Source organism: Calonectris borealis, chromosome 21 (genome assembly GCF_964195595.1).
Source record: "Calonectris borealis chromosome 21, bCalBor7.hap1.2, whole genome shotgun sequence".
NCBI lineage: Eukaryota > Metazoa > Chordata > Aves > Procellariiformes > Procellariidae > Calonectris > Calonectris borealis.
Window position 1 is genome coordinate 2,995,367 of NC_134332.1, and position 288,358 is coordinate 3,283,724.

General features: G+C 45.4%; 2 protein-coding genes across 10 annotated transcripts; both read left to right on the forward strand.

Annotated features, from left to right (window-relative positions):
• The first annotated feature begins 83,401 nt into the window (after positions 1 to 83,401).
• On the forward strand, positions 83,402 to 108,318 carry MEGF9 (multiple EGF like domains 9). The gene is made up of 5 exons (XM_075170409.1): positions 83,402 to 83,844; positions 96,932 to 97,071; positions 100,600 to 100,743; positions 101,913 to 102,185; positions 106,871 to 108,318. Exons 1-5 carry the CDS (start codon positions 83,525 to 83,527, stop codon positions 107,323 to 107,325), a joined length of 1,332 nt encoding a protein of 443 aa, XP_075026510.1. The 5' UTR covers positions 83,402 to 83,524; the 3' UTR covers positions 107,326 to 108,318.
• Positions 108,319 to 115,290: 6,972 nt separating this feature from the next.
• On the forward strand, positions 115,291 to 204,060 carry CDK5RAP2 (CDK5 regulatory subunit associated protein 2). 9 transcript variants are annotated; one of them, XM_075170414.1, is made up of 39 exons: positions 115,291 to 115,672; positions 115,848 to 115,915; positions 117,695 to 117,762; positions 122,392 to 122,502; positions 123,944 to 124,020; positions 125,365 to 125,488; positions 127,879 to 128,030; positions 130,063 to 130,225; positions 131,655 to 131,708; positions 132,134 to 132,253; positions 132,860 to 132,952; positions 134,691 to 134,909; positions 140,516 to 140,686; positions 141,458 to 141,631; positions 148,127 to 148,224; positions 151,291 to 151,421; positions 153,028 to 153,143; positions 154,740 to 154,868; positions 159,577 to 159,672; positions 160,384 to 160,431; positions 161,062 to 161,249; positions 163,443 to 163,908; positions 167,737 to 168,004; positions 169,421 to 169,537; positions 172,750 to 173,350; positions 175,351 to 175,583; positions 178,342 to 178,390; positions 179,181 to 179,365; positions 180,510 to 180,635; positions 185,022 to 185,138; positions 187,230 to 187,419; positions 187,623 to 187,741; positions 189,129 to 189,377; positions 191,044 to 191,127; positions 191,253 to 191,512; positions 193,854 to 194,000; positions 196,003 to 196,141; positions 199,452 to 199,498; positions 200,254 to 204,060. In XM_075170414.1, exons 1-39 carry the CDS (start codon positions 115,620 to 115,622, stop codon positions 200,284 to 200,286), a joined length of 5,883 nt encoding a protein of 1,960 aa, XP_075026515.1. In that variant the 5' UTR covers positions 115,291 to 115,619; the 3' UTR covers positions 200,287 to 204,060. The 9 variants fall into 9 exon arrangements, 8 of the variants coding, with proteins under 8 accessions (XP_075026515.1, XP_075026511.1, XP_075026512.1 ...); XM_075170410.1 differs by having other exon boundaries at positions 115,424 to 115,672; positions 200,401 to 204,060; XM_075170411.1 differs by lacking the exon at positions 185,022 to 185,138 and having other exon boundaries at positions 115,424 to 115,672.
• Positions 204,061 to 288,358: the final 84,298 nt, after the last annotated feature.

Consider the following 288,358-nt stretch of genomic DNA (forward strand, 5'->3'; position numbering starts at 1 on the left):
GCTCCTGCTCCGTGACCCCTGGGGTACGCCGCAGAGCCTATCTGTTTGCTCAGGCTTTTCCTGATCAAAGTGGGAAAAGCTCTTTCCATTCTTGGTGCAGGGGAGGAAAGAACTACGAGTGCCGTCGGCGTTGCTTGCCAATACAATTCATCTTTTGTGTACGGAGTTTCTAAAGCTGCAGTTGTAAGGACATATAGGGGTGCGTAACATCTCTGGAAGGACACGCTAATGCGGGTGTGGAAGCAGCGCAGTCCAGAGAGGAGAAAGGGGAGAAGGTGGGGAAAGACAGCCAGGGTCTCCATTCAACTTTCCATTTTAGAAATGCAGAACACCATATTTCTTATAGAAGGACACACAGGGATAAAGGTGTTTGGCAATTTTGAGAGTTAATCAGCAATTTTGAAAATAAACAGAAAAGTGAAGACAATAACTCTATCCACAGGGAAGTGGATAGAGTTAAGCTCTATCTATAAGCTTACTTATGGGTATTTTGAAGTCCTTATGCAACTGTAAAAACTCTATAAAATTCTACGTTGCTACATAAACATGATATGAAGAAAATCACTGGAAAGCTTCACTCTTATCCCAGAAACCTAATTCCATCCTTAAATTACAAAAACATAAACCTGTCCTTAATTATGAAGGGTTGTCTCTTGTTAGTGTAACAGTTGGTGCTGAACTTGTCACGAACTAAAAAGGATTCAAACGTTGTCTGGAGAAAAAAATAAAGCAAAATGTCTAAAAGGATTGTTTTAATGGTCCCTATCTTAATATTTCATGACTTCAGCAGAATTTAGTTAAGCCTCCAGACAAAGGGAAGTGTCTCAGGATTCCTCCTCTATTCCCTACAAAAAGGAACTGGAAATTTTCTCACCTTGCTATGACCCGATTTCTGATTCCCCTGCCTTTCCTCCCAATTGCAGCCACCACCCCTGAACGAGGCAGACACAGCCCTGCCAGGGGGCGAGAGGAAGCTCTGTGGGACGTAAAGGCTCTCAGGTCTTAATGGATAATTAAAGCTTTAGCCATGGGTGCCCCCTTGTGATTTGGTCAGTAATTAAGCACAACCGATGGAGTCTAACATGGCACATCACAAACCGACGGGGGCTTATTTGAGACCCCCAGCCGACGCACTTGTGCCTTCCGGCGAGCAAAACCGGAGTACCCATTGCTTTGCTGCCAGATTTAGAGGAAAATCTGTCTGTGACATCCCTCGGCACGTGTCGGGGCCAGAGAGCAAAGGAGGCAGCCGCGTGATGGACAACAGCAAATCCCACCGTCCCACAGCATTAAGTATTTTTTAAAAAGTTCTTCCCCTTAAAGCATGGCACTCATTCTCAAGCTGAAGCCAAAGAGGTTTTGGAAAGCACCCATATGCTCAGCTTGCCCTGAGTTCGGGTGGAGCTGAGCACTTCCTGAGACCTCACCCCGAAGGCCTCGGGAAGTCTCCGAGCTCCCCTCACCCACCAGCTTCTGGATGGGGACATGATGCCCTCCCGGTGCCGGCGCTGCCCCATTCACACAGCTCCACACGTTTCCATCTGCAGACATGTCCTCCTCGTCCTTCCCTTCTTTCCACACCCACCTCAATGCCACCGGCCCTCGGGCAGGGGACTGCAGCAAGGGGAGCAGGGGGGCAGTCCACGGCCCCCTCCTCAGCCCCGTGGGCTAACGCTGCCTGTCTCAGCTGCCAGTAACCCACTGGGAAAAGCAAATGTCCACCTCACCTGGCCGTGGCCTGGTACCACGGTCCTGGCACCCCACCAGGCTTTGACCGAGCACCTCAGCTGAGCTCTGCCATTAGAGAGACCAAAACCTTCCCCTTCTCCCTTTTCTCTGTGAAACGGGAATTTGAACATCCTCAGATGTTGGTTTTGCTTCTAGCAGAGGAATCAAACCTTTGGTTGAGGCCCCCTCAGGCAGCCCGAGAGCCGGAGCACAAGCGGCAGCGCCGAGGCGCGGGGCTGGTGAGCCCCCAGCCGCCCCAGCCCGTCCCGGCATGGGCTCAGGTCTTCAGACCGGGCTTCGTCGCATGTGTCCGGCCTAACGCAACGCCCGCCCGAATCCAGCGAGGCCCAACGGCGTTCACAGCCAGAGCGGGACGTTGTTTTTCTGAAGACCGGTCATGTTCTCAGCAGCGCTAGCAGATACCGGGCTGAGGGCTTGCCTCGCGGGACGAGGGCTGTGGAAACAGCACCTCAGCTCCCACAGCTACACCGCCGCATTTCCCTGCATCCGCTCGCTTCCTTCGCTCTTGGCCTGTATCAGGAATGGCGTGGCCAGCAGGAGCAGGGAGGTGATCGTGCCCCTGTACTGGGCACTGGTGAGGCCGCACCTCGAATCCTGTGTTCAGTTCTGGGCCCCTCACTACAAGAAGGACATGGAGGTGCTGGAGCGTGTCCAGAGGAGGGCAATGAAGCTGGTGAAGGGCCTGGAGCACAAGTCTGATGGGGAGCGGCTGAGGGAACTGGGGGTGTTCAGCCTGGAGAAGAGGAGGCTGAGGGGAGACCTCATCGCGCTCTACAACTCCCTGAAAGGAGGTTGTAGCGAGGTGGGGGTTGGTCTCTTCTCCCAGGTAACAGCGATAGGACAAGAGGAAATGGCCTCAAGTTGTGCCAAGGGAGGTTTAGATTGGACATTAGGAGAAATTTCTTTACTGAAAGAGTGGTCAGGCCTTGGAACAGGCTGCCCAGGGAAGGGGTGGAGTCACCACCCCTGGAGGTATTTAAAAGACGTGTAGATGAGGCCCTTAGGGACATGGTGTAGTGGGCATGGTGGTGTTGGGTTGACGGTTGGACTCGATGATCTTAGAGGTCTTTTCCAACCTGTATGATTCTATGATTCTATGATTCTCTGCCAAGGCCGCGGCCGTAGCCGTGCCTGCCAGCGGGTTAGCCGATCCTCCCACTTAATCCCCCCCCAGACAATTATGTCTTCGAGAAGCAACCCACGTGTTTCTAGGCACCGACCTCCACGCCTGAGGTAATGCAGAAGGTTCCTGACGCCGTGAGGCATCTCTCCAACCGAGACAACAGCCGGCCAAACGCCCCTCCGTGGGTATGTTTCCCAAATTTCAACTTCCCTTCCTAAACTCCTCTGTTGACTCTGTTTTCACCTATTATCTCTCTCTTCAGAGGGAAAGTCGAGCATCCAGCTGTAACACGATTGACGCGACGCGTCAGGGTGAAGATGAGCCGCGTCCACCCTCAGCCTGTCGCGGGACTACACAAAGGCTGTGCTGAACGCCTGCCTTGCTCGCAGCAGCATCCTTCAAGGTCTCCGGCATTTTGGCACAACTAAAGATGGATTTTTCTGTTTCCACTACTTGGCAGCTCATTGCCTGGGGCTATTTGTCTCTATTCTGATATTTCTGCTGCAGAAGGGCCAGTACTAGCACTCCTAATTTGCTCCGCTTTGAATATCACGGCAGAAAGGGGCAGAGTCACACTGTGCCTCTAAATCCAACAACAGTCACTTCATTACTGAGCCTCAACCAATACTTCAATGGGCCTAATTTTCTAGCTTTTGATCAAAATGTCTTTAGAGCAGTACATCTTCAGATATTGCCGCTGGCCTTTGAAAATAAGCAGAAAGAACAAGATAACCTTTGTGAGACTTTGCTCCCTCCAATCTATAGCCGAATCCACACAACCTCATTTTAGTATCTCCTTAACCCAGCCGGGTACATGAGAGCTGAGCAAAACTGAATGTAAAATGGCTCCCTAACAATGTAAACCCAACCTCTCCATATTCTTATTACCATTTTGGAAAGGCATGGCAGTTCCTTCATCTTAGAAAATATGAATAGATATTTTGTCTCTGAAAACCCCGCACAGCGTGCAAATTCAACATTCGAGATTTGAAGTCCAGGCTGAATTTAGCTGTGACCAATTACACAAGTCGAGTGGTCTAGCTTTGGTACTTCAATGAAGGTAACTCTTCAGGATCGCACCATAAATATAAAACCACTCTAAAACCCCCAAACTATTCCCCTGCTATTTGAATCCCTCAGTACGGACAAACCAGAGAAACAGTATTAGGGAATTTTAGATTGCTTTTATAATTCATTCAGTATTAACCAAACAGGCTCCCTTTAAGTCATTGCTAGAAAAATTAGGGTTGCTTTAAGACTAACTTACAAAGATTAATTCTATTGAATGCTGAGTTTAAAATGTAGTTAGTTCTGTCTCTCATTGCCAAAGTTACTGCATGTGTACATGGTTTTAGCTGCTATAGGACTTGGCAGAACCTCACCAAGCTTCATTGTTTTGGTGCCAAAGGTGCAACGAGACGTTTTGGGAAACTAGTTTCAAGATCGTATCAGTCAGCACTGCCATCCTATAGGATGTCTGCTTTCCATAAGCATTTGTTCAAGTAAAACCGTCTTAGTCACATCAAATTAATGCAAAGCTGAAAAACTGCTTCCCCTTCAGAAATGTGGAAACGCCAATGGAAAAGATTTCCAGTGGTTTGCAGCAGGTCTATAGCACAGCCGGGCTGTCCTCCATCCAACACTGGTGCTGAGAACAGACAATACTCTGGGTACCATAAAGCCCCAAGTATTTAACAGGGAGCCAAAACTTTCTGATCACTTTTCAAAGTTTGTTTCAGAAAAATTCTGAAATGAAAAAAGGTAACATTTCATGTGCAAATGCTGGAGAAAACTTCCTGGATTTGCTTCAACTTTTCCTTCTCCAGTAGAAAAGTACTTAGAGTTGGACAAGATTCACAAATACCTTTGGTTGACCTAAAGTGAACAACTTTTAGCATGTAAACAATTCACCTAGAACTCTTTGCCCAGTTCCAAAGTTACACATCAAGTTATTTTTCACAGTGCAGGTGGCCCTCCAGCTAGGAAGAAATATCTGTGGTGGGGATATTTACTGCTTACACACAAGACTCTAGATCTGCATTAGCAAGATCATTTCCCTGTTGCTTTGGCTTCAGCTTAGAGTCAATTCCTGAGGCAAAGCCGATGCCTGAAGCCCAAGAAATGCCGTTGCGCTGAAGGACCCAGAAGTCACGTTTGTTTGCATCTCCCTCCTGTTTGGTGGGGACATCGAAGCCACTCAATAAGTCCACATCACAGGTTCGTCTTCCACAAAGGAAACAAACCTTGTTTTGACATTTGCTATTACTCTCCAGAAAAGCAGCATCAGCTCAGGAGACTGTGGTATCAAAGGGGTGACAGGATTGTTCACACATTAACAGTTAAGTATTTTGAAGCAATTTTGGAGATGTACACACAGATTTCTGGTCCTCATTAAAATTAATGAAAGGTTTGTATTCGAATGCCTATGCTGCCTCAGAAACCTCAGTCATTATGGTTCAGAAGTTGTCTCTGTCATACAAAACCTCCCAGGATGATTTACGAAGTTGTACATGAGTTAGTTATTATATTTAAAGTCACAATTATTATTTAAGGTTAAATTGCATATTGGGGGGAAAAAAAAAAGAGAAAGAAAAGGCTTCAGGACAGACTGATGGAACAGAGTCAATGAAAGGGAGCACAGTATTTTAGAGGCTGAAGCATCAATAGCACATGGGCATAAAAAGCAAAGAGCGCAAAAGCAGCTGGACCGAGCACGAAAGCAGACAGAGACAGCAGGGACTCTTCAGATCTGAGTGTTCAGATTTTGTTTTAACATTCACAAAGCCAAGAAAGAAATGAAAGAATAGCAGCAGGAATAGCGCAGCAAGTCCCTCTACGCTCCGGGACAGAAAGCGCATCTCCAAAGATTTATATTAACCTTGAAATTTAACACATACCATTCCCATTCCTCTCCCTCAAATGATCGTATTTTCATAGTAATCATTTCACTGGCTCAGTTGCCAAAAGCTTCTGCTTCGCACCAAGCTTCTGCTTTGAGAGGCACTGCAGAGTGGAATATGAGTGAAATGAATATTAAGCGGAGTCAGGCTCCAAAGATTGCCATTACCTAATCCTGTACCATTACACAAATTTATTTGTTAGGAATATTCCAAGGTTTTGGGAAAAGGCTTACAACAGCTCACAGTGTTCCTGCTGCCCACCACGAACACTGCCTTTATCCATCGTGGAACCACACTTGCACTCCTACATGGAAAAGACAGGGAATTACAGCGAACCTCAGAAATGTTGAGGAAAGATTCCTTCAACCTCTGAAAAGACTGGCTTATTATGTTACTACAATTCCCTGGAAATTGCTACGTAGTCATCACTGGAGCATAAAATTTCATCAGAAGCCTCTGAAATATTCCTGCGTATACATTCCAGGAGAAGTTTAAAAAAGCCTCATACGCACAGAAGATCACAGAAAACCTATTACCCATCTAAAGCACCAGAGTATTGATCTGTCAACAGAGACCTTTTTGGAGAGTATTGCAGGCACCCACTAAATGGGTTTTTGATTAGCCACGTTGTTTAAAACGGCCACAAACTTTTATAGCAAACATCGGGCTGCCAGGCAAAGGGTCAGTCCCAAGGCTCAGCCCAGCTTCACAAAATTCTTCCACTGGTTCTGGGCTGAAGTTCAAGTGAACCTCTAGATGGGGAGATGGGTTTAAGTTTAAAATTGGCAACCCTGCCTGATTTTATCAAAAGTCTCATGATGCTTGGCATATTGCTTAAAACCCCAGCTCTTGGAATCTTGTGCAAGAAATTCAGCTTCTGCTTAAAAACCCCAAACCCTCTATTCCATGTAACCATGCTGCAAACCTGAGACATGAGTTCTACATGTCTTCCTTCAGAAGTCAGAAGGAAAGAACTATACATGACGTATCATTTCAGTCTCCTTATTTTTGGGAAACATATTTATGACTTCTTAAACATCTGGTATTAATAGTGTGTTTCTGGAATCGCAACATGAAAATTTTCTTTCAAAACTGTGACTTTAACTTGTTTGCTTTGAAATTTTGGATATATTAATTCAAAGAAAAATGCAAAAGGAGAGAAAGGGAAATGAAACAGCGGCGAACATTCAAACGTCTTTTAAAACAGAATAAACGATTTCCTCTCTAAAGCAAACTACTGCACTTATTCTGCTGTGTTTTTTGCCCTGCAAAAGACTATGGGTTAGTCAAGATATTCCTGACTGACCTACAGCCTCTAGAACATGGGAAGTTGTGCAGGGCATAGAGCAGGACCTTACAATAAATCCATCTCAAAGTCCTAGTCAATGATCTGCTTTAAAACTGCAGATTGACTCCAAATAATCCCACAAAATCTGCACCAGCAACCATACCTGAAGCCAATTTACGAACAGTAACTACAATTTAGGTTCCAACAGAGCCGTACCTGTGATCTCTTTCTGGCGTCTCTAACACCATTTACTTTCCAGCGCTGGTATTATCTTTCTCTTTTCATCCTTCACATCTCCCCCTCCCTCCTCCCTCTCACACAGTAGCTCTTTCATCTGCTCTCAATAGGTGCTGCTCTACCTAATTAATTGAGGTCTTAACAAGTGCACTTTCTAATTAAAGTAAATAAGCCCATGCTTGGAACAGTGGCTCACAGTGTTACCCAGCACTCCCTCCTCAGGAGCAGGATATTATGGGCTCCACCTCCTCTGTGCCAAATTAATGCATTAAACTAATAGAGCAGAAGCAAAATGTCTCTTAAAGCATCATTTAAAAAAACGATTCTAAAACATAAAGCAATTCCCAGCTTGAATCTCTGAAGCCAATGAGAGCTTCTATAATATCTGGCAGAAGATCAGAATTTAGGAAGAGGGGAAAAAGCCAATAGATCTAGATTTCAAACCCAAACTCCCATTTGGTGCTTCCAGTGCTCTTGCTGGAGATGACTTAGTACATGGGTTGGGAGGAGGCTGGAGGAAGAGGCAAGGGAACAGAATCACAGGGGATATTTCTGTTACCTCCTACGGTGCCTTAACGTCTCTGTAAGTCTGTCCCATAACAACACCCAATATTAAGACTGCCCTCCTTCTTCAGAGTCACTTCTCCGCCATGAACCCGAGATGAAGATTTAGAGGGGCTGTTTGGAAAATTCCCATTTGTCCTCACCCTTCTTCCATATCTGAAATTATATGTGGGTCTCCACCTCTGTTATTAAACTGATGATGTTGTCCTTAATGTACACAAATTACTTGTAACAGATGCATTTAAAAGTTAACTGATTATTGAATTACACCACTTCCTCTCACTAGGCTAAGCAGGGGCATTCGCCGTCTCTCTTATGGAAGAGGTCAGACTGTGGAAGCATTTGCAAAAGCTGTCCTCAGCTGACGGAGAAAGCCTGCAGTTGTGACTGTCCTATGTGGTGAGAGACAGGAGGACTGGCTTGATACGCTGGAGCAAGACAGGACATAGAGGCCAAATACATCAGACAATGTTTTGACAGGGAGAAAAAACCACTTTTTTTTTTTATTCCCCCCAGCGCAACTAGTTGAATGAAGCAGCAGGGGTTCTGGGGAGGTGGTTGGCATCCAACTCGAAGGCCTCTTGCACAGCAGGAGCAGGGCATCGGCTGCACCATCTGCAAGTCCAGCCTGTGAAAATCCAGGCAAAAAGTAGATTCCCAAAACAAATCAAATCAGCCACCGTCTTCCTCTGTTACTGAAGACTTTTCTGTGGCGGTGAGGATGAAAACAAAATTCTGAGGATCTCAGAGTATTCTATAAACAGTCAAAAGTGCTTCCAAACCAGCATTTGAATTTGTGTCTGAATTTGTTTCCACAGATGGATTGGGAGCAAGACTGTGTTAGTTTAGGCCTTATGTACCTAAAATTCATTAAGTCAAAAGAAAGCTTTGTGTCTTTCAGTAGCTTTTGGATGTGCTTACAGGTTTCAATAGCCTGGACAGGGCTACGGGAAGAACTAACAGGAAAGAGGGAACAGAGGTGTATGGAGCAATGAGGAGTGTGAAAACAGGGTGACAACTGTATTTTGCATCAAATTATTCTCAGCTTGTTGTAAGATCCTGGCTTTGAGCAATTAGTCCAGAAATAAAGATTTGTTTGTATTTTCACAGTCTCTCACTGTTGTGGAGACCAGACAGAAAGCCAAAAAAAATTGTGCTCTTCCCACTGCATTTCCTTCAGCAATAAACACCTTCTTCATTTATATATATTTAAGAAAAAAAAACACACAAAAAAAGCCAGGAAACTGGACTTTAAGTCTTACTTAGATATATGCAAAATCAGCCTGTATGTAGACAGAACAGTTGGGCAGACCTGGGTTCAATCTCTAGTCTTTAATATTCATTTTACCTCAAAATTCTTCTGTACTTTTGTCTCGCAAAACAGTATGAAAAAGAGATCCCTCAAAAATTGGTTGACGTTTGGATCAGCATAGCTGTCAGAGCTCACCTGTACGCCAGCCACACAGCCCTTGATACAACTGCTTCTCCCTTACGCCATATATCCTGGATGTTGTTTAACAACAGCTAGACGCACACGTATTACTGAAGTAAATATGAATTTTTAAATATTATTTTTAAGAAAACACAAATTATTTTCTATGCATAAGGCTCTCACAGTCATGCTCAGTTTTCCAGAGGAAAGCTGCTCTTTTTCAGCAGGTCCAAAGCCTCGAGTTACCCCTTCAAATATGCATCCACTTGCCTTTCTGTTGGCTAGAATTAATGCCAGTGGAGGAAGGATAACTGTGCTCCAGCCCGACATCCTGAGCCGCGGGAGGAAGAGAGGGGTGAAGCAGCTGAGCAGGGAGCACAGTTGCACTCAGACCAATGACCAGCAGCTCCATAAAGTCACTGTGCTTTGTTATTGCGTTAGCACTGGAAGCATTACATGAAAAGCAACATTTCAGTTGCATTATGTTATTAATTTGGCTAAAAGCCATTGCCTTTTCTAGATTGTCTTAAAATAACCGTTTCCTACTGAAATAGCTTCCTTTCTCCCCAGCCAAATAATAAAAGTAGTTGGGTTTGGGGATGCGGGGGAGAAAAGGGCCCCAGGTTGTTTCCAGTTTTTAGGCCTATGGAAACTTAACAGAACATACACAAAAGCGATGAAAGTCCAAAGGGCCGGAGCGTTTAGTGCTTGTTTTTGTTCCCTCCCTGCCAAAGCAGCAGCAGTTGCCCGTTCTTTCCTTTGTGCCTGGCAACCCCACCACTGGTAGGACAAGCCTCGAGTCTTGGTACCTACCACGGGGCGTTGGCATCCGGTCACCGCTCCGCTGTCCTGAGCTGATCCTTTTATTCCATGGCATTCACCTCAGATGTATTTCAGCTGGCTTGGTGGCCTTGCTATTAAAATAAAAACCTGGATGAATCACCTTCAGTTTAAACACGGAGGGAGTCACAAGTTTGCTGCTCCTGTTAGCCTCTGTTTGTCCCGCATGCCAAAATATCCACCCACTTTTGGGTGTTTCAGCCACTAGAGTCACCAAAAAAACCTTCTTCAACAGGCTGGGCATTTTCAAAGTTTACTTTAGCCTTTTTTTTTTTTTTTAAAAAAAAAAAAAAAAAAGCTGACTTCTCCCTGTAGACTTGCTCCTGAGAGCAGCCTCCTCACTAGTTTTATTATCTATTTCCAAGTTATATTTTTTTGGAAATCCTTTCTGTTCATTTGATGCTGAAGCAAACATACTTGGGTTATTTTTGTTCTGTAAACACTGATACTTGGTCTTGCATTGACCTGAAGTGTAAGGATCTGCTCTTCAGTGAAAAGAGGGTCAGGAAGGGCTGGGAACTCAAGATACGCTTTGGATTATGCTGTTGGAGGCCTCCTCACCAAACCCAGAAGAACAAGAGCTCCATTTTGTTGTTACTATTTCAAGCCTGACAAATTCTTTGAGTAAGTCTGATCCTGTTCTCCAAGTACTTATTCCTGCTGCTACTTAAAGAGAGTCTTGTGATCATATGGAAATATGGCATGGAGGTCACTCTGAAACCCCCGAGAGTTTTGTCATCAACTTAAATAGAGCCAGAATTTTCCTGCAAATCTCTCTGTAGTGGAAATAGAGATTTGTTCTGCTAATAGTGAGACTGGTAGAAGAAAAGAGGATTATCAGTAACATATCAACAAAGCCACTGCATTAAACAGTGACACCTGGCCAGGACCCAGCAAAGGTGAAAACGTGGCAGAATAGGTAGAATAGAGATACTACGTGAAAGAAACACTGGGAGCTCAATGCAGCCAGCATTCACAGGATCCTTCCCGCCACATTAAACTGCTATTGATGTACATAAAGTGTCACATCCAGCGTACAGAGTAACCAGCTTGAGGGCCTCAATACAGGTCTGCAAATCAGGCATAGCACTGGCAAAATGAATGCAGTCAGAGTATGAAGCAGCCCCACAGTGAAGCACAGCACGTAATTAAACTGTGAAACCTGTTGTTGCAGGACATTGCAGAAAGCAATTGGAAAAATCTGTCAATGAATGTTAAATCCAAATGGCAATATCACAGCTGAGACAACCCCGAGACTGAAGTCCCTGGAAAACACATACATGGGGGAAAAATTATCACTATAGGTCGTTACCCTCTTCCCTAGCTGCTCCTGCTATTCCTAGGGAGAGGAGCGTGAGGCTGGACAGATCTACACTACGAGTCCTCCTACATTCTCGGGGTCTTTGACCCAGGGACAGAAACTGCCTTCACTCCAAATTAGCATTGCTGATTTTTCTAAACAAGATTAAAGGTCAATGCAAAGCTTTGTGCTCTTGCCGTTTGACTTTGAAACTACGCTACTTTGCCTGCACTAGGAGTCCAAAGCACAGGAGCAATACACAAAGGAGATCATTGCCAGGTAAGAGTAGAATCATCATAAACAGTCCATTTGCACATCATCTGTTAAAGCTTTCTGGGCAGGGACCATCCTGCTGGCACAAGCACATCTGACATCTCGCCTGCATTGCCCGGACGTCCGGAATACATGTGTATTCCTTTTATTGTAAACAGCCAAGTTTAAAAGTGATCTTTCACAGGCCTGCACTTGTTTGCTTCTCGTCCAAACTAACAAGATCTGTCCCAAAATAGTGAACAAATACATCGCCTTTCACATAATGCAAACACACAGACAAACCCCAAGCCCCAGAACAGGAATTCCAGAGAGACTCCGAGAACGCCACAGGTACACATTCCAAAGGAGACACGAACATTACGTCTGTATGGCATCCGAGCAAAGCGAACCATGGCTCCGGCTGAGCACAAGGGATAGGCGAGCAGGCCTCGGTCTCTGATCACCATCCGGTGCGGATTAGGAAACAGATTGCTGTCCCCAGGAAAAAAAACAAAGCTGGGAGGGAACAAACTTTCTTGAGCTGCGATCCTCCCAGATCATTAAAACATGCCACTTAATCCTGGGCGGGGTGATCAGACACCTCTCTGCTCCTGTCAGGGGACCAGTTTTCTCCAAATAATAAGCAAAAGACTTCTCAGATTGATTCGCCTCTCCCCAGAGTAAGGATTTAGACACATCAGGGACTTCAGGGATGGAAAAGGCCTGTTACAAATGCCAAGCTGCTGCCTCCTGCCTGGACATCCCTTCCTCCCTCAGTGTACTCTTTCTGACCAGTTTACCTGACTGATGCATGCCCTTTTCTCCCACTCCCACAACAGGCAACCTTGGGACCCTCACGGAAATGAACAAAAACTATTTAACAGCTCAGCTGCTGCATGTTTAAGGCAGCAGATGAGCCAACACAGCCATCTCCCACGAGGGAGAAAGAAGGAAGGGGTCTGAACTCAAGGTCTTGCAAAAGCACGTGTCCATCAACTGAAGGAGGACTTTTGTGTGTACTTCACCACTTTAACATGGCGATTGGATTTGTAGTGGTCACCTCCTCTTCCTATTACTCTCCAGCCAAGAGGAGGATTGATTCTCTGGTGGCTCGTGCACCCTACTGCAGAGCTCAGCCCCCCAAGGACCTGTCTCCTCTTCCAGCAGTAATTTCCCATGTGCCCTTCCCAGGCTGCTCTGTCTTCTAATCTCCTACTTCTCGGAGACCTTTAAATATATATTTTAAATTCCAACCAGATTCTTGGACTTGGCAGATAAACTGTGGGTCCCGTAAGAGTTATATTTTCTTTGAAAGCCTTGAATGAAGTCTTTATAAAAAACTTCATTAATATTGCTACCTATATGCCTGCTCCCCACTTCCTGTGCAAATCCAAACAGATTCTCCACACAGAAAGACTTTTGAAATTCGCATATTTACTTCCCCCAAACAGTGAGAGTGTTACTGAGGAGTTTGTGGTAGAGTCAGTCCACATGTGTGTTGTCCTGCCGGAGTTTAAAAAGATGAAGTCCTCTATTCATCGGAGATGAAAAAAGTAGATGCAAGAGGGGAGGATATAAAGCTGGGGAGATTAGGGCTCTGGAGTTCTGTGCTCTGGCTTCATGCCGTTGGCAGAATTTGGTCCATTTTTGCAATTAGATTATATGACAGTAAAGAGTCATTACAGCTAACGCAGTACAGCGTGTACAAGGGTGTTAAAGCTGTTTCTGCCAGAATAGTCAAAATTAGTAAAGGAGTTGTTTCAAAAGTATCATAGGCTTTTGTTTTGTTTGTTTTTTTTTTAAAAAAAAAAACAACAAACAAAACTATTCTGCTGAATTCTGCAAGCTGCAGATGTGCAGCTCTGAGCACAAGTCATCCTGTGAGATCCAACCAGTACCTCAAGAAACTAAGCCCACAAAACAAGTCCTGCTCCCACTGCAGTCAGAGGGTGAGCTCCCCTTGCTGAGAAAGGGGTTGGAACACAACTGGGGTGCAGAAGTAGGAGTAAAAGAGTCTACTGGAGGACAACAGCAATCCAACGTCTCATAATATTTCTACTTTTAAAACTCAGCTTCTTCCAGGTTCACTACTCTGTCAAAGTTTGAGTAGCAGCAGCCATTAGCTACTGACAGAAAAGAGCAACGTGCAGGCACCAGGCTGGATAACAGACAGACGGACAGACAGACAGCAAGTGAAACAGGGTCACCTGGGACATAGTTCTAGGTCTGCCATTTATTACGCTTTCAATTTCCCTTTCCCAACGCAAGGCCAAAAGATACATAACTCTTCATGAAGAGCGCTGCAAACTACAGCCTACATGCCATGACATGCAAGTAATCCCTCTGAAGACTATTAAATGTTTAAAGTTATTCATGCTTTTAAATATATCTCAGGGAAAATGATTGGTACAAGAAGCAGCTAGTTAAATCTTTCAGACCTTTACACACACACTCAATATAAAGTAGTCTATAGGGCTAACCGGCCAGGTCTGCGCACTCGTAGGACGTACAGCAGTTTAAGACCTCCTTTTGTACATTGCTAGAGCCAGCACAATTCAAGGAGAAGATTCCCAAGTAGGCACCAAGGCTCCTACACCTCTAAACGACTTAGTGTTCTCATATCCTTTGACCAGGAACACTTTACTGATGGCTTTAGAAATTCTCCTTTGACCAAAACTGTCCCAGTGATTGAACCCTTGAGTATACTGCAAGGCTCATATATTTGGGCAGGTGTCTGGAAAGGGCCACAGACTTAATCTTTATTTAAAAAGGATTAAAGATGGTGGATGTTTTGGGTATGTCAACAGGACTTCTTTAAAGAGTAGTCTGTTTTAAACTGGGCTGTTTTAATTAAAAGGTGGCAAGCAAAGGAAAACAAAATAGAAAAGAAAATCCATTTGAACTTCTTCAGTGGAAAATTAGATTTCTGATTAAGAGTTGTGTGACCTTTCCTTCCAAAGGAACATCAAAAATTTCTGAACAAAACCCAAAACATGACATATCTCATGGGAAGTTGTAATCAGTTATTCAAAATCCCTCTGCTCCTCAACAGGCAGCATTCCCAGGCACAAAGCATCCTGCACAACACCACTGCTTAGGGCTCCCATGACACGCGAACCGAGATAGGAGTGCATCGGGGAACACCCAGTGCGAGCAAGGAGATCTGTTGAAGGACAACAAGAGCACAACACAAAGTAACACAGAATTGGAATATTCTGGGTTTGAGTTTTTCCCTAAAAAAAAATTCCTATTGGAAGAACATTTTCCAAGCAGCTCATTTTTAGTTCATTTGTCAAGGATAGTTACAGCCCACTCCCGTTTGTTTGGTGTAAATAATCAAAACTAGAATTGCATCAGATTTTGGCTGCAGGAGGGAGATACGGAGTAGCTGTTTCAACACCATGCTGGGAGAGCTGTCTCTCACCCTCTTATTCCAGTGCTTCCACCAACTTGCCATTCAGCTTGAACACACTTTGCTTTTGCACAATGCGACTGCAGAAGAGTTATGGGGAGGGCTGCAGGACAGCTCTGCTCTGCCTCAGGTTATGGTGCAGATGTTGCACCCTCTGAGCACGGTTGTCATCTCACCAGGAGTCCATAGGAAAGCCACATCCATCCCTGAGACTCCCTGGTCCTTAGTGACACTTTTATATGACCCACTTCCCCGGGTGGGCACGGAAGTTTTGCCCTTGGCACCTGGAGAGCAGTCCAACCTTTTTTGGTAGAAAGCCCCAGGCTTACAGAAGGCTGGAAATTGCCCTGAAAAACCTCTTTCTTCCCTAAAGTCCTCTGTGTTAGGGACTACCTTGGAAGGTGCTGAGCACTTAAATCAGAAAGCCTTTCTGGGGCAGAGGTTCCCTCATGAGGAACCCCTGTATCACAGCACCACAACACCTACCTGCGGCATGTCCTGTGCCCCAGCACTTGATTGGAAACCACACACTAAATTTGAACTATTGCAACTGCGGATAAGTGCTCCATTTTTAATGGGAACCCACTGCGATGGGAGAGAAAACTCCGGCACTGGCTAATTCTTTGAAGGGAACAAAGGCCAGTAATATCCCAGCAGAGAGTACGGGAAGGGTAAATATCCATGTGCAGCGTAGCCAAGGATCATTGTTTAAAAATCCTTTACAGAACAAATGGAAGTCTGAAATCTTAAGAAGTTTTTTTTTTTTTTTTCCTTTTTAAGGAAGGAAGAAACATCTGTGGGAAGTATTTATGAGACGTATAATGCACCTCACATAGTACCCTAAGGGCCATCTTTAGAGTGGAAATAAAGCTTCTATACTAGGAGTTTGTTAACATTGTGACAGAAATCAGATGCAAACACAAAAGCTCACTTGTTCTGTAATGACTTGCTGAGATAAGTGTCCCTTATCAGCAATACTGTTTTCTTTTGGAAAGGAAGGGACTCTGTGTGTACAAGCAGGGGATGGAAGTCAATGAAAACAGAAGGCTGGAGAGGTCTGAATGGGTATTTTGTACTGTAATTCTAGCTTGGGGCTGCTTTTTTGGGTGTGGAAATATCAAACACTGACCTCCCACTGACGGTCCTTGGCAGTGGGATAAGTCGTTCATTTATTTTTGCTCAGCCACAAAGCTGCTGTGTAACATGGCAAGGTCCTTGCAAAGTTACACAGACCCGATACATCTCCCAGGCAAACAGCCTGCACCCACCGCCGCACCCAGCCTCACATGCCCCTGCTCAAAATACCACCGAGCTCATGCCCACAACCAGGTAGTCCCCACAGCCCTCCTCAGGCAGCTCTTTCAGTCGGGAAGAAAAGAGGATTTGTGCAGAAGAAGGTTGGGGTGGAAGGGGTAGAGGACACCTAAGGCATCCTTCTATTACAGTCGACAAAGCCCTTGCTAACAGCGGCTTTCGGTGGCGATGCTCGTGACCTGGAAACCCAAAATAGGCCAGGCTGGAGTGAACTGCACAAAAACATCACATAGGAGAAGTGAGGTGAGCAGGAACTTTCCTCTGTCCAAAGTAGTCACAACATTCTTTCAAACGGGGGGGGGGGGGGGGAAGGTTTTGCAGGGAGGTGGCCATCTCTGATCTGAGACTTGCTCAACAAGAAGGCGGTTATGGACTCTTCTGGGTCTTGGCTGAGGCCTGCTAGCGTCAAGGAGTTTTGTCTTGGTCTTGGAGCCGCTTTAATACCCGAGAATGCTCTGTTACAGGCTGATAATACATTATTGAAGTGAGAACCTTCAGGGGAATGCTGGGCTCTTCTCTTGAGCAACGCAAACTCAGAAAGTAACGTATGGCATTAAATTCAGCATAATTAAAGGAGAACCACAATGGCAGGGAGTTCTAGTTAAATCTGATCAGAACATGAACAGACTCGGCATCTCTGCTCGCAGGAGAGCATTTCAGACCTCTCTGCTGCATGAGGGGTTCAGCCAAATCAAGTAAACAGCTCTCCCAGGCCATCCCCGTGCCTGCAGCAGGCCATACTCTCTGACATTCCAGAGACGACCACCAGTTCATCGCACACCCAAGCAGCAGCGCAAACTTCGGATGTTGTCACCAGATCAGAAGAGGTTTCCCCTCCTCCCGCATTAGCTTGCCTCCCAGTAATTTTATTGGCAAATCTGGACATAATGTGGAGCTGTACCACAGTCTGGATAGAAAAGCATGGGATCCATCAGCAGGATACATTAGCAATATGGTGTTAACAACCCATGGAAGGCGATGCAGAAACTCCCTTGTTCCCAAGCACGTCATCTCTCTTACAAGGCACTAGCTACGCGTGGTCCCATGCTGTTCCATTAGACAGAGGGAGGCTGAAAAGTCTGGATTAAATAAAAGGAAAACAGCGCTGATAACCATCAACGTACCAGTTAACACTGCATTTCCCCACTGGCTTCACATACACAGAGGGGAAAGGGTGCAAGACTAGAGGAAACCTCCAGCATTATCTTGTCAGACGACAGAAGCCAACTTGCTGAACAAATGGCTGTGCTGTCAGGCCCCACAGCCAAGTCAACAGGGATAATTGGCCAAGACACCATAGCTAAAATTTTACTTTTCATATTTAAGCCTACCCAGCTCAACCCCACTCTGCTCAGAGGGTGTTCCAGCCTGGATCGCTCTGGAGGCCGTCTTGAGGACATGATTTTTTTGACCTACGCCAAGTACTGCTGAAAATCCACTCTGACGCTGTGATACATTTCTGCTCCTCCATTGCTAATTCAGCCACTAATACCTACAGAGACTCTGTTCCATAAACAAGTCTGAAACTAGACAGCGGGGATCAAGGGATTTTGAGGGATTCGCATGCTACAGCCAAGGAATGCTCCAACACCACCCACCAGAGACAAAAAATTAAAAAAAGACAGGTTCAAGAAAAGACATCCACCAGGAAAGCACTCGTGCAAAGGAGTAGTTTGAACTTGAAGCAATTGTCACTTTAAAACACGTTCTTTTCTCCTGACATGGATTCAGCACTTCTGCTCGCCATTAGCCAGCCATGGAAAGGCAATAGGTCATCATGGAAGAACTGGGCTTTACTAAGCCAGCTCCCTGAGACAGATCCTGCTACTCAAGCCTAGAAGGTTTCTGTCAAAAGACTGGCAAGCAGGGAAAGAATCAGCACAAACTAGAGCCCCGGTGATCCCGTTAAGAGAGCCAGCTGGCCTCTCGCAGGGAGCAGTCATCTGCTAAGGCAGAGGCAGGAGATGGGGAGAAGCTTTCAGACAAAACCGGTGAGGTCTGCTGGGCAGCCAATATCGACTGGTGCAAAACAATAGAAATCCATACATTTCTGGGCACCTTGTTTAATTGGTTTTCACAGGCAACTTTCTAGAATTTGCTGGATAAAGCCTACCCGTGGAGACAAGTGGGACGACAGGAGGTTTTCTGGCAGCTGCCTGGCATGCAGCATGATGGCTTTTTGAGGCCTTTCGGCTACAAACCAGGAGTGACAAGAAAATCAGGCATTTTGGTGCAAACTCCGTCCTTTCAGGGTGAATCTGATGATGAAAGATAAGGCTCCAGACTGCAGAGGTGACAGGGTCTATGTTCGTGCACTTCGGGATGGGCAGTGGAGGAGCTGGGGGAAGATGTGGAGGTAATGTTAAATACATAGGAAAATATATTGCTATCTTTGCTAGAAACCAGCCAGGGCATCTCTGGCTGTGCCATCAGTGCACTGGAATTTGAGGCACAAGACAAGAGAGGAAGGCAGGAATAAGCAAGCTCCTCTGTTTCCAAGTAGCTGGCATCTGCTTGGAGAACTACCAAAGGCTGAAATAGTTCATCTGTGTTAAAATATAAACTCCCTACACTTACTTGGTTTGCCCTGGTTCTGTAAAGCAAGGCTTTATGGGGGTTTTGAGAGGTTTGCTTAGTGTTCGATAATGTGCAAAAAGACATTTCAGCAGATACACATGGCACTAGCTTCTGCACACAGTATTTTACTACATAAAGCACAGTATTTGTGTTTTGCAGCCAGCTACTGAGTCGCAGCCAGCCTGCGCCCCAGATAAGCTAACATCGCTATCTCAGGTAAAGGCACAAGACTTCAGGCGCTCCAGCATCACTAAAGACTTGCAGGAACATCCTGAGAACCTGGCTGCAAGCAGACCTTTGATGACACTCTGCAGTGCCAGGATGGCCCCTCTACTCCCATTGTTAAACAGACATGAAAATAAACAGTAATATCCTCTCCTGTGAGAAGATAGGCACAACACCAGCGTGCCCCTATCCTGGGCTCTACCAGAACAGTCAGTTCTAGAGGAGACCATAATTTGATTCTTCTTTTAGTGGAGGACTGCTTTTTCTTCCTGGCAGAACTGAAAAGTAGCATTTCCCTGGAAAACCCACGGAGCTGTCTCAGAAGCAGAGCTTTCTGAGGTCGAATTTTTATCTCTCTCTGCCCCAAAAATGCTTAGAACAGATCTCACTAACCGGCAACAACAGACACACCATACTAACCCGTGGGTGAGGGAAGTGGTCTTATCTGACTGTTATTATACTTAAGAATACAGCATGGGCTGCTTTGAATAAGGCCTTGTTTATGCAAGTCCTCAAAAAAAAAAAAAAAAACCACGACAAAGAAGGAAGAGATGCAATCTAATCCATTTCAGGTTTCACAAGACAATAAACTGCTAGTGCACAAAGAAAACACTCATCGAGGGAAAGAATTATTACTGTTCTGCAAATCCATCGCTTAAACATTTACCCCTGCTTATCTCTGACTAGAAGGGTAGATTTGAAAAGCCTCACAGGTACAACTGAAACGCGGGTTTTCACTTGTAACGCTTCCCTGAAAACCACCTCATCTTTTTCCCAGGTCAGAACAAATATTTCAACCCATAGCTGTTTATTGGATTTGAGCAAAGGTGAGCTCGAATTGATACATTTTGCACTGAAATTCAGCTTCACAAAAAATCCAAGTGGTGTCTAGGTTTACATTTAAGAGAAGCTAGCACTATGGGATTGGCTGGTTTGCTTCCCTGAATTGCATTGGAATGTGTTTTCGTACTGTTAACACTGCACGACAACCACTGACGTTACACAGATTAACTTGTCTCTCAGTGGATGTATATCTATCACAAGTTACTGTCTCTTGGAAAAAGAGCAGGACAGAGCCACTTCATCACAACTTGGAAGGATCTGGAGAAGTTCCCAAGCAACAGGTGCAGGGAATTACGTCCTAGGCATTGCCAGCAGTCCACTGGAGGAAAAGCAGGTGAAGACACCACTGTCACCTCCCTGGCCCAGCACCACGGTGAGCAGAAGCAGAGCAAGCCCTGGCTACCAGATTACGGCTTCCTTCTGTCCCGGCATTCCCACCAAGCAACAGCATGAGAGCCAAAAAAGCCTATTCATCTAGAGACCTCCCATAAACTCTTCCCAATTTTGAATGTGGTACCTCCCTTTTATCCCCCCTCCCATCTCTTGGCAGTTTCTGGGGACCTTCTGGCGAAACACCTCTGGTCATTCTCCTTGTTTGCCTCAGGACTGACTTAGTTTGCACTGTTTTCCTTCAGCACAAGTTCAAAGTTGGGTCAGTCTTCTATGGAGGCCTTGCCCAAGCACGTAGAGTGGGAGGGGGCTTCACAGAAACAGTGCTCTGGCGTATGCCTCCCAGTATGGCGCTTAACATACTCCCTCCCCTTTTTACAATAATATGGTATTTTTGACTTGTGCTCAGTTTGTGATTCACAGAAACACTGGATTATTTTCTGCAGGATTGCAGTGGCAGGATTGATCCTGCAATCATGCAGTGGACTGTTCCCACAAATATTCACTCTTGTTTAGAGAAACACGAAGGGTTTCTTTCTCCTCTAGGAGGGATTCTCTTAAGATCAAGCTGAATCCCATCTTCCAACATGGTTGAAGCCTTTCCACTTTGTTGTTAGCTGCAACTTTTATAAGACTACGTCGTACCCTATCATGCAGTTCATTATATATGAAGTGGTCCTAAAACCTGGGCAAAGCACCACTGCACTGTTCTTGACCTCTTTGGAACCTGGGAGGTTCTTCACACCTCCAGCTTGGTGATATTCCCTGACAGTAATTAGTAACTTGGAAAAATGAATTACTGATAGATAGCTTGCCACATTACAATCTACGCCACGTTTAGCTTGTATATAAGAACATCAAGAGCTAAAACATCAAAAACCTTACCTACATCGTCATCATCTACTGTTCCTCCCCATCCATAAGCCCTCTTGCTATATCACTGAAGCAAACTCGCTTGATTTAATGGCTTGTACTTCTGACAAAGCCTTGTTATTCCCCAGGCAGTCACAAGCCACTGCCTTACTCCAGAAACCAGAGGTAAGCTACTCTGCTCTGTAGTTCCTGGTTTCTTCCCCCCCTCCACTTTTTAAAGCCAAGTACTAGCTTTGCCCTTTCAGTTCTGTATAACCTCACTCATCCCCAGGAGTCCTTGAAGGAAGCCAAGAACAAACTGGTGCTTAAAAACCTCTTTGGCACTATTCTGGGTACTTCAGGGTGAATTTTATCACAGAGGTACTTTATTTAAGTACCTCTAGTGTGAGCCCATACCATCATCAATGCCTGTAGAGCATTAACTGAAATAGCAAACTGCAATCGTAAGGTAAGAGGGACACGCTGAAGTCATGAAATGTTCTGGCATCTTTTAATATCAGCTTCCCTCTGCAGTAGGCAGAGGATAGCTGCCTGTTTGGTCTCATTCACAATGATTTTTCTTTCTATTATTTTTTGGAGGCATGCCTATGCGTTCGATCTAGTTTCTACTCTTTTTTGCGTCTTTCCTTTTTGAGTCCCAGGGCACTAAGCAGCTCCCAACTCAGCTGAGCTGATTTCTTATTATACTCCCTCTGTTTCCTTTGATCAGGATAATTTGTGTTTGTGTCCTTCATAAGTTGGTCTTCAACACATTACAGCAATTGACTCATCTGAGACAAACAAGACAAAAATTACTGTGTTCTGGGAGGTATGTGAAGATACTGGAGGCCATATGTTCCCATCCCCAAATGGTATGTAACTTATGCTTTCCATCATAAGTTGCTGCTATAGAAGCCTCTTTTATCCAGCTTAAACCTAAGCAGTTTAAGTCTTTCTGCTCCCAACCAGAAGAATGAGGCCAGCATCCCTTAGCAGGAAAAAGGGTGTGATCTGCGGCCAGGGAGGAGCAGCCAGGACATGCCATACATACAGCCCACGTTCAAACCGCAACCATTCATGCAGAAGCAGCCTTGCAGAGTACAGCCTCCCCCTGGGCCACAAAGGTACTTTGGAGTGCTGGAGAAATGCCACGGAGCCATGCTGTCCACATGACACCGTGCGTGCATCTGCATCGCATAGCCTCCCATCCCTGCATTTATGCTTTCTTTTCCAGCTGTATTTTGAAAAGCCTGCTGCCCACTGACAGCCGGCTTCTGTAGCATTGCTTTTTCCACCGTGCACCAAATCCCCCGTTGACGGGCGCGGAGAGCATGCTATGAGGTCGGGCATTTGCAGCCCGGTCTATGTGTGTGTCTGAGCGAAGGCCAGCACTACACCCACACTTTCCCTAGTTCATCATCTCACTCCTGTATTAAGGCTCAGTCCAAACCCACTTAGGAGCGGAAGAGAAGTTCATAATCACCTACATCAACATTGAATCCTTAGTATCTTCTTGCCTTGTGGAACACATCAAGCAATTTTAGGCTACTTCACCTGCCACTGATTTCCCACCTATGTCCTCTGGTATATACATAGTCTTCAACCCCGCCTTATTCCAGTTAAAATTCTTCATCTCTCTCCCCCCTCCCCACCATGCCTTTGATTGCTGTGAACCACCACCTACCCAGCCTTCCTGCCAATAACCCGGCCACTGCTTCGACTCACTCAGCTTGCCCCCTGCTCCCGCACTAGACCCAAGCACAATAACTGCGGGGGGTTTACCACTCCAAGAACACGGCCTCTCCTATTCCCCCACCCTGCCGACATCCCCATTCAGGTCCCCGCGTTAGCTCAGGGTCAGATTACCGCAATTGCCTTTCCTCTGGCCTTGGCAGACAATCTCGCCTCGGTGCCTATCTGCCTGGAACAGCACCGTAACGATTTCTCTTAATTTGTTTGCCTTTCCCCTGTGTAATTCCTCCTTTCGCATTTATCTTTTGATATTCTCTACTGCACCAAAGCAAAGCCACTTCCCTGCACTCTTAAGGACCCTTCAGAGTCCCACCATAAACAGCAGCAATGCGTACCCCTCTCCTCCCTAAAGCTTTTGCAGCTCTTTCCTGTGATATCTCAGAAAAGACCCTGAAAACAGGCAGGCTGCTGGTGTGCCAAGGCCATTGCTGCTTCTGAAAACCGCAGTTTGCTCTGTTGTTCTTGGTGCTCCCATGCTCACTTCGCCCGTGCCCTTATCGTTGCATGCTTTGACGGTAGGCACCATCGCTTTGTTCAGCAGTCCCTGGCTGTAAGTGAAAGTCCTCCTCGCTGCAGTGACATAGCTGATAAAGTACGGTTTAGGAAGACTCATGCATCCAAACAAACTCAAATTTCTTCCATCTTCCTTGTAAAGGAAAAATTCATCCGATGCAATTTCTTTTTATGAGGCCAGCTTTTACAGACCCTCCAGCGCTCGTTACGGAAAATAAGTGGAAACTCCTGGCAGGGGATTATATTTTTTGTTGTTTTTTTAATATATATGAGCAAAAGCGTATATTATGCTCTGCCTACATAGGCTTTGCCAACAAAATTTGCTGATGCTTGCAAAACTATGGGACAGTTGTCCAAATGCCTGCCACTTGCTACTCGTAGACAGTCATGAATTGTCCTTCTTGCTGACAAGTTAATGTTGCATCATAAACTGCCCACATGAAGTTTTGTTGCTATAACACATGACTGAATTCAATATGTCAGAAAAATGATTAATTGCCCTAGAGATTTGGATCTTTAAAAATAGCAGAAATTCAAAACCCCGATGTTCTTTATTCTGATGCTGGTAGAATTTACATCACGGTTAATAAATAACAGGCCTCCTTCAGAAATTAGGTCATTAGATTATTCCATTTGCAAACACAAAAATGCAATCAGATGGAACTAGTAATGTCTAGGATACATAGACTAGACAACAGTGACATCTCAAATGCTTATGGGGATTATTTCAAGGAAATCTTGGTCTGATTTTCAAGTGTTTGCCACTTTACGTGCTCCAGTATTAGGGGTAAGAAAAAAAAAAAGGTTCTTTACAGCAGCTCAAAACTTGTAGAAGATTTGTATCTTAGGATGTCCCAAAACTTAGCCCACCTCCTCAAAACAGAAAACGTGTAGCTGGCCCAGGCGACGTAAGTCTCACTGTGGCACCCACCTGGCCAAGCCACCTCTGAGGGGCAAATTTACCCCCCGCGCTGCTCACTGGCCCGAGCCAAAGGGATCTATGCTTTTAGCATTAGAGATTGCAACTGCAAGAGGTTCTTCCAACCCTGGTTTGCGTTGTACGGTTTCATTACTATAAATATGCTCTGAACTCACCTATTCTTCATGCATTTTGCTGCTTTTTATGTAGCTGTGATGCATAAGAACACCATAATCAAAAAAAGCTAATTCCAGGCCTAAATGCCTTATGTTGAGCACTCTCCTCCGGTGCTCCTCTGGTGAGCACGACCACGCAGCACCGCAACAAAACCCAGCCTTCCTCCACCTTCCCCAAAATAACCAAGTGATTGCACAATAACTTGGTTATTGCACCATAACCAAGTGATTGCAAACTTGCCCACCCCAAACGTGATGCACTTTCCCCAGTGCATCAAAAGCCACCCAGCCATAACATTGGCCTTTACCAATGCTCGACAGGGAGTCTGCGGAGGGAAATGCTTCTGGTGGGATGCTCAGGCAAACCTAGAGACAGGCAGAAAGGGGCCACATTACCCTTCCTGAGCCAACTCTGACCATTTCCACATACCTCTCGTGCACAGAGCAGCCTTCCCAGACCCAGCACCCTGCTAGCAGCCTGGGAAGAGCTGCTGTTGCCAGGAGGCACGCGGAAAAATAAAAGCCAATTATAAGTGATGGCTAGGCTGACAGCGAGTACTTTTAATACAACCACCACATACGAATGCCAATACACTGGATTGAATCCCTTTCTCATCAACCCTTTGTATGCTGCAGACTGTCAAGGGGAGCCCGGCCCCCAGCACGACGGAGCCTGACCTCAGGACTGCCTTGCTCGGGGTGTGGGGTGGGGGAATCGGTGCTCTGAGGCTGCAAGAAGCAGCTGCCAATAAAGTCAACTGGGATATTACCAGTTTGCTAAGCCGGTACCTTCTGTCTCGCTTTCATTTCTCAAAAATCCTGGCAGCGGAGGAAGAATCAATAGTTCCCCCGTATTAGAAGATGCTTTGGCCACTCAGAAAAAAACAGGCTGCTTTTGACAACAGCACACCTATTCCCCAGAGCTACGGGGAAATTTGGCACGTAAATACAATTGATCGAACGGCTTTGTCGTAACATAGACCCAGGCCCACACTGGGGGGAAGAGAGGGAAACACCCCGGGGTCTGGGTGAAGGCTTGCCTCTTGCAGAGGGGCAGGGAGCATCCCATGGGGACGGAGGGGAGTTGCGCAGGGCTCTGCACCACTGCTGCTCCTGCCGACGGCAGCCGTCACACGAGGCTTCACGCTAAATACGTCTGTCAGTCTGCAGCGCCGTGCCTGTGCTTTAACAGGCCTTTATAGCCCAAGACACCAGAAAACAGGACACACCAGCTCTTGGGCATAGGACTCTCTCCTATTTTCTCTTTAAAACACCTCTCTGCTTCTCTACGGGCAGAGGAAGGTTGGTAAATAGACCCCGCGCTAGTACAGAAACACAAGCCTGGCCTGTACCTGGCTTGTTTTTTTTAGAAAATGCTCTCCACTGAGGCTTTTCTGTTCCCTCCAGTCTCCACACCGGGACCCCAAGCTTTGGCCAAGCCTCTGCTCCTAACACTTTTTTGTTTTCTTAAATGGACTGAGAAGTCCTTTCATAAAGTTCACATGGGGAAAACATGTTCGTCCCGGGGTCCAGGCGGGTTTTCAGCTCAGCCCCTCGCTCACATCAGCAGCAAGCCCATCTCATGACAATGCCTAGGCCTCGAAGAACTACATACGTGCACAAAACCCCCTTTCTATGAGGTTTTTTTGCACGCGTAGGGCTGCTAGGAAGGAAAGCCATTCTCCGACCACAGCTCCCCAGGCGACGGGACGCAAACGTGAGGCACTCCCTCTGCTGACTGTGGAGAGCCTCCGCCAGCCCACTGCTGATGCGGTCTCGGGAAAACGTAGCATTTAAGACATTTTCCCCCACTATTTTCAAGTCTGGGCACTTAAGTGTGAATGTAAGTATGTGTTTTTGCAAGTTTTTCCAGCCTTCTGTGTTGAAGGCAATGTTTAAAAAAATGGATAGAAGCACTTCTGTATCAGATTAATGTTTCAGACCTGGGTTATTCCATTATAACAAATATCCTGCCATAAGATTATTTCTTTTCAACATTTCTGCAAGTCCTTCTGCCCAAGGACCTCACACCACTGCGTAGTCTTAGGCACATGGCACATCCTAGCACCATCAGATGAGCATCATTTACCCGTGTCCATGTTTGAGAGGGGAAAAAGCAGGCAGAAGTGACAGCGAGAACTGGAACAAGAACCCAAACCCGCCAGCATCTCCTCTGAAGGTCTCCTCAAGGGCTAGGTGCATCTCCTTTTTACAGAGTTTGGTCTTTTGTACAGACAAGGAGAATCGTGGCAGAAAAGCGAACCAACCCTACCCTGCCCGAACCTCACGCCAACACTTCTCTGGCACCCAGACTGTCTTCTGGGCCTCTAGCACCTTTAAGACGGCTTCCTCTTCTTAGGCCCAGTTGAATACAGACGCAGAACTGCCATTAAAAACAAAACACCCCATGCCCTGTGGTTTTTCCAGCTCAACGTACCAGTAGCAGGTAGCTTGGGGAACACAGGCACTGCCAGACACAGCAAGCACTGGTGCACTGCTGGAGCTCCACTCCTTGCCTCCAGCAGCCTCAGCTTTCAGCGGTGGGGCAACAAGGCCTGCCATGGAGGACGGGTGCACAACTAACAGTTTTTAGACCATTTATGTGCTTTAAGCTGTTTATCTCCATCTCTGACACATGCACACTGATCTCCTTCCTTTTCATCACGTTTATTCTAGGCACTATAACTGGAAGGGTTATTACTCGTAATGCAGAGGCCTCTTCTGAGCCCTCCTCAGCACCCGAACTCAGATCTCACCCATGTCTCCTACCCAGTAACGCTGCTCCCTCCCACACCTTCCCATTTTCTTGAGTATTTTTTGAAGAGTAAGTTCTCACTGCTGACGAAGGAAGGCACAATAAAGTCCAACGATGCTTGCTTTACAGGGCAAAACATCCCAAGTCAACAAACAGGTCCTAGGACTAACCCTGTGCATGGACCTGGGTAGGCAACTTCTCCATCTGATATGTTAGATTTCCATCGGGAATTCGATGCTCAGGGATAGGAACAGAAATGAGGAAGGAGGCAGCAAGGAAATACAGAAACACCTGGAGAACAAACCATTGGCTGCAAAATAATTCAGTAAAGTCACAAATAACCCCAGTAGAATGAGTTTCCTGGCTGTCCGTCACAGCCACCTCCCAGGATGCATGAAGCATCAGCATGGGATGGAGATGGGTTTCCCAGAAGTCAGGAGGGACTGGACGTGGAGGCGGTGGAGGACATTTGGTGTCCCAGGGGAGCTGCCACACATACTGCTCCAAAAGCTGACCCTACAGTCCTGCCCACCGCGGGGGAGGCTTCAACGGTGTGCATGGCAGTTGCTGAGAAAAGTGGGGAGATGGAGAGGGGTAGATTTAATAATTAGAGGGGGTTCCCCTCCTGTAAAGACGAGTGGGGGACCACAGGAATGAGAAGTGAAGCTCAACACAGAGGTGGAGTCTGCCTGAAAACTGGCACGACACGTCGCTGGACTGAAAGATTTCAGTTTTCACATGCTCCGTTTTTCCAACCCAAAAAGATGAAATTTTCCACAGAAGCAGATGCTTTTCTTGAAAGATTTCTTTGAGTAGAAATGCCAAATTCTCCATCAGGAAACTGTTCTGATGGAAGCATTTTCAACAAGCCCTGTTCGAGGTCTATTTCAGGACTGGCCTTTGCTGGCCTGAGTCAGTTCTTTAACTCATCACGGGTTGTTTTTCCTGCCATTACGTACTTTTAAATTGAGAGTGTCTCCGTTTTAATTGAGCTCCTGCTACTGTTTAAATGAGCCCTTGTTTCGAGTCAGGTCGTGAGCGCAGCAGCCCTGGCACGGCCCCCCAGCACAGCTCAGCCCAGCAGCAACCACCTCCCGGTAGGGAATCCCCTTCCCAGCAGGCGTGTGGCCGTCAGGCAGGATCGCTCATCCCTCTGCAAGTGGACACGCTTTATTCCAAACCCCCTTTTGAAAATCCAGCCATTTTAAACCCGTTTTAAGGCATTTTCAGCTTACTCCACCCATTTCCAGAGTGATGTTTCCAGTGTCAGAAGAGTTTAAAACCATCGTCTGGTTTCACAGGGTCATTTCCACTCACATTGCCAGTGGTGAGCTGGGAATTATTTCTTTACTCTCAATTTCAGCTCAATATTCTGCTGCATTCATGTTGCACCCCCCGCCCTCCCAGCGCAGGAGGAGGAGGGGGCCATGAAGCGGCAGATGCCACCAGGACAGCAGAGTACAGCATCTGGCTCCGCACAGCATCAAACAGCCCGGGACGCCCCACCACGTCCCCCGGCCTCGCTTCAGTGGTCGGCCACCCTTCGCAGGGAGGGCTTTTACCAAATACCTAATTGCATTTTCCGTTGCTGCAATGCGATTTGGGCAAGGTGGGCTGCAGGCTGGCCAGGGGCCCCGTATCGCCGCCTTCTGCATACGGCCTGGAGCCTTCGTGGCTATTCTGCAGGGGACGGGGTAAAACGTCTTGGCTGCACAGAAACCTCAAGCCTCCTCTATGACCTGCAGCAACAGCACCTGAGTAAGTTCTGCTAGGAAATGCACTTCACGCCTTTAATTTCAGCCACTTTGCTGCTTTGGGTGTTGGCAGACATGAATTGACAGGGCAGAGTCCCATAGCACTAACCCGGACCGATAGCAGCAACCTCTGCCTTGATCCGCAAGAAGCATCCAGCAGGAATTTAACAAACGCCAACAAATTACTCCCCATTGAGTAAACCACCTGCAATTAGCACTGCTGCACGCGGACACCCACAAAACAGGCTGCCACAGCCACCCCCCCCACAGGTCCTGCTCTGCACCAGGGAGGTGACGGCCACGTTTCCCAGCCTGTCACCCTGTCCCGGTGCTCCCACCAGCTTCTCCCAGGCGTGAGCAGAGGATCTGTGGCCTCGGGTTGCCCTCTTGTGGTGCAGCTCAAGGGAGACATGGCAGCAGATTTCAACATTTTTCCCCACAGATCTCCACATCATGCATTCAGACCTCCTGCCATCAATTCATTTTCCTTAGTTACCTTCTCGGACGGCTTCGAAGGGGCGGACGGATCGACGGCGGAAGGCGGCTGTGCTGAGCCGTTCTGCAGCTTAGAACAACATTCTTCCACTCAATGCTGTTTTTCGTAGAAACAATTAAAAAAATCTGTGTGTAAGGGGATTAGATTTCCAATAAAAACTCAAGCCAAAAGCTATTTAAAAGTTTGTTTTAAAAAAAAACCTGAATCAAAACAAACTCTGCTTTAGCCAAGAACTGAACCAGAAAGTTATTCTTGTCCCTCTACAAATAAGCCCTATGAAACACTAGATCCTTTCAAACCAAAAACGAAAGTTGTACCACAAAGAAAGATTACTTGTTTTCACTCGTATCATTTCAACTTACAAAGGCACTTCATCTTTTATTGGACTGGCTCTTGGTTTAAATTAAAATTTGTTTTTAAATAGAAATATTGTTCTCTTCACTCAGCAGCGTAAGTGTACTAGGGTGGGAGATCGATAATGTCGGCAGCTGTTAGACTCCCCCAGACCTGTCATTTAGGCAGGTAGTTTAATTCACAGCACTACACAGAAGCGAGTTAAATACGTCTTTACAGGAGATGACAGACACTGGGTCCTGGGCCTCCCGAGCTAAGTTCCTCACCTCCCAGGTGATACACCACTGCAATCAGCGCGTTGTATCCAATATGTCATCTCAAATCTATAGGTGCTGCCAGGGGATGTTTTCCTCGGCGTTGGGCCAGACAGGCTGCGAGCCTGCAGTTGCAATCGTTCACTGCAGCGCAATCTCAAGAGTTGGACCAAAGAGGTCTCTAATTCAGTGTCCTGTCTCCAGCAGTGGCCACCAGCAGATGTTTAGAGAGACCATGTGAGAACAGGCACATTTGCAGCCTACCCTGCCTTGGCACAACCTCATGATGTCATGATGTTTTGCTACTTAAATATTTATATGTATTTATACCTCAGAACACCCGCTGAGGTAGGGAAAATCACATGGAGACCACGTCTTTAGAGCTTCACATCCTGCAACGCTCTTGTTTGCAAGGTCTTGAAGCAAGTCTACGCATCTATCTGCGGTTCACTGCATCTCTTCAACTTTCTCTAGAAACCTATAATCGCTCTGGGAATCTAATGACACGAGCAGATGAAGCCGGATGTGTTTGGACTTGCACAGTCACACCACCAAGCTGGACAACCTTCAGGGAGGTCCCGCACATCCCGAGGACGTCCCACACCTGAGCCCTTCGTTCCTGCCCTTCACTGGTACCATTAGGGGCCAGAAGATTTTCGCTCAAGCATCTGCTGTGAGCTCCCACCAACCCAACCAAGAAACACGGTCTTAAAAACAACAAAGGCTGCACGTTTCAGTTACAGCCACAGTTTAGTGTTGTACGGTAGGTAAGACCAGATGATTTAATAGCTGCCTCTGCTATCAGACTTGGAATTTCAGAAAAACAACAATTCCAGGAAAATCAATGGAAACACAATTTGATGAATGGTTAAGACAGAAGAGCCAATCCATATTTTGACCAGCACGTCACAAGCACACCCAGCACTTTAAAAAGCCATCAATACTCCAACTCCCCAGCAGTCTCAGAGGCAAAGGGAGAGAAGGCACATTCAAACACCCGAGATGCATGGCAGCCAGGAGGGCTCTGCTGCCATCTCCAGTGCACAGGGTAAAAGCACACAGAGAAAACCTGCGTGTGCCTCATCTGCTGGTGGATGCCACACGCGTTTTGCAAGTTAGAGACACCCACTGGCAGTTTGCTAAGGGAGAAGACCAGTTCATATGTGATTTCCTTAAAATGATCTCCCTAAACAGCATCTCCTGCTGTTACTCCTGGGGGCTCCGGTCCGACCCCCCTGGGGCATTTCTTGCTCCCCAGATTTGGGCACCGTCCTCTCTGATCATGCAGGAGGGGAGGTGGCAGGTCTGAAGAGATGCACGCGATGTGCCGTAACAAACTAAATGGAGGCAGGCAGCTACCTATGGAGAGATACAGATCCACCCAGCAGCTCCCCTCGTGCATACGCAGCACTGAGATCCCAGCAGGAGGACACAGGTGGCTCTTTTCTGAGCTTCACCCGTGGACCAACCAAACAAGACACCACGATCAATCATGCACATGTTTAGACTGGAGCTTCAGTCTCTAAACCTCACTGAGCACATTAATGGGGCTTCAACGTGCCCCAGACATCACCAGGCTTGGTGCTCTCTTTTACCTGTACAGGCAGGAGGCAATGGGCAGGACCTCTTCACACCCTTAGTTATCATCCACTGCGATGTCAGCCAGAGCCAGGAACAAATAAAAAACCAACCCACATTAACTGGTTCCTTGCATCCCCTGCCAGGGACGTGGCCACCCCCAGGCTGAGCTGATGCTGCACCACGGGAAGGCAGTTCCTGCGGGGACACATTTTGCCCAGGTCTGCAGGGACCTTCCTGAGATTTACACCCACCGCAGCTAAAGAGCCTCACTAGAAAAATAGCAAACTAAAATTCTACAAAGCAAAGCAAACCAAAAAAAGCAGGTATACCTGCTGGGGACCAGCCAGCCCCGGGGAGCAGTGGCATGAGCTACTCACCGGCTGCACGTGGCATTGCTCCCGGCTCCCCCCACGTGCCACCTTCCAACGGGAGGGCTTGGTCCCCACTGGTTCAGCCCACCCATCGGGACCCCCTGTTGCACTCCGAAATCCCCGCTCCCTCCTCGTCCGCGTTCACGCTGGAGCGGGGAGGAGGCTCGGCGCCGCCGGCACGCACTCCCCGCCGGGGCAGGACCACCCAGCCGCAAGAGCTGCCCGGGGCCCGGAGGCTTTAATTCCTGCCTTCGCTCTCAGCCCGCAGAGCAGATTGAGGCCAAGTTCTCATTACCGCAGATCGTTCGCTGGACGGGGAGAGGGCCTCCCCTTATCGCTTTCCCACGTTGACGCTGAAGAAGCTCTGCTCCCAGCAGGAAGATCTCCTGGTTTGGATTGAGGTGAGCAGCCTCAGCCTCACTCAACCTCAACCCAAGAGCATTAACCCTTTCTGCATTCGTGCAATACCTTTTATTGCTGTTTCAGACACTGAGGACACCCCTCAAGACCCAAGCAACTGCTATCCTCAGAGGGCAAGCAAACAGCTTGAAAAAGCAAGAGCTGGGCATGTTTCACGGGTATATGTTTTCAGGACTGACGTAGTTAAACCGGAGCCAAAAGCCCATCTGGAAGGTGATGTCTGTTAAACAGGAGCCATGTCAGCTGCTGCCTGGGACCCTGGCCATCCCCTCCATCCTCCTCCACCAACAACCAGGCCCGGAGCCATGGGGATTTAAAATAACCAGTGAAAAAGCCTTGCTCAGCCCCCATCACGGGGCAGCCCCGTAGCCGCCAGTGCCAGCACAGCGGGTAGAGGGAAAAAGGAAGTTTGGGAATGCCTCAGGTTTGCATCTTCACCACCGATTTGCTATCAATTTAACTTAACGCCTAACAGTTCGTTCAACAGTAAGGAGTTTTATAAATAAAGCAAATTAGGGAAACTTTGCATGTTAATGAGTGCAGCGACACAGGTAACAGAGACTGGTGAAGGTGACAGAGAAACCCTCACTACCCCGAGTGGCACCAGCAACCACCGACCCAGTCTCGGAGGTGTAAAACAGGGGTGGGCATTCCCACAGGGGAAGCAAACTCCCTACAACCCCGTGGCAAATCCCTCAGCCGGGGCAGGAGGGTGCTCTAGCCCGGCTGCACCTCTGCCCCCCTCCCCACACACGGCCCGTTAGCCTGAGCCCCTGGTTACCCCCCTGCTTTCAGGGGAGTGCCCATACTGGCACCAGTGCACATACTGGCACCAGTGCACATCTCCCCAGTCTCACCCCAGCCAGGGCACCCCCATCCTGGTTTACACATCAAAACCCACCTGCACACTGTGGGTTTTCTGCAGATAGCCAGGCAATCCTGCAGATAGCCCCGCTACGGGGAGGCGAAGGCTGGCGCAGGGCTGCCGGAGGAGCCGACCTCCCCAGGACACATCTCACTCTGTGACTGCTCAGAAACGGGTGTTAAAACCCACCTCCAGCTCAACTCAGCTGGTGCCAATTCACCTCTAATCATCGCACCCAGCTTTGGTTCTCCCCTGAAGAGCCCCCACTCCTCCCCATTGCAGCAGGCATGGGGGCTCTGTTCAACGTCCCCCTTGGGGAATTTGATCCTCACCGGGGGATTGAGGATGCCCATGACAGAGGCTTTGATCCCATTTCTGGCTGCTTTCATCCACCCAAAGGGCACTGTGGCATCCCCTTGTTCTCAGCACCATCTGTTCTCCCTTCGGCTCCCAAAACACCTTTTTTCCTCCCAGGTATTTCCATTGCTGCACCTTCTGCTGCTTCGGGCACGGTGACTTTGCAGCACCCACCACGCAGACCCTGCACAGATTACAGCACTCTCCAGGGGCTCTGCAGGAACTGCTTAGCCTCCGGCTGTAGCCTGTGAATAATCTACCAACTAATTAGTATTAGTAATTAATTATTTGCACATCTCTAATGCTTCCTTTCCAGGCTAGCAGAGCATTTTACAACCGTAAAGGAACCAAAACTCCTCGTTCCCAAGGGTCACCGAGGAGTACGACACACGCGTGGACGCCCAACACGGCTCTGCCGCTCAAATCCGCTGCTGGGAAGCTGCAGTTTCAGGGCCTGAGCCCCAATCCTCATGTGCACCATTCGCATCCCGGAGCTACAGACAAATTTCCTCCGGCTCCTCGCAGCCGGTCTGTTATGTGCCAGCTCCATCCGACAAAGATGCAGCCACATCTACTAGAAAACAGCAGTAACACCCCTCGCTCCCCTCCCTTTTTCTTTTCCCCCTAAACATCGTTACACTCTTTTTGAGCCGCAACTTCAGTATTGAACAGCACGATTTAGTTGTCTAGACACCATTGAGAAGCCAATGCAATTTTCACGTATGGCAATGAAGACCAGCAGCGTCTCGTGAGTCTGAACTCCCTGCCTCTCTCCTCTCCCAGCTGCCAGGGCTGCAGAGGGGAGAAGAAAGACCCCCCCCCGCCATCAGCAGCGATTGCCAGCAACAACGATGGCATCCTGGCTGCAAATAACCCTTCCTCTGCAGCATTGCACTCCCTCAGCCCTCATAAATAAGAGGAAAAAAATAAAAATTGCTTTGCCAGATGACTGTACATCGTAAGCGAGCTGTCAGAAAAATAAACCTCTCGCTGCTTTTCCCCATAGGATTGAAACATATCTGCGTTTCCACTTCGATAACACCAGAGAGCTCACCCGGGAGCGGAGGACCAACGCTGACTTTGCAGGAGCTCGAGCTTCAGGCCCAACGCAGTCACTCCCTCTGTGCTTCGTGCCCCCTCCTTTTATTTCTTTTGAAGGCAACAAAGCTTTTCCCAGCAAATCTGAGCCCAGCGCAGAGCAGACAGTTACGTGATGCTCTGTGGGGTGCCCGCCATGGATATTTGCTCCCGGGCCAGCTGGCCCCCAGGACCACCGCCACCTTCTTCTGGGCACTTAGGGTGGGCAAAACTCAGGGACCACTCCCCAGAAGTCCATAAGCTGTGAACCTGCTCCAGAAAGGCTGTTTCTGACTTTACACCGAGATTAAACCCCCCAGGTACTCTCCTGGGTTTCAGGCAGCAAAATACAGCTAACCCGGGCAGGTACTGCAGCACCAGGGCTATCTCTGCCTCAGCACACCAGGCACTGGGATAAGACACTCAGGACCAGCTTGTTCTTATTTGTTGGTGGTCACCACCTAAGTAGCCCATGCTCAGTGATGCCACCAAAGGAGAGGTGTTACCACGTGCCCCTGGTTGGAGACGGCAGGCTTTCCTCACCCCAGCAGCCCCTCCATCGTGCTCCCCCCAAACACAACCGTTTCCTACCACACGCAGAGCTCATTTCACCCCTGCACGGCCCTACCTGGCAGCTGGGGACAGCAGGGACATCCTTTACCTGGCACTTACAGAGAAGAGCAGCCTGTGCTTGTGGCTGAGATATCTCCTTGCCTCCTGGAGCCCCTCGCACCCCAGCCAGCACAGCCCCTTCCCATCATGCAAACGATGTCCCAGCTGGGGCCGGCCCCACTCATCAGCACCTCTGCCAGGTGCAGGACATGGGGCACAGGTCTCTGGTACCATCCTCAACCACTGAGTCTTGCTGGAGCTGAGGCAAGAGCTTGCAGACCTTCCCCTGAGTCATTTCATCACGTTTACACCAGTAAAGAAGCTTCCACAAATGTCCAGAGCTTGTGCCAGCCTTAGCAGAGAGCCACAGGGTTTCATCCAATGCTGTCGTTCCTCTATTGCTATTTTTGAAGGGAACCAAAGAGGAATTAGTCAGTGATAGGGGATCCTGAAGCAGGACCTCTTCATACACATCCACAAAAGAAGAGTGGGACAGGAGACACCACCGCTGCTCCCTGCCCCATTAGAAACCATTACCTCCAGCAGAGACCCAACGTACCTGCCAGTCCCTCTTCTTCCAAGCTTTTTTGAGTCTTTACGTGCCAGGCTGACGCAAGAGGCATCATGCGAAGCTCCCTGTCCTGAGATTCCCCTTTTTCTCTGGTTTCTGGCCTCAGCCCACCTTGCCCACATCAAGCAGATGGTGCCCCGAGCCTCGTGCTGGAAGTGCTGTTGGCCCAAATGAAGCGTAACGTGCCGGGTTGTCCCTAACAAAGGGGTCCTCTGTTTGGCTTTCCCATGAGGGTTATTATAGCCGGCGTTTATTTTGGACTGGGACCAAAACATGCATTAGTGTTCCTCATCCTGTGGATTTCTGCGCACAGCTCGAATGAGTGTAGGGGGCTTACAGACACCATGCCAAGCGGGAAGAAAGTTTTTCAGGAGTTTGAAGTCTTCTTCCTATACACACAGTGCTCAGAGAAATGGGCCCTGGGCTTCCCCGCATGCTGGGGGAGGTGTGGACCGGCCCCACACGTGCCCGTCCTTGCCCGGCGAGCGCGAGGGGCAGGCTCCAGGATCTGCCCCGCAGTCCCAGCTGTGCTGCTGGGTTCTGCAATAAGTCATTTTGGTTTCTCGTATCGGGATAATAATACTGAATTCCCATCATAAATGTTTCAGGACATAATGAGGAAAGCAACAGGTTCCCGCTGTGCTGGGAGGATGGATCTGCCATGGTTGAAGAGGTGTTCCCACTCCCAATGCACGGAGCTGCTGGAGAAACGTGTCTCTCCGCACCAGGCGCTGCGTGTGCCATCCCTCACCCTATAGATGCGTTGCTCCGAGGTAGGTGTTACCTCTTCCCTGCAAACCTCACCAGCGCACCTCCTGACCGGGGTTAGGAGAAGCTCTTAAATTGCTTTTTGTAGCAGAGTACTGGGCAGCAGCAATTCGGGGTGACATGAACCCCCAGCCGGGTGCTCGGACGCCCGCTCCCCCCACGCTGCACCACCGCTGCCGCCGCGGGCGCTGCTGCCCTCTCCCTCCTGTTAGCAGTTTGCTCGCCGTGTTTTTGGCACGTCCTTTGCTGAATTGTAAACGTCAAAGCAGACTGCATCTGCTCTCTGTGCCGTGCTGTAATTAGCAAACAATATTATTAAAACCAATTCCCATCTCTGCTTTCTTTTCATCTCCCCTCCTTCTTCTTGTTCCTCTATTCTCTTCCCTTTGCAGCCTTTGGACTGAATGCTGATGAGCCGTTGTTTGGTCTAATCTGCAGCGCTTGTTAACGGGGTTGTTAACGTAGTTTCTAACCACCTGCTCTGCGTTGGCTTCCCCCGAGTCCCTGCCTCAAAGCCGGTTCAGTTCCTCTGCATCAGAGCTATTGCTGCAAGGGCACCGGGGTTATTGCTCTTTTCTAGTCCAGATGCTCACGGGCACAAGCCCCGCTGCCCGCGCTGAAACCGTGCTCTGCCCAAAGGCACGTGCTTTGCTGCGAGGTGCAGAGAGGGGCCAGCGCAGCTCCGGGGGGTGTCTGCGCTGCCGTGATTTTTTGGGTAAATCACTGAGTGTAGGCATTGGATATAGTTTTGTACCCATCCATATATCCTTCCCCACAATTATTTGTTTCCAACAGGAGCGTGGCCAGAGTTGGCAGCAAACCCTGTGATTTCTCCTGGGCCGTCCGCTCCCACCCAAGACGTCAGCTGCCACACTGGGTGCTGGGCGCTCACCGTCACGCTTCCACAGCAAGGATTTTAGCTTCAATTCATGCATCTTACAGTCAAATTTCAAATCTAAAGTGTAGGCACAACGCCCACAAATACAACTCCCTCCGTCGAACGAGTCAAGTGGGAAGAAGCAGACGGGAGCTGAGGAGGAGGGGGGCTGCGGGAAGAGAGAGGGAGGGTCGGGTGGCCCAAGAGCAGAGGTGCCCGTGGAGCTGAGATCTTGCGGAGTTACTGGACCAGGAAAATGGAGTCTCCTCTCTGCAAGACAAAGCATGACTCACACTTCTTTCATAAATGCTTTGAGCTTAATGGGTGACAGCAAGGCTGTAGGAGTTGAGCACTATTTATACATGGCACTCCAGAGCGGGCCAAGATGCCATTTCAACCCAAGTTCACAGCCCCTTCGCACGCACTCTGCCGTATAACGCTCTGCGTCACCCCACCCCGAGCTCCTGCGTGGGGCTGGGAATGGAAAGCAGCTACAAGTCGCTGCTGGAGAAGCAGCTGGAAACGATCTCCCAGCTGTCAGAAGGAGCACATCTGGGGTGTGAGAGCACCATTCCCCTCAAGTCGACGGCCAGATGCTCGGATGGTTCAAACTGGCTCCTTCCCGGGGACCGAGCCGAGCTCTCTCTTTGCAGCAGACGATTCAGGTTATGTGTTGAAGGTCTCTCATTTTCATATCATTTTAGTATAGAAGGAAGATCTAAAAGCCAAGGTTACTTTCAAAAGGAAAGTTAGTAGTAACTTAAAAGAATAACAAAAAGGTATTGAAGACATTTCTACAGTTTTCCTACTTAGTTTTCTCCTTTTGTTGGGCACTGTGGTTTCGGCTGGATGGGAACCTGCGTCTCCACACGCTGTGCCATCAGCTCCCGGAGCAGGGTACAGGAGACGTGTTTGCTGGGAGCTGCAGACAGCAATTTGCCAAGCACAATGCCGCCTTTGAACCTAGTAACTTGCAGACAATAATACTCTTTTACATGCTAATAGGTAGTATTGTTCTTCAAATGTCTGACATTTATAGCAATATAATATCTCTGGCGAAAAGCATGGCAGTAATAGGCACGGCTTCCCAAGGCAAGTGCTGGGGAAGTAGAGGGATGGGACAGGAATTAATATACAAGATTTGTGACTGAATTTCACTTTAAGTTTCCTCCAATTGCTGCTGTTTCCTTCCTATATTTCAAAACTGATGACTGCCCTGAAAGGTAATTCACAAAAAAAAAAAAACCCAACCCAGTGTAAATATAGCAGCAACCGTAGAGGGGCTGTAAATCAACATTATCCACCTGGAAGCTTTGCTGGCTGGCATCCAATCGAAAAATCAAGGACAGGCCTAAGTAGCCCTGCTTAATATCAAAGAGAGGCCGTAGGCAGGAATGACTGCCGTGTTTGCTTGAAATGGGTGAATTATTAATAAACTTATTGTTATTTATTATTGTTCTTAAAGAGCTTGTCTCACTGCACATGTTAAAATGGATTTCAGTCTTTCCTTATTATGCCTTACAAATATTTGTTAGAGACGTTTCTCTCGCAGACGGTACCTAAATCCCCAATGAGAGATGCAGGAGGGGAATCCGTGCGTATGGGGCCGTAGGTAAGGATCAGAAATCTGCATTTCAGTTTGCATCCCTTCTCGCCAGAGGATACTGCTATTTTGCTTGAGTCAAGCATCTTTCCGATGGCCAGCCAACCCATAAAGTTGCTGGAAAACCTTCTAGGAGAAGACGTGCAGCAGCTCTGAAGGGGAAGCCACAAGGTGAGATGCATGTGGAGGGAGGAAGCAGGCGGCAGAGCTGGCATTTGATCCCAAAATCCAGGTGATTCCTTCCAGAGGTCAGGTCCCGCCATGAATCCAAACAACCTCTCTGCTACATTCCCAACGGAGAGGAGGGCTTGAAGAATAGCAAGCCTTACATTTTTGGTGCTAGTTCTTGGCTGAGACAGGAGCAGAAACGTTGCCATGATGTCTACTGAATAAATATGTGCTACTGCTGCTCTCGTTTGTCTTTACAGCTTTGGAGGAGATGCAGATGGCCCTTTAAATACTTGCAAGGCCCGCAACCTTTCCAGAGTGTTTTTTTCCCCCCCTTTTTCCAAGCTATTTGGCTCCCTGCAGTAATTAATATTATCTAATGGGGTGAAAAGCAAAGCAAAGCCTTCATATTTGAGATTATTCACACAAACAAAAATGTAAACAGCTGTCTGAGAGAGAAGGAAGAAATGGGCTCTGAGGCAGGACCCTGCAGGAACGAGCTGCCTGGAGCCGTAACAAAAGCCTGTGCCGGGATATTTGGTGCCCGCTGGGTACAGCCAAGTGGGAGAGACCTTGTGCAGCCACGTCCTCGTCAAAGAGGGAGGCCACCGGCAGCCCCAGGGGACCCTCTCCAGGGGGTTTTACTCCCCCAGAGCATCTCGGTTCCCATAAAACCTGCTCCTCTCCAATGCTGCCATGCTCATCCGAACGGCTCAGTCTAGTTGAAAGTCCTCAAGGACTCGGGGAAGCACAAGGAGAAAAATAACCCCCATAAACCACAGCCACTTCGTTTCAGATCTATTCCTGGATAACGGAGAACAGGATCATAAAGCTGGGTGATTTCAGAAAACATGCAAAGAATAACAGAGGGGCAGATCATTAGCCTGGCTCCGCGGTGCAGGTGGCTCTGGTCAAAGACAGCCCTAAGAGAGGCCCCAGTAGCAATGTCCCTGGTTGCACGGAACAGCTCTGTAATGAACTGGGCTGCAAGCTGATGCATTGTGGCGTTTGGGAGGAGGCATTAGCTTTTAAACCGAGCAGATAACCCCAGGAGGAGTTAATGAAGCATTTCCCTTCGCGTTCCCCTGCCTTTCCCCCTTCGCTTGCCCTTTGGGGACAGTAACCCTCTCCTGCTGGTCTGTATTATTCATCCTGACTTTGCTGAGATCTTGAAAAGAGGCTTTTCCTCCTGTGGTGTTCATAAAGATTCAGTCGCTTTTTCAAGAGGTTTAACAACAAAAGTTTCTGCTTTTGGGGCTGAGGAAAAAATTGTGGAGCTGTTTGGCTGGTGCCTGTGCCCTGCAGGGCTCTTTGCAGGGGACGGGAGCGGGGTGGGAGCAGCGGGAAGGCAGAGGAGGAGAAGGTGACCACGGGGAGACCTCTTCAAAAGAGCTGGGGAACAACATGCGATCCTGTCCGTAGCCCAGGAAAATATATAAGGGAGTGCTGCAAACGCTGACTGCTAACGGGGGAGGTTGGACTTGCTCAGAAACATGTTGCTAGACTGCGGCTCTGGGTGAATTAATGAATAGATGTACTGCAAGGGCTTGAAGGAGCCTGCTATTGCAGAAAGGGGGGATTTCTTGGCTCTGTGTGTTTGAGAAGGGTGCTGCTGTGCTTTGGGCAATGAACACCTGAGCTTGTGACCCACCGGGGAGCCTCAGATCCGGGGGAATGGCAGAGCCCTGCGTTTGCAGAAGGAGAAAGCCCCACTTTCCTTCTTTCCTTTGGGATGCCTCAACCATCCCCGACTCGATGGCTCGAGTCCCTCAACCACTTCAACGTAATAACCAAATAACTCCTAACAAGTCTTATACTCAGGGTGTTCCATAACAAGTCTCCTGCAGAAGCCAGGGCTGTTCTTGCCTTAGACACGGCCGAAAGACCTGGGGAAGGGCCGAGGCAGGAGAAGGTACTGTGCGCTCCTCAGCAGGGTAGAAAAACAGAGCGGGAGCAAATTATCAGATACTGTCTTGCTTTCCTGGCTCTCGTGGCCAAAGCGGGTCACCAGACACACGAGCTGCCTTTCTGCTCCCCTTCCTTGGTGGTTCGGCCATGCGCACGCTCCGCCGGGCTGGCAGCTAAACTAGCTTTAAAACCATATGCCTGTGTATATTCCCGGTGCGCTTCCTATGCCTGTGCTGGGATGAGATCCTTTTCCACATTTTTCCTTGTCAGCCCTAATTACATGGATGCACAAAGTAAATAATAATAACAGCAGAAAAACGTTGGGATTACCAGCCAAGCACTCTTCATTGCGTAACCGTGTGCAGTTTTGCTACCTGTCCATGAAGCCGCGGTTCCCGGCATTGTGAGACTGCTCTTCTCGTAGTGACCTTGATGAGCGTTTTGGTTGGAAAAGGGGGCTAAGCCTACCCCCCGGCAGATTCACAGCACCCACTCGATCTTTGGAAATAGCATCCCCTTCTCTCCCCTCCAGCCCGAATCACCGTGTGGTTGGGCATCCAGATTCAATGACTTTCTGAAGTCACAGAGGAAATTCGGGACAGCGTCAGGAAGAATTCACATTTTAGGAGGTTTTGCTTCAAGCACAAGGCACCGGAGATATTTTATGGCAATAAAAGTAACTTCTGAGCCAGGATCTCCTCTCCAGTGAACAGCTGATGATGACCCTTGTGCTGCCACCCGTCCAAGACCTTGGTGCCTCATAAGCTCTGAAGAATAAAATAACTCACGTGGCCTGTGCTGATTCTCATAACAAGGGTGAATTTCATCATATCTCGGTCTCCTCGGGATGGAGTCTTGGTAGCAGAGCCAGAGGATTGCAGTGCAACGCTCTGTTGGCTGTCTTCACACACCTCTGTGCCGGCTGTGGACAGACCGGTTGGGTATCTGAGATCTGGCGAGGACTTTTCTTCCAGCCGGGAGAGACATTGGAAAGTTTCAAAATTCTCGGCGAGAGTTAGGCTGGAAAAAATATTTTGTGCTTGGTCAAACAGATTTTAATAATTGAAAACATTTTTGTTTTCATGGTGATTTATTTTATATTCTAAAATTAGATATTAAAAATTGTTTCAAAATGGAAAAACTCAAGATAACTCATTCCAAAAGTTTGGGAAGAGGATGTTGTGACTTGGTAGGAGAAATGTGTTTCTCTTTCTGTCCCTAACATGATGTTTCCATGAAATAGCAGTGATCTTTTGATGTTTTCATTTTGACACGCTTGCGTTGTCCAACAGAATAATGACTCTGTTTAAGCGGTCTTTCCAAGCACCTGCACCTATTTAAATCAGAGCTGCATTTCTGCTGTTTGCAGGCGATACAGGCGAGATGCCGTGGGCACCGTCACCATGGATATTCCCTGCATAGGCACGACGGTGCCAACAGAGAAATCGTGCATCGTAGGGAATGCACTTTATATAACTTCCTGGCTGAGGGAATATTTCCCAAGTTTATGTTAAGAGTCCCCGAGCAAATCTCTTGGCTGCACAGAAACATCCGTGTCGTACAAAGCTGGGGAGGGGAAGCTCAGATCCAGCTTAGAGAGCGCAGCGAGCCAAGCTGCAGCCAAAACACAGGTCTGATCCCCAAAACCCCTCCAATACTCCAGCAGCTCTCAGGTTGGGGCCTCCCGTTCGCTCCCTAGCACCCGTAAGGCAGTCTGCAAGTTAATTCCTAGCTGCAGAGCTGATGTTTGCAGGATCCATGCAGGTCAAGCTCATCGAGGGTCCGGGCGAGGAAGCCTTGCAGGACTACACACCCGGGGCTTAATTTTCTGCAATCTTGCCCATCACGCAGTTGCTCACGAGGCTTTGGGGTGCTGCCAGCGCTGGGCGATGCACGGGGTGCTGCCCGTGCTGAGGGGCTCTCCCAGCATCTCCGCGGGCTCTCCACGTCTCTGCCTTCGACCTCGAGCTCCCCGGGGCAGCCCTGCATGGCCGTCCTTCCCTGCTCGCTCATACTTGTGGTGTGAGTAATCTGCCCAGGCACCTCCCTCGTGGGTCACGGAGCCTCTTGGGCCGACCAGAACAGGGTCACGATCTCTGCTGCCTTCACAGCTCCAGCTCGATTGCTCCCTGTTGGGTTCAGACCCAAAGTGAGCCAGGATTTGGCCTGTCATCTCCCTGGAGCACAGCGGCGTTTTGTGGATACTGCACTAGTAAATGAGTTTGGAAGAAAAAAAAGAGCTGATTAACCCTCTTCTAGCACAGCCTTTGTGGCTGAGAACACGATGGGGCATCACGACACTTTCTCTCTCGGGCAACGTCTCTGCCAACTGCTGCAACAAATGATGCCATATAACAAGCTCTAATGCTAAAATTAAATTTACACATGAAAAAGCCCAAAGCTATTTAGCTGGTAGCTCCTGGTCCTTCCCCTGAATCCACGTCCTTGTCCCTTTGCCAATGTCCCTGGCGTGGCGGCTGCTCTCTCGCACCGTCCAGGCTGCTCCCGGGAGCTCGCCCTGGGGATGCGGTGGGGCGGATCTCACCCGCCGGCGCCGCAGGCACCGGGGATCTGCTGTGGGCAGATGTTAGGGAAACGCTGCCCCTGAGAGAGCTGACAATAGGACGAGGGGAAATGGCCTCAAGTTGCACCAAGGGAGGTTTAGACTGGACATTAGGAGAAATTTCTTTACTGAAAGAGTGGTCAGGCCTTGGAACAGGCTGCCCAGGGAAGTGGTGGAGTCACCATCCCTGGAGGGATTTAAAAGACGTGTAGATGAGGCGCTTAGGGACATGGTGTAGTGGGCATGGGGGGGTTGGGTTGACGGTTGGACTTGATGATCTTAGAGGTCTTTTCCAACCTTAATGATTCTATGATTCTATGATTCTATGACAAATAAATCTCAGGACCTCCCCCTAAGGCTGGAAAGTCTCCCACCCCCTCCTTTATTGGAGATGAGGAAATGAAGTGTGAAGAAGCGTTGCGGATCTAAAGGATGGCTTCACCGTCAGAGCCCAATGTTGGATTGGGAGGACATCTCCTGAGCTGAACTGACCCACTTCATGCCTGGTGAAACTCCTGGATGTTTGTAGGACTTGGGCAATGCAGCCAACAAATCTGCAGCCTTTGAATTCAACACCCCCCTCTGCCCCCAAAGTCAACAAGAGCTTTGTTCACTTCTGGACAGCTGAGTTTCCACTACATAAATCCAGGTCCCCTTCTCCCTTTGCGTGAGGCACCGTCAGTACTGTTATTCCACTAAATCAGAGCAAAATGGTTATCTTTTGTTTCCCTTTTCATGAAACCACAGGTCCGCCCTGGCCCCCTGCGTGGTTAATCATAGACGTGAGTCTGCAGGTGGGAAGCACGTTGGGTTCCCAGGACAACGTGTTTCCTCCGGCGTCCACGCCACCTTTCACCTTTCTCCTCACGCCTTTAATATATATTTCTTTGAGATGACGGACACATATGTTACCAAGGCAATGGAAGGAAAATCCAGGCTCCAAATTATAGATTTCTTCTCCAGCAGGACCTGGAGGGGCTGGGGGGGAGTCAAAAACATGAGTTACTATTGAATTCAGCAAGAGCTGCATGAGGCTGGTGTGGAGGTTTGAGTACCCCACACCACTAACAACTCTGGCAGTAATTATTCATCATGTAGGGATTTTGTCTCTCTTCGGCGTTACTGGAGGGCTTTCGTGGGCAGCCATGCACGGTCCCAGTGGGGTGCTCTGCACGGCATCCCTTCTGCCCCGGGCATCGGCTGAGCCGTGCAGGGAGGCTGCTACACTGGGGAACCCAGCAGCGGACCCGCAGGTCCTGGCACTGCTGCTTGGTGGGGTTACACCAGCACAGCACTGGGAACGAGGGCGATGTCCGGAGCCCGCCTGCCCAGGGCTACGCTGGCTTTCACTTCTCAACCTGGCCCCTGGAGCGGGAACGTTAGGTGATCCTTGATCCTTGCAACCGTGCTGAGTAGACCCCATGGTGGGATTTCGGGGGGTGCTGTGCTTTGCATGGGGCTCACTCCCCTGGCTTGCTGGCCAGACACCTTCTCCGGACCAGGGAATTCCCACCCCTTGGGCCCTCAGAAGGAGCCAGGCACCATTGGCCAGTCGTGCCACACACAGAGGACTGTCCCTCTGCCCGGGAACTGCTGTCACATCGTCCTCAGAGCCCCAATCCCCCCAGCAAAGCAGTGCTTTAGGTTCGCTCCAGCGCGGGAGACAGATGTTGCACAGCTGTGCGCGCTGCGTGGAGCAACACTGACATGCAGCGGTCGGCTGCTGCCATCTCCGCCCGCCTCCCCCTGCCCACCCACGTCAGGCGGATGGATGCAGGCCAAGCCTCGCATCGCTTGCTGAGAATTTAGCTATTTCCCAGTGGAAAAAACATCCTGGCTGGTAACCTTCCTCCCCCCAAAGCGGTGTTTGCCACAGAGAAATCACCTGCATGGTTAAAGAGGAGGGAATTGTTAGCAGCTCTCCAGTAAGAAGCATTTTTTTCCAGCATGTTATTTCGATTTCTTTAAAACTGACCCATAACACTGCCTATAAGTGACTGCGCTGCTTGCAGCCCAGAGGATGGAGAAGTGTGCGTATACACTATAGCTGCAATGCTGAACTGGGAAAGGAAAAGAAAGGGAGCAGAAGAGTTTCAGATATTTCAGCTCCCAGAAGCTCCGCTGGCAGCTGCTTTGCTCAGAAGAGCTTGGCCACACCGGGTGCCCATGCCAAAAATCTCTCCCTTTGATCAGTGCTGATCTGTTTGGAAACCTGGCCAGGGAGATGGCATGAGCCTGGGGCTACGCTGGCTGCCGGCCGTGCTCCCCAGCGTTGGCACCGTGCCGCCCAGCACACGTTCAAGGTCGTGTCAGCTCCTATGGTACCTGGATATGGCCCAGCTGTGGCCAGCTGGCTCAATGCTCTGCTCTGCAAGGGTCTTCAGACTTGAGCCCAGCGGGGATGGATGTCTGCCACCCTTGAGCACCAAACCCCAGGAGTGGTGATGACGGGGAACAGGAGAAGAGGGACAACAAGGGAATTGTAACTTCTGATGCAAAAAATTCTCCCTTTTCCCAGGTTCTAGGTCAGTGTCCAGCATTTAGCAGACTATGCATTTCCAGTAAAAGACCAAAAGACATTATTATAGCCTGAAGAAGCGTGAAATCGGAGCAGTTCAGTGAGAAACACCTAGGAAGGACGAAGGAGCTCCAGTCTTAGCAAAGGGGGTAGTTTGGGCTGGTTTGGTGCTGTATGAGGACTCGAGGGGGGTTGTAGTGGAGCACCAGCTCGACAGAAGCTTCCTGGCAGTGTGTGATGTTTTAGCCAAAAGACTGAATGAGATTCTTGGATGTGTGAGAGTGGAAATGGTGAATAGGAGCTGGGAGAGGATTTTACCTTTTTATGGGACTGGGGAGACTAATTTGGGAATTTTGCATCCAGTTCAGGTGTCTGCATTTAAGAGGGGGTGTTGGAGAGTGTTGAAAAGAGCTACAAAAATGATTGAAGGCCTGGAGAAATGGCCTTACAGGGGGAAGAACTTAAAGACCTCCATCTGTTTTCGTTATTAAAAAAAGAGGTTGCGAGGTGACTTGATGACAGTGTAGAAATACCTTCACGGGGAGAAAAGAGCGGGCATTGCAGGTTCTGCAGTCTAGCAAGGGGGAATAAACAGAAACGGACGGCTGGAAGAAAGAGCCAGATGAAGTCAAACTGGAAATTAATCACCTTCATTGTTAAAAAAAAAAAACAACAGGTCCAACATTTTGGAACAAATCCAAAGCAAAATGATGGATTTTTTCATTCTTGGTGTCTTCAGATGAAGACTGGGGTGTTTTCTGGAAGACGTGTGTTAGCTAAGGCACAAGCTAGCACTTAATGGCTAGGGCTTAATGTGGAGATCATCGGGTTAAAATGTTTGTGCGGATACACTCAGGGTTGCAATGGCATCCAAAAGGATGCGTTAGCACATCCGTCTGGGCTCATCCACCAGGCTTCTGAGCAGGGCTAATGAAGGACCTTAACTCGGGAGCGAGGATGTAGTCAAGAAACGAGGGGAAAAAAGTCCATCATGGGGCTATATTTTGCTTATTGGCTTTTAAGAAAAAAAAAAAATCAGAGACAAGCAAAAGCGACCCCCTTGACACAAACGTCTGCAGGTGCGGGGGGCTGGCCGGGGTACGGCCGGTCCGAACAACCCGCCGTGCGTGGGTGGACGAGTGGCTGTCCCGAATTAATGAAATCAGTTTAAGAAGGGGTTTAGCTGCGCTGGTGCAGAACGTACTCGTAATGACAGCCTTGAGGCCCTTCCGAGTGGAAACGCCAGATCTGGCTTTTGGAGGGTGGGATTTTCCCTACCCTGGGCGCACATCTGGTCTTTTGTCCTGGACAATGGGAAGGCCCCTTCCTCCGCGCTCCCGCTCGCGCCGCCGCGCCTGGCCCCCTGCCCACCCGCCCAGCCGGTCGCGCTGCCCGCGCCCAGGCTCCTCGCGCCCACCCCATCGCCTGCGTCCCCCGCTCCCCACGCTCCTGGGGGGGCGTGGGTGGATTTTGGGATGTGGCAATGCCCGGTTGTGGCTTCTCCTCCAGTCCCGAGCCCTTGGTGGAGAAGCAGAAATAAGAGGTCTTGCTTTGTCAGCTGATGGGTTGTCTGGGGAGAGCCGAAACGGCCACTAAATGTCCCACCCGCACCTCTGCAAATATCAGGGACCTTTCATCCTGCATTCACACCAAAACTTTCCTAAATCGTGCAGGGGGTGCAGGGTTTGGCAGCTGAAATGGTCAAATGCCGACGGCGTCTCGTCCCAAAGGCTGTGCCTAACTGGGCTTCGGTCCAGCCTGATCCCAGCTCCAGCCGCATCCCCCCGCCCCGCTCCTCGCGCCACGCTGCAGCGACGTGCGCCCTGCCGCCAGCCGGGGCCGGCCCCAGCCCTGCCGGAGCCTCGTGGGGATTCATTAAAACAAACACGTGGAAACAGTCAAATACCAAAATTGACATTTTGGGAGGGAGCTTGGGCTCTGGGGAGAGCACCTGGCTCGGTGTGGCCAGTCCCCTGCGTTAGGTAATGTGGGAATAGCTGTTTAATTTGGACAGCCCCCCCCAATCCCCTATCCCCTCCCACCCCACGTCCCAGGCAATAATGCGCTTTCAATATTCAATGAAAAAAAACCCTGGAGTGAAAGGCAAAATGTATGTCCGTGGCAGAAAGCAGGAGAGATTGAAAGTTGTTACCAGTGCTTTGGGGTGGGTAATAGCAGATTTGCTAAAGGGATCTGGAAGAAAAGCCCTTTTTCAAAGGAATTGTATAATCCCCGGTAGCTCAGTGTCTTACGCTCTCCACGATCTGCTGTCAAACGACGAGAGGATTTGCGGCTCTCTTCTGTGGATGTGCAGTACTTTTCTAGATCTTATTTGAAGGGATGCTCCTCTGCTCCTACCCAGTGGCAGGGTTGTCCCCGTTTTGTGTCCCACATTCCCAGAAATAGAAATAAAAAGGGGAGCAGAAAGCACCTGCTATGGAGTGATGCCCCCCAAAGTCAGGAGCGCAGCATCCCTGGAGCCAGGGGCTGGGGAGAGGGGTCCAGGGCGATGCTGGGGGCTGGGGGGGCTGTGCTGGAGAGGAGAAGTACGGAGGCTCGTTTCAGGCAAGCGAAAACGCCTGGGTGTGAAGCACGGTGCGCGTGGTGGAGAGAGAATCAGTTGGGGTGTGCCAGAAGGACAGTTTGTGCGTGCGTCTGTGCACACGTGAGGCGTGCGTGCAAAAGGGGAGTGGGAAGGAAAATCAGCGGGTGGGAGCCTGAAGCAGCTGCCCGTGGGTGCCCATGGGTGATTGCAGCCATACCCCGCTCCCCCGAGAGGCACCGTCCCCGAGAGACGCAGCGGGGCCAGCACCCCCAGGCACCGACCAGCCCCGGGGGTCTTGCCCCCGTTTGCAGCTCTGCGGGGAGCTCGGCTGCAGGCAAAGCTCTTTTGGCAGCGGGAAGGCTGGAAAGGGTTTCAGCGGAAGCGATTTTTATTGGAGAGCGCAATTTTGCTGAAATCAAACCATTTTGTGGGAACAGGTAGGAAATTATTGAGAGGGAAAAAAACCTGAACCATTCATTTTGACCTTCAGAGGATAATCGTTTTCCAAAGCGTTTCATTTCAACAAATCGCTCGCTTTAGTTTGGACATTACCACTCATTAATCTCATTTCAATCTTCCACGCGTGCGAGCTGCTGGCTCCCGGCTCGCACCCCGGCAGGCTGCACGCAGCGCTGCGCCCCGGCGGCACCCGCGGCACCCCCTCTGCCGCCGCGCTTCCGTTAACACGGCAAGTGCAGTCGCGCTCGATCAATGCTCCTGAAAACTTTCTCTGGGAAATCTGGGATAAATTTGGAGATAAAACCACATTTGAACGTGCCACAATTGCCCGTGGAAGAGAAATTGTAGTTTCTGAGTCAGCAGCGCAGAGCTTGTCCCTCCCTGTTCAGCCCTTTTGATCCAACCTCTCGGAGAACAGCGACAAACATATGCACTAGCCAATTTAGTTGGTTTTTTGCATTTGTAGGATGTTTTTGATGTAAAAAGGAGCTTAGCTTTACATTTGTATGACCTCGATGTGTTTAAAGTTAAGCCGCTCTTTAAGTGCGTGCAGAATTGGGACCTATTAGTGGTGCACGTACCAACGTACCACCACAGCATCCCGCTCCCTGCCGCCGACATTCATCCCCGGCAAGGGAGGGAGGTCTGGCTGCTAATTGCGTTTATTTGAAATGACAACAGACCTGTGCTACCGCCGGGTTTGTTTATGCTCACGGTAGGAGCGGCGGCTGCTGCGGCACGCGGCGTTTTGCAGCTCCGTTGGCTGGGGACGTGACTTTTGCTGCTGTCTGGGAAGTAGCAAGAAAGACGCCGGACGTTTGCTGTTTCATTGCCGCAGTTTCTTCATGCAAAAAAAGAAAAAAAAACAAAACCAAAAGGTGCGTGGGGCCTGCGGAGGCTGCGGGGTGGCTCGTGGCCGGGGCAAAGGGATGCCCCTTCCCCGCTGCGGCCGGGAGCTGGGACGAGGCTCCTCCTGGGGGGATTGCACAGAGCCGGAGGAGGGATGCTCAGCACCGCTCCGCAGTGACGGGGTTCGTGCCGAGAGCACTCAGCCAAAGGCACTTTTAAAAGAACATTATTATTTCGGAGACACACACAAGGGTAAATTCCCCGTGAGCACAATTGGACCCCAAAGGAGGAGGAATCTGTCGGCTCACGGAGGCTCGGTGATGCTGCGGATACTCTTCCCGCGCACCGAGGTGACTTTCCCGGCCTCTGCCCGCCAAGCCCCGCCACCAGCAGCCATACGCCTGCAGAGACGACTCTCCAGGCTCCGTTTTTAATTCACTCGCTTTCATTTATATTCAAATCAGAGGATAAATGTAGGCAATGTGTGCACGTCAGCTAAGGCAAGGCTGCCGTTTCAGAACAACCACGTAGAAGGTGTTTTATTTTTAAAATACAAGGAGAAAGAGATGAAGACACAGAGCTCCGCACTCTAACTGTCGTCTTCGTGTTGCTATCGTTGGCCTGGTCATGAAAACAGAAAGATTTTTAAAAATGATTTGCTTCCCAACACACATGCTGTTTACTTGGCTCCAGCAGTGAAAATAAAGCCACGACTTCTGCTTGTGTTTCACGTCAGGTCCTGCGCCTCGTGCACGGGCGTGCGGAGATGCTCCTGGGGATTTCAACTCTCAACCATTCTTTATTTGATGATTTAAACAAATGATAAATGTGCATGTGGAATAATGAAAATATTCACTGAGGAAGCGCAGCCTAAAGAATATATTGATCTCCCTTAATTAGGGCAATGCTTGACAGGGCTCTGCACAGGGAGGGGAGGGCTCCCTCCTCAGGGGCAAGTCCTGCACAGACCCCCTGGGTCAGGCTCTTAAGTGAAGGTGGGAAAGTGTCCAGCATCGCGTGCGGCTCAGACGCACGGGCTGCGTGCCCTGATAAAGCACGTGGGGTCTCGCTAATAATCCTTTGCATTTAGAGCATAATTTTGCCCTAAAAGATGATCCTGACGTGCTTAAAACTGACAGCGCCCTTTTGCAGCGTGTTTTTTAAGCAGCCGCATGCTAACACCTCCGCGCGCTGGCCAGGCTGAGATTTAGCTTTGCTCCTTGGTCCCCACGGCAGATTCGTGCAGCCCCATCATTTCTGGGCTCTGCCTACCCCAGAGCACCCGGGACTCTCAGAAACCACCTAAAAATGTTGACTCAATAGGAGTTGTGCAGCAAAACGCTGCCGGGTGCTTTGAAAACGAAGTCTGCAGAGGGGATTCATTACTCCTGCATTGCAATTAATGGTAATTTAAAAAAAAAAAAAAGTTTTTGTATCATGAGTTATGCTGGGTGTCAGAATTAACATCTCATTGAATTATCAAAGCTTTCAAGCAGTGGGTGGTGGGGAGAGTGGCTTGGGGCTTGCAAATAGGTCAGAAAAAGAGCTGGTTGCTAAATATCTGATGGAAACTTTCCGCTGGGGAAGAAAATCTTGCTGATTTGATGGAATAGGAACAATTCCGGGGAGGATGTCGATACCCTCAAAACCTATGAAAAAAGCAGGCACGGGGGCTGGGCTGCCTGCTCACAACCTGGGCTCTGTGTGGATCCCCGGGGATCCATCCTGCTCCGATGTGCATTTTGCACCTTCTCTTTGCAAACCAAAGACATAAAAAGAAGGGAAGCGCAAAGATTTCGGTGGCGCGGTGCCCGCGCAGGTCTGCTCTGCGCCCTTCGCATCCCCGGTTGAACGCCCTCGAAAGCGGCCAGTGGCTTTTTTGGGTGCTTGTTTCCTCGGGGTCCGGCCGGGGATGGTTTGGGTCCCTGCTCAGGGGTGTGGAGCACTTGCAACTATATTTGACATCAACAGGGGGAGCGGCGGGTCCTGCTGAAGCTGTCCCCGTGCAGGGCCTGGGACATGCCACCCACACCCTCCATCCCCTTCGCCCAGCATCTCCCAGAGCCTTTCTCCAGCGTTTTTCACAGCCGTCGCCCAGCCCTTGCTGCGAGGACTCACAGCTTTGGGGGTCGGTGGTGATTTCCATGAAGGTGGGAATTCAGCCCCGGGGGTTTCTGGCCCTGCTGCCACTGGGTCGTGGCGTTACCAGGAAGGCTCTGGGTTGTCTGTGCCACCAACGCGGCACAGAGAGTCAATTGTATTTCTGCAGCTCTTTGTAACGATCCTCGTGATAAGTCAGCAATGAAATAAGCCAGCTGGGCCAGATGTGCAGAAGAACTCTCTGGTTTTGTGCCTAATCCCTCCTCCAAGGGGTGCCAAGTCCTCCTTCATGGGCCCTGTCGCGACAAGGATGCCCCGAGGACGCCGGACCCAGGCAGGATCTCCCCGTCTGCCCCCTGTTCGGGGTGACAGCACTGAGGATAAAGAGATGAAAGGTTGTGACACGATACCTGCTCCTCCCAAGGAGAATACGAAATTTTGGAAACCAGATGAGCAGATCCGGCAGCCTGTGCTCCGCAGGCTCTCATGCCTCCGCAGGGAGCATCCCTGAGCTGGGAGATGGGCGCAGGGTCCATCCTTTGGCTGCTGAGGCTGCACAGTTTTTATTTAAAACTAAGGAATTTCTTTGTTCCAGACAACTCTTTCCTTAACAATCGTTTCTCCGCTCGGCTTCTTCCTTCCCGTTCCCATAGACAATAACCTTGTGTGAATTGCTGGAGGAGAGACTTGATCAGCAAACCATCCTCCCTCTCTGCCAGCTGTATTCCCCCTGATCGGAGGGACTCTTCAGTCCCCGTGGGGAATGACAGGCTGACAACGATTATAAAAAACGGTTCTCAGAAGGGTTTGTCTCCGTGGGGGAAATGGCGCAGCATAGCTGCTGGGGAATAATAATTATATTATTATGCAGGAATAAAGTCCCATTTATTTCTGAGAAGGGAATGGATATGGGGGAAGAATAGTGAGTTATTGCAGAATAATTAGCCCACAGCAGCTACACCAGGCAGCGTTTCCCTTGTAGACAACCCCTAAATATCACGCTAGAGAAGGACTCGCAGCCTAGACCGTGCGGTGGGTGACGGTGGGGCTGTCTAATCCCAAAGAGACACTTGTCAGCATCCACTGGCTCCCGCAGGAACAAAAGACGATGCAAACACTCGCACCTACGGGCAGGGCCGGGCGGCCGAGAGCCACCGTGCCCCCGGTGCTCTGCACCTTCCTGCAGTGGGATGCATAGGGATGGCCGCTGCCCGTACAGCTCCATATGGCCCACCCAGCTGCTCCGGCACACCCCGGCGTGCAGCCACGTGCCTTTGTGTTGATCAGAGCAGCGTTTTCCCCACCGCACCGGGCTGGCGGCGCACGCCCGCGTCCTGCTTCAACGCCTGTGAACCAGTGATCGCCCAGTTGGGTACCGTAAATAATTAATATATGTGTCACTGTGCTTCCCCCCTCCGCTGCGCTGCCAATCGCTCCTCCAGGACGGGGGGATTTGGCCAAGGTGGCTCCCGGTGTTCGGCCCCAGCGGGGCCATGGGTGGGGGGCAGCCTGGGTGCTCCCCCAGGTTTCATTGTCCCTACGGCTGGTCCCCGGGTTGCACCCGCGCCGGGCGGGAAACAGCTCCAGCCCCGAAGATGAGCAGCACAAAGGGGAACGGCACCACTGCGGGCGGGGACCGGGAGGCAGGAGGTGGGCAGGGGGAGGTGGGCAGAGGTGGCTGCGGGGGGGGCGCCGTGCCGAGGGGACGATGAGACCCCCCGCTCTGCGGGACCCCTCCAGAGACCCGCACCGCTGCGCGGGGGGGGGAGCGGCGCTCCCGCTGACAGCCCGCTTTGTGTCCCGCTGCGCAGCCCGGCGCCCCCCTCGTTGGTTTGCAAAATTGGGGAGGGGGGCGGATTTAATTTTAAAAATAAAAATATTAAAAATACTAAAAATATAAAATTTTTAAAAATGTATATTAAAATACGTGATATAGACATATAGACAAAAAAGGGAGGCGTGAGCCGGCCCGGCCCCGCTCCCCCCGGGCTGGTGAGGGGGGGTTCGGGGGGGGCTGGAGGCGGTGCCCCCCCGCCGCTGGCCCCGCCCTCACAATGCCGCACCGCCAAGCCCCCGGCGGCGCGGGGCCGCCCCCCGCCCCGCTCCGCCCCGCCCCTCCGCCCGCCCCGCCGGCCGCTGATTGGCGGCGCCGCGCACAAAGAGTTACAAAGTTACCGTCAGGTGGGGCGGGCGCGGCGCTGATTGGCGGCGGCGGGCGCGGGGCGGGGCGGGCGCGGCGCTGTCAGCCGGGCCGGGGCGCGGCGGGAGCCGCCTGCGGGGCGCTCGGAGCGGCAGCGGCGCGGCATGGCCGGCTGAGGCGGGCGGGAGCCGCCGCCGCCCGGCCCCGCTCCCCGGCGCCGCTCCCCGGCCCCGCTCGGTGGGTGAAGGAGCGCCTGGATGAATGAATGAATGAATGAATGGCGGAGCGCCGCGCCGCAGCATGAGGCGCCGGCCGAGGACCGCGCCCGGGCTCGCCCTGCTCTGCCTCGCCGCCCTCCTGGCCGCCGCCGCCGGGCTGCCCTCCAGCGCCGCGCCGCCCCCCGAGCCCGGCAGCGGCAGCGGCGGCCCCTCTGAGGGCAGCCCCGGCACCGCGCCGCCGGCTCGGCCCCGCGGCACCGTCGCGCCCGCCCGGAGCAGCGCTCCGCCGCCGCCGCCGCCCCCGGAGGAGGAGGAGGAGGCGGCGGCGGTGGCGGAGGAAGAGGAGGAGGCGGCCGCGGGCAGCGGCCCCGCAGGTGAGCGGCCCACGCGTGTCCGTGACGGGGGCGGGGGGCCGTCGGTAGCGGGGCCACCGGCTGTGGCGGGGAGCGGGACGGGGCTGCCCCCTCCCTCCCTCCGCCGGGCGGACAAAGGCGCGGGCGGTGGGGGCCGGGGCGGCGGCTCCCCGGGCTCCCTCCGGCTGCAGCGACCCCCGTGCGGGGCAGGAGCGGGAGCCCCGCGGTGGGGGACCCCCAGGAGCATCTCACGCCCCGGCGCCTTGTGCCCGGTGCGGGGCTGGGGCTTGGGGGGGGGGGGGGGGGGGCAGCGACCCCCACGCAGGGCTGGGGTGCGGGGCTTGGGGGGGGTGGGGGGGGGGCAGCGACCCCCACGCAGGGCTGGGGTGCTGGGCTGGGTGGGCAGTGGGGGGGTGCCGACCCCGGGCCGGGGCCTGGCGGGGCAGGAGCACCAAACCCGTGCCCTGCCGTGGTGTTACAGGCGTTACTGGCGGTTTTGGGGAGCGGTGGGGTGGGTGCTGGCCCTGGCTCCCCAAAACATCCTTCACGGCAGCCAGCTGCCGCGTGCACCGTGCTCCCCCTCCCACGGGGGAGGTTAGGTCACGTCCTTCCCATCACCGTTGCATCGGGCCGGCAGCGGCCACCCCGTTGGACGCTGGCCTGGAGCATCGCCGGGCGGTCCCATCAAGGGACCCATCACCTCCACGTGCCGGCAGCGGAACGGGGCTAACGATAACTTGGTGTCGCTGGAGCCCATCTTCTTACCGGGGTCTGAAGGCGCGTTTGCAGCTCGGCGGGTGCTGGGAAGAGCCCACGCGAGCGCGGTACCCGATGGGCGTGCGAGGGGAGAAGAGAGCCGCGGGCTTTTTCTATTCTGGGAAACACGCGTCCCGGTTGCAGCCTGCTCGAGGCCGGATCCTGCCCCCGTGGTGGCCGAGGGGCTTGTACAGAGCTGAGGAAAGTGTTATGGCGATGGGAATAAATGGAATTGTCAATGAGGAGGGGAGAGGTAAAGGGCGGGCTGGAGGGCCGTGCTTTCAGCTGAAGCTCTCGCTGGGTGTAGCGCTGAGTGACGGTGCTGGGAGATGGAAACGCTGATGGTCTTCGAAGCTGAGACTCCAGTTTACTTACAGATTAAGTAGGCAAAACTCTGCTGGAGTCCACGGCTGGAGCTTTGTCTGTTATTTCACCGGAGAACTTGGCTTCGCTCTACATTTCCAAAACTTTATGTTCAGACACGTGCAAATGCTACAGCATTGATTCTTTCCTTTCTTGTATTTATTTTTTCTGCTTGCCTGGAAGATGTTTGGTTTAAGTGTGTTGAGCTTCCTCTACTGTGAAAGGGATATATTCTGCTGTTCTGGTAGCTTTAGCAGTCTGGACAAGTGGATTAATCAACCTGTTTTATTTGGCTAGAAATATAATCAGTTGAAGATCTGGAGTCTCTTGTTTTCGGACTTTAATTCCTTTTTTTCCATTGAGGTTTCTGTCTTTACTTTCTCCAGAAGAGACAGAATGGCTTAAGATAAGGAATTGCTGATAAAGATAGGAGGGGTTGAGTTTTCTTAAAGCAAAAGCAATTTTCTATCGTGCCACGATCAGACCCCATCGGCTCAGCCGCTCACCTGGCTCGTGCAGCGCGCAGCGACCCTCTGGGTGCCGAGCGGGGACGCATGGACCTGCCCTGCGTCGCGTCGAGCTCGTATTTCCCTGCCTGACCTTGCGTGTCGTGTTTGTTCCCATCACCAGAGGCATCCCCTCTCCCATCCCCGGCTCCAGTCTCTTTGAGAGCATCCCTGTCGTATGGGCCAAGTGACAAGTGTCACGCGAGGGGACTGCAAGGCTGGTTTAGCCATGCCTTTGGGATGCTCGTGGATGTCCGTATAAGATGCTCGCATAACATCCCTTTATGTTTGCTGCTATAGGAGGTGCAGGGATGCAAGTCGGGAGGTTTTGTGTCTAATCCCAGCGCCGCCCCAGCTCCCCCCAGGGCGGGCTGCCCTCGCCTCTGCGTTTCGCATCTCACTTGTGAAACAGGAGCGCCGGCGATGATAACGCTTCCCCACCATCCCTGGGTGTGCTGAGTTTTTATTGTGGAGGCCAGCATCACCCTTTGAAGTTTTAAAGTGCTAATTATTAATGGCTACAGCCGCTTGATCGCAAAATTGCTCTCTGGTGCCTTTACACCGCGGTGATGGCCAGGGTAGGAAGGCACGGGCAGGTTACGTCTTCTCAAACAGGCTAATTTGTTATCCGTTAGCGTGGCAGGTTGAGATTAACGCTGGCTGCTGGGGGATCGCTGGGGCGCTCGCGGGTCGGGTGGGTTTTAGGGCACCCGGGGGGACGGGGTGGCGGCGGGAGGAGGTGCTGGGCTCGGCAGCATCCCCCTGCGTGAGGAGGGAGGTGGTACGGGTGGGTGGTACGGCCGTGGGCTGGGTGGGAGCTGGTCTCTGTGGGTTTTATGTGGGGCTTTTCCGTGCTGATTCCATCTGCTGGGTGCTGCTGGAGTCCTGCGCAGCGGTTCACTCCCAAAGGGTGCTGAGCACCGAAGGCACAGTAAAGCCAGTGGGCACCACGGGTTTAGCTGAAACCTTCCTTTTTCTTTAATTCAACATTACTTTTTCAATTCAATGAGGAATGAATGCATTATATGCTTTATTGCATGAAGCAAACAGGCCTCTTCTCATGCACGTTCTTAGAAAGGCTTCCTTTAACGCTGATGGCGTTATTACTGGTAAGAAATTGGTGTGAGAGCCCTCACATCCAGTGTTTGTTCAGCACTACCAAGATTTAAATTCCGACTTCACTGCAGTTTTTTCATTCTGGTTTAAGTACTTCAGCTACTGCCGAGCTGCTTGCTTGCTCCGCTCTCATTCTGTTCCCTTTCCCAGTTCCACGATGTTTATTTTTCTTTCCAAGCCTGTGATCGTGTTAAAATCCCGGATTTTGTTTTTAAGAGAAGTAAATTGCTAATCCTCGTGTTTGTGGAGACAAGCTTAGAAGTATCCCCTGCCTTATCGCCAAAGCCTCTAACACCCGCCTCGGAGACTCTGCCTCTTCCTTTTATACAAAATAGTCTCGTTTTAAAGCCAAAGCTGGAGCTTTGCTGGGGAAGCTGACTTGGGGACGGCTGCTCTTGGGATGCCTGGTGTTGGAGCAGAGATGTGGCTGCTGTGGCCAGCGTAGTCCTGGTTGGATTTTCCTGGCCTGAAGAACAAAACCTCTCTATTCTACCCATTTCTGTAGGGTGGTGTTGAACAATATGGGTCTACTTGGAAGGACGTTTTGTTCTGACTCTTTTCCAGCCCCACGCACAGCAGATGGGTGGGCTGGAAAGCCCAAACCTCCTTGCACAGCCTCGCTGTCCCCATGCCGTGGCTGGGTCAGCAGAAGAGCTGCACCCAAACCCTGGCTTTAGGCATCTTTAGACTGTACTAAGTGTTTCAGACCTTGAGAACCATTGCCTTCTCTCCTCCCCGCCGTTTCTGTAGTGTTCCACCTGCCTTCCTGGGTCCCCAGGTCCCAGACGGGACCCTGAGTCTGGCTCCTCACCTCTGCGCCTCGTGGGAGGGGGCGACGAGCAATTTCTGCTGCAGCCGCGGGGCAGGAGGTGCAGGCGGCCCGGCTGCTCGGAGCCGTTCACCGCGGGAAGGCGTCCGGCACGGCTGGGTGGGTGAAAGCTGAGTCAGGGTGTGCCGTCATGCTTGGTGGGTCTCCAGCGTGGGGCCGCCTCTTGCTGGGGTGCTCGCGGGTGGTGGCTGTGGCTTTGGGTGGCGTTAGCTGATGGGTTTAGCTTGTAAAGAGGAGCCTGGCAAATCCCCGGGGGCGATGGGGTGGCCTGGCTAATTGGCTGGGTGCAGGGGAGGCAGCGGGGCGAGGAGTGGACCTAGGTGCAAGTTCTGGCTTAATTTCTTCATCGTCCAGCCGGAGAGGTGGAGGGTTTCGCTTTTGTGCAGGGTTGTGGAGGACGGTCCGTGCACCCCGCGCGGGGCAGGGACAGGTCTTGTGAGGGGGCCCTACAGCACCAGTGGTGCTGCCGTAGGGGAAAGAGTTTGGTCCAAGCCACGGAGCCATCAACAGCCACACCGGGGCTGTGCTCCTCGAGGGCTCAAATCCCACGGGGGGGACAGAAACAGCCAAGTCGCTGAAGGCAGTTTTGGGACATCTTGCCAGCGCTGGTCCCTTTTGCAGCTCTGGGTGACTCCTTCCCTCTTCCCGTCCAGCCGTTAGCCCTTGGGTAGAAGTCCTCCCACCCGGGTTTGCCCCGTGATCAGCTTTTCCCCCGTGCTGAGTGTGACACAGGACTCCCTCGGGGATGCACGTAAATGCTGAATGCCCGTGCAGCGCGTTGGGTTCCAAGGCTGGGGCTGAGCAGTAGGTGAGGCTGAATGTTTGCAATGGAACTTTTGCAGCCTTAAAAAAAAAAAAAAAATCTCCGTCTCGTTAGGTGCGAGGGCAGATCCTGCCCAGGCGCTGGGCTGACACGAATGCCCCCGCTCTGCCTCTGACCTGGGGGGGGGCTGGGGAGGGCGAGCTGGGGCTGTCCTGCTCATCGCTTGGGAAGGCAGCTTAAGCTTTCCTCGTTTGAGGGCTTGGGATTGTGTTCCATGTGGTTACCGAGATAGCTCGCTTTCAAGATGTCAGTGGGATTTACATTTCTTTTTTTTTTTTTTTTTAAGAAATGGAAATTAAGTTACAGACAGGAAGGCTGAGAATAAAGAATATGGTTGTGTTACTTGGGATCAGCACGGGAGCAGCCAGGGTAGAGACAGCCTTTTTTCAATCAAGTAATAAATTGTGGGGTTTGTATCTTTGAGCTTAAAATAAAGGGATGTTGCCCACAGCAGAAAATGTCACTCCCTTGCCTTCCTCCCTGCCTCCACACTCCTGTCTGAGTCATTCTTGAATCAGATGCATCCAACTGTCCTGACTCAAGGTTTTGAGATTCTTGGACTTAGCGATGCTCATAAAAATCCGGATATTTCTGGGAGGACCTACAGAGCATCCAAGGTCTTGTTTGTTAGCTTCCCTCTGCAGGGAGTGGTGCTGGGATTTTGCTTTCTTTCTTTTAAGTGATAGCTGAGATTTGGACATCATCACATCACTGAGCTGCCACGTGTAAAACGGGACTGCTCCCGCGTGGTGTGGGGAGGTTCTTTATCTGTACCCAAACACCAGCCTGTGGGGAGGCCACTGCCAGCCTCTGCAGCTGAAAGTTGCTGAAACAGCAAATAAAGTGGTTTGTCTGAAGCTGTGTGGTGGGCAGGAGGTGTCCCGGCCCCGTTCCCCGATGCCAGTGGTCCTCCGGGCTCTGCAAGGGTGGTTGTGGTCCCCAAGGGCTGGGACAGTTGGGGCAGCACCCAGTGGTCAGGGTGCCGGAGCGTGACCGGGGCGGGGTGACTCTTGCAACACAGGTTGGGGTTTGCATGGGGTGCAAAGGTTGTGTCTGTCCAAACAGCTGGGAAATGCGTGGGCGAGCGTGGGATGGTTTTGCCCCTGGAGCATCCTGCCAGGGTGCAGGTGGACCCTGCCTCCTTCTGTATCAGCAATGGTGTGGCCAGCAGGAGCAGGGAGGTGGTCGTGCCCCTGTACTGGGCACTGGTGAGGCCGTACCTCGAATCCTGTGTTCAGTTTTGGGCCCCTCACCACAAGAAGGACATGGAGGGGCTGGAGCGTGTCCAGAGGAGGGCAACGAAGCTGGTGAAGGGCCTGGAGCACAAGTCTGATGGGGAGCGGCTGAGGGAACTGGGGGTGTTCAGCCTGGAGAAGAGGAGGCTGAGGGGAGACCTCATCGCGCTCTACAACTACCTGAAAGGAGGGTGTAGCGAGGTGGGGGTTGGTCTCTTCTCCCAAGTAACAGCGATAGGACGAGAGGAAATGGCCTCAAGTTGCACCAAGGGAGGTTTAGATTGGACATTAGGAGAAATTTCTTTACTGAAAGAGTGGTCAGGCCTTGGAACAGGCTGCCCAGGGAAGTGGTGGAGTCACCATCCCTGGGGGTATTTAAAAGACGTGTAGATGAGGCGCTTAGGGACATGGTGTAGTGGGCATGGTGGTGTTGGGGTGACGGTTGGACTCGATGATCTTAGAGGTCTTTTCCAACCTGGATGATTCTATGATTCCCCGGGAGGCACCCGGGGCTCGATCCTGCCTGGTGTGGGCCGGGCTGTGCCAGGGGGGAAAGCACCACCTCAATCGAGGAGCAATGGTGCTGGGCTGGCAGCAGAGCTCATCTCATGGTGTAACCTCAGGGGGCGAATAACTGCACCCCAAAGGGGACCGTGGTCCTTGGAGGTGCCTGCAGCATCTTAGGGTCTACCCAAGTGGGTGGTGGTGATGGTGGACATCAAGCCTGTCCCCAAGTCTGTCCCCACCAGCTGTGCGCAGGCGAGCAGCACGAGGACAGGGACATCCAGGACTTCCCACACCCCGTGGCTGTGGGCAGAGAAGCACAGAACAAGCCGTCCCCGAGGAAGAGAGGCCCCGGACGCGAGTCTGCTGAAGTCAGGGGAAAGATTTGAGAGGTTTTTTTGACAAGAGCCCGTGGCCTATAAATACGCGGGGCTAAGTCATTGTGCCGCTGCTAATATTTGCAGAGCCAAGGCCAGCTGACTGTCAGGAAGCGCTGCTGCAGATCCGAGGTGCTCGCCGGTGCTTCCAAGAAGCAGCTGAGATCTTAGCAGCGGCGCGCTGCATCTGCTATCATTAGAAATAAACTCATGCTGATGCCGGGTGCCGAAGGCAGGGATTTCTCCTGCAGCCATCTGGCTGGAAGGGAGGGCTCCTTCTGCTTTACCTCTGACAAGCACTTCAGATAAAAAACAAAAAAGAAGTGAAGGAGCTGGGTTGCTGTGCAGCACCTAGACGGCACCTGAGACTTCACGGAGCTCTTAAATGAGGTTGCAGCGAGGGCTTGGGTTTGCTTCAGAGGTCCTGGCAGCCCACGGGCTTTGTGCCCTGGCTTGTGCTGCCTGTCTGAGCTCCCCAGGGCTGCCTCGTGCAGCGGGGCATCGCTCGCTGGGGATGGGGGCCGGGGGGGCAGAGTCTGGCACTTCATAATTGGTTGGGGATATTAATATGTTTTACGAGCTAAAGGCTAGATTGCAATCTAGCCATCTGCCCTGCCTTAGGGGGTCGTGTGTCTCCACCACCCCAGGAGAACAGAACCGGTTGCAATTCAGTCTCATTAAACTGGCTGAAAACCAGGGTTTGTGGTTCACAGGAAATTATTTGCTTTTTTTTAATTGGACTTTTGGGTTGGGTCAGACTGAAATGAAATGGTTGTTCCTGCATTGCTTCTGCTTAAGCTTCCAGTAAGCTCGAGGGTCCTGCGCCCTGAGGCTGCCCCGTAAGATCAATGTCCTTGCGCTGGGGGCTAAATCCATCCCCAGGGTGGAGTTGGGGGCTGCTGGGTCCCTGCTGGGGGGAACGCTCCCAAAATCCCGGCAGGGCTTGTCTGGAGGGGGCTTTTATTGGATTAAAGCTTGTCAATCTGGAAGCATTTTGAACAAGACATTCTGGGCTTGGAATAATTGAATCTCATTTGTTTGGACAGAATGTTTTTTTTTTTTTTCCCCCTCTAATTCAATGGGAAACCTCCCGACAGCGCTGGTCCTGGCTCCTCCGCAGCCGCCAATCCCGGAGAAGTGGTGACTTTACCTCTTCTGATGGGGTCACTCGCTCCCCCCTCCCCCAGCTCCTCTCCCCATCCCCTCTCCCTGCTTCTTCACAGCCAGGGATGCTGGAAAAGTGGTCCAGCTTCTCCTCCTCCGGCAGATCCCCTCCCAGCTGAGCGGGTCCGGGGCAGCCTGGCTGTCACCCCGTGTTTTCACCAGCTATTTAAAAAGACACCGAATACAGAGAGGGGGTGATGCTCGGTTCACGTGGTTTTTCTGGATTGTGCCTAGCTGCCTGCAAAGAATAGACCGTCTAAACACGCTGCCGGAGCGCTAATCGGCCGGGGATGGTTTGAGCTGCCCAAAGCGGCTCTTTTGTTGGAGGCTGAATTCCTCCTCTGGCTGATGCTCGTCCGGACCTTCCCGTGCAAAATTCCTATTGCCCTTCGTCACACGAAATGCAGTGGGGTCGTGATGCTGGGCAGGCATCGTACTCAGCAATAGCTCTGCTCAACCCCCCTTCAGGACTTTTTCCCCCCCTCTGGAAAAGATATCTGGGGTCTCTGCTTCTGCTTCATACGCACACGGGTCCTATTTCAGTAAATGAGGAGCCTCCCCGGAGCTGCACGAGCTAAAGCGAAGCCTTAGTTTGGTCTTGTGCTGCTTAAAGTAGTGTTTTTTTTTTTTTTTCCCCTGAACACCTGCTGTATGAATTAAAATTTGCCTTGTAAATGTAACCGATTCGGAGTCTAAGCACGAAAGACAGGCGTTTGCCTTTCGCCTGGAAAAAAGAAAAAAGCAAAACCTCGAAGGTTTTGCTCTTGAGGCAGCTCAGCCGCGAAACCAGAGAGAAGCCCAAGTGGCTCTTTTTACCATTTTTAATTCAGTTGCCCCCTGTCCTTATAAATAAGCCACCAGAAACATGACGAGGCAAGCATCTCTGCTATTTATAGCTCGCGCCGCTCCACATGCCTGTTTTAAAAATCAGCAGCTAAACGGCTCTGCAGCCTTTCAGCAAAAGGCTTAGTGGCCCAGGCTGGGTACGCGCGGTAGATGTGCCTGTATCGGCGGGGTGAGCCTTCACCCCGAGCAGGCGGGATGGTTTCTGCAGCTGGGATGTTTCTCCTTGGCGAAGGGGAGCCCCTCCAGCATAGCTCTGCCTCCGGGGAAGGGGCTCCGGCTTAGTCCGCACCCCCAAGTGCAGCCCTGCTCCAGCTACCTCCAGCCAGCCCCGGCACGGGACTGGTGCCGCTGGGGATGCTCCCGGTGGGGTCGGTCCTCCCACCTCTCCCCTGCGCCTTGGCTCTTCAGGGGGGGTCATCACTAAACCAGATATACGTTGATATTCCCCAAGCTTTTAAAAAAAAAAAAATTTTTTTTTTTGAAGCTGCATTAACCCTTTATTTCTTTTTTCTTTTTTTTCTCTTTTTCTTTGTGGCATCACCTCTATAATTAAGAGGCTGCCGGTAACCTTCACCCGTTTAACTGGTCATGCCACTTCTCAGATGAATCTGCTTTATTCCTGGCAAATTATACTGCCGCAGTTTTCAGGCAGCTTTACTCTATTTTGACTGACTGGCTGACTATATTAACTGATAGTGCTGCTTGGGCTGCTTTGATCCTGTATTATTTATGGAAATGATGGCATATAACTCTGCGTAGCTGATTAATGCTGCATGTATTTTTAATGTGCTAGTTCTACTGTTTGATCTGTGCTAAATGATTATTCTCTGATGTGTTCCTGGGTTCATTTCAGTTGCTTATGAAAAGGATATTGAAATGGACTGTTTGTTTTGTTGCTTTTTTTTTTTTCCCCCCCCAGTGGTCTCATCTTGTGCTGGTTTTTAAGTTTTCACAGATCGTCTTCCCAAGCACGGCTCTGCCGTTATCACGGGGAGCATTTACGCTTTATTGCTATTAATTTGAGCGTTTCATTGGTGGCATTACTCTAAATTCATCGCTGCGTGTGCAATGGTTTTGAAGTTTCGGGGAGATACAAGGTGGAAAAACAAGTGTTTAGGTGATGCTCAATTCTTCCTCATGTGCAATTGCTGAATCCCAGCGTGGCTGTGACCCAGGTCCAGCGACATCTGATGATGAAGAAACCTGTCTAAATTGGAGGGCGTATAATTAATATTTTCTGTGGCCCGTCACAGGATGGCCGGTGCTGGTCGATATTAAGAAAATGACTTTAATTGCCGGGGAAATGTGTGCTCGACCCGCAGCTTCCTCCTCCGCGGCCTGAGATGTGGTCGTGGCTGGGGAGGGACCGGCGGGCGAAGGCGGTGTTTCATCCCGGGAAATACCCATCGCATCCCGTGGCACATCCCATGGCGTGGACGGCACGTGCAGTGCTCCTGGCACTGCCCTTGGGGAGGGAGTTTGATGTCCTTCATCCTTCCTCCAAAATCCTTCCCCACCACCAGACGTGGCCAAGGGGGTGGAAACCGGGAGGTCGTTCCAGGAGGACCATCTGTGAGCTGGGGGATCAGCATTTCCCTTCCCTGGGGGCAAAATAGAGGAGGGGAAGTTGATTTTTTTTTTAATTTTTTTTTCCCCCCTGCCTTTTATAACACCTGCGTATTTTCGTGGTGCGGGCGAGGGTTGTCTCCTAACCCCTGCCCGCACCCAGACACACCTCCTCCCCGGGCGCATCGTGCTCCAGCAACAGCAGGTTGGCGAGGGTGCTTTCATGAACAGCGCTGTAAAGGTGCAAAGCAATGCTGGTTGAAAACCTTTAAATGAATTCTTTTTTCCCCCTCCTCTGAACAGGGCTTTTTGTCAAAATCAGCAAAATATATATCTGTCTGCAAAAAATCCCTTTTCCTTTAATGGCCTTTTCCATTGAAAACAGCTTAAACTTGACATTTTGTTCCCTCCCTCCAAATTTTTCAAAGCTCCTTGTTCCATGAAAAACTTCAATAATTCCGTTTTCCTCCTGCCCTCTATTTCAAAGATATATATAAATGTACATATGTATTATAATATATATAATTTTTTTATATATTTTTTTTTTCTCTCTGCTATAACTCTTGCCTTCTGTCACCAGGAGCGAAGCTAACATTACAGACTTTTTGCTGATGTTCTTCCTCTGCCCCAAAACAGAGACGTGCTAACCTGAGCACCGCAACAGTTATTTGGGGGGGGGGGGGGGGGGCGGAATTGGGAGGGATGCACCGCATCGGGCGCTGAGGGAACAGGCAGGATTTTTTGGATACGGCTCCTACAAACCGAGTTGCTTCCCTGAAACACGTCTCGATTGCAGGCGCGTGAGTAATGGGGCAGAGGCACCCACACCTTGGCGGTGCTGTGGGACGGGGAAGGAGGGCACGGTGCCTTGCACAACGCCTGCGGAGGGGGGGGTTGTTCCTGTGCACCCCCTTCTACCCCAAACTGCAGCCCGAGGGGTGTGGGGAGCTGGGCTGGGATGCAATTAGGACCCCAGGATATCTCGAGAAGGTGGAGAATCCAGGTTGTTTTTCAAAACAAAAGGGTTATTCGAATTAAAGCGGAGCACGCCGACCTGTCGGCTCTTGCCTGGGCTGGGTGTTTGCTCACTTTGTGCCAATATTGGAGACGTCTTCCCCGGAGCCTCCCCAGCTGATAAGAGCAGCCCCATCGTGCCCTGCCCTTCCCTGCTGTGGTCCGTCGGGTTTTTTCCTGGTGTGCTTGAGGAAGGATTTGGGGGGATTTGCCTTGTTTTAAGCTTGGACACGAGCGCAGCCATCCCACCGCCCGGCACTCCCCCCCCTGCGAACGGCCACGTCCTGTTAAGGTCTGCCTTGCGGGGTTTTCCAGCAATGCCCCCCAAATCCCGGGCAGGGCTGGGGGTCCCCCCGTTTGGGTCGGGGGGAGGCGGCGGGCTGCGTGGCACGGGCACGTGGTGCACGGCATCCCCTCCAGCACCCCCTCCGCCCGGGGCCGGCCGGCGCGGGGAGCAGATGGGGAGGTGGAGCCGGGCTCTCGGCCGGGTTTCAGGCTACGATAAAGCGAAGTGACGTAGAAAACTAAATACCTGTTATCGGAGAAAAGCAAACAGAGCCTCCACCTGCCTCCAGCCTTTCTCCCTTCAAGGGCAGGCTGCACGCCCGGCGTGTAGCTCCCTGTAAAAGATGTTTTATTATTAACGTGCTTGCTTTGGCTTGGCTGTGTGGTTGAGAAATCCAAGCTTGATTCCAGATAATGAATGACAAACATTTGTCTGGACTTAACTATTTTATTCTATTTTTTTTTTTTTTTCTTCCTGGAAGTTTACAGTAAGTTGTCGACGACGTGCCCTTTGACATGGATTAGTGCTGACGCCTCCCAGTTGGATCTTCCCATCCTTTTCACATCTTGGTTGTTTCTTTTCAAGGGAGGTTTTTGTGCATGTCTGATCTATTTAAAATGAAAAATAAACAAGAAATGGACTGATCTCTGAAGGGGCAGTCGGGTACGAGGGCGGTGCTGGCTTCCTCGCAGAAGAAGGCGAGCTTTGGGGTGGAATGGGGGGGAGAGATGGTCCTGCCGTGCCCAGGAGAAGGCCTTTCTCCCCAGCACCCCGGTTTGGTGTCAGGGGGTGCCGGGACCAACGGCTGTCACTAACTTCTGGTTTACAAACCCCTTAAAAGCTTTCCAGCAGGTGTGGGGATGGTGAGTTCAAGCTTGTGGGCTGGGGAATCGATGCTGTCCCCTCTCTGCTCCACCACCCATCGCTTTGTGGCCCTTCTTAGGGCCCTCCCTTGTGTCCACTGTCACGTGTGTACGTGGGCTAGATGGCCCTTGCCTTAGAGCTGACACCTCTCCCACCTATATATATGCAATACCAGGTAATATATTTAATAGTGTGTGCAATATTGGCCATATTGCACTGGAACCCTCTGTGCATTGCCAGGGTTGTTGGGTGCCTGCAGCTCCCTGGATTTGGCAGGATTTTGCATGCCCCTTTGCAGGGGGGACTCAGGTGCTCTTTTTGCAGGGTTTCTCTTCAGCAGCAGAGCTGGTGGAAGAGGAGGCACCGCTCCTCCTCCTGCAATGCCAAAACAGTCATTATAAAGCCCTCAAAAATTGGGAAATGGTTGGGATAGAAATGTCAACAAACCTCTTCTAGCTGAGCCGGTGGCTACAGAGGAAGCTCTGTGGTTTTGAGCGTCTCGGACTTGGGATCAGGCTTGGTTTTGCCAGTCCCAAACTGAGTGTGCTGCCTTTGCCGAGGATAATTCTCCCTCGGCGATGCCGTCCCGGTTGCAAGGCGTGGGTGGTGCGGTGCTGCCGGGGGGCTCGGCTCTGACCCTGCAAATCAGGAGTTTGGGTTTAGCATCTTGGCTCAGGCTTGGTCTTAGCTTAGTGCCTAAGCTGTGGGTGAGAGGGGGTGCGCTGCACTGGATGCCCGAAAACCTTGTGCCTGGCTGCCTCCGTCCTCCCTGTCAGGCTTTTAAAGATTTTGCCTATTTAAAGAGGATTTGGCTGTTCTGTGGGACAGGGCTGCTACCTGAGGTACTCCACTGGACGGCCCGGTATTTATTGTGAAGGTTTCAGAGAATTGGCTTAGACTTTAAGTCACTGTTTATTTGTGGTTGCTGAACTTGTGCTGTTTAATGGAAACATTTTCCTTTTGAAGGTGAACTATGGCTAGAAATAAATACAGGCAGCTGAGGCAGGCGCCAGGACTGGACGGAGCTACCGCGTCCGTCAGTGTCGGCAGCAGCGTGATGACTAAGGAGAGAGAAATTAAAAGCCGATGTGCAGCCTTGATTGAAGTCATTAATCTTCTGCAGGGTTTGGGGATTTAAAGCAAAGGCGAGCGGGAGGCAGGGGCTGGCGGCTGCCCTCGGAACCCCCTGCGACGGACTCTGTCCCTGCTCCTGTGCTGGGGGTGCATTTGTCCTCTCTAAATTTATGCCATCCCTGCAGTTGATGGAGAAGGGTTTGGGGTGTAGCTTAGATGCACCGAGATGTCCCCCGCCGCTGTCTGCTCCCCTCGGCGGGTCCCCAGCAGATGATACCGGATCTGCAGCGGTTCCCCATGACGGCTTTCTCCGTCCAGGTGCCTTTTTTCCATGACGTGCCCTGGCCTGTATCAGTTCCCTCGTTGGAAGCTCAACTTCTCCTCCATGGATTTGCCAGCAAATTCCGTCTCGTTGCAGTACCTGCAACCCAGTTTGGCTGCTGCTTGGTGAAAGCAAAGGTGAAACACGTTCTCAAAGGGGGAATTCAAGTCATCTGATGCGAGCTGGGAGTAAACGCGTCACCGTGTCCCGTGCAAAGTGTAGCAGAGCAAGCACAAGGTTACATTATAAAATAAGAGAATAAAACTTACGGAGCAGGAAACCTCTCTTCCCAGCTCGGAAGGTGTTTGCTTTGCCCCATCCCAGCAGCTCTCCCTGCTTACAGCACATTATAACTTACAACTCCTTCTCTGGCAAGAGTCACGGTAACTCCAAATTAGCCCGTAGCACGATGTCGTCATCACCTTGAAACAGGACCCAAATGGCAAAACCTGCCCGAAACCAGTTGTGATTACTCATGCTTCGTGCTATCCCTCTCCCCCACTGGAGTTTCTGCTACGGTAATTCCACTTATTAAGCAAGGAGACAAAACACCTTTATTAAACTTGGAGCTGAGCTCGGGAGCCGTGAGAGAACCGGGACTCGCTGGCCTCAGAGCGTCAAAAGGTTTTCATCTCTCCAGTCCCCTCTCCCGTCCTCTGCACAGCCGGTAAAGTGAACGCGAGAGGAAGAAAGAGACTTCGCTGTTTGTGGTGAATAAAAGTCTGCATTTAAATGTGTTTATTTAGAGTAGGAAAAAGCTTAGGAAACTGTATCGGGAATGAATCCTGTGATGTTGGGGCTTCACTTGATCTCCAAGCTTGAAAATGCAGTGAGCTGAGATGGACGGGTTCTTAGCTCAGGCTTTGTAAAGCTTCTTTTTATTAACACTTTCAGTGAGTGTTTATTAACACCGTGGATAAAGAAGCCTTTGTTAACGGGTCTGTCCCTTTGCTCCTCCGGTGGAGGAGCTGAATCTTGAAAGGAATTGCCCTGGGCACCTGCTGGACTTACTGATGAAAGTTTTCATTCCAGATTTTCTCCACAAGCTTAAACATAAAGTAGCCTAACCCCCCCCCCCCAGAGCAAGTCTGCCCTCTCTTCCTCCTTAGAAAAGCAAAAAAAGTTGTAAAAATGCCTCTTGCCGCCTGTGTGCAGAGCTGTGCGCGGTGGCCCCTTGCCCTGCGTCGGCAGAGAGCGTCGCCTCGTGCTAAAGCAGCTGCGAAGACGTGCGCGAGCCCCTTCAGCGGTTTTGTCTTAAAGGATTTGAAGAGAACCGCTGACGTTGTCGCCGGCTTTTGTTCGTCTCGCCTCCCGTGGCTGTCCGGCCGCAGGGACGAGGGAGGTCTGCTCTGGAGGAGCTGGGCGGAGCGGGGATGGTGTGGTCCGTCGTGGAAGACGGTGACATGGGGACACATCTGCCCGGTCCCGGGGTCCACAGGGCACGTCGGAGGAGCGGGTCCTGCCCCGAGGTGGGGCTCAGGGTCTGACCTTGCTTCTTGTCTTGCAGCAGCAGGAACCCCCTCGGTCCATCTTCAGCTTCTTAGGGATGCCCAAAGCATCTCCCATCTTGGGGAATGATTAGAGCAGTTTAAAAAGCGCTCCCCCTCGCTCGGAGGGAAACCTGGCCGCGATACTTGGGCCGTCCCCATGGGTGAAGGTCGTGCGTGCCCAGAGCTGGCCCTGGCAGCCCTCCGAGGGAGCTGCTGCTGCTTCCAGGAGATGCAGAGCGCTCCTCTGCCTCTCGCCGGGCGAGGACGCGGTTCCCAGCGTTTTCGTATTGAATTATGGATTGATTGCACGCCTGCGCCGTTGCTGTTAGCATCTCCACGCTTTTGTTCTGTCTTTCCTCCCAGTGAAAGACATCTTTAGATGAGAGAAAGAAAAAGGATGACTTACCACATCCACCCTATGTTGGACCAAGTTTTGGTAACTCTGCCCAGTGTCAGTGCCGAGGGAAAGCTGCGGCTCCCTCTGTACGTCAGCGGAGCACCTGGTTACACCGTGGCTACACCTGGTGTAAAGAAATTGGGTTATGTCTTCGCTACCAAAAAAAGACGCATTCTGCAGTCGGATCAGCCATGTGTATTTGCCACCTCACCGGGAAACCTCCCCAGAGGTCCCAGCTCTGCGGGATGTACCTACGTGGAGGGATGCAGGCTGTCACGGTCCCCGGCAGCTCACCTCCCTTGGGCGCAGGTTTCAGCCGCAGCAGCTGAGGGTGCTGGAGCCTCCTCACCCGCTCTACGATTTCCGTACCGCGCAAAAAATGGTTTTACAGCAGTCTGAAGTTGGCCGTTGCCTTTTCTTCTCGAAGGCGGTGCGAGCACGCCCGCGGACCTGGGGCAGCGATGGCCTGGGACTGCAAAACCCACTTGCCCGCAGCCAGGCAGCTCTCGGGGTGGGTGGTTCAGCGGGTGCTCAGCAAGCTGGGTCCGGGGTGGTCTGGAAGGGGGAGGTTGGAGGTCGCATCCGTTCCCGCTGAATTTGACACCGAGAGCAGGAGGAGTTCATTGCGGTGACTCAGGAAAGGAGAAGCTATTGCATCTGCAGGCCTGTCAGCAGGCAAGGTCCAGAGGGGAAGAGGCTCTGGAAGGTCGCACGCTTTGCAGCAACCTATTTTTGTTTTAAGTAACTTAATTGCGTCAGACAAACGTGCAGGCAGCAGGCAGCTCCTGCGGCTGGGCGGATCGGTTCCTCGCCAGCTGGACAAAGCCCGTGGGTCGCAGCCTGTGCAGCTTCCCCGGGAGCCGAGCCCCGGCAGCCCGGGGAGGGGGGAACAAGCGACAGCTACTGAGTTTGTGCAAAAAAGTTCTTGGATAAAGAGGGGGAGGCAAGGCCCGGCTTCGTTAGTGGAGCAAAGGAGTCCTCCTGTGCAAGCTTCACTGGGGGTTTGGGGTTGAAGGAGATTTGCCCTTCTTGACTTGCAGTTTGTAACCGCCTTAGTGAGGGAGAGCGCAGGTCTCTGGTGATGCCTTCCTTAATTGCTATATATTTAAGGTATCTAGTGGCTGTAATCTGCATCTTATTGGAATTCCTTGCAAGGAAGTGTTTATTTGTTAATTCAAGCAAGGAGAAATCACTGGTATTGTTTAACTTCCCAGCATGCAGCTCTCCTGCCAACGGGATCCTGCCTTAATGCGTCTTGATATTCACCCGGTGATGGTCAGAGCTGGTAACGTGAAGGGAAATGAGGGGATAAAGCCAAGCCAGGATTTGCGTGCTGGCCCGTGGACTGGGCTCTTCACCCCTGCACTGGCATCGTCGCTGCACCATGGCTCCTGGGTGAGCCTTGATGTTGACATAAAGGAGGAAAGATGGAGAACGCAGCCTTCACATTTTCTATATTGCTGTTCAAATGGTCAAAACTCAGGTATTCTGGGTCCTGTGTGAACTTGCCTGAAGGTTTACTGATGGCTCTCGGCAGTAGCAAAGTCCTGTCCTCTCCAGGAGTCATCTGGAGTGAGACCAGCTGTGGTGGCTTGAGGAGTTACCACTGCCCGTACTCCATCCCCTGCCGGAGGTCCTTGCTTCTCGGCAGAAGACCCGCGAGGTGCTGTGGGATGAGGCACCATCCTGGGTGGGCAGCTGATGGATGGGAACTTGAGATGCTTTTAATAAGGCAGAGCCCCTGGGAGCCTCGGCTGAGGACTCCGAGTGTTTCGCACCAGTTCATACCAGCATCGACACTGTCTGAATCAGTCACAACAAATTAATGCCAGAAGAAGGCGGCTCGAGGACGAAGCTCTCCCGTACAGACCCGGCAGCATCGTGGGGCTTCCGGCAGCCGCAAACGGTTTGTGCTGTTTCAGCTGGGCGCGAGGGCTAACGTGGCGTGCCAGACGCTGAGCTGGGCTTTCTGGCTTATTTGGCCGGGCAGCGATCAGATGGTTTTGTGCAGAGTTGTCTTTGTACTGGTGGAAGATGGGTGTTGCAGAACTGGTTTCCCTTTCCCCCCTCCCTCCAGCCTGCTGGCTTTTGCTTTTGCATTTTATATCCCGCTCTTGGCTTTTATATTTCTTTCGAGTTAGCTTTGCCTTGTTCAGCTGCTTTATCCCACACCGCTCGCCTTCCAGCAGCACCAGTTTGCAATGCTGGAGCAGCCACCCAGTTGCCCCAGTGTAGCACCTTGTTGTTGTTATCCCTTTTTAGCGGTGCCTGAGCTCGTTCCTGCAGGTCCCCGACCAGGCCCCCCCGGTTGGCACAAGTAACCCCTGAGAAAGGGGACGGGGGGGTCCTTAATCTCCGCCAGTTCCTGCTGCCTGGCCCTGGGAGCCTGCAAAAGGTGTCGGGGGGGGTGCTGATGCTGTCGGGGTGTGAATTGCTCAGGAGAGACATCTCACACAGCTTTTCTGGGGAGGAGGAGGAGGAGGAGGGTGGCCGAGCGGCAGGGCTGTGCTGCTGGAGCATCAGCTCCCGGCCCGGGGGCTCACCGAGGGGGATCTGCGGCTGTTCGGCAGGAGCTGGGCGAGGGGACGCTGTCAAGAGCGTCAGGAACAAAAAGTTGTGCTGATCTCCACTGCAACAATTTTCAGCAGCGAACCCGACCGTTATTTAAACAAAAGGCTTTCCCGTGCCCTGGCCGAGCTGTCACCCCGAGGAGTCTGCAGGCCGTTGCTGAGCGAGGAGATGCACAAATCCTTTTCTTTCCTCAACTTACGGCCACGCGGCGTTTCCCGCCGGGACGTCAGGGCACATCCGCGCATCTCGGGGCTGTTCGGAGGCAGCTCTTGAGAGGTTTGGACATTCCCTGCAGAGAAGCATGTAAAAATTCCTGGCTTTTGAAAACCGAGGAAGGAATCGGGTACGTCCCCGGGACCGGGGCAAACCCCCTTCCCCGTGGCTCTGAGCCTGGGCTGGTGTCACCTGCCCGTTTTATCTCAGCGTGAGCACTGTGTGGGGCCTGAACCGATTTATACCAGTGCTGAGGGGAAGAAAAGAGATTAATTCTTTTAATATGGAAAGTTATAGGCTTAAAAAGGCCTTATTAGCCTTCTGTTTAAAGATCTAATGTTACGGTAGTGACTTGGCTTGCGCATTGCTGCTCTGCTTGAAATGCAAACATACCTGGGGGGTTCCCCGGGTTCCCCCTTCTTTTGCTCCAGCCACGTCTGGGCCAAAAATTACGGCGCGAGGGACTTCTCCTTGACAGGGCGATCTGTCCCTGGGCTCCCCTGCACAGCAGGGTCGGTGACCAGCCCGGCTGGGCTCCCCCATTTCTCTCGGCTGTGGAAGTGGGAGCAAATCCCCCGAAACGAGGGATGGTCGTTGCTGTCATCTCCAGACGGGTGGGTTTGGTGGCTTGGGAGATGCTCACCTGGATGACCTGGGAGACCTGTGGCAAGGGCAGAGCTTCCCATCGTATCCTGTTAACACACCTGAATCCTGCCCTGCAGGGTCCGTCCTGGGGGCTGGGTTGTTTCAATAGGGGAGCAGCAACCCAAGGCACAGTAACTTGGGGTGTCACGTACGTGCAAGCCCGTGCAGGAGCCTGGAGCTGGCGTGGAGGAGCCAGCTCCAGCTAAACCCCGACCCCTTCCCTCGCCCGGGCGAGTGCCAGCCCTGGCCGCACGCTGGGAGCCTCGCTGGCGGGGGGGGGAAGCGATAAAAGGGGGTTCATGCGAGCTCATCCTCCAACTCATCTCCTAACCCCTCTTTTCTTGCTGGTTATTCATGCAACACAACTTGATAGCCCAAATACAAACGGTTGAAAGGACGATTCTTGCTCGGGGTTTTTCTTCGTAGCGCCTTTAAAGCTCCTGTATAAATTAATGCGTTCGTTCATTAGCTGCAATTCCCCAAAGCATCGAGTAAAGTTTGTGATTTTAATTACTTTTTGCAGGGATCAGAGCACACGGAGACTTCAACAGATGATTATAGTTTGTATTATTCATGCAGCTTTTTTTAATCCCTTTCTCTGCTAGGACATGGTCGATAGATACTAAAACTGAAGTCTGCTAATAAATTCCCAGCCCCGTCCCGTGTGAGGTGTCTTGATCTTCGAACTAAAGCATTTTGCTGACAAAATGATTAAATTTCCTGAGCGGTGCTGTAGAAAGTAGGTCTGTAAGGAGGGTATGAGCTGCCGGGGTTGCTGTGTGCTGTTGTGGAGGTATTTGCCAAAGTTACATTTCATCCTGTTTATCTCTAAACCCCGAGCTGGGCTGGCTGTGTCACACGCTGGGTGGTAAAAAATACAGAGATTTTCAAACAGAAACACGGAATATTTATATGGTTGCAGACGTTTGTGGAAATATTAGTGGGAAAATCTAACCAACTAAAGTAAAACGCCAACAAAACTATTTTCAAATTAATTAAAAGGCTTGGATCCATTTTTTAACTGTTGAGGTTTTAATCCTCATTTCATCTATTTGAAGTTACTGTAGCTTCTTGTATCATAAACATTTTAGGGCCACATTCTTCTTTGTACGCAGTCTGCTTGGTAAGAGACCCGGAGGGTTTGTCTGAGTATGGAAATTTATTGTTATGTAGGAATAATTCTTTAGCTGCGGCTGTGTAATCCCTCCTGCACAGCCTCCTGCATTATAACCTGCTTCTTAATAGCTTCTGGACCACTGCTGCTTCTCCTGACATCTTCTTGTCTCCTCGATGGGGCTCCTCGGATATTTTGCCCTGCTGGCAGCCCCGGCGGTGCCGTCAGCTGGGATCTCCCAGCGCGGGAGGAATACGAGGTTAATGAGAATCCATATTTTACTTTTTTTTTTTTTTTTGCCTGTGTTTGCAGGGTTTGATCCTTTAGTCTCCCCAGACAGCTTTACACCTGTGAGTCTGACTTTGATGCACGTTTACTGGGGGAATGAGCAGGTTCAAAGCTCGCCGCGCAGGTTGCTAACTTGTTTAGCATCAAAAAGGAAGGGAAACAACAAAATTGCTCGGTGCTTGCATCGCACCGAGGAGCTTTCAGGAACTCCTCAGAAACCAAATGCCCGTAGGTTCAATTGCAGGTGCAGGAGAGGAATAAGACCAACTCATCCCAGGAGTAAGCAGCCTTTGCATTTGTTTAAGGCCCGGGAGTCCCGGCTTGGTCAGCCGAAGGAGGGGAGCGGTCGCTTTGCTCACGGCTGGTGGGCAGGAGGGCTGTGAGCCGAAGCGGGGAGCGACGCCGCCTCCCTCTGAAACTGCGAAGGGAAGGCAGGGGGGTGACACGGTCTGGACCGAGCTGGAGTTTGGCTGAAGCCCCACGTCTGCCTGCTTCACGCTGATGAACAGTGCTTGTGTGGCTGCCGGGAGTGACCCGGGAGTTGGGACCTTGGCTTTGTACTTCTTTCCAAGTGATAAGAGAGAGATTTTACCTGATTTAATTTTCCTCAACAAATATGTTTAATCTTTTAACGATATTACAAGTGATGTATAAGCATTGAGAAATCCTTGTCTTTTCCCCCCGCTCGACCCACACAATCCTTTTATGGAACAAGACGAGTGACTCGTGTAGAGCTCTTGGCAGCATTAACGTGAGCGATGCTGTCCTCCTCACCAGCAGCACGCCTGACTTGATGGAGTCCGTAAGTGCCCTGAATCTGATGCACTCAGTAATAAAATGAATGCACAATAACAGAAGACACATATATATATATGTATATTTTTTGGGGGTAGGCAGAGATGCTCTTCCTACCGCTTTGGCTTTGCATTGTATCCTCAAGTGAGAGTGAAGTACAGGTCTGGGCACTTTAATGCACCTTCGTAATGCAAGAGTCAACTATTATTTTGCGTGGACTGCCGTCTAGATGTGAATGAATCCTACGGCTTGGCAGCACACCTCTCTTTAAGAAGTTACCGAGCATCCGCTTATCTCTGATCCCGTTCTTGCGGGAGCTCTTAGCCCATGGGAGATGTTCCTCAGCTCTGCGGGAGGGCTCAACCAGCCCGTACCCTTTCAGACCTGCTGCAAGCCAGGGCTTGAAGGGTCGAAGCACTCAGCTCCCCGAGTGAGGAGCGACAGAGTTGAATGCAAAAGCCAGTCCAGGGCAAGAGTTGACCACACTGAGATGGTGGCATCGGAGACGCGGAAGGGACGGGCTGGAGCTCAGTAAGTTGTTTTACAGGGGCTGGGATAAATAGGACCTTCTCTTTTAAGGGCAGCTTGTGGCGAGGCTCGCAGATGCTCTCGTTATCGTATATCTTGTATATCGTATATCGGTGCTGGGACGGCACCGTCCTGACCTTCCTCCAGTTTGCTGGGGGAGGTTTAACCCCGTATTGGATCGTGTTGAGGGGATGAAATATCTTGCCGGGGCTAAGGGAAACAGCGTGTTGAGAGGTGAGGGGGAGAGAGCAGCGGTGCAGCACAGCTGCGTCTTTGGCTGTAATAAGAAAAAATTCCCAGTGGAAATAGCCACGTCTGACTGTTTAAGGGGGATTTGTGTGTTTGGGGGGAGGACTGGAGCTGCCCCCCTCCCTGAGCAGTGGATGGGGAGAAAATCGAAGCTGCCGGGCTGGGTCAGACCAAAGCTTCACCCATCCGAGACTGGCCAGAAGAAGATGCCAAGAGGACGGGGCATAATCCTGACTTTTTGCAGCCGGTGTTTCAGGGTCTTTCCCATCAGGATGCTCCTCCAGATCCCTGTGTTTAACAGCTACCAGCGGACCTGTCCTCCGTGAGCTTATCCAGTCCTCCTTTGAAGCCGTAGGTATTTCTGGCTCGCAGAACATCCCCTGACAACGAGTTCCACAATTTAATTACAAGGGGAAAGGAAATGGCAGTGGATGGATTTTTAAACCTGCTGCCTGACCCCTTTATTTCTGTGTTGTCAGTAACGGTGCCTGGAGAGGGATTGAGAAGGGGAAATGAGGGAGAAGGGAGAGAAGGTAGGGCTTGAATTTGGGAATAAAGTATGGGGAGAGGGGGGAAAACTGCTAAATTAATACCGAAACGGAGCCTTTCCAGGGATGGGATGCCGTGGCGAGCAGCGAATGCACTAGCTTCATCCTTTGCGCAAATGAAGGGGATACTGAGTGGGTGCTGGTTTAATATTTGGGAGGTCAGACTGGTGTGAGGTGAGATGACGTTGGTATAAACCCAGTGTAGCTACAAGCGTTTGGTCATGAAGAAGCGAGTGCCTCCTTGGGCTTCGGGCTTTCGGGCTGCTCACCTTGAGCCACGCGTGCAGGGGGAGGAATTAGGGTGCAAACGATGGAGGGAGGAGACGTTTGGCTTTTGCCTCTTCCAACAAATGGCAGGAGATGCCCCAAGCCTGGCATCGTTACTGCTATTTTAAATCCAGTGGGATACCCGCCGGTACCTGCTCCAGCCAGCCCTGCAGCACCGCGCTGCAGAAACCACGCGGGTGCCGCACCTCTGGCTGCCGGGGCAGCACTAGCACCCAGAAAACTAACAGTACCTCAGGTTATATATTTTTTTTTTCATTATTTCCCCCACTCCCCCCATCTCCTAGTCCAGAGAATAGAAAATGGCTGTCTCCCAGGGGATGATTTTGAAGCAGGACAATAAATAGCATCCCTGGGACTTGCTCTTCCAGCTGCACGTTCTTCTAACAAAAAAATGTGCATCTTGGATTTTCCGTGTTGGCTCCCAGTGAGTAGGTGACTTTGTTGCAGGATTTGCAGTGTTTCAGGACATCCCCAGCTAATATGGTTTCATACAGACATCTTTGTGTGGTAGTGATTTCTTCTTTTTCCGTTTGTAAATATTTCACCTGTTTTTAAATTATTCATTCATTAAGTGGCTTGGATGGGAGAAGGAATCGCGCTTAAAATACATGCGAAGACTTAAAACATTGGAAGTCTGAAAGCATGTGAAAAAATAACTTGAGAAATTATTTTTACACCAGAACGAGCCCTACTTAAGTACTAGGAGGGGATGGGCGATGAAGGGACGCGGTGTCACGCCAGACCCGGCGCAGGCTGGGACGTCGCTGGGGTTTGCAGGGTAGGGCTGTGCATCGGGGGGGATCTGGAGGGTGGGGGGGCTCGCGCTGAGCACCGCTGGGCTGGGGGAGCCGGCGGCCGCGCCGAGGGGTCGCAGGGCGCTCCGGGGTCCTGCAAGCCGGGCACGTTCTGGGTTGCCTTGGTGCTGCTCACAGCCATGGCCTGTAGCCAACACAATAAAAAATAGCAATAACTATTCTCCAGTTTATTGGTAACCTACGACTTTTGCATAATAGTTATTCAGTTCAGGGTTGCAGCTAACTGAAACTGCATATTAAATCTCTGTCTCCCATACGGCAGCGTGTCCCTTGCTGTAGCAAACTGTAAACCTTTTCTTTTACTCCACCTGCCTCTAAGGAATGAAAAGTAAAGGTTAAAACGCTGCTCATGAAGGGAGTGGTGTTTGGTTTTTTTTTTGGCTTGAAGGAGTAACATGTGGCAGTGATACGCGCTTTTATAGTGCCTCTATTCCGGGATCTCAAAATGTCATCGGGCTGTTAATTAATTAAAGCCTGTCAACGCCTTCACGAGCAAAGGTGGTTTTTATCACTGATAGCCAAGTGCTTTGAGCTGCTGTATGGTGCTTTATGGGGAAGGAAGAGAAACCCTGATGTTTCGGAAATGGGAAACAGGCAGGGATGAGCAGAGCTCCGGGGGGGTGAACACTCTGCAGATGGGGAAACTGAGGCAGAGCGAGGGTGAGTGACTATAGCAAGTTGGGGAGAGCCGGGAGTCGGAGCTTGGACCTGTGCCCCATCCCTGAGAGGTCTTTGCCCTTGGCTCCCGTTGCTGCTGGTGTTATCCCAACCTCCCCGCAAGATTCCAACCGTGGCTGAGCATCCCAGTGCGGGGCAGCTCCGGGGTTCATCCACCCTTGTTCGTTCCTTTGCATTTGCAAAAGCTCTCGGTAAGGTGTTGTTGAAGGTTACCTTCAAAAGCAAAACACTTGCTTGAGAAAACTGAATAAAGCTTCCAAAAACCCAGGCTCTGGCCAGGAGCCAGGATAATGTTCCCTAATCTTCTTCTGTAGTGCTCATCATCTTTGGTGTGTTCCCAGACGTCTAAGGCAGATCTTCGTTATCGCTTTCCTATTCTGGCTGTGGACCATTCTCGCCTTCTCGAACCCGGCTGCGTCAGGACAACAAAGTGTCTTTTAAATTAAGCCTCAGGTTTTCATAGTCTGGTACATCATCATGTCAAACCTCGACGCTGCGCCAGGCAATGGATTTTAATGCTGCTGTCTGGTTCTCTGCTGCCCAACCAAAGGGGCTTGAGGGCATTTTTGGGTTGCATCAGCCAGGCAGATGCACGAGCCGAGCTGGGTGCAATGTGGGTGTCTTGGGGGTGGTGGGGGGGGACCACGCGCGATGCTGCTCCGCTGAAGCAGGCCACCATCCCCTCCCAAAAATCTCTGGGGTGGTTTGGAGGAGGCAGGGCCCGCAAGGAAATGACCCTTTTGGGGGGATATCTTCTGTATCTGCCCCGTCGTGACTTATCACGCTCCCGGGGGCGATTTCGCAGCCTCCCGCTGGCTTCCGCGGCAGACGGGCTCAGCTCCGCGCCCCCACCCGCAGCAGAACCAGCCTCCCCCGTTGATGCCGAGGCAGCTGGAGCCGCCGCTCCACCAGCCTGCGAACAAAAAGCTGCTTTTTGCCTGTGTTATTTTGGATTATCGCAGCATTTCTCACTCTCCTGGGGAACCGGCGCGTGCAGAGCTGGTGGCATCTCCGCTGCCGTGGAGTTTGGCTGCTGAGGCTGAGCTGCCTCCAGGTTTTGACCCGACTTTGTGCAATTTTGATGGGCAAAGACCTGCAGGAAAAAAGAAAAAGGCGCTGGGAAGTTGCCGTGTGTGTGTTTTTGGAAAGCGTACGGCTTTCCAAAAGCGTCTCAGCGCACAAACGGCCCTGCCGTCGGAAGGGAAACCCAGTTTAGTAGTTGGTGCCATTGCCAAGATCAACCCAAAGTCAGCTGCTTTTTCCAGCGAGGCTGTTCATGTTTGCGTCTCTCAGATAAGGCAGCGGGGCCCGGTTGGATCCTGCCGTCGCCTCCCGCTGCCGCCCGGGGCTCCTTAAGCAGCGGTGATGTTCCCTACGAGTTGCACCAGGGTTTGGCGATGGCCGGACCCTTCTGATGGATGACTGAGATCCTTCGATAAAGGGCAAAAGAAACGTCAGGCTCTTGCCAGTATGTGCAGCCCCTTTTCTCTGACTTCTGTTTTTAGCTTTTTTGCCGGGGCTGATTGTCTCGGAAGGTAATTACACTGTCAAAATCAGCTCTCCCCTCTCCCGTGCCCTCCTTTTTCCCCTAGCGCAAGCATGGCCACAAAACCAAGCCCGTAAAGCTGCTACAGCACAGCCCTATCTCAGCTCAGGATCTCGCAGTGGATGAGGCTATTTGGTTTTTACAGCAACGTGCCCAGGTACCGGCCGTGCCCGAGCGTCCTTCTGGGCTCCCACAGCTCCTGGCGAGCCGCGTCCGTCGGCGCTGGTTTGCTGGATGGAGCGGGCAGGAGCGCAGCAGGGCACTGCTTGTGGATGGCCCTCATCGGCATGGAATAATTTTTTTTTTCCCCTATTAACAGCAGCGTTTTGAACGGGAATTTGACTTGTAGCACCCATCGCTTTCCAGCTGAAGAAGTTCAGCTCTTGGCCGATGCTGCTGTAGCGTTGGGAGGGACTCGGGGTGCAGCCAAGGGTGGTCTCTGCACGGAGCAGCTCATCGCCGCCGCGCGGGACCTGCCCTCACATCGCCGTCAGGACTGACACGATGCTTTTTTTTCTTTTCTTCGTCAAGTCTAGCAGGTCTAACGGCACAGCAACGCAATGAGCTTTGAAAGGTAAATTTGTTTCGATGCCTGTTTGACAAACTCCAAAGCGCTTTTGCTCAACAAGTTTTGGCGGCTCCCGTTGGCTGGTAGCAGCCCAAGTGCCCAAATCGATAAGGTTCAGCTTGGATAATTGAGATGGGAATTGAGTTCATTATGTGAAGTGGATGCTGAAGTGGATAATTGCAGACCTTGAGGTGTTTGTCCTATTTGCTAGTTTAGATTGAAGAAAATTTAGGTGCGATTTCACAGGTGTGTAGGTACAAAATGACTTCTGTAGGGATACTGTGGATGTGTTGATAGGGTAATAAAGGTAGATAACTCATTTCTTTGTGCCTGGGAAGAAAACAGGTAAGAAGTAAAAGCGCCGGGGTGCCGCAGCCTGGCTGGCTGTTGGTTAGAGAGGTCCTGCGGGTCCCTCTTTGGGGGGAGAGGGATCCTTCCTCCCACTTGCCTGGTAGCGTTCCTCGAAAAGTCAACCTAAAATGGTGTTTTTATGTTCATTTAGCGTGTTTGCCAAACTGCTCTGTAATCTGCCTTCCCGTTCTGCTGTTTGCACCCAGGGCAAGGACATTGGGGAGCCTTCGCAACGCTGCTGTGATGGGGCAGACCTTATGGCTTGTATTTTCAAAGGCACTCTGAGGTCTCCAGTGTGGTCCGATTTCAGCAGATTACTTACATATTCATAAATTAATCTTCATTAAGTCTGGGTTTTAAGTGTGGTTCGATCCAGGCACTTGCTGAGGTCCCTTCCATTGAATTGGGGCACAAGTGTGCAATATAAATGTTAAATAATCTAAAATACCAGTGCTGACGGGGAGCATTAGTGTTGGGTCTTCTTGACATGATTTGAGCTTTGTTCAAGCCAAGTTTTCTCGGGATGGGGACCTGGCCTCTCCCCTCTCCGTGAAGTTCCCTGAATACTGGCTTTTCTCAGGGAATAACAAATACCAACGGTTGCGTAAAGCCCCTGATGCTTTATGCACTATTTCTGCAAATAATCCTTGTTTATAATTCACCCTTGGCAGAAAAAGACTTTAAATTATTAAGGCACTAAATATTTTGCAACGAAGGAACGGAGATAAAGCTCTTGGCAGAAAGAAATTTCTGGGGAGAAGTTGTTCTCTTTGGTGCGTTTGGTGCTTCAAGGTATTATGAGAAATAACGCGCGGGCGGGCTGGGAATTCATCGCTTGGTCAAAAGATTTGCTCCTCTCTTAAAAAAGCGGCTGCTGGGTGCGCGCTTTCCATCACCCCAGTAAATAAGGGTCCCCAAGGCACACGTGCGGGTCCCCAGAGCTGTCCCCACTCGCCCCGGGGCTGGCGGTGGCCCGTGGTGGTTTAGGTGGTGAAGGGTGGTAGCCAGGGGGTCTCATCCTGCCCCAGCTCCACCGCCCCAGGGTTTAAAGCCGTTTCCACGTGCTCGGGAACAGATCTTCGGGGGGGCTCGGGCTGCTGCGGCCGGACCCCTGCCATCGGCCCAAACGCCTGCAGCTCCTCCGCTGCCTCCGCTCCCGGTCGGGGGATTCCGTATCCCTTCTGCAGGAGCGGGAGATGCCGGTGCCAGTTCATCGGGTAGGTGTGTTCTGCGCGTCCTGTGTCGTAACGCCCGGCCCGCTGGTACATGGGAGTGTTCCAGCCTGTGAAATGGAGGATCTTATAATTAGTGATTTTGCCACCTGTGGCTGATTTACCCTGATATTACATCAGCCAGCACTCGTCGGCTCCGGGAGTCACGTAACCAGACAACCGTGAGCGTGTATATGTGTCTGTGTGTGTATGTAGACATGGTATACAGCTACCTATAGATGTATTTAAGTAGTTATACCCGTAAACTTCTAGCTCTCTTTTGGAGGGAGATTTGAAACATGAACCACGGGACTTCAAACCCCAGGGTGTTCCCAACGTGGTTTTTTATCATCTCAACATTTTAAAGCAAATATCATCCTTACGGCGACGATGTTTCCAACCTGGGGTAAGCAGAGGGAGGGCAGCCCCGCTGACGGTGACGCCGACCCCCCTCGGGCCCTTGCCGTGCCCCCAGCACCCGGGTTTCAGCCTCTCTTTCCCTTTGCAGGAGACCTCTGCAACTGCAGCGCCGCGGGCAGCGCCAGCGCGGCCGAATGCAACGGGACGACGGGGCAGTGCCCCTGCCTCCACGGCTACGCGGGGCTGCGGTGCGAGAGCTGCGCCGAGGGCTTCTACCCGGAGCGGGGGAGCCAGCGGTGCCGTCCCTGCGGCTGCAGCCCCGCCGGCTCCAGCAGCGCCCAGTGTGATGAGTAAGTAAGGCGGCGTTTCGCTGAGCCTGCCGGGGGGGGGGCTGTGTGCGTGGCACTGGGATTTGGGGATATTATGGGATTGGGGATGCAGATCGGGCAAGAATGGATCTTGTCATCTGGTGCTAGTATTTTAAAAAAAAAAAAAAAAAAAGAGAAAAAAAATAAAAAAAAGAAAAGAAGAAGCAGGAAGGAAGCTGGCCGTATAAAAATTCATGAAGCGTATTCTTCCTCTCTTTCAAGATCTGGATTATCAAAATGTCCATAGCTGTGGCAAAAGCCCCGGCAGCCCACAAGGGAGTTAACTTGCATTTCTGAGTTGTACGGAAGCAGAACCTCTCCTCTAATGCCTCGTCCGTCCCATTAGTCCCTTCACGCTTGAGCTCGGGAGGGGAGCGGAGGAGCTTTGGAGAGGTTTGTTTTCCAAAGGGATACGCGTTACACCGGAGGCAAGCGAAGCTTTGTGCTCTGCCCTTGCTGAGCACCATGAAAGCAGCAGCCGCCCAACAGCAGCGTCGGCTCCTGCCTCGCCTGGCGTTTAACCCTGCCGCCTCCTCTCCTTCGCGGTGTCGAGAAAGTCGCCGTAGCCGATGCTTTGAGCTCTTTATAACGAACGTGTTCCTCTTAATATTTCACTTTACCCACCCTCACATTTTGCCTTTTAAAAGCCAGCCTGCAATTATTTTTTTTTCCAACTTCAGTGATCTGTCAGTCGTTAGAGATTCGTTGCCGAGTTGAGGGTTTCTCCTTATTCCTGCAAATAATGGTCTGAGCAGCAGCCAGACCCTTGGGCGTCGTGCTGGCAGGGCAGTGAGATGCAGGGTCTCTCCTTGGAGGAGACCCCCCCGCCATCAAACCACCATGCAGCAACTTCCAGCCTTCCTGGGCACCAGAAAGTCGGCAGCAAAGGCGTTCCCGGAGACCCCGACCCTTCTCCAGGGCCCCGCAAAGGAGGCGATGCCTGCGTGCGGATGCGATGGGCTTCTGCGCCGGCTGCCTGGCGCTGGCCTCAGCCTTGTTGTCTTCTAGGGTTTGGTCCAGGCTCAGCGCGCGTTGAACACCTGCGCTTTCCTGCCAAGGCCGGGGCTGAGTCAGAATCAAAATGTTCTGCAGGGACATGCTGTTTGTAATTATTTTATACGTTGTTTTGTTTTTTTTTTTCCCCCAAACACCCAAAGCCTGTGTTGATGTCCTTCCTTTTTGTTTCAATGCTGCATTTTTCTGCTTGCATAAGCTCTGAAAAATCAGAACTTAAAAGCGATGCTCCAGTTGACTAGAGTGACCTTCTTACTAAAAAAGGTGATTCTTGGGGGTGGAAAGTGTAGAGTTTTTCACTTGTTTTTTTCAGTGGTTGTTTTAGGTATGGGAAGATGTGCCTGGAAGCATCAGCGTTTGCCACAGACTAGAAAACCTGAGTTTGGTCAGATCTACTGGGAAGGCAAATTGGGCAGAAAGGCAGATGGGGCAGCTCTTATCTTTGAGAGCTGGGAGAGGAGGGAGGTGCTACTGGAGCAACTGGGTTAACTGGGAGAGAGCATTCTCGCCCTGACTCTGAGTCACCAGGCAGCAGGCAAAGCATGGACGTGGGTGACGTCTCCCCACGTCTCGCTGCGTGGAGCAAGCCAAGAAGCGCCCTTGGGAACTTCAGGTGAGATGCTCCAAGTTGTGAAGGAGAACGAGGTGGAGCTCATGCACGTAGTGAGCCAACACACCCAACCCCAGCGTGTATGGACCCAGAAATGGCAGAGGACCTCCCTAGCTTCTCCTCTTCAGCACCTCAAATCCTGTGTTCAGTTTTGGGCCCCTCACCACAAGAAGGACATGGAGGTGCTGGAGCGTGTCCAGAGAAGGGCAACGAAGCTGGTGAAGGGCCTGGAGCACAAGTCTGATGAGGAGCAGCTGAGGGAACTTGGGGGTGTTCAGCCTGGAGAAGAGGAGGCTGAGGGGAGACCTCATCGCGCTCTACAACTACCTGAAAGGAGGTTGTAGCGAGGTGGGGGTTGGTCTCTTCTCTCAAGTAACAGCGATAGGACGAGAGGAAATGGCCTTAAGTTGTGCCAAGGGAGGTTTAGATTGGACATTAGGAGAAATTTCTTTACTGAAAGAGTGGTCAGGCCTTGGAACAGGCTGCCCAGGGAAGTGGTGGAGTCACCATCCCTGGAGGTATTTAAAAGACGTGAGGATGAGGTGCTTAGGGACATGGTGTAGTGGGCATGGTGGTGTTGGATTGACGGTTGGACTGGATGATCTTAGAGGTCTTTTCCAGCCTTGATGATTCTATGATTCTATGATTTTACAGCCTTGAGGGACGTGGGGGATGCGGATCCTCAGGCATTTAGAAGAGGCAGCATAGGGCAAAATTTGGAGGAAGGCTTGGGGAGGAGGCCTGATGTTAATGGAGATCGCTCTGTGTTTCTCTTCGGTGCTCAGTGGGGTTTGCTGCAGACGGAGGTGACCTCTGGGTGTTTAAAAAGAGAAAAATTAGGTCATTTGTCTGTGTTGTAGGGCTGGGGGCGTCAGTATGGCTGCGAGATGGGCAGCCTCCGGCTTAGCGATCTCTGTGGGAAAACGAAGGGGGATGCAAAATCCGGCGGGACAAATGCACCCATGGTTTTCTATTGCGTTAAAGCGGGGCGGCTGCAGATGGCAGAAGCAGGGGCTAGACACAGCCTCTGCTTGTCGGTGGCTGGGGTGGACGGGGGAGGTATCTGGGACGTGGGTACCGGGGCGCATCCCTGCGGCGGGGTCTGTCCCGGCGGGTGGGAGAGCCTCTTCTGCATTGCAAGGTCTGTGTGCGAATCCAGGAGGGAGATTTTTGGCTGGGTCTGGAGCTCTGGGTTTGACGTCTACCTGCCGCCGGGTGCCTGGAGGAGCGGTGCCTGTCCCTCCATCCCTCCAGGCAATCCCCGCCCGGGATGAGGCACACAAGTGTTGCCCAACACCAGCAACCAGCTTCTGTTCCGTTGACATTAAAAATACTGTAAGTTGTATTTTTTATTGATTTATTTTGTGAAGCGCCAGCCCAACTCGAACTTGCACAAGTTAATTCCTGCGTGCTGGCTTAAGCAAAAAGCGGCCGCTGTTCAGATGAGTCTCTGAGTAAAACAGCAGCGTAATTGTGGGCTCTGACCCTTTTTGGCAGCGGCTGATTTGAGAGGCAGGCTGCCTGAAGGCTGAGCTCTCGGGGCACACAAAACATGCCTGATAGGTTTCAATCAGCTTGCCCAGGCTTTTGTAAAACTGCCTTTTAAAGCACCACCATATGATGATTTATTAGTATTATTGCTAGGCAGGCTCTATGGCTGGCCAGATGGCACACCCAAGTACACTGTTTATTAACTAGACCTCGAATGCAGACCATCAAATAAAAATAAAAAAAAATCCCTTTCCCGAGGCAGAGAGTTGATTTTGGGAGTGAACATTGACCTGACATGCTGTCGCTGTGAATGGACTCCACGGCTGCTAATCAAAGGTCTATTTTGGTGGTGTTTTAAATTTGATTATCTGGGGAGATCCACACAGATCCCCCTCTGGGATGGCAGAGGATTTCCGTGCTCTGGTGTGGGTGATTTTTTTTGTAGTTGAAGCTGGAGCTTGCTGTGGGGCTGGATGCAACCCTGGGCTGCTCGGAGAGGGCTGACGCATCTCGGAGAGGGGGAATGTGTTGTCCCTGTTGCGGTAACGCCTAGAAACCTCAGATAAAACCACATTTCACTGGGTTGGATGCTGCGTAGATGCTTGCTAAAGATAGCTGTGGCCTGCTCATAGTCCATAGAGGAAGGGTGGAGAAAGAAGCTGAAGTTTCGAGGGCCATGGTCAAGGTCACGGAGCAGCGGAGAACGAGGACGGTGACTCACGTGGGTGCACGGGCTGAGCTTTGTGCTCCCGCTGCAAAGCCTCAGGGACGGTGCCTGGGTGGGGAGGGTGCCTGGTGGTGGCCCCAGCCCATGGCGAGGTGGCCCCAGCCGGGAGCTGCCCCCCACCAGCTGCATCTCTCACCATCTTTTGGGCACCTCGAGTTGGAAGATGTGTTGTCCGTCTGTCTGTCTGTCCGCCTGTCTGTTGGAGCAGGGATGTCCCTACCTGGTGGAGGAGGCAAAGGTGAAGGTGATGCTCCCGGAGAAGGTCACCATGCCCAGGCTGGCCAGCCCACATCTCCCAGGCTTGCACCCCTATTTTTCTTTTTTCTTTATGTGAGCAGAGTCCTCTGCCTGAACTCCCATCTCCCGCTCCCGACGGCCGGGCAAGGAGCCAAGCCAGAGGCAGCAAAGGCGGTCGGGAGGGCACGGTGGTCTCCAGTCCCACCGGCCGGGGCAGCGGTGGGAGCGCTGGGGCTCCTCGCAGCGTTTCTGCAGTGCCCGGCACACCCCTGCCCTTTGCACCCCGCAGTGCGGCTTCGCCCAAAATGCCACTCGTGTCCCCAGCTGACTCGTGGCACGGCGAGCCGGCACTGCTCCCCACGGCAGCCCCGGGAGGTGGTGGGGTGCTCCCCGGGCGAGAGGAAAGGGGTTTGGTTCGGGGGAAACCTTTCCCTGCTGCAAAGCAGCAATCGTGTGCCGACATGAGGAGCTGTACAGGCGCAGCTATTTAAATGCATGAGGAAATAATTTTCCTGCGTGAACCTGTCCTCTGGCTGCTTTATCTAAAGGAGCAGGACTGCAGGCAGGAAGAGCCCCGCCTGCAAGAGGCAGTGCTGGGACCCTCCTGGTGAGCAGGAGATGTCAAATGACTCTGCATTTATTTATTTATTTATTTATTTATTTTTACCTTGCTAACAGCACTGGCCAACCCCACGCTGGTCTGCAAACATGGGTAAAAACTGGCCAAGGGTGGCTAAGGGTAGCCCAGTGCATCCCAGCGGTCCGGGGCCCCGCCGCTCACCTGCTGGGTGCTGGTGCGGGGCTTTCCTGCGCCCCGGAGAGGGAGGGAGAGGTGGCATTACCCCGATTTACCTCGTGCAAGGCATTCAGTCGAGGTTTTCCTAGCCTGGCACGCAGGCCTTTGTGGCTTTTCTCCACGGCGTGGCCCCGCAGCCGCAGGGCAGCGCGCTGAGCCCACGAGCAAGTGTCCCCACGCAGCTGCTCCCGCACCCCGCGATTGGGGGTGTGAGCGGAGAAGGGCTGCGAGGCAGAGAAGATGCTGTGAGATGCTGCTGCGCGGCAGAAGGGGTCAGCCCTCAATTCCCTAATTCCCTGGGAGGTTGTTTGTGTGTTAAACTAACTTATTCCGGTCCCAGGGAAGACAAGGTGATGCAACTCCTGTTGCGGCGTTACCTGCGAACGAGAGGAGAGCTGCGGCCGCTGTGGGTGTTTGAGGATTGCCGTGTGGTTTAGCTAAACCTGGGTTAACCATCTAATCTGGGTTAGGTTTTTTCAGTTCCCTTAAAAAAAATAGCTGTAAACTACACACACATATATTGCTATCATTGTCCCTAATGAAGAGAGATGCATGTTTAAATTGGGGTCTGCGAATCAGTTTAAGTTGCTCCCTCTGCCCGTGCCTCAGTTTCCCCACAAGGCGATGGGGAGCAGAGGCTCTGATGTGCTGCTTGGAGGTGACGTTAGCTTTGGTTCATGTCCTGCGATGGAACTCACTGCCCAAGCGTGCAGCGCTCGGCTCCTTTGCTGACGGAGCAGCCTTTCCTTACTGGTGGCCGGGGAGACAGCTCTGCAGCCTGTGATCCCGGTTCATGCACGGTTCGTGCTGCAGGCTCGGCATAAGTCATGTTAGAGAGAGCTCCTGTCACTCATTTCTGTTAAAAAAAGAAAAAAAAAAAAAGGAAAAAAAAAAAAAGATAAAGCATGCCTATAAATGCTAAAGTGTTAATTCAGAGATGTTTTGCCCCCTCGAGGGGATCTCATGCTTCCTATTAAAAAGAATTAAGGGAGAGCGTCCCCGAGAGCGTTTATACAAGGCTGTCCCTGGAGCAGGGGTGCTGCGAGGCTGGAGGGGGGATGCTGGTAGCTGGGCAGCCTCCATCCCTGTATGCCTTCTTTGTAGGGGGCTCCTCTTTGGAGCTGATCTTGTGACCCTTACTCATACGGATTTGCAAAGCCTTGCTGGTGAGAGTAAGGTCAGCAGCACTGGACAATGTTCTTTGTTAAGGTCTTTGAATAAGGGCTGGGGGTTCTGAAGGAGCTCGGGGGTGCTGGGCAGGGAGGGGCGCAGGCTGGGCTTGCAGGGGTGGTGGTATGTGAAAAGATGCAAAGAGACCTTGGGGGGGAAAGGCGATAAGGAACGTGGGTCCTGATGGCGGTGGGAAGCAGCCGGGTGGGTCACAGGCTAGACGCACCTTGAGCATCGTGCGGTATGAAGCTACGTGGGGCAGAATTTGTTAGTCAGAAAATACGGATCCGTTGAAATTCAAGGCTTTTGTGGAGCTGCACCAGCCTGGGCAGGAAGGGAGCTCGTGGCAATGGTTTGAGATGAGAGAGACCTCGTGTTCCCAGGGCTTCTCCCCATCCCAACCACAGAGGTTATTTGGGGGAAGGCAGTGGAGTTCTCATTTTGCATAGAGAAAAATCTTCATTTTCTGTCTTTAGAGTGTCATCACACTTCTGAAATGTCTCTTCTTTGCGTGGGAACTGTATTTCCATTCTACTGTATTTTAGCAGTCCAGTAAACCACATTGGGCACTGCTCCCTTTTGGAGATAAGACCTCGGGAGCCCAACGCCTCAAGGACTTATTTAAAAAAAAAAAAAGAAAAACGTAACAGGAAAAAACCCTTTTCTCCTATTTTAAAAAAACTGCTCTCCCTTTCACAGATTGGCTGAGCACAAGCGGTGGCTCATTATCTCCCAGTAATGCCTTGTCAGCATCGCTCTGCACAGAACAGATTTTTTTTTTTGTAGCGGAAATTGTTACATGTGGACGTCATAAAAGCAGAAGAATACCCCGTTAGAGCGTATTTTTCTGTGTGCTTTAATTGTCTAAATCTCTCTCCTATTACAGACTCTTATCTCCTTTCCATCCGATTAGCTCTCCTCCTCTCTTCCCCCACAAGCAGGTAAATAGCGAACCTGGGATGGGAAATGAATGGGTGACCGGACACGGCGGCAGGGAAAGGTAGATTGTTATCATCCCCCCTACAGTAATTGTGGCTTCTCGGAAATCCTGTTATTTTGTTGATTTTCCAGCCGCTTTGCCGTTCCTGTGTTGTCTGTTGCAGACTTGCGCTCTGGAAAACATTGACTGCCCTCAAAAAAAAATTATCTCCCAGTAATGCTCAACTTTTGAAGCTCTAATGGCTGAACTGTGGTTTGGGGGAGGTGGTGCCCAGCCTGATTTCAGGCAGTGCTTGTTGCCTGTGCCTGTGAGGAGGCATCAGTAGAGATCTGGGGGATGGAGGGACTATGTTGGGCAAAACTGGTTTCTCCAGTGGGGACCAGCCCCATCTCCCTGCCTTCCCCGTTGATGCGTCCTCCTCTGCGTTGAGGTTGCCTGTCTCATCCCCATCTTGCCATGATCTCCAGGGGATGCTCTGGGAAGCTGGGACCCACCGTTTGGGGTTGAGATTTTGCGGTTAGTTAAGCTTTTGCTGCTCCTCCTCGTGCCAAACTGTAGACGACCCCATCCAACCTTGCTCTCCGGGGCCATTGTGCTCTTCCCATCACCTCCTCCCTCCGAGGTCCCGGCGGGTGGTGCCGGGAGGGCACCCGGAGGAGACGGCACAGCCCCGGGCTGGAGATCCCCGGCTTTCCCAGCAGCACGGGGCATCCTCGGCGGGGGAGACGGGGCCGCGGAGGCGGCGGTGGCCAGACAAGGTGGCCCTTTGACATTTACAGAATGGCCTTTCAGAGCTGTGAAGTGTCCCCGCTCCGTCGAGGGCTGCCATATAAACAGATGCCGTCCCCCGGCACAAAGCGAGGAATGCGGCGCACAATGGCCCAATGTTCGCCGCAATAAAGCCCCGCTTCTTCTGCCCTCCACAAAGGCAGCTCTGAGCGGGGCGGCAGGCGCGGGGCTCGGCCGTGGTCGCACCAACCCTGCCACGACGGGGTTTCGGCTGCCAGTGGCTTTGGTTTGAGCCGAGGGAGCGGGGAGGTGAAGCCCAACGTGGGGCTTTTTCCTGCTCTCCGCTTTCCCACGTGCTGATATTCAAATGAATTGACCGAAAGGAAAATCAACACATGGGTTACGAGGGTTCTGGGTTTGCTCGGGGTGAGTGTTAACAGCGTTGGTTTTCCATGGAAGTGGCTTGGAGCATTTAGCTTTCAAATGTTAACTTTTCTACGTTGCCCAGAAAAATGTGAGAGAGATTTATCCCCTGGCTGCTGTCAGACATCACAGAAAATCAGCACAAAAGGAGCCGGGCTCGCTGGAGAAACGCACCATTTTTAGCAACATTTCTTCTGAATCCTAATCTCGTGCAGCATCCTTTTGTCTTATTCCACCGAAGAGTGACAAAGCCTCTTCATGAGGGTTGTTTTACAGATGCTCATAGTTCAGCAACGCGTTTTTCCTCATTCATTCGGAGCAGCGTCGTTGCTGTTCGTTGTACGTGGTACCGGAACACCTCCGGGTCCTGCTGGGATGAGCGATGGGCAGATTTGTCATCGTAGGGGATGGGGCGGCGGGCGAGGCTGGAGATGCCGCCGGGTCGGGGAAGGGCTGGCAGGAGCTTTCCCCTTCCCCGGGGCAGCGTGGCCCCTCACCGGCTCTTCTGGGCACGGTCCTGGGGGATGCGGTGGTGGGAGGGGTGCGTGCGTCTTCTCCCTGCTGCAGGGTGAGGACGGGAAATGTGTTTGGCAAAGCTCTCCTTCAAAGCCGTGGGGGGGTTTTGCGTGGCTCATCCGCATGGTACACCCTGGTTTGAGACCCATGGGAGCTCCCTCCTCCTCTGACTCTGCCCCAACATCTCGCCATCTCCTCTGTGTAAAACAAAGGCACAAAAGCTGGTGCCGTACCGTTGGGTCAGGCGGCCCCTGGGCTCTCGCTGGCAGCTGGGCATGCGGGTTTGTCGGGCAGCTGGGAAAACACTCAAAATGAATTTCTCCCTTCCCTCCTCCTTGGGGGAAGGAAAAAAAAAAAAAAAAAGAAGAAAATAAACGATTAGAGCTTGCTGAGGGTTTTCTGTTACACCATTAAACCGTGCCAGCGTGCCTCCGAACGGCCCTTAAGGCTATGGTCCTCCCTCTTCCCATCCGTCTTGTGTCTGTCACGTCCCCGCGAACCTACGGATGTTGCTGTGGAGGAGGACTGGAGACCCACTGCAGATGCAACCGCACATTGCGATCTGTCTCAGATGACAGATATTTTAATGCTGGTTTTTTTTTTTTTCTTAATCTTGTGATGAGGCCTCGAGTTCCCGCGCTGCCCTGTGCCGAGCGGTGCAGGGTCAGGGCATTGCCCCCGCTCCCGGGCAGAGCCTGCCCAGCGGTGTGTCCTTCAGACCCGGCAGAAAGTTATCTGCGTGGTGCTCTGCTTCAGGCCAGGCACGAGACGGGATTTTGGAGGTGTTCCTTGTCCTTTGTGCTCTGCTCCTAGGACATTTCCAAGCGGGGTCAAAACTATCTGCAATCCTCCTGTTTGACAGCACCCAGCGTAATGCATGGAGGGGGTTTCTCTGTTGATTCCCCGTAACTTCTGGAGCTGTAAAGCTGCAGCCCCGTGTAAAATCCCACCTCGGGGAAGGTTTTGTTTGCGCTAGTGGCACGGATGACTTGGTGGGCGATGGGATTTCCTGCATCCTGTGGCTGTTTCCCCTTGGGTGAAGTAGAAGGGGGCTCTGGGGGGTGGAACTGAAATCAGACTGGCTTTTGCAGACATATTTTGGGGTGTAGGCTGTTCCCCCTTCCCCAGTATTTTGCTTTTATTTGCAGCCCCCTCCTCAGTGTCTGCTGGCGTGCTGCTGCCCCGGGTTGGCCACCTCCTGCCTGCGGCGGGTGCCGTCCAGCCCCAGGCTGTCGCCCTGCAGGCATCAAGACAGCAGCTCCTAAGGCACAAGATGAAGCCCAAGGGCTGGGAGCTGCCAGGCGATGAGATGCACGAGCTCCTGCCCTGGGGGGTCCCCAACCTGGCGCGTAGCCCTCACCCCCCTGGGTCGGATCTCTCGGTGTCGGATGCGAGCCTTGCACGTGGTCTTGCCCCTCTCCCCGCCGGCCAGCTCATCACTGCCTGCTCCTTCTGCCAGGATCTCTCGTGGTCTTGGTGTTTTTAATCATTAGGAAACGTATATAAAGTTGATGGATGATGTGACGGTGATATGCACTACCTACACCGTCTTGAAAGTAAGTATATTTGTAAAATCTAGTAGAAACTAAGGCTGGCAGGAGACTTTTGTTATTGGAAGTCTGTTTTTGTCCCAACACATCCTTCCATCAATTCTTCTGTAAGAGGTAAAAATTGGCTGGCTTTAGTGGAGTTAATAATCATCCGAAATGGAGTTGAGCAAGTGATGTTGCTGCATCAAAATGTTTCCCTCCTCCCGTCCCCCTCCTTCCCCCCCACTTCCCCCAAAAAAGAAATTCCTGGCTGATACTCAAAATCCAGTTCAGTTCTCACTGTGCAAGTATTAAACTGTGGGTCTTTTCTTTCAAGTTCCTGGATTTTTATGGGCACAATCGGTCTGTTAACAGGACTTTTTTTTTTTGGTCGTTTCAATGCATTTATATCATTGACCTTTGCTTTAAAAAGTGTCTGACAGTCTTTACTGGACTGGAGCTATGAAAAGGAGTGTTGTAAGGGGGCTTTATTCTATGGAAGCAATGACCACAGGCAAAGCTTTATATTTGCTGAGTGATTTAATTCTTGCACATGCAGAACTTGGCTCTGTGCCATGTGTAACATGTTGAGAAAAGGTCTGCTTGAGAGGCATTAAAACCAAACTTTCCAAAACCGTCTTTTTTTTTTTTTTTTTTTAAAAAAAAATAGCTTGCTTTCCTGTTATTTTTAAGCTAACGAGTAAAATCAAGGGACACTGCCCCAAAATGCTGCACTGAGCTCTAGCAGAGTTTGGGGAAATAAACCTCCTTTAAAGAAATTAAGTGGGAGTCTGGCTGGAAGGGTGCCAGCCGGGAGGAAGAGGAGGGTATCATTAAGATAAAGGCTTGATCGAGGGACAGGAGAGAGTAAAATGGAGCACCCTGGATTCCAGGAGGAAGCCTGGGAGGGTGAAGATTACACAGCTCTAGTGCTTGGTCTTGTAAAGGCTAAATATCAGATTCCCCCCCAAATTAGCTGCTTTTCCCTGCTTGGCTCTGCCTGTCCCCTGCCCGCTTCCAGGAATATCTGTCCGGTAGCAGTCAGAAGCAAATAAAAACAAACTGCTTTTTGTTTGCTCTTATTTTAAACACTGTGACAACATTTGGATTAATGTTAGGTCTTGTGAAAAGCTCTTTAAAAGTCAAATGGACTGAGCTGCTTACCAGCATCCCTTTGAATTCTGCGTCTGCCTGCTGCAATTCCAGATAATGGTCTGGAGAGCGAGTAATCTTGTAATCAGTCCACTAAATATGCCTGAAGTTTCGTATTCTGGAACTATTTAATTGTGTAGCCACTTGGGCTGAGTTCCGTATTTCGGTGTGCCTTGGAGTATTTCCTCTTCCTTTGGCAAGCAAACGAACAACAGAAATACTAAATTATGTTAATTTCTAACAGAAGCAACGTCTTCCCAAAAACATTGCAATCTACTGCATTTTAATTAAAAACAACACATCAACAGTGCATCAAGCCATTTGGAGCTTCAGCCTCTATTAGTTTTAATCAGCAGATTTTTCTAGGGGCTTTTAGAAGCAAATTGTGCATTGCTCACTCTTCCCCAGGAGGAGCGAGGGAGAACAATAGATTATCCTTGTGCAGGCACACCGAACCCTGAAATACTGAATTTAAAAAGTGTATGAATAGGGTGGAGGTTATATAGGGGGAGAGCTAAGAGGAGGCTGGATCCAGCGGTGTGCAGGGGATGCTCCGTGGGTGGTACCCGCCTCGTCCGCTGCGGATAAATCCATCTCCCGGAGGGGACGGGATCCCGTTTATTTGGGTTGCTGTCCCGGCTTCCCTGGGCAGCACGCAGGGGTGAGGTTTCCTGCAGGTCGCCCCAGGGCTATCGGGGGTGCGGAGAGGCACTGCTGCGCTCTCTCGTCCTCGGCTGGGGCGTTCGCGGTTCCCACGTGTGCAGGTGGGGTGAGCCATCGCCATATGAGGCCACTATAAGAAGTCATGTTGTGCTGCTCGTATATAAAGTCGCTTATGAAAGCGATAGGTTTGAAGCCTCTATGTGGAGAGACTGGCATGGAAAGCCAAAGGAATGAGGGTAACCCCTGCTTTTTATAGCCTCCCGGTATTTGCTCGTGCCAACTGACAGCAATACCCTCTATTTTAACCGCGCAGAGCTCCACCCTCCGCGCAGGCAGCCGCGGTGCCCCAGTAAACAGGCTCCTGCCTGGGGTTAGCGACAGTGGAAGCCTCAGGGGCAGGGAAAACCCCCTCTGTCTTTCCCTGGCTCCTCCTGGGTGGGAGAAGTCGACTGGGGAGAGGAGCTTTGCCGGGGTGGCCGTGGGGGTGTTGCATGGAAGGGATAAATCGGATCACGGAGGAGAAGCGGAGGGAGTGCAGGTGGCTGACGCCTGCGGGGCTGAGACCCCAGCGAGACACCCGAGCTGGGAAGGCAGGCGGTGAGCAGGGAATTGTCCGCTTGCCCGAAAATCCAGGACGTGCCGCTCGGCACTGATGCGGAGGGGAGGTGATTATCCACGTGGGTGCTCTTTTGTCGTTCGGGTGTAGTGAGGACGGGTGTCCCAGTGTCCTGCAGGACCCGGGGCCGGCGCAGGTGGGACCAGAGAGGGGCTGTGGGAGCATCTGCGGGGGGCTGATGCACGGGGACGGCTTTGGGCCAAGGCTTTCCGGAGTGCGTGATGATTTCTGGTGCCCAGCTGGAAATGCTGTCAGGGCAACTGGTCTTGTAGAGACTCAGGCTTTCTTGAACTCCCCATCACTTTTTGGAAATTGTTGCCCGTGGGTTTTATGTCCCACTTCCAGCAGGCATTTCTGCGCAGAGTTCCCCGCTCTGGAAAGGGAGTCCAAAACACTGACCACAGGTTTGTACTTTGGATACCCCCCAGATTTCACTGTTGGTTTTTCTCTGTGCAGCTCTGGGAAATGCCAGTGTAAAGTTGGTGTCACAGACCTGAAGTGTGACCGGTGCAGTGATGGATACTACAGGTTTAACGAAACCACCTGCGAGCCGTGCCAGTGCAACAACCACTCCAAAACCTGCGACAGCTTAACAGGTAACTTGCCTCTCGTGACCGTGGTGGGTGCAGACTTTACCTGTCTTCTCTGTCTCTGCTTTTTTGCCGTTTTCATTCAGCAGACCTCGGCTCTCATCTTCTTCATCTGCATCTTTATGCCTTGCGTACCCAGAGTCTTTACCTTAAAACCGAAATTAAAATGCATGGCAAGGTTGGAGCTAGTCCTCTTCTCAGGGAAGTCAATAAAGGCTGTGTTAGTTACCCCAGGCTGCAGTGCAGAGCCTTTACTCTGCAGTCTCCATCGGAAATCAGTGCTCTATTGTTCTCTGCACTTACACAAATACACAACACGGGCTTTTAAGGAGCTTTTGTTTAACTGCTGTTTACCTGGAAACATATACTGTACTGGCACTGACGTAAGGTGACTGTTATTGCCACAGATAACATGATTAGTGCTGGAAAAACTGGCAGCACCTGATGAATATTGCCCACTTGTTATAAATTTGCCTTCTTCATTTGCCTTGATCATTTCTTCGACTGTTTCTCCCTCATCCAGATGTTGATGGAGAGCAAATGTTGAAGCACCTGCGCTTGAACAGCTTATGGGAGGGCAGGGGGGAACCTAATTGCTTTCCCATCTCCACCGAAAGGAGAGATCCCGGAGGAGCGATGTTATGTGACTGCCTGCGCAATCCCCACTGTAGCAACAAAACTCACGCTTCAAAATCCATATTCTCATCAAAACTTCCAGGCTGAAATGCAGTTCCGTAATATTTATCCAGGAGCTTAGAAAGGAGCGATACTTTAAAAAATGTTGCAGGGTTTTTTGCAGAGCTGGCAGAGAGGGAGAGCTCATCAAATACGGTATTTCTGGGCAATTTCTGCACCGGTGTCTGTTCCCTCGTGGCCTGTGTGTTTGCAGCGGGGGAACGGGCGGCCGCAGGGCTGACTGCGCCCAGCCAATGCCCTGATCCTGCTCGGCAGAGAGGGTGTTTCTGTGGGTGTCAGGGGTAGCGGCAGGCACCAGATCTGCACTCCTTGAGGATGAATTACTGCATTCATTCCTACACTGAACTTCATGTGCTTATGTCCTACTAATACTGAAGGATATAAGATTGTACCTAAAGCTGTGCACATATCAGCTGTGTTACTGATTTGGAGCTGGGTGTGTGGGTTTTGTGAAGGAGTAAGATAATCTGCTCTTCCTTTTTCTCCCTCAATGTTCCCCCTGCTCTTGATTTAAAAAAAAAAAACAAACCAAAATGAAACCCAGTGCAGACCTCGCCTCCGGGATGGGGCTGTTCAGGCAGCGCTTCTGCTGGGGCTGTCCAGTGCTGAGCGCAGCATTGCAAAGAAAAACCCTCTTTTTAGTTAATGACCTATTGTTGATTTGACAAAAATCCCTTTTTTAAAATTTTCCTCTCTCTGCTTTCTTTGCTGCCGGGGGTTGGGGGAACCCAACAAAACCAGACCAGAGAATAGTCGATTAAAAATTAGATCTGACGTCTCATAAGTAACGCGGTGCACCCAGCCTGCTCTAGAGACTGCACTTTGTGTGACCTCCCCAGCTTTACATCAACTGTGTGTAGTCTTTGTCAAATTTTCAAGGTTTCTTTCTCATTAACGCTGTACTTCGGGCTCCCTCTGCCGGCTCTGCAGCCGTCTCCGCACGGCCTCGCTCGGCGTTGCTCTGGCCAGGAGGAATATTTAAGATTAGTGTGCTGGAAATTGGGCAGGCAGAGCTCCCCAGGCGCCGGCGCTTCCTTCGGCACGACCCTTGTGCCCCGTGTTCTGTCTGTGCAATGAGCTTGGTTGCTTCTTCCCAGCTGGGGTGCTGTGAGGTACCTGATCCTTCCTGAGGGCATTATCAGGATGGGAAGTGCTATTAATTATTAAGGCTTTCCACAGCAATACCTGATTGCAAGCCCATGCGTGCTTTGCACGGCCAAGCAACTTGCTGACTCATTGGAAACGCAGCCATTTTGCAGGATTGGTGTAGATAAATGCGAGTAATTTCCGCCGATGGGAAAGACATTGGGCCTGAAATGACCAAGACTGTACAGAAAACGCAGGTGCGATTCCAGATTTATACCACCACTAACGCCTGCGGAGCACGGTTCAAGGCACCCTTAGTGCTGGTGGGGCAAAGTGACCTTCCAGAGCCGGTCTGTCCCAGGCATCCCGCTGAAGCAGCTGATGGAGGTTTGCAACTGGAAAAACCGTGACCAGCAGATCATTTTCCCCTCTAACCCTGACATCTCTCCCACAAAAACCACCGGCTCGTGTCTGACAAGCTGTTGGGTGAAGAGCAAACAGCGTGTGGGAGCTGGGGCCGTGCAAGTGTCCTTAGTCAGCAGGGTGCTGCCAGCCCCACCGCGCGGGTGACTCAGCCGCTTCCCAAAGAGAAGAGCAGGAGCCGTGCAGCGTGTTGGGCTTGCAAGGGAGCCAAACTGTTCCAATATTAATAAGAAAATCTGCTGTGGTTTTTTTAACAGTCAGCATTAACCTAATTCAGGATTTTTTGTGTGGTTAACGTCGATATGAGACTTTTCCATACCCCCGCAGCACTGCTAGATTAGCTCAGTGAATCTCCTCTCTGTGCTTATATATGCAGTGAATCTCCTCTCTGTGCTTATATATGCAGTGAATAAACTGCTCTGTGCCGCCCCGGTTTGTTAGAAGGTGGCTGCTGCCTTTTCAGAGTCTTGTACATGGGATTTAATCACATAAGCGTCCCCCAGGTCACTGGACCTCGACAAGGAGCCTGCTGAATTACAGGATGTTCCTGTTGATGGATGGGCTTTTGATAGAGGCTGCGTTTTTATAACTAGGGAGATTTTTCTTTCTCTGGTCACAATAGTATCAAAATGCAATTTAGAGGGCCATTAGGACTCAGCCTCTGCTAAGACACAGCACGTCGATTTTCTGATTCAGGGGCTACCCCGGGAAGGGGAGGTGGCTCACGTGAACCCCCAGTTCTCCTCTGTTTCTCCAGGAAGGTCAGTAATGGCTGCTGCCTTGTGCCTGTAGCAAACGTGCCTCCTGTGACGGGGATGGAGGAGCTAGAGCCACTGGTGGGATGGAGCCATCTGCCTCCAAAGCAGGACGGTGGCACTTCCTTACCCCTGGCCACCAGCTCCGCGGTGTAGGAACAGGTTGCACTCAAAAAAGGCAAAGGTGTAAACTGGAGGGACCCCTCGTGAGAGTGAGGGATTTGAAGCATCAAGATGCCGGCTCGCTGGCACAGATGCAAACTGAAGCCCCTTTCCTTGAGGACCATTTAATATTGATAGCATGTGGTGACCTGCACTGACCTTTTAAAGTGATGAACTGTGGGCCTCTCTGCTGGGGCTACCTACTTTTTCACATTATGAATGTGTGTGTGTGGAGAGGGGGACGACCATCAGAAGGTCATAAGAGGCCAGGATCGTGTGTTTTGGCCAGAGGGCATCCAAAATCACCTGTGAGCTCTGATAATTGAGAGCGCTCCATGCAGATTCTTGCTCCAAATGTTCTGCTCCAGTTCCTGCTGCCAAACGGTTGCTTGTGCTCCTGTCCCTTCCCCAGGCACCTGCCTGCACTGCCAGGAAAACACCGAGGGAAACCACTGCGAGCTCTGCAAGGAGGGCTTCTACAGAAGCACCCATCCTGCCCACGCCTGCCATCGCTGCCCGTGCTCCACCGTGGCATCGACCGGCACCTGCCGAATACGTAAGGCTTTTGTTTTGGTCTAATTACTCAGATAATGAATGAAGCTCTTCTCAATGTGTTTCGATTAAATTGCCACTCCGTGCGCATCAGCCTAGCGAGGCGGTTTATAGCCCGTGTGTCTCCCGTTCGTGGGAACCGGGGCACCTTGCTGGAAGCAGCGCCTGGCACGCTGCGTCCCTGGTGCTTGCGTTGCCTCTTGTGAGAGCAGCTGCGCAGCGGAGGGCATCAGAAATGCTGCCACGGGCTGCAGCTTGCTCTGAAGAACCTGCAAGGTTTTGCAGAGAGAAAATGCTGGGCTTGTGGCAGCCAGGAGAGGTACAGGAGATGGCCAGCGGTGCCACGTTGCCGTCCATGCCTCTGTGAGCCCTCTTCTGAACATCTCCATGGGACTCCACACAGAGATTCCCCAATCTTCCTGCTCTATTTTGATGTAACCAAGAGGAGAGGTCATAGCTGCAATAAACATATGTATGACTTTTTTTTGCTATTTCCTTAATCAGTTTTGCAATCAAGCCTCCTCTGGCTTCATAAAGGGCAAAAAGTTCCTGCAGGTTGCTAACATCCCCGATATAGTTCCAGCTGTTTTCTGAAATTGTCTGTTTGAGATGGAAATGTTCAGGAGTAATAATCTGTTTGCTTAGCAACGTGCCGAGCGTGCTCTGTGAGGCTGGTACAAGGCATCAGAAACCCCAAAGCTTTTTTCCCCTAGGAACAGAGAAAGCGCTGCAGTTCAAAAGTTATATTTTCAGCTACAAATTTGAGATTGGTTAATACTCAGTGGCTGCTGATTTTTGTCACAGTGACTTACAGAATCATAGAATCATTAAGGTTGGAAAAGACCTGTAAGATCATCGAGTCCAACCGTCAACCCAACACCCCCATGCCCACTACACCATGTCCCTAAGCGCCACATCTACACGTCTTTTAAATACTTCCAGGGATGGTGACTCAACCACTTCCCTGGGCAGCCTGTTCCAAGGCCTGACCACTCTTTCAGTAAAGAAATTTCTCCTAATGTCCCGTCTAAACCTCCCTTGGCGCAACTTGAGGCCATTTCCTCTCGTCCTAGAGACCTGACTTGTGGTCAGGTCCCACAGAACAAATCCCACAGTGGGTGTTTCTCTGCAAGGGCTGTGGCACATACCTGGTTTCCTTTCTGTATTCTTTAGAGCCTGGTGAAACTGCCCCAAGGTGTGACAAATGCAAAACTGGGTACACTGGCCCGAACTGCAACCAGTGCGACAACGGCTACTACAACTCCGACAGCATCTGCGTAAGATGTAAATGCAATGGGAACGTGGACCCGGCACGGTCACCCAGCGTGTGCAAGCCGGACAGCGGGGAGTGCATCGGCTGCCTGTACCACACCGCTGGGTTTCATTGCGAGGAGTGTGAGGACGGCTACGTCCGAGACCCCGAGGGGACCAACTGCACCCAGAAAGGTAAAACATGCTCCTCAAATCGGTGTCGAAGCTTGCTGTGCGGCTCAGGTGGGCACAAGCTGCCTGAAGGCTGCGGAGGGAATACTGTTAATTGTTCAGATTGGTTTAGATTCATCTGGCCGGTGGTACAGGGAAGAAAACCAGACCTTTATAACACGTGGGTGCCTGGGCCTTGAAATCTGTGGTTGAGAGTTAGCTCTGTGACCACCCCGATGCCCAGACTGTGGCAGGCACCTCTAGTGAACAAGCTGGAAAACAAAAACTGTTTGCAGTGTGTTTAAATGTAAGTTTTCAGATTTCTATTGCTTGATATACTTGATCTCTTGGTGCCCAGTGAATTGTCCTTATTGACTAGTCCATTCAACTGCCGAGTTCCCTAGAAAGGGTGTTTATAATAAATTTTGTCACTCCTCATACTCTGCAAACAATAACTACTTGGACCAAGTTTAGATACTCTTTTTTTTTTGCTTTCTAAATGGGGAAGCCAAAGCTCAGAGAGGTGAGATCCAGACTTGCACAGCGAGCTAATGCCAGAATGTCCTGGTACCTGCTCAGGAGTCTCTCAGCAGTCTCCAGTCCACATCCGAGGCACTGTATGTAGCATCTCAGACGCAGACTTGGTCTGGTACTTAGAGAGGCTACTGCACAGCAGGAGGACTCATAGTAAAATGAGAGAAAATGGTTCTTCAGTTGCTCCTTCAGTGATTATCAGCAGGTTGGTCCACAAGGTGGATCTCCAGCTCCATGCATGGAAACATTACAGGTGGTATGCGTTAGGTAAGAGAACCCAGAATTCAGGAAAGTATTTGGGCCCAAATTTGTCCTTGTCACCGACAGAGATTTAATTCAGATCTTCCATTAGGAGCTAATGTGGTTTTCACTGCCATGCTGCTCTCTGGAGGTGTAACCACAGAGTCCTTCTCTGCACGGGGAGATGATCAATACAAAAAAGTTGAATGCTCGTTAGCTGTGACTGTACTGCTACAGGGCTGGAAATGGCAGTTTTGCATCGGGTTATCCGTTATCTCCCCCTGCACAGCTCTGTCTGTGTGCAAAGAGCTACACGACCTTGCTCCATTAAATCCATGTGTATGGCTTTGCTTGAATACTTGCAGTTTTCACCATTTGTTTTATTTTAATGGCATTGTTGTAGGCTATTCCTGATGTGGGGAAAGACTCTCCCCTTTCAGAGGGACTGGGACATGCTCTTCTAGCTTTCCCATTTCCTTGACACCTGTTTTTTCACTTTCTTATAAAGCAATTAAAAAGGCATACAGTTTCTTTCCAGTTTCTTACACACAATTTGCCTAAAAATTGACATGCTGAGGTACTGTGCATTAACTAGTTTTAACTAGGTTAAGATTTTCATAAACCACTAGTGCATTTGAGTGGCCTGGTTTTGAATGGCTTCTAGAGTGAAATCATCACCCAGATCTGCAGCTTAAATTGTTGGAATCTGAGACTCCAAGTGGTCGCGGCTGAAAAAAGACAGCGTGTTTTGTACCAGCCTCTAGCATCCACAGGGGCTGTTCAGAGTCTTAAGCCTGACCAGGATTTTGATGCTTTCAAGGCTGATGGAGTGAATATTCAAAGGACGTGTGGGATGACCAAAGTCAATGTTTCCGACCCCTGGGTGGATGCTATTCCTGCTGTGATGGTGAGGCATGGCACAAGGACTTAGTGGTGCAGCGTGGCACTGTGCCACCCAGCCGAGCATCGCAGCCTTCCCCGAGAGCTGGCGCGTGGGCTGCTGGCGCGGCCCCGGCTCCTGCCGGTGCTCATTCATTGCAGGAGGCAGCAGAAGCTTTGCAGAGACTACATTTCAATCAAGCAGCTGGATACGATGCTCACGTCAAAGCTGCCAAAGCAGCCCATTGACTGAACAGCTGCCGCTCTCAAGGAGCTTCTTTAGGACATCTGGAGGGCTGGCACGGCCCCGTTGAGCGGAAACAGGCATCGCTGTATCACGGCCCCAAAGCGACAGCCCGCGGTCAGAGCACGGCACTGTTTCACCATGACGTTACCGTCAGTTCCAGGAAATGTTTTCACCCATGTGCCCCTTGCCAGCATTTAGCTGATGCTGACTCACAAATAAAGCCCAGAAAAGTCCTGTTTCCTTGCTGGTGAATCAGCCATTGTCCCTGTTCTGTTTTTTTTCTAATTATAGCTACTGGCAGGGTTTGCCAAGAATTGAGTGTTGATGAAGGAATTTGGAAAGGATGACTGAATTCCTCATGCCCTTCTCCCAAAGCTGTATCCAGGAACCTCTTGCTCCTGTCACGTTGCTTCCTACTGCGAAATTCTGCCTGTTATCCCACAGAGAAATGCCTTCTGGCGTTCAGCATCCCGAGTATCCTTATCATCCTGAGGCAGGACCTGCAGAGAAGAGAGGAGCTGCTGCAGGGAGGGACTCTGAGCAGGATCTAAATTAGGTGTGTGATGCCCCCCCAGAGGAGTGTCTTCCTCCATTGCCTGAACTGGGAACGTGACAGCCCGAGGTTAACTCTTTGGGGAAGAGCGGCTGGAAAGCTGCCCGGAGGAAAAGGACCTGGGGGTACTGGTTGACAGCCGACTGAACATGAGCCGGCAGTGTGCCCAGGTGGCCAAGAAGGCCAACGCCATCCTGGCCTGTATCAGGAATGGTGTGGCCAGCAGGAGCAGGGAGGTGATCGTGCCCCTGTACTGGGCACTGGTGAGGCCGCACCTCGAATCCTGTGTTCAGTTCTGGGCCCCTCACGACAAGAAGGACATGGAGGTGCTGGAGCGTGTCCAGAGAAGGGCAACGAAGCTGGTGAAGGGCCTGGAGCACAAGTCTGATGGGGAGCGGCTGAGGGAACTGGGGTTGTTTAGCCTGGAGAAGAGGAGGCTGAGGGGAGACCTCATCGCGCTCTACAACTCCCTGACAGGAGGTTGTAGCGAGGTGGGGGTTGGTCTCTTCTCCCAAGTAACAGCGATAGGACCTGGAAATGGCCTCAAGTTGCCCCAAGGGAGGTTTAGGTTGGACATTAGGAGAAATTTCTTTACTGCAAGAGTGGTCAGGCCTTGGAACAGGCTGCCCAGGGAAGTGGTGGAGTCACCATCCCTGGAGGGATTTAAAAGACGTGTAGATGAGGCGCTTAGGGACATGGTGTAGTGGGCCTGGTGGTGTTGGGTTGACGGTTGGACTCGATGATCTTAGAGGTCTTTTCCAACCTTGATGATTCTATGATTCTATGATTCTATAACTCGTGGGAGTTCCCCCGAGGGCCCGTGGCAGGAGACGTGGTGAATATTTACAGCTCCTGTTGCCGTTGGAGATGCATATAGTGCAAAAATTAGTCCTTCGGAAGTGACTCTCCTCCTCAGTCATAATTAGTAGATGTTCTCTTCAGGAGAGCTGGATCAATACAGCACGGCACCATCAGCTGTAATTGCTGCAGCTGTAAGTGGGTTTAAAATGAAGTTCCATTTCTGAAAGCAGAAAGAGAAACGGAAGAGTGGGAAAGAGAGTGCAGAGAGTCTTGTGGAGCAATAGGTGTAGAGAACATTTTGGTTGATTGAGGCTTCAGCTTCTGGAGGGTTCCTGCTGCCTGGACTTGAGAACCTAAAATAGATCAGGTTATTCCTGTGAAGAAAATGCTTAATTAGTTACATTTTGGAGCCTACTCAGGCTCTTATGGTGCTTCCTGAGGCCTATAGCTCAGTTTGAAGAAGGCGTAATGAATTTGCATCCCACTTATGAGATCTCCAGAGTTAACTTGTCACTGACTCCTAGATCTGGGAAGGGAGTTATCCCATGTCTGCTGGAAGCAAGGCAGGTTCTTGGCTATTTTGTGCCTGGGAACAGGCTGCAGAGGAAGACGGAGCTTGTGGCACAGTCTGGTAGTTCCCATGTTCTCATCCTTCATGTGCGGACATATGCCAGCGGCTGAAACCAAAACAGGATCCAGACTGGCTTCTGCTGTGTTCGAAAGCTTCGCAAGAACATCCACAGTCTTTTTTTTGTTGTGATTTGGCTACCTTCTGCTTCTGGTTATGCAGGCTGGGGGTTTCCGTGAGATTTGTGTATGACTTCTTCATTCAAAAGCAGAACTGGGATTATTTTGTCCTTTTACATAAAGCAGTGTAAATATTGAAACCCGTTGCTAAACACTGTGACAGCAGAATACTCATGGTTCATTTTTTCATTTTTGATCTTCTTGTACAGGTAGGGCAGAAATGATAATATTGTGAACATAATCCTACATCTAGTGTACTAACTGTGAAAGGTTTAAGTTCCTGGAGTCGCTGTGCAGCCCATGTAGACAACAAGTGAAACTCTGCCTTCGTTAGGTTCAAAGTCCAAACTCTTGCTGAGCTTGGCAGAGCCCCGTTTTCATGGGCTGAATATGAGCCGGAGCGGGTGGCTTGCTTTCGTCATGAGCTCATGTATCTAACACTGAATCTTGGCTACTGCGCCTATCCATCCATCACCAGATTTTTCATAGGAATGCTGCAGTCAATGGGCACTTAGCACACTGAATTATCTAAAAAAACCAAACCCAACCCTGGCTAACCATTTTTGTAAACTATTTTGAAAAAATACCAGCTTTAAGAGTGTAGACTTAATTGCCATAATAACTGTGATATAAATGTCAAATCGCTTATGTTTGTGTTTGATTCCTGCTTAGCGTATTTTTATTGATCATTATTTATTTGTTTTGTAGAAGCCACTCTTGGCCCAGAAACAAGGGAGTTTACAACTTCTGCTCCAAATGCCAGCAAGGCAACATCATTTTCAACGGCAGTGATAAACAGTACGTTGTCACCAACAACTATCCAGACTATATTTCCTATAAGTTCCTCTGACAATAGTACCTCTGCTTTTGCAGATGTTTCATGGACTCAGTTTAACATAATTATTTTGACAGTTATCATCATTGTTGTGGTCCTACTAATGGGCTTTGTGGGTGCTGTCTACATGTACCGTGAGTATCAAAACAGAAAACTTAACGCTCCTTTTTGGACCATTGAACTCAAAGAGGACAACATCAGTTTTAGCAGCTACCATGACAGCATACCCAACGCTGATGTTTCGGGGCTGTTGGAAGACGATGGGAATGAAGTCACACCCAATGGACAGCTAACGCTGACGACTCCCATGCATAATTATAAAGCTTAGAAGTGATCCAGCTATTCCAAAGTTGGCTTAAAAAAGTTAGAGGGCTTGTTGAAGGGGTATCAGGATCCGTGCCAAGGCTCCACGCAGAGGAATTTGCTCTTCAGCTAGTCTTGTGCTGGGCTTGCTGTAGCTTGCAGGTGAACAGAAAAAAATGTAGTACATCTGAATTTCAGGTAATATGGTGAAATGCATTCAGTGTCCTGTTCTCCATAAAGATCCATAGGATTCACTGTTGTTAAGGTCTTGATTATGCTGATCTGAAAATATTTTTTTTTATGAAGAGGTGGTGGGGTGGAGAAAGCAGTACCCCACGATTAATCAGAAGCTACTTGATTTCCAGCCAACCTAACACTTATGTCTGCATCCTTTAGTTTGAAAAGTAGCTCATGAATTAACAGTGGATTTTTAGGAGATAGACCTTTGTAAAGGCTTCATATTAGATCCTAATATAAATTTGTTTGAAAAGGAGGACAAAAAAAGGGAAATAATTGTTCACTGTACGACCAAAAGGCAAGTAGAGGAGTGAGTTGCACACTTGAAAAAAGTCACCGTTACCAGTTTCCACTAAGCAGGGAAACAGGAAAAAAGATCATGAAAATATTGGAGTTAGGGAAGAGACTAAGCTTTTCCCTTTCTGAGTATTTAGACAGGGTGATGATGCTATTAAAACATAGCAATCCTTTTTTTTTTCTAGGAGTTAATGAACTTGTATAGTTTCTGTGCGAGGGAAGACGACAAGACATCTCAGGGTTGCCATGTAAAAATAAAAGCTAGACTTAATACCCTACCCTGACAGAAATGGTGTGTTCTGTATATAAAATGTAATATATCTTCTTGGAATTGTATTTGTAATTATTTGTAAAAAAGACAGCCAACCAACCAACCAAAAAAACCCCAACAATAAAACCATGAACCCCTCCCCAACCTCCCCTATTCCCCAAGTCATATTTTATCATCTAGATTTTAATTGTACAGCGGTTAGTGGCGTTGTTTAAAAAGAAAAAAAATGAGGATTGTTTAAAATACTGTAAATTAGATGGCAATATTGTTGGAGCTGGGACTCTGGCAAACACCGACTGCTAAAAGCTTTTCTTCTAGTGTCATTGAATAACTTTCTTTTTTAGAGAAAATGTGAGTGCTCCCTCCTTGCATCTGTCAAATTTACCCATTCCTTTAAATATAGAGTGAATACCAGTGTCGCCATGACTAGGGCCGAGTAGGTGTCCAAAAGTCGGACGTACCATTCTGTTACTTGCTTTTAAGTCTTTATACAAAATGCAAATACACTGTCATGGATGCATTGAGAGCCTGATCTCGATGGCCGAGCTTTTCCGAAGCGGCTGCTCATCACATGAGTGGATCTCATTGCCATCCCTCCCGTGCCGACACAGTGACGGGACTTGCCGGAGGGCTGCGCGCAGCCTCCCGGCCTCTTGAAGGGCAAAAGCAAAAATGTCCTGGATTTGGGTGGAAACGGCTTTCAGCCGACGAGCTTCCAGGAGCCGATCTGCGCTTCTAGGCTTAAAAGCTAAAAGTGCACGGATGCTTTCAGCAAATTTATGTAGCACAAGGTGGTGATGGGGAATCAGCTGTCCAAAAAACCTACAGGGAACGTTAGGTTTTACAGATTCCCCTGATTTTTGTGGGAGGCTGGCGGACTGTTAGCGGAGGGAGAACAACTAACGGGCAGCACAGCACAGGGAGGTGGCACCAGGAGCTCCTCGCTTGGTACCTGCAGCGTGCGTGCATGCCTCGAGGCAGGCACCGCGCCCTCCCTGTGCTGGGGAGCCGCCAGGTCCGACCCGTGAAAATCAATACCATTACATTTAAGCAGGGCGTGAAACAAATATTTCACCTCACTCATGACCAACCTCAGAACTAGAGCTGCGTTGCTGTGCGTGTTGGTGCTTTGCAAGCGATTGATGCTGAGGATAAATGAAGTACCTGCTAAAGGTCAGCAGGAGCTGACTGATGTATCCTCAGAGCCAGGCAAAAGTAAATATTTCTCAAGATGAGAAATGGTAGGAAGAATGTGGTGATTATTTATTTGCTTTCTGGTGCTGCATGGAGGCTTTTCTTATCATTGGAGATTTTTTTTTTGCGGGGGGGGGGGGAATAGGTGCTCTAAACACATGCACAAAGATGCCATTTCTGCCTCAAAAACTCGCTGCCTGATTGAAAGATGAGGCACGGCAAGTAAGAAGGAAAATAGTCGAGGGTGACCAAGGGGAACGGTGAGGGCAGAATGTGATATTGCACATAGGCCTGAGCCGATGGAAAAGCTCCCATGGCCTGCTATGGGCCTGGGTGAGGTCCCGTAGTTTAGGTAATAAGTTTGGCTGATTCAGAGCAATGTTACTTTTAGTTGTAAAACGGGGGAGGACTGGAGGAGAAAATCTGGATATTGCTAATCCTCGAGTTACTCATCAAACTTTTAAAGAGCAGAGTGGTGACAAAATAGAAAGTTTCCTAAAAATTGTAACTATTTAGTAGTGCTGATTTAGTGATACGCTTGCACTTGGTCACTTCATAGGGTGGGGAAAGGTAATTTAGGAAGTGTTAGCTTCTGGAACTAATGCTAGCAGACAAAGTGAAGGACAGATTGTTCACTTTAATGTTTCCAAAATATTTTAGTAGCTCTTTTAATCTTTGCCACGAAACACCTCTTCCTCAAATTTTGGTATGACCGTAGGCTACTTTGTAACAGGAATAGGCTTTGATTTTCCTCTCACTGTAGAAATAATGACCATCTGCAAAACCAGCGTGTGAGCTCAGATGCTGAGCCTACCACAGCACAGGAGGCGTTCGCATCTGGGCTGCTTCTGACCTCCAAATCACTCTGAACGCTTTGCGTTTGAGCCTCGGGTTTGAAAAGAGGAGGAGGTCAGGATGCCTTACAGTCAGCCTGCAAGGGAGGGTGGTACAGCCATGCTGCTGTCTGTGGGTCCCACCCCTGGATGAAGGGATCTAGACGGCCCCCGTAGATGTGATGGGAAGCTTGGCTGGGCAGGGGGGACCTGGCTGCCCAGGTTTGGACAGCAGAGGAAAGCACAGGATGTTCTTTAGCAGGGACTGGAGCACAGCAAGGATGTGGCACTGGGACACTGCTTGTCGGATGGCAGAATGACTCGGCAGGAAAATACCATCCACCTCCAGCCACAGAGATGGTTCCACTTTGGCATAGAGGAACAACATTTATAAAAGGAGATCGATGCCTCGGCAAAGAAAGAATAAACAGCTTTGTGTTCGACTTTGGTGATGTGAGATTAGATCTTCCCTGCTCTCTCCATCAGTCATGCAGCTGTCCCCTGGGCACCACAGGAGGTGAGGAAGAAGCTGAGTTACTTATATCTCCAGTCAGCTTAGGCTGTCATTGTATTTCGAGGGGGTGCAGAGCTAAAACACCTCTGCCAGGGTACCAAAGGCCACCAGGATCTGCCTGATGAAGCTTCCCAGATGTTGAGGTTTGCCCTACGCCACGTTGGGGTATGGGCAGGTAAACCAGAAATGGACTTTCAGGGCTGCACTGAGGCCCAACTCAGAAGCTAGCAAGACAAGGGGAAGGCGTCTGGGTGACTTCTAGGGCTGACGTGGCAATACAGGTAGACGTAGCTTTCCTGAAGGGCCACCATGCATCACCTTCTAACCGGGCATGCTGCTGTCTGGCTGCAGTGGTGTGGCTGTTGTGGAGAAAGGCAGTCGGTTGCATGGTACGGTAGCTGTAGAGCATAGAGAAGGTACGACAAGGCAGGTGAGGGCTGGGTGAAGGTGGGAGAGCTCTCAAGGCACGATCCTCGGGGTCGTGAGGGCCCTGTGGATCCAGCTGGTCTGGATGGTGTGAGTTCAGTTCCACACTCAAGTAACTGCAGGCAAGAGGATATAATGGAGCGGTTAAAGGGCAAAAAGCAATGATGTGTCAAAGGCAGCCTGGATGGCTCACAACTTAGGAGAGCATTTGGTAAGCACAGAGTGCAACAGACATGCAAAAATGTGATTGGGTTAGTGTGGATTAGATGATCTCCAACCTTATGAACCACTGTAGCTAGAAATAACTGCGTGGAGCGCTAGCCCTGGGGAGCTGTCAGGAGATGTCATCCATTGGAATGGTAATTCCCTTGGACAGACTGAGCAAACTTAGCATGCTGGAAGCCATTTATGAAAGAGGAAGGGATGTATTCAGCATCCTTCGGGTATCCTGGGCCAGTGAACCACTGCTATACAGCATCTTTATCTCAAATGTTACATGCACTGTAAACGTGGCAGAAAGTTTGCACAGTCTCCTTTAAATAAAGGGTATAAGATTGAATCCTAAAAATATGTTTCTCTTTAAAGTGAAGTTTTAAAATGAGCTCCCACAGGACTCTGCTCTTCATGTGTCAGAGGGATGGATTAAAATAAGAAAAATGTGGGCCTTAAAAGTTGTACTTGCTCCCAACTGAAACCCATCAGTCTTACTACACATCCAAATAAGGCGTCTCCTAAGCATATGCTATGCTTACAAATGCATTTCTAAAAAAAAAAAAGTGTATGATTTGAATATATGTCAGAATTTATACAGAAGAATGTTATTTAAAATGAATAAAAATAAATGTATATAATTTGTATCTATGCCACTTGGATATTTGCATTTGTTTTTTGTTCATTAAAGTTCAGCAGGAGTCTTTCCACTGATAGCAACCAGAGCTGGATCGAAACCTAAAGGATTGAATCTGATCTCATCCCAGTAATGACATTTGTTCCAAGAGAATTATTCCTTCATTATACGCCTGTATGTGAGATGAGAACCATGGCACAAAAATGTTTTTTACCATCAGATATTCATAAGTCCAGTTGACATTCTGTGTCAGATAATCCATCTAAAAAATGAGCCCTATGATCTCTTGTATCTGCTTATTAACCACTCCAGCTTTCAGCTATTTTCATTAACATGTTTGGTAGCTAGACAGTCAATGCGTATTTTCCCATTATTGTCTGCAATATTCACATAGACATATTTTGTCAGAGATGTATGCAGTCGTTAAAAATGAAACCTACAGAGCAAAGCTAGAAATTGGAAGAGGCTATTGTATCAGATTTTTCTTCATGACCACAATGGGTCTTTCAAAGGCAATTTATGTTATCAGATACTCTGAAATCCACATCCGTGGCGTAAACCATTTTGAAGAGTTCTGGTAGTGTCTGAAAAAGGACCTACGGAAAACTCGCATTTCTTTCTCACTTGTCAGTGTTAGGAAATTGACTTTTTTGGTGCAGAAGCAAATACAAATGCTATAGGCTAGTCTTCCCCGCTGAATGTTATGTCTAACTCTTTCGCCCTTACTAAGCAAAGAACTTGAAGAGAGGTAAGTCAGCATCAATTAAGCGAGCACTTAAAACTAAGTGTTCATTCAAATGTTTAACTGAGCCAGAGCTATATAAGCAAGGGCCACACTGGTGAAATTCCAGGGAGTTTATTGAGACCTGATTTGCATTAGCAGAACAGTTTGATTGTGTATGAATTAGCTTAGGAGGAGTTTTGCTCTGAACTGTAATAGGAGGAGGCATAACTGAATGCCGAACCAGGTCCCCAGAGTAGGGACTTGAGAACAGGACGGCAAGGAGGACCCGTGCTCATCTGACGGTGACATCCGTCCTTGTGCCGCCACCGCACTTCAGGCGCAGTGCACTGAGCAGCTGGCTTTCATCCTGCTCCTTGGGAGTTTGTGGTCAACTCATCCATACCATTACACTCACCGTAAGTATTTCTCTCCTAGACTCCCTTTAGTACTTTGTTTCCGAGGTGGTAAGGATCTCAGACTGCCTTGTAAAGTAGGAAAGCGCCATTCCAATCTGGCTTCCTGGTACGAGGATTTAGTATAATCTCCCCAAATGTACTACTAATTAAGATAAGGTTAAACAACATTAAGCAGATTATCAGAAGGCAAGTTGTTAACTGCTTCTAAACGATACATTTCCCAGCCCTTTCTGCCCCTTGCAGCTTCTTGGTGCTGCTGGAGATTTTAAAATATTGGGCAGTGCAGTAACCCAGGGAAATTTTCCATCATGTCTGTGTGTATATACATGTATGTATCTATATGGCTTTGTCCATCAGACAACCATTTCATGAAGCGATGAACTTAGCAGGGAGAGCCCTGCTGACTTCCTTTCTAAAGATAGTATGTCGGGACATGAACCGTGGCTCTGCAGACACAGAGGTGCTTTACCAGCCCATAGCACACAAGCAGTGAATGATTTGCGCTGTACTTGTGGCTGATGGATGCTGATTTAATGGCATGCATCAAATACGTAACACCTTACTGTAACCTTAAACAAGAGCAAATAGGTATCCTTTCAGTAAGTGGGCTCCTTCATTTTATGAAGGTCTGCTCTGTAAACATGTGAAGCCACATTTCAGACTGGCTGATCAGATCCTGGTGCCATATGGCAGACCTGATTTTGCAAACTTAATTTCAGCTTGGCAGAAGGTGAGGTGCTGCAAAAGGGGACCCGGCCACGTAAGGTGACAAACGTCTCCCAAGGGCAGTGGGGGAGTCGAAGGGACCAGACATCTCTAAGGGTCGTCAGATCCCAAGTGCAAAGCGTCAGGTGTGTCCAATTGGATAGCAGATGAGATTAAGAGCTTAGTTGTGCCAAGTACTTCCTGGCATTTCCTGGCAGTTTGGGGCACAAACAGCTGCTCCGCCATGCACTTGTACACCCAAAATTGAAAGACAGAAGTAGGGATGGGAAGCCCACCGTGACCATACACATCCAGTGGTTGCAATGGCTGCTACCACCAGTCTAGGGCATTTTACAGGCTTACAACTTTCACCTGTTTTTAACAGAGAGTAGAGCTGGAGCAGGTACCTGGAGAAAATGGAGCTAACGGGGCACCGTGACAATTTGGAATAATAAACCCACAAAATTACCATGGCCCATGGTCAGCCCTTTTCCACGTCCTATTTTCTAGCCAGATCATAGCGAGTAAGTGAAACGTGACACATGGTACCGAAGAGGAAACCAAATCTAACACTTAAGCACATGGTTACTCCTGCGGGCAAGAGCCAGGCGAGTGTCTCGCTGGAACGGAGCTTTCTTGCGTTACAGGTAGTGCTGAGAGTAAGTCCTAGCACCATGCCCCAGCTGAGATTGTAAATATTGCAGGAAAGTATTTCAATCCTACACACAGGTTTCCAATAATGAATTAAAGAGGGTGAAGAGCATGAGAGGAAGGTGAGGTTTGGAGCTCCACCTGCTCCCGGCACGGTCACCGCAGGGGGGCCCTGCTCTGCGCACACCCCCAGGGACAGTGGCGTCCAGAAGGGGAAACAATGGCAGTATTTAATTCAGTTTAGCATTTCCAACTGTCGATGTTCTGAAATGTTCAACACAATTGCATTTTCTCCCTGAAAAAGAGGGAAAACTGCAATGCTTACATCTTCGCTTTACAAAAAAACCCCGATCGTTTCAAAATCGGCCTGTTTCAATGCAGGGCGGATGATGATAGCAGCTGGCTTCCCAGATTTCCACCCCTGCCAGTTACAAAGAATAGTGACTAGAATTTGAAACGAAAGCGTAATTATTTTTCTCTCCAAGTCTGATGGTTTGGCGCCTGGAGGACATGGAAACAATCAGCTCCAGCGGCTCTGCCAGGCCTGGCAGGAGCCCGGGGTCCCGGCGCACCCCAGCAAAAGCCTCTTCCAAACGCGTGTTTCTTGGAGCAGGGCCCGAAGCCACCCGGGGAGAGGCGGGGGCCGCTCCTCACCGCCACCCTCCTCGCCCCGCTGTCCTCCCGCCCCAGCTCCCGCCTCGTCCGGGCCCTTCAGGCGCCTCGCCTCAGACTCGGAGGAGGGCGCCCCGGTTGCCCTCAGCAAAGATGGCAGCTGTGCCCGGGAACGCCCCGCTGTGTCCTCAGTCAAGATGACAGCTTCACATCGTCGCCTGTCCTGCTTTGAAAAAGATGGCGGCTGGCGGGCGTCTCCGTCGCTTCCCTCATTCGAGATGGCGCCCGACGGCTTTCTCTCCCATTGCCCAGCTGGCAGTCGCCATCATCCCCCGCCCCACTCTGCCCTCAGCCAGCCAGCGCCTGCCAGCCCAACTTCAGCCACCGCCCGCAGCAAACATGGCGGCTTCCCTTCAGTTTCCATTGTGCCCGCCTCGTACGCTCTTCCGCGGTGGCTTCAGCGGCTTCACCTCCGTCGACGCAAAGATGGCGGAAGCGATTGCGGCCGTTTGAATTCCAGCGAAACCGCCAAAACCGCGCACAAAGGAGCCGGAGCTCTGGCCGCCGGCGGCTCCCGCCGGCCGGCGGCGCCATGGACTCGCTGCCGGGGGAAGACCTGACGCTGCCGGTGGTGTTTGAGGGCAGGTAGGCGGGCGGGGCCGTTGGGCGGGGGCTGGCCCCGGGCTGAGGCGCCGGGCCCGCCGCCCCCCTCCCCGCCGGTGCGTGTGGCGGGGCTGGGCCTGCCGGCCCCGAGCGGGTCTCGGGGGTCGACACCGCCCTGGGCTTTCGGCTCCTCAGTGGTGTCCTGCTCCTTCCTCAGCGTCAGTGTCTCCCGGCTGCCAGACGTCTCCCGCGGGGACCCCCAGCCCGGCCCGGCCAGCGAGGAAGGTAAGGCCGGGTCGCGAGCGGGAGCCCCCCGGTTAGCCCCCCGCGGCCCCGGCAGCCCGGCACGGCGCCTCCCCGCCTGGCCCGGGGGGCCGAGCCCCTCACCGCGCCGGCCCTGCTGGCGGAGGAGCCCCGCCCGCCTCTGCGGGGGGCTCGGTGCTTCGCGAGGGGCTCGGAAGCTGAGGAAAAACCCTCATGCCAGAGGAAAAAAGGCAGAAAATGTCTTTAAGTGATGCAGCTTTTTGTAAGTCACGGCTTTTTCAGACTACAAACCGGCAGCAATTCCTGCAATTGCTGCTGTCCGCTCTGTTCCCTGTGGTCATTATGGCTCTGAGTCTTACATAAGACGATCAGCGGTTTTGCGGAGCCTGTACTTAAAATACTTAGAACATCCAGCAAGGCGATACTACTGTTTCATCTTCTGCTTAGTTTTAGGGAAGTTGCGTGCTGTGTATCATGAGGTGTTCCAGTTCAGCTATTGAGAGTTACTTCCTGCCCGAAGACCTGATCTAGGCGCAGTATCTTTGCTTTTATCTATTTGTGCATTAAGAAGCCTTCCTATCTAGTTCCTGTTGAACAGAAGCTGTAATTCAGTATGTTCTTCTGTATGATGACCATGTAACTATGTTCGTCTTCAGGTGTGGGAGACTTGCTTGAAACACTTATTTTAAAGTGAAATGGCTGAATAGTATTATTTTGAAACCTTCTATCTGTGTTGTTAATTGTTCCATGTTCTGTTATGTAAATTTGAGGTGTATGTTTTTGATTTCTCTTTATGCATGCTTGTATCCAGCAACGTAACTTGGCTGACTTCATTGTATAGATGAAGTAGGTAACTGAAACTAAGACAAATTAGATGGTTTACCAGGAAGATCTGTTTGCTCACGAAAGGAAGCAAATACAAGAAACAGACCAGTGCTGCAAAATAACGTTATTGTATTCTGCACGTTCTCTAGGAAAGCTGTCTTGTGAAATCACTTAGAACGTCAAGATTTAAGAACCACTGACTGGTATTCTTTGGGTTATTTTAAAGACTGCTCTGCATAGTTGCATAACAATTTTGGAACTACTTTAAATGAAATATTTTCATTTAGTTAGCATGAGAGTCAGTCTGAGTCCTTAGTACCTCTTCTTTACATTTAGGATGATGTATGTGCTACATGTTTTATACAATCTCATTATTCTGATTAAAAGTTTACTCTCGCAGATTTGAATGGAAATAAGTTATGCAGTCCTGTTAAATGTGGCTGTTACAGAATGTGTGTGCAAACAGAACTTTAAGTACATGTACATTCAGGAGGGATTATATTTTAGATACATAGATACTGGCCATTTCCTCTGTCCGTGGTTTCCCTGAGTCTAAGGTGGAAGCCTGTCCAATGACCAGTAAGATACTGAAAGATTTGAACTGCTTTCTAATAGTTTCTAATAGGACTTAATTCTAATATGGGAGTCCTTTGTAGTTGCTCTGAGGACTTGTTCTTGCAAGTGCACCTGGCATAGCCTAATTTCAGTGTACATCTTGGTTTAAATGGGTGATGTTGGAATTTGGGAGCTGAAGTGATAGACGACTTACTGTGATCAGAAAGAAATCTAGATACTAACTACTTAGTAGCACTAACACGTGATGTAAGCAAGGGGCAAAAAAATGCCTCCCTCACTTCCCCAAAGGTGTTGTACTTTTATTATGTTTAGATTAACGTAGGCCTTTGCTGTTTCCAAATTGAAGCCTAGCTTAGAGATTCCGCTGTCTGAACTTGCTCTGTCTTCTTAAATGTCTAGTGTTACCAGATGTGGCAGAAGATACAGTCTCACCAACTAGAGCTCGGACCATGAAGGACTATGAAAACGTAAGCAGACTTTTAATATAAGACTCGGTGACAGATGTATGGCCAAGATATTTCTAACGTGCTGGCTAAAGTATTGACTCTCTGGGTTAGGTTCTTAGTCAATCAACACAGATCTGTTGGAGGTGTGACCAGCTGGCTGTCTGTGCTTTAAGCCTCCATTTCTTAAGTATCGCTTTCAAAAAGAGAGGCAAAAATTTGTTGTTGAGACTAGCCAACTTCTGCTCTTAAATTGCAAAACAAAAATTGGCACTCTCTGCTCAAAAGTTCATGCAATCACCAGAAACATAAGGACTTGGTTTGCAAGTCTGCAATTGATTTATTTCAGGGAAGCATCAAGTTTATTTTCGTTTAGACTAGTACAGGATTTGGCTTTTTAATTCATCGACTGCTGTATAATACCTTTTACCTTTATATTTATGTACGACTGTGCTTAGAATACTCTTGTTGTAAAGATCTAGTATCATTGTGACAGTTCTGTAGATAAAACTGCTTTTGGCACTTACTAGAATATAAAGGAAAACATTAGATTTTTTTTCTTAATTAATAATTGTATAGTTGTGTAATAATTAATAATTAATAATTGTATTGGTTATTTAAATTGAATAAGCCAATTGTTTATAACTGCTGAATGATGATTTGGTTGGGATATGCCTGTGTTGCAGGACAACTCCCCTGTAAAAAGCTTTAAATTGTTTAATTCAAGTTCTTATGATTGCGTGAAGAAACCGTAGAGGGGAAAGCAGTCAAAAATCTCTGAGATGACTGCTGCAAATAAAGGCTGTGGCTTGCTATCTTTAGGGTGTGTTCAAGTGTCTGCAGTTTTTAATGTGCTTCTGTAACTGCTGTTACCTTTTGTCGCATTGTTATGTTTGAAATGAGAGTTTCTTCTAAACTCTTTCAGTTTCTTGTGACCTTATATCCCTCTGAGGAGAAAGCTCAGAATTTAAAGCTTGCTTTGGAAAGCGCTGGTGAAGGATGTTTTTACAGTCTGTATCTATTTCACTTTCTCTTTTGTTTTTGTGTATTGGCTGGGGTAGAAAGGCACTGCCTTGGCATTAGTATGTGCTTAAAATCTTTTACTGTGATATGTGCCAAAGACCTCAGTCTAGAATATACATTCTGCAAGTAGTTTATTATCTGCAGTGTTCGTTTGCACAGGGGAAGAAGTTGTAGAAGGGAGGAAAAATCTATTGTTGTTTGTTCTGTGTGATGTAGAGGAGAAAGGGTCTCTGGCTTCCTGCTACATGCGGACCCCTTATGTTAAACTGAGCTGTAAAACTTCTCACGGGCTTTTACGGATGCCAGCAGTATAATGAAGCTCAAAAGTCCATTCAAGTGAAGGAAGGAGAATCCATTAAACACAATTAAACATAGAGATATTTCTATAACTTCTGTTTTTGAGTCTTGAAGATTGCTAGTAGCTGGAAGGCTAACCTTGAGAAAGGGAGCATTTACTTTCTTTGTCCTTTTACGATTTACCAAGCATCCAGTAGTAGCTGCGTTTAGATGTGCTTTTGGACTGACATCGTAAGGCTGTTCGTATCCCACTTTAAAACAAATATAAATTAACGGGTAAAGTTCCTGATATTTCCTGCTTGGAGATGGTTTGTGTGTATGTATATATTACTGCATGGATTTGCTGATTTTTGAGGCTATGTTATTTATACAGGATATGAGAAGGAAGTAATGAAAAGAGTGGGCTCCTTGCCTTGCAGCTCAGAGAGAACAGGATGGATGTAATGATCCTTGACTGGGCTAAAGGGTGGATCCGTGTAGAAAAGGTCCTTTTATGTTTAGACCTGGAGAAGATGCTGAGCTAGAGATGTAGATTTTCTTTTTTTTTTTTTTTTTTTCAGTATTTATGGTGTGTCCCACTTTCTTGCAATATGGGGGAGGGGAAACCACCTTGTAATAGAAAATGTAATTACATGGGCAAAGTGAAAGCCATTTTTAATTGAGGACCGCATTATGTTTTATTAGATATTCATCAATAGAAAAGATGATTGGTATCAAGTTAGGGAACTAAGTAATAATATTTGTGGGTTTTTTCTTGTCTCCCCAAACCCACTTAGTTAGAGTTTTGCTGTCTTGTAGAATGGCCTCTGCTGGCAAAAACTGTGTTGTGCTGTGAAAGCACAGCCTCTGCTGACAGATCCCATTTTGCATAGAAGTGGCTCTATGCAGGCTTGAAAAGGAGCTAAACCAAGCTAGGCAAGTATTATTTGCTACCATGCTGTCCGTTCTGGGGAATATTCTGTGTAGAGTGTATTGCATTGTCCTGTTTTTTCAAGAAGTGTCTGCTATTTCTCTTCTTTCATTCCTTTTTTAAATACAGAAATCAAAATGCATAAAGGAATTAAGGCCGAGTCTTTAAATGCATAAGTTTAGAGGATTGCCATTAAAATTCCTTTGTAGTGTGAACCTCTTCACATTTTACAGGTTGTCTTTCATTAAGCTTTAACTTCTTAATTGTCGTCTGCCTGAATTAACTTTCCTCTGAGAAACTGAATGTTAGAGGCGACATTTCACTTCTTGGTTTATGATTGTGTAGTCTGTAGTTTTGTTTGCCTTTTGAAAATCATACCCTTAAGTTCTTTGGTTTAATTCTATTGCCACTGAAATACATATGAGTAGAATTGAGGAATGCTGAGTTCTTTTGAAATCATTTTTTCCTTTTGACTCAGAAATGTATTGAATGTGTGAAGACTGACTAGAAGTTTAACTGATACAATTTCAGAGTGTCTTTGGCACTTGGACTTTCTCTGAATGAACAAACAAAGACTAGCTATTAGGAATGATCTACTGACAGCTTAAAAAAAAACCCCAACCCAAAACCAAACGCACAAACCAAACCAAACTCTGTAAGGTCTGCTCTCACTAGTTGAACATAATGCTGAACTTGCCAGCAAGACATGCAGGATCTATCCCAGTTCTGCAGCTTTGCTTCACTTAAGAAATCTTTAATTTCTTTGCTTATTCTCAATAAGGATTTCAGTTTTGAGTAATATTCTGCATTGGGCTCTGTGACTTGAATTGAAGTATGAAGTTGCATTGTTTTCATACTTACATCTATTTGAATGTTCCGAAATAGTCATTCCAGTTACTCAAGGTACTCTGTGATATTCATGAGGTATCATGCTTTAAACAGTTACAACTTGCATAGTTCAAGTTTATATCCACTACTGTTTGTGGTCATTCAATTGGAATTGTAGGGAAACAAAGATGACGTTAAATGTATGTATTGCCACTGCTTCTAAAGACAGGCTTCTTTAGGATGTGTGAATGGGCCACAAAGTTTGTGTAGTCAAGCGTATTTTCAGTTGCTTGGATGATATTTACTTGTGTGAATAATGACGAGGCATCTAGCTGGGCAAAGATTATTAAACTGAAGAATTGGTTGCAGATGCAGGTTCTGAAAATAGTCTTAGGTTTCACAAGCCAAATATTTTAAGAATTGTATTGCTAATAATTTTTACAAGTGGCACTATACTGTTCTGGAAAAGCCTACATAAATATTTTATTAGTAGCTCTGTAACATATTAGATTTTCTTTTGCTGAAAGCATCTGGCAGGGGACACGAGTCTTATTTGAATGAATGTTTTATGCTTAGTCTCTTAAAAAAAAATTAGAAGGAGACTCCTTTCTTTAATGAAACCATCAATTATGTTACTGCTTCTACTAAGAAGGTTAAAAATCATAAGCAATTTTTTCACAAAGAATTGCACTGTGAAATATGGGATGGGATAAAGGTTTTATTGTTGTTCGATTGGGCTCACATGCCTTTTGTGCTTGTGGCTGTTCTTCCCATGAATAAGGCTACCAGCCCAAGCTTTTGCCAAGAAAATACTTCTGTTTCAATGTGATGCCTTATATTTTGTTCAAGTTCTGTTTTACAGAAGAAAGAGGACTTAATATTTTTAGATTTTAAAAACTCTCTTGGATTCTTTTTGTGTAAAGTCAGAAAATGTTTTATTACTTAAAGAAGGATTATTCTAAAGAGCGCTGTCTGCACAACAGTATGTATTATACATTTTTAAACAATACTATTTTATAATTGTTATTTGCTTAAGTGCTAGTGTCTTAGAGTTTTGCAGGGCTAAAAATAAACACAAGCTGAATGATAACATCTTACACAAACACACAAAGGTTATGTGTGTGCCAATGTGCCTATATATCTTAAATAAAACAAAACCAAAAACAAACCCCAAAACATTCAGAAGGGGTAGGCTGGAGTGGGATTTCTTCTTGTTCAGGTGAGGAATGGAGATGGGGGGAAAAAAATGTTATGGCTGGGATGGGATGGTGGTAGAAAAATATGTTCTGTGATACGTGCTGAAGCTGGAGAAGGTGGAAACCTGTTGAAGGGCTTGGACTATTTGCAGCTCCCTGGGTGACACTATCTTGGAGGGAAGGATGTTTCATTTTGACTTGGGTATCATATGCTTCACAATTTGAATATATGTGTGTGTATATCACCCACACATATGTACCTGTTTAACCAAGTCCAGTGGGTTGAATTCTAATCTTGCACTGTGGAGAGCAAAACCAAATGATAGCAGTTTTCACTCTTTATTTTACTTGGTCTGAAACACATGACATAATTTGCTCATTTTCCTTCTTATTTCACAGCAAATCACAGATCTGAAAAAAGAGAACTTCAACCTGAAGCTTCGTATATATTTTCTGGAGGAGCGAATGCAGCAGAAGTTTGATGGTCCCACTGAAGAAATATACAAAATTGTATGCATTTAGAATAATTTAATAGAATTATATATCTTTTTGAAGAGTTTGTTTTGTGGGGAGGTTAACGATTTTACTCAACTTTTGAGTCTTTTTTATTGTTGGAAATTTTGGTATGATAACTTTTTTATTCTGGCCTAATCCTTTTCAGTAATAACTAAATTAAAATGACCTTTATAAGGTATGGAAAAATTAGTTTCAAATGCGTGAGTGTCCGTAGTTATGGGACAGACTAAGAGATGTTATGTTTCCAGTAAGTGGTTATGAATCTTCAGTAGTTGTGCTACTGAAATCATATACTGAATGGGGAATAGAAGCAGCAGCACGCTTCCCCTGAGTTTGGTATGTAGTTATTCTGCTTTCTACTGTTGGGCAGTTCAGTTCACTCCTCTATTCTTTCCTGGGTTTATCAGATGTCAGGATAGCTACTTGGAGGTTTTTTGGGCACTCCAGCTCAAAGTTGCTTCCTTTGAAGCATGTAGATAAAGTTGTATTAGGGTTGTGTATAGCTTCTAGTTTTATTGCTCTAAATTGAAAGAATGTGTATTTGTACAGGATTCAGGAAATCTATTTGATTCCTATGTCAGTTTGTAGAAAAAACTGGTATCTTTTTAAGTTGGAAGAAGGATTTGAGTCAAGTGGTATGTCTTGTATCCTCGTTGTTTCAGGTTTACAGATGATTGGAAGCATTTCGTAGGCCCTTTGGTGGTGCCTGCATTCTAGAAGGGAAAAGAAGTCATTTTGATAGTGCAGTAGCATGTTATTTATAACAGATGCTTGCATCGGGTCTCTTTTCTGTAATAGGATGGAAACTTAAGTCTCTCTTGATGCTTGTCGCAGTAGTTAAGTACATTGATGTTTAGCTAGGTTGTGGTTTCAACTGAATGTTGCTGATTGGTCTTCTGTCCTGGTCTTCTACGCTGGTGTCTGTCTTGTAATTGCTAATGTATTGAAATGGCATCTGTCAACTTGCAGGCCAGGTAGTTGTTTGTACAGTGTGTGCTTATGTCATGAGTAGTTTTCTCAGGCTATAACAAATAATTTTAAGATTGTTAAAAACCTCGGTAGTTGATACAATCAATTTTTTAAAAGAAATTGAAAAGCAAGTATCTCATAGCTCAAAGGAAAACTGTGCATGGAAGCCCTAGAAACTCCCAAGTTGATCTGCACTACTCCCCATTATAGTAGTTAAGTGTGTATGCGTGCGTGTAGGGGATTTGTCTTGCTTGGATACAGTGGTCCTAAATGCTTTTTGAGATTTCTGAAACTCTTGAACTTTGCAAAATATGTCTTTTAAAAGCTAAAATGTCTCTAGTCTATTCTTAGCCCAATGACACTTTATATTTGCTGTCCAAGCAAAAAGTAATCTGTACATTGCCAATAACTTTTGGGTAGGGTGACCTCTGAATTCTCTCCAGACACATTCATTCTTTTGTCCTAGAACATCGAGCTGAAAGTTGAGATAGAAAGTCTGAAGCATGATCTGCAGGAGAGAGAGAAACTACTCATCAAAGCCTCGTAAGTACTAGTATATTTCTCAACGTCTGTTACTTAGGATTTCCAAGATCTTGCTTCTGTTTGCTTTTTCCTGATGTTTTAGGAATATAAGGATCTCAAAGTAGCATTTTAAGGGTGCTTATCTAGAAATTGCTTCATTTGTTACATGTGTGAACTGTTGAACGCACAGTGATGTTAATGTAGTTATACTGGATGGTGAGACTTTGATATTATCCTTCCTTCTACTGTACTTTTCAGTTAAATAAATGATCCCCTAGTTGGGAATGGTTTAGCATTCCTGTTGTAGAAGTTAAGCTAAGAGCTTAATTGTCTGAACAGGTGAAATTTTTTTTTTTACAGCACTGGATTGGGAAGACAGTACACAAAACACTTCTCAGTAAGGCTGAGAGCGCAGTTCAGAAATAATCTAGAATGAATTTTGTGGTTTTTAATGTTATAAAAATGAATGCACTTAAATTTCCCACTTTTCTGTTAAAACCTTTTTTCTAAATAAATACTACTTATTTAAGAATTAGGTAGTGCTACGTTGCCTTATGCGTGGGCAAGGTGGAATATGCTCTGGGGAGGGAATGGATGACTGTAAGGCTGACAATAGCCTGTTTGTTTCCTTCTAGATGTCTGGTCCAAAACTAACCCAAGCTGGCAGTGGCTGACAGCTACTGACTGCTATATGGGCCTCAGTTTCAATGGAATTTTCTTTGTGTGGCCTACATCACATGGCATTGAATTGTTACCAATTAGCCTTTTTTCAGTAGTTCAGAGAGGCCTAGTTTCAAGTAAATCCTGAGGACCAGATTAATTTTTGTTCAGTCTCTCCAGGTAGCTGTCAAAAGGTATTGCTGGGCTTTGAATGGAACCTTGCACGAGTTCATAATAGGAAGCAAAATTTAGGGGGAAATCATAAACAAGTGGTCATCCTTTGCTTAGTAAGGAAACACTAGCTGTTCTTTTCTTACAAAGTATTATGGAAAGACAATTGGAGAAGTCTCAGCAGCTGCGTGTCTTTAGGTTACTCCAATGCTGCTTTCTGTAGAAAATACAACTCTACCAAAGGCTTGATACTGTATTTGGAAGCTTTAAAAATATGAAGGAAATATTACACTTTTTCATCATACAGATAAAGTGCTTCCTTATCCACTGTGACAAGGCTTGTGTGTGGAACTCTGACTATACCACCAAAATTGCTGTATGGTGTGCAGATGTTTGTATTTAACCTTAAAGTGACAAGCAGATACAGATAAAGTGGAAGACACTTGCTTGTGCGTAATCTATCAGCCACTTGCACTTTAAATGTTTTCCACTGGGATATGCAACGGGATTTCTATCTATATTATGGTCTTTCAGTAAGGCAGTTGAAAGCTTGGCCCAGGGTGGTGATGCCGAAATACAGCGCGTGAAAGAAGGGGCGCAAAAGAAGATGCAAGAAATGGAAGAAATCCTGACTAGCAGAATAAACTTTCTGGAAGAGGTGAGTGGCCGAAACGGAAGGAATAGTTAGAAATCAGTACTGTCTTTGTACTATTGTCTGAGATTTGATACTGTGATCTACCTATATTTTCAAAATTGTTTCAGTTTTCCTGGAAAAGCAGCCAGTGCAAAACCAGACAAAAAAAAAAAAGAAGAGAAAAAAACAATGAAAGGGCAGGTGTTTTTAGCTGCTTTTGAACTGTCAAATATGAGGATAGGAGTTCTTCAGGAAATTCATGCCTGTTGGTGGTATTGAGGTACATTCAGCACAAACCTTTGATTCCTGAATTCTGGTGTGAGGAGCTATGTTTTCAGAACGGCAATCTCTGTTTAGAGGAAGAGGGGCTGGATTTTGAGCACTTCTACTGATACAGTCTCAGCTTCATAAATAGCTGAAACCACTCTGTAAGCACTCCTGTAATTTCCCATCTTTATAGGGGACCTCAGTATTGCAATAGAGAAAGCCACAGAATCTCAGATTTAAATCTCCACTCTTGTGTGTTCATTATAGGCTGAGAGAGGCCACCTACTTATGGCAGCTTCTGGGTAGGTGAACCAGTGGGTGCTTCCCTGTGTTGTGCCTGCATGCCTTACACTGTTGTTAGATTGACCTTTATCTGCCAAATGTTATTGGCTTCTGCTGTCACTGTATCACCTTTTTGCATAATATTCTCCTGTTCCACAGGGTTATTCTTAACAATGTCTTTTCTAATTCCTTCCTGTCTGTGATTGAGAGAGTTTATTCCTGTATTTATTGTTGAGCCATTGCTAATATCTTTACAGGCAAATTGCTTCACGTTTTCATCATTTTATAGTGTAAAGGCAAAAAAAAATTCTCTGTATGAATAACACGCTTCCTCAGAAGCAAGGAGAAATTCCGTTTCTTGTAAAGAACAAATTTGATATTGAATGGTCTGTGCTGGAAATGTTTGTGTCAGGTTCTAGAAGTACGTAGGCTCATGATTGTTTTGCATCATTGACTGTATGCACTTATCTGTAGGTGTGGGATTTTATAGCTGTGTTTGTGAGGGGAATAGGTGTCTGGTACTCTTTCTGGAATTAAATACAATTAGTGCAAGTGGGTATATTCCAATATTAGCTTTCCCATCCGTGAAGAATGAATTGGTCATAGAAGATATTGGTAGCAATCTCCTGATGGTATTTTCTATCAGGATGATTTAGCAGTATTCATAAAGCAGTGAGCTCCTTCAGGGAGGCGGAGGGGGGAATCTCCATGACCTTTTTTCAGTTTAGTGGAATTGGGATTTCTCAAAGCATTCTTCGTGCTATTGGATAGGTAGAGAAGTTCCTAAATTACTTATTCTGTACCAAAACAGCCAGTCAGACTGGTGTTTCTCAGATCTAATAGGCAGAAGAGCAAATGTTCTAATCTCATGGTGATAGGGTGTTTTCTGTAGCCTGAAGATAGTGTTGGCCTCTGACATTAATTTTATTGTGCTTAGGAATGTAAACACTGCAGAGTAGTATTAGTCACTTGTTTATGTAGCACCATATAATTACATAGACCCAGGTAACGCTAACAAAGATTAATTTTCTTCAGAGATTTTGATTGAAATATGAATACTGGCAGAACGGCTTTTCAGGAGAGGGGGTGAAGTCTAGTGGTGAAGGACTTTTTTTTCACCCTCCCCCAAAGAGATATGCTTTTTAGTATAAACTTGAAGGAGAGAGGGGAATTACTTTTTAGGCTACAAGGAGGCTTTTATTTTGTAGAAAGCAAAATTCAGTGAGCGCAGCAGGGAAGCTTACAATACAAAAATGAAGATCTAAAACAAATTTTATGTAGTGTATGACAAATGTGTTTTTTCTGTGGTATGACCTCTCCATGAGTTGGGTCACTAGAGGAAGTTGACTGGAATCTCTGGGTGTTATCTCTGTTTCCATTGCAGTTCAAGAGAAGAATGTCTGGTTCATACTTTATCAATTCTTGCAAAATATTATAAATGATGTTGGGAAGAGTTCCAATTAGCTACAGCGAGCCTGTGAATCTTAATTTCATCTCTGATTGAATAAAAAAGCCCTTCTTTAACCTCTTTAATTTAAGTGTAGCTATTTATTATAGCAGGAGCTCAGTGGAACAAAGCCAAATTATAATAGCTAAATCTAAAGCCTTAGCATAGGGACACTTTTGTTTCCAGTTCTGCTATCAGTTAGGGTATTTGTTTTATTTCTTTGAAACAAACTTCCCTTCTTTATGTACCACAGAAAATGGATTAATCTTGAAAACGCAGACACAAAGAGTTCAGGAGCGTTTGCAAAGCGCTTGAACTACTTGGTGAAAGTTGCTCAGTTAGAAGAAACTTCAGTGTGTGAAGAATTTTGGGAGCATTTTGTTCTTGTAGGCATCAGGATTGTGTGTTTTAATTACAGAATCTTAAAGCTGCCCAAGAAGATGTGGAAAAAGCCATTGCAATGACAGAGAAAGAGAAAGCTCTGAGAATAGCTGCTGAGCAGAAACTTTCTTCAATTATGAATGCCCCTGCAAAGGATCTGGATATGATTACAGGAGCTGAGAAAGACAGGTCAGAACTCTTGCCGGTAATGTTTCTAACCACTGGAATTCTTTACTGTTTAAAGTGTGAGGAGTTGATATAGCTTTTAATAGTTTGATCCTACCCTCAGATACATGAGCGAGTGTTACTGGCCATCTTTCCTATTCCGCTATTAAATGAACACAGCAAAGGATCAGTATGCATGTGACATGAGCACGTCCTACTTTAAAGCATCTTTGTAACTTTGCTGACTTAACCTCCTGCTTGCTGCTTTCTTGAAACCATTGCTGAATAGAACTTGACTCTGTCATTTGTGTTCACTTACTGCTTTCATGGTGTTTATGTACTCTTCGGTCCCAGTGATGTATCTGTTAACGTTGGTAAATCTAATGGGAAGAGAAACATAGTGTGTTTGAGCTTTGTGGTTTTGATTGTGCTTTGCAAAGCACTGGCTTTGCTTTGTTTGGCAGGTAATTGGAAAGGTGTGTGAGTTGTTCAATAACTTTAGGTGGGGAAAATGTGTAAACTCAAATCTCAATACTTTGGAGGATTTTTTTTTTTTAAGAGATGTAGGGTAAAATACATGCCTGGCAAGCCTCCCAGGAAAGCTTAGTTAGTTTGGGGATGTGAGCCCAGAGTGGAGATCAAAAGATCGTTATGATTGCTTATACTTTGGAGTATCCTTTCCTGTCTGTTTGTGACTGAACCTTGCAGGTAACTGTGAGTAACTGCATAATTGGTCTGCCCTAGTAACAGAAAGTTATGTTGGCCTGAGGCTTTAATTTCATAGGTTTTATATTATGGTAGGACCAAAGCAAGGTTTGCAGTGTTTTCCAGACGGTCTTTGTAAAAGCACACAGATTGAAAACTGCAATGCTGAAATCAGTGGCATAAAATTATGAAAGTGTTTCACCTTGTGTGCCACCACAGTAATTATAACCTGGCTCTCAAGTTATCTCCCTCCTTTCCCCTTTCCCTTTGCTGTTTTCCTCTTTCTATCTGTTAGTCATCTGCATGAACACAGTTGCTCTCCTGAGTGACTTGAGCTCAGAAGGAGTTATAAAACTAGTCCCTTTCAGAGGTACTTGAGTTGCCAGTTCTATAGGTTGTGTGAAAACAGTGCTTGAAGTGTGGAAACAAATTGTCAGAATTAGATCACTAAAGTAAAAGCTGTGTGGAGTGTGACAAAGAATGACTTTTCCCCCCCCCCCCCCCCCCCTCCCTCCTCCCCTCCCCCCATGATCCAGTGTTAGCAGGATCTTCTATAATTACATGCTGGTAGATCAGGGTATTCACAGGACCAGAAAAACATAGTGCCAATGGAAGAAGAGAATATTTGACTTCTTGAAGTGAATCAAATATTAATGCGCAATGCTTTAAACTTGTCTAGGAGGACTTTGGAATTCATCTGGAATTCATATTGTGTTAAAAAGATATTTTCACCATCTAGACTACAAAATACTAAGAGAATCACAGCTGGCATCTAATGCCAGAAAGTTTTCACATATAACCCTTACGTCTGTCAGAAAACTCAAGCTGTTGTTTTTATCAGTTGGAATACTGGAAGCGTCAAGATGTGTATTGACCAAAGAAGGTAGCACTGACCTAACTTTTTTTTTTTTGCTTATGTGAAACGAGCACCAGCTTAGGTACAAATATAAATGAAACGAGATACTTGAGGGACACTTAGTGATAGCACGTAAGGATACGGTGTTATATGTGCTAAGAAGTGGAACGGATTGATAAGCTTTGTGTGTGTTCTATAAAGGACAATGTAACTAAAATATTGAAGCTTAAGTGTTGACACTTGAAATGGTACTGGAAGAAAATAAGAATGAGCACTTTGCAGATAGCTCAACCCTGTTTGTTGCTTGCTTTAAAGTTACGGCACCTTTTCTGGCTTCTCTGGAGGGAGAAGGGGTTGTTGAAAGTACTCCCCTAAGTTTCACAAGTATTGTCTGGCCTCTTCACCTAGGAAAGTTGTCTGCAAGATTTACTGCAATGACTAGAGAATTGGTGGTAGATGATGCAAGATTAATATTAAAAATCTTATAATTTTTAGACTTATAGAGCAACTGAATCTCTCATTGAAAAGTAAAGAAGCTATAATTCAACATCTTGAAGAGGAAAAGTCTCAGAATGGATCTTATGATGGGAACTTATCAGCAGAAAAAATCAGAGAACTTACCATTGCTTTGAGGCATGAAAAAGATAGTGAGATAGAGGTGAGGAAACTGACTGAACAGTTATATCTTATAAATCTCATGTGGTGTAGGATTTTAAAGGCTTTGTGCATAATGGTATGTGAGTGACAAGCCAATTTTTAAAAATATTTTTCTCCACAGTTATTCCCTTCTTCCCTTCTCCATTTCCTTAACATTCATTGGTCATATTGTGGTTTGGTGGTCAATATTCATCCTTATTATCCATGCTTACCATGCATTCAATGGCAGGTCATGTTTCCCATTGACTTTATGCCTGTATTATACTGTTCAATTGCTTTACAGAGGTATATATAAAAAAATGCTAGATGCTAGTAGATCCCTCAATAGATGACATAACTTCTATAGAAGTTAAGAATGTGACTTGAGAGTTTATTTTTGGGAAGTATCTCTACTGTTATGGTCTGGAGAAAAAACTGTGGTAAGGGAGGTAGGCATAAAAAAGTCTCGTGAAATAAAGTGAAAGTCTAGCCTTTAACTTACAAAAGGTGCTAAGAGTCAGTCTTTCATTTCACTTGGATCTTAAACAGGAAGACAGATATCCTGAAAGCTGAAGTGTGGAAACAGGTCTTAAGGCTTGTTGTCTCCCTACCCCCCCACCCTCCCATTGGTTATTCAAACAATAAATTAAAGCTGGCAAAATTAAGAAAGTAATCATGGAGGCTGTCATGCTTCTGAGAAACTTTCTTCCCTTTTGTTTTGGAACTTAATATTGATCAGTACCTACACACTTCTTTTGTTTATGTCAAGAATAGACAAGAGAACCTTCCACGATTGGACTGATGAGTGGAATTAAAAGTTTTCAGTTCTGGGTCGTTTTGCAATTAAATCAATATGTGTCAGGAAAAACTACCCTGGTTTCACAAGAGTATTTGTGTGTCAAGATGAAAACAGGGTGATCTTCAATTGTTTCATAGGAGGTGGGGAGACTGTATCATCATTTTGGGATGCAGTATTGGAGGAAAAAAAATCTGATGAATACCTTTGCACAACTCCGTTTTTATATATGATTATGTTTTTTTAAAAAGTATTCTGTAACCTCCTCATGAAAAGTGCTAATTAAAATCTCCTTTCGTAAAAGCATCTTGCTGACATAGATAAATGTCACATAAAAATGCATTTTTATTAACTCGGTGAGTACAGTTGTCCTGTCGCATGGAAGAACGTGTTCTGTGGGTTTTTGTGGTGTTTAGGTTTGGTTTTTTTTTTCTTCCCTTCTTAATTTGGGCAGGCTCATACTGTGCCTGGGTAGATTTGTAAACTTCCAAGAAACAACTGACTCAATATATTCCTGCCAAAAGGCGTAGACTTTTTGTCCCTGCCCCCCCCCCAAGGGTTTTTAGCTCATTTTGCTTCATTTTAATGCTTAATGAGTTACGTTTGTCTTTAGAATGAATTTACTTGACCGTAACAACTGTTTTTTTTCTTATAGGCTATTAGAATGGAGCTTAAAAAAGAGAAAAATTCCTTTGAAAAAAAAATTCAGGTAAGTTGTAGTTTTGTTTCTGTTTCCTCGACTGCTTACAATGAATGTTGGGATCTCTTCTGTTATGCATTCATAGATACAGAGAGGCTTTGACTTGAAAGAAAGCAAAGCAAGTCCTCTGGTAAATTCTCTTTTATGTTAGATGACAGGAAGGATCACCATGTTTTTGAAACAATTTTCAGTAAAGCTGATAGGCACGCTCATCAAATATTGAAGCTGATACTCACGGCCAGCCCATGAGATTAGGTTTCTTATACTATATTCCAGGCACATCTTTAAGATGATGACTTGCATTTTGGGACTATATTTTATGTTAGTAATCTGAGTAATAAGATATAAGAACTCTGGGAGAATGTACTTATTAATGTGCAGTTACAGTATCTCTTAGTGGGAAGTTAATGCAACTTTCACATAATCTAATTTAGTCACTTCAAGAAGAGCTCCAAGAGAGAGAAAATGAGCTTGCTGTTGAAAAGAAGAATGGTTTGAAAAGGGATAGAACCATTCAAGGGCTAACTGTTGCATTAAAAGCAAAGGAAAAAGAGGTATGATGATTATGATCTTGCTGGTTTGTAGGACTATCATTGGGAGAGGAGTGTGTGCATTGTGTATGTGGCAGCGGTTGATGATCTCACTGTAACTGTTAGAAGACTTCTAGTGGGTCCTTAATCGCTGCTGTCATATCTGTAAGCAGTTCTGTTTATCTAGAGCTTTGGGTCTTGGACTGGAGGAGAGAGGAAAAAGACACTTAACTTTGTCCTTTAAGAACTTCGAGGAAAAATGTTTTCAGTTGCACACTGATTTTTTTCACTCTAAGCACCACTTAAAAGGTATGAGAAGTATGTTATGTTGTTGAGTAAGTGGAGCTGTCATAAAGACAGCTAAAATAGGAGAGGTCAACATCAGCTGAAATTCAGATTTTGTGGAAGAATGGGAAATATTTAACTTGAGTGATAGGCTGTCTAATGAGTGTTGTATAAGAAGAATTTCTTTATACAAGGTTTATTATGATGTATTTGGTGGTTTTATTCTTTAAAGTATTTTTTTTGTGTACTTGGATGAATGGATAATGAGATGGGAAAGCTATTACTGAATCACCATCCCTTGGAAATAACTCTTTCTACATAGTGTTCATTTTACTTTACTTAAAGAATGAGGAGCTTGGTTCTGAAATTGAAGACCTAAATACTTCATTGGCTAACGCAAGAGAGGCAACTCACAAAGCACACATCCAAAAATTCAAGGTAAGAAGCAAGCATTTAATGTTGCTTCCCTCATCCCTGCTCCTCCCTTTTCCATAATTCCACACAGCAGGTAGTGCTTTGTATCTTTGAAAGTAGAGGAATGGAAATTAGTTTAAAATGTTGTTTAAAAAGTTTAATTTTTCTTACTTTGAAAAAAATTTCCCAAATAAAATTATTTAAATGATAGAGCATTAAAATGTCAGATTACTTATCTTGTTTCTTGAGGTTTTTCTTCTATAACAACTCAGAATTAAGGGAGAAATGTGCAAAAGCCAAATGAGTTAAAAACAAAGACACACATAGTTGTGGAGTTGAGATGATATTGAGCTTTCTTTGTTGACCTAAGAATGTTTTGGTTGTTCTTCCAAAAGTATGATAACAGCACACTTCATGCTAGCAGAGTTGAACTGGGTATGAGATACTTGTCTGGATTTATTTATATAATAAATGTGAAACCACTGTTATAAAATAGTGGAGTGTTGTTTGTGAAAATGTGTAATAGTAATGTAGTAATGCTTTCATGTGTGTGGAGGAGAAAGGACTTTATGATGATAATTTATATATTATAAAGGTCTTAAAATGTAAAATGGGAGAAAGTAAGAATTTGATATTAAAATAGACAACATAATGTCTCTTGTAATGTTTTCCAACTCATCTAAAACTAAGTCTGATGAAAGTAGCTAATACTCATTAGAGGCAGTGGTGAATCTTCCATTATAACGTTTGTTCCTCCACTTGGTCTCTTAGCTCAGCAGGAATGGAAGAGGTTGGTACACTTGCCTCCGAAGCACACGCACCTAAAGCTTTTGTGACTGACAGTACTGTTTTTTGATTTCAGAATCTAATGGAGTAGTAATATTTAGTTCTCACAGAGCACCTTCATTTCTTCAAAAGCCATTTATTTCAATTAAGCTCAAATTTTAAGTGTGCACTGTTGAGAAAAGTATATCCTATTTCTTCTTCAGGTCGTTTTGGTCTGTGTGTGAATCCATAGCTTACGTTTGCTTTTTCATACCATGGAAGTCCTGCTTTGAAATATTACTCTAATTTTAACCCTTACATTTTTATGAGAGCTTCCTTATTTTTGAAAAGTTCTAGGTTTAAAAAGTGTGCAACTAAGCCCTCCTGTTCACAGAATCCGTATTGCATGGTGGGTGACAGAGCAAGCCTTTCTCCTCATTACTCTGCTACTTAGCTACAAACTTGAGTTGAAGGCAGTTCTCTGTGAGTAGGTCACGCTGCACAGCCCACTAATCCTGTCATCTGTGTTGTGAACTTCAGGGCGGCCAGTTGTAACAGTATGTGATGGGGAAGAACACAAATCAGACTTGCTATTTCATATAAAAAATATGCTTATGACTTGACCTTGTCTGGATTCAAACTGACCTGAAAGGAGGAAGCTTTATTGGTTCCCAAAGCTCTTATTACATAATAATAATATGATCTCATTTGCCCTATGGACTCCTTTGCAGGTCAACCTTTATCTAATTCTTAGTTATCTAAGATTTTGTTATCCTGCGCTGGATGTCATTGAAAGCTGTGTTACATTAGTTGAGAAAATTGTCAGTGTAACGTTTTCCCTGTTGTGTGGGTAACTGTCATTTCACTGTATTTTTGCACCATAATTTTGAAGTACTGGAAAGAGGTGTGGGGGAGTGGGTTTGGACGCAACAGGAGTAAAGACTTCCAGTCTCTACAAAATACCCTTATGGAACTTGAATGCTGCATTATGTTTCAGGGTGCTGAGGATTATCAAGCTCTCTTGATGGAAAAAGAGACCCTCTTAGCAGAGCTGCGTTCAGAAAACCTTACAAAGGCTGCTGAGAATCATAAACTACAAAGGAGGATTAAAAGGACCGATCAAGAGCTAAATGATTTGAATTTAGAAAGAGAGAAAATGGAGAAGGAGCTGGATGAAGCACAGCTACAGAAGAGCAGAAGTGACAAAACCATTAATGTTATTATCACTTTTTTCTTTATTTCATAAAGTTTAAAAATAATGTAGCATTTCTAGCATGTCCTTTTCTAGCAAATTTAGTTTTTTAATCTGAATACTTCCTGGAAAGGTAAATGTATTTGCCTAAAGCCAGTGTTCAAAAGAACATGGCCCAGAAGATTGAGGAAAGTTCTGGCACATAATCTGCACAGAAAAATATTTTAAAATAAGTATTGTTTTGATAGTCTTAGTTAGGTCCTAGAAAAAATCATTAGCCTTTATAAGTGGTAAGTGGTTACTATTGGTTTCAGTTTTTATAATAGGAGAGTCTGAACATGTATGACAATGTACATTTTCTATTTCTGCTGTATTTGTCTTGTTACGTGTCTATACATTATCTTAAATTACACTACTTTAATTAAACTTTCTTCTAAGTTCTAATTCCTCTAACAGGAGGAAGTAGCCAGTTGTTGCAACCTTAAGCTAAACTTCAGCTTGCGTTTTGCTGTCATAGCAGGGTCATTGTAAAGACTGTATATTTAATAATTTCTGCTTGTAAAATTCCCAAAGCACAGGATTAGTTGATCACAATTTAACATAAAAATGATGTGTTGTATCTGTTCATTAATTTTACTTGCTTCATATTCTGTTTAGGGGTTTTTATCTTGCTGTAGGCGTTTCGATAAGCGCTTCTGCTTCCAACATGCACAGCTCATGCAACAAAGTGAATGATCAGGTTTCTTCTTTTCAGAAGGATGCACCTTCTGCTGAGTGTTTGACATGAAACATACTTCTCACCTGTATGTCTTGTCACGTGGATTTTTCTAAAGTCTTCTCACCTAGAGTTCCTGCCTGTGTGCAAAGTCCGGTCCTCTTCAGTTAGGGATTAGGCTGCTGCTATGTTAGATTACATAAAAGATTAAATGAGCTTGTATTTATTCGGTGGATGTTTTGGTTCAATTATTAAATAAGGACCTTAATAAAGTAGGTATACGTGGAAATTGCTGTCCCTGCAATATCACTTAAAACCGGTAGAGGGATCTCTTTACCTACAAACAAATAAGTTGTTCTCCCCCTCTCCTGCCCTCAGTTTAATTTGCATTTTTGGTTGATTGTCAGCTGTGGTTAGGCTGCTGTCACAAAGTCTCTATCTTTGGTGTGCTTTGAAATTTCTTCAGGGTGTTGAGGTTAAGGAGAGAAAGAACAGATTGCTCCTGTCAGTGAAACAGCCACAAAGAACATATTTTATTGATTTAAAGTATTTTATATTTAACTGTCTTCTCTATTCAGAACTCTTTTCATCTTTTAGGGGAGCTAGAATATAACTCCGTATAGGAAAGACAGGAAAAATAGGACTGAGTAGGGAGTTGCCAGGGGATTCAAAGTTACTTGTATTACAGAAGCCTCTTTGGCTCCATTATGTCCAAGTTTTTCATGTAAATGACTAGCTCCTTGGGGAAAAGCGTTCCTGCCAAAAGATGAGCAGTCTTATAAAAATTATATCCCTAACCTATTTCCTACTCCTTGCAGAACAGCTGCTTCAATTTCAGAGTTGCTAGTACATTTGGATATAGCAACATTGCCTGTGAAATGTTGCCCATTAAGTAGTAGATACGTGGGAGTAAAAAAATATGCTGTGATATTTTGCTCTTTGACAAATAGAAAACCACTTGATCTGATCTGATGCAAACTTTTTATGAGACAGCCTTAAAAATTCTGTTCTATTTATGCTCTGAGATACCTATTTATCAGTGTTTCTGTTTTGTTAGAATAAAAGTAGCAAGAATGTGCCTAAACTGTAGAAAATGCCCTCAACATCTGTAATGAACTGCTGTCTCAGCTCTTCACTCACTCACAGGGAAGTTTTCAATGACTTTTCATATGCTGTAATTGGGATAATCCCAAGTTTTGCATATATCTATTTAAAAAAACCCCAAACCTAACCAAAAACCCTAGAGAGCCAGAAAAAGTACTTCTGCCCTATTACAAATCCAATTTGTCTGGAAATGATTTGGGCATTACTGTCTTGGAATGGAAGAAGGTTAAACTAAATTAATTAAGACTGCTACATGTGAGCTGATCCTCCAAATCTCAGACTGTGCCCTGTATTAGAAGTCTTCTGGAGCTGCGGGCATAGATGTCCTTGAACAATGTCCCTGCCTCAGGATGGGTGTGTGCCCTGGCTTTTTACTAGTTTTTTTGAAAGCAAAACCTCTTTCAGTTGTGTACTTTCCAGAAACTGCTGTTAAGCAGTAGTTCATCATCACTTTAAGCTCTTTGCAACAAGAAACTTTGGGCATATATTCTTACATACAATTGATGAGGAATAAACATCAACTCATCCTTAATGTTGCTTGTGTCCACCCTGTTACTGTGTCTATAACAGAGATTCAGTGCTTCTTGATTGAAGAGTTTGTTCAAATTTACATGATTAAACACTTCAAGTATCCATTCTCTCTGCAGGCCTAAATGTGGACAATTAGAGTGTATTTACTAGATATTCATATTTGATCAGTTGGTTGGGGAAATGCAGAATAACTCATTAGGCAGAATTTATTATTTAGTCTTCCTACCTGTAGTTTAGCCCGAGAGGGAGGTTTTGGAGCTTCACGACTTAATTATTTACCAACCTGTTTTCCATCTGACAAGGAGGGGGAGGCATCTGCTCTGGTCTTCTATATTATAGTATTTCACATTCATTTTTCTTAGTTCAACTATCATTAATCATAGGAAAGTCTTCTGGGGAAAAAGGTTGGCAGAGGGAATTGCAAAGTTTATGCTCCGAGAGCTGTAGGTACTATATTATCCTTGCAGCTCAATGTATAGAAACCAATAGATTTTCTCCCAGACAATTTGAGTGGTCAATGAGTTCAAGCAACCTGCTATAGTGATGGATAGTTTTGTGTGTTACAGAATTCTAGCTCATGCAAAGAAGATAATTTTCAGTCTCAACTCTAGCTTGTTTTGGGAAGGATTTAGGGAATCCTGGGGGCAGAAATAGTAGAGGCAAAGTATCTGCAAATTGCAAGTCTCTCGCAGGCTTTTTCACTTTTTCCACAATTGTATGCCTTGTCAGTCCACCTCCTTCCATAAACCTAGCCATGATATTTTTGCTGCTTTAAAGGCAGAGGCATAGTTTCTGTACCTGACAAGTGTTGTACACCAAGACGACTGTAATTAGAAAATAGCGGGTGTAGTACTGTTGTTGCAGCAGCATCTTTTCTATCTATGCATGTCTATCATCTTTTCTTCTTAAAGCTGTTTATGGTTTCCATAAAGAGAAGTCACGGAGTATTGGTCATACGAAGTTATAGGACAGGTCAGAAGTGTTCCTTTGAAGTTTAGTTACCTAACAGGTAATGTATTCACTTAAAGCCTCTCAGTGATGTAATAGTATAAAAACAATGTAAAAATAGAAAGCTGAGGAGTGAACCTTGCAATGCAGTGAAAATCGTAACACTGCGGTTGATCCTTTGCTTCCAGTTCCCGTGTTGTATATGAATAGGCTTAATGCGTGGCCCACTTGAAGAGCTCCATAACTTGAAGTCAAAAGACTTTGCAGTTATCAGACCTTACACTGCTTTCAAAAGAGCTGTGCTACACTGCAGTTTATATTTATAGTTAGTAGTTGGGAAGAAATAGAAACATATTAGAGAGTTTGTGTATATAGACAAAACTTGGACCTGATTCTGCAGTTCTTCAGTTTTCTTCGTTAAACAAGGAGTTCTTTTGGTCCTGAAAAAATTAACTTTATTAGTTTGGAGAACTAAAGCTCTAGCTTAATTGTTCATTGAAACTGAATAACATTTGAGTTTTTTTGGGAGCTATTAGGCATTTCTTAGCTGAACCCTGGTATGAAGCTAAAATTAAGCAAGTAAAACAAAAGGCATTGTAAATGACAATTTGTATTTAATGTGCAAAATAAACAGAAGTAAAACACTGAAGTAGTAAAATGATGTTAAGGATTTGATGTGAACCTGCATGAAGCAAGGTAATTAAGTCAAGAAAAGGACATAAAACAGTTTTTAAAGAGATTGCAATTAAAGCGTCACTAGTACTATGTCTTTGTACTTAGAATAAGAAACAGCTATTGAATTTTAAATCCCAGTGGAGGTAAATGTAAAGTTTATAGGTGACTACCATATGTGCAAACTAGAGGGCGTATGATACTTCACAAATGGGCCCTTTTTGGGAATAAATGGAAAACATTTATTTTAAGATGTAGGCTGTGTAACCTGGCTCTTTGGGTCTGTAGAGAAGTTTAGATAGTATAAAGTGTTCTGTAAGTTTTAATTGTTTAATTTTAGACAACAGCTCCTTTGTTACAAATTTCTACTTCTTTTTTTCCACACAATCCATGCAGTAAATGCTGTAGATCATCTTGCAGAGTAAAAGCTTATAAAATGAGTCTAGTGTATATGCAAGCTATGCCTCCTTCAATTGACAGTGTTGAAACTTCCAACAGATCAGCAAAAAAGTTTGAAGCGACACAGTGGTGGTGGGAGAGAAGGTGGAAGGACAGAAGAGCCATGTTACGGATTTTTCCATGCAAGAGCCCTGTGCTCTTGCATATTTTCCACTCTGTAACTGGGAACTGACTATTAATTACATGCTAATAATTTCATATATATTTCTATCAATTTAGCAATTGTCCCCGTTCATAGCAAAATGTAAGGAATAGGAATTGTTTGATGTTGTTGCTTGAAACCCAAGGCTTTAGCAGGTGGTCAGACTTTGAAATCCCATAGATAGCTACATTTTCAGGTGGTGGATTTTCAAGTGAAGTGGAACAGGATCAGTAGGAATGCAGAGGAGAAAGCTATAATTGTGGTGTGTGTCAAGTGTGCAACCTGCAATACACTGCAGTAGTCCATGTTGATCCTAGCAGATCTGAGAGTCCTTTGGACTTGGTACTACATAAGGCTATTGGAAGAGATTTTTTCTGTATTTTAGAAGCAAAATGGATAAGAAGTATATGTTTCTCTGATGGGGAACTAAGTTGTGGAGAAGATGCAACTAATCTTGGAGGTGCAGGAAGGAATTAACAGAGCCAGAACCAAGATCAAGTTCTGTTCACAACTTCTAATCACGAGACTGACCTGATTGGTCATTTGAAATTTGTGCTCAAGTCAAAAGAAAATGTTTTAACATTCCTGACCTTTTGTTTGATGCAAAAGTAACTAGTAATACAGTGTTAGCGCAAGAATTTTCATGGTGTGATGAGAAAAAGAACAAATGACAAACTGAATTACCTGTAACCAATTTTCTCCTGTTTCTAGCAAGGGAGTAAATTGACTCAGAAGTGAATGTTCATTCTGACAGCGACAACATCTACGTGCATGATATTCCCAGCAGCCTTGGAGTCCAGTCATTCTGTATGAAAAGCATTTAAACAAGAACAACCTAGATTTTTAGAAGACAATACTGACACCTCATCTAAAAGTTTTCTTTCTTAAATTGTGTTCATTGATGCCAAGAGAAAGATACTGGCTTAAATACATTCTCCAGACTATTCAGTGATATAAGTAATTTAAAGCAATGGAAAGTTAAGATAATAATGTGGGTTGTTAGTCTTAAACTTTTTTGAAGTTGATTTGCTAAATACTCATTTTCATTGTTTTTTGTAGGACCTTAGAAATCAACTAGAGAAATTGCATGGTGAAATAACTGAGAAAGAAAAAGCAGTTGAACATCATTACAATATTCTTTTGAGTGAAAGCAATCAGAAGTTGCAGAGCCAAGAACTAGTTATCAAGCAGCTAACAGACAATGTCAATCAAAAGGATCTACTGCTTCAGGTAGGTAGACTTAAGTTGAAATGAAAAATGGAAAGTTATAATTTGATTTTGTATGAAGAGCTATTACAAAATCACATTTGTATTTGGAATTGCTGTTGATTTTGATGATAATCCTTCACTTTTTATAATACAGTATTTGCAGAACAGACATATAATTATAGTGTGTGTGGCATTCAACAAGATTTCTTGTTAGGGTTTTATGAAGTGTGTGGACAGAGGAGGAAGAAAGCTTTACTAATGTAGAATTTTCACTGTTGTGGTAAGATACTTTAAAAGCTCTGAAGTGCCTGTGTTTTTCAGTTTATTGTGCAGAAACTAGAAGTTGAGGAATAGGTATAGATATAGAATAGGTATATTTCTAAAATATAGAAATTATATTTTTTTTTGGAGTCCATATGTGAGAAGAGAGCTGCCTGAATGTTAATGGACCCCTGTTCATTTTTTTTTATAGCTGGAGGTATAACCCTGAAAAGTACTGATGTTATTCAACCAGTAATGCAAAGAGTAATAGTTGAGGTTGCTTTATACCTGGAGACCAAGGTGCATGCCTTGACTTATCTTTTAATACTTAAAAGATTGGATAGCTGGGGAAAGCTTCTGTTTGATCTTTTTTTGCTTCTATTATGTTAAATTGAGCTCTTCTTTTGTGAGGTATGTAAAAAACGTGCCGAATCATGCTTGGATATTCTCCTGGATTTTGTTTGTTTGTCTATTTTGCAGTATAAAACTAGAGAAACTTTGTAAAACTGTCTCATTGTTTCCTTTTGTCAGAAACTTGATGGAACAGTTAAAGAAAAGGATGCAGAATTGCAGGAGCTCCTGAATAAGTACAAGAACCTTCTAAGAGCCAATGAAGAACTTGAACTGAAAAATGAGGGCTTAGTAAAGGAAAAATGTGCTGCACAGTCTCAACAGTCAATCATCAAGATAGTCAGAGAGTTAGAGGTGAGTTTTTCATAACTCTGATCATTTGCAGATAAATACCTTGACTTCAAATTGAAGAGAATTTTGACTTTGGCTTCAAAGGTGTGGACTCATATACGTTGTAATTCACCCATGTAGTAAGGGGCTGTTTTTCCTTTATATCAATACCATATAAAGATGTTCTGTATTATTAAAAAGGTAACAGTGTCTTTATTAATAATTGTGTCATATGACTTGTATGATTGTGGTGGTATTGATCTGGCATTGTAAGAGTACATAGTATTGTACTCTCATGAGTTTATATGGCATCACTAAACTCATTACTCTCAGAAAGCACGGTAAATGTTTTGCCTGCCATAAAGAGGTAGGATTTTGTGGTCATTAGGGTTAACATATTTCCCTGAGTGGGAGTGTACCTGCGTTTCTGAAGAGAGGTGCAGAGGAGAGTTTGTGTACTTCTGGTAGATAAGGGGAAAGATTGCACAGAGCTAGTGACCACAGGAGATAAATGGAGTGTGAGGATAAAAAATGTAGGTAGGAGTGAAGATATGTCTAGGGCAAGAATAAGACTACTTTAAAGCACAGAAGAAAGGAAATGGTACAGAAATATATATATATTTAAAAAAAGTGGACGATATATGTCTATTGTTTTATTTGATGCCATAAATTGAAAAGACTTGTTAGTACCTGAAATCAGAGGTCAAAATTGAAAGTCTTAAAATGTAGAGTTAGTTCCTTCCTCCTTCACCCCCCCACTTCTGTACTAGCAAAAAAAAAAATATCAGGTATTGTTAAGATGTTTTTGAATCACTTGCTGACTCCAGCAGTGCATATTTTTATTATTGTGTACAGATTATTGAATAAGTAAGCTGCTTTTGAAGGTACATTTCTTGTCTTTTTTTGTGTGTTGTTTGCAGCCTAAGGTCACCAAAAGCATCAGGCAAAGTAAAAAGAATTAGACTAGTATGTACTAATGATGGAGAGAGCTATTTCGTTTCTTTAATAGTATATCGGTCATTAATTGTCTCAAGGAAGTTTAAAATAAAGTGATCCAATGGCAAAGGAAACATGAGTGCTACGTCTTGTGTCACATTCTGAACACACTAGTGATGAGACGCATAATATGTAATGGGCACTATTATTAAACAAGGTAGATGCAAGCACACGTTGAGTCATAGGTTATATGACAAGCTCAGAGTAAAGGAGCTGCATCACTGTTTGCCAGGATACCAGTGCAGAGTATATCAAAGTATATATGAATATACATGCAGAGAAAATAAAGTCTGTGAAAGGTTGAGTAGAAATTCTACCTCTGTAAAACAAACTGCAGTGCATGCACGTAACTTCTGTCACAAAGGGACCTAAGAGAGATGGAAGATCAGAATTAATGAAAATCAAACGCTAACTTTCCTCTGTACACCCCACTTCCGATACAGGTGTATAACCAGGAGAGAGAACAGTGGCAAGCGAAGCCATGCATGGTAATGACCCAGTACCCACCTTCTAATCACAATCTATTCTCTATTGCTTGTTCACTTAGTGATTGTGAACAATACCTAATCACAACCCATTGTCCTCTCAGCTCAACCTCTGTGTAAGATATCTTCTGTAAGAACCCACTTTGGCATATTAATCATAAGTTTTTGGACACGGATTATCCGGAGCTCTGTTCTCATTGGCTGCCTTGGACTCTTTGATGACTTTACAGTGCTGCACCAACTCTCAACAGATGCACAGCTGGATCCTCCCCACCAGAGAGAACAGAAACCAAGCTCTTCTAGCCTCACTGATCTTTAAAGTGGAAGAAACTGGATTGAGAGATGCAGAACTTTCTCTCTTTCATCATACCTTTTAACTTTATTTTAATGTAACGATAAATTTTAAAGCAATCAACATCCAAAGCTCTGCTGGGTGCCTTGGCCAGGCCAGGGAAGATAAATGACAGTTTCTAATTAGACTTTGGATTCTTGAGCCACTGTCATGGGCTAGAGAGAGTGTGCGAGGGCACTGATAATAAAATGCATTTTACAGCCAAGGAATTTAGAAGTGCAATGGACTTCATATAATTTTGGAAACTTTAGTTGGTTTTGTGTTTAATGCTCTTCTCTGACCACCAGTACTCCTATATTTACAAAGCTCTTGTTGTTGCAGCATTTGTTAGGTAAATATATTTCTAGCACAGATTTTTAGAGCTTTGTCATTCATTTTATTACCGAGAAAAGCAGCAAAATTGAGAAAAGTGGCTTTTGTTCAGTCCTTGAGCTGTGCTTCTGGGTTCTGTTGTGTTGCACATGTAATCTTGCACACAGCATATACTGCAGTAAGGGGCCACAGTGATACGAGTTTTAATTCTAAATTGATTTCTCTAAGTGTAAAAAAAAATTCTTGGATTTGCTGTAGTGTAGCCTTTCCATGATGTCTGTTTTTGGGAGGGGAGCTTATACACCACTTGAGGGTGGAGTACAAAATGTAGTTAGCTGATAACACTGCAAGGCAAATCCGATGTTTCTGCAGACACAAGGCACTTTCTAATTCCTGTAAGATCAGCACATTATTTGACTTTGGTTATAATTACTGCTGTATGTAGGGAGTTAATACTTGCAGTCAGGGAACTGAAGAATACTGTGTGCATACAGTTGTGACGTCTAATTTGCTGCAGCTGGAGGAATTATAGTTAATGCATGAAAGTTATTGATGTAACTAGAGCATTGCTGTTGATGGGTGTCGTGAGAATTGGAATTGGTGCGATTGTTGCAGTACTGCAGACACGTCTTAGCTGTTGAAATTGATGCAGTGTGCGCATTATTGCTGAGTCGTCGTGATTATGGAAAGTGATGTAGTTGACTTTTTTTTTAATACAAGTGTCCTGTCTATTAAATAGTGATCAGTGCATTGTAGTTGTTGCTTTCAGTCTCTTGAAATTGATGTTGTGAACACATAAACAAGGTGGTAGTTCAATTTCTGATTTGATGAGGTTAGCTTATAGCTGAAAACAGCAATGTTTTTTGTCAATATCCATGTCTTCACAGACTTCGAACATGATGCTTTTTACCTGTGACACTGAGTATGGCCTGGTGATGGGAGTGGATGTGGTTGGTGTATCTCACCATTTCCGTATTAGCAGAAATTTCATCTTAAAGGAGTTAGCCTGATGAAGTGATATTTGGAGTATATAGTCCAGTAGTCTTGCCTCGCATATCACCAAGAAGGGCATAAGTTCCTCAGAGCCATCAGCTTTGTGACATTTTCTGTGGTTGAGATGACATCTTCTAAAAGTCACCAAGAAAGTCTTTTGCTATAGTAATTTTCATCTTTAGATATATGACTCAGTGGCCCATAACAATTTTAATCTTATTAGTGATTGCTTCATTTATGGTAGGCCATACATAAACTTTACTGCAATGTTAGAAGAAATTACCAAATTCTGGTACTCGTGGATGGATGGATAGATGAATCAGTGATGAGGTGTAGGTTATGGTCTTCTCTCAATCATTCATCTTCTAACCTTCAGAGAGTTTGAAATGACCCCGATGGTTGTTGTAAGCAAGAGAGTATTCAGTGAGGCAACTGGAGATTCTTGTGACTTTGCCAATAAGTTATTTATTGTGGAGGTATAAACCTTTTACTTTCATTGCTTACAATTTGAGAAACCTTTAATGAAAATAAGTTATGTTTTCCACCACTGCTGCTTAGCAATAGTATTTCAGACTTAAATATAGACTTTAATGTATTGGATTGCCTCCTTTCATGGGAATATAAATCTTTCACTGCAATATGGTCCTGGATGTCTTGCAGCTATCTCCTCTAGCACATTTTCCCTCACACCATGTGTCAAGAGGTTTAATGTTTCATTAACTCCCACAGCATTATGGTCTATTTAAGTTACAGAGATGCCTTATGTTTTGTGTACCGTTGGGGAGTTGATTGGAATAATTCACTCCTACGCTTTATTTAGAAATGACAGTAATAATGTACAAAAAAAAAAAAAGACATTTTCATGCTCTATCTTCTCATCCTTATTATTCATGAAAGATTCTGAAAAATCAAGACCATTTCTTCATGGTTTTGCTAACTTCTACCTAGCTAGCTGAATTTAGAGTTCATAGTAATTTGTGTATAGTCTGTGATGTTTGGAATTAAGAAACAGCTCATGTATCCTGTTATGCAGAAAAAAAAAAGAGTTGGGAGGATTGCATGAGCTTACTGAGATTTTGGTGCAAATGTAGAACTAAATTAATATGTGAATTCTAAAAGAAACATAGGAAACCGGAGCATGGTTCTGTGTATAACACTGCTTTGTTAATACAGCAGCGATAGACCCTGAACAATTGGTGACAACCGTTATCTAATTTCTGTACCGTAAACTCTTCAGAGCAACATTACTTTGCCAGTGTTTCAGACAGAGCTTTTAATTAGGATAGAGTTCTGTAGCGTCTTCAGTAATAATTGCAAGGCTTGTATCAGACATATGGAAGAGTTCACTAGAACTTTTAACAGACTGTTAACCAACTAAATTAAGTCAAAAGATTTATTTCTTCTTGTTGCTTTCTATGTCATTGATCAGTGTCATTGTGATCAAACGTTTTCCAAGTTAGATTGCAATCTGTGTATTTTATGTTTAGTGACTGTTCTTGAAAGGCTGAGATTCCAACACATTGGTAAGACTCCTTAATTCAGGTTGTAAGATGTACTTTTTTACATGCTTTTTTTTGTGAGATTTTTTTATTAATGGACTCTGGATCACCCCCCTCCATCTGTTTGCCTTTGTGTTTCTCAGTACTCAGTCAGCAGAAGCCGTTGCTGTGTGCTCCTCCTCTGCTCATCTAGATAATAAACTTGATACGAAGCTCAGTATTTTGCACTTCATATACAGAATAGTATTTAATGTATAAATTGCACTAGAACCTGGAAACATTTGTTAGAATACAGCTACCATTAGGAATGATGGTAGATGAACATGATGCACGTGTACAAAGGCAAGGTCACTTCTTCAAAGAATCTGTAGTGTTAGGTGGTAGGAGCTACTCTTTCTGCAGTGTAAGATCTGACATGCAGATTACATTAACGGGAATAATTTGATCAAAACTTGATTACACTTGCAAAATACTATTTAACATATTTGCTAGCATACTGTGAAGTATGAGTGTAAATAATTAAAAGTAAACAACAGTTGTCCTTGCTTTTGTACTGTTTACTTTGCAGAATACTGAATTTTTCAAATTAACAGTGTCTTTGCATTGTTAGTGTGAATTAATCAGATTCTACTGTAGCTGAATTTTTGTTGCAATTCCTTCCGTAGGAATTGCAATTGGAGTAATAACAGCTGCTTAAAACTCCTGGGTGTAGACTTCTTCCTTGTTAATGATCTGTTCACTAATGATTTAGTATCTCTTGAGAGTTTAGTTTCCAATCTTGAGGTTGTAATATGGAGAAAATAGAATTACCTTTCATTTTTGCTCTCCAGAGTTATCTTGTCATACCAGACCATAAACATTCCCCCTTAGCTGTGGCATTTTTTTTGTTCTTCCTTTCAGTTTTCACTTGAAAAAGAAAACTGAGAGAAGCAACAAGGCCTACTATTCTTCTCAAACAGAGGCAGAATGTGTGTGTCTGACATCAATACATCTAAATCTGCTATAGATATCTCAGTTATTTTCTCTTCTGAGACAGCTGATATCTTGGATATTTTTATGTAGTAAGTGTGAGCAAGTACTCCTTTAAATAGCTGCATTTTTTGCCTCCTGCTGAAAAAGTGGCTGTGTGGTTGTTTTGGGGTGAAAAAAGTCTTGGGAACTTAGTGGATCCTTACTGAGAATGTAGCATAAGAGTCTGGATTTATTCTAATAATAATAATATACCTTCTGTGAGCAAGGTAAACAATTTTCTTTGCACAAGCTTGCAGTGACCCAGCTGAGTGTGCAGAAAGCTGACTCAGGGAGTCTGTATCTGACAAGTTCATCCTTTATTTGTCAGCTCGATACAGTCCTTTTTGTTCAGCAATGGAACAGAATTTGCAGAAACTTCTCGCTCAAAGAAAGCCGATTCCGTCCAGAATACAGAGAGGACTATTAGGACGACGTTTTAAAATGTGTGCTGGGAGCTTGGGCTTCTCTACTTCCCTTTCCCTTCTCCCCCTTCCCCTCCTCTGAAATAGGTACCTGCCAGGTTGTTCCTGGGTCGTAAAGTTGTAAACTTTGGAAGTAAGGATGCTGGAGGTGGGGGGAAAAGCTTTTTAGACTGTCATAAAAATGATAAAAATGATGAACCACTGTTTAGATATGTGACTCACGGTAGGAAAATAGTGAAACACTATTTGCCTCCTTTAATAACAGCTGTTTTTAAGTATCATGAATAGTTTCCAGATTCATATTAGGCATTGAGGTGGGCAGCCCTGTTCAGCAAATTTGGATTTCTACTTCTTTGATATTTTCTTCAGGACACAAGTATACACATAGTTGTAGACATGAAAACATAAAAATTACATTGTAAGTTTAGTATGTTCTTGTTTTAATCTAGGAAAGTAAAGAAGCTGAATATGAAAAGCTGATCCTTGCTTTAAGAAAGGAACAAAATATTTATTCTGCACTAGTGAAGACCTTCAAAGAATCGGATAGGTAAGTACCTTTTCTATTTTGGTGGACAATCTAAACTCAAAGGGCAAAAGTCAGAAGTTGTGAAAAAAGGTGCAGCTTAACTGGAGTGGTATTATTTTATACCAGCCAATTGTTCATAAAGCATAAACTAGCTGCAGCAGTCTTCTTAAAAGAGAACTATTTTTGTAAGTGGGGTTATAGTATCTAAATTCGCTAAATGTTTCTGAAAATATTTCTGTTTGGATTGGAATCTCCTATAAGCCTGATTTCCAAAGTAAGCAGCTAGATTTTCAGAGGGGGTACATGTCCTGTGTCCTATTGTCCTTCTCAATATAGGAGAAGAATCAAATCGCAGTGAACTTTTGGGTGCTGGATGATTTGCCATGGTTTTACTCCTAAAATGCAGATAATACTTATCTTAAAAGTGGCACTGTGAGAATTTTGATGAGAATATAAGCCGGTAAGATTTTGGAGAAGGTTAAACAAAACAGAATAATTGAAGTTTGCATAGTATGCTTTCAGTGTAAAGCATTCAGAAGTATGGCAGGAGCAAGTGTTTTTTAACCTTTTAAAATCAAAGAACACAATATTTTAGAAAGAAATCTGGCTTACTTTGTATCATATTATTGCTTGGCAGTTGAAGAGACGTTATGATAAAATAAAGAAAATTCTTAGCCTTTAGGTAAAATAAATGTAAACTTTTTATAAAAAATTTATTTTTACTGTTATAATTACAAATATCTTAATTAGGTATTGGCAGCATTTGAGAGCTAGCTCCTAACTCTTCCTGCCTGAAGGCAATGGCTCATATCTGCCAACTTTGTGGGAATGTGTGTTTGTATTTTGCAGTTGTTTTATAGACCACTATAGTTTGGAAACCATAAAGTGAGTAACGCTAAAGTAGATGAGATCTGGTATTTGAATGAAGTGCATTAATAGTAATGCCATCTTGTGCTTGGCCACGGCTCAGAAGCTCTTTTGGGTACTAGAATCTTCTTCATTAGAAATAGTGATAGAAGTCAGATTATGGAGATTACTTCTTATCTCTGGGAAAAGAGCAACGGCTTTTGTGACTTTTCTGTTGAACAATCACCCAATGAAGGAAGAAGCCAGTTTGTTTTACTATTTCATATGGAGGGTGTGACCTGCCATTGAAACATGTTCTGTGGGTAAGGCGATTGTCAACACTCTGTAGTAATGACAACAAAGTAATATAGCTCTGATACTAGTTTTTCTTAGAATATCTTTCAAATGAGGAAAATTATAACTATAGTTATAATCATTAGGGTAACAGGAGTTTTCCAATTACCTTCTGTAGGATCAGGATCATTAGTTCTGTTTTCTTGATATGGAGTTATAGGATGCACAGAGCAGTGCATGTTATGCAGGGGTTTGCAGAGGATGTGCAGTGATTCAGCAACAGAGCTGGAAGTTGGAGCCAGGTCTTCTCATTTCTGCTCCTCGTAGTTTTGTGGGCTGAGATGTGCTGTAAATCTCATCAAGGAAGACTTGAACCCCCAAAGTTCTGGGGAGCTGATAAACAAGCCCTGCAGATAAATTCAGCTTCCTCATTTGTGTAAATGCCATCAGTAGTGACATGGATTTTAGGCAAACATCTGTTTTCTTGCTGACATATCTTTTTTTAGGCATTATTTATTTTAAGCAAGCTGGATGGTTATTTTTCAAAACAAGCTACCGCATGTCAGGACCAAGACATTTCTTGTCTTTCCAAGCAGGGAATCAATGCTTTTTCTTGTAAAACCTTTAACTCAGAAAAGGAGAAAATGTGCTTACTTAGCTTCTAATAATGTGTGTGTTTGTTTTTATTCTTAATTTTTTGCTGAGCAGTTAAGAGCTCTCTCTTCAAAGATACTCTTGAGCGAGGGAGAATTTGTTAAAGCAATAGTTTCTTGTGCAGGAAGCACTGATAACAGCACACTTGTCAGAAGACAGACTGAGAGTCTTTTCATACATGCTGTCTTTTAATTAATGCATTTCTACAATATGCTGTTATTCTCATGCAAGTATGATGTGGTGTATGTTCCTGTATAGGCTCCTCTAAGATGGATTTAAATTTTTTTTAAAGGTTCCTGAATTCTCTGGCATTTAGTGCAATGGATTGGAAATTCTACAGCAGCTTAATTTTTCTTAAAACACTGAGGTTCTGAGTGAAGTAAATGTGAAAATAAATAATGCAATGAGTTCAGTAACACCTTGTTATTTATTTGTTATTAAATCCAATTTATTTCATTTTGCTACAATTTCAGTTTTTAGTGTATTTTAGTCCTTTTACGGACTGATCAGAACTGTCTTGTTGATGTTGTTGAAGGGTATGGGGAAGATGTAGCAAGGGACAGCTAGAGGTGCTGACACCATCAGGCCTCAGGGGCAGTGACTGATGCTAAAGTAAGAGCTTCAGTGGCCACCTTGGAAGAAAGCTGTTTGAAGAATTAATTCACGTTGACAAATTATCATTTGTAAGTTTTGGCATTTACACCCCATTGAGATAATTGAGACAATTTAGACCTTAAAAGGTGTTTTTACAGACTGTCGGATAAATGAAGAAATAAAACAGTTAGTTGTGTCTGGGTCATATTTTGAGTGAAACACGGTTTTTTTTTTTTTTTTTTTCCCTTAAGTGGAGCATTAGATTATATAGTATAGTTCTGTAGCAAGGGAACAAAGTTTCCATGGTCACCATGTAATAGAATACACAGAGCCATCAGTATTATGTGATAATGATGTTTTTCTGGCATACTTTTCAGAAGTTAGTAATTTTGATTTTCCTTAAAAAGAATTACATGGAAGTTGGCTGGTAGAATATATCTGTCATGTTTAAGCTAATTTACAAGCAGCACAGCTCAAAACAGCAAGAAAAGGACATATATGTAAAGATTTAGTCTCATCTTTCTATGTAGGGATTTGTTTATTCTTATGCATCAAAATAATGTAACTGTGTGATGAAAATCAGTGATGGCCAATGTGAAATGGGCTCTTGGTGGAAGCCTGGATGCATAAAAGATGCTGAGGTGCACAACCAAACGTTTTGAATTGAATCTTGAAGATTTTTTTTCTCCTTTATTGTAGTATAAATAGCTTGCAAACGGAACTAAACAACATTTTCATGTTGCGAAAACAACTAGAAGAAGACGTTTTAGCTAATCGCAATCTACAGAAGGTCTTAGAAGATCAGATTAAGGACATTAAAAACCGACAAGGTCTGTATGTGCAGCCCATCCCTTTTCTTGATTTTCTTGCACAAAAGAAAACTGGTTTTATTACAGTCAGTTTGCTGTGATGGAGAAGAAACATTTGAGAGCAGAAAAAGGTGTGAAAAGACTTCTTTTCGGCTTTCTGTACTGAAAATTATTTGGGGACTTTGTAACAGAACGTCTTTGAGCAATCAGGGCATATACAGAGGGACAGCTTTTCTCTTTCCATTCAGCAAATGTTAGTAATTCTATGGCAATTCTACTGCAGTGATCATTTCAAGCTGCCTGCAATTTTGTACCCATAGAATTTACTGTTTTCTGCAGAAGTCAAAGATTCCTGGCTTTGAATAAATCTGTGGCCATGGGATCACTTGCTGACCGTGGAATGTAATTATTTCACAATACTTTGGTAAAGAGCTTGTATCTCAGGAAATGGTTAGACTCCTCCTAACAGAAGAAGTATTTCCAGAGAAAGAAAAAATAGCCAGAGGTTTTGTTATTTTGTAATTCAGAAATAGTAGAGCTTTTAAATATAACCTATCTTTTAGCTTTTTTATTGTACTTCTTTGGAGGTGTTCTTAGTATATACTTAGATATAGAAAAGAATACTGTAAGTGGACATTGTTATTTATATATCCCCTATGGAATAGAACATCTGTACATATGCAGTAAACTATATTTAACAATCAAGCCTGTTCACTTACCCCTTTAAACTTAGATTTTCAGTTTTAGCATCACTCCCTTGACAGCTATGATAAGTGACAAAAGGTAAGCTTCTGCCGTTTCAGAGTTTGCAACCTCCAAAGCACAGAGATGATGAACAACCAGGGTAGGCCAGAGGGTCTTGTGGATGCTCCTGGGTTCTGAAGAGCAGTTGTGTTGCGGGTGAGGCTGCTAGGAATGAAGGCTCTGAAAATTAGTAATCATTTGTGAAGCTTTGGGTCCTTGCAGCAGCCATGGGATCAGCGTCAGAGCTGGAAGTAGGATTTGGATGTCTCTTCTTTGTCCTAATTTGGATATGCTTTCTCCCTATCTAATGAGATATATTTATAGAGTTAACTGTCACCTATATTGTACATGAACAGGTGTTTATTGAAACATAGCAAATCATTCCTGCAGTTATAGACGAAATGAATAAGTAGCTATTTTCAATTCAATTAATGCAATCTTCTGACCCAAAAGCAAAATAAATTCAGTAACTTTGTTTAACCCGGCTTTTCGCCTTGCGACATTGAGTTCATGTTCATAAAAATATGGTTAAAACAGAATAACTATTCATGCCTTACTTATCCTTCGTAAAAATTATTTCTAATTGTAATGCTAAATATGCAAATTATAATTCAGAATTACATTCGCAACTCATGCTGATAACCACAGCAAATACAGCCACCGAAAATACAGCATGTCTAGGTGTCAGAAGCACAAAGAAATATGAGGACAAAATTTGTTCAGTTAAACTGAAAGCTTATTTTGGGGGATGAAACATTTTAACTGGCCTCCCACAGACTTACTAGCAGGTTCTTATTCAAAAAGTCCCATCTTTGCACTTTATGCTGTGTTTTCCTGCAAATAGAGTTTCTGAAATAATTTCTGTCCTTGGTTATTTTGACAGATGAAACACACTCTTTCTGTGGAGATCAAACATCTTATATGAGTATCTGTTTAGGAGAGCAAGATCATTTAAGCCTACAGATAGACCATCTGTCTCTTGAGGAACTTAAGAAAAAGGTATTGATCTGTTTTACTATTTACTGTTTCTAATGGCTTAATTCTGCTTTGTTTATAGTTTGTGCATCTCTCACAGAAAGCAGCATTTTCATTATTTAGGTACAGTTGGGTAATTCTGAAAGGATTTGAAGTTCTCATCTCTGTGGTTTGTGATCCACCTTTTATGAACTATTTAGTCTTTGTTACACCACATGAGCTTCAGAGTCAGCTGAAAGATAGGTGGCTTGCTGCAAAGGTTTTATGATAGTTAGAACACCTGGATTCAACTATGGTAATTATCTATATTTATATCGATTAGATATAGTTAGAATATCTAACTATGATAGTTAGAACACCTGGATTCGAGTTTCAGACTCAATACCATATTTTAGTCATCGTGAAGTATACCAACTCCAAAGAAAAGTTTTTGCATTAAGTGTCCTGCAACATGTATTTCATGCACCTTTGTTAATCATGAAGATGGTAGTTATGTCTATAATGTATACTTCTGTATAGCACACTCCATCCTAGGATTCGCAAATCTTTTGATAAATATGGCATGTTCTAAAATAACCCTGAGGTAAGTTAATGTTGTCTCCATTCTACATAAGGAGAATAGAAATTCTCAGAGATTAAATGTGCAGACCATTGTCATACAATAAATCAGTACTGGAGTTCAGAAACTTGTTCTTCTGACTCTCATGCTGTGCAGTGACCTCTGACCCACGCACCAATTTATGATAAGGAATTATTTTGAATACGGTTGTTTGGGAGTGAGTGTAAGTTCGCAAAGTTTTATATCTCTTATGGCCAGCTGAATTGTAGGCAGGTGTTCAAAATCTGGAGGTGGGTAATCTGAAGGAAAGAAGTTTGCCTTATGTTGAATGGATGTCAATAAAAAAAGCCCCAGATTGTGTCCCAGTCACATTCTGGGGTTATACCACTTCTATCTCTGAACATATTCCCTTCAGTAGGTTCAGGGACGCTCATTAGCAAAAGACATTTATAAACCATTTCTTACTTGTTAAAGGGTTTGTATGCCTGAAAGCTGATCTGTTTTTTCCAAATATATTAATTGGTCTAATAAAAAAATTTGGCGTTCTTCTGCAAACATTGCCTTCTTGATATACTGCATGAGTCTGTGACAGTAATGTCTGTTCACGAGTTTTGAACATGATTGTCCATTCAGATTTTCTATCTGTGAAACTACTCAGAATGATAGTGGCTTATAAAGGGTGTTTGAGATAGAAGAACAGTTTGTTTCTACTATTTCTCTGTAATGCTGGTTTCCCTTGCACTAAAATGTTTCTTCTCAAATCAGCATGTTGGTTTGAGGTGCCCTCAGGTTTCTTCTTGCTACTGAGTTGTGAAACTTGATACCTCAGCGTAATAATGTGGCTGGAAATTGCAGTCTTACGAGTTAAGATTTCTTGAACACTAACTCAAAAACGTATAATCACGTTTTCGTACATAGGGAGATTGCTTCATGAACAGATATAGAAGCCCAGACTTTCCAACTCTGCAGTTTAGATTTAGCTGGAAATTTATATATCGACATTTGTTTTCATATTAGTATGGATATTACCAGTTTTGCTTGTTCTTCCTTTGTTTATTTAGGTTACTGATCTTCTCTTGATGGTTAAGGATCTGCAGTCAATTAATCAGGAACTTAAGAAAAAACAGCTTGGACTTTGTACAACAGATTCTCAAGGGAAGGAAGCACTAAAAATATTAAACCACAGTGAGGTAGGTTTTCTATGTTAAAATAGTGAATCTGACTCTCACATCTAATATACTTTGTGGAATCACTTACATCAGTGAGAATGAGTGTAAAACCCTCGGGGCTTAGGTTGCTAATTCCTTATAATAACTTTTTAAATTAATGATGTAAACGCCTTTAAGATGTTAGCACAACAGAGAATCAGCTCAATGCAAGTGTTCAGTGATGTGTCAAGTTGATCTTAAGGAAACAACTTACACATCAAAATATTAATTGGGTCTGTGATATATTTGTTTTGCCAATTGAAAGGGGAGGAAATAGTTAATTTTACAAAGCAATATCTTATATAACATTTTAGCTATTACTGCATGTCTGCTTGTCTGCTGTTCAAGAGTCATTCTCACGCTGTGTCTAGTTTTGTAAGAGCTTAGTTCATATCTCCTCTGCATCTACAAAACAACTAGCGTCCACCATAGCCAAAAAAAGAAAGAATAGCACTTTGGGTCACTTAAATGCGTGGTTATTCCTTCATGTAGAATATAGAAGTATATGAAGAAGTGGCCAGCATTGTGGTAGATTGCTGAGAGCTGCAAGGAAGTAATCATTGCTGGATGTTTCATTCTTTTGCCCAAAGCTAAGACTGCTTTTAGCTGTGGGGGAGAAGAGGTCTTGGCAAAATACTTCCAGTGAGAAGCATCTTGGGTGCCGCCAGGTCACCATGTGTCTTACTATGTGTGAATGATGAAGGATGTTCAGGAGGCTCCGGTAGATTCTAGTGAACCTTCTAGCTTGTTATAAAGTATTACTTGAAATGTGTCTGGTAGTACTTTTCTTTATATTCTGTTGTGGTTTTTGCTTTCAGTTACATTGTTCTTGTGTACCACATATTGAATAGGAAGGTAAAAATATAAAAGGAATAATGATGGTGCTAGTATTTTGTGTCTTGAATTTCTGAATTAAACTCAAAAGAACAAAAAATTAGGAATAGTTTGAATCAGTTATGTGTAGGGATTGCCTAATTCTGGAACTGTGGTATTGATGATTTTTCTGCAGGACAATTTATTCTGCAGGACTCTGGAAAAGGGTCATGTCTTTTACTGTATGTGTTGCAGATACACTGGGAGCAATCATCAAAAGTCACGAAATATTCTTGCTTTTTCAGTTTTAAGACATATTCATGTTACCTTTAATTGAAATACATTTTAAATTATAGATCGACCTTTAGGGGTGCCATGGCTTTTATTAAAATAATGAATTTACATGTTACTGTAATAGGTTTGCATGAAAAGCTTGTGGACAATCTGTTTCAGAGTACACGCACTTTCTATAATTAATATTTTTAGCAATTTGCCTCGTCATCCTGCAGAGGGAGCTGCACCCCCACTGATGCCGTAGTTAATACCAAAGGAATTCGTGTCCTGTGCCAAGATTATCATGACAAGATACTGTGCGCTTCTGCATTTGTCTCGGCATGAAAAGTACATATAGGGCTTCTTACTTAAGAAGCTGTCTACATGAAATTAGACGTAGAATGACGAAGAGTGAAGCTTGTGAAGTATAAATAAACCTCAAAATTCTGGTAAAGGAAATAGGAAAGTAAAATATGGTATTTTAACCTGTGCCAGAATGATAATAGTGCTGTGGAGCTCAAAAGTGAAAGGATCTGTAATTAAAAGTTTTTAGTTTAAAAGGTACCATTTTATCAGTTTTGACAATAAATGGCAACCTGGATTTCGGGTTATGGATTGTGACAACCATCTGTGTTGCATATTAATAACCATTGTCAAAAAACCAAAGTTCTGGGGTTTTTTGTGTGTATTTCGGGCTAGAATTTGTTGGCAAGTAGTGCTGAGATGACACTAACATATGTGCTATAAGAGGAATTTGGACAGACACAGGAAGATGTATCCTTCTCAGGTTCTTAAAATGAACCTATATTTCTTTCCCTTCGCAAAGCCGGAGCACAAATGAGATGAATCTGCATGTTGGTGCCTCTGCAGGGCATCTCCCAAAGGCCTGACAGCCCCTAGTACTCTATTTCTTGGCTTCGTGTTCGGAAGGGAGGGAGAAGGAGGAGAGAAAAAGGTTGTTTTTGTACTGTCCTCTGAACATCTGCCTTCTCTGAGAGAAGCAGCCTCAGTGATTTCAGCCTTCAGGGCTCCAGGGATCTTTGCAAACCAAGCGTATTACTGATTCATTTAGGAAAAACATTCTCAAGGTTTTCAGTCTCCAAGGAAATACTTTAAACAGGCAGCTTATTCTTGGTAGACTTTTCTTCTGGCCTTAAGTCACTTATTTTCTTTTAATATTTTGTTGAACATTAGGTTGTATTCCCTGGAGCACAGAAAGTTTCTTTTCAGCCTCTCGGACACAGGACCATAGGACCAGCCTCAAACTGCGGTCATTTGTTGTAATAGTGTGCATAACCTGTTGGTCTTCTGTAACAGTTTCGTTCTAAGAAGCATCACTTACTAAGCCAAATACTGGCCTGGGAAAAGCAAATACTAAAAAATGTTGAGTCGTAAAAGGTAGTTGCATCGGGTGGATAAGTTATATGTGCAAATAAGTTTACTTTTAATACACAAATGCAGGGTTTGACCTGAATCTACACATGGAAGATTAAACCTTAACAGGTGTTTTTTATAATAGCTAACATTATCGGACTTTTGGCATCCCATGATTACAACAAAAAGATACCTTTTTATAATGCATGCCCTTGGTATATACCACAATCCCATCTGTGTCTTCCTCCAGTTTTCAGATTGTCTTTGCTTTGTATTGTCCTAGAAAACCAAGTCTGAGTGAAAATACCAAAATAATTCAAACATGACTTGGAAGTTAGTTTTCAATATAGATTTCTAATAGTAAAAGGCAAATATATTAATATGCTGCACCATCCGGTTTCTGCCTTTTAAAATCCATACTTAAAACCATTAGAGTTGCTTATACTGCTAGGGATTGGAAGATAAAAAGGCTGTTCTCATTTATTTCGCGCGTGCGTGTGTGTGTGTGTGTGTGTGTGTGTGTGTGTATATATATATGCATACATTCTATGCATACTCAATTAAAAAAATCAAAACCCACACAGGCATTCAATTCTCAGTGTTCTTAGGAAGCTGAAATAACGCTCCCTGCAGAATCCTGTTTGTCTGCGATTGGTCTGACAAGGTGTGAGCCAAGACTTTCCAGCTTGTGGTACTGGGGAAGCAGGTTTCTCTTTTCATGTCATAAGTTTCAGCACTGCGCTGAATATCCATCGGAGCTATAAATATCACATCCATGACCCCTAGACACCAGTTTCTTTCCTTCCAGTCCATCGTCTGAGCCTCTATACCTATAATCTCAATTTTCTGTAATTATAGTCAAGATTCTGCTTTTCTTGTCTTAAGGTAATTTTTTTTAGCCCAAGTCGCACCAAAACATAACTGTTATACACAGCAGTGGTATATTATTGCCACAAGTGCTTTAAAACTAAAATTTTTATCTAATGCAAGTTTGAATCCATTGTGCCGTATCCCACCTATGGTTTAGCCATATTAGGCATAGCGTTGTTGATATTTACCATCACTCTCGCACGTTTCTACTATTTAATGAGATTCTAGCAGCAAAGACCTTAAATAACTATCTTTTTCTATTAGATTGGGAACTGTTGCTAAAAACCAAGTTGATATAAATGTCCAATCTGGTCTTATCACAGGGGAGTGGTGGAGCGTGGTAACTGCAGGTTTGATGGATTCCAAAGTGGGATGAAAGACTATCCTTTTACTCAGGTTGTTGTCTGGCAGGCTGTGCCAGAGCATGGCTTCTGAACAGAATAACTCATTGTAAATATGAGTGTTTCTTATGAACAGTATTAAACCGACATAGGCAAGGCTAAATTCTGTCCTCTGTTGCCAGAGGAAACGGAGTAGAGGAGGTGAGATGAAAATACTCTCCGTGAGCTGTGTGTAAATGAAGCTGACTCGGTAGCGGCCGTTGCTGCTGTGGAGAGAGGAGCAACGTGTGCGTCTCATCCCTCGCTTGCAGATGTGTTGCCGAGATGTAACATCCAGCAAACCAAAGGGGTTCTGGTCTTGCTGTCAGTTATGCTGATGTCAGGAACTTGGGTTCTGCTGCTAGAAAAGCTGAGCCTTCCTCCTCCTCTTTGCTCGGGAAATATTAGTGATGGGAGATGTTGGGTTCTGTGGCAAATAGGGAGAAAAAGATGATTTGGCAGCATTTGCTACGAATCGGGAAATTTAGGCAAGACAAAGCAGACTGTAACCTTCAGTGTTACAGTAAATCTTTTTCGTGTATAGCAAGCTACATGTGCTTTGTTTTAAAAGCATCTGTTTCTTGGATGCTGGAGAAGAGCCTAAATTGTGTAGGACGTGAAAATAAGTTCTGGAAATTGGAAAATAAAATAGGCACAGTAAGAACATGACTGAAGATACAGAGGTCCTTTGCTAGAAGAGGTTAAGTGATTTTTATATTTTTTGTAAATTTTGCGGAGAAAGAGTTAAATAAAAATAAAGGAATGTATAAGATAAAGTTTCACTGTATTTAATATGAGTCATTCCTGGTTTTTATATTAATTTCCTTTGATCTTGAAGAAATCTAATTCAGTGTTTGTTACTTTGTATTACAGGCTTTTTTTATTTTTCTTTTAAGACACGTCACTGACTTATTTATGCATGTTTCATATCACAGTATTTTTTTGTGCGACATTTTCACATCATTCCATACTTTGTGTAGTGTCTTGAAATAACAGAGGAGCCTGTGATGCAGACTGAAGATGGTGACAATGACAGGAAGATGCAGAACAGTCAATTTTCTGAGAGGGTCAGTCAGGTAGGACTCCACTCCGGGTGCTTTATGTTACAGTACTCTTTTCTCTGCATGCCTTTAGAAATTCTTATTTTCTTAGAACACAAAGTCTTTTGCAGACAAAGCATACCTTTCTTGGTATGTGATTTTGCTTTCAGCTAATTGTTATCCTAAAGAGTTTCTGAAAGCTTTTTCCTGTATTTTTCTGCTGCTACGGTTTTGCAGTCAGCATAGCTTTCATTCCTTGTTTTTTCTTGTTTGAGTACTCATAATTTTCCTTAATGGGGATGACAAAGTCCCTTGAAAGTGTGTTTCTATACATACACACACACTGATCTTCAGCATCCACTGCAGTCAGGCCTATAGTCCAAATTGTGTAAGATTCACTTGCTGCTATGTTTGAGGAAAAAATACTGTAGATCCTCCTTCAGGGTTGAAATACTTGATGTCTTGGTAACTTGTTGACTGCATTTTCATACATACAGGAATCTGCCGTCCTCTTATTCTATCATTCAAAAGCGATGTAATATAAAGCATCATAGAATCACAGAATAATTCAGGTTGCAAGGGACCTTAGAGGATCATAGAGTGCAATTAAAGTTGAACCTTTCTGGTTTAAAAATTATAATGTGCTAAAATATGACACAAAACGGGGCATTTCGATTAGTAATCTTGAAAGATAATGATGTTCTGTTCTTTGAAATTTGTAATTTCTGTGTTTTCTCTGTTTACTAGGTATGCTTTCAAGTATCTTTGGATTTTCCCTCTGAGCTGGATAAACAGGTACGTGATGTATTGTAAAGGTTCTCTTGACTCTTAAACATCTTAATCTCTCACTGCTGATGTCTACTGATGGAAACTGTATCCAAATGAGCCCAGTGTAAATTCTCATGTGATTGATACAGAAGACTTTCATTGATTTAAATGAGGGTTGAATTACCGGAGAGAACCCATGTAGAAACTTCCTAGGACAAGTCTACGGCGTTGCATACAAAAAGTTGGCAGTTTGTAAATATTTCAAGTTGCATCCTGTCCTGGCTATCAGGGCTTACATCTGGAGACCCCAGGACAGAATTTGGTACTGTAAAGACAGATGATTCAAAGGTGAACTAATAAAAAGTTAGCTGCAATCTGCAGGCAACATTCCAGAAGTTTCATACCTCTTCTTAGATAAAGACCTTTAGGGAAATCTACTTACTCCTAAACAACTGATCACTATGAATTAATCATATGAAATAGATGTTAATTAGTTTTTCTATTAATAAATAGTAAATGAAGTGTCTGTGGATGCTTCTTAATGGAGATAAGGAGCATCAGGAATTACAAAACCCAATTACAAAAAGATTACAGCCCTGAATATAGTAGAATGTTGCATACCTGTGTAATAAGAAAATGTTTGCAATTTTTTAACAGATAACTCCATCAGGCTATTCAGAGAGTTTCTGCAAAGATAGACATTATAGGAGTCCAAATAAGCCTCAGTTTGAACATGATACAACTGGCAAACACTTTGGCAGAATAGGAATGAGTGAACGTGAAACAGAAGAGAACTTGCTCACATCTCTTTTAAGAGAAAATAGAACATCTGTGCTGGAATCTACGTAAGTATGAGGGATATGCACTGCTTTTGACAGTATTTCTATTTGAGAAGAGAATAAAGTAATTTTGCTAAAGTGAATTTAGATAATGGCACTGTCTAATTTACCTGAGAGATTGGCAAGGCGCCTTCAGAGCCATTTTAGTCTATCATGCAATTAAGTAATTAGGAAACATACTATCAGTAGAAATCCTTATGAAAAACCCATTACAAGAAAAAAACTCTCCGAAGTTACTGATATATGGAGCCTTACTGTAGGGACTGATTGTTTTCAGGATGGGGTCTAGCAGTGTTAAAGGGCTCAGATGATAATAGGTGGTACTTTTTTTAAAAAAAAATAAAATATGAGAGCACAGGCCAGTGAAAGGTGGTGTGGTGGAGGGGACGACACTGAACTGCTGTAAAAATTATACGTATAAGGAGCTGAGGATGGAGGAAATGGAGTTACAATGACTGTTTTACACGGTTAATTTTGAATGGGCATTACTGTACGCTTTGTGGCCTTTGCCATTTCATCTGAACTGCTGGGACAGGTTTGCTCTCTGTCAGCAGTTTAGGGAGTCTGTGCCCATGTCCTGCAGTTGACTAATTGGTTATTCCAGTGTCATCACTTGTAGGACTGTGCTGAGATGAACCCTGTTGTAAGTACTTAGGTCACTTTTCGTGCAGGAGAAAATACTTGTGTAATTAAATCTGTGTAACAAATGTTTTTCAAGTGTGTGTGTGTTACACTATGGTTTGATCAATTCCCAGCTGAAATGTTCATTTCCATAGAAACTGGAGGATACCAAGCAGGAAAAGAGTGTATAGAAAAACCACACCCTGACTAGTTTTGTTTCCCCCAATTTCATGCTTATGCTACTTAATCTTCTGGTTGGAAACTGAATTAGAGCTTTGCTGGAGATCATTCTCATTTTCCTTTCCTAGTTCTCTCCACACTGTAATGACTATGTACAGCATTATGGGACTTTTTTTCAGTGCCCATCGGTGCTGCTCCTTCAGCTAGCCATAGTGGTTTCTGGAGAGTAATGGGAATGACCTTCCATATACGTTGTGCACGGCAATGCTGGTAGCAGAATATCCTGTGGAATTACACAAGTCAAATCCTGTTTTTTGTGTTCAACGTGCACTGCACTTGACTTTACTCAAGCGATTCTATATTTTTACATTACTATTTAAAACTCTCCAACATGCCTAAGTGGTCTTAGTTGTCAAAGCACTAGTTAGTGGTAAATGAGGAGATACTACTCTCTTAGAAGATGAATAGATAACATTGTTTTATTTGTTAACTTTACTTAAAAGTCTGCTAATGAGTGATTCCAGCACCATCATCTTTACCACTCTAGTGTGTAATCTTTTCTATGTTAAAGTATAAATGACCAGATTGACTGGTGATGAGCCTGTACTTTGCATAACTTAATTCTCACTAATGATATTAGATGCCAGAGAAAGACATAAAAAGCCTAGTTAGCTTCTACCATTTCAAATGCTGGCTATACAAATGCAGTTGTTTTAAATACTGGTTTATATGTTTAGTGACACAAACAGCTCTCTATTGGATGCATGAGATGATCTGTAGAATTTGAGGGCTTGCATATGCTTTAAATGTCTCTTATTTGGCTTCAGTTTCACTTAAAACATTGCTTTCCAAACTGTTGTCCATGGACCACCAGTTATCTGTGGGGCAGTCTGGTGGTCTTAGTGAGCTGTTTTTGCAGGCTTTTGGCTGCCTTCTCAGTTTCCATTTTCCCTGTTATATTAGAAATACATGAAGGGATAGATTTTCAGAAAAACTCAACATCTAGAGTCTCCTGTGGTTTTGGTAGAATTTTATTTTTAAGGTAGTTAAATCAGAGAGTAAACACTTTTGAAAATCCATTCATATTTCTTATATTGCTGTGTTACGTAAGCAATTGATTTAGTCACCAGAGGTTTAGTATCTGTTCATGAATGGGCAGAGGGGCGGTAGAGCATATATGGTCATAAATAGGAGAAAAGCATTGATGATATAACTCATGTTGTGAAAAGGTTTCAAAAACTCTCTTTGTTAGTGAGTAATTCATTAGTGAGTAAAACAGATTCTCCTGGGAATTTCAAATATGTCAAGACACTGCAAAAGAGTTTCTTAGCAGGTATTCTTGTTTGCTTAAATAAAAATCAAAATTCATGCCTTTTCTTTCCTCTTTCCTGAGTATAGCAGAGAAGAACAAATGAAAATTGTAAGTGAACTGTTAGATCATCTGAACACAACTGAAGAAGAATGTTTAAGTGAAGATATACAGAAAAAGGATGAAAAAGATCTTAGGCAAATGATTATTCAACTAAGAGCTGAACTCAAACATTTCAAGCAGGTCAATAAATTCTTAAAGCAGCAAGTAGAATTGAAATCAACTTTTGATGGAAAAGAGAAGCTTTATCCAGATGCAATGCCACAGATTAATAAGGATATTGAATTGTTGAAAGTGGAGTTGAAAGATGCAGCTACACAAACAATGACTTTAGAGAGTAATGTCATGAGATTCAAACATGAAGGCAAAAAAGGAGTCTCAGAAGAAAAACCAAAATATTCAAGATTAAACGCAGAAAGAGAACGTCAGCAAGAAAATGTGTATAAGAAGGGTGAACAGCATGAAAGACTTTTTTTTACAAGGAGAACAAATGAAGTAAGTTTATTTAAGATTCTCTTTTTGATACTTAGGGAATAGATGTGTAAAAGAGAAAAATATGTTTCATTTCGAATATTAAATCTTGCTTTTGTGTAATTTTTAAAATTAGAAAAAGAGATGTAAGCCAAATATATTTTAGGTAATTGTTCTTAACGTTCAGAGCTTTTCATCACATACTTCAGTGTGCTTTAGAACATTAATTAATTGAATTTCAATCATTACCAGGATCAGATACTAGTAAATATTATAGCTTTTGGAAAAAGAGATAGTTTATAGCATAATGGCCTGATTCTGTTGTTACCATAAGTCGGCAAAATAAGAACTCTCTAAGACTCGTTTTGGAGTTTTAGAAAGCAGGCATTCTTCAATGCGGCGCCGGGCGCACAGGGGATCGCTCCACCTAGTGCGCGCACCAAATCACACAACCATAGAAGTTGTATGCGATTAGAGTATACATATTCATTACATTTCCGAGAAATAATCTAAATATTCATGTTATTTCCCAGAATTCATTAACATATGCAAAAGTCTTTGACCCATGTGCCCTTGTGTTCATTGCTGGTCTTTCAGGGTCTTCTGGTGGTCTTTCAGGGTCCTCTGGTGGTCGTCAATAGTCTTTCTCACAGTGTCCTTTAGTTGAACTCAATCTTTACGCATGCTCAGTTTTAACCCTTGGCTTAATTAGCACAATTCTCATTAGCACAAACTAGCTTAGGCTGGCACAACCCTCTTATCTATTCTACTCAAGATACGAGGTTAGCTTCCTTATCTATTTTACGCAGAATACAAAGTTTCAAGGCTTTTTTATCTACTGAATGTCCGGCCTATCTATTCATAAAGCATTCCTAACCCATCTACATCATTTCAACCAAAGAATCATATGGCTCTTCACTGTTCCTTTGTAACTGGTATCACTGCGTTACCTTATATTTCTGCATAGATGTTCATGCTCTGTTCTGCAGAACCAGAGCATTCTGAACTGATAGCTTGTTAAGTCTAAATGGCAAATGCATTCTAGAAAATTGAAGACTTGCATAATGTCTGAGAGCATGCTGGTGAAGAGTTAATGGTAGGTTTCAACAAACTCAAATCTTAATTTTAGGCTTTTCGTAACATCTTATCATTGTGTCTTGCTTTTAGAGAAGTATGACCGGTAGTACTCTATAAAACTGTTGGGGCAGTTCTTCATATTTGTTTGGAACTTAAGTGCACAGAATATGTTTTGTGAGTGCAGACATAATTTGCTTGTGCCGGATGAATTTTCAAGTCTTTTGTATGCAGGCAGTCTGTGATCCCACACAAAGAGGTGGGAAAACAGTATCTACTAAAGAGTTCATGTGTATTGTTCCACTAGCAGTTATAGAAGCAAAGTTGAAAACTCTTTGAAGATCTTAGCTCTTGCAGAGCAGACAAAGGAGAGCATTGCTTTTGATTTTGTGCGCTGCTAATGGAGAATGAACACCTTTCGCGAAGAGTGGTTTCCATGACTTTAGTGATCAAGAGATTTCTGTGAGCTAGCAATTGGGAGCTTGTTCTCTTTGGATTCATTTCACTGAAGGAAGGGGCTTGTAAACCCAGAGATTTTGATAAGACTTTGTTCTCTACAGGCATAAACATTTCAGTATAGTTTGGGATTTTAAGGAAGAGATTTTGGCATCCACGGTTGGTCCCTGGCAAACACCCTAGAAAATTCATGCCAGTCTTAGCAATAGGTTATGATACCCCGGAAAAATCAAAACCTAAGTAACTCACTAAAACTGTGTCTTGTTTTTACCAAACAATTTACGTGTAATCAAAATCTATCAGAGTATCTTCAGGTACATTCTTAGTCTTTTAAGCTTTCTTTATTGGCAGTAAATTTTCTACCTTTAAAAAAAATTATGTTTGGGGAGGAAAGAGGGTAATAATGGAAATGTTCTTGGGCTGTTGTTAATGTTCTTAGTCTGTTTGGCATCTGGTCAGTTGTGTTTGGCATGCTGGCTGCTGTGATAGCTGTTCCTGCGTCTTTGGGATGCCTTGGCTGGTCTGAGACAGAAAGGAGTGGATGTGCTTTCTCATCTGTGTTGGTGCTATCCAGGGCAGCTGACTTCAGGAACCCATGAAGAGGTGAGGGCAGGTGGAAGTCGGGAAGAGTAAAGATGGGTAGTAGAGGGGGAAGGGGTTTGAGGACCTCGCTGGTCTGTTGATGAAGGTCTGCTTGTGATGGCTTCCTTAAGAACACTAGTGATGTCTTTGAGTTGCTGGTCTTACTTCTCAGGAATGAAGGACAGTCTCTCTGAAGGCGAGTAAAGGCCTGTCTGCCCTCCACAGGGAATACCAAGAGTTCTTTCTGCAATTCTCTTTTTTTCAAGTTCCTGTTTTCGTTGAGATTTAGTATACTGTTTTAACTCATCATTTTCCAGATTTCTCTCTAGTTTAATCAGTTGCAACCTCAATGCAATCCCCGAGTCAGTTGCTTCAAAACCTTTCTTGTTTGGACTAATGCAGTGTATCTTTTGCTTCTGAATGGCTTTTATAAATAATATCATGCAGCCAGCTGAACTGGTCTTGGGGTAATCTCGGTGACGTATACGTCTCTACAACAGCCCTGAGAGAGCTGGAAATTGTTCCATGTTATTAGTGCAGTTTAGTAAAACTAGCAGGAAGTTCATCCCGCCTGGATTTATTTTTCAGCCTCCAAATGATATCGTGTTCACGTATGTACAAAAGGAATTGAGTATGTCATTAGGAAAATGGAACTTGCTTTTTATTATTTTAAATTGTGTAAGGACTATAATTGCTAAGAAATGAATGTGGAAAGGTATTTCAGAATACATTGGGTGGTAAAAGGAATTACGGGACTTATGAGACTGGTGGAGCAAATGAAGAGCAAAAAAATAAACTAAATCTATCTGAACATGCCATTATTGATTTTTATTATTATTACACACAATTCCATAACTCTCATCAACTTATAGCATGTTTTTATCTTTTTGGAGATAGCACTATTTTATGCTCTATGGTTTAAACAAAGACACATTTTATACAGTCTTCAGAAGGTGAAAGGCTAAAATGTAGTGACTTAAGAAATTGAACTTCTCCCGGCAACTCTAATGACGGAATGTCTATTACAGTAGGAAACGGCAATCCTGTGGAAGCAATTTATAGAGTATATGGGTGAAGAAGCTATTCTTGCTCATAAAGAATTTCTCTATGGCAGAATAAATTTCCTCTGTGGCTGATGCAAAGCTGTGTTGATTTGCTCAAAGGTATGAAAGAAGGCTGGTACGAAGTAGGGCCTGTTGGACAGAGGCGAAAGGAAGAAAGGCAAATATGTTCAGGAATTTGTGAAAAATTAGAGAGATCCTTAATTTAAAAAAAAAAAAAGATTTAAGGGAAACAGTTACTGGGCTGTCAGACATGTATGATATAAATCAGGAGACTGGGAAGTAGCGGTTAGAGAGGTCAGTTTGAGTGAGAAACTATATTCCTAGGGCACACACAAATTCAGGATTAACTAATACGTCTACTGGTTAAAAGCCTTTGCTACTCGATGGTGAATTTGCTGTCTTGCTTCATAAACTGGAAGCCATTCACTGTGTGGCTGTGGTTGCACAAGCAGCACTTATAGAAAATTGAACCAGTGGGATAGTTTTTCTTCTCTCTGAATGTTTGTTTTCCACGTTGCAAGGGTATTGCAATCTTATTTTCAAAACTATTTAATGTGACAACTTACTGATCTTACTGGAAAATTTTTATTTTTCCTGGAATATTTGTTTATACTTCCTTTACTTGACTGTTACATGCAAGCTGCCAACTCCCCATTTTATTCCATGTCTTTTTCAGACTGATTCTGCTTACCTGCCCAAGAAGTCCCATCTGCCCGTTCTCTTAAAATCATCCAGACCATTAGGAAATGTGCCTTTGAACTCCTGTATGCAGAAGTCAGATTCAAAACTACAGTGTCATACCAGGGTACCTTATGAAAGTCTGAAAGCATGTGAAGTACAAAACAAACAATTTCAGCCACAAACAAATGGAGAGTTATTATTGAATGAGTCTGTAACTGAAAACCTTCAAGAAGAGCCTGCACAGGAAAGCACATCAGTGAGAGGTAAATAAAGAGCAGACATAATGACTTGTAATGCTGCTTGAAATAGTGGCTTCTTTTCTTGTACTAGAAGTTAAAACCAGATCATTTTTACATATGTACAATGCTGCTTAATCTTACGATTTTCTTGGGTCGGCAAATATATATAGATCTTGAAAAACACCTTTTTCGTCTTTTTATCTTTGCCGCTAGAATGTAAACCAGCTTTGTATGGAATAGAAAGTGCTTTGTATACATGGCATAAAGAAAATAATAAATTATAGTTTCACAGGGTGCCCACACATGCACACATATATGTCAATGTTTAGGTAAATGAAAAATTTGCTTTATATGATGCCAAGTCTGTAATGGAGACAGGAGAGTATAAAAATACTGTATTTGTTTATGCTGCATAAATAAGTTTTTCCAATATTCCACTGATCAGTCAAGTCATCCGTGTCTGTTTCCAGTGTGGCTGGGTTAATTTAAACTCAGTTGTTGACACAGTATCTGGATCGGCAAAGTATGACAAATTGTAAGGCAGAGAACAATGGGTATTGTATAAAGATTTGTAGTGGTAAAAAAAATAAAAACGCGCTCAGCAGTTAGGTTAAAAACTGAGTAGAGATGTAAAGGATAGGTGGGGGAGAGAGGACGTGTAAATATAAGAAATAAGATTCAGTCAAGTAGCAAGTGAGCCACTGTCAAACGCAGAGGTTGCAGAGGCTTTGTTGTTAATGATAACGTTATTATGGTAAGGGACGGATATGGCACAACTTTATTGTAAATACTCAAGTTGATAGGACTATAGCAATTAGTTTTGGTAGGTGCAAAATCCATGGAGAATTCTGAGAAGTACTTCCGAATTGGATCCTGAAGTGAACAGAACCTGTTAGGACTGCACTCCTGTGATTGCCTTTCCACACTGATTTCTTTACCCTGGATAACAGTTGTACTGCACCCTTAGTAGTTCTGAGACTTGATGCAATGGGAGATTGCAGAAGATTAGTTTATGATCAATGCTCATATTGGAGAAACTTTTTAGCCTTTTCTCTAAGCTTAACATGAAACATTTAAAAAAGCATTAAAATTGATTAACTGTTACATTACAAAGGGGACTTGCAAATGTTTATCTGCATGTGTTGGTAGGAAGCCTTTGCAATTCACATTCTTAGTAGTTATCCTTATTAGTTCAATAAGTAGTTCAAGTATTTTAAAAATATGTACAAACGCTGTTTGATATGACTAGTAATGTTTGTATTACATTTCCAATAGTTGTTCTTCCTTAGATGATTTTCCTGTTCCAAATTGTCAGAGAACCAGGTTTGGATTTGTGGTGTGTGTTTTTTGCTTTTTGTTTGTTTTTTTTTTTAACTATTCCCACTTAATTTTTTCAGTCACTTACTGACTTCTGTTTTACCTTCCGCCACTATTCTCCAGTTGACTCATTGCTCAAACTGGATAATAGTGAGGTGCAGGTGGAGTTGCAAGGTGTGGATTTGGGTACAGGGGACAAGAATGAATATGCAATGGACAAAAACCAGCAAAACTATCAAGGTAAAGCATTTATATGGTATAGTATTAAAAAAAAAAAAAAAAAAGATATTTTAAAACTCCAGTTTCTTCTGAATTGTGCACAATTGTAAATTACTGCAGGTAATTGTTAACCTTGCCATTATTTGTGGGTTTTAAATCTTGTTTTCTTAGCTAGTATGGATTAATTACTTTAAGAATCCAAGTTGGTCTTTTAAGGGTTGTGGTTTCAGAAGGGCCACAGGGATTTATGAGTCTGGTTTCCAGTAAAAATAATGAGTTGTGTGCCTATCTCTGATCTCTGTTGCTAATGTCCTCACTTCTGAACTCTTCTCTGAATTAAGTGTTTGTTACTTATTACTTCTGCATCTAGTTATGAACTATTGGAATGAAGCAATTGAATGATAGAATTTTGCTTCTCTGAATTATTTGAAAGCATTCAACTAGGTTGAAACCTAATGGAATCGTTTAATGAAAATGTAAATAGGCTTAATACTGTGTATTATGTATTTCTGCATCATCCATTAGTCTTTTTCGGGAGGGCTTGAGCAACCTGGTTAACGTGTTGTATATGGAGTACAGAGGATATGGCCAATTTTGTAATCCTTTGTTACATCATTAATTTTATTTGTATCAGTAGTTTCATTGAAGCTAGTCAGTTGGTTTCCAGGTTTGTGCCCTATGTGTGCCCTTTGTGTGTGTGGACACATATGCACAGAGAGCTTATTAGTTCTCCTTTAATTAAAGGGCAGTGTTTCATTAAAAACTATAACCACTATTCTAATCAGAAACATTTCTTCCCTAATATCTATTTTTATTTCCTGTTTTCGTTGTCTGGAACGTTTGCATGAAATCAGGATTGCAGAGTTTAAGAATTCATCTAGTATCTGATTTTTTTCCATCTGCCATGGTTTAACCCCAGGCTGTGGATCTATTCATGGCTATAGACTCTTGGAGTGTCCTGCTCCCATGTGGACTCATCCACAGGTCACAGTCCCTTCGACTGGAGTTCACACTGGAGTTCCAGCCTGTCCAGTACAGCAGCACAGAAACAGCAGCGATGCCCTGGCCGTCTGCCAGCCCCGGCGCATGGCCATTGCTGTTATCAGAATGTTCCCAGGCACAGCACAGTAAGGTGATCAGCAGTGCAGCAAGTAGTGAAACAAAAAACCAGCCACTAACGAGCACTGGGCTCTAATATACAGTAAGGAAAGCAAGCCCCATGGCGAGCACAGAAGTGTGCCAATCAATAGCTGAATGGCAATGACAGCTATAAATTCAATCTAGCACATTCCAATCAAACCTGTCATTATCTTGAACCCTTCGAGCCCTGTGTTGGGTGCCAAAAAGGACTGTCGTGGTTTAACCCCAGCTGGTAACTAAGCCCCCCACAGCTGCTCCCTCGCTCCCCCCCGGTGGGATGGGGGAGAGAATTGGAAGGGTAAAAGTGAGAAAACTCGTGGATTGAGATAAAGACAGTTTAATAGGGAAAGCAAAAGCTGCGTGCACAAGCAAAGCAAACCAAGGAATTAATTCACTGCTTCCCACCGGCGGGCAGGGGTTCAGCCATCTCCAGGAAAGCAGGGCTCCATCACACGTAACAGTGACTTGGGAAGACAAACGCCATCCTTCCAACGTTCCCCCCCTTCCTTCTTCTTCCCCCAGCTTTATATGCTGAGCATGACATCATATGGTATGGGATATCCCTTTGGTCAGTTGGGGCTGTGTCCCCTCCCAGATTCTTGTGCCTCCCCAGCCTACTCGCTGGTGGGGTGGGGTGAGGAGCAGAGAAGGCCTTGACTGTGTGTAAGCACTGCTCAGCAATAACGAAAACATCCCTGTGTTATCAACACTGTTTCCAGCACAAATCCAAAACATAGCCCCAATGGAAAAAATTAACTCTGTCCCAGTCAAAACCAGCACACCATCTCAGTCCGCAACCTTCTTTGACATCTGTGTTACTGCAGCAACCAACTGGTAGAGAAGGAGGAGAAGCTAATGAACGAAGTGTTGCATTCCCTTATTCAGTGTGTCGTCTTGAATTCATACACGGGCATTTTCTTGGAAGCATTTCTGTCCTGTGATTCTGTCACCTTTGGAATAACATACATAATGGTCTGCAGCAATCTGTATTCTGCAGAGAACATCATCTAGCCTTAATTTCAAATATATTGATATCCCAGTATCGCAGCTTCAATTTTTTCCAGCTTTTACGTTATATTTGTTTTTATTCTCTTGTGCTTGGGCTTGACTTGGGCCTTCATATACAGCTGCCCCCCCTCCCCCCGCGATTTTTTACTGGTTTAGAGCTTGAACCTGGGCATTCGAATTCTCCATGGAAACCAATTTGAAAGTATTAAGACCTCCACAAGATCAATGAATGACTCCCGAGAGGGAGGTTCTAATTCGTAGTGATCTTTTGCAGAACTAATAGAAGGGGAAAATTTAATTTACCAGTAGCCAGAAAATAACCATTTTCTTAGATACTTACACGTACAGCCCTCAATATACACAGAACTATAAACATAGAATATATGTAGGTATGTATAGCTTTTATTGGTCTGAATCTGGGGTGATTGCATTACTTATGAATGGCGAAGTCAACTAAGGGATGTGCTGTGCATGCCAAATGAGTGCCAGTAAAACCTTTAACACCAAACGTTTTTATGGATTTTGTTTAGAACACGTTTTAAAAAGAAGTTATTAAAGCCCCTTTTTCAAATTTTACTATTTTGTTGATAATCTTTTTAAAATTCCACTGACTTTATGCTCCAATTGGTTTTGTATAGATTTTTGAAGTGAGCAGAAAAAGAATATTTAGTTGGAAGTTTTAGGAAGAACATTTAAAGTCATAGAGTCTGCTTTTCAATTTCAGTGCCTTATGTTTGAGGTTATCTTCTTTGTGGCTGGACAGGACTGGGTTTCGTCGGTGTCTGATTCAGGACTGCATATAGCAAAAGTAATGTTCAATCGTTTGGGAAAAGAAAGCAGCTGTATTTTGAGTATTGTTTGTTTGAAAGGTGATAAGGGGTTTGAAATATTTGGTGTTCAAGTTGAATTAATGGGCAAATCATAGAAAGAAGTCAAAGGTCCAAAACCCATATTGTATAGTTCGTAATTACTCTGCATTTTTATTCTGTTGTTATAGAAGTAAATAAATTCATTCTAGCGCTGTTAAGAACAGAATGTTAGATAAAAAAATATTAATATTCACATGCAAGCCTCCTGTTTTTCAGAAAAGCAAAATCATCATAACATTAGCAACGTGAATATCCAGCATTCATTAAAAGAGATAAATGAAGAGTTTTATTCCATGGAACATGAGGACATTGACTCAGCCACCGCATATTCAGCTTCCAAGTGCCTGCGTTCTCTCAAATTGAGTGTAACAAGTACAGATGCACTTGATGACTGTGAAGTCATAGATGATATAGAAGAATTGAAACAAAGAATTAAGAATATGAAGTCTGAGCTTGAAAAGTACAAAATGTTCGTGTTTCATTTACAGACCTCTGACCAGCTTTTATCGAGTGGTATTTCCAATATAGTTTTGAGCGAGACAGCCTTGCCTGTGGAAGGACAAGTTACACAAGTGCAAGATACAGCTATGCAAGAAATCAAAACATTTTCTAGTGTACATCAGCTGATGGATTACAAGATCCACACCGAAAACAGGAATTCAGAGTCTTCAAAAGCACCTGATACATGGACAGCACAAAACCTTAAGGAACTACTATCAGCAAATGAGGCAGAACTTGAAAAAGAGCAGATTGCAAATATGCATCTTGATGAAGTGTATCATCTTCAGAACAAACTGAGAGAAACATTACCATCCAAGTGAGTGAAGCTATTACTGTTTCAGGTTCCTTTTTGTAAACAGCAACACCAAATAACGTAGGAAGGTAATATGGAGATAATTTTATTCACATAGGAGCGTGTTGTTATAGTAAAGGCTAAATTTCACTAACATTAACATAAAACAACTGAAATGTTTAGTTAAAAGACACCTTGAAGTACAAAACACTATTTCTCTTACAACAGAACTGCTCTTGATGAGCTCATATCATCCTCTGTAACGATTCTGTGCCAGACACCTGTGTCTCTCCCCACACTTCAGGTCCACAACACTCCCTGCTGCAAGACATCCTCTCTTGAGCAAAGTCAGACCTCCTCAGGTTACTCTGAGATGAGCTGACCTCTGTAATCAAAGTATTACAGTTTTGCATCACTCAGGGTTTTTTTAGGTGACAAGTGTAAGAAAATGGAACATCCCATTTAAGATAGGAATGTTTCTGTGTGCAATTGGCTGACAGATTCATGCTAGCCCTTCTCTTTGTGTGACCACACTTTATGTATGAAATAAGAAGTTTACGCTCTAGTTATAATTTATTTTGCAGTTGAGTGCCGTAGTGCCTTCCTTTGAAGGATGTGAAAGTAGATATATCTAGAAATTAATGAATGAAATTTTATAGCATAAGCTCATAAGCTGGAAAATCATTTATGGGGGGCTAGAAAGTATCAGTCTTGTTTTTGTATGGTAAGACTGGGGGGAGCATTTTGGCTAGCACGTATACAAATCACAGACATAAAATGGGGCCCCATACCAAATCTTTTTTTAACTTCCCCCCGCCCCCCCGCCTTTTTTCTCCGCTCTACTATCGTTATTGTCCTGAGGGCCTATGGAATGGCAGGAAGTATTACAAAGAAAGGTATTCGGCCTGTTGGCTTTCTTCAGAATGCTTGAGCAGAAATATTTGGAGACACTGAGCAACCACCAACATGGACTATTGTATATCTCTTAGTATTACTATCATAAAATACAATCGTGCTACATAGTACATATAAATTTACAGACATTGAAAATATACTTCATCCATTTTACAAAGGAAGATCTAACTGTGTAAATTAAGGAATGAGACAGTATGGATCGCTGTAAAGTTTTTATGGCCACTGTCTAGGACAACTACATGAGTCACAAGTGACAGACCCAAAAATGAGTTATGCATCTCTTCCTATACAAATGACAATAAAAATTATATAACAACCCACACTGTCATAGGTTGTGTTTATGCCCCATATTTTTTTTGATTCCCTGCATCTTTTCAGATCCTCTCCCTTTTTCTCTCCACTAATGTATGATTCTGTAGAAAGAAGTCTATCTGTGATACAGACAGTGGCAGTACAAAGGGGATGTCTATATTTGCAAGTGCAGAATAAATTCAGTTGATCTGCGTTGAAACTTATATCCTGGCTTGTGGAGTACAAGAGTTTGGACACTACAGTGGTTGTCATGGTCATGTCTCTGGTAACAAACACACAGAGACGTGCAGAATTTTCAGACTGGGTGAAACCATCAGCTCAGAAAGTCCAATATTGTTGGAAATACATAAAGTTTCAGAAGAAGGGACACTCCACCTGTTCTTCCATCGTGAATTAGAAAAAAAACCAAAACACCAACAAAAAAACAACCAGTCAGAAAAATATGCATATTCTTAAAAATTCTTTTCACGTATTCACTCTTATTTACTTTCATTTGGCACCTTTGCATGCCGTTCAGGTTATTTCCAAGCAGACAAACAAGTCATCACTTTAGTTTCTGCCCATCTTATAAATGAAGCAGTTAAGTGAAGGATAATAACCCACAAGTTATGCCCAAAAATACAAAACTCAACAGTTAGAGACAATACATTTCTCATTGTGGCTGTAAAAGCATTTTAAAAGAAAATTGAGTCACATAAAATTATAGCTTTGGAATATAAGTTTAATTAACTTTTTATTTATATCTAAATGTTATTTATGGTCAGAAAATTACTCTAAAGATAATTTCATTTTCTCAGATGTGATTCATTAGTTCATTCACAAGCTCGAGAATTCTCCTTTCAACGCCAGCAAATTAAAGAGATCCGCAGTGGTTGTGTCGCTTACCATCAACATCTGATGAGCCGTATTAAAGCTTTTGAGGAACTGCTTCAAGCCAGTGATGTAGATTATTATGTTGCTGAAGGCTTCCGTGAACAACTGAATCAAAGTGTACTATTGTTTGAGAAGCTAGAAAGGAAATTCCTGTATGGTAAGTAGCAGTATTTTGTGCTTATTGTCTGAGATATATTAATGTTCTCAAAATTTGAAGGTGGTTTGTGTTTTTTTTTCTTTTTAGTGAAAAGAAACGTTACTTCCTCTTGGTTGCTTTTAAATGATTTATAGGGAGGACTGTCTCGGAAGATAAAATTTTAGTGCTCCAACAAGACTGGATTTTACTTCTGTAGTTGTCCTCTGTATTGATGCCTTCCATTTTGATTTGTTTATCTTAGCACATGCGTATTTTAACTGTTCAAAATGTAGTGGTTATAGTTTAGTAAAATTTTAGTTACAAGTAGGCTTCAGGATTTTCTATTTCAGGAGACAGCCCAGCTGACTTTGTTGAGCCTAAGCACCGGGTATCTCCATTGAAGGGTTCTCATGGGTATGGTTCACAGTTGGTTTTTAACACAATCTATGTTTAACTAAAAAGAAAAAGTTACAGGTTCCTGAAGTTTTTCCTCTAAAGTGCAATTGCTTGCAAGAAGGGTAAATGCAGTGCAGAGATCTGGGCTGTGCTTTTAGAGCGAAAGAAGAAATTATCATGTAGTAGTCCATCTAGGCAATTTTCTATGGCCAATGCCTTTAAAGAAACCGCAAGGAATCCTGCGTTGGACAGTTGGAAGATAATACCATGCTGATTTGCACATCATTGATAGTCCTGTAGAAATAACACAAGTTAAATTGTATGCACGTGTAAAATCATCTGTCACTGGATGCGCCAAGAAAGAGGGCCATAGACTTTATGGCGAAACCCACCCAAATGATGCACTAAAATAAAGGGAGAGAAAGGGAAAATCCATTTGGTTAGAAGGCAGAGGAGAATAATTCCTTTCAGAATTTTGAGTAGCTCATGAATTTAAGAGACTGGTGTAGCAAATCAGTGTGTATTTGAGAGTTTCTGTAGGGCATGATAGTAGAACAAGGGCCTCCTGAGCAGGAGTCCTAGGAGAAGTCAAACAGAGAAGTGTGTCCTGACGTTAGAGAAAGCCGAATGCTGAATGGAGTGTATACCCAGGAAAGGACATTGTGATGTGTACCAGTAAGCAAAGCCCTTTTAATTACCAGTGAGAACTGGCATATTGTCTGAAAAATGGGAGCTTACAAATCTGAAAATGCTCTTGTCTTTTGACTGTTTATCCCAGTTCCCCCACCTATTGTTTGGCAAAGCCTTAATTTGGAAAGGCAAAGCCTTAAACGTCTAAGAAGTGGGACCATACCAGGAGATGTATTATTCCTGACATTTCTAATTATTTTCCTAAGAGACCTGCATCTTGCTGCCAAATAGTCTAGCTGGTTTTCTTTAAGAAAAGCATGCTATCTTTCATAATAGAGAGCTAAAATGCAACCATGTTTTGTAAAATGAGCATCAAAATTGACATTTGTCACCTTAAGGAAGAGTATATCATGCATGTTGCTTTCAGTCCATAGTTTGAAGAAAGTTAGTGGCAAAGTGATGGAAAAGGGATGCTAATATGAGTGAAATTCTGCAAGAAAGACCTTTTCCTATCCTCACAAGTGTTGCTCTTTCTGAACCAAACAACTAGCAATACTTTCACGGATCTCGGCTGCAAAATTGTCATTTTCAGCAAGACGCTTGAGGTGGCCTGAAATAGGGACCCTGACCCCTACGTCTTCCTGAAATTGGCTCTAGAAGATGACTTTGTTCCAAAACATTCAGGGCCCAGCCATACAATGATCTGTATCCTGCCTTTCATTAAAGATAGTGGCATCATGTTGCAGTTTCAATTGCTCGTATAGAGGAGTTGTATATGAGAAAAAGGTATTACGGCTAGTGTGTCATACCAGTGTAATAAAAGATTGAGTGTATTCAATGATTTCAGTGGCTACAGAGATTCCTTCCATTACAAATGAGAAGACTGTGTAGTGAATAAACATTAAATGCCTTTAAAAAAATCCCCAAACCAACAGATGGTATCCTATATACTATGAGAAGTCACTGACAACCGAGACAATTCAATATATCTAACACAATGGTGTTGCATTGAATCACACATTAAAATAAAATGTTGTTTGTAGGGTTATAAAGAACACCCAGCGTACTAAGAATTGACTGTAAAGAAGAAGCATAAACAACCGTCTGTCTCTGCATTTCCATCCTGACCTTCAGTTCATTCCCCTGAAATTTCAGCTGTGCAACTCTTGCCTGCCACTTTTGCTTAATTGCACAAGAATTTTAAAATATGGGGAGCCAAGGTGACACCACGCAACTCTTATTTCCTTATTCAAAGTAGTGCCTGAGCCCAGGTCTCTTGCACTGAATTGTGCTTGTGCTCACACGCTATACCACTGAGAATACTGCAGGCAAAATCCTGTGTATGCCCCTTTAGTAAGGATAACAGGTTAGCCTGAGTCTGGGTGGACAAAATCCACGTGAGATGGAATTTTTTTTTATACAATTTTTTGTTGAAGAAGTAGTGGCATGTACCCCTAATCCTTTTGCCATATAGCACAATATTTTACATCTGTATGCTAACTAAAACACCAAGGCTGTAAAATCTGGCACCTGTGGTAGCTAGTAATTTTTCCAGAGAAAGCTATTGCTTTGTTGCTGGGCTATAGCTTTGCTCATGTACAGCGTTTGACATTAACACATAGTGTGTTGAGTATCTGTTGACTTCTCTAAATTCTCATTAATTTACCATTCTATATGTAAATAGTTTAAGATAGAGGGGAAAAAAAGTATAATTCTCAATATCTGTTTTTAATCAGATATTTCTGCTTTTCAGGAGAATCAATAGGTACAGAAGTTACTATACTTTATGAATTAGCTCAAAGGTAAGAGTGCAATTGAATGTTTATCAAACGTAGGGTTGTTTGATAAGTTAATAAGGATGCTCTGTGTTTTGTAGCACAACTTCCACTGTTTTGCTTTTTGGGAGGGCTTTGCTTATGTTGCCTGTTTCATTAATATCCATTTTGTTAATAAAATATCCATAGGAAACAAACTAAGGCTTTTTTCCCCCCACTTCTCAGCAAACAGCTGAGATACTGAGAGGAAGCATTGTGCTACCAGGATTGTTCCTTTCATGAACAAACAAAACGTGCCATAATACACCGTTGTGTATGTTCAGATATTATCCTAATTGAAGGTGCTAGGAGGGATAGTCAGCTAACTTTCTGTTTCCGTGACCTTGGGGGCTGGCTCAGGATCACGGAAGCACAGTGCTGTTGAATTTCATTCTCAAAACACCCTTCTGAAGGTGAAGAGAGCAGGTGTTATTATGCTGCATATGTTGGTTTTATGCCAGCCTGGGATTCTTCTGTGCTACAGAAATCCTCAGCTGCCTGTTCAAGGCAGCTTGAGGTCCCCTTAGCACGAAGGTGACTACCTGGCGCTGGAACATGAACACTAGGCTGGAGGTCCATTGATTATTCCTGCTGACTTCAGGGAGGTCTGAATTTCAGTCTTGATATATACCTCTGATGTGTAGTGTTTTGTCATGTTCTGTCGCATAAATTCACTTGCTTTACCTGTGTCCTTTAAATTTGACACCATGCTCTCCCTCATGCTTCCAAAGTAATAAAATAATTTTTGTATTTTAAAACGTTTTGTTTGGTGCAAAAGGGATAACGAGAAGAACACCACCATGTACCAGCAACTGAAGGATGAATCACCTGTACCATCTGCTCTTCATAGCTTGTCTGACTTTGATTTGTCAGAAAAGTCATCTCTTGGATCACCTGAGCACAGGCATGACTTAGAAGGACAGCATGGCACACTGGCGCTTCTGCCAAACGAGATTCCCCCAGGTAATTTTTTTCCCACTGAAGATTCGCTAGATATTGGGAAAATGTGATAAATAAGACACAAGGGAACTAATTAAGAAATAATGAAGAATGTTTGTCTGGTTCAGCTTTCCAGTGTCTTGCATAATCATTGCAATTTCAATAATAAGGCATACAGAGATGACAACGATTTGAACTACCTCCTGTTTGAAACAAAATTAACTATGATATTTTGTGTCTTTGTTGTTTTAGACTATCATCTTTTACAGTACTCCAGACGGTCTTTAAATAGACAAAGTATAAGGGGAAAATAGACAATTGTGAAGAGATTATTACATTGAAAAAGAGAGATTTTCTAATTTTATAAAAGCCAGTGTTGTGTTTCCTTGAGAATTGTAAGTGCTGCATAATTAATAAGCGGTGTCATGTTTGACCTGGATAGTTTCACTAAGCACAAGTGATGCTTGCAGTAGTTTCTCACAGGCAGCAATGAAAATTTAATAGCTGAGGTAGCACGTACTGTTCAGGAGAAAAATATTGCAGAGTAAACCAGGAGTGTATGACATGGATAAACTGACAAATAAGATAGTGACAGTTAGAACAGATAAGTTCCTGAGTAAAGCTGAAACTTGCAGCCAATGGAAGAAAAATCGTAGAATGGCAAAGCAAGAAGGAAAAGGTACGGTAATGAAACTTGATAGAACAGATTTATTTATTATGGTATGCATTGTGTAAGTCAAAGTAAAATTTATATCTGAGTTACTCTGGTAAGCTTCCTATTGTTATAAGGAAAAATGTATACTGTTGGTGCGTCGAGCCTGAATGTGAAGCTGCATTGCAGAACTTTGGATTCGTTTCCCAGTATAGGGAACATTTTAACTAGATAAAATTGTTATCTACTACAGTTTTGTAGGAAGAAGAAATGTGAAGAGCCTTAAAACTGGACCATTGTTTAAGTTAAAATGTAGAGTAGGAGTTTTCACTAAATGCATGGTTTGGGCACTATATGGAAAAAGACTGTTGTGGAGTCAGATATTTAATGTCTGCCATTTTGAACAGCTCTGTATCATTTTTTAGTATTAACACACATTAGATTTGACAGGAGTACACAGTGTAAAGGAATACAATCATTTACTCTAACTAAGAAGTGGTCTCTTGGTTTATTTAGAGTTATTAATGGAGCATCTGCAAGAAATTAGAATCCTGAGACAACGTTTGGAATACTCCATAAAAACTAACGAGAGACTGAGGAAGCAGCTTGAGAGACAAGTAACAGACAAAGAACTAGATCAAGGTAAGAATTTATTTCATGACAAATTAAATTCACCTTTCCTGCTTAAAGCCTGAGGGATCAAATGCTGCTGGAAATGTTTTGTGTGCTTTTTTGAAGAAACCCCACCCCTTTACAGTTGGAAAATGCTATGCCTTTCTCTGAGTACTGGTGCATTTTGAGCCCCATCAGCAGACACAGCTTTTCCACGCTGCCTGTAGAGTGGCATAAATACAGATCTAACGTGCCTTTTCCGTGAGTCCATTGCTTGAAGTGTACCCAGTACCAATGCACATCTTTTATGGGATACAGGTACAGCACACAGCCTCAAACTGCAGTTGCATGTATTGCTAAGAGAACAGGACTACCAGGTAGTTCTGTGACATTTGATGGTGCTGTGTTTGAATTTCATACACAGAATTCAAAGACCCTTCTAGTGCTGTTATCAGCAAACAGGCTGTTTTTTTATTTTTGTGCCTTTGGGATATCATTATTGTTGTAATGGTCTTGGATTTTAGGATGTCATCCTCTTAATTCTCTGCCATGTCCAGCCAGGGACAGTTGCAGGAGAGGAAGCCCATTTTATTAACAGAATTTGAGTGGGGCCTGGGCCCGGTATGAATATCGGAGGAGGTGCTTTGCTCTGAATTACATTGCTGCTAATGCTCCAAAGCAGGAATTTTGTGGAATTAGCTTTCCTGCGCCTGCTCCGTGTATACCTGGGGCGGTCAGTACAGCACCGCTGCTAACAGGACTGTTGGAGATGCCTTCCCTGGAATTTTCGGACTGCTTTAAAGCCAGCTTGTGTTTACGTACTGGGACAAAATATCTGTAAGACAGTCTAGGCCATGGTGTTCAGCTTGTCATTTGAATTGATTGGTGTGATAAATGTGTGCTACACAGAATGACATCGTGAGTTTTTAATGAGGAATACCTGACAGAAACTGATGGAAATTTTAACATAGAGTTGGTTTTCATTCCAAACTCTAATATAGAGCCGTGGATGAAAAATACTAAAAATAGGTATGCAAATTCAGAGTCACTGCTCTCTGTTGCTAGTGTTCAGCATCTTTGAAAGCCAAGCTCTGTGGTGCGTTTAAAATTTTTCACAAGAGGGTAGCCAGGCTTTCGCTGAGGATGCTTTTGTAGCACCTTTTCAAGCACACTGTACCAGGCATACTTTCCCACACTTTACTCTGTTCTTGCTCTTCTTCCCACATTTCTCCCCATAGGACAATTGATTAATATGCAATATTACTCAGAGTGGAAGTAGGCAGTAAATACATACATGCTTTCCTTTTACTCAGTTTCACTAATATTGACATTAGATTCATTATGTTTTACATCATCTCCATGATCCATTTCTGTTGTTGTTTAAATGGAGACTACCTGCAAATGGCAGTTTGCTTTCAGGAATAATTTACAGTGATGGAAAGGTGTATAAAAAGCATCCATTTCATTCATGAAGTATTTACGCTGCTGGAAAGGCATACTGTTCTCGTGAAATAACCACACTGAAACACTTCCAACTCTTTTACAGCTTCATAAAGATTCTGGCAAAGGCATCCATTAATGCAGTGAAAGTATATTTTCTTTATAAACTGTCTTATGCCTTCCATCTGTCTTCTCATTGCCTTAGTGCATCTACCAATACATGGAGGAGAAATTTGGAAAAGAAAGGGAAAAAGCAACTAGTTGTTCGAAGAGCTCCTTTTTGTTACTATGTTCTTTCAGTGCTTCTTGTTTCTCTCCGTTTTGAAAATCTCTTTCATGTTATCAGATACGTGTATTCTCTCTTCTAGTAATGATGCTACTTTTTTTCCTAATAGATGGGCTTTTTTTGACTTTCAGTGTAAGAAGTTGTTCCTAAGTGAAGTTGAAGCAGATTTTAGCTTTGGGACATAATAATTCAAAACAGTTTTTTACTTTTAACTTAATATCCTTAGTATCCTTTAAAAAACAAAACCAAGTTGTAGCATACTTAATTGTTGATGAGAGCTTGTTAAATTCATGTGATATTGAGTTGTTTGTTCAACCAAAGTTAATGCATAGAATTATTCTTGTCTGATAAATATTATATGGATGTATATACACATATCTGCCCACTATTTTTGCCATGCTATTTTTAATATTTAGATTTTCTAAGTATTTAAATGCCTCTGGGCTTCTAGTATTCTATAAATGACTCAAGTGCTGGTAATGACTACATCATTACTACACAGCTGAGGTTTGCAGTGCAAGTAGAACTAAAGTAATTGCTTCAATCATTTCAAATGTTAGGCTTCAAAATAAAATCAAAGGTTTAATTTTGAGTTTCCTAGGTTTCAAATGTTATTAACGGCAGTTAACATTAAAAGGGACTTTTGTTTGCTTTTTTAACCCATAAGTAACTAATGTATCTACTCAGACTTATCTTCAGCTTTAATATGCCTTTATTTTGCTTTACCTGGGAATGAGCATTCCTTCCTTTTTGCTGTGGTTTTCAATAGTGCCTGTCTTTCAGTCAGTGTTTCCTTTGAAACCTTCAAGGTACGCTTCCTCAGCACTCACTTTTTCAGCACAAAACATAATGAAAACTCAAGTGTATCGCAGTTGTAGGCCCCGGTGCTCCACTTTACTCTGGTTAGATGGACCTTTGCATCTATGGAGAGCGTAATTGATGTCAGCAGGGCTCTGCACAGAAGTAGTAGTCTCAGTAGTGGGTCAAATTGCAGGATTGTGGCCTTGTTACAACTGGCTCTACATTATCCCTTATTATGTAAGATAACTAATAGTTATATTCTAAAGCCTTTCAGTAGAACTGTGATAGCATAACTTTTCAAATAGGATAAAGCTGGGTGATGGGCAATAAATTAAATTAGAATCAAGATGAGACCATCAAGCCTTGCCACTTCAAGTTGAATTGCTTTGTTAAAATCTGAAAGGAAAAAGCCTTTTGAGTTCACATAGCTACCTCAACTCTTTAACATATAGATAGTAAAATGCCATTAGTGCCAGGCTTCTAGAGCCTTTGAGTCTTTCAGTAACGACAAGAGGTGCATATCATGGCACACTACATCCCAGTTAGGTAGTGGGTAAAAGCTTCAATTGGGATTACAATAAAATGAGATTACTCAGAGGAAGTGCAGCACATCAAATTGAATTCAGCTGCCAGAGCTGAAAGGCATCCTCCTCATACATTCAGCTAATTTTTTTGCCAGCTGGTTATTTCTCTATTAACCAAATAGTTGACACTCATGTAGTTATCTCAAGCTTTAAAGTGTAGGAGATACTGGGATAGCCAATCAACTGAAAAATACTTTTAATAGTAATATTTATTCCGGTGGGTTCTGAAGTGTTTTACTGACTATAAGCAGGTTATAAAGGGCAATAACAACTACTTGACTTGCATTTCAGAGGCAGCCACCTTGAGAGTGGAATGTGGCACTTTTCAGACTGTACTGTAACATTACACATCGCTGTGGGATGAGTAGCATAAATACAGTACATTATGAGGATTACCTAGGCTGGAATTTGACTGACTGGATACGCGATTTAACACTTACGTTCATATGACTAATGCAATAAGATCCTCAGAGTAGGATTCATCAGCCTTAAGGTTTCTAAAAGTCAGACATCTAAATCTGTGCTGGTTACCCACAGCTTCTCGTGGAGGCACTGGAGAGAAGTGTGTCTCTTTGGAGGACGGGGCATCTCATCCGCAGGGAGGTGTGTAGAGGATGCATCGGATGAGTCGCTCTCTGGAGGTGCCTGTTTCTCCCCCTGACTATTGATGGAAGCCATAGGTTGATCAACACTGGCTCAGATATCTAAATGAATTTAAGAGGGATGAGTCTTCAGCCCTGTGATCGTAAATGGGTTCTCAGTTTGTAAGCAGAAACAAAGACAGTGACTCCAGCCTTATGCTCTAGACTGGTGTGGTAACAAATGTATTACCAAACTATTTTTGTTACTTCCTGCATTGCCCGTGGTGGATTAGTTTGTGGAATCTAGTGGTCCTCTGCAATGGTGTCACTAAATACAACAGAGTATGAACAGAGCAAGACTGAAATATATGGTAAACCTTTGTACCATTTGCATTATTTTCGAAGAATAGCTATGTCACAAAGTACTCCTGCATTTTGTCCTGTTGGAATTTTAGCTGATAGGTAGAGACTGCCAGGGATAATTTTGCAATTTTGGTAATGGTTGCCCAGCAATGAGAGGTACTTGTGATGCAGGGCGTTGCATTACTTGGCATTAACCTGAACTGCCTTTCAGTCTGTAGGGATAACCTTCGAAATATATAGGGGAGAAATATCTTTCGTAACATGTTTTTCTGCAATTTTTTAAATTGTTCTTGTCTGGAAAGTTTAATCTTTAATGACCTAGAGATGACTCATAAATCATCTTTTATGTATATATTTATAGGTTCTGCAAACATTTTTATCCACGGCTCAGAGCAGCATAATTCCCTGACTTCTGAAATACATTTCCTGAGGAAGCAAAATCAAGTTCTGAATGCAATGCTAGCAAAAGGATCCAGAGGTAAAAATGTAAAACTGTGCTTTACAGGAGTAGACTGCAACTCATTTCAGATCAGAAAACAATAAAATATTAGCAGTCCATTCATGAAACTGACTTAACCATTCTTTCCACCCCTGAAATTCCATGCTCAACCACAAGCATTGAAACTGGGGCTAGCAATGGTAAAGGAGTAGCAGTAATGTTCCTTCTTTATAGCATTTTCCATATGATATTCACTTTCATTTCTCCATTCTTCTTTTTGCATTCCTTTCTTTTTATACATTCTTTATCCTTTTCCCCCCCGTGCCTTTTTTTACAATTTTCTTGCTCCTTTTCCCCCATGCTTCCATTCTGAAGCTCCCTTTAAAAAAAAAAAAAAAAAAAAAAAAGCCATAGAATAGTATTGCTGCAAATGAAACCATTCAGTACAGAGTTCAGAAGGTTCAGAAGTCTGCTGCAGAGGGTTAACCGGACAGGCCAAATCATCTTCTTTTTGGAAACAGTTTAGAAGATAACAGAACCGAGGGAATCCATTTGGAAGTCTTTGTGATCTCTGAGATAAATTTTAAACTTTCCTCATTTTCACACCGGTGAAGAGGGAATATTAAAAATCTTCCTTCTTCTTTCCCCCCAAGAAAACCAAAAATTCACCAACTAGGTTCTTAAAAGCAGCTTTAAGCTACAGCGCTCCCTTGCGCCAAGGGAGGTTTAGATTGGACATTAGGAGAAATTCCTTACTGAAAGAGTGGTCAGGCCTTGGAACAGGCTGCCCAGGGAAGTGGTGGAGTCACCATCCCTGGAGGGATTTAAAAGACGTGTAGATGAGGTGCTTAGGGACATGGTGTAGTGGGCATGGTGGTGTTGGGTTGACGGTTGGACTGGATGATCTTAGAGGTCTTTTCCAACCTTAATGATTCTATGATTCTTGTTAGGTTTACGTCTCTGTATTTGCAGACTGTTTGTGTAAAAGCACTGGTGCTTCTTCCAGAGTCGTGTATTCTCTCATCTGTTTTAGTGCCTCTTGGTGCTTATCTGTTTGTTCAAGTTCTACTTTTTAAATTAATATATCCCTGCTTTTGTTTGTTTCCACATTTAACAATATGATCTGATAATATCAGGGTTTCTTTTTGATAAGAACTACCATGAATAGAGCATTGTCGCCCTTGTGTTTTAAAATAATGTCAGTATGTCTGGAGTTTGTAATCTTTTTTTCCTTTTATTCCTGGATGCACTACAGAAGGAAAAGCCTCTTCGATACCTCTTACATGTTTTCGTCTCAGGTGCTTTCTTTCTAGTCTTAGCTTAGGTTTTCAGTAGTGAAAGTCTGGTGATGCACATTTTTAACAGCTTGTGGGGATTACCATTTTCATATGCTTTCAACAGGACTGCTGAAGATGAGGGAATGATTTTCTGATTGTTGGGAGATGGGACGATTCCTCCCTGCTGTTTCTTTGCCAAGATTGCTGCCTCCTCTTCCAACGCTAAACGTAGGGTCACAAAAAACTTGGGGTTCCCATAAGCCTCTCTGATTGCAGCTGTCTCAGAATGCTCAGTTGCCCCTATCAGCAATTCTTTGTCACAGAACCAGTTTGGGGAAATAGCTTGTGCCAAGGAAAGAAGGACTGATAGGATACATTCGGCAGATGGGTAGGGCTGGGAAGGAGAGGACAGAGGGATTTCTGTGAGACAAAGAGGAACATGGATGCAACATGCCCTACAACAATCCTACTGAGTCCTTTTCTTCCTAAAGAGAAGTCAAATCCATCATTTTGCGAGGATTGGCAAAGTTCATGTGCCTGCTTTGGGACCTTGCTGACACTAGTTGTTGAATACTATCCTCCTGACCAAATTCCAAGAGGTGTTGCGGGCATTTGGCATATAAGGCTGTACACAGGTTTTTATTGCGTCTTTGTGAGTCCTGGGGATTAAATATTGCACGTTACAGAAAATGCATCTAGCAAAAGTCGTTAGAAAATTGAAATACTGAAATCCTAAAACTCACAAGAGCAGCTGTTATTTTCTGACAGTCTCTGAAAAAGCTGGTTTTGTTAAAAAGCAGAGCTTTAGTGGGTTGTGGGCGTTGCAAATACCTTGTGTTTCTTCTTGTTTCAGATAAACAAAAGGAAAATGAAAAGTTAAGAGAATCTCTTTCAAAAAAGAATGCAGTCATTGAGCGTCTTCGTGAGGCTTATGAATGCATCAAGAAAGAAAATGAAAGGTTGCAAAAACAAATTGGCCAAAAGGAGGATGAAACCAGATATCTGACATGTCAGATTTACAGCAGTCATAACGAATTAAACAGGTATTGATTCTGTCCACATTTAGAGAAGAAAATTGTCAGTGTGACAAGCATGTGTTTAGCCATAGCCATTAACATTAATGAGGTGCATAGATATATTCAAAAGGCAAAGGAAGAATTATGGAGGAAAGGGGAATGGATTTTAGATTTTGAAACAAAAGATAAGAATTTAACACTTAACTTTGCTGTTTATTGGGACTTAACAGGTTGCAGACAGAAATTAATGTAAAGCAACGTCAGCTCTCTGAGAATGAGAAGTTACTGCAGTCACTCCGAACTGAGATCAAGGTTTATGAAAAGTTGGAAGCAAGAAGGAAGAGGACAGGTATAAATGCACAATTGTTTCTATACCCTCAGCCCTTGCAACCCTTCCCTCTCTGAATATGATCTTGTCGAAGAACAGGAGGGCTAGGTCACTATTTCGAACTGACAACTTGATGGTAAAATGCTGCTTTTTACTTAGGAGTGTAACTGCGAGGTTGAGATGTGTGATATGTTCTGACTAAGCACACGCAAGTTTCCTCTATCTTTTTAGCTAAGCTAAAAACAAATATTGAAGATTTGGTGGCTCAGGCTGGATAAGCTTCATGGGGATCTTAGATATTTACTTATCATCTAAATAGATGCAGCTGCATCCTTATAGGTAGTGCTTACTCAGGTAGCTTGTGCTTTCTCTCGTCTGAGTATGAAGGTAGTGTCTTCTCCGTAGGGCTGGGAAGAAGCGCTGGCACTGTTTTCTGAATGAGACATTTAATAATTTCCTGTCCATTTTTCTGTCACCCCTGTCAAGGGGTAGGAATGAGACTTGCATGAGTTCTTCCTACCCCTTTTAAAGAAGCTGTACCACCACATGGCTGTTGGTATGGTTAGGTGAAGAAGTGGAATGCTGTTCATTGCTGCATACCCGTTACAGGATCCAGCAAATTTCCCATTGGAAGTTCTTGTAAAAGTTGATTTTTTTTTTTTTTTTTTTCCCTCCCCCTTCCTGCTACTTTAAGTAATATGCCCTGCCATCACTGTGTTTCATGCCTAGCTGCAGCAGAAGAGCCCTGTTGGCATAAGGCTTTAAGCCAAAGTTGGGTCAGGGATGGAAGTAAAGTCTCCTTGCAGAACTGGTAATGTAATTAGAGAGTAGCAGCATCTTCCTCATGCAGTTGAGCCCCTTCCCACTCTCTGGGGAAGAGTTTGATTTCAGCATGAAAGAATACATGGAAGTGTTTGTGTGCTGACCTCCTTCTATAAAAAGACGAACACAGCCCTTGCTTTTTTCAGGTTCAGATTTGTTCCTCTGGTTGCCAGGTGATCACTATTTTCTTTTTTCTTCTGTGTATAAAATTAAACTCTCAGTTCTACTCCATCCCTCCTCCACACTCCGAGATTACCCATTCCTTTTACTTTCCCCAGACTGTGCATTAATGCACTTCAAATTTTGTAAATCCTCTTTTTATTATATTTTTTTGCTTTTAGCATGAGACTTATTAGATTTTATGGACAAAGTGAAAAATGATTTTCGGCTCTTTAAATCTTTTGAGGGTAGAAACAATTAAGACATGCTTTTTTTTTTTCCCAAACCATTATCTTAATGCTGTTTGTAGTTAATTCTTAATGTTGAGGATAAAGCTGTCTATAATTTACTTGCTCAGCATTCTGATAATGGCTAATATTATTTTAATTGTTAAAGATGTTAAGTGTTTCTTTTGAAATTGTCTCAGATCCCAGATGTGATGCATCAGAAGAATTCCAAAAAAATCAGAATAATCCACTTGACTTACATGAACTATTGACTGAAATACAGAGTGTGCGAGTGCAGCTTGAAAGAAGCATAGAGACAAACAAGTCTTTGCATGAAAAATTAGAGGAACAGCTTTCAAAAGAAAAGAGAGAGGAAGTGGGATCAGTGTCAGCTGTGAATATCAACTATCTTTTCAAACAAGAATCTCAGGATTATCCGGGGATGAATGGTACTGTGCCATACATGCTTTTGTTACACTGTAGAACCTGTGCCTTGTTCTTTAAAGATGCTCTTAAAGTCTTATAGAACATCAACTGTACATTTGGGAGCTGCCCATCGGCCTTTCAAATCCCTTTCCTGTTAGAGCTATTAGTGCATGGGGAGGTGAAATGCAGACTGCACTGTCTATAGCCTCCAACTGTCACTTCCTTTTCATTCAAGAAAAACATTTGCAGACAGTCTCTGGGATGGAAGGATGCCTGCATTAAATTGCCATAAATTTTGCTTACCTGGGGGTTCTTTTTTTAATGCAGAACTCTATAGTGTTTACTAAGGGTGACTATATATTACTCAAGAATGATCAATAAGTGCACTAAATGGTCTTTGTATAAATCAGTTGTCCCCTTTTTGCCCTTGAGGAATATTTTACCTTTATTTCAATCACTGTTAAGTGATACCGTTTTAGCAAATCAAGGGAAGTGTAGTGTTTACACACCAGGGGTAGATTATGGTCCCAATATAGATGTACATGGGATACAGAGGGCACAGGAATGTTCTTCCTTGCTGCTAAAGTACTCTGCATAGTAGCAGCTTTCCATACGTCCAGCATAAAGCCACCTCTCCTACTGCCTGTACAGGTATACATTGTGTTATGGGAAGCAATAATAATGGGGCTTTTTGGGTCCATACACTTCACCTGAACATGCCTATCCTATGCACCACATAGAGCAACAGCACCGATCAGAGGATTAGTGCGAGAGCTCGTGAGACACGACAGGGTTTTTTACCACCTTGCTTTTTTTGTGTGTCCATCATGTCCAATCAGAATCGTACTTCAGATGAAATGCATAATGAGCATAACTCTACGCTACTCTGTACAAGCAAGAAAGATGCGGAATGTAGCAGATAACATTTACGGGTTGCTACCATTCTCTGTGCACTTTATACTTGAACACTGAATTACAGTCATGTGCTCCATAGGGGGATGGTTCCTTAGGGCCAGTCATGATCAAGTAGGTGTGGAACAGCTATTGTGGGGAACCTGTACCACAAGTATCCCCAGATTGCATTTGTTCCTGGTTAGTTTCTAGATAGAATCCTAGATGTTGCTTTTGACCTGCATCAGGTGGAGTAGATAGGAGCTGGAGAAGCTCGTTATTTCTTTAAGAAAATGGTGACTAGAGTTGTAATAGCTTGGTTTGATATGGACCAGAAAAACTCCTTGGAATGTCAACAGCTGAATTTGTTAGCCTTCTAGATGTACTGTGATTACTTTACTCATAGGTGCTTAGGGAATTTGGAAGGTCTGAAGAGGGGGGATATAGATATCATCTTAAGTATGGTATAGCTGTGGAGAGTGTCATACTTTTTGTGGAGTTAATGGGAAGCTTACATTTGTTGATTAAAATATCTTCATCAGGATGTGTTTTAGATTTTCTGACTATGACTTGATTTTGGGAGATATCTAGAACTTTGGACAGATGCTAAAAAGATTAATGTAGGTAAATACTGGCAGATACATGGCATGGTAGAAAATTAGCTGTGTTTCCCTGCTTCCTGAGTCCCAAGTGTAGCATCAGCAAAAAAAAAAAGGAACAGAAGTAGAGCTAGGAAGTTTTTTTAATGCATGTTAACTTCTACTGTTATACTCTTCCTTGTCCTGTTTTTATGTATAGAAAATCTTTGCAAATGCCCTGCTACCAGCAGAAACATTTGTGAGCTGCAGAAACACGGACATTGCATTTCGCTAGCGAAAACAGGTACATCCAAAAGTATCTTAAACGTGTGTGTTATCAGTATCCCAGACTTGCTGTTCAAGAGAAGTCCAGTGTCAATTAGTTCTACATGTAAGGATAAAAAAAATTAAACTATTTTTCTGCCCCAGGTATGCGCTCAGCCTCTAAAGATGATTTAGACAGCACTTCACACTGCAGTAGCACTTCATCTTCCAGTACGGCATGTACCCCTCGTCTTGTGCCTGGACATCGTATGTGGGCAGACAAAAATGGGCGCCACGTTCTTGGCTTGATTGAGGATTATAATGCTCTGCGGAAGCAGATTTCAGAAGGGCAACAGGTTTTAGCAGAAATGGAGATTTCTTTAAGAGAGGTCACTGGTACGAAACTGCAGGAGCCTGGAATAAAGGTAAACAGTAAAAGCTGTTAAGGGGATGGTGAATTTTACCTAGAGGTGCAAAATATATAGGTTACAAAACAAAGAACTAGGTTAATGGTGCAGCAGGCACCGTTAACTGAATAACTCTGTCAGGACATCTCAACCTTGACAGTCCAAGTCTCATCTAGATGCAGGCACCTATTTGTGATTCTGGGTTAATGAGGCTACAGATAAATTAGTTAATTCTGGTCCCTTAATAAGCAATCTCACTTTTACTTGCAACTTGAAATGAGGTGAAACTACTTGCTTTTAATATGGAAATTGGTGATTGTTACACTGGAAACAATAAAAAAGGCAAACAACAACAACAAACCCAGATAAAACTCTAAAATGCTTTAGAAAGGGCTTAAACTAGGGGTATGTATCAGTAACCTAAGGATAAAAATAATTCAGGAGATTTTCTTGTAATGAAGGCTTGAGATAAACCCAGGGAATATGAGACAGTTAAAAGAAATCTGATATACAGCTGATAAGTTCCCCACTTACTTGTATTCAGCCTGTTAGTAACACCAGGTGATAACTGTGCATTAATGATGTATGCTAATGAAGGTTGTTTCATATTAGGGGAGCTTTTTAATATTTTTCCACTTCCTGATGTCAGTTGAACCCTTTAGCAATATCAGTAGCTAGTCTAGAAACTTGAAAATCTCATTAATGATCAAATATTGTCTTCTAAGACAGTGTATCGTCCTTTCTGCATCATGTGTGACACAGTGATATCAAGTCATAGTGCTCTTGCTGTAGTCTTAAACGTAATAATTCTCAAACCAATAAAACATTTGCCTTGTATTGAATAATGTCAATCCTTTTCCTCTAGAATCAGCAGATATGTCATCCTTTTCCTCTAGAATCAGGAGAAGAACTAGTGTTTACTTATGCTAATTTTTTCGTATTTGGTATTGTTAATTTCTGGATACAGTTAATGATAGCATATTTGGGGTGGATTGAATAAGACAAATCTACATACAAGCTTCAACGAAAGGGAAGGAACAATCTGTACATGTCTGTGGCAGCTAATAAGGAACGAAGAAACTTAAACCGCAACAGAAAAGGCTTGGATCAGGCATTTAAACCAACATGCCAGTGGTAAAAATAGTGAAACACTGGAATGGAGGCTGCTCAGAGACCCTGTTCCTGCAGGCGCTTTTAAGAACAGATTACGTGAATGTTTGAAAAATTACATGGAATGCTTTCCTGCCTTGGAGTGGGAAAGTAAAATAGGTGACTAATGAAGGTCCTTTTCACCCCTAGGATTTTATGATAATGTAAGTGTTGTAAAAAACATGCTTACTGCTCTTCAAAAACCAGAAGGTCTTAACTGCATGGATAAATTTGCACTACTTATTTTTCTAGTTATAATTAGTAAAGCTATTGAAGATGCAGTCTTCAGCAATTCTGAAATTCTTTTTGTGGTATCACATGTGTGCTCACACAGTAAAATGATGTCTGAATGACACTTAAGACTCTCTGAAGTATCATATATTTTCAAATGACCTAGTTAAGATATTGATAATGACTGAAAAAGTAATCTCTCTCTAAGTTTTTAACTTGTTTTGTTGGTGTAAAGATAAAAGCAGTAAGTTTCACAATTTGCAGTTTCCTATCAAGCTTTACATCACTGCAGTTTCAAACTGCTTAGCAAACGGGGTATTTTATGTGACAGGAGGATTCTGGTTAGATAACAATGCTAGATAAGTATTCAAATGATATGCTGCATGGGGCAGGAGCTGTGAATGCTTTTCTTTCATTACCCTTCCCCCTTCTGTATCACCATTGCTTTGGTAATTCATTTGCTTCCCTTGCATTCTTTCCCTCCTTTATTTCACATTTATGCAATTTCTTCAATTTGGTTTTCTCATCTGTCAGCAGAGGAAAACATTTTATGTGTATCCTGATAGTTATTTTAGCATTAAATGGAACAGTTTAAAGGGTCTGCTAAGGAAGAAACATCTATATTGCTTAAACTGATGTCTGTAATCATTTGACTTTCAAATAACGTGACACAAAATGCAAATGAAGAAAGAAGAGAGTTGCCAACTATTACCACGTGGCATAGCAAATCTAGTAAATATAATCTATTATTAATCATGGTTATTGATTAGGATGAATCCCCTCCCTTCCTGAAGTTCTCAGATAATGCATAATTCAGCAGTCCTTGTAAACTAACAAGTTAGCTTTTGTGGCACGCAATAGCTGTGTACATCATCTTAAATATGAAATCATACCAACTGGATTTAAACCATTAATTAAGATTACATTTTCATAATGTTTTAAGCATGAAATATAACATGTCTCTAATCCTATGATATAGGTACCAGACCAGGCATCACTGCATAGCTTTTCCGCAAATATTCACACAGTACAGCAGATTTTAGAAGAGGCTGCACGTTTACTGAAACTTCTCTGGAGAGTTTCCCTTCCACTGAAGGCTGTACATGGTACTATTCGTGGCACTCAGGTACTATTATGTTTTATTTTGGGTTTTTTTGTTTTTGTTTTTGTTTTTTTTTTTAGCTGTTGTAATGTGTCAAGGAAGATGCAGCAGTTAGGAACATGTCATTTGGGAAAATCTTTTGAAAATCATGAACCCATGATGCCCAGTCTCTGGACACATGGATTTTCGCTGAAGGCTGAGGCTGAATGTGTGCTGGCTTTCTATCCTGATCATACTGTATACCAGGGTGTTTATTTACAAAATACTTTATATTGAAGATGCAATCTGTAACCCTGTTACAGGATATTCAGGAAACCTAGGCAGGTGGCAAACCTTCCATTTCAACAAGAAAAGGTTTGGACTCCCTGTTATAGAACCAAATTCAATTTGATTATGTATATACTAGTAACCGCAGAAACTTCAGCAACTTTGATGTAATCTGAGCTACGTTTTCCTTTTACGTTTTTGATGCCTAAGCTGTAAAATAGGATGCTTTTTTAAAAGTGTGACAAAACCCTGAGACGAGTTTTATAACATTTTGACTAAAAAGGATTGCACTATGCAAATGAATGGAAGTAAACCGAATGAGGAATGAATTATCTATACTGTCATAATACCACCACTCAGTAATGAAACTGTTTCAAACTCTGGCTTTAAAATAAATCTAAAGTGTTTTCACTGAGTTTTTTGTATGTGTTTCTTAAGGGAGGCAGGATATTGCTGGAAAAAAAACAACTTTAGGAAAGTAAACATTTTGTATATAATTTTAATAACATTTTTGTTGTTTTTTTTCTAGCATCCTTAAATGTGTAAAATCACAACAGCAGTAAGAATGAACTGTGCTGTCTAATATACTTCACTGATGTTTCAGCTCCCTATTTGGGATGTCTTGACAAGGATGTAGACTTCCATTTTTATCCTTATGTGTATATTCTATATAGACAGCTATATGTTGGCCTGGATTGCAGTATCCGAACGTATACACACGCACAGGTCTTTCAGTGTATGTGTGATGCATCTAATGCTTTACTGTCATACTGATCTAAACTTCTTGATCTGGATCAGCCCCTTCTTAAAATCTGACCTCCATGTGTGGGGGATCTGAGTTCCCAGGACTGCACCTAATTAGAGTCTAATAGAATCTTTTCTAGAGTTTGCTGTCCAACATCCTGAAATCTTAAGGACATTAGATTGCTTCTGATCTCCTAAAGGCAGTATATGAAAGAATATCTCTTGAAGCTTGATTCTAAAAGATACTGAGCGTTCACTGCCTTCTCTTCAGCCCCACAGGAGTTGTGAGTAATCAGTTCTTCTGAAGAGCTAAATGCTAGGGGCGAATTCCAGAAGATGATATTATTTAACAAGTGGCACAACAATCAGAAAAATGTACAAGCTTAAGTTTGCGTGAAGATCCAGATCAGTGATACCCGCAGACTATGTCAGGGCTACTCATAGTCCTGTTTTAAAAGATACTAACCATAACTTAGTTGGACGTGGTGGTGAAAACTGAACCTTGAATAATGATACTGTCAAATAATTTTGCAATAAAAGTGCCTCGGTCATTTGTACAATGCCTTTCAGCCCTTTGATAAAGGCAGCATCAACTATTAACAGAACACTGGAGAAGGAAGCTGGAAGTTCTGAGCCTGGCAGACAGGATCCTTGCTGATCCCATGGCACTGGCCTTCATTATATTTGCTAGTTGAGGGGGGAAAAAAAAAAGGAGAGGAATGGAAGTTTAAAAACAAAAGTAGGCACTGGTGTTAAAACTTTTCTCAGACTAGCAGAAAAATTAATTGCACTAAAAGCCAGCTAAGAATTGTAGTTGTCTCTTGGCAGATGTCATAGAATCATACATCATTGGGGGTGTGAATGACCCAATCTCACTCAGTGATGTTTCACGCCTTTAAGTTGTTCATACTCTAAGGAAGCTTGAGGGCTCTTGTAGAAAAGTATTTAGCAATTAACAATGTACAAAGTACTTTTATGTAATGCTTTAATACAGTATTTTCTTCTCTCAATTTAGGATGAAGGAATGAAAGCAGAAATACTTAGATTACGTAAGAAACTGTCCGAGCAAGAGGAGAAGTTACATAGCACAGTGAAACGCTTGCACTCCGCAAACATGGAGAAGGAGCACATGGAGAAGGGCATCATTGACCAGTGTAAGTGTATGCTTTATTACTGGTTCTTTTTTTATTTTTGTAGTCTGTGGCTATCCCTAGAATTGGAGAAACAACAAAATGAATATAGGCACCCGTTCTTTTGCAGTTGCTCTCACTGGCGTTTCCTTGTGCGCACTCAGTTGTTAGTGACAAACAATTCATGAGGTTCAGACTGTACAGAACTGATGGAGCCTCATTCAAATGGAAAGAAGTTGCCCAACTACAAAAGGCTGCATAGAATAGCATGAGAAGCAGTTCATGGTTTTACGCAACCCACTGATAATGTGTCAATCCATGCAGCTGCCACTAATTGCCACTAATTACTTGAGTTACTCCATTTCAGATATTGCCATTCCACAATAGTTTTCTATCCTACAACAGTTCCTGACTGAGGCAAAGTTACTATTGCTGTAGACCATTCCAGCCAAAGTTTTTGACGTTGTGCTTCTCAAAATTATGATTTTGCCACAGTCTTGATAAATGTGGAATTAGGCTTTTAGATTTTCTGAGAAAAGCCAAAGCAGCAGCAAAGGAGATTTGTCAACTCTCTACACCAGACTGAGAAGTGCAAGAGAACAGAAGGCTCAGAACAAGGGAAACAAAAGCTTACTATAAGTCATTTTTTAAAGAAAAATTAGGCCATGCTGTGAAATTGTATTTTACCTTAGCAGCTGTACCTAGAAAATTATGTGGAAACATGAAAACAAATGGGACATGGGCTATATTGTAGCTGTGTTAAGCCAGGTGACTGTTTTAAGAGATCCATCTTTTCTGCTTTAGAGTTTAATCACTCATCAGAAGAGATTTGAATGGAGCTAACCTCTTCTCTGCCTTCATGCTATGGCAATATGTGTGTTGTGGGAGGAGGATTTAATTTTCTTCTTAAAAAGAATCTATCCTTACCCTCTCGTAAGAGGTGGGACTAAATGACTCATTAGTCTATGCTGGAATGGCACTTGTGATTCATCTAGACTGTACAATGTTACACATTGTACAAAGTTATGAAATGGCCATAATACTATAAGTTACTCAAGTCATTTAAATGCGATGTAGAGGAATAAATGTTATTTTGCTCCATAGCCTGCAATTTTTATATCTAAGGTACATGTATCTTCTGCCTGCAGATGATATTTTTTTTTTTTAAGCATTTATGGGCTGGTTTTTGGTCACTTCTTTCAGAATTGTTGTATTAAATGATGTACAAGTTACCTATATTAAATTCAAAATGATGTTTCGTTCAGGTTTTAAAGTTAAATAGCTCAGTTTGGGGTTGTCATATAAAAATCAAAGCTGTTCTATTATGTCTGCCCAAATAATATCCCTGGGGTAGATTTACAGGTTTAGTCTGGTCAGTTCCTAGTTCCAGTGACATACTGGATAATTTCAGTAGGGCTGGGCAGAGTATAAATCAGCAGAGATTTTACCCTTATGGCCAAAATGTTCTCCCCACAGCCACTCCACCCACCCATGCTTTCAAAAAGAAAACAGTACATCTGCCCCTTATTTTGCTCACTCCTTTTCAGGGCTTTCAACATCGTCTGAACTAGGTGCTGATAAAACGAAGCCTGTATTTTCTGAAATCTCCTTAATGCAAAGTACTGCCTGGCTAGCAGCAGCTTCGCTATTAGTGTCACATCCTCTAAATTCTCTTCATGTACTGAATTTAATATTTTTGATTTAGAAAAATCTAGTTTGCCAGGTGAAATGAATTTACTAGCAGAGTTCTTTATGAGCAGAGAGCACTCTGCTACACAGAAAGACCTAGATACGATTTTCTGTAAGTTTCATTGATTATGGGAATTATGGATGTCAAGTTACCTTTGCCTTAAAGAGCAATTTCAGAAATGTTTCTGAATTGCATCTGTACACAAATTCCTGACCAAGCATACAACAAAACTGGTGGATGGTATGAAGCTGCTGGATTTTGTTAGGATGCTTACACTTGTTTTTTGTTATTTCTTCCTTTCTCCTTTTGCTAGTGAGAAAGCAAAGGCATCGGAGTAGGTGACCTTGCCTTCCTTCATTCTCCAAACATCCTGTTAGCTGGCCACTCCACTGAGGATAGTCAAGTTCCCTCTGTTACTTAGTTCAGCATTCCTAAATATATTTAGAGGTAGAGACTGGAACGTTCTTGTGGCTCAGTCTTCTGCGTGCTTTCTCTGGTGAGAGAACTCATTGCTTATAAACCTCATCTGAACCTCTGAACATGTAACAATGCGGTGCCAAATTGCAGTAATCTGCCAAGGGTATAATTATCTCATGACAGCTATACCCTTGGAGTTGCTGGGTTCTTATTATTGTAATGAAAAATCTTTATTATGGCTAAATTGTTTATTTTTGAGACTGGAATATTAAATTGGTACTTGTGAGTGGTATTTTTCAGCAGTTATGGAGCTGACACAGATTAGAGAATCACACATTTAACCTGACATTTCTAAATACCAGTTTTGTTTAGAAGCATCCCCTCCTCCATTCACAGGTCTCGCGCTGTCCCCACAGAGACAAGCTAGCCGGATGAATAGAGGAAACTTGGAACCCTTCAGAGCAAGCCACTGACATGATTTCCCCTATGCATATATAGGTTGCTTTGTCCTTGAACTGCTGGAGGAGTTGGCTGACTTCTTTTGCCATCTGTCCTCTTCCCAGCACATCGTCCCCCATCACCTCTCCACTGCACCATTTTTCTCCCCCTCCTGCTAACCGCTCCCCCCGATCAAATTGTACTTAGGTCATGCACCATCTCCCCTTAAAATTAACAGAGGGTCTTCCTTTGATGACTTAGATTGAGGGAACCAGGTCATCAGTATCGCAGGGGGCTGTTCATACCTGTCAAGTTAAATGTGGTGATGAGCTATGCGTCTTTTCACATGTATCGTTCTTGTTACGGTAGAAAAACTTTAAAAACACTTCCCCGATGTTTCAATCTGAAAAGCAGATTGTGTGCTAGGTGGAACAGAGGCGGGGTAGGAAATGGCATTCTAGCGCTGGCACTGCCTTGGACCTGCCCCGTGGTCCTGAGTGACTCCTTCTGCTCTGCCCCGTCTGCTTGTACAGCATTGCCCTGTAATTTTGGGTTGTTGCAACTGTTGTTTGCTTCTACATCAGCCTGAGCTTCTGAACGGGGCTTGGGAGGGAGTAACAGTTCTGGATTCTGGTAAGAAAGTTGAAGTGGTGGAAGGGGGCTGTGTGTGATTGCCTGGTTGCTGCCCATCGTGTAGACGTGAGTCCATACATTATTTAATATTTCATCTTAAGACTTGAATACAGAAAGACTATGCAGTATTCTTTTTAATCTCCTCTTTCTTTCCAGTGGTTTTAACTCGTGATATCTTGAAGAAGGCTAGGGAAAACCTGGAAGTAAGTAAAATTTTTGCTTGCATTTAATTCCTTGTTTATACTCATTAGAAATAACCATTGCTGTGTCAGTAGTATTTTGCAAAATTAGTCCGATTTGCTTTATGTTTACTACCTAATCAAGTCTGGGTGACAGCAGTTTAGTATGCTAAATATTCTGCAATGTTTGATGTTTAAATTAGAGTTTTATGACTGACCACGTAGACAGCTAAACCCTCTCCTTTCTGATGCTTTCCCTAGATTAATATTCATGTCTGTCATCATCTTCCAGTAGTTTATTTTCAGCAGAGCGCAGTCCAATAACCTGTCTACTGAATAAGTTCACAAAAGGCACCCTTATTTAAAGCTTGTGTATGTGTTAATAACTGGTGGTGCTTTTTTTAAAATATAGACCCAACAGGCAAAGCTTTTGCAAGCAGCTATTTGCTAATGCAGTGTATTAAATTAGTTTGAGTGTTTAAGTAATCACTGTTCAGATTTGATTTCTCCCAGAAGGTTCAGACTTTACTCCCACAAGAACGTAATACACTCCTTGACTCCTAAATCCCATCCTTCTCCTCACGCCACTCCACTCTGAATGATTGTACATTTCCCAGCCCTTCCTTAAATTTTCCTCTAACCTTTTCTGTGACTCTCTTCTCCCTTTACACTCTTCAGCAGTGCCTTCTTGAACACTTCCCTAGGCAGCTGCTGTACTGTTGTCTCAACCCTTCCTGAGGTAGAAAGTGATGATATAAAAAAAGTCTTTCTGCTTACAGAAGTCTTATCGCTTTAATTTGAAGATTTGCTGAACACAGAAGCTCCGATGTGCAGATCCTTTTGCAGTATTATGGCCCAGGGGTAGGGACAAATTGTGTGCATTTGAAGTACTGTAAAATAGCAGTAATTACTGCTTTTCTAACCAGGTCCCCACCAGCTGAGAATCAAAAATCACCTTCCTCTACCAGCAAGAAAAGGAGTCTCTGAAGGAGAAAGTTCCACTAATAAAGACTGGTCCTGCGGTTGTTGTTTGCTTCTTTATGCCTTACTATTTATTGATGTAAAAATGTTTGTTCAGCTCTTTTAATGGAACCAGCCTTTGACCAAAAAAAAAAAAAAAAAAAAAAAGAAAAAAAAGAAAGCTCTTGGTAAATAACTTATTTAACGTTTTCTGTAATGTAAAAGATGGTTTTTAATATTTATTACAGAAGCAAGGTACTGGAGGTATTGAAGAAAAATCCAGGGTTTTTTTTAAAGTTGGCTCATTTGAAATTTTATATTTGTACTTGTCATGTTATAAAACTATTTGTTGTTATAATCAAACAGGTCCTTGAAAAAGTTAAGAACGTGATCCACCTTCCAAACTGTTTCTCTACTGCTGAAAGAATGCAGGTTAAAAAAAAAATTTCTGCCAGTTGTCATTGTTTTGTAGCAATATGAGAAATGTTCAATATTTTAAAGCATTTTAAACATATCTGGAAGATTCTTCTGGAAGCTGCCTGATGCTGAGCTTTCTTCTTGCCCTATTAGAAACTTAGTTTGATGCTAGGTCTGAAAATAGTACTTAATTAAAAATGAAAAATAATCACAAATGTGCTTGTGTTACTTTGTTTGAAACATCAGCCTTGGAGCACTTATTGAACACAGAAGCCACATTAGAGTTTCCTGAGTTCAACTGAAATTAATCCAGTCCTTAGCGGCAGTCGTTCTAGGGTATGGTAGAGGCACTTGTCGTGGCTAGGCGGGGGTGTTGGAAACCTGTGTTCAAGAAGCCGTAACTGAAAGACATCTTGCTGTTGGCAAAACGTTGAATGTCATCCCCTGTCGCCCCTCACCCTCCCCCAGATCTGTACAGAGAGCACAGAAGGCCAGGTGAGGGACACAGCTGCTAAAAATTCTGGAAAATGTTTCTTAAATCTTTTACTGTGGGTTTTTATCTCCCGTGTTGATACAAATAATAGCGATATTTTGGCAAGGCCAGAGAACACCAGCATAAAGCGTGCCTAGTTGTGCTCCCCTTGTGCTCCACCCATCCTGCCCTGTGCCTTTGCACTTTTGCCTTCAGTGTCAGCTGCCCGAGCACTCGCTTTCACAGCAGAGCTGACCAGGGGCACAAACTGGGAAAATACCATTTAGTTTAACCCTAACAAGACCATAATTTAAAGTGATTGTTGGTTACAGACGTAGACTTTACAGTGCAATCATGGCTTTATTGAACTAAATGAATTTCACACAAAGCGTGATTCCCCCCCCCCCCCCCTCACGTTGATGATGTCCCCTTTATACAGGATAACTTGCCCTCGTCATCCAAGAAGGTTGGCACCAGGTCTGGGAAATCTCAGCACAGCGTTGTGGTTATATTGGGTCCTTGGATATTGCACTCTAGAGAATAACCAACGTGTAACTGGCTTTCACAAAAAATGAATTTGTACTCATTGAAACCTGGCTGTGGAGAGAGGTAGCTATCACACGCGTTGAGTTGCGAAGAGCCGGGGCCGTTCTGACTGGTCTGGTAGTACATGCACAACAGGCAGAGGCTAAGACAAGTCCAGCTACCTCCCCTTGTTTGTTCAAACTGGTTTTCCAATGGTTTGATGATGTTCAGCTAACTCTGAATACCACAAAGGTGCTCTAAATCACTTTGCTTCTAAATTGCAACTTGATATTAAGCGGTCAGAGCTGTTGCATCCTCCCTTTGGGCAGACCTGCACGCCTAAGTTCTGGGATAGCTGGGTATTGCACAAGTCGCAGATAATCTGGTCCTCGGCCCTGGTTAGTGGATGGTCTGTCATATTCCGTACTCCCACACAACCATTGCGCATGTGAGTTTTTTTATTAAAGAAAGAGAAACAACATAAAGCCATGCGCTTTCAGGGTGCCCATTTCTGTGGTCCCTGATGTGACCTGGTTTCGGCAACGGGCCTTCTCTGAAGTATGAAAATGGATTTAATGGGAGGTCCCACAGCCTTCCTGGAGGTGTCACGCTCTGAGAAATGGTACGTGCCTTGGAGATCCCAGCCTCCAGCCCTTACCTGCCTTGGCCCGAACCTCCATCTCGAGTTACGCGCACCTCTAGTCCACCAAGGGAAACGGAAGCTCGGTAACAAAACGTCGTTGTCTTTAGCTGACAGCAGGGGGAGGCAAACTCATTTGTCTGGATTAGAGGAAAGATGCCAAAAAAATTGGAAAAGTTAAAAATAAACTTTGCAAATTGAAAAAGGGGGAGGTAAGGGAAGAGCATGCAGTCAAACTTGTTCTTCAGTCTCTTCACACATATTGTCCTCACAGCTCACTAAAAACGTCAAGTTAATTTTACTAAGTAGCTAAATTATCGACACTCAGATGTAATCAGAATCTGCTATACGTTTCAACTTTCAAAATTAATCATCCTACGTTTTTGAGTTATAACACCTGAAGGAAACAGCTGTACATCTATATATAGTACACCCATGACTCTTGGTCTCCTTGCAGCCTTTTGCCCCCCCCCCCCATCTGTACTTAAAAATAAATAAATAAATAAATAAATAAACCAACCAGTTCCCTTTCCTGCGAAGATTTGCCACTTACTTCTTAATGGTCCCTGCTGTGCCCTCGCAGAGCTCCTCTCCCGACCCCTTTTTCCTTCCGCTCAGCTCCGATTGCTGCAGCCAGTTCACAGCAGAGCGTGCACCAGCGCGTGTGCTGGGCAGGACAACTGGCGCTAGGGGCTGGTTAACTGGGGGGAAAACAAGTGTAGTATGTCATTACCGCTTTAAAAACAGATGATCCTACGAGATCAAAGTATTTCATTTTAATGAGAAATGCCTCTTAAACACACACAATTTACTGGGCCGGTTTAAATATAATTAAAAAAAAAAAAAAGAAAAAAGCTTACCAGATCGAGGGCTGCAGAAGACAAAGCTTATGGAGTGTTAAACTTTGTTCCCATTAAACAAAATTAAATTTTCCTTTAAAAATAATTATGCGGGAGAAAAATAAGCAGCGTAAGCAAATGGAATTAAAGGAGGGGCTCATTTGCTTAGTGAGTTCCTGCCCGTACTTCCATTATCTGTGCAAGGTGATTCGAAACATTACTGAGTAGTTCAGGAAGGAGCATTTGAGCAGGCATGGGGAGACCTGCGGGTCTGTTTGTGCTGTGCCCTGGAACCTCCCCGCTCTTTTCCCAGCCTGTGCTGAAGGCCTGTTGAGGTAAAGGAAAAAAAAAAGAAAAAAAGAAAAGAAAAGGCTTTTTCCTTCTCTTTAGCCCCCCTACAACACGTGCAGCTACATATGAGCACTGAATAAAGCAAATATTTAGTGCATTACAGACACACACCAGTACCTGGTGCTGCCGGCCACCCCTCCAGGGCCGCGCGGCTGGGAGGCTGCGGTTGCAGCTTAAGTTGTAATTACTGTGCCAAAGAGAACAAATAGAAATAATATTCAAAAAATCACAGGTGGTTGGTTGTATTAAAAATAAATCAATGCTAATGCATTCAAGCGTTTAAAAACAAAAGTGCAGCAGGTCTGTGTGGTATTTTAATCTTGACAAAAGCTGCCGGTTCCATTTTTGCGAGGGAGCTGGTGAGGCTTTGTGGGCTGCGCCTGCCGGGGCGGAGAGGGACAGGGGTCCTCGCGGGGCTCCTGGGGGGGACAGGGTTGTTGTGGGGGGTTGTTGGGGGGACAGGGTTGTTGTGGGGACGGGCAGAACGCTCGCCACCAGCTGTGTCCTGGAAAGCCAAGCAGAGGGGAGCGTGCCCTTGTTACGTTTTGGGTTTATTTTAAACACTCTTGAACTAGAAGAAAGCAAATCCTGTCATCACTTCCAAATTCAACAGAAATGACAATACGGGAAGAAAAATGTAAAAAGAAAGCCACCCCACTCTTCAGAATGCTACGGACACCAAAATCCTGATTTAAAAGCAGCCAAAGCCCGTCCCCAGTCACCCGCGGACACAAGCTGCGTGAAGCTGTGGGCACCCAGAGCTTTTCCACCCCGGGCAGGTGTGGGCTGTGGGTTAAAGCACGAACCTGGGAGCAGCTGCATGGCTTTGCTGCGAGCAAAATCGCTTGCGAGGTCAAACCACTCCAGTGCAAACGAGCCCATGCTACTATGCGTGTTAAAGCCCCTTGACGCATTCCAGCAACGGCTTCTCGGTGGCTGCGCACACCGATTTGCACCTCTGGGTGCTGGTTCTGCTGCTGGGGGAGGGCTTTTGGCCTCTGGACATTGCGAATGCTTGCAGCCAGCACAGCCGTGTCGCAGGCAGCGTTGCACTGGGGATGCCACGCTCTGGCCGGGCCTCACGGGCTGATAAACTCCAACATTAACCTTTATCTAACCTTTATCTGCAAAGCCTGGCGTGCTGGTCTCATTTTCATGTCTGTAACAACTCGGAAAAAAACTGCTTGAATAGCACAGATACCCCGCCATGCAGTCCTCCCCTCCCCTTTCCCTTCCTGACCTCTTCCATCTCCACCTTGGCTCCCCGGGTCCATTTTTGAGCCTTTTTTTGGACCGCCGCTAGATGGCAAAAGCAGGTTGTGCTGGCTGGGAGCGGGGCCACGGCGCTGGGAGCCGGTGCTGGACGAAGCCGTGCGGAGCTCAGCACCTACCTGCGGCCGCGAATCCTCCAGCACAAAGCCGCTGCTCCGGGTTTGGGCTCCTGCTCGTCTCGTCTCCTGCTCGCGAGAAACTAAAATAAACCCCCACACACCTTGCTGGATCGGGCTTGGGCTCATTAGTGCGAATGACATTAAAAAGATGAGATTTGGAGCCAGGGCTTACTGACTTTATTACTCAGATGAAAAAAAACTCTACACAGTCTTAAAATGTGCCCTACATCGATCCATAATGATCCAGAAGCCACTGGCGTAATGGCCAAGGTGCGACTATCAGCACATTTAGTGCTTGCTGAAGTTTTGGTGCTGCCCTTTGCCTGCAGCGCCGCTGCCCTCAAGGCAAAACCCCCCCGGCCCCTTCCAGCAGGCTTTGGATTCCAGATGGGAACGTGCTCAAGGGTGCCCCATCCCCAGCGGGGTGCCCCGTCCCCGGCAGGGTGCCCCGTCCCCGGCAGGGTGCCGCAGGCAGCCCAGCACCAAACCACCAGCCTCTGCTCGCTCCAGCCACCCCGCTGGGGCCGTGGGCCAACCCCTCACCTTCCAGGGTGAAGCAAAAGCAAACCCAACCCCGCCTGCTCCTAAAATGCCATTTTTCTCCACCACAAAGTTTGACGCTGAACCCACCCACAGCTCAGCATCCGAGTTTCACACCATGCCCCGACCGCGGGGCATCGCTCCGGAGGGAAGTGCTCTCGGAGAAGGGCAGCGGCCGCCTCTCCTGCCATCCGGCAGTGAATAATTCAGGTTTAGCAGGGGGCGAAGCATGCACGCCCGGGGAAGGAGCTTGGTCCTTGGTCACTTACGTTATGCCCTTTTGCAGAGGGAGAGGCTGTAGCATCCGTTTGCAGAAGATCCCCCTCGCAGGGAGGGGAGGCTGCGTCCGGCTTCTGCAGGCTGCAGAGCAGCAACTGGCAACAGTGGGAGAAACCAAGGTTGCTCCGGGGCTGGAGACAAGAAAGATTTCAAGTCACTTTAGCAGGCCATTCCCACCTTTCTGTCCCCCTCCTCACCATCCTCCCACACATAAAATCTATATTTTGCACCGCTCGCTCCTGTCTCCAGAGAAGCAGCACAAAAATCTGGCTTTGAGCATCAGTGTAAAGTTGCAACACGTCTTCGCAAACCAGCAGATCGAAAGCGATAAATAAACCAACAACCTTTTCCTACCTCTCCACCCAGGAAGGCACTCCTCTGAGAAGTTCCCAACAACACAAAATCAAGCCCCCGGACACCTCCGCAGGCAGCTCTGGGCTCTCCCGTCCACCCAGGGACCCGCCGCTGCCCCTGCCCCGTCCCGCGCTCAGACCGGCTGCTCCGCGCTCGGCAACCACATAACCTTTACCTTTAATTTTTGAATTGACCCCTCTTGAGAAAAGCTCTGCATGCCTATTTTTTATGTGTCTATCTTGTAATTTCTTTAGAAAGATACTCGTTACAATATTTTTTTTTTCCCCCTCCTTCCCCCCAGCCCCGTCGGAAGAATCTACTTGGGTAATTTGTTGAAGCGGGTTGCTGGGGCATGCATTATGCATGAGATGCAATCTTTATTTTTGCACTCCACTGTGTGCATTCTCAAACAGGAATGGCATCGCGTGCCCGCATGCAAAACGAACATTAGCAGCTCAAAAAAAAAAAAAAACAAACAACCCAGAAAAAAAAGAAAACGCCCATTTGTTTAAAGGAAAGCAAAAAAAAAACCAACCCTCCGCTCTTTCAAGCTGTTCTAGCGGGGATTGCTCAGAGCAGCTAAACAGCAAGAGCAGTCAAGTTGTTCCCGTTTATACTCCGCTGTTGAACGAACTGGCTCGGAGCTGCTGTGCGCGGTGCGGCACACCCGCACGGCGCTGGTGGCGAGCCCGGGGGAGCTCGCGGAGCCACATCGCCAGGGGCCCCCGCCGCGACGGAGCTCAGGCGCACGCACCGCTCCGAGGAGGAGGCTCACCCTCTCCATCCCTCCTGGTATCTGTACGTCCATGCGCACAGATATATGTATATATACCTATATATGCATGTACACTTGCATTTTTGAGCCCATTCTTTCTTGCTGCTAGAGGTAAATAAAGCCTGTATTAGCCACTCCTGTTCACGTGTTTCGTGCTGCAATAGCTTTCGGAGCAGCTCATAGGGCCAAATCTTTTGGGACAAACCCCAAAGGCCACATTCGCCAAGGCTTTGAGCCTTTTTGCCAGATCTGCCCTTATTAATCCACCTCTCCGCCCCCCCACCCCTTTACCTTCTCCTGCCCAAGGGCTGGATGCCCGGCTCCTTGGCCGGTTACGCTGGGAGCAGATGGTTTGCTATGCAGTGGGGATGTGGTAGGAGGTGGTGACACTGGAAGGTCAAATGACCAAGGATGCGTGCTGCGAAGCAAAAAAGATGCAGAAAATTCGTAGCCCATCAAAACTACCCCCCCACCCTATGTCCCCACTGTACTTCATGCTTGGAGGTCATTACTATTATTTTAAAGCAGTAAGATGTGTACCTCATTTTAAAGTCCATTTAAAATGCAGTCGCAACACCCATGTCCGTACCACCCTCTGCTGCAGCGCAGCCCTCAGGACCTCCAGCACCCTGGCACAGGGCCCCGGCGGGCGGGGGGTTCCTCCTCCAGCCCCTCAAGAAACCTCCTGCTCTGCTGGCCACGGCAGCTTGGAACAGCTGGAGGAGAAACTGAAGGACAAGAAACCAGGTCTGTTAATCCCAAGATCATGAGGAATGGAAACGAATCAGAAAGTGGCCCCCGAGAAGGGATAAAGGGGAAAAAAAAAGGTCAGAGAATGAATAAGAGGGAGGGAAAGAGGACACGTGGAAAGGGAAAAGGAAGAGGATAAAACGGGGACCGGGATATGAGGCCAACTATTTTTGATTCTTTGGCTTAGGGGCTAATTTATTACAGCGGTAAATCATGCTTAGGATAGGTAACACGGCAGCCAGAGCCTGGACGTTATTTAGACAGCGTAATCACGATACTAATGCTCAGAAAAGTGGAGTGCAAAATTTTAACTGCCTCCAGGCCACCCCTCACTCTTTACGGTCTCCCCTTCTGCTCAGCATGAAGGAATATTGCCCTTTCCCAGGGCCACGGGGCTTCACGTCGGGGCAGGGCTGGGTTTCCTCACCTTAAGGTCCCTCCCCGGCTGGTCTGAGCGGGTCTGCTTCCCCTCTCCCTGCCCCCGCGCTGGGGACGTGCCCACCCTCACGCTAACCCTGGCAGCCGCCCCGGCTCCCACCAGGGCAGATATAAAGCTGTGGGGGAAGGAAGAAAAAAAAAAAAAAAAAAAAAAGACACCCCCCCCCCCCCCCCAAAACCATCTAAAGCCATCTATGCTAGCTGGTGTATGTCCCCCCACACGCGGGGGAAGGGGAAGGTGGGGGTACGAGAGCTTCAGCCGTGATTTCTGGGGTGGCGATGGGCTGTACGAACTGAGTAGGTGAGGCTGAGCCTTGCATAACACCCCCACAACGTATCTCGGTTGACAGGGAGAAATCTTCAGGCTATTTAAAGATGGTGTATATATAGAAAGAAACTTTCTAGGGGCTAGGAGAGGCGAGGTGGTTCCTTACAGACACCGGGAAGCACAGGAGCTGCCCCATCCCCGCAGCCCTCCTCCACCTGCTCCTGGCTCAGGGGGGAGAAGCGCACGGAAGCAGCAGGTTCGTTAAGGCTTCGTTAAGATATTCTTCGTTTAGATTGGACATGAGGAGAAATTTCTTTACTGAAAGAGTGGTCAGGCCTTGGAACAGGCTGCCCAGGGAAGTGGTGGAGTCACCATCCCTGGAGGGATTTAAAAGACGTGTAGATGAGGCGCTTAGGGACATGGTGTAGTGGGCATGGGGGTGTTGGGTTGACGGTTGGACTGGATGATCTTAGAGGTCTTTTCCAACCTGTATGATTCTATGAAGATATCTGCACTGCACAGGGGCCAGCACGACTCAAGAGAAATCACACCCTGACACTTTGCCTGGCTCCGCACCAATCTTAGGGGTGCCATGGCCATCCCCTGCCCCTCTCCTCCTACCCCGGCTGCAGTTTGACCTGGGAGAGCATCCCACCGCCGGGCCCACGGCTCCCGCGAGATGCAGCCGGGGCAGGGGCAGGTATCCGAGTGCTCCGCTCTGAACCGTGCTAGCCCTCAAGGCAGCAAGTGATGTCGGCAGCCTTGAAAAATGATGTCAAAGACGTGAAAAACCAACCTGCTTTGCCTCAAGTCATCAGAGCAAATTACGCATTCTCCAGCAGTCACGTAATATGAAATTAAATAACTCCATTGTGCGCCGATCTTGCTGCAAATGGCAGGGGCGAGTTCTCCGCTCCCCCTGAGCACAATCTGAGCCCATTTGCTCCCAATTTCCCTCCAGCGTCACTTGCTGTGACATCCACATTGTGATCCCAAGGTAGCATTTGGCAAACAGGCGCGACAGCTCGGTGTCCGACTCGCAGGTCCCGCAGCCCCCCCCATATTCCCCTGCCCTCAAGGCACGAAAAAATGGAGAGAGAGGTCGTACCATCCCACCAACCCATACCAGTGCCTGTGTACTCACTGGTGCTCTGGCAGTCTCCACCAGTATTCTGCTTGCCTAAAGCCACGGCAGGATTATTTTTTTTTAGATAGGAATATATTTAAGAAATGTGTTTACTTACATCCCGTAAAAGCGCAATAAACTTATCTCCAGACATTGCATTAAAGAAATACTGTGATTTTTAAAGTTACTTTGTTCTAAAACTCCTCCAGGCAGAAAAGATAATAAAAGATAGCAAGCCACTGGTGGTTAAGGAAAAAAAAGAACCATGCGGTTATAATTTCACTCAGTGGCCTATCCCTAACCGAGCGACACACAAAATGCACATGTGGGATAATAAGTTAAAATATCTTGGAGAAAGCTATTAATTTATAACAATGGTAAATAAGGGTTGATGGGGACAGGGGAGGTGTTTTACAGAGCGGTTCGTGTTACTCCACCAGATGTCATATTGGCACTTAAAAGCCTAAGGTGGTTTGAAATGCCGTACAGATTGTCTCGCATTTGATCTTCTAAACCTGTCTCCATCCATCATCGTCAGCAACTGTCAAGATAACAGGGGACAAGTTTTGATTGGAGCCTGATTGGTTTTTGTTGGTGTAAAGGCAGAGATGCGTATGGTCCTGAAACCTGACATTTCTACTTCTTGTGCTGGAAAAATGTGACTTTAAGCAGAAACAGGGCTAACTTCCACCCCAAACCCAATTTGTTTGATGGAATTCAGCCTGCAGAAGGGGAAGGATATTTGTATTTATGTCTGCCTGAATGCAGGCTTGCATGCACCCACTGCTTGATTGTTTTAGTTACATCTGATGATAATGCAGAGAGAAAGATCAATATGAAGTGAGCTGGCCTGGTATCCTCCACAAACAGAGCAGAATTTACACTGAGGCTTGACCCAGGGAAACTGAGAAACATCATGAAAATTTTATGCAGCCAGAGAAGCTTTGTAATGATCTGCTCTCCGTGGACCCTCAAGGTCTCTTGCATTGCGGTTTTCCCTGCAGGCTCCACTTTCCAGGAGTGATTTTGCAGCTCCTGCCGGAGTTTGTCAGCAGTGCTCTACCTGCTGCCGCGTCCCCTGGGAGACCTCCCAGCAGCAACCTCAGCGAGACCAAGAGCGGAGTCTCACCAGCCACCTCCACGCTGTCCTGCATGGAGAGGTGAACCCTGGAGCTTCTCCAGTCTAAATACACCCTCTGCCCTTCAAAGGCCTGGGCCACCCCGTGCCGCGGTGAGCGGCCACCCTAGGCATTGCATGGCCATCACCCTTGCCGCAGCTCCTCCACCAGAGACTGCAGCCTCCAAGCCTACTTGACTTGATATTTCTACAGAAACCACGCACTTTGCCTCAATGCGAAGAACCATCGTCTTGTGAAAGAGAGCAAGAGCACATTCCAGCCTGGGGAAAAACGAAGCTTTATAGCTGCACCAGTTGTGGGGTGGGCGACCTGCTCAGCCCACCGTGCCCATCAGCTTGCGCAGCGCTAGCGTGTGGCTGTGGAAGCCTCTGGGGACCTTGGCTTGGCTCCCTCCCCAGGGAGCCCCACCAGCTCCCCGGGGATCAGTCGCGTGAGTGATGGCAACAGGATTTGGCTCAAGACACCATAGTAATATGGTGTCGATTAAAGGTTTTATTAGCATGAGCTTGCGTGGCGATTGCATCGCTTACAAGTGCCAGCGAAACACTTACACCACACTATTAACCAGCCTATATATGCCACATCACTCTTCTGTAAAATACTTCATAAAGGGTTTTAAATTTTTCTGTCGTCTTTTTTCCTTGTACCTCATGGCTATAAAACCAGGCTGGGTTTCACCGCTGAGAGCTCAGTGAACAGGGCTTGCTGGGAGGGGGAAGCCACCTTCACTTTTTCACTTATTGCATGGTCTTAAAAAAATCCTTAGCTGCAAAAGCATGAAATGGTGTAAAATTATGCAATGTGACCTCCTGTGTAAAAATACGTAATCCAAAGTGATCCTGTAATTCCTCATGAGGCCGATGGTAGAAGTCCGGATTCACTGTTTATGGCTGGTGTTTTGGTAAGCCTTCGGCTTCATCGTTTCAGAGAGCGAGGCGCAGGGTGCTCCCGGCAAACTTGGATTTTAAGCCTATTCTTACTGAAGACTCCAAAGGACCAATTCGAACACGTGGAGGACTCATCTCCAGCAGTGATGGGAACTATTTACAAAACGTCAGAGAAAGGGACCAAAAAACCACCCCAAAAACCAGCCCAGTGCTGAGATCAGACAATCCAGCTGACCTCTTCCCAGCATTCATCAGATGAGCACTTAATTTTTGGAGAATCTAGGAATGAAAAACCCAAAACCCAACCTAAGGTCAGTCAAAGCAATCGGGCTTGTTCCTGAGGAAGGAACAATGAAGGAATTAACATTAGAACAAAATGTGTTCACTTAGCATTAACCTCAGCCGGGATGTTTTCCTGTTGACATGGGAAAAGATTAGCACGTGGTCACTCCAAAATCTCTCGAAGAAGGGAAACTTTACAGGGCTGGCAGTGGGGATAATGCAGCTGTGCATTAGACAGCCCCGATTATTCCCGGGTAAACCCCACACCCACCTCTGCCGTGGTGAAACCTGCCCTGACCCCCTCCCCTTCTCTGCCTGCAGGCCTTTGGCGTGGCAGGAGAGACACGGTCCTCCCCAGAAAGCTTTTGAATGCACAGGTCAGGGACCAGAGTCAACCGGGCTCAGCCCTTGCCTGAGGTTTCTGGTCAGGAGGACAGACACACGGACACCTACCACGTCCTGTAGCACGTGTGCAACACGACCGCGGCCGCACAGAGCATCATCTGCAGATGTGAGCGATGCAGATGTGCTACATCAAGCTTTCCCCCTTCGGACCTTCACACCCTCCCTGGTCCGTCTTGCCTGAAGTTGAGACATTTCTTTTCCAAAGAACCAATTTCAAAACATTTCCTTTTTCTAATCTTGGACTCCGAGGGTGTTGCTTTAACTATCTTTTTTTTTTTTGTCCCTTCAGGAACTGACACAGTTGAGAGAGCAGAGAAATTAAACCGTGCAGGATTGCCTCCTGCATTGATAGACTCAGATTCTTATTCACCCAGAGACTTAAAAAAAAAAAAAAAAAAATTAAAAAATCATTGGGATCTCTCTTTGCTCAGAAATCTGTATTCCATTAACTCTGGCATAAGGCACAATGCAAACCAAAAGAAAGAGAAACTCATACCAGTGGGTAGCTTGAAAACAGAGGCAGGGTAAATTAGCATACTCAGTGTGCAAGGCGAGCAGAGGACTTCGACTCATCTAAAATGATCCTGATGGGAGGAACAGTCAATCGGGGCTGCAATAAAAGCCTATGGCCAAGAGGGTCTGTGTGAATTTGGTAGCAGAGATAAGAAGGAGCCAAACTCCAGCGAGCATCACTTTCTTGCAATTGATTAGCTGCTCTACCTGAAGCTGGAAAACATGTGCACCACACTTGGAAAAATAAGAGTCGAGAGCACCTGACAGCAAACCACCACGCGCAGACATCTGAAGGAAAGCTGGTAAACACGGACGTGACGGTAATCCTGTCACGCAGTGACAAAAAGTTTGTTTCCGTCCTTCAGAAGGAAGACCTACAGGGAACGCGGAGCCGGGTCCATCCAGACCTGGCGAGATGCCGGCTCCCAGCGGCTCCGTTACGGGGGCTGGAAAGCTCAGCACCAGGAGGGGCTGCAGGAGCAGCCCCAAGACACCAGCGTGACAAACCCTGCTCAGCGGGAATTACCGGCCTCGCTGGCACCGGCCCCGAGAGCCGCTGGGCATCGCGCTCGGCCGTGGCTGCGGCTCTCCAGCTCCTCCGGACACGGCACCAGCGGCGTGCGAATCCTTCCTACAGCAAGCGGAGCACGGCGCTTCCCAGGGAGGCGTTTTGGCGAAGCTAAATGGATGCCCCCTCCTCACTTCATCCAGGAACAAGAGCCTACCATCCTCTGGATGCTGAAACCCCCCGACGGGATGAGCACGATCAGAAAATAACGGGTAGGCAGGTGGCAAAGCAGGACGATTGCTAATGATTTGGCTGCGCACAGCTACCCGTTGTGCTCACAGCCAGCTCGCCCGAAAGCCTGCCGGCAGCAACGGGCCCCCCTCCGCCCCCCGCCTTTCTCCACCTGCTAGTTCCTGTCGGTACGAGCACTAGCGCAGAGGAGGACGATGCTTATCTTAGCGTGGGTCTGCGTGGTGCTTGGCACAACAGGAGCTCAGCATCGCCGAGGTCTCTGGGCACGGCCAACGAGTAATTACAAGTTCACCTGCTGCGGCAGCAGATGGGTGTTAAAGCTGGGACCCCAGGCAGGTCTCGGTCCCCCCGCACCAGACCAGAGACCTGTGGTGACCAACCGACGTTTGCCATAGGAAATACTCCTTATTTTCTCAACGTGATGCCCCAGGTTGAAAGTATCACCCCACCAGCACCGACACTAATAAAGGACCATCTCCACGGATTTGTGGCTTAGGGCAAACGGCAAGATCTGTTGGAGGCTTTTCCCACAGCTGGGACATTCATAAACACCTTTCCCACATGGACATGTTGGGATCTAATGAACGGCTGAGCTTGTGGGGCTGCTCTTTCTTAGCTGAGGCATGAATATTATGTCTTTCTGCAGCATGGCTCTGTTTCCACCAGCATTGGTAAGATATAACGATACACAAGGTTTGCACGGCAAGGTGCAGAGCAAAGGAAAGAGGTTGCACGGTAGGGAGAGGGGAGAAGAGGGAGGTAAAAGGTGGTGGGAGAGCAGTATGGGGACTCTCGATGCCTGTGTGGGATTCTAGCACTAAGTAATTTTAAAACTAAGGCAAGGTACCAGTTTGCAGAGGTGCACCACGATTTGTTCGTATGCATTAATGAAAACATATTTGGGACATCGCTGTCAAATTGGGTTGAAATCCAGGAAAGCAATTAAGATGTACATACATGTAGAGACTGATCACGTCAGCCTGTTTCCTAACGACATCTGGCTGTAAAAGATATTTTGAAAAAAAAATTCCCCCAGGGTATTGCAGAGTACACCTTCCCTGTTAACAAGGTCCCTTCATGCGCAGCACGTGAGGCTCATAGCACTTCGGTGCAGTTCTGCACAGGGGTGAATTCCGCCAGAAGAGAAAGGAGGAAAGAAATACTGTGAATCCCGGAAAGACTCTCGCAGCCCCGGCAGCCCTTGTGGGAGCCCTGTCAGAGACTGGCCAGAAAGTAAGATCAGCACGCAAGCCAAATGGCACAGGTTCTGGTGGTCCACACAGGCAGAGGTGATTATGTGATGCATGCATAGATCTTTCCAGCTGGAGCTATTTTAAACACATAGAAAATAATGTCGGAATCCTAGAACTGCAATCTTTAAATTATATTCAAAAAAAGATGCTCAAAGCATATATCATTGAATTATGAACAGCTTTGGCAGCTTTATTGATGATGTTGAATCTGGTTGACAGATGCATTTACACTGCATAAGCATTTGAGATGCTAGAGTAATTGCTTATTAGTCTTGTTGTGAGGCAAAACACCAGATTGAAATAAATAGGAGCTCATGAACACAGAATTTTGCTGCCTCTTTGATTATTTTTTCAAGCTAACCATCTGCTAAGCATCTGGGATTCTTAGAATCCAAGATCCATACCACACACAGGTGGGAATTAAAAAATACAAATAGAAGGAGCTTAAGAACCCAAACAAACTATAATATAAAATTGTCCAAAATGACTAAGGAGTTTCCTTCCTAACTTGCATGCAAATGTAGGAAGTTAGGTTCTTACAGGACGCCCTACACACTGAGGAGATGCATGGCCAAGCAACTGCATCTGCTTCACGCACTAGTGCTCTTCAACAGGTGCCGGGCCAAAAAGCGGTCTGTAGCGTACCCCACGGTGGGCATGGAGGGACTGCAGAGAAGCAGCCGAGCAGGGTACTTGGCAGCAGTGGTCTTCTCCACAAACGAGACATACTAGGAGGATCCAAATTCCCCTGAGGTCACCAGAAAGTCTTGCAGGACTCTCTAGGGCTTTGCTTGCAAGAATTCTGGTAGACATTGTAAGACTTCAGGTTATGTCTCTGTACTTTGCTGATATATTTTTAAACCTTCTACCAAATTTTAAGCATGTTTGACAGAAGAAAAAAAAAAAAAGCCCATAGTGAGGGAAAGGCAGCAATGTCTGTTCAGCCCTTTACCCTGGTTGATCCTTTCCTCTGCCAAGGAGAAGGCTGTGTGCCTAGAATCATAGAATCATTAAGGTTGGAAAAGACCTCTAAGATCATTGAGTCCAACCATCAACTCAACACCGCCATGCCCACTAAACCATCCCTAAGCCTACACACCATCCATCATGATGGAGACCCACCCTTTTACACCAGCTGCCTTCCCCGGTCTCCAAGCGTCACAGCACACCCGTCCTTGTCCTCGCCGTGGGCCCGTGTCGGCACCGCCGCGCAGCAGAGGACGAGAAGCACCGTCTGGCCGAGCATTCGCCCTTCACAGCCTTTTCTGTCTGGCCTGAAGACACGGGGAGGAGCACTCGGTACGTCGGGAGCTGCAGCCTCAGCTGAGGTGTTGCAATCCCCACAATAAACAAAAATAACGATCTGAAGTCCAAAACTCAAGCAGGACAAATTCAGGAGTCAGAATGAAGTTTGCTATGCAGTTTATTGCAGCCCGTAGGATGGCAGCTTTGATAAGAACATAAAATTGATATTTGAATTTTCCCCAGCTGCCATTGCACTTGATGCTGAGAACATGAGTTAATAAAAACAACCAGTTAAATAACTGTCAAACTCTAGCAAATACCCATAAAGCAAATGTTCTTTTAAAAAAGCAAATTAGACATGCATTTTTCTCCATGAAAAAGTGCAATTAGCGAAGCTTTATAACTAATATTTGTTTTTGGTTCTAAAATATTAAGGATCTTTCCTAAACATAGCACAGTGAAGAGTTTCAATTAATCTCCTTTGAACACACACATTCAGGTGTTTAAAAAGGAAAAAGAAGAAAGAATGATTTGTGCATCATGATCTATCATCTCTAAAAAGCTGTAAACAGAATCTGAGAGAGCAGAGTTTGTGTGACAAATTTGAGATTAGGCGGATTCTGATCTAAAAATTAAATTGCTTATCAGAGAAATAATATTAGAGTAAAATAAATTAGAATCTCTACTGAAGACTCTAAAAGTAATTTTAAAAATTAATTAGAATCAAAAAGATGGATCTCAAAGGATAGGACAACTCTAATTTAGACAGACGGTAATTAATTCCTTATTTCAGAAATTCATTAACAGGCTGTAAGAGCAAATCATTCCTTTGCTGGAGTCAAGCTCCAGAGAGAAAGATTCATCTGGAAAGGGGATAGAGAACTCCCCTGCCGCCCGCGGGCACGAGGGCAGGGAGAGCCCGGCCACGGGGCGCGTGGTGGGCGCAGCAGCTGCCTACGGGGGGTCGCAGTGACTTGTTTTTGGGTGGGCGACGTGTGCCCGGGTCCCCCGGGCGAGCAGGGTCTGGACCTGCAGCTGGTCACGCTCCCGGCGGGGTGGTGAAGAGGCTGAGCCATGGCCCTTGCAAGGATTTGTGGGTGAGGAAAACAAATAAACCACAAAACATCACTCTTATTTCTCGTGAGAAACAAAACGTGCTTCCCCTCTCCCACTCTGGTTTGGGCAGGAGGTTTCCCCATCTTTCCACCCTTCACTGAGCGCCTGGCAGACCAGCACAGAGCCCACCACAGGTCCTCAGAGACCAAAAACCTAGAGATTTGGGGGAGTTTTGCCCTAAAACTTTGGCATGCAGCAGCAGGGAACTGAGCTCAGAGGGGACGCATTTCCATCCTCTTTCTCTGCTCCTACCTGAAGCCAACAGCCACATTTCGCGGCTCAGAAATAAACAACCCCACCCAATTCACAGAGCAATATCCATGAAGAAAATAACTCGTGCACCTCAATAGACTTAGTGCATGAGTTTCCACCGCCAATAAATAAATGCATTGGCAGCCTGGTCTGCTGCCAGTCCCCCCGGAGCGGTTTCACGACTGCCACTCCACTCCGCAATCCTTTGGAGAGGCCAAAGCGCAACGCTGGTCCTTGCCAGAAAGCACACTCGGCTCGCTGGCATCTGGATCCCTTTGATAACTAGTTAGGCTTGGAGCTTATCCTCTGAGCTGGAGGGTTTGTCAAGGCGAGGATAAGCAAGGCATGAATCTGTTGCCTGTACCCAACTGGAGAGAAGCCCAAACCTAAATCCTTATCTGAAAAGCCCTGAGCTCTGGATGTGGATCCGAGGAGCATCCTGCTGGCCTCCCCATCTGCGAGGGAGGCAGCCCCAGCCCCGGATCCGCAGCGTGGTGGAAGACCGAGCCATGAATATGGATTTAAGCCTCCAGTCTGAACCCTTTGGGCTGAGCACTGCCACACACCGCACGGCAGCAGCGGTCCGGGGCCGCGCTGGCTTCTTGGCCCTACCGCAATGGAGAGGATTAAGTGGACGTTTCTCCAGGGAAGAAACCTTGTGACCCGTGCAGTACAGGGACAGCCGGCTCCCAGGCTCTTCACCCGGAAGAAGGAGATAGAAATACAATAGGATTAGCTATGGCTGGTTGCAAAATAATCTACCTCTATCTTAACTCATGGTCCCCAGATCCTCACGGGAGAAGCAGCTTCCAGAGAGGACAACGGATCCCCTGGATCACGTCTGGGACCAAGAAGGAGCCACGCAGCACATCTATGGAAAATACGCTTAGTACAAGATCCCACGTTTTGCTCACACTTCTCTGCCACAAGCTTAAGGGCCGGTTCACCCCTCCTCACCATGGTTCATTTAAATCCACTTTTGCTTTGCAGGAACTGAGAGGACTACCCAAAAGCTGAAACCAGCCCCCATGCTGCACTTGTGTCTGCAGGTTCTTTTTCCTAAGACACAAGTCAGCCTAAACCTGCTTTGTTGGAAAATGCAAGTTTTGTCCAGTTGCAGAGTGCTCAGCACCGAGCACTGCACCCCAGGGTCTCCAGAAAATAAAGGCAGTTAGTGGCTACCTCTGAAAAATTAACTTAAGTGGCAGACCATGAAGCTGCCAAAAATTAACAAGCATATGAAAACCGCTTTTTAAAAAAAAGCAGTAAACTAAAAAAAAAAATAAAGTTATGGCAGTCTGGCTATTTTTCTTTTTTCCTTTCACAGAGAGCCATCGCTACTGGAAAGCCCCTGCTCAAACTAAAAAATAAATATTAGAGTTATTAGGTTAAACAGCTGATTAAAAAACAAAGTAAAGAAAGGATCTCTTTTCTCTCACTGTCTTTCTCTGAAGTTTCCTGGGGTGTTTTAGCTGGAGGCAGACACGTTGGCACAGACTGGTAAGGGTCTAAGATTGGTACAAAGCACTAAACCCAGGAAGTTTTGGGGGGAGGTGGCACAGTCTGCTCTGCATAGCGCGACGTGTTTGAAGAAAGCTTTGTATGCCAGACAGCTTCTTTTCCTTTCCCTCGGTGGTATTAGCAGGTTAAAAAAAAAAAAACAAAACTTCCTCGCAAGACTTGTCCTGTTTCTGTCTTTAGAAAACCGCAGCTACAGGAATTGTACTGCTATAATGTTACACAGGAATTGTGCTGCTGTAACGATATCCACGCTTACGGCTAAAGTCACTCTGAAGGGAAGGTAGGAGCTGTCCTGACCACTGGGTCTGAGCTTGGGGTCCTCACGAGCTGTGACCTGGGCCCTCGCAGGGCTCCTGGGAGGAGAGGAGACCCACAGGAGATGCTTGAGTTGTCAGAGAGAGATGCAACAGCAGCTGTGACTCCTTGGTGGAGATTTACAAAAGAGCAAAGAGAGGAATTGGATGTCTGCTCTTGTTAAGTGTCCCCAGGACCATCTAGCTACCATCCTCAGTTTCTTTTGGGGGGTGTGTGTGTGTGTGGAATTAAATTATTACTTCTAGCCAGTGCCAGCAGTTCCTATTTCACTGCCACATGCAAGGTAGGAGGGAAGAGCAGTTTGATGGGGTTCTGCTCCAGCTCTGCCTCGCCACAGAAGCATAAGCCACAGCTTATGCTTCTCCTCCTCCGAGCAGAGGAGATCCCACGCCTGGCCCAGCCTGAGCAACGCGCCCCGATCTGCATTTGGGGAAGAAAAACCGAAGCCTTCCCGCTGACCCCAGTGCGGCAGGCAGGCTGCTCGCAGGCCGTTCCATGGCTCCTTGCGCACCACGACTTGGGTGGGAAACAGCGGCTGCAGCAGGAGAGCCGGTGCCCAGACGTTCAGGACATCGCGTGCCGCCGACACAGCGCCGGTGCTGCTGGTCACCCCCCCGCCACTCCAGCTGCTGCAGAAAGCCATTGATATCTAAAATACACCTCCAGCCTTTAAACAAGACTTGTGCCACGGATTTAACGTTTCGATACGTTTGACTTTTAACCTCCTCTGATGCCCGCCCAGCCCCTGCGGCATCTCAGCACCCCATGCACCGAGCAGTGCCGGCGCCCGCCTCGGCACCCTCCTCCTCCTCCCACCGGCTGCTTCGCTCAATTTTCTTCCCGACGAGCGCTTGAACGTGGTGTTGTGGGCAGCTGCCTTTACAGCTCAGTGAATCAAATGTTCTGCCCGCTGCTGCATTGTCTGTATCATTTACCGTGTGACAAATGCCTGGAAATTGTTTGGTTTTCTGTCATTATAACCCAAGGATATTAAATTTACATCAACCCGACGACGAGAGCATGGCTAGGGAAATGAAACGTTGCCTCCAGAGCGAGGGAGGGACAGGCATCCCTTCGAATTCATGGTGCGGGTCTGGATTTCTGCTTTGCCTCCTGCCTCATCTCCCAGGCTGAGCACAAACAACTCGATTTTCCTTGGAGAAGAGACCTTGTGGTCTGGAGAGAGCACGAGGTGGCAGGAGGGGTGATGCTGGAGGTGCCTCTATCTCAAATACCTCTCAAGCCCTGTATGCCCCGAGATCAAAGGCGCCGTTCCCTGTCCAGCACTATGTCACACCCGCGGTGACCGAAGGCACCACTGGCATCTGCCGTCTCACTTGCCTTCCTCTAGCCCTGACTCGCTGCCTGGTTCCCCATCCACAACCTGTGGGGAAACATCTGCCCAAGCACGAAGAGCTGCAGGTGGCCGGTCACTCTGCACCGCGGCCGCGTGCACCCCAGAGCTGTTGCCACACCAGGAGTCCCCCTGTTCCCGTCGCAAATGCCCAGGTAGCCGCTTAGCTGCCTCCTAATCATCAGGAGGCCTCTGGATCTCCGTATTGATACCAACAAGCGTTTCCACTTCAGCGTAAGCTCCTTATCTCACCACAGAGCGTGCTCAGTGTCTCTTATCCCACTACCAAATATGAAGAACTCCCATCCTTCCACCTACCAGAAAGATTTTTTTTTTTGGTGTGTTTACAGCTTTGTTACCCAAATATCTCCCTCCCACCCACCTTTCCCTAATCGTTGATAAACATGGAAATCCATTCCCCTCCTAGCAAGGGGAACAGTGGATCTTTTATCCTCCCCCGATAAACAGTAATAAGCCTCTTATCCTCTTACCAATAACCAAGAGCGTTGCAAATCCTGTATCAGACAGACTAGGGTTAGGGTTGTTTGCATTACGTGAAGAGATTTTGTAAAGTGGCAAATAAAAGGCGCATCATTTTGTTCTTTTATCTGAAACTTCCTTCTAGGAGGGAAGGCAGAGTTGTTTAGCAGTACAGTTAATTGGGTATTATCCAGTATCAGGTTGAGGCAAGTTCTCCCGTCTCCCACAAAGAACTTCTGCACTAATTTGTTCCTACTTGTGGATGAGAGGTCATTGTGCTGACTAGGAAGTTAAGTAAACAAAATTAGCATCTGATTTAAGAGACTTCTTATTCCCTCTGGTGTAAATTAGTGTAAAAATTAGCAAGACTTTCAGTTGCTTCTGTTTTCTGCATTTGAAATGCATCAGTTCCCTGAATTTAATGGTGTGGAGCTTATTATTTCTTTATTTATGCAATTGCATACATATGGGTGGTGAGATGGAAGGGACTGAGTATATCGGCTTCAGACATGAAAGTTGTTCAAGGTTAGTAAAAGCAGGACAGAAGAGCTGGCAGCAGCACGGACACCCGGACACTGAAGGAGTAACAACTCCATACTCACATTTGGGAAAACATTTTAGAAATGCAATGTGGAGTTTAGCTGTGAAATTCAGTGCCACACAATAACGCAAGGCAAAGCAAACCCACCTTTACTACAAAGGCTAACAGGGTGCTTCATTCAAAGGTTTGATTTTTTTTTTTTTTTAAATTGAAATAAAAAAAATAGTCTCTCAGGTGTTCATAACACATTCAGACCACTCCAAGTACTTTCCAGAAATTAGGAAAAGAAAAAAAATCAGCCACTGCTTGGGATTAAGGTAGAAAATCCCAAAAAATATGTTCCAGAAACAGGTTCCTGATAAGTTGCTCATTAAAAAGCTTTAAACTTCTTCTAAATCATCTATTATTGATTATTGCTGCCCATTCTAATAAATAACCTGATGTTACTGCAGCTTTCCCTGATGAACTTAACTTTGTACTACATTAACGAAAAGAATTCTATACAGGGACAAAGGGCTAAAAATGTAAACACATTAGAAAATAACCTCAGAGAAGGAAGGTGATAGAGGTATGTTTTTCTATCCTGCTGGGTAGAACAGCCTTCCAAAGAGAAAATCGTTCCTGGGGAGGGAGGAGGAGTTGAGCTGGCAGTAAAGGAGCACCTGAACCTTGATAACTTCCAACATAAGTGCAGGAGAGATTTTTCTATCACCACTTCATTGGTTTAAAGACTATTCCCAGCACGTCACACATTGTATTTCAGCAGCGGATAGGAGGCATGAAGACACCTATTAAATTGGAAGGTTAGAAAGTAAGCTCAGAAGTGGGGTTTTTTTTGGGGGAATGCCTTTGGCAGAAACCTTCAGCTACCCATAACGAAGTGAGGACGTGGACCTTTGGGCCTCCCAGAGCCATGGGACTCACATCTGTGGGACCTCTCACCCAAACCATTCTTGCTTGGGGGAAAAAAAAAAAAAAAAAAAAAAAATCAACCAAACCCCCAAATCGGGATCAGCTGCAGATTTTGGCCAGAGATGCTGCACCTGACCCTCTGCAGAGACCCACTGTGGTCCCATTGCACCGACCCCACAGAAGGGTTTCTCCTCCAGAGTTACACTGGCTGCAGCACTGTCCAGGGATGATGCTCTGGTCCCATCAGAGCCATGAGCTTCCCCGTGGACAAATGCTATGCAAAGGGAGCAAAACCGGCTCCCCCAGACAGCCTCGCTGAGGTGGTCTCCAGTGAGGTCCTCCCACCGCAGTGTTTTTAATCTTACATGCTACTAATTTGGATGTTGATTTTCCACTGTGCAGTTCAAACATATTTCCACTTTAATTGGTAAAACCCAGTCCCCAGACCCCAAAGAGGTGCAGCATTTTCAACCAAGCTCATCATTTTGAGTCTGCAATTGCTTGTTAAACCAAAAAGATGTGGAACTGAGAGCAATATGTTAAAGTTAATAACATGAATATTAATTCCCTGAAGAGTTATGGAATATATCTGTTCTACCAGCTAAGCAAAGGTAACACTCCTCCAGCCCCGTAAGAGAAACGCAGGCACTGAAGTAAGAGTTTGCTTTTCTTACTGACTCGGTTTAAAACGTGAGCAGAAACACTTGTTTTCTAGTTAAGAAAAGACCAGCTATTGCAATTGCCATGAAAAGCTTGCTACAAGGAGAGGTTTGGGACCTCCCAGGTTTGGCTGGGCAGGCCGGGGAGGACCACTGATCCCTGACTTAAGAGCAGAGTTGAGAGACAGCCCATGTGCTGAAATTAGAGTGTTCCCAATGTCGGAGGTGTCAGAAATTAGACGGCTACTGGCAGACTTGTAGGCCTGAGTGCCCAGGTCTGGCTTGTGTGCCACCAGGTCCTCTGCTCTCTTTGCACAACGAATCCTGGACCCCTTCCTTGCACTAGGACACTGATTCTCCCAGAAGAGCCACACCATGAACTTTGTCCTCTGACTACAGTATTTTGTGGGAATACCAGTTTTTCCCAGTCTCATTATGCATGCAATAAAAATGCCAGCCTCCTCAGAGACTTAAAGGCTTAGCTTCTGGGTACAATTGTGTGTAGAGACAGAGAAAGCACAGAAGTATTTCTCTACAGAAAGAGATCTCTGGAAACACCAGGGCCCCAGACGAAGGGGCTCAGGCACCTCTTGGCTTAGGTGGCAGCTGAACAGGGGTTTCAGGCAATCACCTGGAGGTATCTGAAGCCCTCCCAAATCATCCTCGAAGGGCATGTCTTCCTATGTGGGGTCCTACATCCACAGTCATCATACAAATCACTTCAGGTGCTAGAAGATCCAGTTTAAAAACAGACCCAAATTTGTCTTCTCCCATGGGGAGAGCAGGAACCTCTCAGCTGGCTCTGGAGTAGCTGGAGTGCTTTCCCCTGCTGCCCAGATCATGCCTGGATCTAGCAGCCCTCTCTAATGGGTCTGGCCTTGGTCCCACCTTGACCAGCCCTGAGCCAGGACTTCTTGTAGCCATTTTCTCTCACTATTGTATTCTTCCTTGCAGCTCATCAGCCAAAAGCAGTGCTAGAGAGGAGGACAAAAGTTCAAAGCCTGTCACAAAAGGGACCTCTTACAAAAAGATCAGTAGACCTTACAGGGAAGAGACAGTTTGCGACTGCTGTGGCCACAATGTCTTACAAAAACAGAGATTAAAACCACAGCTAAAAAAATGAGCAGAAGAGCCATTAAACATATGTCGGGTACAAGCTAATAAACATATAAACAACAACAATTGCTAGTTAACCACAGGCGAGAACTTTCTACAAGCTGCAGGTACTAGGCACAAATTGACAATAATCGGATTTAATGGGTTTGGTTTACAGTCTCACTGGTTTGCACATTTTATTCTTTTCTGCAATATTAGCCAGTAAAATAAAGCCTCTCTGTACTTGAAAATCTGTTGGGGTGGGAGAGTCCCAGATGTTGGAAGAGTCGTAGTCAACAGAGATCCCCAGGGACTGGGAATTTTTGTTCTGTTATACTGCTGAGGCCTCAGGCAGAGTGTGAAGAGTGCAATAACAAGGGTGAAATTTGGATCCAAAGCAGAAGTGATAACTAACAGAAGTGCTCAAGTCCAAGGGGATAAACTCAAACTTTTGTTTCCATTCAGATGGAAAGCCCTTTGCACTGGAAAAATGCAAGAGGTTCCATACAGAGGAATGTTTAAAACACAGCAACTGTATTTTCAGCATAAAAGTTGAAGCTCTGCTTTGATTGGCGGAGAAACAGAAACAAATTCAGCTCATTTGGAGAAAAACACAGCAACCTTTTAGCCCAGACTCTGAAAGAGGCTGCTCAGACCAAGGCAATCTCTAGCTGAGACCTCTGGAGCAGCTGCGTGCACTTGCAGCTTTCCTCCAGGATCACACCGAAACCAGAGCGTGCTGCTCTTCCCATTCCCAGGGAGGAACGGAATCCTCATTCCACCTCCCGTGCTGCTTTCCGGAGGCAGCTATGGGTATCCCTGCAGAGGCACAGACGCACGCACAGCTCTTAGCCACTGCTGTGCCTCAGAGGCTCCCCACAGCACAGGGAGCTTGGCATTCGTGGTGAGCGAAGCTCAGAGAACGCACCGTAAGAACAGCAGTCACTGCCACAGAGAGTTATTATTATCATAAGAGACTTCCATAGCACCACGAGTTTAGTTTGCCTTTTGCAAACAAGATCAGAGATAGGTCAATATAGGGCAGAACACCCAAGCAAACCAGAATACAGGTGTAAGAGCAGTGGGGAGAGGGACTCAGAGGAAAAGAGGAGGAGGAGGACCAGGTATCCAGCAGAACCTGGCTTAGTAAGAGCTTCCAGATGATTTACTCCTTTTATCAGTATCTGTTGCACAGTTTTGCTGAGCGCATATGAATACCTTCAACTCTCTGATGAGGAAGCAGAGAGTAATGACATGACTTACCTGTCTCCATGAACTGAGGCCAGGTTTCAGGTAGGTCCTTGCTCCAGGCCAACCACAATACCCATAAAATGGGGGAGAGCACCCAGAGCAGCCCCTCTCCCACAGCAGAATAACCTTTCCCCACCTCCCCCTCCAGCTGATTTGCCCTTTGCTTCCTGATTGGCCCCAAGAACCTCGCACAGCAGTGTGTGGGGAATTAATTACATCCTCCTTAAAGACTCCTGATTAACATTTCCATCACATGCTAACAAGACACTTCCTGGCATCAATCTGCTTTCCTGCATTATAGCTTTCTGGAGACAAACTTTATACGTTTATGAGAAACATTAAATGCACAATTGTCTAACTACGATTTATAGCCGTCCTGGCTCTGTGGAGTTTGCGTAAAGACTCAATATATCATAGCATGAAATCTGGAATGGGCTCCTTAGAGTGAGATCTCCATCCACAGCTGTTTCTTAGGTCACTTTGGAGGTTGCCATCACCGTAAAAAACAGCAACCAAGCCCAGAAACGTGGATTGATGCAGCCTAACTGAGCCTGCCGAAAATGGAGGGGAACATCCACCTTAAAAAATAGCAGCAAAACGATACCTCCAGGACTTCCAGCAAAAGCACAGGGTGATCTAACTACTAACCGTACCTCCAGCAGAGAGAGATAGCATTGGGAAAAAAGTTAGGATTTGCATTTTGGGCAGTATGCTAAAAAATTGGAGAGAGAAATAATAAACAAAGATGACTGAGCAATACCATATAAAGATGGGAATGAAGGTGGACACCTGGAATATTTCTTGCATTTAATGGAAGAGAAAGGTTCCAAGGTTTGAATAAGATGACTTGACTCCTATCAAGCGTTTTGCAGTTATATACTGTAATGCTTATTAGCCCTCGCGTTTAGCACATACATTCAGCATCCGGAGTCTCACTCCAATACATAATACAATGAACACACAAGAAGCTTATTGTAATAAATACAACACCACTGCAAACAAAATAGTAATTAGAAGCATAATTCAAACAGATTTTAGTTAATACCTATTTACTAGGAAGTGCTAATCTCCAAAATAAATGTCATAAGTATACAAAACCTGCCTCCATGCTCCTAACTTCCCTCTGTCAAAAACTGTTCACCTGCTAATTGGAATTTAAAAAACTGCCGCATTTTTTGGAGTACGTTGGCAACAGCTGTGCCAGCTTTTGGGAACTAAATGCTGCTGAGGTGAACGGTTTAACACCTCACTTGTGAAAGCTGGCGTGGGCAAAGCAATCCACCCACCTTTCCCCCCTCCGGCCGGGTCGGGATCCATTGCACGGCTACTCCCGCTAGTAGGAGTCAACGTGGCTGTAAAACGGCTGGCAACCCTGTTTTCACCCTCCTTGGCCGATTCCCTGTGCGCCCTCTCCCTGCCAGCGCATCAGTTCCCTGCAAGGCCACGGGTTTAGCCATTGACTGCGCAAGGTGCAGGGGGACCTGCAGGCTGGAGGGGACTGGGGACAGCGTGGCACCAGCCCGGCGCATCGCTGCCCGTTGGGTGGGTGGGCAACGGGAGGCGCAGGGGCTCCTCTGCTCATTCCCTGTATTAAGTGTGCTGCGCTTCTGCTGGGGCTCTGGGGTGGCTCAGCCTTCGTGCCTGAGCTTCGTAGTAAGTCTAGGGATTGTTTGCAAATTTGGAGTAACAGGCTGTAGAGAGGAAAATTGTTTATTTGTACCAGAGTGGAGCCCAGAGGTCCCATGGAGATCAGGGCTCGCCCGCTCCTGGCGCTGAACACGTGCAGCGTGCAAGGCAGTGCCTGCTCAGCCCCGCACCACCCGGCCAGGCGAAGGCAAGAAACGAGGACGTTCATTTGCCTCCATTTGCAGAAGGGGAAGGGGGTCTCAAGCCGATGATAAGGGAGTCAAGCCGATGATAGCTGCACAGATAGCCTGTGGCAGGGAGGGCAGCAGCTCTTCCAAGCGCCAGCACAGTATTCACACCTCCAAATTATTCAAGTCCTCAGTGAAGCAGCGCTGAGCCAACAAAAACAAGTTACAATCTTTGCCCGGGACTTGACCCTCGCTGTCCAGAGAAAAGATTAAAAAGAGGAAGAAAAGTTAACTTTTACTTCTTTGCATGTGGCCGCCTCTGAAGCCTTGCCCTAGCTGGGGATGAGCGCACGGGGTGCCGATGTGAGCAGAGGAAGGCTGTGCTCGCAGAGGTGTGTCCTTCCCAGCGGAGAGAGGAAAGGAGACCCAAAGGGAGCTGCACCGAAGCTCCTGGGTGCAGCAGACCCCCGTCCCTCCGGGGTGCACTCTGATCAGGGGAAAAAAGCAAATCTTTCCACTCTCAATACCTGGAAATCCCCCAAGATACTCAAGCTGGAGGGAGAGCAGGCTGTGCTACAGAGAAAGTCGTCTGACTCACGGACACGTGTGCACCAGCAATTGCCACCGCCGCTGAAGCTGGACCCTGAAGCGCCTGTCAGCCCTTGATGAAGTAAAAGCCCAGATTGCCGTCAGCTGCGACAGCCCAGGGATTGATCTGGCCCTAAGGAGACAGCAAGGGGGAAAAGTGGAGAGTGTTAGCCTACATGGACCATAATTCTGCAGCCCCAGGCTGTGCATTCATTGCTGTCTTTTCTCCCTCCATCACTGGGGTCATGTGCAGTAAGGAATTTTATCCTGCGGGGCTGCCAGCCTTTTAATCCAAGCAGTTCATTTACTCCTTGGAATTCATCTTCTGGACCAGGACGCACTAACTGCGAGCCTGCATTTGTGATAAAGACCATGAGACATAAATATTTTACGCTGGTAATGAGATATTTAGCATTGATATACAGCTCAAAGCCCAGTGCAATTCCAGCTTTGTTAATTATAATGAACTATTGTAGGACTCGACTTCATCTGCTCCTTGTAAATCTTGCAATGCTGGCGTGATGGGCTGGTGGCTTCTTTCCAGGGTGAGGCTGGAGCTCAGCCTGGTGAATGTTTAATCAGATGTTCAAGCCCACTATAAAAGCCGTTCAATGGTGGAATGGTGCGTGGGTTTTGTTATGCTGCTGTTTGGCTCCCTTCTGGAGATGAAGATATGGTCCTGTGCATAGGGCCCGAGTACAAATTTGTAAATCCACCGTTTTCCTCCTTATAGGTCTCAAGCAGGGACTGAAGCTGCTAACCATGAGAACTGCTTCCACCGCCTGAGCTGCCGTGACTGATAGGAGAGTAAGCCAGCTTTGCTCATACAACCTGACCTCTGGAAGAGGATATAGACCCTAGCCATCATTTTTTTTAAGTCCTTTGGACACCTTCTGTCAGCTACCTGCTCTTCATGTGGCAATGCGGTGTTAGAGCCTTGTCACTCCTCCCAAAGCCTGTGATGGACAGCAACTCTGTCCCCATCCCCTAGCCCTGCATCTGACACATCCCATCCCAGTTTTGGCAAGCTTAAAGTTCACATACATCAATAGTGCAGAAATAGATAGTGCAGACGCACCACGTGTTGGGGTGAAAAATCTACGTTCAACGCAAAGCTGACCTAAGTCTCCTGGATTTAGACTGACACCAGCCTGAGTCTAGGAGGCAGAAGCATCCTCCCTTGCTGAGAAGGGACTGTCCTCCCACATCGTCCTTTTCTTGCCTGCTGAGGAGTAAGGGTCTGGTAAGGCACCACGCTTCTTACACTGGATAACATCCCTGAAGGGGAGGTAGCTGTTGTATCCCCATCTCCTTCCTTCCCTACGTGCCTAGGAGTACCCATCCGTTCCCCTGCTTCTCCCTGTTTGGGGGAAACGGCTCTTGGTCCAGCCCGACACGATCACTGTGGGCTACGCACAGCAGGAACTGCTCTACTCCCCCAGCCAAAAATGCTGCAGAGCTTTTCATCCCGAGAAATACTGAGCCATTAGAGTTATGTTTGTGTGCCCAGTATCACCCAGCATCAGGCCCTTTTCCCTGAAGTGTGTGTAGGACATGGGAGGAGCAGAGGAGAACACACTTTTGAGTTGATTTGGTACAGAAAAGTCTCTGTCCAGCATGGATCAGGCTCTGAGTAAATCCTGCCTGTGCTGAAGCACATGGAAATGGAAGATATCAAAGGCAGGAACAGCATCAAGTTAAAAATGTGATGGAGAGTGAAGCTGGCATTGGGAACTGCCATGCAGGAATGGCACGGTTCCGCCTTTATTTAGAATTAGTGGATACTTGAAAAACTAGCTTAACATTTTGTCAGATGCTAAGCATAAATCTGGATAATAATTCACGCTACACTAGACTCTTTATAACAGTAGTTTGCTAAAACAAATTGAATTCAACCCTATATTCATTTACTAACTTAATGCATGGCATATCTGTGAATAATTTTTCATAGTCTAAAAAAAATTCTAGGCACAGGCTTAGTTGGAAGAGGACCAGCAGATCTAAAATTAATGTACATTAAAGCATAACTGGTACTCTAAGTGCATTTGTTATATGCAACAATAACTGCTTTAAGCCCTTTTTTTGAGAAAGAGATTATTATGTAATAACTAGAAGAAGTTTAGATCTGAAAATCCTGGGGTAGAATGACAAATCAGAGCTTCTTATATTTCAAACTAAGGTTGTGCAAATTTGGGAGGAGGAAAAGACCCAAGCAATTTGGCACTTAGAAATGCATTGTTATTAATGGAACAACTTAAAGAAAAAGTTTGCTTTCTTTTTTAAATGGCTACTAGGGGTGGAGAGAATGAAAATTCTTTGCTTTTGAAGACGTGTTGAAACATCCCCACTCTCTCTGCATCTCTCCCTCACTTGAAAGCATGTGACTTCAAAAAAAAAAAAAAAAAATTATTCTACTTTTACACATTGCATTCCAAAACTGAGGCAATTAAATTTTTTTTTTTTGAGGGATAATAGGGAAAAAAGTGTTAAGTTCTGTAAAAGTGAGGGCCCACTTCTACACCCCTTCTGCACAAAAACGATCATTGCAGTCCTGCAAAATCAAACCCAGATAAGGTTTGACAGCCATCCATTTGCTTAGCAAGCGAAAGCCTGACCCTCAGTGTGACCTGCTACGCAGACAGGACCATTTGGACGAGAGCGGTGTAATTTATCAGGGCCACCCAGAGCATGAAGGATGGAAGACACCCAGCAGTAGCTCGTGTTTTATGTTACTACCTCCTACGAAGATTCATATTTCAGGAAGCAAGAAAGTGTTCTTGCACATCATCCAAAAGCTGCCTTACATTTCACCTCTGTGTCATCGCCTCCAACGCACATTAATATTAATTTCTTCTTCCTCCCCCATCCCAACAATTATTTACTTTGCAAAGTATTTACTGTGACACTTCAGCCAAAGGCAATGTGTATAAGCCCCACTCCTGCTGTACAAGAATTAATTTTTAGAATTCTTAATTTATTACCAATTAATTTCTTCTAAATTATAGGAGAGGCGACCTGCTGTAGATAACTGTTCCTTTCTAATGCCTTCCTAGAAAATCTTTCATTAATGAGCCCATTAATTTAATGGTGGCAGGGGCAAATCATCCAGAGAGAACCCTTCAGTTGCAATCTGTATGTCCCGCCTCATATTCTTGAGAACATGGTAAGAAGAAAGCTGGGTTTATTTGCAATAAATGCTGGTATAAAATATGCCCGTATATGTATGTATGCAAATAGCCTGATCTAGCATCATTAAACCTCTTAAGGAAATATGAAGTTTTGAAGCCATTTCCCACTTTAGAGCTCAGGCAATGACTGGAGCATCTGCATTAAATGTTTAATGTTCAGCGGAAGTGCAAATCACCATTTAATTAACTTCTTCCATAAAATATGATAGTTTAGTGAAGTGAACACAGATGAATTATCATTATTCAGGAGGATGCTGAATGTGTTGGTGGATACCAGACTTTGCAAAGCTGACAACAGTGGATCAGGGGGTTGCTGGTATCTAAACCAGAGTGGGGTTTTTTTAAGGGACCGTTTTTTTATTCATGAAACCGCATTTTTCCACAGCAGCTACTGTTATCAGACCCAGGCATGTGAATGCACAATTAAAGACAAAATAACTACTGCCAACAGCTGGCACAAAATAACTTCCTTGAGCAACCATTCATTAACTTCTGAGCTGGAGCCTCTGCAAAGCCACTGTTTGATCCTAAATATGAGTGTCACTGTAATTCTCTCATGAGGGGGAGTCACTGTTCATGAAGATTATTTGATACATATCACTGAAGTACGATGTGGGACAAGCTGTCCTTGACTTCCCTCTGAAGGGCACTGTTGCTGTCCCTCCAAGAAGGACCAGGTGGAGAAGGAGCACTAGAAGCCACTACACAGAAAGCTGAGCAGAATTCCCTCTTGGTGCCTGCAAAATATTGGGTTGCCGCATCAGGCAGAGCACAGGCTGCAAACTTTGATCCTCTGTGTAGAGTCCATGGGATGAACTCTTGGGGCGGTGGTGGGCCTGGATATACAAATGGAAACCAGGAGCTTTGCCACTGGATGCTCTGGTGCTGCCTCTGTAGCAGTCTCCTGTGAGACCTGAGCTGTCCCAGCCTGTGCTTGGGCTTCCCAGAGGGTCAGAGATGCATCCTGCCCTCTGAGGCATTGCAAAGACCACATCATAGGGCTGTGCTAGAAGTGCCTCTGTTCCTCCATGATCTGTAAAACTAAAGGGTGTTCAGCAGTCCCACTGATTTCTTGCTCAAACTCCAATTTTGTGGGCTTCTGTTCATCCCCCAAGCCATCTGAAAAGGATTGGCCACTTGGAATGGATTCTTTTTATCTGATTATTGTCATCTACCACTATGCCACTCATCTTCGCTCCTCTCTAGTCCATGGAGATGAGGACGAGTCTGTTGAGCACTCTTATCTTAGACATATTTCATGGTGAGTCACCCCCTTGAAATACCTTTCTCTCTCTCTGTTGATTATAGATGGGGCCTAGCTGCTCATTTTTTGTGGGATAGCTTTTTTTTTTTTTTTTAAATACTACTGCTGTACTATACATTGCCAAAGAGCCAGGCCAGACAGGGCTACATCTCATCTCTGGGGAAAGGAGAGCCTTTCCCACAGTATGTCGGTTTACAAGGCAGCACAAGCGTGAGCCAGTGCAGAGAGTGCCCCTGTGGAATAATGCTCGAAACGGGGGGAAAAAAACCTGTGCGAAGATGACCTGAGGCACTTCTGATTGTTTGAAAAATGAAGAGTAATGAAGCCAAATGTTTCAAAGTTGGAGTTCTCCTATTTTATTTTCACTCTTCCACTACTTCATCTCTCGGGTTCTGATCTAACAGTGCTTCTGCTTGCCGAAATCTTTTTTTCCCTTTTGATAGATGTTTCCATGAAACAACCCTTCTCAATATAAAAACACATTCCATTTGAGCAGTAACTAAAACTGTCTTAATATCTCCACTCTTCACTTGAAGAAAAACCCCAGCCCCAGCGAGGTGATACTCTGCTTACATAGAGGTAAATACATCTGTGTCAAAAACAGCTTAATTTAATGTCACTTCAGCAATCATTTAACTCTGGCTGGCTGTCAGAAACCATCTCCTTTGCCTTGAATACTTGCCATTAATTTCCCATCGATAACTCCCTAATCTGTAAAAATCCTGCACTTTTTCCCCTGGCTCCTTTCATCAGCCCTCCCTGGTCCCTTCTCCTGCTCTTGGTGATGCCCACCGTAGCGGGGTCACAGCTGACGGGGGCTACACACTGAGACGTGGCACTGATCCTTCAAGATAATTTTTTATGGTGTGTGCTGCTGACATGCGCAGGCGTACATAACCCCTGCTTCTTGCTGGAGGATATGTCGCTGAGTTGCTCTTTGCCGTCTTTGGCTGGGTTGTTTGAAGTTAGAGATGGTTCCTATTGCAAAGAGACAGGCAATTGGCATACATGGGGGTACAAAATGTTGGGGCTTTTCAGTTTGGAAACAGGACAGATAGAAATAGAGTTCTACTTCCAGAAAATGAAGTGTTACAACAAGTGTGTATTGCAGTGCTTAAATGTGAGCGTCCAAGAGAATCCTGGATGAAGTTTCTAGAGGCACAGGGACAGTTAAGCTGCTTGCAGAAGGGATTTACAAGACCCACCGTGCTAAACCAGCTTCCCACTGCCCAGCCTGGCCAGCTGAAAAAACCAGAATTCAACCAAGTGCAGGTCAGGGATATCATGACACAGCAAGTCCACCCTGATCATGAGAATGAAAAATGAATTTTCTACAAATACGGAGCAGAACCGCATGTTTTTCAGTAGTCACCAGCTTCAGAGAAGCTCTGAAGATGCCACGAATGCAATCACCTGAAAACAGCATGAGAGTGTTTGTGCAGGTGGCAGTTTATCAATCGATCATCACTTTCATCAACAGCTTTTCATTCCTTGTTCCCATCAATAGGGACATCTCTGAAGGTTCATTCCGATCAGGACAGACTAATTGGTACTAGAAAGTTCAGTGTTTGAAGATTGTATGATTAGGGAAATGTACAAATTCAATTTCTTTCAACCAGATTCAATTCTAATCTAATCAGAGAGATAGAAAACTCCAGTGTAATAATGACAAAGAAAATGACTTTGTTTCAGGCCATTTAAATGTCCCTTACTGCAAACACTCCAACAGAAGAGGCCGTGTTTAGAGTCAGAGACAGGGTATTTGCTTTGAATTCAGCAGCAAATGGGCCATTTTCTGTGTCTAAATTAACATTCTCTCTTTTTGAGGGAGAGAGAGAGACACCATCTAAGTCAAATGAGCATTTGTGACATTTAATAAAGCAATTATATCTAAAGGCTAGGGCTTGAGATAGAATAGACTGGCTAATGTTGTCTCGGAAAAGTCTCTCGATAAAGGAATGATGCTTCTCTGCAGGCTTCTGATGACCTTGAACAGATTAAAATTGGTAGTGGAGAGCATCTTCCATCAGCACTATTTAAGGCAAAACCAGATCTGAACAAAAGCAGGTTATTTTGTATTCCTGGGTAGATATTTCAGAAGAACCTAAAGAACTGAGGAGCCTTGTTGGCTCCCAGGCTCTGAAGTGCTTGAGAGCATGGCCAACAAGCAGCCCCAAAGTGACTGCACCACCTCTTGGCTTGCTGTTGGCTAGCTTGCTCAGTACTGACTCTATCAAGTATGGCGCTGCAAAGTCATAGGTGGCTTTTATACCTTGAACTGAGACCCAAGCTGTGGTGGTAGGCTGCTGCAGACACCTGAGCTGGCTAGTTTAACATGAGCTTATTCACAGGAGCCTCACTTGCTCCTTTGACTCTCTTGGTAACTCAATCCTAACACCGAGCCGTTCAAGAAGTTTGAAGATGGACATTCAAAGCATACTGAGCTTTTTGGAAATGTTGCTGCGGGTGTTACAGTAATGCCTGGAGTTTCTGAGCAGGGCTCAGGGCTCTTGGAGCCACACAAGCATAAGAAGGATATATCTGGAGGTAAAATTTCATAAAAGCAACCCACGTGGTCTAGCTGCTCTCCTGGAAAGAAATTCCCACCAAGTGCCGTGTCAGCAGAGCAGCATCTACGTTGGGAGCTGTTGGAGTGTGTCGCCAGGTACTTGTGCTTGACTGAACAACAATAAAAATCAAGGAGGGGCCAAATTACAAGATCATGTTTGAGAAACTCAACATTTAAGTGACTCAGAGTCAGCTGACGAATCACTGGCACAGCTGGAAATAAACTCTAGGAGTCATGTCTGTACAACCACTCTCTCCTTGATGCGACACCGCTTACTGTTAGAGCTGTAAAATTCCTTTCGCTGGCCTCGGAAACAGCAGCTCATTTGCTCACTGCACATTCACCCCAAATGGGCCGGCATCGCTTCAGAGCGGTCTCATTACGATGCACCTCAGCGTCAACTGGAAATACTTCCACGCTCATAACAATATGCATTGTCTTGAGCTGGTGTGCAGCCAGGGTCAGCAGAGCATTTCTTTTTCTTTATACATTTTTAAAGGGAATTTTCTGCTTGTGAGAGGTTCTTGATTGACAGGTCTGGAGACTGAAGTCCTTAATTTAGCAGCAAAACAGAGGCAGAATGGTTACGATGTGAGCTTTAGTTCCATCCTTGCGTTTTGTTGGGCCTCAAATTTGGGCTGAATGGAGCAATGCTAAGCATGAGAAAAATTTTCCTTTACTTCCTGGCCTGTCCAAGTGCCAAAAGGTTGGTTAATAGGAAGCTTGCTGGTTTTATGGATTACACTGAGGTTTGATTTCAACCTAGTTGTTATCAGCTGAGGCTTTAGTGACAAGGATCTATTCTTGTACTTTCTTTTTCCAGCTAATAAAAACCCTGGTCAACAATAATGACCCAGCTGTGAGAAGTTCAGGGTTTTTTCTCTGCTTCTACAAAACAAAGCCCACCTACTGCTTCTCCTGGTCTAGCCTCGCCCATGGCAGCTGGCTCGCCAAGCACCAAGGCTGGGGTACCTCCACAGGGAAGGCCACCTTCCTCAGACAACTGCAAGGACAGAAGGATGAAGCCATCATGCCTGTGTGATGACAGTCAAATTGAAGTGTTTAGGTGGCCCTCGCATGAGAATGCTCCTTTTGGCAAGTAGCAGCTAGACTTCAAAATTGACAAAAGGGGACAAGAATTTAGACTAATGCCAGAGATTTCAGAGAAACCACCCCAGATTTATCCTATTGCACTGCAGAGCCCATGCAGGCATGGTGGTTATAAGCAACAATAATCGATAGACCAACACCTGGCAGCCAGTCCCCCCATGCAAGGTGCTGCGCAAACACATGGAAGTGTTGTCCTGGTCATTAGCAACCTCCATTTTAACTCAAAACCTTGGCAAAAAAGGCTTTCCCTGGGTGATCTTGTTACCTGTTTGATGACCCGTAGTTTAATCCTGCAGATCCTCACCAGCCTGTCTTGCTCTGCAAACCCCACCGGCCTGTGGGTGCCATGCTCACCGTCAGAGACCCTCTGGCACCTTGGAAGAGCCTGAATCCTTCTTAAACTCATCCAGCAATAAGTCTCCAGCTGTGTGAGATTCTAGGAGCTTCAGTTTGCGATAAAGGAGTAAATGCTGTTTGCATTGGATGGAATGGAAACCTTCTTAAAAAATATCCTGATTCAGTGCCATGAAAAAGCACCTTCCAATCAGAGGGCAATTTAAATCAATAAATATTACCATCATTTAATGACACTAAAAAATCATTTCAGAAGAGAAGGTGAACCAACACTAGCAGTCTTTTAAATTTAATAACCTACGAATGAAACCAGATAATCTGTGCATTTGACATAATCATCTATGTTTTATTCCATTCAATTATTTGTTAATAAACACAGGCCCCACTATTGTAATTTAATACTCCCAAATTATAGATGAAGGTAGGGGCTACCTGTCTTTTAAGTCATTAAATTCTTGGGTTTTGGTTATAGAGGATTTTATTACCCCGATAATACCATTTTCAGGACAGATTTTCATAAGCTTCATTTGCATGTTGATTTTTTATAGTAATTATCAGTAAAAGGTCAAATATTTGCTTTATCTATATAATTCAATTTTAGAAATGCCTTTGGGATTCAAATTAACTCCCTTGTAATATCTTCATTGAAAAAGAAGATTAATTATGCTTACAAGAAACCTAATTTGGCTTATCAGACCTTTAATGTTTCAGGGATCGTTAATGCATTTAAATTTAGGATTAGTAGAGTGATCTGGTTCCATTATTTTGGTGACTTTAATATTTGTCATTATTTTTATGCATACAGTTTCTTTTCCCTAAAGTAAAATTATAATGTCTATTGTAAAGGAAATAAACATTATATATTGACCTTAGTAATTATGCTTGTGGTTTTTAAGAGTGCATAAAAAGATGTATTTGTGACTCACATATAAATTCAGTATTCATGCGTTAGGTGGACTCTGAGTGGTAACACTGCAAAATTCATAATCGGAGGAGGACTTGGGAGCGCTGGCCGGACCAGGGAGCAGGATTCGTGGCAATATCGCAGTAGGGAGCCCCAGAAGGAAAAACTGAGCTTCAGCCCCACTGCACCCATCCTTCCCCACCTCCTGCATCCCGCAGGCTGCTGGCCGCCGCGTGCTCAGCGCTTCAGGGAGCGGCGCTGGTGGTGGTGGGCTGCTGGAGGTCTCTGGAGGACGGTCGGCTCTGGTGCAGTTGCTCTCGCAGGAGTTTTTCAGTTGCACGGACTTTGTCGGGAGCAGAATTAGAGAAATAGTGAGTGCTTTTGAGAATACTGTCTGCAGGCTTGGGTTCATCCCACCTGCTTAAAAATAGCCCAAACCCACCTGATTTCCTCCACTGGTTTTTGTCCCCTCCAGAAATATTGCGTGCACAGCCCACAGAGCTGATTTTGTAGGGATTAACTTTGCCGGCTGCATGGGGAAGAACTGGGAGCGCTCCAAAGCTGATACTGCTGTGTAAACCTCTAACTGCATTAATAAACACATATCAGTGCTCTTCTACCTGTCTTCTTTCTGCCGTAGTTATGCTGTGGTTGTTGGTATGGGATACGATTATTCATGCCATGCTGATTGCTGGGATTCTGGGTTATTTATGCCAGGCTAATTGCTGTGGTATCGCATTGTTCATGCTAAGCTAATCACCATGGTATTGGATTATTTATACTGAGCTCAGTGCTGTGGTATTGGGTTATTTATGTTGAGCTCATTGCTGGGGTATTGTGTTATTCATGCTGTGCTCGTAGCTGTGGTATCAGGTTATTTATCTTGTGCTTATCCCTGTGATATCTGATTATACTGATTAAACCAGTTGCTCCTTTTGGTAGGCTATTCCATTTTCTGATCTAGTATCAGAGAGGAAAATCTCTCTGCTCTTCAGATCAGGTTCACATTAATGTTTTCTTTTGGTTGACTCTCTGTGAAACCTCCTGGCACTGTAACTCCACCGGAGAACTCGGATGTAGAGTCTCTAAGTGGTTTCAGAAGCAGTGAAGACGTGTTAGCGCTGTTGAGGCTGCCCTCTCTTGTACCAGATCCGTCTTTGAATTGGCATTTCTATAGCAGCATGACGGAGGTTATGAGCTCGGTCTCACTGATATCTGGACAAAATGCTCCGATCATTTTCTTGAGTCCTGCATCGGATTTGCCTTTCTGCTGTTCTTTGGCATCAGGACTCCTGAAAGTTGTTCTCTTCTTAGAGATTTCTGAATATACTATGTAAGGTCATCTATTTTTGCAATTTATTTCCTGCCAGCTCCAAATCCATCCCTCTTGATCTGAATGGCTGTCTTCTGCAGTTGGGTTACTCATTTGGTAGAGTCCCATGAGTAAACCAACCACTCCTGGACCTTGCTGGTTAGCCTTTTGGCGACTGGTACGGTGCATAGCACAGAACCAGACTTGTCGTCCTTGTAGGACTTGAATCCAATGGTTGCTTAGAATTGGTGTAATTTCAACTTACAAAGTAACAGGACACCCATGTGCAACTGAGGTATGCGATGCATTAAGCCCTTCAGTACTTGAAAATATGGCCAGGACTTTTCACCCCTTCATTTACCAAGTGTCTTACATCCCATACTGCCTACTTATATTGCATACTAGAGATGAGATATTTAAATCTGAGTGAGTCCAGCGGTAACGTGCACATTGTCACACGATTTTGCAGTGCCTCAGTGTCCCATGCAGCTGGGCGACAGATGCTCATCCCCTTCCAGGGCCAGATCTACCATATTCTCAGCCTTCAGATGCTCTACTCCTTGAGTAATGACTGCGTCACTTTGTAAGTGATGATCCTTCGGAGCCCTCTCTGAGAGTGACCAAATCGTTACCGCTGGTATAAGTAGGGGCATTCGACATGGTCATTTTTCTCCTCCAGCCCTGCAAACGCAGCAGTAAGAGGGAACACGCTGTCATTTGCAGTTCCAGGAACAGGCGATGCTCTCTTGGCAAAAGGTCTTCGATTTGCTCGTGGGACTGCAGCTGCAGCAGGGCTCGTGCCGAGCACGTTTGTGCCTGACTGATGCCTTTAGATACCTACACAGATTACACTGGCCCAAATCACTTCATCTAACCTCGGCCACCGAAACTCTCCTGGAAGGTGCTGCTCTCTGCGGTGCTGTCCTCTCCTCGGCTTTGAGAAGCCGCACTGATTAGCCTCAGCTGGATGCCTAACTTGAGGAAGAGATGAATTTCATCCCTAATCGATGTGTCCAAGGTCAGACAGAAGGATTCAAACCCTGCTTGCCTCAGGCTCCCCCCCACTCCCTCTCCATTGCTCCAGCTTGAGCTGTGACTGCTGCTCGTCTGCTGGTTACACACAAATAAAAAGGATCAGCTTAGTGGCATCTGCTTTTCTTTAAATTGTTTCCAGGATATTTTTGTGCATCAGTGACACAGTACTATCTATGCTTCAATACTGCAAACTTTAAAGGTGCTTAATACATTAAAAACCCATAAATCATTGCAAGAAATAAGCACTGATGTTAGCTTAGGAGAAAATCTTTTAAAGAGTTTTTGTTTTGCTAACAGAATGCTGCTATGTATTATTCATTACAGCCTCTGAGATTTAATTATTATTAGTGCTACTGATGATTGCTAGAAAAATAAACTGTAGCAGAAGGTGTCCGTCATTGTGTGAAGGGCATATATACGTTGTATAACACAGTATACCCATTTGCATTAATCTCATTAGTTGCTCACAATGCCACTCCTGAACTGCTTCTTGCCGGGGAACTGGGAGAGCGCAGAAGTGAGGGGACTCACCTGCCCTCTGCCCGGCCCCCCCGCGCCTTCTGGGCTTTGTGTTTTGTAACCCAGAGCGGAGGATGAGTTAATTACGTCCATCTCTGGCTTTTTGCCTACGCTTGTCTGTACCTGGGGTTCCTCTTGTGGGACTGCTCGACCATTTTCAGCCCCCCCCAGGGCAGCCCTTCCCACCCCACACCGTCTTATCCTCAGCATTGAGGCACTTGCAACAGGGAGGATGAAGTTGTTCTGTCCGGAATAACCCCGATCTCTGCCTGCTGGCTTGAGGCAAACCCAGGAAAGCTGCTAGAGAGAGTTTCAGAGGAAGTCTTGATTCAGCCACAAGCAATGCCTTTTAAAGTGCTCTAAACAAGACACACAGCCTCGCAGGCAGAGCATTCAAAGGCTCTGCCATTCCGTGCTCTCTCCCAGCCTCAGTCATTGAGATTCATAGATGTCTGGTATTCTCCTCACTCTGCGTCAGCGCAGCACAAGCCAACGTAACTCAGTTCAGCCCTGCGCAGTACATCATTCGTTATCACACCAGCCACACAAACAGCATCTTACAGCATTTCCTGGGATTAAATAGCACAGGGACGCAGATGCTCGTGCCAGGAGCTGCGGTGGGGAGGGAGGGGGTAGCATACCTCTCATCCCTCCCTGCGGTGTGGCAATTCTGCATCCACCCTTTCCGTTCACCCCAAGCCCTCTATGAAGCTTGAAGCCTCTCTGCTGGCACCTAATTTACCCACTGACTTGAAAGTCTCATTAATTGCCTGCTAGATCTTGCAAGGCCTCTCTCAGAGGTACTGGGACTACGTATGATGTCTGGGCAAGGGTTTTAACAAAATACTGCATACACGTTGCCTTTCCATTTGGTAACTCTGTCATCCCTGGCTCCCTATTTGGGGGTCTCATTAAAGTCCAGAGAGAGGAGGAGAAGAATGTGAGTTCTTCAGACTTAAATTCAATCTCTGTCCTTTCTGTCTTACGTGTTAAATCAGTAGATCCTTGAAGATTCAATTTCTTCATCTGCTCCGTTGTAGGAGAGGAACCCAGTTATGTCAGGCTGAGCATGGTGGAGCTTATGAGCTACTTGGACACAGGCAGGGCGGGGGTCTAATAAGGACTGGGACAGTGTGACCACTCTGTCCTTTGAATATCTGCAGGCACACGGGGCAGATCAAGTCTCTGGGTTTGGTGTTTCCTACTACATGGCACTTCTGGCTCAGCCCTCCTCTTAAGCCTCCTGTATGTCTCAAGAGACTTGGTCTCTCAGATGCTCCCATACCTGTGTGAGATCTATTGCCTCCTCTCTAATCCCTGTTCCTTCTCCCTTCTTAAAAGCATCCTCTCTAAGGGAACAAAATGAAGGCTGGAAAAACAGCCAGGAGGCTCTAATGAATCAGGAGGTAGGTTGTGAAACACGTGCCCCACGATGGGCATGTAGATGTTCACAGGTCCAAGCATGTGCAGTCTCTAACCACAGAGGCTGAACAATGTTCAATGAAATCTAGAGGCCTACAAGGCTCCAAAGAAGAGAAGCGTATTCTAGTAACTTGCTTTTCCACTCCAACTCCTCTTGAGATGAATGCATTAACTGCATGGAAGCACATCAAAAGAGAAAAAGCAGGAGCTGAATCTTTCAGAGAAGACAACAACAAAAGAGAGCATAGGACAGCAGGACTGAATTGAACCAGGTATCCATCGGGGAGGTGGGATATGGAAGGGGTTTGATGTCCTTGATTTGCAAGAGGTAACTTGAACACAAAGACACTTATTGAAATCTTAGCCAGTTCAGTGTATCTCATCCAAAGTTTGATATTATTTATTTTGTGTGATTATGGAGATGAGGTCTCTGTATATCCTGTCTCCTACATGCAGATGTGGAGGACATTGATTGTCTTTCTCCTGCATTGGCCCAAATACGTGGATCCAGTTTCCCCTCTCTATGTTTTATGTAGGTTGCTGCCCTGGCTGCTGTCTTTAGCCTCCCCAATGGCAGCATAAAACCTTTACTGGATTTTACATTACCCTTACACACGCAAAACAACTGCTATCTTCAGCAAAGATTGAATGAAGATCTCAGGATTTAGCCCAGCAGTTTCCTAATCTGCTCCTGGGACCCTTCACAGTGAAAGGCAGTAGATAAATATGGGATGGTTGGGCGAGTGGAGCACAGGTGGCAGGTGGATGGGTTGCGACAGGTCATAACTCAGTGCTTCTCTATTGCAGCCAGTAGTCCACTCTGTCCTTGGAGCCATGATGCCAAACGTTTTCATTGGGATTTGCGTGTTTAAAGGCTGGAGGTAATGTCATAAAACGGACGTGTAAAGTGCTGGACATTTACACTTGGATTGTTGAAAGCATATGGTGATGGGGCCACGGAGGGTGTTCTCTGATTCTAACGCAGAAATATGCATTACATCTAAATTGACACTGAAAACTGACCCGAGCCTGGTATTAGAGAAGATTAAATTAACCCCCAGCAATAGTTCCATATTACAAAAATGGTTAGATCTTAATAAATTGAAAATGATAACAGCGGCAAAAGCTGTACATTTTCCCTCATGTTCCTTTATTGCTGTAACACTTCTTTCCAGTTTGTTGCTTCCGTGGGTTTTATTAGCACATTTCAGTGGAGTAGATTTGCTCTGAAGTGATAAAGGCTGACTGTAATCAGAAAGCTTTATGTTATCTGCAGCAAACAATGGTAAATGCCACCTGAGAAGGGCTCCATTCAATGCCTTCGTTACTGCGATTAGTCTAAGACGCTAGAAGATAGCAACAAACTTCAAACCTGCTGATAACAGACTTCGTTAAGAACACAATAAACATCGAACACCCTGTACTTCAACCAGTAAAGAGACAACTCCACTCGAACGTGCCTGATCAATACGCCGCAGACCCGGCAGTGTGCAGTGTACAACAAGGTCTCCTCACCTGCGGTCGTGGGGAATCCACCTGGAGCAGCGAAAGGCCGCGTACCAGCTGAGAATCGATGCTCCGATTCAGCAAAGCACTCGCTTCAATGCAACTTAAGCACGTGCGTGAAATACAGCGTGCGCTCCCGTGCTTTGCTCACCCCGGGCACAAGGGAGGAAGGGGATTTGGCCGCTGCAGGGACCTTGTTCTGATCCTCTGCAAGGGGAGGCATATTGCCCCTGGCGATTAGGTTTGAAATGAGGCAAGATGTGCAACTATGCCCTACTAATAAATGCTTCTCCTTTTGTAAAACATTTTTTCTTTTTTAATAGTGCATCTGTGTCAATACAGAAAGGTTTTCTGGTGGGTTTTCTTTTTTTTTTGGTGGTGGTTTTTTTTTTTTTTTGGCTGAAAGCCACAGTCATTCCAGGTGAAATGGTTGCTGTGCTGGTTTACAGCAAGTGTGGTTTAGCTCTGGAGGAAAATACCAACCACCAACAGAAAACCTTTTTGGATGGGCAACCAGCCCTACAGGGCACCCTGGTGCTGTGTGCCAGGGATGGGAGGGCACCCGGGGTCCAGCACTCACCAGCGTGGAAGCTGAGGCTTAGCTGGGGGGCCCTGCTACCAAAGGGAAAGGTAACACAAGACAGCTGGGCTATCACTCTTCTTGGCACTGCAACAACCTTTCAGAATAAAAACGCTCTAACTTCCAGCAAGAAAAATTAATTTTGTGCCTAATTTCTAAATACAAAATGAATATTTCCATGGAACAGATAAATCTCATTGAAATATCCCTTAGAAAAACAGCAGTCAAAGCTTTTTGCAGAAAAATCAGTTCCAATAGAAATATTCTGTGCAGGTTTAGCTACAAGCTGCTCAAAAGTGTTCCCCCTTAGCTCAGGAAACAGCATTTGGCTTTCTGGCCAGTGCCGTCTGCGTGGTGGAGTTTGCACGCTTGCTGCAGGTAGTCAGAGGGTCTGTGCCTACGTGTTAAGAATGGCACACTACCCTTATTGAAATACACTTGCTTCCTAGCTCTGTTGACAAATGCAAAAGGCAGAAATCTTAAATAGATCCGGGAAGAGCAATCCTGCTGCCAAAAGGTTAGTTTTGAAGTGTTTGACATTTTCTACCCGAGCTGAGCAAATCATTTATCTGATTAATTTAGTTTCCTCTCTGTTCACAAGTTGTCCAGGAGCTGTTGCTGAGATTTGCTCAAATTCATTTGTTATCTGAAGCTCCTGCCTAGGTCTGCAGCTTGTTTATGGGCAGTTTGTTACAAGCAGTCACAAAATTCAGGGCTGTGTTGATTGCTCTTGATTGGGCGTACATGGCAGGATATTGTTTTAGCTCTCTGACGGGGTGGTCTAATCCTTCGAATTAGATTTCTGATGTGAATGTAAGTGAAATTTGTTTCCTACAAATAGTCTTTGCTGTTGGCCTATAGGTCGCTGCAGCTGTGAGCACTTCTGCCAGTTCCCAGAACTGCTCTTAAGACTGCCAAGGGCTGTCTTGACAGTCCAGTCTGACCAGGTAACACAGACCATAGGAATACCGTTCAGCTAGCTCTGCATCCACACCGAAACTTGAACAAGAGATTTCTTAAAAAAAGTCCACCCTTGGATTTGAAGACCGTGAACTGGTGGAGAACACAGTATATTCTATTACCCAATCTGATAGTGATAACTGGAAATAAACACAGGCTGGATTTTAAAGTAGTAAAGCAGATGAAGAAATATTTAAATAAAAAAATTCACATGCCTTTTGAGAGGGAGAAGGTATTTCTCTAACTTAGTCTTCTGCCAGGTTTTCACAACATACACGTCCTATGAATTGACAGGTTACGTTTTTACCCCCAAAATAATGTTTTCCATAACGAACTGAAAAGTGATGCCACGTGATGGGAGGAATTACAGCAATATACTTGTATGCAGTATGACATCAAAGTGGGAATAATGAATCCAGGGCTTGCATAATTGAGATGTTATATACTTGGGCTGGAGGGCTCGTCTCATTGTTCAACACTCAGCAAATAATTTTATAAAATGACATCCATATTTTTCTGCTTTGTAAGAATAATTTGAGTAACTTTGTTTATCCTTTCAGTAGCTCTTGGCACGTCTTGCTGATCTATGCATTCCTACAGACTCAGCGCCTGAGTGTTTGGGTGTAGGGGAGTGTAGGCTGAGGTACTTTGTAATAGAGACAGAAAGGAATGGGAATTTCTGGTCTGTGGAAAATTCTGACATTTTGAAATAAATAACTATTGCAAAGCATGATGAACAGTCACACTTGTGAAGTTTTCTGCCAACATTTTTGTCAGGAGTCTTGGTTCAGTGCCATCAAGACATGTTTTTTCAATAATGTCCAATCGCTTTAGTTTGGTAATACTAAACCAAAATGAATAAAGTCCAAGCGAAAGCTGCAGACCTTTTAATTAAGATATGATAGATTATATAAACCTGCTACACTTACTGCATTACAATTAGTGTGCAAGTAGAAGCTAAAAGACCGGCAACAGATTAAACACAGAAACCTTTTCCTTTCCGAGAAGCAAGCAGAAGTCGAGGCGATGCCTCTGAATGGAGCTCCCTCCCGAGCGGCCCCGGCGTGTCCGGGGCTGTACGGGCAGCAGGTGGGAGAAGCAGAGCCCTGGACAAAGTCACGCTACGGACCCACCGCACTCGGCACTTGGGTCTCCTAAAACCCATGCTGGTGCTCAAAACAGAAAGATTGCCTCTACCTTACACCACAGCCCTGCGTGGAGGTAAATTTTAGCCCAAATCATGTTGTTTATGCATTTCTAGCTTCAATTAGAAATTGTGGATCCCTGGATCTTCACAAGAATCATCATTAGAAGGTAAATTCTTCCTTTTTTTTGTCTTTTCTTTTTTAAAGATCCCATTTCTTTGCTTCGCTAACTGACATTTTTCATGCATTCCCAATGAAATAATACACCACAGGCATTAAAACTTGGCAGCTTCCAAAGACATTCACAAGTACCTCCCTTTTACAGCATTCAATGGGACTTCACCCAGCGATGGGCCTTTCTAGTGCAGCTGGTTTACATCCACAGTGAAAAAGGTGTTTCAGACTGCTCTAGCCGTACGGGGAGGATTTCTGTGAAAAGTCACAGCTGGACTGACCCTATTGTAATAACAAAAACTGCCTGTTGAAAAACAAAATCCCAGTAAGCATGCAGTATATTACATACGCAGCATCTCTCCACCTGCTGTGCGTTACTCTCTTGCTCTGTGATATTACTAATATCAAGAAATCTCATATGAAATTTTTTATTGCTTGTTGTAATAGCAGTGGGGGAAAAGAAAAAAATCCCTTGGAGATTCTGTTCTAGGTGGAACAGAGCCTTCAGCAAAACCAAAATCATTATGTATTTAAATAGTTTGGTATATATTTTAAATCATATTCAGAATATGTTATACAGGGGAGTGGCATTTGTATTTATTTAAATTGCCTGACATCTCTCATTATAAAAACACAGTTGTCAGTTGATTATAATTTTGCCAAACTTTGGCAAAATTTGGGCTGAAATCTTCCTTGCTGTCAGTCTTCCTGAGACAGGTTTGTATCCCATTGCTTTGCTTTAAAATAACAGAAAATACACTTCCAAAATCTAAACCAAGGAACTATACCTCTGCTTCTGCCACCATAGCAAGGGAATTTTGGGTTTTCCTTGTGTGCGTGGACTCGTGTGATCACGTGTATGTACACCCTGAGGATCTGTATGTCAGTGGTAGAGCAGTAACCAAGAGCCCAACTCACGGAGCAGGATCCCACTGTAATAGGCAGCCTGTAAACACAGAAGACAACGGTATGTGCTTCAGATGAATTATAGTCTAAGCAGGGCATGCAAAATGAGTGGGATTTTTAAAAATCCTTCTGTCCTGGGAGCACAAGTGCTAAGTTACATGATTCTGAGTCAAAACAAGATCTTGCTGGCATGGTGGGGTGTAAGACGGTGGATGATACACTGCCCTTCTGCCCCTTGCATGCCTGCTTCTTACTTCTCATCACACATAGGGTATGTAGACGGGCGCAGAGCAAATACCGTGAAGGACCTGGGAGGCTATTTAGGAAATCAAACTCTTCAACTTGTCCAACTGCAATTTTCATTTAAAATTTGGCCTAAGATGAAAGGGTGGTTGGAGTGAGGGACTTAGAAAAAGGTTAAATAAGGTTAAACAACCCAAAGCCAAAACATTTCATTTCACTTCATTTGAATATTTTGGATGAAAATATTTTTAGCTTCCTTAAAAAAAAGCAACAACAAAAAAAAACCCCAGAGCCTTCCTTTTTCTTGTTCTCCTTCTCCTTTCAGGTCCCCTTGCCTGTTTGACTCCCCCCTGCAGGCTTCTAGAGTGGCTTTATCAATCTCTGCCTCTTTTCTTTGAAGTCCTCATTGCCTCCTTGTTGAGCACACTTTGAACAATAGTTCTCTAATTGCTCTTCAGAGAAAGCTCGTGAACGACCTGGAAGGGCCCTCTAGCTGTTTCAGGGGAAAGGGACTTTTTTCAGAAACGGTTGTCTTTTAAAACTGAAGCTGAACTGTTTTTCGAATATTCAGACTGTGAACTATTTGTGTCAGCCTTTGACAGCCTTTTTATTCTGCGTACGTACAGCTCCTAGCACAACAGATGCGGACCCACGGCGGCTAGAGATTGCAGAAAAAAAGATGCCACCTTTTCCTTCAGGTGACCTTGGGATTGTTAAATTAGGGTACGCTGGAGAACATCTTGGGTGTACTATGTACTCCTTTTTCTTTGATCAGGACATCAAAGGACACCACGTCAAGCGGTGCTGCTCTAATATCGGATCGGGGCAATCAATCATTCACGTACAGATTGAGAAGTGTCACACTGTTGTTTGATCACCTTTGCCTGACCTTGAAAATCTCCTACTAAGTGCTGGGAGGAAATATCACGTAGCGGCTGTCATTAGAGTTTCTTGGTTAGGTGACCAAACCAAAAGAGATTTTCTGATGGGAAAACTGAAATGAATCATCTTTAAAAATTCTCTGCAACGGAAAATTGCACCTCCATCAATTAAAAACCCCTCAAGCAATTGGTTTTGGAAAGCTTTATTTAATACCTGCATATTTAAGTTTGATGAGGCTAGACTTAGACTGGAAACACTATTCCAAGCAAATCCCCTGATAGTGTTTTAACATATGTATCTTAAGTATACAGTAATCTGCAATAAATCCCCAGGCGAATTTGATGCCCCCATGAAGCTCCAAAACAAGGTAAGTTTGGGCTCCAGAGGGCTGCAAAGGAGCCTCTGCAACTGGAGTATTTCTTCAAATTCCACTGGAGGTCAGTGCAGCATTACAGTTCTGCCTGGAACAAGATGTGCCTTTTGCTCTGATCTAGTGCTACAGCTAAACACAAACCCCTGTAGAGCTGTTTTTAAACTAGATTTGTATAGTAATAAATACGGGCTTAAGAACTGTGTTTTGTGGTTATATTTGGAACATCCGAGCAGGGATGTGAGAATCTAAACCCGTTTGGGTGTTCTTTTTTTTTTTGCTTTTTTTTGTTGTTGTTGTGGCAGTTGTTTTTCAAGAGCTCAGGGTGGGTTTTTTTTTTTTTTTGCAAAGTAAAATTACTTAGAATACAAAAGGAGCAGATTTTGTGACATGTTTTCATAGCTCCAGAGAAAAGCATATCTTCTACTTCCTACTCCACTAGAGGAGCAGAGATAAGTGCGGTCCAGCACATGCCCCATGCACTCCGCGGCTCTGGACATTTTTTATACTGATTTAAATGTGAACTTGCTTTCCTCTCTTTGCCTCGCTTATCCTTCTCCCCTTTCTGGTTGTAGGGCATCCACACACAGCGCTCACTTCTCGACCACGGCTTGCGTGGAAAGGGGCAGATATACCTGAGTGAGCTCCAAATTACCCCCTTTGGGTTATGGCCCTCAATACAGGTGGTGAACCAATCCAAAAAGTTGCCAACAAAACCCAGGGTAAGTGGTTTAAAGTTAGTTCAGACAAGCTGTTGGGGCCGCGGGTGAGCCCTTAGGGCTTGCTGCCTCTTTAGGTTTCTGGGGCACATGCTGCTCCTCTGGTGTGAGCACAGGGTGCCAGGCACATCATGGATCTTCTGCCTCCCTGTGTGGCTGTAGCACAACAGATCCTCGAGCCCACAGCCTTGTTCTCCTACTGGACATCAAAGACAGACCCTCTAAAATACAAAAGCAGAGAACAAAGAAGGGAAATCTTGGTCCTGGACACTACAACAAATGTTTCGTCTAAATGCTTGATGCACATGGGATGCATTACAGAAGCGAGGGTAGCAACGCCGAGTAGACATCACCACAGTAAAGAAAACTCTTAGCCAAAGACTATGGAGTCCCACCAATATACCCTGTACCAACCAGTGATCGCTATGGTCTAGTCCATCCAGTCCTGCTTCAGAAAAACCCAACACCAACCAGGTGATACAGGACCTGGTCTACCTGAGCTTGGTATGACAGCAATCGGCTTGTCAGCGGTCTGCCCACAGGCTGTCTGCCTGCTGGCCAGGCAAAGAGGGAGAGGAAGGCTGGAGGATTCAGCCCATGCTCTGCTCTCAGCTGCTGTCTGGGAGCAGCCTCGGCACAACCCATGGGCTTGCTGCAAAAGCAGCATGCAAAGAGCGGGGTGTTTCTGCCCTTGGGGTCTTCAGGCAGGTCCCCAATCCACAGTTTTACTGTTTCTGTTCCAGGTACTTTGTGCCTGCTCATTGATTTATTTTTCAGCTATATTGGCCAGAGAGCTCATTAGGAGAAGAGGATGCAAACATCAGGTTTTCCCCCACCCTCTGTCGAAAGGAACGTTTCAAATCTTTGGTTTTGCATCCTTCCTCCCCTCCCTGAAGGGGAATGGAAGTGGAAGCTCCTTCTGGCTGAACCGGACATAAAGGACACTATGTCCGGGATTTTTAGGTTTCAGTTTAACACAGGGTACATTTAGTTGAGTCAAAGCCATGTTGGCAGAGTGCTAGATTTGACAGACTGTACCTTCTTTATGCACTCAAACACCGATATTTCAAAACATGCTGTTTAGACCATGGAGGATTTCTTGTGTTTGAGCAATCTCATAAAAGAAACGCTGACAGCTGTATCTACTGGTTAATTTAAAACCCAGCTGGAACAAGGCCTGGGCAAAATATTATTGTGAAGCGACTCTCATTCGCTGTTGTTCCGTTACTGAAGCAACAAGTTTTACCACAAGCTGCCCCCCTTGTGTCCTTGTACCCTGACTTAATTTCCCTCTTGGTTCCTGCAGTAATATACTTCTGCTCCAGAACATGATATCAGTGTTCCCTCTCCTGCTCCAAACCTACTCTGCTCGGCCCATTTTGCATATACAGACCCCTGGAGTCCCTCCAGCCTTCCTTCTGGAGGGCTGCGCAATGCCTGGGAAAGGTTTCTTCTCCTCTGCTCTCGCTCGTGGTTTTGCAGCTCCCCTCCATCCCCACCCTCCCAGCCCACGGCAGGTTACAAACAAGCATAGTGCCTCTTCGCCTGCGTTTTCCTGCCCAGCCGATGGGGTTTGGCTCACTCTCCTCTCTCTGCAGCTGGGTTTAGGGCTCTTTGGGGAGCAATCGTGTGGGTTCCCAACCCATTCTTTACCCCTTCATTCACCATCTCCCTGGATCTGTCTTATCTACTAGTGTCATATTTCCCCAAAATAAAGGAACTCTGGTGAGTGAAACAGATCCTCTCTCCTAGTCTTACAGGTCTCTGCAACAGCTGATGAACATAACAGTATTTTCTGTTCTAAATCCTATGATTCCATGTCTTTCTCATGCTTTCATTCAGCAAAAAGGTCCTTACAGGACGGAATTAGGAAAGCTGAAAGCTTTGGCTTTGTTTTCAGAATTAGCAAGTCTCTTTCTCCCAAGAAGTTTTGCACAATATATATTTTATACTTCTTTACCCCTTTCCATGACTTATTTTATGCTAATAGTTCCCTAAGTATTATTAATTAGATTTTTTTAAGAAAGAGAAAGTTCTTGAAAGTTAATTAAAAGTTGCATGCAGTAATTGTGCAAAAGTAGCTTTTCCATTCTGAAAATTAAACCTTTATAATTAAAATCCGATATTCATTTAAAGATTCAAATGGGGTGTTTATTACTCATTTATTATTATTTATTTTTTGCCACTTCAGAAGTGTAATTGCTCCAGCAGAGGGAAATCAATCCAGTCCCAATGCTGACATCCCCCCTCCCTCCTGTCCCCTCTCTGGGAAATGGGACATTTCCATCACCCCGATTGTGTCATCCTGCTCGGGGAAATGATTGAATCCTGAGTGGAGGGACAGGGACACGTGCTTGCACGTATCTTGATCTCCTCCTCTAACAGCCTGTCACTTTTTTTTCCCCCAAGATGTAAAAAATTTGTTGTCTTGTTATCTCAAGGATGGAATATAGATTTCAGAAGCTATCAGCGTCTCACATTTGCCAGCAAGAGGCTACTTACTGTACATTCAAATAGCACCGAGGTTGCAAATCAAAACAGGTACTGGCCTGGCAGAACGTTAGGGGAAGGGTTCAGATGCTGGTGTAAATCCTGGTCACTCCGGTCACCAAAGTGCATCAGCGGCAGGTCTGGATCCCCCCGTGCCCCCAGTGCTCTGGATGGGTGGAGGAGAAGAAGCTGCGCTAAAGCGAGACGACCCCGACGGCTGAGGCTGTGCTCCCAGGTTGCTTCCAGCACTGAAGTGCTCAAAGGGGTGTAGGAGAAGAAGGGTCAAGATTTTCAGAGGTGAAAATCTTCCTGTTTAGTTGTCAACCTTTGGACACCGGGGAAGGGACACCATTTTCCCTACTTCACATTTCTTGGTCGTCAAGCCTGCTCAAGGAAGCCCGGTTAGCTGTGTATGCTTAGGCATGTCTTCAGAGTCCCTCAAATATCCGAGTGTAAAATCATGTTGCAAAAATCCAAGAGGCCCAAGCCCAGCCAACATCCACTAATTAACGGGGACTAATTATCATCTCCCTCTTTTGGCTCTAGAAGCAGCCCAATCTCAGTGGCAAAGTCACCCCTTCGTGTACCAAGCAGGGTGTGAACGAGCTTACATAGGACTTTCTTGTGTGTTTCAGAGCTCAATGATAAGTAGATATACATCATTATCATAAAGTTATTAATCATTGTGCTAAGCTAATATCACCCATTTCTCTTAGAATGGCTTTTGCCTCTGTAAAATGCATAGCACGCCAATAAAACAAGAGAGCGCTGTAATAACCAGCATGTAATTAATACGTATCAATAACAAATGCATAATCAACACAGAACTTCTCGTGATATGTTTAAGAAATGGCTGGTCCCCTCGTGCACGTCCTTACATTGCAATGTTATTACAAGCTATTTTTACTGAACAAGTATTTTGGGGGTACCAGAGATGTAACAAGGAAGAAGCTTTGCTTAACAGCTAAGAGGATTCACTAGGAATTACCTAAGCATTTTAAAAACTGGAAACATTTAGGTCAAACGCAAAAAGAAAGGCTTTAGCAGCAGAGAGAGTGCTGTGAGCAAACAGAACGAACTCCAGTAATACAAGCATCACCAACAGAAATAATCAAGAATAAACAAAATCCTTGTTGAATTAGCACAGAGGGAGATCTCGTTTGTCCTTGGGCTGGATGATATGAAAGAACTTTTCTAATGATATTATTATTACAATGCACTAGAGCAGCACACTGAGTCTCTCATCAAGATAAGGGCCGTTATTGCGGCAGCTTTCTAGGACAGGATATGTGTGTATTACAAGAGAGACCCAACTTAAAGAGCTTACAGCCAAAACAGACAAGGCTTTAGAGGAGGGGCTGTCATCTCAGCTCGGGGAAGCTCAAGGTTAGAGTCGTACCCGGCACCTTGATCCGGGAAAGCGGGGTGCATCACCGTGAGCACCAACCCAACGCAGCCCAGGAGTCACTGGTGTCTGCTGCAGGCTTGGTGAAATGCTGGTTGTCATCTTTGCCCTAGGAAATTGCCCTCCTCCCATCTTGTCTCTGGAAGGTGGAGATTGGAAATGGGCTGAAACAGGGAAAATAAGGCAATTGCGAAGGCCTGTCAGTGCAGAAGCCCAGATATGTAGACTGGGACTTATTATGCCCAACTTTAGCCCTTTTAGGGCTGCATTTAGTCTAAGAGTTGTCTCCAGAAATACCTCCAGAGAGTGGCAATTCACCCCAGAAATGGTCTGCAGAAGTACTTGAGGACTACACACCAGTTTTTGAACATCACATTCAGGTCTCTTGAATCCGAGCCTTAAATCCTTCCCTGCGTGATTTTGAAGTCACTTAACAGCCCCAGACCTCAGTTTGTCTCACTGAGGCTGATATTTCTAACTTTTGAAAGAGAGAAGAATCATTCCTGAATATTAATCACTCCGTAGCAAGGACTCTGATAAAGATGATTACAGAAATAAACCACCAGTTGATAACCAAATGCAAAAAAAAAAAAAAAGAAATGATTATTCCCCCAGCGTTACCTGTGCGCTCTGCACCAGTACATTTTAAGGCAATTTCAGCTGAAAAGATAGAGACATAGCCATCCTTATAAACAGGGATATTTCATTCAACAGATAGAAAGCTCTAAAGGGTTCCAGCTTTGCTGAAGCACTGAGACACTGAGAATTGAAAGAGGTGGGGAGAATTAATTAGACTTCTGATATTATCTTGGTAAATAAAAGTAATAAGCGAAGCTCCGAAAAGGAAGACCTGATTCATATTCAAACATTTACAGAATAAACAGCTGCTGATTCTCCTATCTAGCCCAGTCCTTATCCTTTAAGGCTGCAATAAGTGACCTCTTAATCCCAGGCAAAAGACTGCATGAGCATCTGGAATTGAAAAAGAAAGCATATTTCCATCACTATTCCAATTTCCACTCAATTTCAGCATAAAGTTGTTTGTATCTTTTTTTTTTTTTGTTCCTACAGCAATGTGTGTCTGATGATGAGATTTTGTGCATCTGAACACTTTTGCAGCCTCTTTTTTTTCCCCTCTCTAAAGAAAGACATGCCTGACCTCCCTACATCGAGCAGGAGTACCGCAGTCCTTCGGCTTGGCTGTATCTCCACTGTACCGGCCATGCTCTTAAAGCACTTATAGCAATCATTTCTTGGTATGATGGACAGACTCAGCAATAACCTGATCCTGCAATGCACTGAATAAACACTTTAGCATTTAGTACATGGACACTAACGTGCTGGGAAGTAATTGCTTAGAGGTTCCCAGCTTCAATATAATAATACAGGGATTGCATTTATACAGCATAGGAAAAAAAATTGTTATTGGCCAAACTTCCTCTCTCCCATTTTGATTAGCGCAGTAGGAGAGAGATGAAGGTAAACACGAGGTGATCCTAGCTTACCAGATCCTTCGAGCACTGGGGGTTGTATTCGGATGCAGCTATGCTTAAGAAGTGGAGAAATTCCACTGACTTCAGCCCATTTGCTCTGATTTTCCACCAGTGTTCCTGAGAGAAGTGCCTGACCGTTAATATCCTCCTTCACAATAGTAATGCTGAAACGAGTGAAAGATTAAAAAGTCTATGCTAGCTTGGCAGGGAAAAAAAAAAAAAACTATCTCCTACAGTAAATACATAAACATGCAGGCAGCAATTCCCTGGGTGAGCTGAGCTTAAAAAAAGCTCAGTGGAGTTAGCAGAAGTAGAATGAACTGTGTAGAAGCACCAAAGTTTTGCATTTCCACTTATGCGAATAATTACTCTAGCCCTCATCAACATTTCTCTGCTTAAATAGCATTTATAAATTAAAGATGCCTAAACTTTAAATGGAAACTAATTTAGGTATTTTGTTTATTATTAAAAACTTTTTCCCTGGACACTTTGGGCTCATAAATGATTATGAAACAATTTTGCTACTTTTTTTTTTTTTCCTTTGCCTTTCCCCCTTCCTAAGCACTGCAAATGACTCCTTAATGGCATGCAGAGTGTGGTTACCTCTAAGATACAGAAATGCTGTTTGAAAACATCTTCTTTTTTAAATATTTTATTTTAGAGCTACCAAAAGAAAAAAAATATTCAGAGGACCAAAATAAAATAAAAAGAACAGCTTTCCCAATGTATTATTAATACCAATAAATGGGAGCTGGCGGATTTAAAAGCCAAGATGTAATGCATTTTCCTGGAGCAGTGAGCCTTTAAACAAGTTCCAGTTATTGAGATTGTGTAGTAAAAACTGGTAAAATGAAATATCTTTTCAGATAGGATAATAAAGACAGGCTATATTAACATACCCTTCCCGGGAAACACAAGCACAGAAGAAACATTAGCTGCTATTCTTTATAGACTTGGTTGTGGGAAGGTTGGCCAGTGACCTGCAGAACTTCATTTTTAACTCCCTGCCGCAGACTGGAAACGTCTTGATGAAAACACGCGGACGGGGAGAGCCATGGCTCTGCTCGGCTTGAAGTTGTCTCTGGGGAGGCATTTTCTCAACTGTGCGCAGCGCCTCCGGGTGGAACATTTCCTCTCTGTCTGGAGAGTCGGCACGAAGCCTTGCATCACGTTGATGCTTTGCACCGACACCTTCACGGGGCTGCAGCGTGTTGGAGCCAGGCACCCACTGCACAGAAAGGGATGGGGTGAGCACCTCATAGGAATGGAGGGAACGGGATGCTGAGGGTATATCCGAGCCACGGATCCTTGCTGCCTCGTTCTTCACTGAGTCAAGACCATGTTCCTGTGCCCGGCCTGGCACTGTGTCTCTCCGGGGAAACTGAGGCAAGAGGATCAGGGCACTGGGACATACCGAAGACTTTGAATTAAACTCTTGTTAAGCCTTTGCGAGACTGCAAAGCTGTCAGGAGGACTAATGCAACCAACGAGTGCTAGGGGAAGTTATGCCAAGCCTGTGCAGAGGCACGACTAAAGGAGGGAGAAGGATGGTGTGGAGGGAGGGAAGAAGATGCCAGTGACGGGATGGGAAAGGGTCGGATGCCAGTGGTGTGCAGCCCTTGACCGAGCTGTCAGTCAGCATGGCTTGTTTTGCACTTAATACCTCTGCCCTGTCACATGAAAATGCGTGTTCTCTGCCAGTGTTCCCCTAGTATGTTGGCAATTTGTTGCTCTCAAGTTTGTTAGTTCAAACATCGCTTATGACATCTTACCTCTAAGAACATCTTTTATTTTACCTCCTGCAACCCTCCCCGCCCCCCCAGTATCTACACAATTTTGTCTCCAGTAAAGACTGATACAGAAGTATTGGTGAGTTACTCTGTGCTTTCCATACTCCTCCTAATCGCTCCCCCTCCTTGTGGCCCACGGGAAGCTCAGAAGGGATGGACTGCTCTTAATGCACTAAATTAATCTCCTGTTATGTACGTGTATGTCCAGCACTTTTTCTACACGTTTCTGGGCAGCCTTTCCTGTCTTCATCACATCTTTCCTCTTGGCCTCAGTAGGGAATCTAATGCGGATTTGTTGTGGCAGGAGAGGGCAACTAATCTCTTCTAGCTGAGGTGCCCACCTGATAACGCCTCTCTCCCTCCTTCGGCTGTAAAGGCACCTTGGCTCACCCGGTAAAGCTAGGTACCAAACTTAAGCAGCTAAAGTTTGGCAAGAAGTACCCCACCCGACACCAGTGTGGCAGTCGGACGCCTGGCTCTTACTGAAATGCAACTGCGTTAAGCACTTGTGAAAATCTCATCTGTGATTGCAGAGGGAGCTTCCTGCTGAGCCTGAGAAAATGAAATCCGTACTTTTGACTTTAAAGACCTTTTTGGATAAGTTTCCTCATTTTTAAGATTTATTATTATTATTTTTAAGCTCCTTTAAAAAAGTAGTGTCCTGCTGCTAGTTTCTGTTCTAATTCTACCTCCACCGTGGGTGGAGGCGGTGCCACCGCTCCTGGTGGTGCTCGAGGTGGAGGTCAGCTGCAGCCAGGTCTCCAGCTGCCTCCAGGGTGCGGAGGGGGCTACGGGCAGCCTCCCCCTGCGTCCCAAGTTGTTCAGCTGCGTGCTAAGAGCACAACGGCAATGATATGTCTGTAACTGCTCGGGGGAAAAGCATTTTAAGGTAAAGAAAGAGATTTAAGGACGGAAAAAAATGAGCAGAGATAAGGCTGAGACAGTGTCAAAGAGATGGAATATACATCTCAGAGAAAATCTAAAAGCAGATCATTACCCAAAAAATACTAGCTGTAAGCAACAGTTTGCAGTGCAGAAGGAATATTTATCCACCAGTGTTTTGATAGTCTTTCTATTTCTTTCTGTTTGCTTCCACGGAGGGGTAACATTATTCAGAGGTTAGAAATGGAGGTTTGGAGGTGGTCGTGGGATGCTGGTCTCTAATTCTAATTCTGCCCTTGCTATGTGATGCTAGCTGACTCGTTAACCCCACCGCGTACCAGGGACCGGGGACTGTTGTGCTGGGAGCTGCACACCCCCAAAACAGAGAGAGTACTTGAGCCAAAGGATTTGTATACACATGGGAATTAATTTGGATAACCAAAGACGAACTCTTTGGGGTCAGACTCAAGGTCTCTTTGATTATCTCCTCTCTAACAGTGGGTGCACTGAACAGAGCACTCCCTCCCCTGCTGCAGCCCTCCAGCTTCCACGGCTTCGCTGCTCAGGGGCCTCTTTGACCCAGAAAAGGTATTTTGCGTTTAAAAGCAAGAGATAGGCTGTGAATTTAAATTCTGTGGCACCTTTTCTTTTGCAGTTGGCGTGCCTTATTCCTGTTTAGTTTAGCTCACTTTCAAGCAGATTAAACTAAACTGGTACACAGCACTCTTATTATAGAATAAGTGCTCACAGAGAGAGCTATTCAGGAATAATTATTCTGATTTAAACATTTCTGAATAATTCTATGCAAAGGCAAGTTCTGAACAGAGAGACAGCGGGTTGATGTGGCATACAGATGGGGGAGCACAAGGAGCCGTAATACAGCGTATGAGGACTCGTGCTGGAGTCCCTATTCTAAATGTTAACACATCCAGTCAGGAACAGAAACACACCGGGTGATCAATATGTCCAATGAAAACGAACACTATCACGGTGAATTCTGACCATTAAATACGCTCAGCTAACTCCTTCTGAACGAGACACATAGCAGAGCTTACTCCCCCAAATAATTTAGCAAATAGGTTTGAATAATGAACGCAATCCAGAAAAATCACCATCTGCTTATGGACAATTTGCAAACAGAAAAAAGTAGCAGCATTCTTTTAATAAATGATCTGTTATGAATTATTCACGCAGCTCTAATTAACATTAGGACTCCTAATTTCTCCAGGCAGCCCTGGTGCAACGGTACTTTATGATTCCTCTGCACTTTCCATCCAAGACCCTCTGAGCACTTTCCAGGCATTCAGGAGGTAAAGCCCACAGCCCTCCTTTGGAGGAGACAGTGTCTTCTTCTGGCGGGGGATGAAATGGGGACACATCTAATAACGTGTTGCTCTGCAACTTTCACTCATTTATATCAATGTGCATGTCAGCTTCTGCCCTTTTCATTTGCAATCGTTTTGAGTCCTGTTTGTACACTGATGCAAAAGAACTCTGCAGGTGAGTGAAAGTGGCGATTTAGAGTGTGCTCGAGTGTCACAGGGACAAAAGATTTGTCCTTTGTATTTCACTTGGTAGTGGATTGCTTTAGCTTTAACTGCAAAACGATCACTCTAGTGTCTAAGGTCCAAATTTTCAAAGGTATTTTGGTACAGGAGAACACAAAATAGGTGCCTAAATTGCCATGGCAATGTAAGTCACTAATATAGTCGGAAATAAATTCAGGGGAAAATAGAATTTTTCAATTTTTATTGATACAAACCAAGTGTATCTACCTACGGCCTTTTTACCACCACTTTACTACAAACGTAGAAGTCTCAATTTGTGACAAATTGTCTCTTTTCACAAATCTTCTACTAAAGCAACGGTACCTTTTTAGTGACAGTATTCCCAACAAGGGAAGCTGCACATTTGCCGTCTGGAATTACGCAGTATAATGAGTTATGAGTCAGCATTACCCACTTATTATGGTAGGGGGATGGCTCCTATATTGCTATTTGAGCAGAGAGATTTACACCATAGCAAAAAGCTAATGTGTAGAGAACACTGAGGTTAAAGTCAGCCTTAATTCTAGCTTTATGGAAATTAAATGTTAGGGTTTTTCATTACAGACAAGTTGGGCTAAAAATGAATCCTCATTAACAGCATGCTGTGATATACGGTTACATCTTCCTTGTTGGCCAGAATGTACCGTCTCTGAATTTAGCTTAACAATTTCATATGGCATTTTCTGCTCACTCCTCCTCCTTCACAGTTCAAGAATAGGAATAGCTCTTACGGCTGAAGGACAGAAGTTGTTTTCCATTAAAGTATCATAGTTTAGAAAAAACAACCCAATTCATCTACTCTCCCTACATGTCATTAAACACACTCAGCATGCAGCATCTCGGATGCCGCACAGGTGACATCCTCAGCCATCTTCAGAGTCAAGTTTGCCGCTTCCCTCGTCTCGCAGGCTCCTGGCACCCCAGCACTTCCTTGTTGCCTTCTCATTTCCAAATCAAACACATCTTTATTAACCTCTGACTTCCCTGAGTAAATCTTGAGGTTTCCTCGAGGAAACAAAAATCAAAGCCTTGCCATACTTCAAGAAATATTTGCAGCTGGTAAAAATGAAGGTGCAATCTTGGTTTTGTAGCTCAAGGAGAGAGGGTCAGAAAACTTTATACCCTGGGTGTGTACCGAGCCACGGTGTATCTGTATGAGGTAGCAGCCTGGTGCCCAGCTAGGAGTGTTACAGTCTTATAGTACAAGGCTGCCTGGCGGGGAAGTCGAGATGATGAGTTCGGTAAGATAGGACGGAGCCTGAAGGTTATGATTTGTAACTATCAAAGACCTATCCAAGTAATACTTTATTTGGAAACAGTATTTTTTACCTCTTGGCAAATCTGGGACTCTATCCTTGCTGGGCACCTTGAGCACAGTTGTGATGTGAGCTAAATGAATGGTACTAATTAAGTAACAAAAGCCTCCCCAGAAGAGACAGCATTTAAAAAACAGAACAGTTCAGGCATAAGCCTCTTCTCCCAGGCTACCGAGGCAGACGTCACCAGGAGATTGCATTCCAGCCTTACCTGGAAATTGTAACTGTATAGAGTAACTCTCCTTCCCTCCAGACTTACAAAAAGTATGAGGGCAGAATGTAGCTGTCAGGGATGGTAACTATTTCATATTGTCATCATCTTCATGGGTATTTGGTACCATGTACGCAATGAGGGCGAGGGACTGGCTGCCTGGCTGCTGCTGCTTTTGCATCTTGCTGAGATTTTGAGCAGGTGAACGTGGAGAGCCGCCATTTCCCCATCTGTAAAACTGGAGTAATGCACACAGCGATCGTCACAAGGGAGGCAGAGAGTGAACTCAACATCTTAATTTTAGTACCCATCAGCATTTCTAGCTGGGGGAGCCTTTATAGCCCGGGCCGTAGGACTCAGCTCAATGCACACATGCAGATGCCTTTTTACAGCACTGGAGTCACTCTCGCTACCTTCCCATTTTGCTGGGATCTTCCAGCATCCCGATGCTGGGAGAAGCTGCTGTCTCTGCTGCCATACTGCCTCACCCAGTACCTCTGCAAGGATTCTCCAGCTGACAGCAGCTGGGGCTGTGAAGCGCTGTCTCCCGCCCCATCCATGGCACCTGGAATGATTGAGGCGAGTGGCCTGGCCAAAACGGTGCCCGGTGAGGGAGGACTTCTCCAGGACAGCGTTCCTCTAATTCCTGCACTCAGTTCCGAACACGACCTGATGTCCCCCCTGCTCAGATGCTGCTCGGTGGGATGCAGTGGCGTGGTCCCAGCCTTTCCACATCCTCGTGCCTGTCGCTGTGATCTGACTCGCAAGTGAAGGAGAAGAAATCTCCCCTGGCTTCCCCTCCCCAGCTTCTCTGCTCTGTGTGCAGCGAGCAGGTCCCGGCGGCATTCGAGTTGCCTGGCTGAGTCCTGTATGAGTCTCTCCTCCTTGCTGAACTGCCGTGGTAAATCAGGATTAAACTACAGTCTCTGCTGCACCATAAAACCTTTAGCTCTTTAGCACCAGTGGAGAGGCAATACCACTCAGCCTCATCAGGGATGGTTTCCTTTTACAAATGTTCACTGGCCGTAACTGTCCCCGTCGCCTCTTTTCCCTACCCTCACTCGCTGCATCCAGCCAGCATTGTACTCTGAGGAGAAGTGATGCTAGCAGGAAGTGGTTTTTTGGTTGTTTTTTTTTTTTTAAAAAAAGAAAATAGACAACAGTCCATAAATCTAGTTCTCCTGCCTGATCATTGCTTCCTTCCATCTCCCTCTGGCATTGTCGGAAAGTGGCTCTTGGAACAACCTCTTAAAAATGTATCGGCAAGAAGAAGGGAAATTGTTCTCAGTGACAACAATGCTGTACACATATTTGTATATTTATTCTGAAGATCAAATTGATAACAACAGATCCCTTCATGCCTGCTGATTTATCTGCTGAGCAGGTATCTATGCCGTATGCACCGCATGGCTATAACTGTCATGGCTGATACAGGGATAAGATGAATAACCTCTACAGATTTCAGGTACAAGTAGGAAAATGTAATCATAACTCACTTTAGAACCAAGTGATACATATTTATACTTTGCCTATCACAGGCTAGCAAGTCTTTCCCTTTTATTTTGCATTCATGGACCTGTGATGCACATCAATCTTTTTTTCAGTTTGTTAATATTGTTGTCACTCAACTGAAATTTATTGTCACATGACTTATGATTGGGAGACAGTTTCATCTGAGGAACATTCTCTTAATTTACCACATTCAAATTTCCTCTCCTGACTTGACTCTGCATCGCAAAGACTGATACTTTGCTTGGTTCAAACCTATTCTGCTTTTTTCCTCCCAAACCAAAAGCAGTAAAGGTCATAACTATTTATAAACCGAACAAGAACAGAAGTCAAAGTAGTGAAATAAAACGGACATAAACTCTTAATCAGCCCCACAGGATTTAATGGGTGGGCTCAAATGCCCAATTTCTCTTGGAGACATGGCCTTGAAGGACCCTCTTTGGATCGTGATTGTCTTCCCCATGACGAAAGAGTAGAAAGGACTAAGAGCAGCAGCCCCGTGCAAAGGCAGTCAGAAAAGCAGCTTTGCTTACTTTGGGCAATTTTTTAGGGCTTTAAAGGCCTCCTGCACTTCTAGTCTCACCACGCTTTTGCTGGATTTTATGCTACGAGCAAGAAAGGAGCAGGGCTGCCTTCCCGAGGGCTGTGCATGGGGATGCAGCTCCGTCACCGCGGCTGAGCTGGCTGGTTTGGGCTCTCTGCACCTACGTGCGTTTGGGGACGAGGGTTACCCCGAGCAGGGCCAGCTCTGCTGGGCAGGATGAGGCCATTTCTCCTGTGCCAGCCCCAGCTCCCGCAGCTCGTGCCAGAGGAAGGGTAGACCTGGCCGTTGCAGAAAAGTCTCCACCGTCAAACTTCACTGAGGGAAGAATTTAACTTTTCTTTCTTTCAATCTTTTTTTAGAGATCATAAATATTTATGAAGAGCCTGTCAGTCATTTTTAGGGTTTCTGACTGAGTGTGTCACAAGAGAAGGGCTTTTATGAGGATTTATAGTAAATTGCAGTAAATTGTGTTCCTGTCAGGGAGCAGAGAGGAGTTACACGATGTCAGGGGAAAGCAAGCAATCTCCAACATATGGCAACGACGCTATAGGGTGAATCTCTCCCTGCCCCAGGGGCCATCATGAAGCCTGTGCACTTCTCAAGTGTCACTTCAGTCCTCAAACTTCGGCGAGGCACAGTCAGGACAAACTCCCTCTTCTTGGGCAGAAATCACAGCAAACCGTCCTAATCTAACAGGTCAGTTGCTTTACATGATTTCTTCGTGGCAAGATAACTATCTCTACACAGAAGAGCAATGCACACCAATGCCAGATATTATATCCATCTCTAACACTCCTTTAACTGCATCCCAACAGGAAAACAGTCCTGAATTCTCACACCAGCAGGATTCGGGACTTTAAGAGATGTAAAAGTGGGCCTGAGACATCAATGCAACAGCAAGCATTAAAGAGACACTTTTCCTGCAACAAAGCAAATCAAGACAAAGCCAGAGCGAGTTACAGGAATACATTATCACAACAATCTGTGGCAAAGAGCGAGCAGGAGACAGAGGCTGCTATAACCCTACACTTCACCAAACCATGCTGTGACATGCTTGTCACACATAAATCCTTTGTCCTCAAAAAAATCAAGGTTTTAACAATAATTTCTCAAAAGCTACATCCAGTACAGTCCTTGCACCAAATCTATTCTCCCATCACGTTGTCACTTCCAGAAAACAAAAGCAGGTTAGCAACATAATTTGCCCCTGGTATTGTAACCAAAGACCCTCTCCCCCAGGCTACATCCCAGTTGTCCTAAAGTATAAACTACTCTTTCTCCGTGTCTCTCAGTGCCTCAATCCTAGCAACTTTAAAACAAATGAAAAAGTAAAGTACAACATTTTTTCAGCCTGCCACAATTTCATCTGATTTTGCTGCTCATCATCAGGACTACAAAAGATTAAGGGAAAAACTGATGGCACCCCAACACTGAAGCAAATCCTCCATGGATCACAGCACATTAACCTGAAAGCGCTTGATTGCATTATCCTACCAGCTCCAGAGCCATGCTATTATTCTTTGGCTGATTCCATCACTCTATATTTTGCTCATTAAAGTGGGGGAAGAATGTCAAGATCACATTTTGCCCAACATGAAAGAAGTGTGAAGATGGGAAGTGCTTTTGCATTAATTGAATCAAGGATGACAGTGCGAACAGCTTTGAGCCCCATAAATCTAGACAGGCTCTTGTCAGATAAAGTATCAATGCGCTTTATCAAACTTTGTCCATAGATTTATAGAGTGCTCAGACCACAGATCTGTAGTTCCTCAATGTAATCACTTCGGCATTTTCTAGCTATGCTACCAACCTCCATGCGAAATAATGGAATTTATTGACAGAGAAGCAGGCACTGCAATTTTGCTGTTGTTTAGAAAAATTGCCCATCAATGAGGTGTCGGTGGAGAAAGACAAAAGATATTACAGTAAGATGACTATCTCCTGGCTCCTGCTGAATTGGTAGATGAGCCGTTAGCTTCCATGGAGGGAAAGGGGTGGCCACTCTTCCAGAGAGCTGCTCTGGTTTTTACTTACAAATTGTACTGCTGCAAGACAAAAAATAAATAAAATCAAACCCCAAAACCTAGACTTGTTCCAGTCTGCTGAATTACTTCAGTCACAGGTTGCAAGTCAGAAGTCTGGGTTTTCTCGGTGTTATTTTGGTTAAGTTATCACAATATTTAACCTCCTCATAATATAGGTCTTTCTTTGCACAATTCCTGTTCACACTTCACTGTCTATTAAAATGGGTAACGGCCCTGATCACATTAGGTAAATGTGTATTATTCTTCCTTTCAACATTACGGGATACAGAGCATGTGAGTTTGGGAGAGACTGTTGAGATAAGGCTGAATATAATTTTTCTTTTTGCACTGCTGTAAGTCCCCTGACTTCTTGTTTGATTTCAGGAAGGAAACAGAAGAAGAATTCCTTGCCAGGAATTCTTAACAAAACAGGGTTTACATTTACTTCAGGGAGTGGGAATGCATGCTCATGTGGGCATCAATTTATAAAGCACTGTGTGTCTTGAAGCGTCCTTTTCAGAGATGGCTGCATGAGCTGGCGCATGGTCTAGTGCTTTGTGAGCAGGACTTCTGGGTCTTGCTGTGATAGAAGGGACTGCAGTGTGGGACTGTGAGCATTTCTCCAATTGGCTTCAGATCACCTTGATTTCAACAATTAGTATGACCTCCCTCTGTATTGACTGTCCTCTAAGAGTGCTCAAATTATCTTAGAATACCTCCTTAAAGAAATTCTGTTTTCCACCTGCCAACACCTGAAAATATTTTATGATTGAATGATGGTTAGAGCCTAAGCCAGAAGATGAGCCCCCCCTGGAACACACCTATGCGTCTGTTGAAGAGTCTAATCATGTCATCAGCAGATAATGATGCAACTTGTCTTCCGCTGGGTTCTATTAATCCTGTTTCCCCCAGCATATTTTTGCCTATTACTGCTCCAACTGTTATTGCAAGGTGCTCAAACAGATCCATGGACTACAGGCCCTGCTGCTATATGAACACCTTGGGACTCCAGACAAGAATCTTGCTCCTTTATTTCCAAAAATATAGAGTTGATGCGCATGAACTGAAAGGCATACCTGGTAAGTAGGCACATCTTGTCCTTCATTCTCCCTTGACATTGACTGCAAGACAGTGTCGCTTGCTCATTAAATGCCACTTCATTCTGGTACCAAAGCACTTTGTGGGAGACACAGAGGTAGGATTGGGTTCATTCTTCTGTGCTACAGTAGCTCAAGCCCCAAACGAAATCAGGGCTCTGTCACTCTAGGCAAGATATACACACCTAGAAATACTGCCTGGCCTCAAGCACACACAGCTCAAGCAAATGAAGGAAAGGTGGAAGGGGAAGCAGAAATCCTGAAGAACGAAGTGACTTGCCTCAGGCTGCAGAGAAGGTCAGAGCCCAAGGAGCTTTTTAAATGCTATTCCTGCTAGCAGGGACCTTGACCTAAGAGATAATCAAGAATGAAACATAAGCAGTCTCAAGCCTGTGTCTCTGGGCTAGGACGAATTCCTTACTTTGATGTGACATTTTAAATTGCGCAAAACTCCTGGCCTTCTCACCGTGCCTCGGTGACCCTCAGGGAACAAAGGGGGATACGCAGTAAAGGGCAGCCCAAGCAATGGAGACGGGCTGAGAAATAAAATCCTAGAACAAAGTATCATGGTTTTCTAACATCAGCAAAAAACCAAATTCCAGCCCAGCCACACGCAAGACATTCAGTCACAGACAATAAATAGCGACGAGGACCATTGCATAACGCTGTCAGGTAGTGGGACAGGTACATAACACAGAAGGGACTAATTTCAGGCAGAAAGCTCCTGTTGGAAGAGAATGACTGACTTGTAACATACCCCTGCTACATGAACATTTCCCAGTTGTGAGGCCATTTGGAAGCACGCCCTTCAAATCTTGTCTTGGCACAGTAGGATGTCGTGCTTAAAAAGACATCATGCAGCCAGGGATAGCAGTGCTGCTCAACATCTCACAAAGAAAGCCTGTTCTCTCAAGATTTCCAGTCAAACTGAATAAACCCAAGGTTCACAGAACTTACACACAATCAAACTCTCTGTATGGAAGGACAAGGCACATCCTACCTCCCGCTTGAAGCTGGTTCAGAGGTAGTGTCCTCTGGTGACCCTGCTGTGCTGGGCTGCCATGCCCTAGTTCTGCCCTAAGGAGATGGACAGACCTTCACCAGCAGTTAAATTAGAGTAATTAAAAACAGTTATGGACCTTCTCAGGTGAGGTGTTACATCTGACTGCGCAAGCACTCTCTATCTTTGTGTCCCTGCGTGGCACTGGTGAAAAGTCCCATAGACAACCACTACCCTTCCAGGGAAGCAGCGGCAGCATCCAGCTATGGAGGCAGTAACATCTTAAACACACTCAGCCAATACCTTGTGGTAGTCTGGCTGCACCGTAGTTTCCAGAGTGTTCTTTTAATGCAACATTTTTATCTCTATTTTCTATTAGTCAACTTAATCTCCTGCCTCGCTATCACCTGTAAACCCAAACCTCCTTCCTGCCCGTGGTGGGAGGACACGTTGCCGAGCCCCCGTGGGCTCTCAGCACAGCCCTGCAGGCAGTACAACGGCCCGAGGCAGCCGTCATGACAAGGCTCCTGAGTGACAGCGCGTTCAACAGCTCAGAAGCTATTTGCCTTTTGGAGACACTACCTGTGCTTCCCCCCCTCCAATTATTCCAGCTCCTTGTGCCTGACTAGGCAGCAAGGAAAGTCAAGTGTGCTGTGCTCAGGCTTGAAAAAAAAATTGGCAGCAAATGACTGCAAGTGCAGTTGAGTTATAATGTGACTTGCTATTCCTGCTCAACCAGTGTGTGGCTTGACTACTGGGGAAAGATACTGGTGAACCCCCTGTTCCCTACAAGGAAATCCACCCACCCGTTCTGATTTTATTCTGGTCAAAATGCATTTGCTTCATCTCACCTCCACCTAGTCAAAGCGAACCAAAGACCTACTTCTACATCTCCTGTGACCTTGCTGAGTGGCACTGTGTAACTTTAGTATAATTTTGCCTCTCTTTTTCCCCATCTGTAAAGACAGTGCTGGTGATGCTGGCATGTGTAATGCCACACTGTGCGGTCTGCAAATGAAATATAGTCATGATGATGTTTAGCAAATGAAACAAGGAGAGAAGATGCATGCTGGGGAGAAGCACAGAGAGAAACAACATAGAACAAATTAACAAACGTCTGACATGGCAATGAGATGTCGAGAGTTCGTTACCAGATAGGAGATTGCAGTATGGTTCCAGACAGCGGTGACTTAATGCTGCTCTCTTTTGGTTTCTGAGGTTTCTATTATCCTTGTCAAAGAAACCATAGTCTTAGCTGCTTTCCCTGTGACAGTTGCAATAAGGAAACCAAGTCCCAAGAAGAAGTGGAGCAAATCCTTTCTGAAACATTGCTGCCCAGGAGAGCACAAAAACACAAACGTGGGCAAGTATCAAAGGAGAAACTGTGCTGCATATCTTTACTTGATCGAAATTCCTTAAAATAAGGAATGACCAACTCATGTCCTTTCATCAGCGCAAAATTCACTAAATAAATAAATTAACGGAAGAAGGTTGCGCAATAGGAGTTAATTTCTTGATTTAGCTACCATGTATAACTGCTTCTCACACTTAATGGGTTTAAAATGCAGTATCCAAAATACATATTGCAAAGAGATATTACAGAATATAAGCACTGCTTCCAGGCACATGCACAAATGCACTCAAACATGCAGTAGCTTCCTTCTGCTTCGTCGTGACCCTGAATTAATTCTTACATTAATTGTGCACTTCTTTATAACTAGTCTAGGCTCTTAAAAGGTTTGCACCTGGCTGACTGGGGCTTATTATGTGCTTCCTAACCCTTCTCCATGCCTGAAATCACCATCTGGGTCTGTCCATCACTGTGCCCAGAGAATTGCAAATATCCAGAAAAAACCTCTTGCCTGGCTCTGTTTCAGCACAAATTGGGGTTAGACATGATCTAAACAAGAGTGGTGCAGAGGTCACCAGTTGTGACGGTACAGGGAGGTTTGCTTTGGAAGCCAGTTGATGCTGGAATGCTATCCAAAAGCTAAGGTCCCTTTCAACTCAATTTGTAGGTTTGTAACACTAGAGATGAGTTGTTAGTTTACCCTTGACAGCTTTATTCAACAATCGATGTATAGTCCTTGGAAATTAAATAATGAGGATCAGTGATGTTTTGTATTTATTTTTAAGGGTATGAAAGGACATTAGCCATCATTTAGTAGAGAAGCAGAGTGATTTCTATAATCAGAGACATGGGTAGAAACAACTTGATCCTCTAAAGGGGTAGGAAACCCTAGAGCTCGACTGGGATAAACTCTCTTGTCTAATAAAGAAAACTGGCAGCCGTGATAGGCATCTCGGAGCTGAACTTTGCTGGAAGGAAGCTGCACAATATACCACAGTGATGATCAAAAATGTAGTAGTAACACATTGGCCAGTGCAAAGGCCTGGGCCTCCTCTCATGGAGGGCCTAGATCAATATGATATTGGTAGACTGATATGGAAACTGGTGTCCATGAAAGGAAGATGGAGCAGAGTAGAGTGCTGTGAGCTCTCCATGTCATCTCTCTCTGGTGTGAAATAATCTTCTCTGAGCCTAACACAGCTCCTCCAACCCCCTTGACTCTAAGTCAAATGAATACAAGAACATCTTCTGACAAGACCATTCCACTCTCCTGTATTACGTGGTTCTGGGAGAAATTTTATCTTGTCACCAATTAACCATCCAAATCTGGACAATAAAAATGTAGTGAAATTTTATTTCTGTCTGTGAGGCTCTCTTCTGCCACTGCGTGCTACACATATCTCTGGTATTCTTAAGAGAAATAGCAGGCTCATGTTGTTTGTTTTAATGTCCATGACATTATGGCATTGTAGATGAAATCCACATATGCCAGTGAGTTTGTGAGTGGGGAAGGAAGGCTGATAATCTCAACTGAAGAGGGGGAACAGAGGTAAAATTCAGAAGGGCAAGTTGCAAATTAACTAATATTAAAAAAGGGAGGTTCATTAGCGAAAGTTAGACTGACCCTTTCATACTAAGTCACAAGCTGTTCTTGGTGTCATACCTTACACAGTGCACATCAAGTAGACTTGATCTCCTGATCAATAGAGAGACATGGATTAAAGCGGAGCTATTTCCATTAAAAATTTAAAAAAAAAAAAAGGAAAAAAGGACACGACTATCAGGGGGATTGGATGGCTCAGGGGTCTGTTAATAGGATAGAGCGTTGTTCACATTTCAAGGTCTCTGGTCTGATTACAGACCAGGTCAATAGGGAGAATGAAAGCCATTGCGTTTAATGGCTGGTTAGTGATGGATGTGAAATAAATTGATGGTCTCAATCCAGTTCAGACCAGACTTAATGAAAATACCTTAACTCATCTTGCATTTTTCTTTTTTTTTTTTAGAAATGCAGAGATCGGAGGAAGGAATAAACTGAGATTAAAGTACCCAACAGGGGCATCTTTTAGTCCACTCCCACCTCTGCTCTGCAATTTCTCCCAGCTCCAGCAAATCACCTGATTCCTCACAGTCTCGGTTCTCTTTATGTAAAAGAGAGATGGCATTTGACTGCCTTTTATTAAGGCATAAAGCTAACCACCTTAACGTGGAGGCCAGAGGATATGGCAGGCTCGGGGGGATCCATGTCTCACGTGCCCCTCTGCCTTCAGACATCACCCCTTTGCTTGGAGGTCAGGCAGCAGAACGATGTTCCCAGGTGCTGCTTCAGAAAGCCTCAGTCCTCAAGGCCATCAATCAGTCACCTTTCTTAAACACTAACTTCATTTAAGGGAGGGGAAAAATAAAAAGTAGAGCAAAGAAAGAACTAGATTTCATAATATGGGAAGACTGCGAGTGGGAGTCTGCCTCTGAAGCACCTACAACAGAATCTAATCAAGGCATTTACTATAAACAGAGAAAATCGATCACGGAACATTTTTAACATTTAAAACATGTCTCTGTTTGGACAGCTGAGACATCCCATTACTGTGAATGACACTGCCGGATCAAGGGTCTACACAATTTGAGAGAGCTGTAAATCATCCCTAGACCTTCGGGCACACAAACATTTACAGAACTGCTTTAAATTATTTGTAAATAATGGGCCAAATTCATCCCTGGGCACAGAGTGGCTGTCTGCCATTGGCTTCAATGGGAATCACTCCGCCTTACTCCAAGGCTGAGCTGAGTGGTGGATACGTGGGGCAGGTACTGGGGTGGTGCAGGGGGAGTTTGAAGATAACACCTGCCTTAAACCCTGCACACCCACTCAGCAAAGCACGACCTGATGGGCAGTGGGAGTTATACAAATATATGTCCAAAAGACACGGGAGCTAATGCAAGTAGGGGCAGTGAGCAGCTTTTGTGTATTTTTGCATCCTTGTGAGACACGAGACACTTATCTTGTCCCAAGCGTTGATGAGCCAAATGCAAAGATAGCAGAGCAGGGAATAATTTATAGGCTGATAAAGCATATGAGAGTTGGATTACGCTAGCATGGGTGGCCTCTTCATTCACTGAATGCCAACCTACAGTCATGCTGGCAGCAGCTGGTGCCTCCCATGCTCCCTAGTTGACAGCTACTAGGGTTGACATGGTTTAAATGACCACAGACATGAAAAACCTGTTGAGTCTCAGATACTGCTGGCAAGCAGCTCTCACAGCACTTTCTCTGTGAGGTCGGTGTCATCAACTGAGTTTCACAAGAGGGGCATGGCAAGACGATGTGCCTTGAACAATATCATCCAGCAGGACATATGGGGAGCAAACCCAGGTCTCCTGAATACTCTGCTGATTGGGCCACCCTTCCTGGTGCTCTTCAGGAATAAAAACATTAATTGGGGGCTAAATTACCTCCTTCTGCAGGTGAAAGGGTCAGGATCTCAGGAGCTACCTACTACTGCTCAGCTCATGCAGAAAAAGCAGAGTCAATGAGAGTGCGCTCCGCAAGCAGGGAGGCACCAGCACCGAGGACCTTGGTCTCAGATCTCCAGGGGGAGAAAAAAAAAAGGCTGCAGTTTGGTAAGAGCTGGGACCTGAGGCAAAGCCGGTACTTTCTGAAGACACAGCCTATGTGACATCAAACATGCTGAACGGGAGCCAATGGTGAGACTGCACAGCCTGGCCCTCGCATCCTTGACCATATCTTTGATGTTTCAAATTAGAGCTTTTAATAACAGTATGTTATAATGCAAGCCAAGACCGGATCAATGTGATTACCAATACATTAGAGAAGTATTAGGGAAGGAGCCCTCCTGCTTGGCTCATTACTGCCATGGAAGTCGGTCTCTCCAGACTCAACGAGAGTCACATAAGCAGTAAGTTAATGGGCTGCTGTTACCGCTGCCTCTCATGTCCTCTGTTAATCTCAACAGGAGCTGTGCTAAGGAAAGCCCTATTAAAAAAAGATTTTATTAAAGGGCTGATTTGTAAACACATATGACCCCGGCCCCATTTGTAACGTAAGGAATACATGCTCTCTCGCCTCTTGCCTGTCTGCTAAACTTTAAAAAGGCCATTTGCTTGATACATTACCCTCAGAAATCTCAATGGATTTTCCTAGAACATTTCCTACAGCCTTTTTATTGAAACTAAATGGAACTATCCATGTTGGATTACTTTATAAAATCTCCCTAGAATTTCCTGCCGATGCTTTATAGACAATGCTTGCAAGCAGAAAGGAGAATAAAGAATTCCTGTTCCCCCTCTGCCTTCCTATGGTTGCTGCCAAAGATGGAGGCAGTTTTCCCTCTGTGGGGAGCCTGTGGAGTTTCTGACTCAGAGACATCTCAGAACATCTGTAAAGAGCATTTATGGATTTGTATTTGCACATTTGGAAAAGCAAACTCCAGAATGGATATTAAATAATGAAAAGGTTTTTTCTTTTTTATTTTGTACAAATATTAAAGGGCCATATTCTAGCCTGAGTGACATCCCAAGCAATCCTATTGGACCTCCAGGAAATTGCATGGAGGAGATATAAACCAGCAGAGAATCTGGCCCGCTGTATTTACCTTCTGGTTGAAATCAATACAAAATATCAAATCTCTCTTTCTTTTTTTTCCAAATGCAGGGGCTAAACCCCATGTGATAAACAAAACATATGGACTTGGCACTGAAAAATCCAGAACTTGAAAGGTTGCTAGGTGGCCCCATTCCAGTGTCCAAAACCCCTTTCCACACCAAAATATTAGCTTAGCATAGTATTCTAAGTTGAAAAGCCCAGGATTACAAAGAGAAAAAAGGCCTTAGAACCAGTCTCTCCTGTGACAGCGAGCAGAGGGATAACTGGTGCTGTATGGGCCGCTCCCGTCTGTTGGGCAGGTGAAGAATTCTTCTTCATAGCAACACTGACCATTTGTTATTTAAGGACTGACTAACTTGGCAATAGGCTGTCTGAACACTAACACATAAAATGCAGACCACAGTATCTCAGCACTTGGTCCAAAGAAATTCTGGTGAACACTTGAATTCAGCATTATGTCCATTTGGGAATTTGTAAGTGAAGCGGTAAGGATGTCTTTCTTTCCATGGTTGCAAAAGAAAAATACAGCATCGTCACTGGATGGATACAGCTTTGGGGGGCTGCAGCACTGTTGCTTTTTCTGCATCTACTACTGACATTTGGGGCTAAAAGCCTGAAAACCAGGGACAGAAGTTTCGTATGTCCAGGTGGTAGATGCCTGGCTGCGTGGGTCTGGGAGATGCTCCCAATGGCACCTGTGTGGTTTGTAGGGTGGACGGACTGCTCTGCTGATGCAGCTTTGTAGCACTTTCTCCCCAAACCCTTTTGCTCTCACTGCACCTGCGACTAGCGCAAATATGGTGATGGAAGAGAAGGACAGCAACCTGCCAGGAGAACTCACCTGGCCTTGAGTTCATTCCCTTCTTTCCTAGCAGGGTCACCAGCACCTTCCCTACCAGGCTGCTAATGTGCACCCACCACTGGCCAGACCAGGGCCTTTGGGGGAGGTGGCAAGCAGCACTGCTGCCGGAGCCGTGCATGGAGCGAGGCATGCGGCTTGGCTCCCCGAGCTAGGCACAAAATCTTGCCGTGATGGCAGCCCGCTTCCAGCCGTGCCCCTTTGTGGGGATTTCCCTGAGTGAAGAGCTACGTGCTGCAAATTGCTGGATGTACATGTAAGAGCAGAGTTAATATGCTCTGCATGCTCAGTAAATCTAGAGCTCTCTGGGAGAGCTGGGCAGGCAGCATATGTGTGGTTTTCAGGGAGAAATTGCCCTTTTCTGACTCTGTCCGGAAGCGAATGGTTTGCCCTGCAATAAAGGTTGGGCTCCTCTGATTTACGGTAAAGATCCATCTCAGTTATAAAGCTCCAGCTCAGAGTCCTCCTAACAAGCAGAGAACATTGCGCTTCTTTTTAATTTGTGCCTAGGGAAATGTTTTGTGGGGGAAAAAAAAAAAAATTAAAGAAATCCTCCTGTTGCAGTAATGGTGAAAACCAAACATGGCTCCGTTCTGTCCAGGGGAACTGTGCCATGTGTTCCTTGCCCCAGGCGATCTGGTTGTCAATGCACAGCTTGATAAGTTTGTTAGTATTAGGTGCTACACACATTTACGCTGATGGAAAATCTTACTTGCCTTTGTGCAAGAACCTATGCTGCAGATGATCTTATTGAATTTCCAAATATGTGGAAAACAGCCATTCCTGCAGGCTGCTGGTTTTGGCCTGGTAGAGGAACAGTCGTCAGAGCTAGATCAGTGTACACGAATTAGCACAGCTCAGTTGAAGTCAAAAGAGGGATGCTCCTGCAAACAAGCATCTGACTTCATTTACAAAGCTGGCAAGCTGGCCCTTTCTGTTCACGCAATCTGAACGGCATATGCTTCAAGAACCGAAGAACTGTAGGTTAGTCTAACCACTTCCCTTTAAGAACACCAGCACAGACCACGTTAGGCTTGTGCAATCCTCATGACGGACCCATGGAAGTGAAGGTCAGTGGGGTGTGATGCCTCTTTGGTGGGTGATGTGGGAAAGGCGTCATTTACAGCGGAGCCTCTAAACAGATGGTTGGCAATAGGGTATAAAGCGACTTGGAGTGTTCACAAAGGGAGGTGGGATCATATGGCAAAGCTGTAATCATTATTAATTATCTGTTACCAGATTAGAGGTACATTAGTGACCCATACCACTTATCCAGTGCACTAAACCACGCAAAGGTTCTTATAACATAATAAGGTTAAAACAATAATGAAATGATACAAGAACATGACACACCATAGCACAGCACCATTGGCATTAGTTGGACTCTGGAAAGAGCACTTTAGTTGAATAACACGAGTTCCCATGGAAGTGAATCGGGTTACATTACGGAGATGAGAAGGGGAGTGGATACCATACAAATAATTGCTTGCAAACATACCTAGCATTTTCCTTAGGTGATGCTCAGGGTTATGTGAATAAAACTGGAGCTGATCAAACTCCTCTGAATGCTCCCATTAATTTCTGTGGCTGAACTCAAGCTTCAGAACTTGCTAAAACAGGAGGTCATTAAAACAGGTAGCGAGCTAGGATAAAATGAGAGGGATTGGCCCTTGACCGAACCTTGATCACCATAGTAGCTTAGGAAGGTTCTCTCTCTCTCTCTCTCTCTCTGTGTCCCTTGGTAAGGATTTGCTGAAAAGGTGATGGAGAAAAGTGGCAGAGTCTAACCACTAACGCTAAGTTACATAGCACAGGTTCGCAGCCATGGGATGCAAACCTGGCCATCAGCCCCATGGCTCAGCAAAGGCTGCCTCTGGGCTTGCCTTTTTCCTCCTTAGGAAATGCCACCTTCCTCTTCTACACCCCTCGAAAGGAAGCTTTCAAGCAACTGCCTAAGCATTTGTTATCGTCACCGTTGGGCTGCTGCCCAGAGATCCCCGTCATCACCCAGGAACAGGTTTTGTGATGTGCTACACACAAAAAAGCTCAGTTCTTCCTCTGAAGAGCTGACAGTCAGCAGAGCATCTCCCCCGAGATCTTCCCATGCTCCTGGATTGCCTCCCCGGTGCTGTCCTTACCTTGGAGGAGGAGGGTGACTGGAAAGCCCTAGATCTGTTTAGAAACAGCACAGACTGCAATCCCTAACACATTAATGAACCTCTCTAACGAGGTCTCCCAGTGACTGAAAGGAACAACCCCCGCCCCCAACCTCTCTGTGATGTGCACCGTCATAGGTGTCCAGGGGAGAAAGCATTTCCAAAAAGATCATTTATAATCCCAGACAGCTGGCACCAGCTGCACGTCAAAAGGCAGTTTGGGCTTAGCCAAAGATTATGATGCCATTGGAGGAAAAGAGATACTTTTTTTTTTTTTTAAAAAAAGTCTTAACCTTGTCTTAAGCCAAAACAAAAAAAGAAGAAAATCAATAAATCTTAAATTGTATTCAGCTGGGACAGATGGCAAAGATATTAAATATTTTGGCATTTGGCCAAGTGCACATTTAATGCAAAAATTGATGCCAATGAAATAACCTTTTCTCCTTTTGAAAACCCTCTCCAAGTTGATTATTATCCACCAAAAAAAGAAAAAAAAAAAAAAAGGAAGAAAGGAAATAAAGAAAATCTAGCTTAGAGATGCATTAACAGATCACTCTGTGTAACAACCCGGCAGAGTTTATGGCACAAAACATGAACCTTATTTAGAAAGCATTTGTTTGGGGTTAACAATACGCAATATCACCAGAGACCAGTGCAGTCTGCTCTGCTGCCTGTGGCTGAACTGTCTTCCATCTAGTGCTGATTTAGTGTACAATTAAGACAATGTCTATGAGATCTAAAGCAAGTACCTACTTCCAGGGGGATACTCCTAGATCTAGTTATTATCATGCCAGCACATGAAGTATCTCTTTCCAAATAAGCACCCAAGTCCTGCTGATAGTCTCCTGACAAAAGGCACAATCCTGCGAAGTGCTGAGGACGCTCAATTCCCACTGAATTCACTCGAGGATGAAGGTGCTTACTGCATTGCAGAAGGTGTTCAAAGGGTAACATTCAGAACTCAGCATCTTTCAGAATCTGGTCCAAAGCACATTTCTATCCAGAATTAAGAGCAAGCGATTTCCCCCCCCCCCTTTTTCTTATGAGTGAATCAAATAAATGGACTGAGAGTTATTTCTCCCCTGAATAGTTTTTGTGCTTTTGAAAGATTCTGCTGGCAGACTGATTGCTCTGGAATATTTATTTAATTTACTTACTTATTTTTTAAATTTATGCTGCATGTTCATTCACTATTTTCTAGGTACACAGACAAGGAAAATATATACATATCTTTTTTGAAATTCACCATGTCACAGATCTAGATAAACAAGAGTAAAGGAAAAGTAGAAAGTATGCTGAAAGGAAAGGCTAAGACATAAGTACAGCAATGCTTGGGTCTTCTCATTGTTTGGCAAATGGGGTCAATATAAAAAACCTGCCATTACATATGGGGAAATAGAGGCACAGAGTATGGCTGCAACCTGCCCAACACCTCTGAGCATTTGGAGCAGCGTCAAGAGTATAGTCAAGTGGTCCCCAGTCCAAAGTGGTGTCCTAGTACCAAGACCTTGGGGTTTTTCCCCCATTAGAAGCTGTGATTAGGCCCTCTGAAAATTCCGTACAGCCAACCAGGGAATCGCCTGCCTTTTCCAGGGCTCCATTGACAAATTGCTCTAGAAAACCAAGCTATCTTTTGATTTTGCATCTCTTATAAAAGGTAGGTACAAATCAAAACGGTTGCAAAAATATTGGCTCTGTAACATAATTAAGTACATAGATGTTTAAAATCCATGCTTGTGCCAATCATTGATTGCCAAAAAAAAAAAAGCAGCAAGTAAATTTGGATAACTAAACCCTCCCCCCACCCAAGACAAAAAGAAACCCTCAAAAACCAGCCTTCAAAACCAAATGCCTTTAATTCTCTAGTAAATTTTCTTTTTTCCCCAGATAAAATTAGCAACGCGCTTATTGATTTTTGTGTAGCTGGAAATGTATAGGTAGAGCTAAAAGAAGGGTAAATAAAACATGATGGACTCTCAGGGTTAGATAAAAGAAAGTGCTTATAAAGGCAGAAGTCCATAAGCAGAACAGAAACTGTGAAGGGTTCAGGCAAGAGGCCAGGAAGCCGATTGCATACTGTAAGCTATTATTTGTGTTGAAAATCTCCAGGAATTGACTGAGTATGAGCTTTCTTAAGCAAGACCTTTCGCCAAGATCTATATGGTTATAATCATCCCATATTACTTATATTGCAGGAATTTCCATAAGTGTTTTCCTGCCTTATCTTTGCAAAGAGAGGAATTGGCGCAGGGGCACATGGACAGTTAAAGCAAATTGGTTAACAGGGGTGACATGATGTAATGTTGTTCGTTTAAGTGATCTTTGATCAGTAGCATTCATGACAACATCCGAGTTTGTTTGTCCTTAATGCCAGGAGGTATTTTACCACTTCAGTAGTTTTAAAACTAGGGAACTGAGTCCAGGAAAATCAATATGAAAGTGAAACTCTAAGTTCATAGTAGAACTTAGAAACGGTGGGATGCACAATGGTCAAAAGCTCAACAAGAGTTGGGACTCCTTGGATCCACTGCACAATCACCTATTCCTTCTTCATGTGACAGGGGACAGGTCACCTCTCTCCTCTTATCCTCAGTTTACCCACTTTCAAAGTTGATTTAAGAAATTAGATGACCTGGACCAGCGCAGTTGCATCAAGCTGATCATATCTAGAGTGAGTTTCAATATCTGAAGTAGTTAGACTCAAAACGTGTAGGGATTTAAAGATCTGTATCACCAACATACACCAAAAGCAACAACTACAATATATAACAAATGAAGCCTTAAAACGATATAGATATTTAAGTATGTATATGCATGTATATATAAAAATCTTAAGAGTCTTCATCAAAACTGGCATAAGGAGACAGCTGACTGTAGGAGATAGTTCTTATGGATCAATGTTGCCTTGACCTTGTGTGTCATGTTTTTGATGCTGTTACATTTTTCCGCAGAATCAGACAAGGTCATACTTCTGCAGAGGAATTTACTGTATCTCAGTGATACAGACGCATAGCATTTAACCTTCCCAGCCTAAGTTTAAATGGGGTAGTGCGTGCACGTGTGTTTCTGCATTGCTACGCTATGGATAATTCCTATTTTCCCAACTAGTCTTACAGGTACAGGGCAGATTTTGCATGGAAAGTGACTGCGGAGTCACTATACAAAGGACAGCACAAACCATAATGCATAGAAATTTGGTAAATGAACAGTTGAAAACATAACATTAGATTCACATAATGAAATAAAGTTAAATGAAACCCACTATTCTTACATTAAACAAGAAGGCCAAGAGCTGGAATATATGGTCTGTTGGCTTGATTGCTGTTGCAGGATATAGGAACGCAGGACCAGATACCCAGCTCTCAAGAGACAAAGCTGAGCCAGTCATTCTCTGTTTTCCCTTATCTACTTTTCCTACAGCATCAGAAGCCTCTTGGGACACAGACTGTGCCCAGACAGGACTACATGAAGGACCCAGTGAGACGGGTCCATTTTGGGGCCTCTAGTGGCTACTGCCATGCAAATAATTATTCACACCATAAATAAAGCAACAAACTCAAGCAGCAAGCTGAAATGGGAAGTGGTCCAATCCTGCATTTATGCCCTCACTCTGCTGCAGATCCACGGGGTGATGCTGTGCACACCCCTCCTCCGGATGCCTCAGTTTCCACGTCTGCAACGAGGAGATAACTATACCAACCAGCGTGCCTTAAATACTTTGAGATGTAAGTATTAAGAGCTTTGAGATATAAAATTTGTACGGTAGACTGCAGTATTATTTACCAACTAGACATCATCAGCAAGAAGGATGACTCAGATATGTCTCTCATTGCTCCAGAGCAATAAAAAATATCTTCCATAATAAATTTTAAAAATTAGTTTGTGTCGTTTCTGAGTTACTGGAAAAGTAACTTTGCTTATTCTGTTCTTATAAATAAAATGCCATCAAATTATCACGAACAGCATGAAACATGATGTTCAGCAGAGACAATCCAAAGCGAGGGGTCTTTTTGTGTTCACAGGCTTGGCTATGTGGTCCTACCACAATTCACCTGTGAGTTGAACCATCTGCAATTAACTTAGTCCTGCTAGTAACCAATAGCTATTAAATTCACCCATCAAAAGCATTTCCTTATGTAGAGCATCAAGTGCTTAATCTCAGACCTGAACAACAGCACCAGAAGGTTTTATTTATCAAATCAAGTCACACTGTGTAAGTGTCAAAAGAAAGATTTAAAAATAAGGTTTTAAGACTATCGGGAGAAATTGGAGCGTTCCAGGTACAAATAGAGAAACACAGTCTGTCTGTCACATGGCTAGCAGCAGAGAGAAATGTAATCTACAGTAACAGTGCTGCTTTCTCTTTATTTTCACTTTGCTCAAAGGGCACTTTTCATCTGCAGTTTCCAGCCTGGTGGGTGGTGGCTGTAACATGGGCTTAGAAGTCGGACCCAAAAATAAACCATCCCATCCCAATCTCACCCTGCAGGACCGAGGCTCACTTAGGAGGTGGCAGGTGACTCCACCTGGCCCGAAGCAATTTACATCCATGCGAGGAGGAATAATAATAATAAGAAAAAAAATAACATCCCCGTAATGAGATCTCCACGTGCCAGGGCTGGGCTGCTACGACCTGGGCTTTCCCGTATGAGACCTCCTGCAAGCTGTTGTGTGGCTATAGGGGAGGGACTGTCCCTTGAGCCCAGACGGCCTGTGGCATTGCCCCAAAGCTGGCATCCTGCCTACAGCATTGCAAAGGCTGATCAGTTCTGGTCCTGAGCATTTAAATGTGTTCATTTGTTCCCTCTATTTTATTTATTTATTACTCCTCTCTTCTTGTAGGAAAGCGGCCAGAGATATGACCACAAAGCTCACCCGTGGGTGCTGGGCCTGATTTTCTTACCCGGTCAGATTTTAAATAAATCATCCTCCACCATGCTGTGCACCCCTCCCAACCCTTAGCCTAAAAAGTGATGGGAGGGGCTGTTGGTTGCTCTACGGTCTTGAGTCTCTCCCTGTTGCTTGACAGCAGAGGTTGTTGCAGGTCCAGCTCCCTCCAAAGGCCAGAATGGGTTGCATTTTGTCCTGAAAGTTAAGCACACTTAACTTTCAAGCTGAAGCTACTGTTTGGTTTGTAAGGACAGAAATAGGAATGTGGATATTAACTGCTAGCAAATAATTGGCTGATATAATAAAGCAGAACATCACCTGCTCCCTCTGCAAACTTTTCTTTTTCCTGTTGCCATTGAAAATAGTCTTTTCTCCCCTATTTCTGATAATGCAGCAGAGGAGACTTAAGTTTTGCTGTGGTAGGGTGGATACCAGGATCCATTTACACCTTCTGTGGGGAACAGGGTGCTAGAGGCTGCAGGTCAATTTGAATTAGCAGACCCTCTAATTCTGAATTTCCAATTTATTTGCTGTGCAATCAGGGCAGGAACATAAGGGGAATGAAATAAAAGTCGAGGTCTCTGCTCAACAGTATTTGGTAGTAGATTACATATGGTAATGTGCATAATTCTCAATTCCTTATCTGTCTTCCCCAGGCAGGTGACCCAGAGTTATTAGCACTGTTTATATCATTAAGCACTGGGCTGGGATTATAGTCCAAGTGACTGCACAACACTATGTGAAATTCAGATCTCCTGAGCACTCGCTAATCAAGTTCACTTGCGCTGATCTTCCATCTCCAATTCTGGCTAATCTAGGATTGATAAAAAAAAGCAGGTAGCCTCCTCCAACTCCTTCACAGCTTAATCCGCGTATGCAAAGACCATCAAAAGCAAGGACACACTGCGAGGGAAGAGGAAATATCACCCCGAGACGGAGCCAGGGCAGGCAGCGAGACAGCACAAACTCATTTCACCACTGCCACGTAAAATGTTTTTAGTGACATGGAACTAAACGAGGGGAGGAAAAACATGCAAATACCTTTGAGTGGAAGAAAAACGCTCTCTTCAAGCGGAGCAGAGCAGCAAGACATGTCAGCATGTGCCATTTTGTGCTTCTGGTTTATCAGTTGGAGGTCAGGCCAAACAGGTAAATAGTGCTTATCAGCAGAGATTCATTAATGTCTTTTCACTGCTGCCACAGATGCTCTCCAGCACTCAGGATTGTCCCCGTGTCACGCAGGAGGCAAATATTTGCAGGATGAGAGTGGTTTGCTTTTTAGCGGAGCGTGCTGTGGCATTGGTTCTGCTCAAAGACGTGTCCCTGACTCCCTGGCTGGTCCCACTCATCCCTGGGGACTGGGGAGAGGGGGAAGGAAAGAGCCATTATATCTGCTGTGTCCCGCTGAGCAAGGGACGTGCCTCGATACCTGCAGAGGGTCTAAGGTCAAGAGAGTGAGGAACATACCGGAGGACTCCTGGATCCTAATTTAGCAGCTAACTGTCGTCCTTTTTCTCCTTTTACAGCAAAGTGTATCACCTTTGGACAATAAACAGTCCGAATTGCTTATACCCCCTCGAGGGATGACGTGGTTGGTGGATAGCTTTGTTTTAGGGACCACAAAAAGCAGTTTGAACAGCTCCAGGTGCCGTGTCCCTGATCACTCGGCGGCGGAGCGGGGTAGAGTCTGCACCACCCAGCCTGCCTTACCGATAGCACTGTCTGCCCTGAACAAGATACCCAGCTCTGGCTTTGTTCAGAATAAATCCCCCAGTTAGCATCTATCATCCCTCTATTTCATACATAGATTAATTTAAAGTAGAATTAACAATACTGTTACTATAGTAATATACCAACATCTAAAATATAGCAGGGCAATGATATGTTTATTTCCAAAAAATTAATTCTGTGTTCAATAATCAATGAAATGTCAATGAACATATTACGTTCCCAGGAAGTCTGGGGTATTCCAGTTCAGGCCTATTGCTGGTGGCTGAACTCTGGTGTCCCCCACCCACGTTGGGAGATCTCTTTCTCTTTGAGAAATCTAGCTGAACCTAATGAAGCTACTCAAGATATAAGGTGTTCCTCAGAGCAGTGATGCCAGAATACTAACACTGAGCCTGCTACTTGGAACCACTGCTATCAGCAGGTGTACTTAAAGGGAAGTGTTTAATCAAAGATGTAATGAAAAGAAATGAGGTGTGAGAGTCTGACCCCTTGGTATGGAAAATAAGTTGATTTGAATGCTGATAGCTGGGCAGTGAGAAGTGCTCTCTACAGGGAGCCACCTCTCCTTCTTCCCATTGCCACCAGGGAGCCAAAGCCACCTGTGCCATCTCCCACCCTGGGAAGGGAGGGACTGGGGAACCAAAGGTGGCCAAAAATAACAGGCGAAGAGACGGCAGCAAATCTGAATGAGATCAGAGCACTCTCAAATCCAGTTGGGAAACGGAGCTGCGGAGCGCTGTGAGCCAGGATCGCGCTTGGTCCTCCACGCGTGGTGTGGAGGTGGTGGGACACTGCCCTGGGACACAGCCGGGTGTGCTCCAGGACTGGGTCTGCAGCCCGGGGGGCCATATCCCTCCTGCGCTTGGTGCCAACCCCTGCAGCACCAGGTGATGCCACGTGGCTGATCTCCTCTGTGCTGATGTGGGAGCTCCTGTCAACTCCTGCGTGAGCCCCATGCCCGGTGAGGGATAACGTCGAGGAGAGAGATCTGCATCCTGAACAGCTCTTGGCCTGGCCATGGGGCAATCAAGCTCCTTTTGCAGCCCTTGGGGGGCCGCCGTGGCCTCACACTGAGCCCAAGACATGGCTGAGGAAAGAAGCTGAGATTTTAGTTGTTTCTGCTCATTGCAGATGTAACTGGTAAAGCACCCGCAATTCTCGCAGATGGTTTCTTAGCAATATAAAGAGTCTTTGCCTCAATGGAGATAGCTGCAGTTTTACTAAGGATGGCTGCACTCTAGGTGCTTTGGTCTTAACTAGTTGAAATGAGTCATCTACCACGCTGCATACACAAACTCCTTCATAACTGATATGGAAAAGAAAATAACAGTAACAAAAATCTCCTGTGCTGTTTCCTCTGGAGCAGCCACTGCCCGACCAGCCCAACGCCTCTTCCCTGGTCTGAGCTCTCATTTCCCCGCACGAGGACACGCAGACAAGGAGGGGGTTTGCCTGTGCCTTTGCCCAACGTGTGCAACGCAGCACAGAACGGGGCTGTGACTGCAACTGCCTTATAGCTCAGTTTTTTCTTCAACAGCAGTTTGCAAAAAAAAAAGTTTAGGAACCCCTAATTTAAAGTATTCCTGAAGCGCAGTCCAGGGCTTCCTCCCTTCCCCTGCATGACTGCCCTCTCCAACAGAAACAGAAATGTCCAGGAAACAAACCCCTCCTGCAGGGCTGGGAAGGGACGCCCAGTTCTCGGAGAAGAGCTGGCAAAGGCAGCGGGAGGTGCCTTCGAAAGCAAGAGGTCAAGGATGGGGGCTGCGAGCGCTCGGCTCTTTGTAGCAGAGCTGAGGGGCCAGGGAAGAGGGGCAGGGGCACACGTGCCCACTGCTCTCCTCCAAACCGAGCAGCTCCTCTCCCTGCACGGGGGAGACGTGAGCTGTGCTGCTCCCGCAGCAGCACCTGATGCATTTGGACAGAAGCTCCTTGCCCCCAGGTGCACGAGGCAGGAGGGCAGAGGGTCTTGCGGGGGCTGATGAGCCAGGCACAGATGTGCTGAGGGAACAGATGTTGGCTAAATAAAGAGATGAGCAACGCTTAGCTGAAGATGGACACGTATGAGAGAGATCCCCCCTCCCTTCCTTGTTTCTGAAGCTAAATAAATAAACCTTGTTCTTGCCCTAGGCATGTTTATGCTGGATGTTCAGCTGAAGCCTTCTCAGCGATTCGCTTAACAGTTGTGAGTATGATAATAGCGATAATAAAAAACCCCAAACAAACAACACACAAGAAAACCACAGGGTTTTGCAAGAACTCATAGCTGGTTGCTCCAAGTATCTGAAATGCCATCACACTTTCTTGCTTGGTTTATAGAGATGGGTGAGTTGGAAAGAACTGGCTTATTTCATTCCTATTCTCTTACTTATTTGACATTGTTTTGATTAGAAAAGAGAAGCTATTGGCACTGGGTGTAATAGCTTTTATACCTCTTCTCAGTGTCAATATTAGATGCAGAATTCTCTTCGCCTACCAGCACAAATTACTCTTAACTCACTGAAAAGAAAAAAAAGCCATTTTGGTAGAAATATTGCTCACTTGGAAGTTATTTTCTATGGATATTGAAAAAGTCTTCATCTATGCTGCAATCCCCCAACCTACAAAGACTTCCAGTTTGAAACAGCTAGAAAATCTAGTCTACAGTCAATGTGGTATGTCTAGTTTCTCCCTGAAGAATCCAGATGTTCACATTTTTTAAAAAATAAACAACAGCTTTAAGTGCTATGGTTCCAAAAGAAGTCTCAAAAAAGTGAGAAGGGAGCCTGTAGAGAGCCCTGGGACAATGGGTGCGGGCTGCGAGACCCGTTTCATTCATTTCGAGGGATGATGCAGGTTGCGAAGGTGAATGTCGAGGTCCCTGCCCTCTGTCCCCTCTCCAGCCCTGCCAGATAGCGCTCCCACAGCTCCGCAACACAAGTGGTTGTGGAGCCGTGGTAGAGGGCCTGGGAGGATGAGGAATTGCTACATGGCCACTAGATAAATGTGAGGAACGACATACCTAGCAGGGCACCAACTAAGAAAGTCCAAGGTGTTGAGCTGGATGCTACCTTTCCCATTCCCATGAAGTAGAAGATGGCCTCAGGATGAACTCTGGCTAACTCAACAGAAATGTGGTTCACTGATCCCTGCTCTGAGCAGGATCAAATTTGATATCGTATTGGACAGAATTGCAAAGTTTGCAGTACCAACACCACGAAAAGCCCAGGACAAGTCACACGTCAGGTCTGATATGTTTCAGCATTATCCTGAGAGGCAGCTCTTTGTGCATCCACAGCGCAACGCTTGTTACTTACCATGTCGCGCTCAGCAAACGCGCTACCCGTTGCCCCGTGTGTGCTGATTCTAACGGGCTGTGTGTTTCCTCCGCTCAGGTGCTCGTTTTGAGCTGACATTTTCATAGCTGCATTGGAAACACCAGATCTGGCAGGATACATTTCATTCTTAATAAAGTGTAAATGCTGACACCTTCCCGGTCTAGTCTTTGAGCGATGCGCTTGCAGCTGTGAAGCAGATGAATGAAGTCTGCCTATTCACCAAGGTGCGCGCTCGTTTTCCCAGCGTGGTCTCTCTCCCCGCGTGTCATTCTGAAGGCAACAAGCGTCGCTGCCTCTTTCGGGCTGTCGGTTTAAAATCTCACTCCGGTAGGTGCTCAAACACAGGTGACAAAAGGGAGCCCCTTCCTGAGCTGACGCAGCACGGCAGCACCTAACAGAGCCGCGCTGGTGAGAGTGCAGACCAGAGGGAATCAAAGCCTTGCAGCGCTTCAGAGCACTAAGATTTACCAACGATGGCAGTGGGGAGGAGTCCGAAAAATAATGGTGTGGAAAGGGCCATGTTACCTTGTTATACTGTATGCTGGGAACAGACTAGTTTTAAAAGCAATTTGCATAATTTAGCTTCTCCACTCTTAGAATAGCAAATTAATAGTTCATTTTACGACTCTACCAATCAACACCTATAGCTCATTAAATTTAACAACAAACCTGCCTTATGAAGGAAGTTGCAGCTGAGTCTTTCCACAAGCCCTCCTTATCACTTATTCTTTCCTCTGAATTGTGTGGTTTTTGTTTTATAAACTATCATTTCTATTTTCTCATTAGCAAGTGTGGTGCTAAATTAATTCCAGGTGTTAATTTACACATTTGGTTTAATTCAAAACTCAGCCCTATGGTGTCAATGGAGACTAACCTTACAAATTCAGAGCAACCCTCTGCTGCTCCCAGTTACTGCAATGCAAGTCTCAGCTAAATCTACTCTGCTGCTGCAGAAAAAAAAAAAACAGAGTAGCTCCACTAACCCCATTCTGTCCCCAGTTAGCACAGTGTAATTTTAGAGCAACTTCACAGAACGAAAAAAAAAAAATTACTCAGGGTGTGTGTTGAATATAACTGGAGGCAAAAATTGGCACAAGAACCGAAAATACGCAAAAGCTTATTTTAAAGGTTCATTTTCAGGACCAACTTCTGAATATGGGGTCATATCGGTAAACAGAGGAACACGCTGCTAATTGAAGGGAATACCATGCCGCATGGCTTCATTTGCAAAGCCATTTGGAATGAATTATCAATATTTTATAAATACGTTAAGGTGGTAATAAAAGATGCATGATGTAGTGCGTAGGTAGGAAGCCCTTCTGAAAGGAAATGAAGAAATTATAGATAACCTTGACATGTCGAAGTCATGCAGTTGGAATTGTTAAGCAGAATGGTTTTAAGATGTTTCAAGGTAGGAAAGTGATAGGAATTCTTTAAAGGAACAACCTCACTTTGTTTAGGCTTAAAATCTGGTTTGCCAGTAGGGAAAGGTTTGTATCATCTCTTAGAGGGATGCATTTCCTCCGCGAACTTTTGATAGGCATGTTTTCACTGCATTCCCCATCTCATCCAGGCATAACTAATAACTCCTGTGCTTCTTGCAAACCCGTCCAAAAGTATTTGGACAAAATTCTGCGTATCCCAAGGATTGGGCTGAGTGACAGTAATGGGGTAACATAGCACGCACTTGTACTGACAGGCAGTGGTCAAAACTCCTGTTTCCAGTGTTCTTTTATTCTCAGAAAATGGGAAAGAGTATAATATCTGTGGAGCAGGGTAGATTTACACTGGGTCCTTGTGAACTACAAGGAAATCTGTGCAGTTTAGTCTCTGGCTTTCACATCTGAATTCTTGCCCCAACCTATTTCTGCTACGATGAGCAACGCTGTTACAAAGACTACACAAAGCTGTGTTTGCCATAAAGCCCTTTACAGCCGGAACCTCCACCCTTCACCTCCAGAGACTGGAAAGAAAGAGACTGAATCGCTTCCAAAAATCACAGGTCAAAGGGTCATACCGGAGCTGGCGTCAAGAGGAGCTGCAGAATAAAGGCAGTGACTGCCCAGCCACCCTTGTGCAAAGGAGGGAGGGAGAGGGGGGTCTGGGGAGGCGGCGGAGGTCTGGCTATCAGCTGGTAAACATCTCCAGGTACTTGTGGGAGGTCTTCTGCAGCCATGTGTAGATCTGCATGTGTATACGGAGATATAAAGGCATGTTTGGACTGTGTCATGACTGCGTTCGCTGGGGTAAGACACCTGGGATCAGCTGCCTGTTGTTCTCTAAGGCAGGTGGAGACAGAGAGGTCCAATAAAGGAGAAAAATTTGGAGGCTACTAAACACAGAGAGAGATGCTTTAACGCAGATTTCTTGCAGGTGGGAGATTGCAGGAGGGAAGGTGCCCTGCTTGGCCCGTGTCCGTGCCTGAGACTGACCAGCCGGCAACGGGGCTCTTGCTTTGGCTGTTCTCACGCCCTTACGCTTCCCAGTGCAACCTTTGAAGGTTAGGTCCTACACCACGTTTTCCAAAGGAAAAAGCTCAATTAATAAATGCGTTCTATCAAAATAATGCAAAGCACCCTCTTTTTCCACCCACAGAGTGAGCGTGGATTTGCTTGAACGCAAGCCTAGCTGCGCACGCACCACTCCAGCAAATCCAGCATGGATGGGGATTAGAACCTGGAAGCATGTTACAGTTTCCCTGAATTTTGAGTCTTACTGCCAAAGATTTCTGTAAACAGTTTCAGCTTTTATCCTTCTATCCTTTGAACATACATCGCAGCGTGCTTGACCTGTGTGTTTTTAAAAGAGGCGAGAGCCTTGGCTGGCGCAAGTGCGCGCAGCCAGATCTGATCCAAACTGCGCAGAATTTTATGACTTGAATAGCAGGATAGCCACATTATTTGTTGAATGTCATATATACGTACGTATGTCATACAAAGCAAAGACATGCTTCCTCCTTGGTCGAATTAATGACATCTCCTG

Excerpts from the sequence above, each read along its gene's own strand:
- CDK5RAP2 (XM_075170414.1), top strand. The coding sequence starts at position 115,620 with ATGGACTCGCTGCCGGGGGAAGACCTGACGCTGCCGGTGGTGTTTGAG. Across the intron at positions 160,432-161,061 it reads CCTCTGAGCTGGATAAACAG|ATAACTCCATCAGGCTATTC; the intron begins GTACGTGATGTA and ends ATTTTTTAACAG. Across the intron at positions 199,499-200,253 it reads AGGCTAGGGAAAACCTGGAA|AAGTCTTATCGCTTTAATTT; the intron begins GTAAGTAAAATT and ends TTCTGCTTACAG.
- MEGF9 (XM_075170409.1), top strand. The coding sequence starts at position 83,525 with ATGTTTCCAACCTGGGGTAAGCAGAGGGAGGGCAGCCCCGCTGACGGT. Across the intron at positions 83,845-96,931 it reads AGCAGCGCCCAGTGTGATGA|CTCTGGGAAATGCCAGTGTA; the intron begins GTAAGTAAGGCG and ends TTCTCTGTGCAG. Across the intron at positions 97,072-100,599 it reads AACCTGCGACAGCTTAACAG|GCACCTGCCTGCACTGCCAG; the intron begins GTAACTTGCCTC and ends TCCCTTCCCCAG.